We start from the raw sequence: 223,108 nt of genomic DNA, 5'->3' as shown, positions 1-223,108 counted from the left end.
GGGGTGTGGTGTGCGTCCTGGGGGCGGGGGGTGCCACCCGCAGAGGCGTGACGCCCAGCGCGGGCAGGGGGCAGCCACAATGGCACCCCACCAGGATTGCGCTGCTGGGGGCGGTGCGCTCACCCCGCACTCCTCTTCCTCTGCCAGTGGGCACCCATAGTCTGACTCACTATAAAGCGGCTTCCTGTATTCTTTTGTCTCCTGTAAGAATTCTGCAGTGTTCTGTGGCAAGTGCAACATGAGCAGAGTTAGGGTGCCGTTTTCAGGTCTGGGCAAGGCTGATTCAAAACTTACTATTTTCAATGTATTTCTGTGTGCTGCCTTCCCCCTAGAAATATGGCGCTGAAAGCAGTTAAGACATTTGCATTATATAAATGAAAACAAAAGCCAACAATAATAATAAAAAAGCCAAGCACAAGTGCAGATTTCTGGGGGTACTTAAGGGTAAAAGGTAAAGGACCCCTGGATGGTTAAGTCCAGTCAAAGGCGACTATGAGTCATCTCGCTTTCTTTCTTTCTTTCTTTCTTTCTTTCTTTCTTTCTTTCTTTCTTTCTTTCTTTCTTTTTTCATATGCATTTTTATTAGTTTTTACATATTGTCAGGGGTTCAGGAGCAGAGGCACAGGGAAGAGGGGAGATGGAGAGCGAGGGGGAGGAATCCGAGGGGAGCGTAGGAGATGACAGTGGTCCGAGGGATTCCATGAGCCTCTCCAGCGAATCGGAAGATTCACAGAAGGGGGCGCCGGTGGCCAGGGGTAGGGGGTTCCCAAGGGGAACGCCCCAGGAGCAAGGCAGCAGCAGGGACTCCCAGAGCAGTAGTTGGAAATCAGGACCAGCTTCCCCACCAGACCGGAGTGGGGGGGAAGAGTCCCAAGCATCGGGGCCAGTGCATTCCCCACCAGGGAGAGAAGACGAGACAGGGCTGACCACGCCTCCATCGGAGAGTCAGACAATGGGGGGGAGGTCAGATCCGGCCAGTGTCACGGAAGGGGGAAGCAGTGACACAAGTAGTGTGACGGTTAGGAGAAAGGTCACTGGGTTGGCGCGAGAGGCAAGTTCAAATGTACAGGAGCGCGGGACAGCAGAGAATGAGGATTGGGAACCGGGTCCTAAAGCCCGCCGGAGGCAGGGGGAGGAGCTAAGCGACTCAGCGTCGGAAGAGTCCAGAAAGGGCAATGCCCCAGCGGGCAGAAGGACCCAGAGGAGGAGAGAGCAGCACAAGAGGTGGAGCAGGGCTAGGATCTTAAACTGGTGTCAGGGGGGAGGAGACTCAGACGGGACTTCGCCGATCTAGGGTTTAAGACGTAGGGCTGCACGCTGTGGCTTTGAAATGGAAATTGGACTTTAATAAAGACTTTTGTACATTACCACAGCCTAGCGTTGGTCCTCTGTGAGCTGGGACCTAGAGGCAGCTCTGACACATATATTTTCCAAACAGAACATATATCATCTCATCTCATCTTATACAACATTTTGGCTATTTTAGCCTGAGAATTCCATCAACCACATCTAATGATTTTAAAACCTCATCTCTTAATCTTACATTTGTTATCCTAACTATTACTTTTAATAATCCATAACTTAAAATCCATTCTCATAAATCTTTTCTGAAATATTTCATATAGTTCTCCTTACAAAACTTCTTGTGGTCCTACAAGCGTAGTCAGTTGATTACAATTGTCTTTCAGATAACTGGTATATTTACTCCAATCTTTCAAGAATTTCTGGTCATGCTGGTTTTGAATTCTCCCTGTCATCTTATCCAATTCTGCGTAGTCCATCAATTTAATCTGCCGTTCCTCTTTCGTCGGTAGTTCTTCCTGCTTCCATTTCTGTGCCAATGATACTCTTGCTGCAGTTGTCACATATAAAAACAGGTTTTTTTTCTTGTCTTTTAATGTCAGTGCCTACAATACCAAGTAAAAATGCTTCTGGTTTTTTTTATAAATGTATATTTCAACATTCAAGTGCTTTCCTTTTCCTTATATTTCCAACGTTTATTGCTTATTTTATACATTTTAGCTAATTTCACTGGTGTAATATACCATCTATACATCATTTTCATTACATTTTCTTTCAAAGCATTGCATGCAGTAAATTTTGTTCCTTCTTTCCATAATTTCTCCCAGTCCTTTAACTGTACAGTGGAACCTTGGGTGGCGAACATGATCCATGCGGGAGGCATGTTCGCAACCCGCAGCGTTCACAACCCATCGCACCGTGTCTTCGCATGCACGTGACGCAATTTAGCGCTTCTGCGCATGCACAAGCACTGAAACCTGGAAGTAACCCGTTCCGGTACTTCTGGGTTTGGGTGGGTCTGTTACCTGAAAACGCGTAACCCGAAGCTTCTGTAACCCGAGATACTACTGTATATTATAACCAAAGTCTTTGGCCCAATGTATCATAACCAACCTCTTCATCTTTCAAATGCCATCCCAACAGCAATTTATACATTTTTGACAATGTTTTAAATTTGTTATTCAATATTTCCATTTCAAATTTTGACTTAGTATAACCAAATCCATGTTTCTTTAAATATTCTTTAAACATTTCATTAATTTGGCGATAGGGCAACCAATTATTTACATATTCTTTTACCTCTTCATAAGGTTTAATTTTCCAATTATTTCCTTCTTCTCTTAATAACTTTTCATATGTGGCCCAATTTTTACTCATATTTATCTTTTTTACGCTCATTGCTTCCAAAGGTGACAACCACCATGGTGTTTTACATTCTAATAGGTTTTTATACCTATCCCATATTTCATATAGAGATCTTCGGAATATGTGGTTTCCAAATCCTTTTGTCATATCATAAATATGCGTGCCAACCAAACCTATTATCAAATCCTTCTAAGTCCAACAAATCTGTATTTTCTAACAACATCCATTCCTTCAACCAACAGAAGCAAGATGCTTCATAGTATAACTTCAAGTCTGGCAAGGCGAATCCCACTCTTTCTCTAGTATCAGTTAACAATTTAAATTTAATTCTTGGTTTCTTCCCCTGCCAGATGTATCTTGAAATTATTTTCTGCCACTCCTTAAATATAGCTGTCCCTTTGATAATTGGAATTGATTGGAACAAAAATAACATTTTTGGTAGCACATTCATTTTAATTACTGACATCCTACCCCACAGAGAAAGTTGCATCCGTCCCCACACTTCCAAATCTCTCTTAATTCCATTCCACATTGGTGTATAATTATCTTGAAATAAATGCCTATTCTTTGGGGTTAGCCAAATTCCCAAATATTTCACTTTCTTTACTACTTCTTGCTTTCAGGCCAAGGGAGCCGGTGTTTTCCAGGTCATGAGGACAGCATGACTAAACCGCTTCTGGCGCAATGGGACACCGTGACAGAAGCCAGAGTGCACAGAAACGCCGTTTACCTTCCCGCCGCAGCAGCACCTATTTATCTCCTTGCACTGACATGCTTTCAAACTGCTGGGTTGGCAGGAGCTGGGACAGAGCAACGGGAACTCACCCCATCACAGGGATTCAAACCGCTTACCTTCTGATCAGCGAGCCCAAGAGGCTCCGTAGTTTAGACCACAGCACCACCTTCCCCACCCCAAATGTTAAAAATGTGGCACTTACTGTAACAACTTCATTGTGAGTACCAGCACCTTTTTCTCTTTTTGAAAAAGCACTGCCAAGAACTATAATAAAATGGGGGGGAGTGTTGGGGGAAGGATAGTACCTCTAATGGGATATGTTGTGCCTTTTGTCCACCTTTGGTCCCCACCCTGCACTCAGCTCTCACCTGGGGCTCCTAGAAGTTGTCAGCATGTGACAGCGGCCACACCCCACAAACAGCTTCAACTGGCCAGCTAAGCCTGGTAGCCAAGGAGTCTTAAACTCTCATTGAGTTATGGACCTCCCCTGCATGTGAAGACAGGCTCCAGTGAATTGAGTAGACAAGAGTGGGTCCATTCATCAAGAAGGCAGTTTCTGCACATGCTAAAGGGGGAAGTGAGGGGCAGATGGGCTTGTCCACCTGGGAAAGTAGACCATCTAGGAGAACTCTGATCCTAAACCTCCACTGCCTTGTGGAATATATTCGGGAGAAGAAAGGGCTATGGAGTAAACCCCACACAAATCCAGAGCAGAATCCCTAAGGCATTTGACGGGCACCTTGCATTCCTCCTTCCGGCAACTCCTGCAGCCAAGCTGGTGCCAAATGTATTGCTCTGCTTTCCTTTGGACCACATCAGTGAGGCCAAGATGGGGTCTTGTCATCTGGGCACCTCAGGATCGTCCTCCATACATACTGCCCAGGCCCCAGGGAGGTCACTTCAGTGCTGCTAACGCAGCAAAAGCAAGTTTGACTTCACCCCTCTGGAGGCAGACTTCATTGTCTCCCGAGACAGACGGATGCCAACAACAAGAATGAAATCCAGACAGTAAGGAGAGTGGGAGGCTCATTAATGAAACAATGCCTGTGAACCTCTGTTCTCCATTGAAAACAGGTGCAATAATTTTTAAGCCCTCTCCTTTTTTTGCAGTAAACATTCCTCAGTCAATATTTGTTGTTATCAAGAACAGAATCAGCCTCCATGTGCCAAATGATGTCAGGTGCTAAGTGCTTCAGGTTCCTGAAGTCAGAGGCCTTGCTGTTGCTGGCATCTGTCTGTTTTGGGAGACAATGGAGGGATGCACCTTCTGGTCAAAACATTGGAGGGTTGCAGCACCTACTGTGGCTGTAGAGACCAACACAGGAGAGACATGTTTTGTTGCAGCCGGAGAAGATGAAGGCGTCCGGTTGTATTATGGTGCAGGTGTATTATGGTGTTTCTTTTCTCTGTGCTCCTCCCAGTGGGCATTGCTCCGCTGGTCGCTACCATAGATACATGACCTGACAGTCTGTCTCCAGACGCTGCAGTCGTCTGCAAGAGATTCCACATGGGGGGGTTGATTTTGCTAGCTTTCCAGGGACAGATCTGCTATGAAACTAATGAAGCTTAATCTTCAGGGCCCCTAATCCCAGAGGGGCCCCAGAAGTGACTTTAGTCCACGTTGCTTAAAAACATTGGATCAAGTACAGTGGTACCTCGGGATGCGAACGGGATCCATTCCGGAGCCCCTTTCGCATCCTGAACAGAACGTAAGACGCGTCTGTGCGTGCACAGGTCACATTTCGCGGCTTCTGCGCATGCACGTGACATCATTTTGACCGTCTGCACATGCACGAGTGGCAAAACTCGGAAGTAACACGCTCCGTTACTTCTGGGTCGCCACGAAGCACAACCCCTCCCTCTTGGCCTCACTGATATGGTCCAAAGGAAAGCAGAGCAAGGCATTTGGCACCAGCTTGGCTGCAGGAGTTACCAGAAGGTGACGTGCAAGGCGCCATCCAACCGCCTTAGGGTTTACTCCTTAGCCTTTATTTCTCCTGAAGATGTCTCACAAGGCAGTGAGTACGGATTGTTCCTCAGGGTTTACTGCCAAAGCTGGGGTTTATGGGGTGTTAAGGGAAGAGTATTAGCTCTGGTGGGGGACACACTGAGTTCCTTCTGGGGTAGTTTGTTCACCTTTGGTCCCCACCTGACAGAATATAAAACCCCAGCTTTTGCTCATGAGTCATTACAGGACTCACACAGACCAAAAGTTCTAAGCACGTTGAGTCACAACACCTCCTGGGAGCCCATTGACGGCTATCTCCTTTCACTGTAAACCTCTGCCACCCTTCCCTTATCATCTGTAAATTGTAAAGCATCAGAATACTTCTAGAAGTGTTAAGCCAGCACATGGTCACTGGAATATCGCTCCTTCCTCCCTGCCAATTACTAATCACATAGTTTCTGGCTCTTGCTAGCCCAGCCCAGAAGATATAATAATCTCTCTTCCCCTGCAAGATAAGAAGCATTTTTAAAAGTCATTTTGCAAACATTTTAGACAAACATTTCCTAATTGGCACCACATAAAACTTCTTAACCCTCTGATCACAGCCAGGAATATTATTGTTGTTGTTTTGTTTCTGGTTTAATTTTTAAGCCCCCACTGGTATAAAGGGTTATGTTTTTTATCTTGCCAACTGAGAACCTTTTGACACTCAAGAAACCTCAGCTGTCTGCCCAGGAACTTTCTTTCTCCTCCTTTCCTTTCTCCTCCTTTCTCTCTTTCTCTTTTGTTGCTTCCAACATGCAGAGCCCTGCCTGACGGAATAAGGGAAGCTATTAAACCTTACTTCTTTCTGTCTCTTACCTGGCAAGTCCACTAGCTAGCAAGCCCTCCTTCCCTTATCCTCTGATTTCAGCCCAGTCAGGTCCCTCTTTCCTGGGGAGACTAGCTCTCTTTCTTCCTTTTGCTATGCTCATTTCTTCATCCTTGTTGTCTTGCCCCAAAATCTCAGATCCCTCTTTCCTTAGTATCCATACCCCCTCCCTAAAAACAACAACAGGCCGTTGCTGCTCTCAGCCATTGCTGCAAAACAACAACAACAACAACAACAACAACTTATTTAAACCCTGCCCATCTGGCTGAGTTTCCCTAGCCACTCTGGGCGGCTTTCAATCAAGTGTTACAAACAATACAGCTTTAAATATTAAAAACTTCCCTAAACAGGGCTGCCTTCAGATGTCTTTTAAAGATAAGATCGCTACTTATTTCCTTCACATCTGAAGGGAGGCGTTCCACAGGGCAGGCACCATGACCAAGAACGCCCTATGTCTGGTTCCCTGTAACCTCACTTCTCACAATGAGGGAACCGCCAGAAGGCCCTCGGCGCTGGATCTCAGTGTCTGGGCTGAACAATGGGGGTGGAGACGCTCCTTCAGGTAAACAGGACCGAAGCCGTTTAGGGCTTTAAAGGTCAGCACCAACACTTTAAATTGGGCTCGGAAACGTACTGGGAGCCAATGCAGATCTCTCAGGACCGGTCTTATGTGGTCCTGGTGGCCACTCCCAATCACCAGTCTAGCTGCCGCATTCTGGATTAATTGCAGTTCCGGATCACCTTCAAAGGTAGCCCCACGTAGAGCACATTGCAGTAGTCCAAGCAGGAGATAACCAGAGCATGCACCACTCTGGTGACACAGTCCGCAGGCAGGTATGGTCTCAGCCTGCGTACCAGGTGGAGCTGGTACAGCCGCCCTGGACACAGAATTAACCTACGCCTCCATGGACAGCCGTGAGTCCAAAATGACTCCCAGGCTGTGCACCTAGTCCTTCAAGGGCACAGTTACCCCATTCAGGGCCAGGGAGTCCCCCACACCTGCCCGCCCCTGTCCCCCCAAAACAGTACTTCTGTCTTGACAAGATTCAATTTCAATCTGTTGGCCGCCATCCATCCTCCAACCGCCTCCAGACACTCACACAGGACCTTTACCGCCTTCACTGGTTCTGATTTAAAAGAGAGGTAGAGCTGAGTACCATCTGAATATTGATGGGACACCCAGTCCAAACCCCCTGATGATCTCTCCCAGCGGCTTCATATAGATATTAAAAAGCATGGGGGAGAGGACGGAACCCTGAGGCACCCCACAAGTGAGAGCCCAGGGGTCTGAACACTCATCCCCCAACACCACTTTCTGGACACGGCCCAGGAGGAAGGAGCAGAACCACTGTATAACAGCTCCCAGCCCCTCTAGACGGTCCAGAAGGATCTTATGATTGATGGTGTCAAAGGCCGCTGAGAGATCCAGCAGAACTAGGAAACAGCTCTCACCTTTGTCCCTAGCCTGCCGGAGATCATCAACCAGTGCGACCAAGGCAGTTTCAGTCCCATGATGAGGCCTGAATCTTTATTGGAAGGGATCCAAATGGTCCGCATCCTCCAGGCATGCCTGGAGTTGTTCAGCAACCACCCGCTCAATCACCTTGCCCAAGAATGGAAGATTTGAGACTGGGCGATAGTTGGCCATACTGGCCAGGTCTAAAGATGTTTTTTAAGAAGCGGTTTAATGACCGCCTCTTTCAGCAGGTCTGGGAATGCTCCCTCACAGAAAGAAGCATTCACCACCCCATGAAGCCCATTGCCCAGCCCTTCCCGGCTAGCTTTTATAAGCCGGGATGGGCAAGGATCAAGGAGACAGGTGCCAGCTTTCTTCTGAGATTTTTACCTACAAACTTCCTCGACCACTAAATCTCTACCCAAACTCCCTTCCCCACAACAACCACCCAAGCAACACCTTCACCCCAGGTCCCCTCCTTCAACCAACACCCCCTTTTTCCCTGACCACATTCTAGTTTTTATTCTCAAACATGCTTTTAAGAATCCATCTCACATTGCTTTAAAACCCTTTAAAACTTAGCTGGTTGTTTTATGAAGGTCTGTAAATGTGCTAATTCCCTCTTGATGTAATATATGTACTTTTGATTTATCTATTGTCTGTGTCAACCCTGGAGTCAGCAGTGGAAGAAGCCTCTCGGGCTCCTGGGGCAGCATAGGGGCAGGGCGCACAGCGGGGCCTCCGGAGTCTGCCTGCCTCCTCCCACTCAGCCGCCCTACAGCTGGGGGGGAGGAAGCAGGCGGCGCAGAACCTGCATGCGCCCAAGCCACCGTGTCTCTCCCAGGCATGTTGCAGGCCCTGCGGTGAGTGTTGCCCCGCATTTTGTCAACCCCCTCAGTGGTAATACCTGGGGCGGCCTGCACCCACCACACACTCCTACCTTGGTCCCTGCCTGGAGTGGTCCAGGTTTCAATGTCAAAAGAACCACCCTCCAAAAAAGGCATCTAAATTGCATGTAAGAACTGCACACAGAGATGCTCAATAATGGACCCAACATAGGCTGAATCTAGACACATCATAGAAGCGTTTTGGTTAAATGCATTGTAAAAATTGTAAGAGAAATTGGGTTGGCAAAAACAGGATTCCACAGTGTGTTGTAAACAAAACCAGCCGTTGTAGAGTGTTTTTTTAGGTTCTCCATTGGTAGGAGAAAATAACAGAGGCCAACCAGATAATATTGAGAAGCAAAGCAGCTAGTAAACCTGATCTTTATTGAACTGTTGCAACAGGGTGCTCATATCCCCACGCAGGAGGGAGGAGGAACCCCAAACATTGGTGTGCAAGCTCTTATATAGACTTTTGAAATTGCTACCCTGTAGCTCAAGACCACCCCCCAATACATCATACATACATCACTGAAGGGCAGTCTACAGCAGAAATCCTGTCTGCCAGATACCCGATAATGGTCGCTGATTGCATTTACATGGGCAGTCTAGTCATTCTTTTCTGATGGTAAATACTCAGTTCTTGAATCCAGGTCACAGGCTCACCCTATCCATACACAGATACACCCTTAAGACAGGATTTGTATTTGTGATCAAAGAGGTTTTCCCCTTTCCTTCCCCCTTGCAGAGAACTATTTGAGGTCAATTTGTGAGAGTAAACATGGCTGCAGGATTGTTCTCCAGTTCTGTTTCAGACACATGGTTTATATACTTATGTGTTTGCTTGGTACATTTATGAACATTTATTATATGTATAAGACCTTTAAAAAAATTATTACAGTGTCATCTGGTGTCACAGTATATACATATAAATACATAACACATATAAAGTGTTGCCAATGTAGTTAAGTCCTAGTTTAATCTCCATCTGAGCTTTGTGAAGGCAAAGGCCCATCGTTGTAAAAACTCCCTGCAGATAAATTGGAACAGATGCTCAGTAACAGACAGGACACAGTGTAACCTACATGTAATATCTGGGAATGCAAATCAGGATGAAGGCTCAATAAGCAGGGTCTCTGAAGGCACCCTTTGAATAACTGCAGCAAGGAGTGGAGGGAGATTGGCTACAGGGTGGGGTGCAAGGTGAATAAGCTGCCTTCTGCCCCTTTTCCTTAAACTGCAAGTTTCCCTTTTTCTCTCTGCACCCTGAATATAAACCTCATTTTCTGTCTTTTCCCAGCATAGCACCCATCTCTGGGCCTCTTGCTTCATTCTCACTTGGCACGCAACAGCAAGAATGAGAAGGCCTTCAGGGAAAGACCAGGAGTCTTCAGAGAAAGAGCAACAGTAAGTCAAAGTAAATCAGGAATAGGTCACACCTACCTGATATAGACAGCAGGCCAGGCTAAAAATGCAACTTTGCTTAAAGTTATCCATTGTCATGGCATTTTGCATGTGCAGATAGGAGCATGTATTTATTAACCAATGAAAATGGACACGTGTTGCTCACATCTCAAGTAGCCAATGCATGTTCAATACATGTTGTGTTTCATGTGAAAACTCTGTAGAGAAACCATATTGATACGGAAAGGGGGGGGGCATGTCTTCTTTACCTTCTTCTTCGCTACAATATATCCATTTATTCCAATTGTCAATGTCAAAAGGGACTAAAATCTATAAAATTCATAGAAAATCAGTGTGCCAGTTTGCTCAATTACTCTAGGACTCCATCACACCTCCCCTGTCCAGCATAATCCCTCAAGCAAGGTGTCAAGACCCTAATCCTTTCAAATTGCTCTGATCAGCCTTTCCTCCAGACAATGTCAGGTGGCAGACTATGCATATTTGGGACCATTGTTTTCTCATCCCCAGGAAGTGTTTATCTGTGCATATCTCCAGCTCTGCATATTCCCCCCTCCCTCCTCCTTATGTTAATCCGGTGTAGCTCTGCATATTCCCCCCTCCCTCCTCCATATGTTAATCTGTGTAACCCAACCTCCCTTTAATATATTCATGATGTAATCTGTGTAACCAAACCTCTCTTTAATGTATTCATGACGTGTTTTGCACTGTATTCTGGGACATGGAGGGAGTTTCAAAAACTCATGTCACCCCTTTCTCACTGTTCAATCTCGCCTTGAACCTGTTGCGCAATAAACTTGGATCTTCTGCAGTTTGCTCCTGTCTCCGGCTGAGCTCATTTTCCTCCGCAGGGACCCACGGACTTAGTCCGATGAGCTGGGTGGCAGAGCAGCCTCACACTCAGATTTTTGCCGTAACAATATAAATATCACTTCAGTGCTGGTGTGTGCATTCTGCCATTTTAATTTTTTTGAAAATATACTTTATTGAAATTCATATATAACATAATGTACACAACTGTCGCAGGAAACCCCCCACCCCATCATTCAGTTTGTACAAACTTCACATACACACTCATACACTACATACGCTACGCTTCTGTTATAAATTCAAAGAAAATCAACCATACATCGGATCTGCACCGTTCCACTTTTATTTTACTCCATGAAGGTAGCACTACAAAATGGGGAAGGTTTGATACAGGCCAGCCATAATCCCTTGAGCATACCAGCACATACACAGGAGCCCTGCCCAGTTGCTATGCCAACCCTGATGGTCCCAGACAGAAGACCATCAAGGTCACAAATAACTTGCATATAGGAGTGGATTCAGCATGGAGTGGAACAAAGGACAATGATCAGCTCTTCTCTCTGGGGGCAGGAAACTGCCAGCTCCCCTTTGTCACCTGGAAAGTACTCATGGGGAGGGGGGAAAGGAGGAACCAGCCAGGTGACAAGATACTCAGGTTACCTCCACAATTCCTCCCTCAAACCCTCCTTTTTGTGATGTAGTTGTGATGTAGTTGTAATGTAGTCTTAGGGGTGTAGTTTGGGGGATTAGTAACTAATAAAAGTTGGGGTCTTCTTTTGTTCTGGACTTCCATTTTGCTGCATCTTGTTGCGGGTGGGAGTCCTGTCACGACAGTATCCAATAAAGGCCAAGCCTACAGGCTGCTGTTTTGCTCCAAGTTATCCTGGTTGGTGTCTTTTTTGTTGCCCAAGGGAGCCCTCAGATTTCTCCGTTAACACATCCTTGAATGAACAAAAATATAAACAGAACCGTATAAACAAAAACCACATACAAAGAGTCCTCTATATGTTTAGAAAAATTAAATTTAAGTTAGATTTATGCTTTCTCTTTTTTTAAAAAAATATTTTTACTAACATAAATTAAAATAAAGTAGAATAGCGCATTCTGCCATTGTGCTGTAGAGGTTTGGTCATTATTTCAAACCACTACAATAAATGTTCAGGTAGAATAAACACCTTAGTTCAGGAAGGCACAAGAGGATGTAAAGTCTGGTTAATGAGTAGAGTCATGGAAGCTATAAAAGACAAGAAAGCTTTATTTGGGAAGTAGAAGGCTTGCTCAGACTAGGAAAACAAATCTTGTCAAAACAAATCTTAGGTTGATAACGAAGCATGTGGAGAAAAGAATTCCTGAGCAGATTGTTAAAAACATTAAAAACAAGCAACAAATGTTTTCATTTAAATGCAACGTGAGCAGGAGAGCACCCAAGGAACTGGCCCAGACTGTGAGGTGACAAAGGTGTGACATGATTAGCACCCACAGAAGGCTGCCTTTACGCACACTCAGATCCTTTGTCAATCGAGTTCAGCGTCACCAGCAGTGACTCTATGGGATTTCAGGCAAGGAGTATATTCTGGCCCTACCTGAAGATGTTGGGGATTGAACCAAGGAACTTCTGAAAACCATATGTTATTCTACTTCTAAGCTATGGCTAAGGAGATGGCAATGAAGTTGGGTGAATTCCTCACTGCAGAGAGCTGTGCCTGAACCACTTTTTCAGGGAGGTCTTATCATTTTTAAGCAAATGAAAGAGGTGACAAAATGTGACATTTTAGGGCAAACTGGCTCATGGATTTTTTTAAAGGTTACTTTGCCCAGATGGCATAAACCTGGGCAAGAGCTTTGTGAAAGAATCCAGATGTGAAATTACTGATTTTTAACAAAAAATATATATGCAACTCTCCACTAAAATCTGGCAGTGCATTGAGACTGGAACATAAGCAACACAGATATTTCAAGGAAAGGGTCATATCTCAGTGCTAAAGTATCTTCTTTGCAAACAGAAGGTCCCAGGTTTAACTTCCCACACTGGAATCTCCAGGGAGAGCTGAGAATGTCTTCTGCCTGAAACCCTGGATAGCTGCTGCCAATCAGTGCAGGCAATACTGAAAGACCCAATATGCTTGATTCTGCAAAGGCAGCTTCCTGTATGCCTAAGTGTCATGGGCCCTTTTAGCCCTCATGGGGGAGACTTCAAGTCTTGCTTGGCTTTGTCTACCAGCACCCTCGGCAGCCCCCAGTAGTTTCTATCCTGCCCAGCAGTCACCTGGCACCTGTCCATTGCACGAGGGCCATCCGGCCCATTTGGGTGGCTGTTTTAACTTTCTCCCAGTTCTTGGGTGAGTACAGGGTGAGCTGTACTTGTTACTAAAGGCGATAAGTACTTTGGCACCCCGCCTGCCCTGCCCTTCCTTAACTGAGGCAGGGAGGGACAAATAAAATCATTGCCTTCTATGACACCAAAGCGTTGCAGAGAGGGCACTGCCCAAGAAAGGCATAGTTAGACACAGGATCCACCCCACGAGGCGGCACCAGTTCTGTGCCCATCAAAGCTAGAGGACAGTGCAGAAGAAACCGGGAACCTTTTTCTGGCAAGTCTTTTTTCTACCTCTTTAGGGGAGGGAGGGATCCTCCCACTCGGCTGTCAACAGCTGCCCACAAGGAGTAGTTATGGCCACCAAGATGGATGGCTTTAAAAGAGGACTAAAGAAATGCATGTAGGGCAAGGTTATCGATAGCTGCCAGCCACAATGCCTAGGGTCTGCCTCCACTGTCAGAGGCAGATGCCTCTGAAAACAAGGTGCTTGGAATTGCAATTGTATTGAGGAGCTATGAAGCTCAGGTCCAGAATCTGATTGGCTGCTGTGAGAACAGGGCGGCTGGACTAAATGAGCCACTGGCCTGATCCAGCAGCCAGGCTCTTTGTATGTCCTAGCTGCTTTTCCTATGCCTGCCTTTGCCATAGGTGCTCAGAGTCACTGCCACGGTCACACCACAAACTTGATTGGGCCTTTTGTGCAATAAGGATTGATGTTCCTCTCTCTGTTGTCCTCAACCAGCCGACCACCCTGCAGATGAAATGGGTTGTGGGCCAGGTTGTGAGGCTGGGGCCGCTTCCACATTGCTTGTGGAGGCACAGGTTGGCTTTGACAATGCAAAATACTCCATGCACAAGCATAGCCAGCTGGTTTCTTAGAATGAGACCTGTTGGCACCTAAGCCTGACTGGAAAACAGCTCCTCCGAGACAGGAGTTCAGCCTCTCCACCTACTATGGAGGAAAAGGAAAGAGGCACTCTGCACATGCTCAGGAGACAGTATTAAAATGTTATGTCTCTGGAATTGATCCCTGACATCCAGAGCAGATTCGGGGGTAAATTTCAAGCCCTGAGGAAGTCTACTGGCCAGCTATCGCAATGGGCAACGATTCTGCCATCATCTCTAGTGTCTGTGTTGAAGCACACTTTATCCCCCTGTGCCCAGACAGTGAGCCTAGTGCAAAGGTATTGCTTGCTTTGCCTTCTCCGGGTCTTGTGACCATTGCACTGTTTCAACATCTGTTAGCGGAACCTTGGAGTGGGGCGTCTTAGTACACGTGAGTTAATGTTTACATACAGGATTGGCTTTTGCAAGAGTTTGAAAGCCTTGTGGGGGCACAGTATTTGGTTTGTGGTGTTCACAGCTAATTGCAAAAACTGCTTCTAGGGTGTATGGACACGGGGTGGGTTGGAGGAATTAACCCAGGAGTCCATCTTCCTGTTTTGAAGCAGGTGCTGCCAACTCAGAGAGGTGTGGACACATAGTGCTCTGTTCACAGCTGGCATCTTCTGGGTCCTGCATGGAGGAAAGGGAGCATTTGGCCCATGAAACTCTGCTGCTGCTGCTGCCACCACTATGTCTGGCAGAGTCAGGGTGGGGAGCATCTGCCCAAGGCATCTGACCCAGATGAGTGGGCACTGCTCCTGCAGAAATCTCTGGGCTGAACTGGCAGTGCCAACCACACAACCTTATGCTACGTGCCTCTTGTGCTTTATATGGGCAGGAGGCGGCAAAGAAGAGGCGAAGTCAGGGTGGGCAAAAGAGTCTCCCCTCCTTCCTTTGGTTTTCCCTAGATGGAAAGAGGGAGGGAAGTGGGAGGGGCTGCCCCAAGGTATAAACAGCTCAGCTGGGGTAGCTAGGCTGAAGCTTTTAGCAGAAAGGTTATGCTGGTGACTGTCCTCTGATTGGCTACAGGTAAGTGTGCTAGCAAGGGGCGAGGCTGGCAGAGATCCTATGGGGCTAGGCAATGCTTTGGTTTGGTCAGTGTGTGGAGTTCCTAGGAGTTTGTGCCTACAGACTTCAACATCCAGAATCTAAACTTAATGAGGAAGACTATGTATGCACTGAAATGCAACTAGGTCATTCTTTTTCTCAATTCGGATATAAGCGGGGGTTTTTTGGTGGGGGGGGTGGAACAAATCAAAATACAGTTATTTCATGAGCAATGGCTGGAACATTCGCAAAACAGCAGTGGGAGCTCGCTTGATGCAGAGCAAATGGAAGACTGTAAACGTCCAAGTCCCAAAGGTGCATCGTCAAATCCAGACACCTGCAACCCAAATGCTTTTTCTCCCCCACCCTAACCTTTCGTTTGTTTTTCCACTATGTTTTCTGATTCCTGCCATTTTGTATCTGAAATTTTCAGTGTTCAACAGAACTTCTCACATTTGAAGTTAGTGCCAGAAATTAAGCAACAGAGCTGGCTGTTGGATAAGGAGGAAATCCTCTCCTGTTCCAGCATAATGTTCCTTCTGCAGCACTGCAGAAATCAGTATTGGGTGTAAACTTTACAGCAAGCTGAGAAAGCCTCCTTTAGTGTGTGTCTGTGTTTAAAAGCCAAGTGCAAGTTTCTAGCCCTTATTGGGGCTTATGCGCTTTGGAGGCCGAGCAGTGATGGGAACTGGGCTGTGGAAGTTGAACATTGACTATGCTTTGCAGCGGCAAGATTGTTATTTGTACAAGGATGCAAGGACCTATATATTACCTTCTATGGAGCAATGGCTATTGAAATTAGTGGATTTGGTTGAGATGGCAAAGTTGATGTGCTTAATTAGAGGAAAATTAAGAGAAAATTTGTTGACATTTATGAATAATTGGAAACCCCTTAGGGACTTTGTGTGCAAAATAGAAAATGAGCTTGTGATATCTGGGTTTTAAGACTAAAAAAGATTTGTTTATGGAAAGCAGAAGATTTAGATGCTATTATGGAGCTAGGGATTTGCATAAGTCTAGAAAGTTAATAGACGGAGAATTGGATGTCTTTTCTTTTTCTATATTTTCTTTCTTTTAGTTTATATGTTTAAAAATGCTTGTTGTTTGGTGTTAATTTTGTATATTGCTTTTTTGTTCTTTTCTCAAGTTTTAATAAAAGTGGTTTAAAAAAAGGGAAAGAACACCGCTATGCTTTGCCTAGCTCCTGGCCTCTCTGCCTAGCGGTCTGTAGAGAGAAAATGATAAGAAAGAGTTAAGTGTGAATGTGAACTTCAAGATTCTGCTCTCTTGTCCTTGCGAAAATATGTTTTGTCCAGAAGTGCAATTCACAGGCGCATGAAATGCATGCGTGAACTTAGGAAGCTGTCTTCCCCACGCCAAGAAATGCACACGTAACCTCCTGACTGCAACTGCTGAAATATTACCATGATGTTGAAGTGGCCAGTAAACTCTGCCATGGTGTCAGCTGGCAACAGCAATGCCTGTGCTGCTTAGGGAATGTGAATGCCCTACCTGGAAGCTGTGACAAAAACAGGTGCATCCTCTGGGGCTGTCCCAAGGCTGCTTTAAGTTGGAGCAAGCTCCAATGGGATGTTGCTCAGGCAGCATTTAGTTTTGGATAAAATGTGCAGTTGTTGCTGCTGTTTGGAAGTTTCTTGTTATATTACTAGGCATTGCTTCAATGTTTATTTAACAGGAGATGTTTGCTTGCTTGCCTTATTAACAATAGTACGACTGTTTAAATTGTGTTCTTTTTTCTAACTATCCTTTCATTACCTTCAAATGTTGCTCTATTTTGTTCTGTATGGTGTTATGCGCCACTTTGAGCATGTGTTTACCAAAGGAAAGCTGCATACAAATAAACTCTCAATTGATGAGGACGGTGCCATTTCCTATCCTGCAAGCAGTGGGTTAATGCTCCTTTGACGCAGAGCCCCACCTCCTCCAAAAGCACCCTTTGCTGGGCTCAGGCTCACTGCTGGATTTGTGCTCCCTTCTCTCTTGCAAACCCCTGTCCAGTCCTGGCTGTTCTTGTCCCTCTTCTGCCACCTCTGCCAGGCCCCACCCCCCGAAAAGAGCTCAGCCAAGGCTCATTGCCGTCAATGCTGACCTGTGGCGTCAAGCTCCCTGCAGCCCACCCTGGTCCTCTCCCACTAGGTAAACTCTGCCAAGGGATGGCGATTGTTCTGGCTCACAGTGAGACAAACGGCTGCTATCTTGGTTTGCATGCCGCACCCAAACACATCTGCCCTGGTTTTGCCACCACTGTTGCTGGTGTGACCATTTGGGAACGTAATAAGCTGCCTTATTCTGAGTCAGACCATTGGTCCACCTAGCTGAGAACTGACTACACTCCCTGGCAACAGCTTTCTAGGATTTCAGGTAGGGGACATTCCCAATGCTACCTAGAGATATGGGGTTTGAACATGGGCCCTTCTGCATTCCAAACAGATGCTCTACCACTGAGCTGGGGCTCTTCCTTTCTATGGCAACATAGCAAACTATTTATTGGCACTATATTAGGAACATAAGAAGCTGTCTTCTGCCTCAGTACTGCCTACACTGACTGGCAGTAGCTCTCCAGAATTTCAGACAGGGGATCTCCCCCAGATTGAACCTGGATTCTTCTGCATGCAAAGCAGATGTTGAACCACTGAACTGTGTCCCTTTACATGCAGGGCATGATCTTCTTGGTTGCAACTCCCAAATTCCAGAACTCTCACAGGAAATTTGCCTGGTCTATTATTTCATTAAATCTTTTCCCTGGCTGCTAAAGACAGCACAGGGATGGGGAATCTCTGTGCCTCAGACCCAGCCCACCCATGAGGCAGGATGAAGCAGCTGCCTCAGGTGGCAGAAGCGCAAGAGGCAGGACCCTGCCCACTCAGACGCTTCTGGTGTGTGGTGTTGCCGCTTGTCTTCCTCACATCTGAGGTGCAGAAGACAGGTGGCAGAACGCCTTGCAGAACATCCTCACCGAGTTTCAGCAAGGCGGGGGGGGGGCATGTTCAGGTGGTGGCAGAAATGGGTGAAGGCTGTTCCTGCTGTGCCTCCTCTTCTTCCTCAGACTCCAGCCAGGGTTCTCCATAGTCAGGAGTGAAGAGAGTTGTGGTTCAGCTGCCCCCAGAGGCCTACAAATTCCCCATCTGTGCCTTCTCATTCGGGTTGGGTACATCCTTTCCTTTGACCAGCAACTAGTGCTGTGGTTTGGTCATTTTCCCAGATCTGCTTTATGTGCTGACCAGTATTTATTTTTCCATTGTCTAATTGCCTTGTTTTATTGGGATACATACCAACACCCAAAGTGAATGTTTTATAACAAACAAATATTCCGACTAAGCATTCGTAAAAACTTTCTGACAGCAAGCGCTGTTCCGTGGTGTAACAGATTCCCACGAGAAGTGGTGGACTCTCCTTCCTTGGAGGTTTTTAAGCAGTCGTTGGGTGGCCTGAGATTCCTGCATCATAGTGGGTTGGACTAGATGACCCTTGGGTCCCTTCCAACTCCTAGATTCTATGATTCCATGAACTGTGCTGTGCTCTAAGGAGACTGTTTCTGTTGGTGGAAAAGTGTATGCATTTTATTTTACTTTTTAACGTTCACTCCCATCCCCAACATGACTCACCTTTGGTTCTCAAGCAAGAGCCACTTCCTCTCCAAAGCTTTCTGGTGCCCTGAATAGGACCTTTGCTCCTTCCAGACCCATGGCCCCTTGTCCAGCTATGTTTGAACTGGTTTAATGGTTACCTTCCCACAGAAAAATCACTGTCTTATTGCTTCATTGCACCTCCACCCACCCACCTTCACTGCAAGTACTGGATTGGGATCTGGGATCAAGTTGCTATCCAGTTGGGACAGTGCTCAGTCCTTCCAGCCCCCTTGTAGATCACATGAACTTTGGGAGCTGTCCTCAGCCACCATCCTTCCTGCAGGTCTGCATTTGAAAGGTCTTAGCCCACAAATACTCCAAACACAGAATCCATTTGCTGCCTTGAGTTGCTTGATGCAGTGCCTGATTACCAATAGGCAGAGTAGGTGCTGGTCTATGGGCCCCACAATGGAGCAAAACAATATTGATTTTATCTTGAAAGAGCAAAAATGTACTAGGAGATAATTAGCAAGGCTAACCCCCCCCCCCCAGGATTTTGACTGCCTAGGGGCCTCCACAGGGTTTAATCCGGCACTCCCTCCATGTCCAGCCCCCAGCCCAGCCCCTGCCAGCAGTTGCCCCAGTTTCTGTCCCTGTGATTTTTCCCCTGCGTTCAGCCCTTCCTGCATGTGGCAGGAGTCTCTCTTGGACCGAGTTTGTGCTCTGTGAGCTTATTCCGCAGCAAAGCTCTTCTGCCCAGCAGCTACCTCCTGTGCTCTAGGCAGGCAGCTCTGTCTGTTGAGCTCATGAAGGGCAGTGAGTGTGTGGGCGGGTGTGTGGGCGGGTGTGGTGTGTGGGTGTGTGAGTGTGTAGGGAAGGATGCACTGGAACAGGGTTCGGTTTCCTAACTCAAAGGACTGAAGGCATCATTGTGCTCTGCCAGGCTTGGCACCGGATTCCGGTACTGACTTTGCACCCCGGAAGGAGACGCAAATCACCATCTCTTTTCGTGGGACATGGTACAGCTGACGCCAAAAGGCGTCATGGCTGAGGCAGCTGGCGTGTTGAGCATCCTCCCTTCTGACCCCCGGGGGCAGCAACTAGCAGCCTTAACTCTTCCTTCTCCCACCCCCACCCCCTTCCTCCAGGGCCATTGCAGATCTTTCCAAGGCATGCCTGTGTGCATTGGCCTGAGAGCAGAGCGGCCGCCTCCAGTCAAACTCCTGGCTGCTCCTTCCACAAAGTTTAGCACCCCCAGCTTCTATCCTTTGATATCGAGGGGAGAGGTCACTGTGTGGGGTCTCTGGCCCCTGGCAGAGCCTGGGACCAGGTGCTGGTGCTTGGTTAGAACGGCCTGGAATGCCGTACACAGACACTTTGTTTGGCAAGGGTGGGCGGAAGTCCGGGCGCTTGGTCTGAATTCTAAAGTGTGTTGTTTGGGGGCCGATAAAGGCCTCATTGTATGCAAAGCAGTTTATAAAGCAGCGTATGACTTCCCCGAGCTGGGCACAGTCTGCTGGGAGGCCTGACCCTGCAGAGGGAGCCTGCGGCTGCCTTGGGAAGGACCTGCGGCAAGGTAAAGTCCCGGCTGTGAAACCTCCCCTGACCCAGATCTTTGTAGAAGCAGGAATGACTTGGTGGGTAGCAGTCTAGACTAGGGCGGTGGTGGTCCTCAGTGGTGGGATGGGAAGGACCTGTCTATTTTTCCAGAAGCAAGCAAAGGGCATGGATCCAATCTAAAAATGTAGTACCCCAACCCACTCTTCGGCAGCTCTCCTTCCCATTTTGAAGCGTCAATGGCTGTAGCATCAGAAGAAGTGCGTAATGGCATCTGCTTCTAGATAAAACTTAAACCTAAATGGGTGTGAAGAGGTGCCCAGAAGCTGGGAAAGCTCTTTCCCAGGAATTTTTAAAAAATCAAAATGTTTTGTTTATAGCTGTATTATTCCTTTACAATCCTTAACCTTGCAAGGTTGCTCACTACAGCAATCTGTATCACTGCTGAATGCCTGAGGTCCAGAGAGGCTAGTTGTCTGCCTAGTGAGTTTGGGGCTGTGGTGACTTCTGAACCGGGCCCTTGTTAGCTCACACGGAGTTTGCCTCTGGGGAGGCTGGGTAATCATTGTGCCTCTTGGGTGATACTTGCAGCTCTTCACCTCCTGGAACTCATCCTGTCTCTGACAGAATGAGAACCCCCCTTTTTTTTTTTGCTTGCAAAGCATTTGGGCATCTGCAGTGCTGCCTCTTTTTCTGGCTGTAGGCTTGTTCAGAAGTTGCACCAAACACAGGTACAAGCTGCCTTTGCCACGTGTACAAATGTGTGCGTGGATGAGCTTACCTGTGTTGTTTTGTGCAGCTCCACTGGTGTTCAGAGACTTTAATGCTCCATGTGAGTAACTGTATGGCTTTACAGCTCAGCTGTTCGTACGCAGAGGCAGAAAAGGAAGCTGCCCTCTGTGGAATCAGACCATTGGCCCATCCAGCTCAGTATTGTTGAAACTGACCGTCAGCGGCTGCCTAGCATTTCAGAGAGGGCAGTCTTTCCAAGCCCTGCCTGGAGGTACCAAAAGCTGAAGTTGGAACCTACTGGATGCACACCAGGTGCTCTTCCTCTAAGTTATGGCTCTTAGGAAATCTGTGGCTCAATGGGAGCGCATCCCCTTTGCATGCAAAAGGTCCCAAGTTCAACCTTTGATATCTCTAGGTGGACCATGGTCCGAAATCCCAGAGAGCTGCTGCCAGTCAGTGCAGGTGACACTGAGCTAGATGGACAAATGATCTGACTCCCTAAGCAGCGTTCACATTTACATTAATTAAACCCTCATTGAATGTAATGTTTGACCAACCCTTCTGTCGCTCTCCAAACCATCATGTTGAAAGGCCCATTTTGGGCTGGCTTGCACTGTGACAGAGCAGAAAGTGCTGTGGATGTCAGGAAAGGAGATGCCATGCATCTCTGGTCCCACGCTATGCCTGGAAAACCTTCGTTGTTTGTTTTGCACCTCATCTTTGCAAGTAAGTGAGAGAGCCAGCTAGCTAGCAAGCAAGCAGCAAAGCTTTGCCCCCAATGGAATTCAGGACCTCCCCACCAAACGCTCTGCTCTGCTGCATGTCATGTGCCTCTCATAGGAACAGTGGGAGGTGGTCAGGGAAGCAGGGAGGGAGGGAGGGAGGGAGAATAGACAGACATCATTAGGCTGTGCTGCTCCCTTGAGAAAAGCTCCATGGCTAAAAAGCAGGAGACTATGAAGACACACCTGTGGGTTTCAGAGCGAACGTTTTCATTTACTATCTAGAATTGGGGCAGCCCTCAGCTTTCAAACAGGGTGTGGGTGGGGGGAAATGGACTGGCAGAAATTAAAGGCCCCACCTGATTTTAGCTTGGGCTTTGCTCAGTGCCATGCTGGCAGTGGAGTAGGCTAGTCCCCTCAATGTTCCACTGGCGCCTCCTTCCCAAAGCCTGGGAAGCTTCTGTCCAGCTTAGGGAGGAAGGCACGATGCTTGCATGTGACACTGCTCCCCACCCCATTGCCCTTGCAAGCTGGCACCTCTGGCCCTAACTGTTCCCCTATGAACAGTTTGCCTTTGGCCCCATTCATGGCCACCATGCAGCCCCAGAAAGATTCTGCTGCCTTCCCAGGGAATGTAGCCCCCAACAAAAGCAGGCAGGGGAAAGATCTCTCGCCCCTGGTGATCTTCCAGCTGTTTTGGCCTACAGTTCCCATCAGCCCTGCCCAGCATGGCCCAAGACTGGAGAGATCCAAGTTGGTGAAGACTGCCTTGCAGCGGCAGCAGAAAGGGAGCAGTTGAAAGTGGTCTCCTCTGTGACTGCCTGCTGCCCAGAGAAGCCCCTCTGTTTGCAGACTTGTTTCTTGAGCCTCTGTGTGCCTGTACAAGAAGTCTCAGCCAGAACTGGCATTGCCCCTGTTCCCTTCTAGAACTGGATGTGTTGAAACAGTGTTGGAAATGTTGTGATGTGTCTGGATTGCAACTTGGCATTTCCTTGGATGATCCTAGGGGTGGCATTCAGCTATGTTTTGGTCAGAGTAGACCTGTTTAAAGAAATGGACCTCAGTCATGCTCATTCCTTCCAATGGGTCTATGCTGAGTAAAAATTGTTGAGTAGACCATTACCTTTATCACACTTGTTTTTCAAGGCAATGGACTGTGCAGGTCAGAGCAATTCCCATCAGACCCACGTCTTTCTTTTGAAAACAGGGATTGTGCAAACTGGGTGTCAGGCACAGCAGCTCCGCCCATTGTTAAAATGTGGCTTTTTTCCGGCCACAGTGCTTGCAGGTAAAGGCTGAACTAAAGGAGGCCCTAAAATAAAACGATAAAGGTGGGCACAGGAGCATTTACTCTTGATTTCAGAAGTCTGGCAACAGCGCGGCTTTGGAGCAGTCGATACACACCTGCCTTGCTTAACAGAATGGAGGTAGGGAAATGGGCCTTTCTCTGAAAAATATTACTTTGGAGAATCTGCGATGCCTACACTCTCGGTCCTTCTGGCAAGTGCCGTAGCTCAGTAGGAAAGCATTTCCCTTGTACACAGGAGGCCCCAGGTTCCATCCCCTGCATCTCCAAGTAGAGCTGGGAATGTCCCTTTCCTAAAACCCTGGAGAGCTGCAACCAGCCTGTGTAGACAATACTGGACTAGATAGACCTCTATGGCATAACTAGTGTTATGCATCCACCTGTATCCCTACCAGCAGCACGGTGGTGGTGTTGGTGGTGGTTGTGGAGGAGGAGGAGGAACCTGCACCTGCCTACATCCTGCTCTGACCCTGCTCTGCTGTTCCCTTGCAGGAGCGCGGAAGAATGAAGTGGGAAGGCTTCTATGCCCTGGTGATTGGTGTGAACCGCCACTCCACCGCCATTGGCCGCATCTGGCTCTCTGTGGTGTTCATCTTCCGCATCATGGTGCTGGTCGTGGCCGCAGAGAGCGTCTGGGGGGATGAGCAGTCGTCCTTCACCTGCAACACGCAGCAGCCTGGCTGCAAGAATGTCTGCTATGACTACTACTTCCCCATCTCCCACATCCGCCTGTGGGCCCTACAGCTCATCCTGGTGACCACGCCAGCCTTGCTGGTGGCCATGCACGTGGCATACCAGCAGCACCAGGAGAAGAAGCTCTTGGTCATGACGGGCCATGGAGACCCCAAGCACCTGGAGGAGGTGAAGAAGCACAAGATGCGCATCTCAGGGTCCCTGTGGTGGACGTACATCTGCAGCGTGATCTTCCGCATCGTCTTTGAAGGCACCTTCATGTACATCTTCTACATGATCTACCCAGGGTACCAGATGATCCGCCTGGTGAAGTGCGACGTGTACCCCTGCCCCAACACGGTTGACTGCTTCATCTCGCGCCCTACCGAGAAGACCGTCTTCACCGTCTTCATGCTGGCCACCTCGGGCATCTGCATCATCCTCAACCTGACGGAGGTGGTGTTCCTGCTGGTGAGGGCCTGCGCCCGCCGCGCAACCAAGAGCCACAACCCTTCATCGAAGAAGGGCTCCTTCCTGGGCCACAAGCTCTCCGAGTATAAGCAGAACGAAATCAACCAGCTGCTGACGGAGCAGGATGGCTCCCTCAAAGACATTCTCCGGCGGAACTCAGGGATACAAGAGAAGAGTGACCGATGCTCAGCCTGCTAAGGGTCTCAGGACCGGAGGGCAGGGGTGTTCACAACTTGGTTACAGCACAGCACGCCTGGTGGGGAGAGGGGGGCCGCGGCTGTGGGCCTGCCAAGTCAGATCACCATCACTCTGTCAAGCCCTCATACTGGGCTCCCTCCGATTTTCCTGTTGGCAGATGCCCCACCAGCCGTGGCCTTTCTCTCCCTACTGCTAGCCCACATAATGTCCTCCAGGCACAGTCCCTGTGGACAGGATGGCCTCTGATATCGAGAATCACACAATTTGCCCACTGCAGATCCTCTGTTGAATATGCCTCTGGTTGTGATTAATCTCAGCAGCCTAGGGATGATTGGGTAGGCACTAAGACTCCCCTGCTGGGCCCCGTTCTGGGGGTCAAAATATTGCAGAATTGGGGGCCCGTGTGCCTTTTCCTTGTCTGGCCAGGCCCTTTTTCCTTTTGCCCTCCCAACATCTCCTGCTCTTTATCACCCTAACCTACACCAGAAAGAAAGAAAAGCAAAAATAAAAGATGCTAAACCCGAATATTATATTATTTGACGTGCTTTCTACATCCTGGAAGCACTTTGTATCCATACTGTGTAGTCAAGGGAAATTTGTGGCCCAGGATTCATCGGCAGGCAGGACAAGAGCTCATGCACATTGGTCTGCGTCTTTTGAATTCTCCCTGCTGTTTCTAGCCGGCACTTCATGCTGGTTTCCACCGGCCTGGCTAGTGCTTTGGAGGAAAAGGTTTGCAGCAGCAGCAACCCATGCAGGCCAGGGGGTGGGGTTAGGGTTAGGGTTAGGGTTAGGCTTTCCTGCCCCCTCCTTTCTGCATTGGGAGTGTTCCTGGGCCTTTTAAACACAACAGAGAAAAGGTAAAATGGCACTGCTTTCACTGCAACTACTGTACCTGATTTGCTAGCCAGGCAGAGGTTAAAGGATGGCGAGCCCTCCCACTGGGGGAAAAAAGCCAGCAACCCTCACCTCTGCATCATCACTGCTGCTCTCCTTTAGCCAGGGTTCAAAGAAGATTGGGTTGGGGGCAGAGAGGTGGGGCATTCCCAGGCTATTTTCATCACCTGCTACACCTCATTTTGCCAAAGCAGTCACACAGTATTAAAGCTGGTTTTGCAATTCTCGACTCAAGAGTTGTTTTTCATCTGGGGGTTTGTCTATGTCCCCCCCCCCCCACAGAGTGTTACAAATAGTAGTAGGTTGTAGGAACCACACACTCGGATCCTGGCAACTGGGGCGATCCTTCCGGCAGTTGTGCATGTCAGTATTTCAGAAGTTGGCATCCTAAGGCAGACTTCTTTGTCCAGCTAGGATTTTTCTCCGCTTCCTGACAATAGTTCTGCAGGGTCCTCCTTATTGCGTACTACTTGGTCCTTCTTAACTGGACATATGGCAAATGGAACCTCCTGCATACAAGGCAGATAGACCTACCCCTCAGCTGTGCCTCTTTCCTAACAAGGTAGGGCGGCTCTTTCATTCAACCAAAGGTCTGGAGCTCCATGCAAGAAGAGCAGGGCAAATCTCCAATGGGTTGGGAACAGCTCTGAGCAACATGCCCAGAGGGGAAAGCCCCTGCTTCATCCCAAAATTGAGAGTAGCCCCATGTACTGACTATTGAGTAACCACTTCTCATCGGGAGCTCAGGAAGGGCACTAATCCTCAACGGCCACACTGCTGCAAGTTTTCATGCAGGGCTCTTACATAGTCTATTTTGGTGTTCTTCAACCTTGAGTGTCCAAGATGACCACTGGCTGGGAACAGCCACCTCTGGAGACTTGAGGTTGAAGAACGAAAGGACAGCCCTGCTGGATCAGGTTGGTGGCCCATCTAATCCGGCAGAGTTGCCAACCAGGTGGGAAGGCTGCCTGCAGGACCTGATCCAACAGCAACCTTTCCCTCCCTGCAGTTTTCAGCAGTGGGGATTTCGGAGCATACTGCCTCCAACAGTGAAGATAAGAACATAGCCTATCAAAACTTGCTGCATGAAGGACATTGCTGACAGGAAGGCTGCTCTGCTCAGGCCAGAGGGACAGGGTGGGTGGGGAGGTTTGGAAGCTGTGCTTCATCCACAAGTACCCTTTTTTCTTTCAAAGAACAAGATCCGAGGGAAATCCCTGCAGGTTTTTCAGCCTGGATGAGGAAAAGCTGCCCGAGGACAGGTTGTTCCCGTCCGTGCACTGCTCTCCCCAAAATCCCCAGCTCACACTTGCAATTATTTTTAAAATGTTCCTACTTTTAAATGAATTAACCTTGGCTTATACTAAACAGATGCAGGTATCTAGTTTTAGAAAACTGAAAACAAAAAGGCAGGTCTGAGGCAGAGCATCTGCATTGCATGCGGAAGGTCCCAGGTTCAAACCCAATGGCACCTCCAGATCAGAACTTGGACTGTCTCCCTACTCACTAATCCAAACCCTGGAGAGCCAGTGTTGTCAATACTGAGCTACATGGACCAAAGACCTGACTCAGTATGATGCAGTTGACTTTTTTTTTTTTTACTTTAAAATGCATAAAGTGAAGCCTAGCCTTCTGACACCACCTGCTTATCTTACTGGTATGTAAGTGTGCAGGGTAAATTGCTAAGGTCCACATGGCAGATGAACCTTGTGCTGTGCTCACCTTGAAAATGTTTTGTTCCTCTTCACCTCAAGTGGTCCCTGATAAACACTGAGTGGTTTTATTGATTGGTTGCATTGCATTGCATTTACATCTCACCTTTCCTTCAGAGAGCTCAAGGACATGGTTACCCCCCCTCAATTAATCCCCACAACAACCCTGTGAGGTGGGTTAGGGTTGAGAGGCAGTGAGTGGTTCAATGTCGCCTAGGGAGCTTCAGAGGAGATTAAAACCCTGGCCTCCCAAGGTCCTAGTCCAGCACTCAAACCACACAACACACTGGCTTGTACACTGCACAGGAAAATGCACTGTGCAAGAACACAAGATGTATTTATTTCCCCTCCCCAACATAAGCCACTGCGTACCACCTGCTCCAGTGACCACTGGACTGGGATGTGGGCAAGGAGGCTGGTCACAAAGGAGGTTGGTAACCTGTCACACTGCTCTCCCTGACTTCTGAAGCAGCTCTCTTGAGCTGGGAGCATACTGGCTTGTTGCAAGAAGCTGCACAAGAGGCACTGCATCCCCCAAAATGTCACATTCTGAATGCAAGATGATGCTGGTTCCTGGATCAGGCCAAAGGGGCCCATCTAGTCCATCATCCTGTTCTCAAGAGTGGCCAAGGAGATGTCTCTGGGAAACCCACACTTAGGAAATGAGCACAACACAATTCTCTCTGCTTGGGATTCCCAGCAACTGGTTTTCGTTTACTATCTCCAAAGCAGAGGGAGAACACAGGAATCAGGGTCAGTGACCACCAACAGCCTTGTTCTCCATGATTTTGTCTAATCTTCTAAAGCCACCCAGGTAGGTGGCCATCACCAGGTGGGAACACCATAAACAAGTCCTTTCTTTTGTTTGTTAAGGTTTCCAACATTCAGCTTCACCGGGTGGTCCAAAGTTTTAGTAGCACATGCAGGGGGGAAATATTCCCTTCTTTTTGTTGACTTTCTCCCTACCACTGCTACAGACACAAGAGGGAGGAATGCTGAGGCTTCCGAGGGCGATGAGGTGGTGACTGGCTAGAGGAAGCAGAACGACCATCCCAGAGCATAGCCTCTCTCGTCCGCAGGTCATTCCAAGGTCCCTCTCACCAGAGAGCTCCTGCCTAAATATAACCCCACTCACCCTTCACACTCGCCCTGCAGGAGGGGCTATAATTAACCAAGTGTGCTGTCCAAAAATAAGAGTGTTGGAAGTGACCCCCCAGTGGATGCTGCAGAGGTCAGTCATGAAAACAGCCAATGAGCAGCAAAGCCCCAATGGCAACAAAGCCCCAGCCCAGGGAGGAGAGACACCAGGAAGAGATCGTTGCTCCATTGTGGTCACCGGCGGAAGAGACAGCCGGACAGGCGCTCAGAGGTGGCTCGAAGGAGGAGCTGCTGACACCCAAGGGAGCTGACAACACCCGGGATGCTGGCCAGGATGTGAAGTGTTTTGATGCCAGGATCTCCGAACGCAGACAGGGTGAGTGTTGCTGCACCTGGGTGGAGTCTGACTTTGGAAGGGCTTACCACCCCACCCCCAGCAGCCACCTTGGCTCTATGAACTTGCTGCTTTGGGCAACTTGCTGTTCTATGAACTTTACCAGCTTGGGCCGATAGTAATCTTGGTCCCCTACTGTGGCCATACTATAGGTCTGGAGGGGCAGAAAGGGGGTATTGGCCATCTCCCAGCTGTGCCCAGATCTGAGGGGAAGAACTGTGCTTTGGGGCCAAGGCTTGTCCTTGCAGGCAACAGGTGCTCAGCTCCACTCCTGGGCACTAAGCTATTTATCCAGTTAAATGCCTGGCTTTTCAAGTGACATGCACACAATGGGCCCTACCCCGAGAACAAAAGCACAATGACTCCTCATACATCAAAGGGCGGCCTGCTTGGCACAGGTAGGTCCTGCCCCTCCTCCCTCCCCATTGGCAGGGAGAGGAAGAGAGGCAGCAGTGCCAGCACCCCACCCCAATTGTCTGAACCTCCCTTTCTTGCAGGGCAAGCCCACCTTGCACCCATGGGCGACTGGCACCTGCTTGGGAGGCTGCTGGAGAGCGCACAGGAGCACTCCACGGTGGTGGGCAAAGTCTGGCTCACTGTCCTCTTCATCTTCCGCATCCTCGTCCTGGGGGCAGCAGCAGAGAAGGTGTGGGGGGACGAGCAGTCCAACTTCTCCTGCGACACCAAGCAGCCCGGCTGCCAGAGCGTCTGCTACGACCAGACCTTCCCCATCTCCCACATCCGCTTCTGGGTGCTGCAGATCATCTTCGTCTCCACGCCCAGCCTCATCTACCTGGGCCACATCCTGCACTTGGTGCGCATGGAAGAGAAAGAGCTGGGGGCCTCCCCGGGGGTTCAGGTGGAGGTCAGCAGCAGCCCAGCAGCTCAGCCCAGGCCTGGCACAGCCCCTGTGCGGGACGCCTGCGGAAGGATCCGCCTGCAAGGGGCCATCTTGCGAACGTACTTCTGCAATGTTGTCTTCAAGGCTCTCTTTGAGGTGGGATTCATCCTGGGCCAGTACGTGCTGTATGGCTTTGAGCTGAAGCCCCTCTACACCTGCAGCCGCTGGCCCTGCCCCAACACGGTCAACTGCTACATCTCCCGGCCCACCGAGAAAACCATCTTCATCCTCTTCATGCTGGCCGTCGCCTGCCTCTCCCTCCTGCTCAACATGGTGGAGATGTACCACGTGGCCACCACTAAGTGCAGGCAAGGTCATGAGCCCAAGCTCAGCCCAGAAGGGCAGCCAGAAGGAGAGCCTGCCAGCCACCGCCTGCTTCACTGCCCCAGTGCTACGCCTCCCAGCAGCCCCTCTCTGCAGCCTGCAGAGAAAGCCAGTCCACGGACGGAGGGAGTGAGCGAGAGCCCCGCTTGGGGCGGAGGGCAGAAGCGAGGGAGCAAGTCCAGCAAATCAAGCAACAAGTGGAGGTCCAGTGACCTGGCTGTTTAGCCAAGGAACTTTGCTAACCTCACACTGGATAGCAAGACCCAAGCGTTCCCACAGGCATTAGATGCACCACCAAGTCAAAATCCCTACCCCAATGCCTGATCAGAGAGAGAATTCCTGGGCTGGAGGAAAGGTAGCCTGCTCAGGAATTAAGAAACCTCAGGCCTCTCTCCTTTACCTCCGAAGCCTGCTCTTTCATCAGAGAACAACTCTGCCACGCTAGAAGAAGCAGCAGAGACTTCACAGCTCCCTTTCCAATGAAGAAGGGGGAATCTGAGGGAGAGTCCCAGGCTGGTGCTAAGTCTCGAGACCCTCTTCTCCAAGGCATCAGCCCCAAATGCCTGAAGCAGAGACTTCAGCCACTTCTCCTTTTGGGAGCAGCTGCTGCACAAGCAGAGAAGAGCACTGGGCATGTGGACAATGGCCAGGCGCTCTGGAAGATTCTCTTGGTGTCTGCTGCCCCTTAGTGGCCAGGAAGTGGAAAGAGCACGCTTCAAGGCTGGCTCAGTCGGAGCAGAGAGCTGATGCGATGGGACCCACAGCAGCCAAGTCAGGAAAGGGGGTGGAGGTTTTCCCCTGAGGGCATAAAAGTTGGTAAGGCATGCTGGCTGCCACATGCACACCCACCAATGGAAATTACCTCGCTGGGACATGGGGCCTCCAACCCTGTTCTCGTGCATCACCACATTTTGGGGGCACAGAGACAAGGACCACAGCCCTGGAATAAGAGATGAAGAGAGACAAGTCGGCCAAATTTTTGTGCCTTTATTTGAAATGAATGGTTTCCAGAGAGACGCGGGGAGGGCAGGTCCTAATGCCCTGGGCATCACTACGACGACGAGACCCGCAGACTGGCTCACTGGCAACAAGGACACAGACAGGGGCTGGGCCAGAACAATATATACAGGCTCAACAGACAGCACCAGCACCAGCACCAGCCATAGCTCAGAGTTCAACGCAACACACACAGATGGGTGAGGAAAGGGTTGGTGGGATGCTGAGCAGCCTCTGCCTCATGGGGCAGTGGGCGTGGTGGGGTGGGCGGCCAAGCTAGCATCGAGGAAGCAGGGGAGAAGGCGGCTCAGGGTGCAATGCTAGGGCCTAGTCTCCCCCAATACGAGAGAGAACAGAGTGTTCAACCGTTGGGGACCGGGGGGGGGGGGAGGGAGGACTGCCATCTACTGGGCAAGGGGAGAACTGTAGAAGCCCCATCCCCCACCCCGTGCAAGAGAACGTGCACGGCAAGGAGCCAATTCATTCACCCCGCCCCAATTAGCACAACCAGGCACAGGGTCTGCACCCCCAGAGCCCAGCTCTCCTGCAACAGCGAAGACACGCCCTGCACCCTTCCCTCCCCAGGTGAAGAGCCTACCTGTGACACTCCCCCCAAGCCAACACATAGCAAGGAGAAAGGGGCAGGCAAGCAGGCACTCCTAGGCAGCGTGGGAGGAGAGGGAGGGTGGGGGTGGCTCCTTGTCAGAGGGAAAGTGATCACCTAGTGGGGAGTGTCTAGAGCCCTATGTGCCCACCAAACCAGGCAGGAAAGGGGCAACAAGCCACACACACCCACAGTCACCCACTAGATGGCTGGAGTAGTACTGGGGGGCCCCAATCTCCCTCTGGCAAGACCGGCACCACCTGCTCAGTCCATTTCGTCATCCAGGCCGCCTCCGCCTCCGCGGCTGTGCTCCTCGTAGATCTCACGCACAGCCAGGACGCGGTTGAGCATGCTCTCGAGCATGCTTTTGTCCATGGGGATGACTGAGTACCACAGCGGCGACTCGGCGATGCACGACCTCTCAGGCTGCAGGTAGAAGACATCATTGCGGTTTCGCAGGCTTTCAGGGCTGCAGCCGGAAGGAAGGAAGGCAAGAGGAGATAAGCAATGAGGACAGAGAAGGGGCTTCTGGCCTAAGCGGGAACCCCACCCTTCCCTGGTCCCCCACTGCCCGCTCTTCAGGTTCAGCACATAAGCCCTGAACCAAGAGACAGGGGACCCCAAGTTGCACTGAGGAGCAAGTACTGCAGAGCAGCGGCTTTCTGCTCTGGCCAAAACCTTTCAACACCACCTGCTCCTGCTCCTCACAATGGCTGCCTCAATGCCTGCTGCATCCTGCTGCCACCACCGCCCTTGATGCCCATTTAAAAAAATGAATGGGTAAAACACCACTGCGTATGACTACCACCACTGCTGGCAGCAACAGCACTAGCCTCCCCCTGCCATCGGCATCTACCTAACAGCAAAACGGGGGGGGGGGGAGGGGTGTCGCCAAGCTTTCTGGGTCCTTCGAGTACTGAGGCAATGCAGAGAAACTGTCATGAGCACAACCATGCACGAGCTGCAATCGTGCGCACTGCGACCCTGTGCATTCTGTGCACACAGAAACGAGGCATTGTAGAGTTGGAAGGGACCCTGAGGACCATCTACCTCAATGCCCTACAATGCAGGATTCTCATCACACAGTCCCCCATCCCATTTGAAACCATACCAGACCCTGCTTAGCTTTGCAAATGTGCTAGCACCTTTACTGTTGCACCACTAGGAGTTCGTTCCCACCAACGCATTTAGGCTTCAAAAGGGGGCTTTTTCTTTTTCTTAAGCCTAATGGGTGTCTTTGTGGGGGGGGGAGGGAGAGGATGGTGCAATCTTTCTGGAGGGTGCAAGTTTTGGAGGAGTGAGCAACAGTCAACCTCCCCAAGCTTAATATCCGCAGAGGAAAACTGGGGTCAGGGACGCCCCTCCAAGCACCAGGTAAAGCCTCTGCGGGGGTCCATGGCCTACTGCCATCATACTGGGGACCCATGAGCCCAGCCAACAACGTTCAGGAACCAACTGAATATCAAATGGGCCTTGTTGCCGGAATGGGCCAAGGGCCCTCTGTTCTCGCAGTGGCCAACCAGACACCCTAACAGAAAGCCCACAAGCAAGGCCTGAGCACAAGAGCCACCTCACCCCTCCTTCAGTTTCCCAGCAGCTGGCAGTCAGCTGCTGCAAAAGGCTCTCACCATTTGGAGAGATAGAACTCATAGAACTTGACCGGGCAGCGCAGAGGGTTCATGCGGTTCTCTCGCTGCTCCAAGACAGGCGCTTCCTCCTCTCGCTTCCGCTTGCCCAGGCCACCATCTGCAGGGAGAGTGTGGAGGTGCAGTCAGGACAGGGGCATCCCCAAAACGGATGGGCAGCAAATGGATGTGGGCGGAAAGCATTCCCTACCTCTCCCCTTCCGGTGCCGCACGGGAGCATAGTAGCGGATGCTCACCACCTTGGTGGTGCCCCGTGCTGTGGTGCACTTGCGCGACTGGCGCACGACATTGGTGAAGGAGAGCTGCATGTGCTCCTCAGCTGTCTGGAGCCCAAAGAACTTGGTGTTGAAGAACATGAGTGTGTTGAGGAGCACGAAGGGGGAGTAGACGCCCAGCTGCTTGCACTCCCAGAGGTGCTCCTCTTCCACGCGGGAGAAGACGGTGTCTGCAAAAGGACAAGCCACCACTGTCACAGGCATAGTGAGCCACAAGGCAACAGACAGAGCCAAGAACTGTGCTTTGATGCACTGGCTAGGGCTCATGGGAGCTGCAGATCAAGTCGATTGGGCTTTATGAAGCCCCTGATGTCTTATGCCCCACCTGGATCACTTAAGCCTTCTGATGGGAAACTCTGGGTGGTCCAACATGCTCCTGAGGTTCCCTTGGCCCTGCCCTGTGGAACTCCTTGCGTACAGAGGTTTGGCAAGAGTCATCCAAGCTCAACTTGTAGGCATCATAGAATTGCAGAACTGGAAGGGACCCTGAGGGTCATCTAGTCCAACCCCCTGCAATGCAGGAATCTCAGCTAAAGCATCCATGACAGGTGGCCAGACAACCTCTGCTTAAAAACCCTCAAGGAGCCTCCTGAGAGAGACCGTTCTATTTCAAACAGCTCTTGCTATCAAAAAGTTCTTCCTGGTGTTTAGTCAGAAACTCCTTCCTTGTACCTTGAAGCCATTGTTTCTGCAAACTGTTTTACTCAGATGGGCCTTTCAAACCTGGCATTCTTTACCACGAGCTTTTATTGATATATCTGACATTCTTAATATTATTACACTGCTGCGCTTTTAAGCTGCATACTGCCTTTTGATGTTCAGTTTGAAGGTGTGGCTTATTTATATATACATATATTTTAATTAAAAGATATAGAAAGCATCAGGTTGAGGAGCGCTGCACTAAGAGGCTAGGAAGGCTGCATCTGGTGCAATACCAGGAAACCTAAGTAGCCTGTTGCCATGGGATCCCCTCCTTTTCTCAGGTCTGACGCATTTAGAACTGGCCTTAGTATAATAAACTCAGTTGCTCGTTTTCTGCTGTGTGCACAATCAAGCACACGGCTGGCAAGAAACCATTACGGGAAACCCATCAATTGTTACTTTGGAGAGGAGAAGTGTTTGTTATATACATATATTCATTTCAGCATATTTTCTAGCTCTTTTTGTGCACTACATGCCTGAACCTATCATTTAGTGCAGCCCTCCCCAACCCAGACCCCCTAGATGTTTCAGACTCCAACTCCAATCAGCCCCAGCCAACACAGGCTGGGGGGAATCTAAAACAACCGGACATGGCACCAGTTTGGAGGAAATTGGTTTATGGCTTCCAGACCATCTTTTTTATAGCACTGAAGGGCTCCCAAGGCACCATGTAGTCCAACCCTCTGCAATGCAGGAATCACAGCTAAATAATCCATGACAGACGACCACACCACTCCGTTCCAATGAAAGCGATGCCATCATCACCTGAGGCTGTCCATTCCACTGTCAAACAGCTCTTAGTGCCCAAAGTTTCTTCCTGATGTTTAGTCAGAATCCCTTTTCTTGTAACGTGAACCTATTGGTTTAGGTCCTACCCTCCAGAGCAGGAGAAAACAAGCTTGCTCCATCTGCCGTGTGGCAGCCCTTCAGTTATTTGAAGATGGCTATCTTATCTCTCCTCGGTCTTCTCTTCTCCAGGCTAAACACTGCCAACTTCCTCAACCATTCCTCATCTTTCTGTAAGTTTGCTGCATTTTTTCTTTGCTCTCCTTCCTTGGCCCCATGAAAGCATGGGGAACCTTTGGTTCTCTGACTACAACTCCCATCTGCCAATGGTCAGTGATGATGGGAGTTGTAGTTCAGCAGCATCTGGAGGGCTAAAGGTTTTCAACACCTGGTCTAATAATTTTTGAACTCTTTCCTTCCGTAAGCTGTTGACCTCCAGGTGTTTGGGAACTCTCACCAGCAAGTCCAAAATATCTGGAGAGCGACAAGTTGGCAAGGGCTTGCTTGGCAGCTATACCAAAAAGATTGGGCCTGGGTTCAAATCCTGGCTCAGCCATCGCCTTCTTGGGCCAAAATTAAGAATGAAGAAAAGAGGGTGAAAAACAGCCCTGCTTCCTGGGATAGCTATGAAAACAGACTGTTGAACAGTTCACTGAAAAGACCTGGAGCTGTCAATATACTATGCACAAAGCACCACAGACCCTCTTGGGTGCTAAGATGGGCAGAGAAGGTCCTCTCAGTGGTTCCTCCACCCCCAGAGGCTTAAGGGGTAGCGGCCTGTGGAACTCCCTCCCCACAAAGGTGCATCTGGTGCCTTCATCAGACAGCTTTTGGAGAATGCTTAAGGGACACCCCTTTACCCTAGGCTTCTGACATGTGGTTTTAGGACCTACCTAACATTTATTGTTACAAGTTGCTTTCAATATTGTGTTTTAATGCTGTAACCCACCCCAGGACCTTGGGGTGAAGGGTGGGTAATAAATATTTAAACTGCTTCCACAAACTGTGATTGTTGTGGGGGGAGGACACCAAGAAATAAATGCCCAAAGCCTGACATGGAAGCCTCTGAACTTGGCCCTTTTGCTTGACAGTGACTATGAGCATTAAGTCCAGATCAGAGCCTCAAAAGATCCATTAGGTGCCTGGGAGGGTGTCCCAAGAAAAGCCCCAAAGTGAAGCAGGAAGGCAAGAGCCCATTCCCTGCTCTAGTGCTACCCGCTGAAAATTGGACAGCCCGATATATATCCCTTTCCCAGAATCTGGAAACTTCTCCCAGGATGCCGAGGGAAGAGGAAAACACATCTCTTATTTCCCTCCCTCTGGCCCCCTCCCCAAGGCACGTACTGTTGGGCAGGATGGTGGGCTGCCAGCCGCTGAGCAACCTGTTGAGCTCCTGCACAAAGGTCAGGTAATAGAGGTCCGTGAAAATGTTCACCATGCGGTTGTTCTCCAGCAGGTACTGAAAGGGGGAGATGGGAAGCACAAAGTCAAGTAGGAAACTGCAAAACCTGCTCTCTCCCATGCACACTCTCATTACCTCCCCCCCCCCCCCCAGGTCCATACAGAACACTTGCTAGGCTGGCAAGAACGTGTGAACCTAATAAGAGCCTGCTGGATCAGGCCAATGCCATCCTGTTCTCACAGTGGCCAACCAGATGCCTGTGGGAAGCCAGGAAGCAGGATTAGACCACAGGAGCTCTCTCCCTTAATGTGGTTTCCAGCAGCTGGTACAGTGGTGCCCCGCAAGACGAAAAGCCCGCTAGACGAAAGGGTTTTCCGTTTTGGAGGCGCTTCGCAAAACGAATTCCCCTATGGGGTTGCTTCGCAAGACGAAAAAGTCTTGTGTCCCCCGGCGGGGTTTTTTTTGCCTTTTTCGCCCTTTTCCTAAGCCGCTTATCAGCTGTTCCGCTGATAAGCCGCTTAACAGCTGATCGCTGGAAGCCGCTTGACAGCTCTAGCGCTAATCCGCTAATGGGCTTGCTTCGCAAGACGAAAAAACCGCTAGACAAAGAGAATCGCGGAACGAATTCTTTTCATCTAGCGAGGCACCACTGTATTCAGAAGCATTCCCGTCTCCAGCTGTGAAGGTAGAGCCGAGCCATGGTGGTTAGTAGCCACCAATAGCTCCCTCCTCCATGAATTTTTCCCATTCGAGCACTCTCCCCTCCTGTGGTTTCCAGCAACAGGTATTCAAAAGCATCACGGCCTCCTACACAATAGCCTTATGTGTCAGTCCCAGAGAAAGCTCTCTTGCCAGCCAACAGGTGTTTTGGCAGCAGGATGCTGGTCCAATTGCTTCTGGGCATATGGAAAGAAGGTAAGATTTGGGAGAGGGTGGGGGGGTCTCCTTACCTGCTGTATCCCAAGGCAGAGGTAATAGATGCTGTCAGGCTCATAGCGCTCGCCATTGGGACGAGTGATCTCCTTCACAAACTGGGCCAGACCGTAATTCAGTTCTGCCGCTGTGCAAGCCAGAATGTCCTCTTTGATCCGCATGGGTTTGGCTGCAGGACAGCAACAGAGCAGAGTGATCATCATCATCATTATCACCGTCATCAACTAAGGTCCCCAAGTTGGGCTACAGCACTAAAACAAAACTAATAAAAGCAACATAAAACAAACTTACAACCACAAAACTAATGGGAAGCCCTAAAATATGCACCTCTGGCGTCAAAAGCCAGGGCAAAGAGTACGTCTTCGGCGTTTTCTATAAGCAATGCAACAAAGGTGTCAGGAGTGCACCTCTGTGGGGAGTTCCACAACTTAGAGGCCACAACCTCCCAACTCAAGTCTCTGAGGGTGGAGGAACAACCAAGAAAACACCCTCTGAGTGCCGGGGGGGGCACACCTTCCTTCTCCTCCTCCTCCTCTTCCCTCCCTCCTTGACTCCAGCATCCCCATCTCCTAGAACTGCAACTGCCCCTCCACCCGGCGCAGACTTACGGCCAAAGCGCAGCTCGTCGCCCTTGCTGGTCTCGCCGCCAGCATACTTGGCCTGCACCCAGCTCTTCCAGGCGTTCACACCATAGGAGTAGTTGAGGGCTGTACAGCTGGGCTGGCTGCTCATGGAGTCCCGCGAACAGCTCTCTGAGAGAACCAGGCGCTTCGGGCCCTGGGGGAGGTGGGGAGGAAGGGAGGAGGAGAGGAAGGCCTGTCTTGTAAGACAATTGTCAGCAAGGGAGAAGGGCATCCACATTAAATTGGGGTGGGGAGCCGAAGCCAGAATCTGCTTTGCATGACATTTGCTTGAGGAAGGAGGGTAGTCCACACAGTTCACCATTTCCATCTCACACCCTTGGATTCCTTTACCTTGGGTGCAGTGGTTTTCAGCCTGTGTGCCATGGCCCCCTGGGGTGCCTTGAATGATGGTCAGGGGTGCCGCAGGCAACACTGGCCTCTGTCCCTCTTTCTTTCCTTCCCTCCCTTCCTCTGGTGCCTTTTCACATCTCAGAGCTCTTTGTTGCAGCAGCCCTGACTATGAACTCCCCAGGCAAATGGTGCCTCTGGGGCTGGTTAGGGGGTGCTTCACAGGGCCCTGTGGGACAGTGTGAAGAGGTATGACAGAAAAGTTTGTTTGCTGGGCAGTTTGAGTCACCAAGTGTTGTTTTTTTCCTGCCAGCAAAAGGTCGTCTGATTGGCCAGAGTTCCGGGGGAGGGATATGATTGGTTTGGAGAGATTAGACAGGTTTCAGGTCCTGGGGGAAGGAGGAGATACACTGAGGAGCCTATCCGTAGGAAGAGAGCAGCTGGGACAGGGAGACCAGGCAGAGGATCTGGGGAAGGTATCCAGACAGGAGTATGCTGGGAGGGCTGAGTCTGAGCCAGGAGAGACAGATCCTGTGGGAATTCAGGCTCCCTGGGTGTCAGTCTAGCCAGGAGGGGAGAGTTCAGTACCTAGAAGAGCCCCAACCCAGTGACAAGGGGAGAGGGGATCCCCTGGGTCTGTAATACCATTTATAATACCTCAGGCGTGGGGTTGTTAAGAGGGGGTAACTGAGGAAAAATGCCCCTTGCTCATGAACCAAAGGATTAAGCTGTGAAGGAAGTGGTATAGTGTTGAAGGTATTGTATTATCTAAGTGACAGACACTGATTTGAATATTTTATCATCTCTTCTGGAAACCTGAATATTTATCTACCTGAAGTGTGCCAACTGATGTTTAGTAACTGAAATGTAAGAACAGTTGTACCTATAATACTGCATTTAAGCCTGAGACATCGTATAGTTAAAGTAACTAAGTTGAATTCTACCTGAAAGAACTCGTTTCCTGACCAACTTTGTGTCATAAACTTAATAAAACTTTTTGTGTTTGATCAACTCCTACCTGAGACTCTAAATCATGGGTAGGCAAACTAAGGCCCGGGGTCCAGATCCAGCCCAACTGCCTTCTAAATCCGGCCCGCAGACAGTCCGGGAATCAGTGTGTTTTTACATGAGTAGAATGTGTCCTTTTATTAAAAATGCATCTTGGGGTTATTTGTGGGGCATAGGAATTTGTTCATTTTTTTTCTTTTTCCAAAATATAGTCTGGCCCCCCACAAGGCTTGAGGGACAGTGGACCGGCTTCCTGCTGAAAACGTTTGCTGACCCCTGCTCTAAATCATTAAGTTTTCCCTCACACAAGTCCCCCACTAGATAATCTGGGGTAAATTGTAGAAATTTGTGTAATTGGTGTACTGTGAGGTGGTGGCACTATATTTAATTGAGGGCCGGCCCAACGGAGCCTGGGTGAGAAAGTGCCATTGAGCCATCGCAGAGGCACCTCTCTTTGGGGCGGGGGGGGGGGGCTCAGAGACCAGGAGCTGGCAGCCCAGAAGACTTCCTAGAAGAGGGGAGAAGAGAGGAGGCTGAGGGCACACCCCACCAGGGAGGGCGTTTAAAAAGGGGTGAAGAGCTGCCAGCTCTGCAGGAAAGGGATAGCATAACTGGGCTCCTGAGCCCCACAGGGGGGCTACAGAAAGAATGTAGTTGGTCAAGGGAGCTGTGGACCCAAAAGGGTTGGAAATATCTGCATTAGTTTAAGCTTTTCTGCAGTGGGCCCCTCACACCAGTTCCCTCCCTCCCCCTGATGATCATCCCATTCCTTTACGATTAAAAAACCTTTGGGGAGAATGCATTTGTGAACAACTGACTTGTACATGGTGCCCTCCAGCTGTTGTTGGAATGCAGCTCCCATTGCCCCCTTGACTGTAGCCCAAGCTGTTTGGGATGCTGGGAGTTGTAGTCATAGTCATCTGGAAGGCACCACGCTGGGTATCCTAACTTTAACAGAGCATGGGAAGTTGCCTTATCCCAAATCAGACTGTTGGCCCAACAAGCTCAGCATTGTGTGAATGGCAGCGGCCCTCCAGGGTATCAAGCCAGGGCCTTTTCCAAAGTCCTACCTGGAGATGCATGACCCTCCACTGAGCTGCAACCCTTCCTCCAAATGGCGATGCTATGCCTAATGGTTCCATTCTGCTGAAGGAAGGGCTGGCTGCTCTGAGCCCAGAATGGGAGACTTGTCACAGGGCTACTCAACCCCGAATCCAATCAATCAGCCAACATTAGATGAAATGAGGCGAGTGGGGGCTTTGAGGAGCAGACTCACCTTGCGCATGCTCCGAGGCAAGTCTTGGTCAGCAGAGACGTCATCTGGGCCCACAAGGCCACAGTCAAAGAGGAAATCCACACTGGGGTTAATGTCCAATGGGTCTAGGTAGGGAATGAAGCAGTATGGGAAGTGGGTCAGTTATGGAGCTCCCCTGCCCCCAAGCAGATACACACAATAACCTTCCAGGACCAAGCCTGCAGAGAACAAACCCCCACTCCTTGCAGAGGGAGAGCGAGCCAATGAGACAGCTTCTTTCCAATGGGCTTCCTAGGGCTCCTTCAGCAGCCCCTGGAGAGGTGTGGGGAACCTGCAGCCTCCCACTTGTTGCTGGCTTTTAAGAATAAGTTGTATGGCCATCTGTCATGGATGCTTGGGGTCCCTTCCAACTCTACAATTCTGAGAGTCTACAATGCTCATCATCCCCAGCAAGCGTGGCCAATGACCACAGTGCCCTTTGAAAACAGGGAGAAGGGGCAGGGAGGAGCTTCCCCAAAAGGGATATTGGGAAATGAGGGTGGAACCACCACACAGAAAGCCCTGCACCTGTTACCCAGCCACTCTTCCCAGCTGAGGAGGCAGAGATGAAACTGAGGGCCCTTGCAACATATTACATAACTGAAAATGCCAGACAGCCAGTATTGGTCATGCTCAGCTCAGCGCTACCTGAAATGCAAAGGTTCCCCACGGCTGCCCTAGGGGCGCCCTGGAAGGATCTGAGACAAGCATGACACAAGCAACCCTTCTTACCACCAAACTGGCACCTGCCAGAGCACAGAAGAGACCAGTGCTGCATCCCCCACACCACCTGCACCAGCAAATGCCTAACAGCTCGAGTTTGCCTTGGCACTTACTTTTGGGAAAGTCAGCCTCCAAGTCCTGACCCGGCTCATCCAGGACATTTGCCATCTTGACCGCCATGGCGAGCACGTCGTCTCTTGCTGGCCCAAAGAGGTCGCAGTCCTCCAGGAGGCCTTCTGCACTCTGGTTACTCACTAGGTCTGCGAATACAGAAAGCGGGTCAGGCATGTGAACAAAGAAGTCGCTGCTTCAAATCTCTGCCTTGAACTCATTGAAGTTGGCCTAGGCAAACCATTGCTTCTTTCGCTCCCAGCCCTGGGTATGTTAACATCGTAGTACCAGCTGCTGCAATGAGCAGAGACAGAGGAGGAGCCCAAGCCGTTGGGTGCATCCGGCTCAGGACTGCCTTTTCTGACCGGCAGCAGCTCTCCAGGGTTTTAGGAAAGGGCCATTCCCAACCCTCCCTGGGACCTTCTACATGCAAGGTAGATGATCCGTCACTGAGCTAGGGACCCTTCTAGTAGCAGCAGGTGCTGCTGCTCCCAGAGAAATGCAATCATGAAAACTACCACAAAGGTCTGAAGAGGCTTTGTCCAGCTCCTCTGCTTCTGCGATCATCTCAGCCATGGCCAGGATATCGGCTTCCAGAGGATTGGAAGGGATCTTCACCTTCAGCTCCTCTATGGTCTCCACAATCTTCTCCGTGCTCTCCAGCGTGGTGGGCAGGAACATTGGCACAGGCACCTACGAGCAGCAGGGAAGGAGGATTAAGGCAAACGTGGTGGTGGGGATGCAGGAAAGCTTGAGTGAGCCGGTGTGGGGGAGTCGCAGGGAACCACACTTACCGGGACAGGCATGGAGAAAGGCACAGGTACTTTCTGGCAGTACATGTTCATAGGCACAGGCACGAAAATGGGCACAGGAATGGGCAGCACAACCACCTGGGGCTTCCAGTCGGCTTCTGTCAGGAAGGATAAGCACACACCGTCAGGAGAGCCTCTCCTTGCCTGGCTTCCACAGCCCTCCAGGACAGGGATGCCACTTGCTCCCAAAGGTGTTGGATCAGGTCCCCAGATGCACAGCAAATACGCTGCTCATGGGGTGCAAACCGAATTGGCTGTCAATCTGCAGCATGGCCAGACGCAGTCCGGGACCAAGGCACTTGAGAGAATGCCTGACCACTCATCTCCCCAGCAGGTTGCTGTGTTGGCCCCGGCCTCCCTTGTGCCCCCTCACCTGTCTGACAGCCCTTGGACTTCATTTCTATCTTGCATGAGACCCCTCGGTTCTGCATGAGAGGCTTGCACATGGCGGCTTTGTTCTTCCGCGGGGTGATTGGCTGAGACGACGGCTGGGACGCAGCAGCAGAGGCGGCGGCTGCCGGGGCAGAGCTGTTCTTCGCAGGGACCTGGGCAGATCCATACGTGTGTCAGAAGCCACTCCAGAGGGAGATGGTGACCCACCCACCCCTCTCCCCTGCAAGGCATTCTGCTGTACATCTCGCGTCTTGGCAGGGCCACTCGTGGGCCCCCACTCCTTGCAAGCTGCCAGGCTATGTTAGCAATGCAGGGCATGGGGGAAGGGACAGAGACCAACCTGCTGCCTGGGGGTCAAATGCTGCCCTCCTCCCCCATCTTAGCCTCCAAGCCCCACACTGCCAACCACCTCCCTCCATGGAGCAGCCCAGCAAATAGTGGGAAATCCCTGCTCAGGCCACTCACCGTGCTGGTCTCTGCTTTCTGCGAGGTGGTGGTAGAGGAGGGTTGCTTTGGCTCGGGGGTCTGACCTGGAAAGAAAAAAGGGCTTGGGGAGTGAGCTGCTTTCCCCCCTGTCGCCACCTGCCCAGATCTGGCAGGCAGGCAGTCCTGCGGGCCACCTTTCGCTTGGTGCCGAAGGGATAAAGGGGAGCTTTCCTCATTATCTCCCATTCCTCCAGGTTCAGTCTGGCAAGTCTTCGCCACTGGAGAGTTAAGGCCTGGCCCGTCTGCCGGCGGAGAAGCCACAGAAAGACCTAGGCAAGGAGGAGTTTATCAGGGCTCAAGTAGTATGTTTGAGGCAAGGCTCCCAGGTCTTAGCAGATATGTGGAATATCACAGAAGTGTTGGCGTGGGGTAGGGAGGAACTAGACAAGCCCCCTCCCCCTCCCCTGCAAGAGCCGTCCACTGAAGCTCAGGCAAATCCATTAACAAGCCACGCAGGGGAGTGATGTGACTTATTCCAGAGGAAGGGTGCAAGTCAGGGCAGTGCAGTCAGGACATAAAACCGGGAGGAAAACAGTGCTGTCTGTGCGCTGCCGAGTTGCTGCCTTTGCCTGCCTCTAAGGGAGACCCACCTTTACTCGCTGGACTCTCTGCAAGTCAGCACCCACATGAGAGTTCTGCTATTCTGCGCAAGTGCAAAAGCCCCCTACACAGAAGTTGATATTCACTGTGGATGCAGCATCCAAGAACCCCACCTTTCCTTAAAAACAGAAACAAAACACGTTCCTAGCCCTCATGGCTAATGAGTTCAGATAAACATGCGTAATCTATTGGACGCAACAGTCACAGCATCCCGCTCTCAACAGCTGTAAAATAAAAATGAAAATAAACAAAAGGTTGGTTCTTCTCAACAGGGCATCTGCCGCCACGATGTCGGCTGAGGATCACTGCCTAGGAAATCCGTAAGAGGATGGTGGGTGGACCAGGAGGAAGGAGGGGAGAGCAGAAACCCAAAGGACAGAAAGTGATGCTGAGAGCGTGACAAAGAGAGAAAGCAAGATAAGCAAGATAAGCAAGAAAGAAAGAAAGAAAGAAAGAAAGAAAGAAAGAAAGAAAGAAAGAAAGAAAACTGGAATGGGAGAGGAGGAGGAGTCCTTCGGCTTCTTGCCTGTTCCCAGCATCAGACCTGGGTACCCAGCAGCAGACCTTTTGGCAACACAACGGCCTCCAGCACCTGGCTTGGACACTTCTCCTGCCACGGGAGGATCTTCCCTTCCTGCTCATATTTCTGGGTCTCCCATCCCAGAACTGACCTGGCCCAACACTGGCTTAGCTTTTGGACTCTGGGGAGCGGCATGGGCAAGCCACATGCCAGGCCAGGCCCCACCCCTACACATGGAACTGTCCGCTGGAGAAGGGGAGCCACCCACGGAAAGAGCCTGGGAGCTACAGGCAGCGCCGGCTTCTCGTGGCTGGCCCTGTGTGTCATAGAACCAGAGAGGTTAGCGATGGAGGGGGAAGGGGTCTCCCCGCCAGGTCCCGTCCCACCCCCACCCCCCACCCCCCGGGGCCAGTGCAGAATCATTCCCTAGCGCTCAAGCCAGACCCCTGAAGCTCTCAGCTAGCCGAAGCACCCAGCGACTCACTGTTCAGCAGGCTCTCAGGCCCTTTCTGGGTGTCCAGGTTGGGCTGGTTCTGCTGGTTATAAAACCTCAGAAGACACTGCTGGTTGCAGAAGTGTTTGATTTGCCCCCGCCAATGGATGGTTTCCAGCAGCTTGCCCTGACGCTTGCAGGCGTGGCACCGAGCCGCCTGAAAAACAAACAACACGACAAGGCTGCGGAGGGGGCCACCTGGGCTCCAGGGCTCCGCTCCGGCCCCTTGCGGGCCAAGCGGCAGGTGGGCACTGAGGCCAGCGGAGCCCCTGCACTGACCTTGTAGTACCAGAGCAGGTATTTGCTTTTGCAGTCGTCGCTGCAGAAGTCCCAGGTGCTGCCCTCCAGCTGCTCGGTGACGGCTCGCTGGCACGTCTGGGAGCAGTAAGTGCAGGTGATGCAGCACAGGCCCAGGTTCTTGGTGAAATCCTGTTTATAAAGAAGCACACACCCTGCGGAGAAACGAGACGGGTGAAACCTTCCCAGAGCAGGGAGAGAAAGAGTGAGCAACGTGTGGGCACACCAATGCCAGCAGGAAGCCTAGAGCGAAGGCTTGGAGGAACAAGCGAAGCACAGGAAGGCAGGGACAGAGAGAGAGAGAGAGAGAGAAAGAGAGAGGTATTCCTGAGAGCAAAACGTGTCCTGCACTGGCCCCTGGGGGTCGGGAATTGACAACAGGGGTGGGTGGTGGGGACTCACCAATCGCTCACCTCTCTGGTTCTAAGAAGAGTTTGCTCCGAGTGACCAAACGATCGCCCACCGCATGCAAGGACCCAGGAGGCGTGGCAGGGCCAGCTGGTCGCCAGCACAGCAGGAAGGGCCCCTCCAAGAAGGGGTGCCTTCCCCCCGCCCTGCCTTCAGCCCCTGGACGACTCTCTGCCACACACAAGGCCCCCTTCTTCCTCCTCTCCAGCACAGGGCCCTGCTCCCCCCGTAGCTGCCCAGGTACCTTCGCTGCAAAAATTCTTCTCCACCCCAGAAAAGCGGATCTTCTCGTGCAGCAGCTTCTCCTGCTTGCAGTGTTCGCACTGGGACACCACCCCATGCAGGCGCTTGAAGTCCTCGCAGCAGTCTCGGCAGCAGAACTGGTAGACCTTGTCCTGCCAGAGAGAAGGAGGAGGAGGAGGAGGCCACGCTCGGCCATCGGGCAACACAGCAGCGAGACAGGATCTTGCGGAGCTGGACTGGACCCCCACTGCTTTCGAAGGGCAGGCTCCAGATTCCCGCCCACCCACCCCCTGCACACACACATACATACAAAGCAAAAATCAGCAGCAACTCCCAGGCCAAGCCCAGACTGTCTTTCTGTAGGAGTGGCTGTAAAGTCCCATGTCCTGCTCATCTCCTCATCTCCCTCCCTGGCAATCCCTCTGCCTCTGCTGTTTGTTTTGCAGGCCCCCTCACCTGCCAATCCAGGATCTCAGGCTTCCCAGTGAAGAGGCTGTGGCAGGAATGGCAAGTCAAGTGGATTCCACCTTCTGGGCTGGTGCGCTGCATTTTGAGGGAAGGGGAAAGATTCAGAAGGGGTGGGTAGGGGGACACAGGATCAACCTCTGCCCACTCTGGCTGGCCTGCAGCTGCCCGTGCCCAGACTCACAACTACTCAGCAGAGGCACCGACCCAGCCACCACCTGCACACTCCCAAGCCACACACTCACAACCACATCCCTGCCTGCCACTCCCCCACCGCCACCAGCACTGCCCACAGCATTCACCACGCTCCTGACCCTCTCCATGCGTTGCCCCCCCAGCCCCCCAGCTCACATCCACCCTCTCACCACATACCCCCAGCAGCATCACCCGCCCATGAACCAACCCACTGAGTGTAAAACACAAGTCCCCGCTGCTTCCCCCAACAGAAGGCTGACTGAACCCCATTCCACAAAGAGGGGGGCAGTAACCAGCAGGCACCCCATACAGGTTCTTCCCAGGGGACGTCCAGCTACTGCAGCTGCTCCTGGGAGGAAACAGGGATTGGCCATTGGACAGTGGCAGTACAAGACCAACACTCTGCGAGTAGAATAAATTATGCAAATCACACAAATGTTATAAATTTGACTATTTATTGGATAGCAGACACAAACTCTCTTCTGCGTCAGCAGAAGTAGAAACAGTTTTATTCGAGACAATGACCCCCACGATAGATTTGACATCATATATAGAGATATATCAATAAGCTAAGTAGATGTGTGCAAGCTTTATATGCCCTCCTCCCTCCCCTGCCCCAACCAGCTCCACCAACGTGCCCTGCTCCATCCTCTGGCCATTGGCTGGGCTTCTGTGATGTCAGAGCGTTGTGCTGGTGGACATTCTAAGTTCTGAAGGGAGAGGTGCGGCCATACAGTGCTGATATACAGGGCAGCTGCTGAGAGGGGAGGTTGATCTGGGAGGAGGAGGAGGGTGGTTTGGAATCTCTCACACAAGCCTTAAGACAGGAGGAGCTGTGTGCAGACTGGGCAGCTAAGGAGAGTTAGAGCTTGGAAGACAAGGCAGTTGCGGGCTGGAGGTCCAGGAAGGAAGATGGCAAATCTTCACACACATATACGGGACCCAAGAACGAGGGATGCAGAATGGGCTCCTTTTTACTAAGCAGTACCAAAAGGTCGAGAAGATGAATTTTACATCACAAGCCATGGATGTCTTTACTTTTGCAATTTAGGGAGGGGTTAAAAAAAGTGCACGGAATTCTGGCAGGGAGCAGACAACTGTGAAGTGCAACGTGAGCCCTCCTCTCCTCTCCTCCTGGCCAACAGAAGCCCACTCCCCCACCCCCATGTCTTCTTTAGCCTTAGAGCCCTTGGCAGACATGCCTTTTGCCTTCCAACACTCTTCTTGGCAAACAACGAGCTAGATGCTCCCCCCCTTTTTTTTAAATAAATATGAAAGCAGAGAGAAAAAGAAAGAGAAAGAGACTTTCAGGAGTCTGATGGATGCACCAGATCTCAGCCATGCAGAAAACCCACGTTCCTGGGTTTGGTCCCGTCACTGTGACGGCGGCAGAGCCTCCTTATGTACCTGGAATTTGGTCCAGCAGCTGGGGCTGCAGAACTGGTACACCACCTGCTCGTTCTTGTTGTAGTAGCAGGGCTCAGACAGGCTCTTCCGACAGAAGCTGCAAGGCCGAGGGGGTCCTGGGGAAAAAAGGAGAGGCAGAGGTTGGTGAGAGAAGATGCCTTGTTGGTTTTAGAGTATGGTCTGATAACGCCAACGTTGTAGGTTCAATCCCCATAAGGGACATCTGCATATTCCTGCATTGCAGGGGGTTGTACTAAAAAGATCCTCAGAGTCCCTTCCAACTCTACAGTTCTATGATGTAACATTAAGCAGAGAAATGAGAAGAAATGCTCTCCTCCGCCTGGTCCAAACTACTCTTACCCCAGGCAGGGCAATCAATATTTAGCATGGAGAGACCTGACCTCTCTCTCTCTCCACTCCCATGTAGCACAGTCCACCCCAATGGGAGTTGGGGGTCTCATCTTGGTCTGGAATTTTATAGCAAGTCAGGTGGAGCAAACTCGTGTGTCTTAAAGCACAGATCCAGCTGCCTCCCGTTTCCCATGTGCTAAGGTTAGCAAACGCCACACTTGTGGCCAACCACCAGCCTTCTGAGACTGGCCAAGTGCTAGTAAACCTAATGGTGCTATCAGAGAGCTGGGACAGAAGTCAAGGAGCCCAACAATAGATGAAGCCAGAGCCAACGGCAGGCAGAGCCAACTAATTCTAGATTTGTCCTCATCCTCTTGCCTTGCTAAGTTATAAAATGGCAACACTGAGATGGAGGAGGAGGAAGAGGAGGAAGCTGATTGGTGGTGCCACCTCCTAGGCTGCTTGTTAAGAAACCAGGCCAGGTGAGGGCAAGCTGAGGTTGGTGAGGCAGTGCCCCATTTGCCCTAATGGACTAGCAACCCTCGGTTAAGCAGAATCCAAGGAGCTCTTTCTTTCCCCCACCCTCCTGCTTTTACCTGTCAGGCCAGCCTGCTTGACTTTGTAGGAGGTGGAACAGCAGACGGAGCAGAAAAGGCCCATCTTCCCATTCCGGTCTTTGTGGGACAGCATGTCGAAGTTCTTGCAGAGTGTCTTGCACCACATGCATGGATAAACCCGGGTGTTCTTCTGCAGAAAGACAGTGCAGGGACAGCTGTCACTCAGGCTCTTTCACTGCAGGGCACCCTTTATGTCCCACTCCCTTCTGGATTTTAACGGACATTGCACTTGTGTGTGTGTCCTTCTCTCTGACACACACCTCTCTCCCTCACAAGCATCTCCTTCCCCATCAAACATCTCTCTCTCTCTCTCTCTCTCTCTCTCTCTCTCACACACACACACACACGACTCAGTCACCCAAGCCAAGCTATCCTTGCCACCTTTCCCACAATAACTTTTTACACAATCTCACGTTGGGGAGGGGAGACAGGGCAAGGACCATCACATGGCCTGGCTCAAAGAGAGGTTCACTTGAGGGTCTGGACCCAAGCTCTGGGACATCCCCTCCACCCATTCACACCTTTTTGTAGCTGTTGAGGCAGGTGGTATTGCAGAAGCGCTTCTGCTGCCCCTCGTGGAAGAGGTACTCCAGTGGCAGGCCCTTGTTGTACAGGTAGAGGCCACAGTTGTCACAGCAGTTGGTTTTCAGACCCTTGGTGGCACGGAACTTGGTGAAGCAGGCGTCGCTGCAGATGCGGTGCACCACATTCCCATTGCTGACCTCGTGCTGGATCTGCAGGCAAAGCAGAACTGTGGGTCACCAGGGCTGGCATTAGCTTCCATCCCCAGAAAGCAGCGGTGCTCTACAGCCCCTAAGTAACGGCTGGAGGTGGCTGGGCCCAGGTGCAAGGAAACAGCTGAACGTTTTGTGGGCAGGGGAGGCTGTACCTAGCAGGCAACCTTATAATATCCTGCACTGACATTCTACTTTGCACTGGGAATTGCAGCATCTTGGAAGACGTGCTGCTGAATTTTAGTTCTCTGTTCTCAGTGAGCTTGTCAGTCTGGACTAATCTCTAGTCTGGATCCATACCCTATACTAGTATATGATTGTTTTGCTACTTGAGAAACTTCTAATTAACAGATCTTCCTTCCCAAAAATCACGGTTTTTTCTGGTTCAGAACATCCCCATATAATCTACTCCATTCTCCCTTTTCCCCCTGACATTGTGCTTCAGGAACAAAGTGAAGCAGGTTGTAAATGCTCGTGCAATCCATCACTCAATGGATCTGTTAAGGTCTCCAAGGGCCCATCTGCCCCATGGCTACCTTTCTGGAATCTGCCCAGTATACTTGTCTTTTCCCACACATCCACCAACATCACCTTACTTGATATACAAGTTACAGATATGAACAGGTCCTTATAGAGGTCCACACCACCTACTGGGACTCAGCACTCTCAAGGCAGCAGCCTTTCCCAGTCCTGCTCCCTGAAATGTAATACTACCAACAGGATTGGATCTGGGATTTTCTGCATGCGAAACAAGTAGTCCTCTGTGGCCTGTCCCTGAAGAACATCTGAAGAGCCAGGATGCTGGACCAGTCCAGCATCCTGTTCTCACAGTGGCCCAACCAGAAGCCTCTCCTGGGAAGCCTGCAAGCAGAACATGAGGGCAACAGCAGCACTCTCCCCACCTGTGACTTCCAGCTACTGGCCTTCAGAGGTATAATGCCTCTGGCAGCAGAGGCAGAGCATAACCATTGTGACTAGTAGCACATGGCTTTGTCTAGCACTCTTTTTCAAGTCCAAGCTGCTGGCCATCACTGCCACTTGTGAAAGTTAATTCCATAGCTTAACCATGTGCTCAGCAAAGATCTGCACCCTTTTGTCTGTCCCTTGCACTCTTCAACTGGCCTCTTGCTTGCCTGGAAGCTTTCAACTACTCACATGGATTCCCATCTCCCCTCCACCCTGCAATACTTTCTCAGACAGCCGACGCGCTCACCTCTCCAGCCTTGTAGCACACACTGCAACGGACAGTGTCTGAGGCTTCTGCCGACTGTGGTGTCGGTCTTTGCTGCTGGGCTTCGTACAGCGAGAGGCACACAGAAGAGCAGAACTCGTGGAAAGAGCTGCCTGAGCCAATCTGAGCCACCACGGAGTCCTTGGCGTTCCAGATCTCCCTAAGGGGCAGGAAGACACTGGTCAGACTAGGGCCTGGACTATCCCAGTAAGTGTGAGCAAGAGGTGACATGGGGACCACGAAAGCGGTAGGGAAGTAGCAAGAGGGCAAAGTTGCAGAGTTGCGGCCTGCCAAAGCAGAAGGGGCAGATTGGGAAAAGGGCAACTTGGCTACAGCAAGAGGGAGGGTTGGTTGGTTTTGGGGCACCCACTTTTTGCAGAAGGTGCAGCACTTCTTGCTGAGAGGCCTCTTGGAGAAGGTGGTGAGGCAGGAGCTGGAGCAGAAGAGCTGGGGCAGCCCCTTGCGCTGGTAGGCCGTCTGGCCCTTCTGCAGTGGGGTCCGGCAGTTGGCGCAAGTCATCTTGGTGACGGTGGAACGGGCAGCTCGCTGGGCTGCCTGGTTGCGCAGGGACAGGCGTGTGGTCCGCCGGGTGCGGTGGGGAACAAAGTCCTCATCGTTGGGGTCATCCACCATGGCATCCGAATCCTCATCCGAGACAGGGACTGTGGAGCACAAGAGAGAACAAGAGGTTGTTGGCTCTTGCTGGCCATTGCTGCACAGGAGGGGTCTAGAAACTGGGGGGGAAAGAGCGGGAGAAGGGCAGATCCTGCCTGCACAGTTTCCACATACACAAAACAGACAACAAGGATAGTCAACTCCCACACTGGAGCAGGATCCTCTTTAACTGTGCAACTAGATCCATTACTAAGCCTTGCCTCCAAATCCTACAGAAGACAGATTCCACCCTTTCTTTACATATCTGACTACATTTCCTATGTTTCGCTCTCCCATTTCACTGAAGAACTCAGGACATTGCACATACTTCTTCCTCAACCCATTCTTTAACCCACACAACAACCCTGCAAGGTGGGCCATCCTAAGAGGTATTCAACGGCCCACTGAGCTGCAGGGCTGAGCAGGATTTGAATCAGGAGTCTCCCCTCCAAACCTTTCTCTACCCACCACGCCAAAATGGGCTACTCTTCTGGGAAAAGGGCCTCTTTGGCAGAGTGCTCACTTTGAATGCAGAAAGCTCCAGTATGCCTAGTTTTAAAATATTCCGGGCAAGCAAGTGTTGATAAAGACCCTCTTCTGCCTGAACTCTGGAGAGCTGCTGCCCATTACAGTAGATAACAACAGGTTAGACGAAGAAAGTGTCTAACCTGGAATAACACAGCTTCTTATAATACGTAAAGCATATGTAAAGCATGGTCCTCTTACAGTCAAGGAGGTAACTTACTGCTCTCAGAGGAGTTCACTGTTTCAGGCCGAGACACTTCCGCCCTCCTGGCACGCTCGCTTCTCTTCTGCTCCTGGAACGAACCAAAGAACCATCTAAACAGACAATGGCAAGCAACCCAGGGAAACCCCCATCTCTGAAATTGTTTACTGAACACCTAAGAATGGCAGGTATGGTTGAGAGTAACCCCTGCCCACAGGTCCACAGTCTAAACTAACTTCCTGCAACCTGCTGCCATACAGATGTTGTTGACCAGGCCCAGAACATCACATTCCGAAACAACTGGAGGGCACCAGGTTGGGGGACACTGGTTTAGTGATCCACACCCACTCACAAAGGAGGAGGAGGAGGAAGGAAACGTACAGTGCAAGAAACTTTAAGCCTGAAATGAACAGAACATGTCAATAATTTTCCCCACGCCGAAAAAACGAAAAACAAAAAACTAGGGGATCGAGGAAAGTGTTAGGAGGGTCTTAGTGGAAAGACAAACACTCAACCGGGTGGCGGCTGCTTCAGCTGCCTCCTCCCTTACCTTCACAACTGGCTTCTCGCTCCCTTTTGCGCCAGGGTCTTCCCCTGCAAGAGAAACACAAGAGAGACCTCAAAGCTGTCTGTGAGGCTGCCAGTCTAGGTGGCTTTAGAAGAGGACTGGACAAATTCAGGGAAAACAGTGGCGTAGCAGTAAAACTGCTCGCACATCTGCAAAGCTAAGCAGGGTCCAGTAAGGTTTCAAATTGGATGGGGGAACTGCATGTTGAGACTAGAAGTTGGACTAGACGACCCTTGAGATCCCTTCCAACTCTACCATTCTATGATTCTATTATCAATTAGTACTAGCTCTTATGGCTACTGTCAGAGGCATTATGCTTCTGAACGCCAGTTTCTGGGACTCACAGGTGGGTAGAGCTCTTGTGCTCATGGCTAGCTTGCAGGCTTCCCATTAGAGCATCTGGTTGGCCACTCTGGGATCAATATGCTGGACTAGATGGGACATTGGCCTGATCTTCTTATGGTCTTACACTCTAACGAGGGTCAGGAATGGAACAAACTAATGCCTGAACATCAATGGGTTAAGATGCTGCTTGAAAGCTATCAATGAACCATCTATGGGTGTGTGTGGCTGGTGAGAGGAAGAGAGAGTAGAAACACCTTTACAACTGGCGCAACATTCAGACAGCTGACCAAGCTCTCTAGCTCTGTCTGGGGAAGAAGCTGGGGAAGAAAGGAAAGGAGCCAGTGTGATGTAGAGGTCTGAGTGTTGGACTAAGACCTGAAAGACCAGGGTGCAAATCCCCCACTCAGCAATGAAGCACGCTGGGTGACCTTGGAGTCAGTCACGGTCTCTCAGCCTAAACTACTATGGCAAGTTGTTGTGAGGATGAAATGAAGGAGAACAATGGAGAAAAGGTTGGATATAAATGTGAATTGTAATAGTATAATCTTGCAAGGAACAGAAGAATGGCCAGACATCTAATTTGTTGAAAATGATAAATAAAATATTAACATAACATAAAATAACATAACCTCTAATTTGTTGCTTGCCGAGCAAAGTCAGAGCAGGGGCTATTTACAAAAGATGCAAAAGAATAGATAAAGGTACTAAATGAACATAATTTCATTAATTTAGATAAGCAAAGATTTATATACAGCAACAACAAAACAATCAACATTATATATAGTTGATTTTATTTACTCTTTTGTATCTCCTGATTGGCCAGGGATCACATTCTCTAGGTTTGGCTAGTTATAAACAGAAACAAGTTGCAACAGCTTTTTACCCAAGAGAAGAACAGTGGGAGCAGCTCCTGGCACCCCTCCCCACGCTTGGCCTCAGAGCAGAAGCAAAAGTGGGGCTGGGGCAATGCTCTAGGGAGAGCCCTCCTTCCTGCTTACCCACCTGGAGGTTGGAGCGATTGTTCAGCCTCTTGTGCTTTGGGCTCAGCAGGGTCCTTCTGGCTGACACTGCTGTCTTTCTCAGCCTCAGTCAGATCCTCTTTCATGGGCTCAGGAGCTGGAGCTGGAGTACTGTTGAGAACAGGCTCCTTCCCCTCATCTGTAGATGTCGCCACTTCCTCCTTCTGCACTGGAGCACTTTTCTTTGGGGCTTTCAATCGGGCTTTCTTAACCGGCCGCGGAATTTTCGGTGAGTTCTCGGAATATTCTGTTGGCTCTTGTGAGGAGGAAGTGCTGCTCATCTCCACCACGTCAGGCGACTTCACCACATGGCTGTCGGGAAGGGAGGCTGCACTCTCCTCTCCATCATCCTTTGTGCTTTTGAAGTCTACTTTCGATGCTGATGCTTCTTTCCATGCTTCTGGCACAAGGGCTTCGGTTCCTGGCACAGGGGGATCCCTAGGTCCATCCTCCGGATCTACAGAACCTCGTGCCTTGTACACGTTGTCCAGGTCCTCAGACTTATCCAGGTCCACCAGGTTGTCATTGTTGCTCAAGCTACCGAGAAGACTGGGCTTCTCTGTAACATCTAGAGCACCAGACTTGCTGAGGGTCAGACTGTTGGATTTGCTCAGATCAGACAATCCGGCTGTTTTCACCAAGCCCGGGTCCAGGTCTGCATCTGAAGTTGCTTGCTTAGGTGCTTCCCACTCCATCTCTTGGGGCTGCTGAGCTGAAGCCTGTGGGATGGAGGCTGTTTGGGATGCTAGCAGATCCTCTCCATACTCCATGTCTGCAGGAAGGTCTCCAATCAGTGGCTTATCAGGCAGCGACATTGGCCCCAAGGAGCCAGGAAATTCATTCGACTCCATTCAGAAAAAGGCTTAAAACAAGGAGGCAGAAAGGGGAGGTAACAGAATGTTAGCAAGTTTAAGCACATATGGGAATATAAGGGATGTAGCTCTTCTGAGCAGCTAACCGTGCGAGGCCTTGGAGATCAGCTGCCAGCAACAAGGAGCCAAACTGAATCAGACCCCAAAACTGGCTCAGAAGGGTGCCTCCCCTCGTGAACCAAAAATTTCTAACTTCAAATTTAACTGATTCATTCATGGCAAATACTGGGAATCCATTGGAAGTGGTCCAGAAGACAGAAGATCTTTTAAGCATTGTGAGAAGTAGACACATAATCCTTAAAACCCCCCCCACACCAACTTAGGCCTTTTCACACTCAGGGGAACAATTCTGAACTAATCAGGGTTCAGAAAATTTATGTTCGCACAAAAGTTATTGGCTGGAGATCTTAAAAAATAAGAAGGAATCAGGTGATGAGTTGGTATACTGTAATTTGAAATTGTGTCCCTGCCCTTACCCCACACCAACCCTGAAGTCTCAGTGAAGTGTCATGTTTTTCCACCAGCGCCTGTCACTTGCTACGTTTATTAAAAAGATCAACAGACAATACACATTCCAAGTACGCAAGGTGCTCTCAGGATGATAGACACCATTAGGATCCAGTTAGTCTAGAATAGCCCCTTAGTGTTACCACCAGACAATTCTACACAGCTAAGCCAGAGGTGGGACGCGGGTGGCGCTGTGGGTAAAAGCCTCAGCGCCTAGGGCTTGCCGATCGAAAGGTTGGCGGTTCGAATCCCCGTGGCGGGGTGCGCTCCCGTTGCTCGGTCCCAGCGCCTGCCAACCTAGCAGTTCGAAAGCACCCTCGGGTGCAAGTAGATAAATAGGGACCGCTTTCTAGCGGGAAGGTAAACGGCGTTTCCGTGTGCAGCTCTGGCTCGCCAGAGCAGCGATGTCACGCTGGCCACGTGACCCGGAAGTGTCTTCGGACAGCGCTGGCCCCTGGCCTCTTGAGTGAGATGGGCGCACAACCCCAGAGTCTGGCAAGACTGGCCCGTACGGGCAGGGGTACCTTTACCTTTAAGCCAGGCAGAGAGGGGCCCTTTCAAAAGCTGTTCCTCCCAGACTGAATTCTTCTTAAGCTTTACAGCAACCCACGCCTGAGAAAGCCTTTTTTCACAGAAATCTGGGTTTGGTTTTTGGTGATCAGGAACACTGGACTTCTAATGACTGGGTCAAAAAAGAAGCAGCAGCTATCCAATTAAGCATTTTGATTGCTTGTTTCTAAATCCTGTTGCTACCTCTGAGGCACAGGAGAGACAAGGCTACAAATCCGAATATATAAATTTGAAAAAGGCAAGGTAGCCACAGCCTCATGGAAGACTTCAGAGCTGGAGGTGAACCAATCAGCACCTGTGTTAGTAGGACTCAGGAAAAAATAATAAAGCCCAAATGCTTCTTTGGACAATTAATGAAGGCTCTTTAGCAAGCAAACATCTGCAAGAATCGGAAGCTCCGACCTCTCCCATCGCCTTTCATTTAACCCTGGTTTCCTTTGAACAGCACTGTGGGTACATCAGCTATGAGCTAGAACAGGGGCAGGCAATATGGGACCCTCCAGGTGTTGTTGGATTCCAACTCCCTTCAGCCCCAGCCAGCATGACCAATGGTCAAGGATGATGGGGCAGCTGTCCAAAAACATGTTGGCTAAGCCTGGACTAGCAGGTATGCAAGTTCTATCCTGAGGGGACACCTGCCGGCTTCATAAAGGACACTGAAAGCAACATGTTGGCAGTGACTATACTGAAGACCAACCTGCAATGGGCAGTTCCCCTATCTGTAAAACGGGTGCATTTTCCTTACAGAGGTCGCCTGGGTTATCAATATATTACATGTACTGAATCTGCAGCAGACCTTATGAGCTTTCTCCAAGTGAAGATCTCTGTTTTGAGCAATTACAACACCAGCTATTCCTTAGTCTGGGAACAGGTGGACTATCTGAACCTGGGGAAGGCTCTGAAGTCCTAGACAAACAACTTCCTGTGGATCTGCCTCCTGCTCAGTCAGTATACAACTCAAGTGGCCCCACTTAGCAATTCTCTGGGCTTGCTCACCGAGGCCCACCCTGGAAACCCAGCCACAAGGAAAAAGCAAAGCCACTTCTGAGACAACAAGCCAGCAGCGTGTGCCAGGTGATGTTGAGGACACACAGGTTTGCAGGGCATCTATTTCCAGGAACAGTCTGTGAAACACAAGCTATGTGTTGATCTAGGAAAAAAGCAAATGTCCCTTTCAGGAGGAAAGTAAAGAGGCTGGGAATGGTGGGAGATTGTAGCAAGAGAATCCCCCCCCCCCTTTCTCTCAGTTAGGGGCCTCTCACACAAGGAGCACTAAGTTAAGTGCATTGCAAGAATGGCTGATACACAGACACAAAAGGGACCCAAAGGTCACCTAGTCAGATTTTCTGAAACTCTGCATTCAGTGGTCTCAAGTCTTTTTAAACCTCCTAGGAACAAGATTCCATCCTTTGAGAAAATGTATGTGTCTTAATAATTCCTCTACACAAAGGTACACACACACACACCCTCACTGTTTGCTCTAACCCCTGTCAGGAAGGGACCCACCACAGTCTTCCAGCCCACTCTATGGGCCTATAACACAAGTCACTACTACTTCCCCCCATGGGGACATATAACAGCTTTTCCACGCTTCTTATTTCTGCATACATCACAAGCAAAACCTCCTCTCCCTCTGTCTGCAACTCCTTTGGAACCTTTCCACGCCACAGTTTAATTCTCAAAATCAAGTAGAACAGCTAATATTACAAAAGTCCCATCCCAACACTGGAGCAGAGAATGGGTGTTAATGTACAGTTCTTGCCTTTTGTTAGCTTTGAACCCACATCAGAATGCAGGGTGCAGAGGTTCCTTGGTCCAATCCAATCAACAGTCCAATTTAATATTCAGTCATTGGGACTCTGAATGCTGACATCAAGCCAGGTGCTGCCCATCATTTAGTTGGAGGGGCAGTGGGGAGGACAAAAGACCAAAAGCAATAACCAAGCCACACATTCTACAGGTTTCCTATTTGGCTGGTGAACCTACACACAGAGCCAGGATTAAACCCAATGAGTTGGAAGCTGGAGAGAATCTGCACCAGAACAAGACCCCTGGGTTTTAGGGAAGCAACTCATCTTTTTAATGTTTAGATTGCATCCTGGTCATAAGAACTCAAAATAACTGCTCTCCCTCAGACAGGCATCAGAGAAGTTCAAAGCAGCAGTATTTCAGTGGTACGATAAAAACAGCTAGCAGAGCCGAAGCCATTTGCTCTTTAATCTTCAACAATTTCATGTTGGATTCCTTCCTTGGTTACTCAAAACCTAAACATGTTGTCTACTGAAAAAAGCTCTTCCCAAGGATAAGGGCTGTGGGACATACACCTCCCACAAGCCTTGGTCACTCCTCAGCACAATCCAGCGTTTGATGTTAGACAAAACAAAAACTAGTCCAGTTCAAGCCATCACTCCCCCTTTCCTCTGCAAATATCTGCATGCTATTTGATGTCTTCCAAGCTCAAACCAAATCTGCCTTTCTGCAGACCAGCTCCCCTCCCTCCACAAGTACAATTTAGTCATGCTTGCCTTGTCCCAGCTCAGACCTCCAAGATTCCCCCCCCCCCGCTGCCCCCCAAACCTTCTACGCCATTCTCTCTCCTTCAGACTTGGTGCAGCTCAATCCAATTACTGCCTCTGTTTTCTACAAGTGCATACAGGATCTTTTCTCCTAGTACAGTCCAACACCCAAACCTGCAATCTATGGTCCTTTCCAGGTACCTTGGTTTAAGCCAATCAGCTACTATAGCTTGAACTGGTCCCAGTTCAGGGGTTTTGCTCCTCCCCTTCACAGCAAAGAATCGAATACTGTATTCCCTAGTGTAAATACATCCCAGGGCAAACCACTATCCTGTCCTCTAAGTATCAGGTGAGATCTGTCCAGGGTTTCCCCAATTTGAGCAATAGGCTAAGATAGGTGAGCCTACAATTGAGGTTGCCAACATGACTCCTCAGATATTTTTTGACTACAAGTCCCTGACCACTTGATATGCTGTCAGGGGCTCATGGAAGTTGCAGTCAACAACATTTGGAGGGGCACAGATTCCCCAATGTTGGCTTAGACAGGAAAACGGGTACCCTGTGGCCTACAAAACTACCTCAAAGTCTACAATTCTCTGAACTGAGCTTGTAGCCCATCCCTGCTAACAGTAGAACTCTCCTTGCAAGGCGAGTACCTGCAGAATCCCTCATGATTATTATCACTATTTATTAAATTTCTGTACTGCCCTTCATCCAAAGATCACATAGCTTATCACAACATAAAATGAAAAATGACAACACAAAATGCACAATAAAATAAAGAAAACCAATACCCCTTCCAACAAACACATTTTAAAAGCCATAGATTGTTTAATTAGCCAAAAGCTTGGGAGAAGAGGAGCACTTTTGCCTGGCACCTAAAGATATGTAAGGAAGGTGCCAGGCGAGTTTTCCTGGGGAGAGCATTCCATAATCAGGGAGCCACCACACAAAAGGCCCGTTCTCGTGTCACTGCCGAATTTTGCACCAGCTGAAGTTTCCAACCCATCTTCGGAGGCATCCTAACAAGCATAACACCGCTGCATTTCCCTGCACACTCTAGTGGCATGCCAAGCACATCTCAGCCTGCTGCTGCAACCTGATGGCCTTACCCACAAGTAAGCTCCTCTCCTTGAGCAAGTGCCCGCAGAATCCCACCCTTTTGGTGCATCCCAGACCTGCTTTGTTGCACAGATCTTAGGCTACCTTCCCACCCACCCCTGGTGACACTTGGCCAGGATTGCCACCAGCTTCGACCACAACCTCCTCCCCTTTGCCCAGCAAGTACCTGCAGGATCCTGACCTCACCACTGCAGGCCTGGCCAATCCCAGGCCCGCCTCCTTTTAGAGCCCTCTTCCCTCGCTTTCCCTTCCCCGCCAAGGGCTCCAGGTGAGACTTGGCCTGGCTCCTTCCCTTGAACAGCAAGTACCTGCAGGATCCCACCCCGTGACGCGGCCCAATCGCTATAGGCCCCGCCCACCAGTGCGGGTTCGGGCCCCCCTAACCAAGCCAGGCCCCGCCCCTTGTCACGAGGTCCCGCGCCGCCGCCCCTCCCCCAGCCCACGATGGCCGCCCCCTCCCCCACGCCCCGCCCGGCGCCCCCTCACCTGCCGCAGCTCCCCCGACCCGAGCTTCGCCGCCGGCCTCCCCGAGTTCCCCTCCCTGTCTCTGCCCGCCAGCCCTGCCTTTAACTCGGAGCCCGCCCAAGGCTCGGGTGGCTGCTGCGGCCCCTTTAAATGGAGGCGCCGCTCGGAGCCCTCAGCGCGCCGCAGCCCGAGCGAGGGGGGGCGGTCCGGGGAGGCCTGCGATTGGCCGCGGCGCGAGCCAGGGCGGCGCCCCGATTGGCCGCCGGCGCTCGGGCCCCGCGCCCCGATTGGCCGCGCGGGGCTCCGGGCTCGCGAGACCGGCCCGGCGGCGCGCAAAACCCGGCGCGGAGTTACACGGCTGCCCGGAGCGGGGGGGGCGAGATGGAAAACGCGGAACGGCAGAAACGCGGAGCGGCGCCGGGGGTTGGTGCGGGTTGGGGGTTCGGGGAGGGAAGGTACGGGAAGGGGTCCCTCCGGCCTCCCCCATCTCGAGCAACGACAACAAGCACAACGGTTACCTCCGAAATCCAAGGAGGGGTCGTGAGGAAAGAAATCGCCCCCTCCCCAAGCACCGCCACCCCCCACCCCACCCCACAAGACACACGCACATGAAAGTGGGGCTGCCCCTGTTGAATCTCCTCTTCCTTCTTCCTACCCGCCGCATAAAACACCTCCGGGGTCCTCCGGCGCCCCCTCACCTCCTCTCCCGCAGGTTGCGCGGCTCCCCGATCGCCACCAGCAGCCCCGCCGCAGCGTCTCCCGGGGAGGCGAGTGACGGAGAGAGCGAGCGCGCGTCCAGGGTGGGGCAGGCACGGGCACCGCCTCCGGGACGGACGGAGGGAGGGACGGGTGCTGGGGAGCCGGCGCCAGAGGACCCCTCCACCTTTATCCTCCCGCCCGCCTTAGGGAAGGGCCCGCCCCCTTGCAACGCCCCCCATCCGGACCCTATCTGTGAGCGCCCTCCGCTGGAGGTTCCTCTTATTTCCCCTCGTGGGGGTGGTCCCTGCCCCATGGTGGAACACTGCGGAGCCCACCCCCACCACCCAAAGGCACGATCCAGGACCCCCAAGTTCACAATATTTCTCCCCTGCATAAATGCCCCCTCTAACAACCCCAGATGTGTAGGGGAGGGCGCACCTAGCAAGACCAGGTCCCCCTTTCCACGGAACCAAAAGACAGGAGCCCCAACTCCGCGTTATCCTTACCTCTTCCCCACGGGTGCCCCACGCGCATTCGGTCCGTGCCCCTTCGGAAAATGCTCTGCTTTGCGTATATTTTTGACACCCACTTACCCCCACCTCATGGTCCTGAGAAATCCGGCCCCGCTTCACATACCAGGATAGAGACGTGCAAAAACCCACACCCCATTTCCCTCTCGGCCACAAAAGCCTCTCTCCCCTCAAAAGTCTCATCTCAATTTCATACCACCTGCATCTGGGGTTTGTCTCGTATATCAATCGTATTCTGACACCCACGACTCCCCCAAGGAATTGTCCACACACACTCCTTGAGATATGATGTTTTCCAGAAAATTGAGACTATTAATTCATTTATTTATGCATTTATTGTGCCGCAGCTTTCCCTGCAAGGAGCTCTAAGCTCAGTGAAGGGGGAAAGTATTTGCTCCCCTGCTAAATTTGCCCCTTTGCCCTCCGACGATGAAATGACCTGTCCATAATTTTAATGGTAGGTTTATTGTAGCTGTGAGAGACGGAATAACAACAGGTAAACCCCCAGAAACCAGAAGACAAAAGTCAGAGGTTGATGTGCATTATAATGAGTCAAATAAGTATTTGATCCCTTTGCAAAAGATGGCTTAGTACTTGTTGGCAAACCCTGTCTCTCCCAGCTACAATAAACCTACCATTAAAATTATGGACTGGTCATAATTTCATAATTATGGACTGGTCATCAGAGGGCTAGTGGGCGAATTTAGCAGGGATCAAATACTTTCCCCCCTCACTGTAGGTTGTGCATTTCCAGCCCAAACCAAACAAAGGCAGTGCATTTCAATTATGGGTGCAGGCAATGCAGCGGGGGGGGGGGGGCGAGCCAATTTTAGTGTCTGTGAAAATGCCCCTAGTCGTGTTTACAGTGAACACCCCTTAAGTTCTGAATTCCATTTCTCAACAAAGCCCTATAGATGCAAGGGGCACTCGTGTGGATCATTGACATCAGTTAAGTGGGAAAAGGACACGGCTGCTTCTCTGCCTTCTTAATTTTACACTGTAGGTCTCCCTTGTGGTGGGGTGGGAGTCCTTCATTCAATTCAAAATCCTTTATTAGGCATAACACACCACACATAAATAACATAATACAATATAATATAAAATAATAATACAACGCAACATCATCACCTACCAAGTGTGCATGCACACGAAAGCTCATACCAAGAACTGACTTAGTTGGTCTTTAAGGTGCTACTGGAAGGAATTTTTTTTTTTTTTTGACTATGGCAGACCAACACGGCTACCTATCTGTAACATTAACAACCATGTCCTTCATGCCATGGTAACTACCTCACTTGGTCAGGTCAGCTGAATATCCAGCCCTGACTGGTGTTGCCTGCTTTAGAGCACTGGCCTGCTAGGAAAGTGTGTGCCCCCACCCACAACAACACTGGGCAATTGCGAGGTAGGTGCAGGCACCTTCCTAGCACCAGCCATGCACCCACCCAGCAGGAGAGGAGTGAAGTGAACAATTAGGAAGGCTGCATACACACCACACATTTAAAGCACCTTTGTTGTTGTTGTTTAGTCGTTTAGTCGTGTCTGACTCTTCGTGACCCCATGGACCAGAGAACGCCAGGCACCTCTGTCCTCCACTGCCTCCTGCAGTTTGGTCAAACTCATGCTGGTAACCTCGAAAACACTATCCAACCATCTCGTCCTCTGTCGCCCCCTTCTCCTTGTGCCCTCCATCTTTCCCAGCATCAGTGTCTTTTCCAGGGAGTTTTCTCTTCTCATGAGGTGGCCAAAGTACTGGAGTCTCAGCTTCAGGATCTTTCCTTCCAGTGAGCACTCAGGGCTGATTTCCTTCAGTATGGAGAGGTTTGATCTTCTTGCAGTCCATGGGACTCTCAAGAGTCTCCTCCAGCACCATAATTCAAAAGCATCAATTCTTCGGCGATCAGCCTTCTTGATGGTCCAGCTCTCACTTCCATACATCACTACTGGGAAAACCAGAGCTTTAACTATACGAACCTTTGTCGGCAAGGTGATGTCTCTACTTCTCAAGATACTGTCTAGGCCTGTCATTGCCCTTCTCCCAAGAAGCAGGCGTCTTTTAATTTCGTGGCTGCTGTCACCATCTGCAGTGATCATTGAGCCCAAGAAAGTAAAATCTCTCACTACCTCCATTTCTTCCCCTTCTATTTGCCAGGAGGTGATCGGACCAGTGGCCATGATCTTCGTTTTTTTGATGTTGAGCTTCAGACCATATTTTGCGCTCTCCTCTTTCACCCTCATTAAAAGGTTCTTTAATTCCTCCTCACTTTCTGCCATCAAGGTTGTGTCACCTGCATATCTGAGGTTGTTGATATTTCTTCCGGCAATCTTAATTCCAGCTAGGGATTCATCCAGCCCAGCCTTTCGCATGATGAATTCTGCATATAAGTTAAATAAGCAGGGAGACAAAATACAGCCTTGTTGTACTCCTTTCCCAATTTTGAACCAATCAGTTGTTCCATATCCAGTTCTAACTGTAGCTTCTTGTCCCACATAGAGATTTCTCAGGAGACAGATGAGGTGATCTGGCACTCCCATTTCTTTAAGAACTTGCCATAGTTTGCCGTGGTCAACACAGTCAAAGGCTTTTGCATAGTCAATGAAGCAGAAGTAGATGTCTTTCTGGAACTCTCTAGCTTTCTCCATAATCCAGCGCATGTTTGCAATTTGGTCTCTGGTTCCTCTGCCTCTTCTAAATCCAGCTTGCACTTCTGGGAGTTCTCGGTCCACATACTGCTTGAGCCTTCCTTGTAGAATTTTAAGCATAACCTTGCTAGCGTGTGAAATGAGTGCAATTGTGCGGTAGTTGGAGCATTCTTTGGCACTGCCCTTCTTTGGGATTGGGATGTAGACTGATCTTCTCCAATCCTCTGGCCACTGCTGAGTTTTCCAAACTTGCTGGCATATTGAGTGTAGCACCTTAACAGCATCATCTTTTAAAATTTTAAATAGTTCAGCTGGAATACCATCACTTCCACTGGCCTTGTTATTTGCAGTGCTTTCTAAGGCCCATTTGACTTCACTTTCCAGGATGTCTGGCTCAAGGTCAGCAACCACACTACCTGGGGTATACGAGACATCCATTTCTTTCTGGTATAATTCCTCTGTGTATTCTTGCCACCTCTTCTTGATGTCTTCTGCTTAAAGCACCTTTGCTCCCCCCCCCCCAAAAAAAACCAATCCTAGGACCTGCAAGCAACCGTGCAAAGAGCTACAAAGCCCAGCAGCCTTGACAAACTACAGTTCCCAATATTCTTTGGGAGAAGCCGTACACTTTAAATGATAGCTGAAGCTATCTAAGGCTGTCTCACTGACATTATACCGTGGGACTTCTGGCTAGGAACTCCGACCCACCCCACCCCCAAGCCCAGCCCCATCACTTTTCCAAGAGCAGGCACAACCCGTCAGGACAGTAGGAAAGGAATCCCCACACAGCCCGTTGACCCTAGTTATACACAGGAATCTCTCTCGCTCTCTTTTTCTTAAAAAAAGGAGACTCGATTGAGGTCCTTTTCCTTGAGGAAGAATGGTAAAAGTGATGGATGCTCCCTGACATTCCTCATCAGTTTCTATTTGGCTGTGGTCATATACAGGAAGTGTGCAGCCATTTTCATGCTTGTCTAATACCTACAAGTATTACCGCTAGCTTTCCAATCTGCAGTTAAACCCACTGCCTATGTATTAATAATTTCACATAACAGCAATTGGTAACTTTTACGTGTATAAGCGCTGGTTGTTCGTTTTGTATTTTTTCCCTCTCATTTAAGTAAGTAAGCAAGTAGTAAGTAAATTTTTATTTATACCCCGCACTCCCCGGCCAAGACCAGGCTCAGGGCGGCTAACATCAAATATCAAATACATTAAAACACAATCAATTAATTGATTAAAAATTAGAATCAGGATAAAATTAAATGCCTGCCCACGAATTACAACCTTAGGGGTCGGGAACCTCAAGTATTCATCAGGGCCAGATGTCCATGCTGATCCCACATGAGCTGATAAAAGGGCAAAAAGACCGAAGGCCAGGCGGAACAGCTCTATCTTGCAGGCCCTGCGGAACGATGTCAAGTCCCGTAGGATCACACCACCTGAAATTCTGCAACCTAGCTGTACTTTGGAAGAGAGAGGGAGTAGTTAGAGTTTTGGTTCTAGGGCCTGGGAAAACTCATTTTCAGATCTTTATTCTGCAATGAGTGACCTTGGGCCAGTCGCCTTATCTCAAACTAACCTAAGTCACAGCATTCTTGTGAGAATAAAAGAGGGGAGGACAGGGGGGAGAGAACTATGGTGCCACATTTAGCTTCTTGCACAAAAGACAGGATATAATTGCAAATTTTTAATACCCCTCCTTTTTTTGTTCGTTCTAAAGCTGCTGCCTGTTCAATGCCAATATATGGCCCTGTTGTAATTACTGTAATGTATATTTTCAAGATGGAGAAAATTGCATTGCCTTACTGTCTTCCTAATCTTCCCAACAGATGCTTTTTTCTTCCAGTGACCCTTACTTTAAGACCCAGCCAAACTTTCTACTGCCATTGATCTATTTAGCTCAGTATTGTCTAAACTGACTGGCAGGGACATTTCCCGTCTTACTCGGAGATGTCAAGGATTAGATATGGGATCTTCCGCATGCAAAGCAGATGTTCTGCCACTGAGCTGTGGCTCATGATATGCCTCTGATCGTTTCCTCACAATGCTTTCAACCTTCTTTGCAGAAGGGAATGGGTGAGTCCACCCTGGAAACTTAATCTGCAATTAAACTGTTATTTTATTTTATTTTATTATTACACTTATATATCTCACTTTTTCTCAAGGTGGCATATACACTTCTCCCCCAGTCTATTTTACCTTCACAACCCTGTGAGGTAAGTTAGGCTGAGGGATACTGACTGGCCCAAGGTCATCCAGTGGGTTTCGTGGCTGAGCGGGGATTTGAACCCTGGCCTCCCAGGTTCTAGTCCCGCACTCTAACCACTGCACCACACCGCTGCATATTTGCATTGACACCAACAGGGGTCAGCAAACTCTTTCAGCGGGGGGCCGGTCCACTGTCCCTCAGACCTTGTGGGAGGGCAGACTATATTTTTTGGGGGGTGGGAGAACGAATTCCTATGCCCCACAAATAACCCAGAGGTGCATTTTAAATAAAAGGGCACATTCTACTCATGTAAAAACACACTGATTTCCGGACCATCCGCGGGCCGGATTGAGAAGGCGATTGGGCCAGATCCGGCCCCTGGGCCTTAGTTTGCCTACCCATGAACTAGATGAAAGCATCTGTAGCGCAGCAAAAGTCTGCAATCCTATACACATTAGGATTAAGCCCCCTTGGACTTGCTTCTGTTGCCAGTTAGCAACAGGCATTGCCAACCTGCTGCCCTCCAGAGGTTTTGGACCAGAAGTGGCTGGGACTAGGAGGAGTTATCATCCAAAACATGTGGAGGGCACCATGTTAGGGGAGACTCTTGCAACACTTTGGGCAAAAGATGCATTCCAGGGGGGTTGACTGGATGACCCCCGTGGTCCCTTCCAACTCTACAATTCTGTGATTCTATGCCACTATTATCTCAGCAGTTCATATGTAATACAGGGTTGTTTGTAAGGCCTTCTGAGGTAAGGTATGCAACCATCTTACTTGTACCATAGACCTGGGCTGAGCAGGAGTTTGGCTTTTGCTTTTGACAGATTTCTTTCAATCACTGCTGCTTTGGTTGCTTTCAACCTGTGCTGCTTACTCGACATATGAGGCAAAAATGCTTCCTTCTGCAACAGCTTGCTTGACTGATAAGTCTTCTCCCACAATTCACAATTGCCTGTCAAGGCTGGGTGTCTTAAGAGGTACCCTCAGCTTATTGGGAGGGGGCCCCGGGGTTGGAGCACAAACATGAGCAGATCCCACAAGGCCTCGCCAGCACCCCATATGCATAGAAATTGGATGCAATATGCTTTTGCAATGTGCAGCTGATAAATAATGTGCATCGGTTGCTCAGCAGATGTAAGTACCAAAAGGATTTATTGCAAGCTCAGAGTTCAAAACCCATCTCTCTGCAGCTTGCTATCTGCCCCATTTTTTTTACAGCTCTTGGTGAGTAAAGGCTGCCTGCTGCTCTGTTCCATTCTCATGAGAATCAGGTACCTTAAGAGAGCACCCTGCAGGGGCCCTGCTGGACATCCCTGTATGACACTTTGGGCAGACTGACCGGCATTCACGCACCCTTTAACAGGACCAGTCTAAGGTAATGAGTGGGAGTCCTGCTCTCCAAGTTGGCTACACTCATTTCCAAGCTATCTCATGCACACAAGCCAGATGGGATTTGGCTGCCGAAATGACTTGGCAGCCGCTCCAGAGGATGTTATGACGCTGTGGAGGACAGAATTGTTTCGAACGTGGCACGCCAGAGGGTTCAAGGTGTCTCTGCAGAGCTGGGAAGACTCCTTTTCCTGGTGTAGGAAGGACCACATGGCTAAGGGCCAACTCTTGCTTGCAACAGAATCCTGCCTCTGTTTAAACAGCAGCAGCAGCCAGACCAAGGGTGCACACAACACAAATCACTTGCATGTGCACATCATTTTTCATCAGCAGGAGCTTCACCTCCACACACACCCCTCCAGAAGTGTGCCTCTTGCTCCCTGCTGCAGCTTTCACAATTCTGGGTGCAGGATACATGAGAGAGGCATGCTACCTATCCTCAAGGGGCTGCAGCGGGGAGAAGGAGAGAGGAGAAATGCCACAAGCACGCAGAACCGAAAACTCCACAATGGCTGTCTCTACCCCCCACCTCCACCCCCGCCTCCCATGCATTCCTCAACACCCCTCCCCTCTGCTTCCAGGTTTTCTCCTTGCTGGGGCCTCTCCTGCCTCCTGTTGCGATGGCCTCCAGGCGTGCATTTCCTGCTGCTGCTTTCTCCGGAGAGGTTTGTTTTCAACCGCCAGCCTCCACTCCAACGCACACTGGAAAGGGAGCAGGCTCCTGGTTGCAGCATGCGCAGATGCACAGATGTGGGGAAATGCTGCAACAAACATGGAAAAATGGCACTGTGGATTCTTGGCGGCAACATTCCAGAGCTATGCAAACTGCCTTTTGAATTGCAGTGAGGCCTTGTTAGAGCTCTGGCAAGCCCACGGCTCTGCTAAAACGGTTGCCGGGGGAGGGGAGAGGGGGTTCTCAAGAGGCCTGGAGAAAATTTAGCATACCTGCATTAAACAGAGTCCTGGCACTGTAGTGGCCAACCCCCACCCCACCCCAGGCACTTCCAGAATGATTCTGTTTTTCACTTGGGGTTCAGTGGCATATGTGGAAAGTCACATCACACAGTTGAAATGGATCAGACACTTCAGCGCAACAAACCTGCTTCAATAACCATTTTCAACTCCTTAGCTCTTCGCGGTAAGGAAAGTGAGGGGGAAACCAGTGGAAAAAGTAGAATAGCAATTGCTTGGCATGGTGTTGTAATAACATTCCTGACAACAATGGGAATGAAGGCCCAATGCATGGAAGAGACCCACGGAGGCGCATTTTACTATGTGTGGCCCTTGATGGTGCCGCATTTTGGAAGCTGCACCTGCAAGCAGCAATATCTCCCTGGATGTTCCCAAACAGACCACCTGGCACTGTAGTGTGATGCCTAGAGGGTGGGTGAGTGAGATGGGGCAGGCTGGGAAAGTAGGAGCATCACTTACAAGGATGGGATCAGTTAAATAGGATAAAGGAGGCCAGGAGTGAGGAGATCCAGGGGCCAAATGTGGCCATTCAGGCCTCGCTCTATGACCCTTGGACCTCTTCCCAGGCCACACTCCTCTGTGGCCCCTGCTTCGCACCCTGCATGTTTTGGCCTGACTGGAGTGTGTCATTGATGCTAACAATGCTTTTGGCTTGTCATAACAAAAGACCAGAGAGTTGGGTGAACAAAAAACCATCCTGTTCAGAGGAAAATAAGAATAACTCATGGCTCCACTCATGTTTAACTTTGCCCCTGCCTGCCACTGGCATGTGGCCCTTGGAAGGCTGTCCAGAAAAGAATGCAGCCTTTGGGTCCAATAAGAGATTCCCCAGCATCACAAGGTTGTGAAGCAGGAAGTGGGTGCGAGTAGAGCCATAGCTGGGCAGTAGAGCATGTGCTTTGCATGCAGAAGGTCCCAGGTTCAATCCCCAACATTTCCAGAGCAGGCTGGGAAAGTTCATTAGACCATGGGTAGGCAAACTAATGGTGCTGGAGGAGACTCTTGAGAGGCCCATGGACTGCAAGAAGATCAAACCCTATCCACCCTTAAGGAAATCAGCCCTGAGTGCTCACTAGAAGGACAGATTCTGAAGCTGAGGCTCCAAGACTTTGGCCACCTCATGAGAAGAGAAGACTCCCTGGAAAAGACCCTGATGTTGGGAAAGATGGAGGACACAAGGAGAAGGGGACGACAGAGGATGAGATGGTTGGACAGTGTTCTCGAAGCTACAAACATGAGCCTGACCAAACTGCGGGAGGCAGTGGAAGACAGGAGGGCCTGGCGTGCTCTGGTCCAGGGGGTCAGGAAGAGTCAGACACAACTAAACGACTAAACAACAAGAAGGCAAACTAAGGCCCGGGGGCCAAATCCGGCCCAATTGCCTTCTCAGTCCGGCCAGCATATAGTGTGTTTTTACATGAGTAGAATGTGTGCTTTTATTTAAAATGCATCTCTGGGTTATTTGTGGGGCATAGCAATTTGTTCATTATTTTTTTCAAAATATAGTCCGGCCCCCCCACAAGGTCTGAGGGACAATGGACTGCCCCCCCCCTGGAAAAGTTTGCTGACCCCTGCATTAGACTGACTTAGTTTTAATCTGTATCCTATTTGAGAGCCAGTGTGGTGTAGTGGTTAGAGCTGTGGGGCGCCACACTGGTGTGGCAGGAGAAGCACAGAATTTTGGGGTTGGAAGGGACTCCAAACGTCATCCAGTCCACCCCCCTGCAATGCAGGAATCTCAGCTCAAGCATCCATGACCAACGTATGCTTAAAAACCTCCAAGGGAGAAGAGTCCTCCACCTCCTAGGGAAGTACGTTCCACTGTCAAACAGTTCTTATTGTCAAAAAATTCTTCCTGGTGTTTAGTCAGAATTGTTCTTGTAACTTGAAGCCATTGGTTTGGGTCATACTCTATGGAACAGGAGAAAATAAGTTTGCTCCATATTCCATGTGACATTCTTTTAGATATTTGAAGATGGCTATCCTATCTGCTGTCTCTTTTCCAGGCTAAACATGCCCAGCTCCCTCAACTGTTCCTCATAAGGATTGGTTTCCAGACCCACAATCATCTTGGTTGCCCTCCTCTGCACACATTCCAGCTTGTCAACATCCTTAAATTGTGGTGCCCAGAGCTTGACACAGTATTCCAGGTGTGGTCTGACCAAATGTCCTGTACCCTCAGCCTACCTGGCAGCAAGTCCCGCTGGCATATACAGTGTGTAAAGTCCAAAGTTTAACAGTCAGGAAACACAGTCTGAGGGTCAATCCACGTAAGCGAAGTCCAAAGTCCAGCAGTCAGGAAACGCAGTCCAGAGTCAAACCCAAAGCACAGCGCTGTAGAGGTCCTGGAGCATCCAAGCCAAGGTCCATCAACATCAGCAGCGGAGCAGACCCAGAACCTCAGCTCCACTTCCCTTTTATACCTTGCATGTTGATTGCAGCATCTGGGCTGGATGAGGTAGGTGACCCTCACCTGTTCTGAGCCTACTATAGCTGAGGAAAGCCCACCTGGGCTATGGGCTCTTGCCTGCCTCAGCCTCCTGGAGCATAACATCCCACTGCTCCCTGTGTCTCAGAGCCCGCTTTGATTGTGGAGACAGGGGCCTCTCTGGCTATGATGAAGGGTCCTGATCTTCTGGTCCCTGCACAATGACCCCCATCTCCTTCACCCTGTGTGTACTTCCCATGACCCCAACTTCTCCATTCCCATCCCCAGCTTGCCCCAGTGGGTCCCAGTCACAGTTACACCCCTCACCAGGATCCTCTTCCCACTGTCCTGCCAGTTCATGACACCAAGGTAGAATAGAGTGGTACTATTACTTCCCTTGATCTAGACACTATACATCTGTTGATGCAGTCAAGAAAAGAAGTTTCAGAACCACAAGGTTAGAGTGTTAGACTAGGACCTGGAAGATCAGGGTTCAAATCCCAACTCAGCCATGAAGCTGACTGGGTGACCTTAGGCCAGCCAGTCACTGCCTTTCAGCCTGACCACAGGTTTGTTGTGGGGTGTAAATGAGGGGTGAACCATGCACATCACCTTGATCTCCATGGGGGGAAAGGTGCAATAAATTAGGTCCCAGCAGAGTCTGCAAGTCAGCAGAAGGCAAAATGTTCCATTTCCCGGGCAGGAATTTAGTCTGGGGCCCTTTGGAAAAGGGATGGTATTTTTGGCTACTGAGGGAGGGAAACACATGTCAGACTGGCACACATGTATCCTGGGCTGAAGCAAGGGAGCCAAGAGGAGGGCATCCCTTCTGGGCTCTCCCACTCAAAGCAACTGCCATTGCTGAACCTGATTTGGTACCCAGAAAGGACAATCTGGATATGGAACAACTGATTGGTTCAAAATTGGGAAAGGAGTACGACAAGGCTGTATATTGTCTCCCTGCTTATTTAACTTATATGCAGAATTCATCATGTGAAAGGCTGGGCTGGATGAATCCCTAGCTGGAATTAAGATTGCCGGAAGAAATATCAACAACCTCAGATATGCAGGTGACACAACCTTGATGGCAGAAAGTGAGGAGGAATTAAAGAACCTTTTAATGAGGGTGAAAGAGGAGAGCGCAAAATATGGTCTGAAGCTCAACATCAAAAAAACGAAGATCATGGCCACTGGTCCGATCACCTCCTGGCAAATAGAAGGGGAAGAAATGGAGGTAGTGAGAGATTTTACTTTCTTGGGCACCATGATCACTGCAAATGGTGACTGCAGTCACGAAATTAAAAGACGCTTGCTTCTTGGGAGAAAAGCAATGACAAACCTAGACAGCATCTTAAAAAGCAGAGACATCACCTTGCCGACAAAGGTCCGTATAGTTAAAGCTCTGGTTTTCCCAGTAGTGATGTATGGAAGTGAGAGCTGGACCATAAAGAAGGCTGATCGCCAAAAAATTGATGCTTTTGGATTATGGTGCTGGAGTAGACTCTTGAGAGTCCCATGGACTGCAAGAAGATCAAACCTATCCATTCTGAAGGAAATCAGCCCTGAGTGCTCACTGGAAGATCGTGAAGCTGAAGCTCCAATACTTTGGCCATCTCTTGAGAAGAGAAGACTCCCCGGAAAAGAGAGGACGAGATGGCTGGACAGTGTTCTCGAAGCTACAAACATGAGCCTAACCAAACTGTGGGAGGCAGTGGAAGACAGGAGTGCCTGGCGTGCTCTGGTCCATGGGGTCACGAAGAGTCAGACACGACTAAATGACTAAACAACAACAACAACACACAGGCAATCTTGCCTTAGGAACCGATTCGGAGAAGTGAAGCGGTTATTTTGATAGTAGGTCGGTTGCTACCTTTCGTTGCACACATACAAAGATGATGGTGAGTATATTATTAGAATCATAGAATCTTACAGTTGGAAGGGACCCAAGGGTCATCTAGTCCAACCCCCAGCATTGCAGGAATCTCAGCTAAGGCCATTTAACCTCTGCTTTAAAAACTCCTAAGAAGGAAAGTCCATCACCTCTCATGAGAGTCTGTTCCACTGCCAAACAACTCTTGCTGTCAGGAAGTTTATCCTAATAAATCAAATTTTATTAATTTGATTTATTACTAGCTGCCACCATAAGGTCCCAGGGCAGGTCACAACAATTTAAAATGCAACATGGGGGAAAACCCCACTAATTTAAAACTAATCACCATTGCAAGAACAGGGTGCCTCCTGGAAAATATATCTCAAGCACCAAAGGCCAAGGAAAAACAATTCAGCATACAATTAAAACTGCAGTGCCAGTTCCAGACACACCTCTGTGGGGAAGGAGTTCCGCAACTTTGGTGCTGCCGCAGAGAATGTCCTGCAACAGAACTACCCTAGGGCCCCCTGTGCCAATACTAACAGCTGAGAGGGTCTGTAGCAAAAGAGGCAGTCTCTCAGGCATCTGGGGCCTAAGGGTGCAATCCTAACCCTCTATCCACCGGGATGAGTGAGTTGGGATGTGGCAGATTCCCAGCTCAGACAGATTTGGCCAGGTTAAGTCCCATGTCAACTCTCAGCCAAAGAGATACGTTGATGTGACTTCTCCATCCCAAATTAGATGGTGCCAAGCTGAGTGAGCCGAGTATGGTGGGTCTTAAGCAAGGCCGGCACTTTCGCGAGGGGAAGGTTACGCAACTTGCCTCAGGCGGCAGATTTTTTTTCAAAAAAATTTATTTTTATTAAAGATTTCGTCATTTACAAAAATACATGCGCTGTCTTTTTTTTTACAAGTTGTGTTTTCTACAGATCAGTTTCATTTCTTTTGGGAGACATTAGTGTTGCATGCAGTATTTCTACTTAGTGTAATTGTGGGGTTTTGTGGCAGCAGTGTAGGTGTACCTGTGGGTGAGTCAATTGTGGTGGCAGGGCTGGCAGCAGTACAGGGGCAGGCAGGAGGCCCATTTTCTGCAGGGGGGCAGGTTGCCAATAGCTGTGAAACATCCTGACCCCCCCCCACCCCAAGGGCATATGATATGAAAAGTACATCCCCTTGCTTCTCAGTTTGATATTTTTACATGATTTTGTATGTTTCCTGGTTTATGACTTACCGTTATTTTTATTGATTATAGTTTAATAATTCTTTATTGCAATTGATAAGTGTAAACTGTTTAAGTATTATTTGCAGCTATTTAATTTTACTGTTTACTATTAGATGTATTATTGAATATTGATTAATTTGATATAAGTTGTTTTCTGTATTTTAAAGACATTGTGAGTTTTTTATATTGGATCAGGCTGTTATCATTAATGTTTGACATTTGTTGTTGTTTAGTCATTTAGTCGTGTCTGACTCTTCGTGACCCCCCTGGACCACAGCACGCCAGGCACTCCTGTCTTCCACTGCCTCCTGCAGTTTGGCCAACGTTTTTATGTGTGTTCGAAGCCGCCCAGAGTGGCTGGGAGTTAGGAAACTGTCTCCTATGCCTGTTCAGCTTGGTCACCTGGTGTAAATTCCACCGGCAAACAAGGATGCTGTAGATCAAAGCACACAATGGAAGTCAGTGGGGAGGGTCCAATCCTCAGAAATCAGACCCACCTGCCAGCCCCACCTACACTGTTCTGAAAGAGCACAGGATGTAACTCTTGGGCAACTGCACAGCAGCAGAAAATAAAACTGAAGATGATCTACCCTCAGTTTGCTTCACTTCTTCCTCTCCTGCACACTGTCTCATGAGTAGGGACCCAGAATTTGGGAGAGGGGCTAAGCCTCAGGGCACTTTGCACTTGAGGAACATGGGGCACTTTGAGCACTTGTCCCCCACCCTGCTGCAAATTAGATGCATGCAGGGTCAAACCTTTCCCAGTGGAGGCTTAAGTCAATCTGGTGGCATATGAGCTCCCGCTTCCTCTGCCCATGTGAAGTGCTCCCTGGCTTCTGTCATTCACTATTGCCACGTGCAGTCGCTCTCCATCTGGGTGAATTGCCACCAGTTATCGTAGATTACAATGAGGAATTCAAGGCGCAACGCTAGCCAAGCCTCTACACCGCCTCCTCAGCACGAAGGTACCGTGGTCTTGGGATCATCGGGAAATGGCGGCCTTCCTCCCAGCAGCACCAGTATCGGCCGCCGATGTAGCCTCCGCATCTGCCCAGGACTGCACCATCAAACGTGTGCTCAACTGGGTGTGGAGGGGGTAGCCGGAAGGGTCTCTCGCACCAGAGTTCCAGCCGTTTGCAACCAGACAGCACGAGCTCTCGGTTCATCGCAGCTGCCTACTGTGGGGAGACCGAGTCCTAGTTCCCCAAAGACTCCGCCAACGCATCCTCGAGACTCTGCATATCGGCCACCCAGGGATTGTCAAAATGAAGGCATTGGCTCGGTGTTGTCTGGTGGCCTAACATGGATGATGCCATCACTTCGTGGGTTGCCTCCTGTCAAGCATGCCAAGAGTCGAGACCTGCACTGCCGGCAGCTAAGGGTAACACCTGGGAGATGCCCAAGGCACCCTGGTCGAGGGTGCACATTGATTTTGCTGGCCTCTTTCATGGCCGGACCTTTATGGTAGTGGTGGATGCCTATTCCAAATGGCTGGAGGTGGCCCTGATGCCCTCCACCACTCCCGAAGCCCTCATCCGGGTGCTGCGGAGCCTGTTTGCAACTCATGGGTGTCCTGATGTCCTCGTCTCGGACAACGGACCTCAGTTCACATCAGGCACCTTTGAAAGGTACCTCTTGGGGCTGGGCAACAGTTGGACTTCAATCCCAATGGGGCACTCTTACACTGTCTCCTGAGATAGACAGATGCCAACCAGCCAGCCAATGTGATTTTAAGTTGTGTTAAACATAGCATTGTGTTTCAACTGTTGTAACCAGCCTTGGGGCGATGAGCAGGTAAAATTAATAAATCTTAACAATAAAAATAATTCATTGGAAGGGCTATGAGCCCAAAGACAATACAAGTTATGGCAGCTGCCAGACGATGTGCAGACAACTTTTCATTTTATGGCTGCTATCCAGAGAAGCTCAAGTCTTAGGAGTTGTGTGGGGTGTATGGAGTGTTAGGGCAGGGGCAGTATCTCTGGTGGGGGACACATCGTACTGCTTCCAGAGTAGTTTGTCCACTTTTGGTCGTCGTCCCCCCGCACTTAGCTCTGGGGCTCTGATAAGTTGTCAGCATGCAACAGCGGCCACGCCCTTGGAATAGCTTTGATTGCTGGCTAAAGCAGGTGAGGGGAGCCAATGGGTCTCAAGCCCTTGGTGAGCTAGGGACTAACCCTGCAAGCGAAGACAGGCTTCCGCTGAGTGAACGGACAAGTCCAATAGCAGGCCCAGTGGTCAAGAAGGCAGTTTCTGCACATAGAGGGAAGTGAGGGGTAGATGGGGCTCAACCACCTGGGAAGGTAGAAGATCTTGGAGAAGAAAAACTCTGACCCTAAACCTCCACTGTCTTGCGGGATATATTCAGGAGAAGAAAAGGCCAATGAGTAAAGCTACAGAAATCTGGAGTCCCTAAGGTGGATTGGATGGCGCCTTGTAGGCCTCTTTCTGGCAACTCCTGCAGCCCAGCTGGTGTCAAACATCTTGCTCTTCTTTCCTTTGGACCTCATAATCGAGGGCGAAAGGGGGGTCTTGTCATCTGGGCAGCCCAGGACCTCCAGACACACTACCCAGGCTTGTGCCCTGCAGAGAGAGAGAGGCTTGCAGGGGACACCTGGACAAGGGGGTGATGTCATGAATCCTGTGGAGACCTCTTGGTAGGACTGGCCAGAGTGGGAGGACTGGGATGAGAATGGAACTGGGAGGGACTGGATCCCAGGGATCGAGTTATATATATGTTATCATTGTAATCTGCTTGATTATATGTGATGCTATTGATTGGTACTAACCTATAATTAATTTGTATAGGAAAATAGGATGGAATGATATTTGGTAACTAAAAGGATGGCCAGGTTTTGAATACTGAGTTGATTGTATAAATATTATCAATCTCCATCACTCTGTCACATCCACACACATACACAACTCACATACTTGGTATACAGATTTATTGAACAATTCTTTTTTTTGCACATCTGTGGGGAAAGGAAGCATAATTACATATGTATGTTAAGGGGAATTTCATATGTATGTTAAGTTGCTAATGTGTATAACATGTGGTCGCTGCAAATTCTCCAAGCAGGCTGGAAGACACTGATCCACGTCTAGGGGAGGGGCCAAGTGGACAGTCATGGGAGTAGCCCACCTCAGTGCTACTGGACACCCCAAACACTGGGTTACGGCAAATGTACATGACTGGCTAAGAGCCTTCCCCCTCCAGGAAGGTGCCTGGGGACAAAGCAGACAGTGAGCTGGCCTTGTGGAGCCTGCCTCTATCACCAAGGATACAGAGGCTGCTCTGGTGAAAACAGATCTGCTGAAAGGGGTGCCAGCTTGCTTTCCCGGTCCTGTGGCTCAGAACAACCACCATGTAAACAACTGTGATCTTCAGAAAGGGACTTTGGGTAAATGTCAAGTGCTGGGGGCTTCTTGACACCTCACCATGTGCTTAGCCTGTGCTGCACCTGTCCATCTGAATGCTTGTCTCCTGGCTGCTTGTGTTTCCCACTGACCTATGCATCCAAGCCATTGGCAATAAAAGTGTTGGGAGCCCAGGTATTGCATCTTCCAACGGGGGCCAGGACAGAGCACTGCAGTTGCTCTGAGCACTGCATTTGGTCATCAGGCTTCAGGAGTGCTGGTGGTGCCAGTGCTGGTGGGACTATTGCACTGGTACAATGATCGAGGCAAATACGCTATCAATGGGCATATTTAACATAATGAATGACTCCCTGGAGGGGTCTGGCTATTCTTTGCAAACCGGGGTGGGAAGGTAACGCCACGTCCTGCAAAGCCCTGCTGGAATCCAACTGGCTGGTTACTTCCACCTAGCACTGGTGGCCCTGGGTTCAAATTATGCCTGTCCCTTCTCCTTCAGAAGTGCTGGCTGTCGCGAAGTTGAGAAGAGAGTGAGCCCCAGCAACCTATTATTATTATTATTATTATTATTATTATTATTATTATTAGTTGGTTTGTTTATCGTATCTAAGGCAATGGAAAGCATCTTACAATCTTACATCTTACCAACCAATAGGGAAATGAATGAATGAATGAATGAATGAATGAATGCATACATACCTTTTATAGGCATTTTTTTTTGGGGGGGGGAGCATACACAAGCTTAATATTACATTAAAGCTTATGAAGCAGAATGAGACAACAGCACAATCTTAAGTACTTGTAAAAATGATGGCTACAGATGCTCTTACTCCCGTTTTTAGCTTGTAACAATTCAGTGTATTTTCTAGTGTAATGGGGAGAGGATTGGAAGGTATCCCATATTCTGAAGCCACTAAAATACTGAAATCTTTAGTGAGTTGTGCAGCGTGCCCCTAGGCACAGATCCCTGGAAATAAGGCAGATCAATAAGCCAAATTCCAAGTAACTATGCACAGGATTGCAGTACAGTATTATTGTATACATACACAAAATGTTATTTTCCCCTTGGGCCTGCTGAAGAGTTCAGCTTAACCTAGAAGCTTGTATTATTGCATAGTGATACAGTAACAACATAAAAGTCCACTAAAAATTGTGCCGTCATGGATTTTTCCCACACTTCCCACCAGCAGACTCACAATCCAGTGCAGCTTGTCTCCTCTTCCTCCCTCCTGAAAAGTCATTATCTGCATTTCTCACCTCATCACATCAGTAGATGTGCATATTAATTTATTATGCAAGCCTCTAGGTGTCTACGCAGAAGTAAGCCCACTGTATTCAATTAGGCTTTTTCCCAGGTTGGGTTTTCTTCAATCAGCCACATCAGTTGTGATGTTTGAGACTGCTTTATTTGGTCTCAACAACAACAGCCACTGGGGAACCCACAAAAGTGGGATTCACAGGCCTAAAAATTACACAGACATTCCCTCACCTTAGCTGTACACATGTGTAGAAAGTAACTCACATTCTCAGAGGAAAAGCCAGCCTGCATTATCAGAGCTGAAGAATTGTCAGGCAGAAGTACAAGGTCGAGTTTTCCCAGCACAAACATTCTTGGCATTTTCTCAATAATGTCTAGGTAAGCAGACTCCCCTCTTCACATATAGGCTGTCTATCAAAGCAAAGAATCATAGACTCATAAAATAGCAGAGTTGGAAGGGGCCCTGAGGATCATTTAGTCCTACCCCCTAAAAATGCAGGAATATGCAGCTGTTCCATAGAGGGACTGAATCTGCATCCTTGGTGTTATCAGCATCATGCTCTACCCAACAGAACTATTACTGTACAGTCACTTTTGCTTTTGTTTCTACTATGTCTTTGTTTCTGTTTAAACTGTACTTTGTAGTAACTTTCCTTCTACAACGTATTTTAAGATTTGTGAAAAACATGCCCTAGTGTACAATAGCAATCCCACACAATAACTTGGAAATAGGCCAGGCTGAACACATGCCTTACTTCCAAGGAAACACTTGCTGCATTTTACGCATTATTACTTTAAGGTGGGAAAACGTGTCATGCAGGAGCCCTTGAACTGCTCTCTGCTGGCGCACCAGGTTAGCTGAATCCATCCATCCATATTGAATTATGCATTCCTTTTTATTATAACTGCATTTATGCAACTGTTCCAATTTCTGTATTATATATGACGGTAAGTATAGGCATACATTGTTATGTTCTAGGGGAGACAGGGCGGTGTAGTGGTTAGAGTGACGGACCAGGACCTGGGAGACCGGGTCTGAATTCCCACTTGAACATAAAGCTCATTGGGTATGACCTTGGGCCACTCAGTCTAACCTACCTCACAGGGTTGCTGTTGGGATTAATTGAGAGTGGTGTGAGCCACCATGATATCCTTGGAGGAAAAAGTGGGATATAGATGCAATGAATATTGGGCTGTAAACCACCTTCCCAAACCCATTATTGGACGGAGGTACTGTTTTGCTTGCTACTGTTTTATGCATTTTTGAGTTTTTAAACCGCACTTACCTCCCTTTTAAGTGGAAAAAAATAATGCACAGGATCGGTGCGCACAATCCTATTGCCAAACCCAGCACATTTTTGCAGCTGCTCCTGGGCATCATGTGGACAAGAGTTCCACCCGCCCACGCTTATGCACAGTACGTATTTGAACATGCTTAAAAGGCAGGGACTTTAACGCCAGAGCGCGCTCCAACGCCCCCTGCAGACGGACCCAAATCCGCGGCACTGCTGCTTTAAGGAACAGCGCCTTTTTCTACCGCGCCTGCGCAGGGCCCCGCGGCGCCGTCACGACGCTCGCTCCTCATTTCCAGCCACCCACCGCCTCCCCTTTTCCTGCCCCCTTTGTCCCTTTCTCGCCTCTCACCCAAACCTTGCTGTGGGAAAGAGGCACAGAGAGGGGGGGAAACCTAAAACGCCCCTCAGCCCGCCATTGGCTGCCGTTTGCGCGGGCTGCGGGGGGGCGATGAGCGCGGCCAATAGGACGCGCGAGGGCCCGCCCCCGCCCAGGCGAACGCCTCCGACCGGCGTCACCAGCGGCCACTCAGCGCAAGCCCGCCAGAGCCCCGTCGGCCAATCAGTTCGGCGGCGGAAGGCGGGGCGAGCGCAGCAAGCACGGGTGAACGGTTTCCGGCCGCGCGCGCCTTTTCCCCTCCCCCCGCTTCTTTTTGGCGGACCCCCCTCCTCTTCCTCCTCCCTCGTTCCTCTCAGCGGCTTTTCCTGAGGTGAGGAGGCCGAGGCTGCCTGGCTGGCCGGCCGGCGAGCAAGCAAGCGCGGCATTTGCGAGCCGGGGTCCGGCTGAGGGACGAGGCGGGGGCGGAGAAGGAGAAAGGCACCTGCCGGCAAAGGCGGGCAAATCTAGGCCGGGGCTTCTGTAGCGCCGCTGGGCCTCTTCGCCGCCGCCTGAGGTGAAGGAAGAAGCAGCCGCGGGCAAGGCAGGAGCGAGCGACCGAGTGAGTGAGCGTGCGCATGCGCGGCCTACCTCCCCCTCACGCCTGGTCCGGGAGCCCCCCACCCCAAAAGACCCCTTGTCCCTCTTCTCGCCCCGTCCACCTCTCTCTCTTCAGGGGTTTGGAAGAAGTCGGCGCTGCCTCCTCCTCCCTCTCCCGATTGCCGGGCAAGTACCCGAGGGACCGGTTCCGAGAAACGGAGGTCCGTCGGCGAAGCCTCGTGCGCGGCAAAGGGACGCAGCCTCCGGTTTTGGACCGCGGAAGCTGCGGCGAGAAGGAGAGGGCGAGATCCGTGGTGGGGCCAGGCTGTCCGCTGCCTTTTCTGGGTTCTCGGGGCGGATGGGGCCGGCGGGAAAGCTTTCGGCGGTAGTAGTACACTAGTAAGGTGGGGCGGAGTGTGTGTGTATTGAAGGGGGAGGGCTATTGGTTTGCCTGCTTCTTGTTTTCATTATGTATTTTGGGGCTTTGTTCAACAACCCGTCCTGAGGCTTCCGCGGAGTAGTGGCATCGCCTCCCGGAATCGGAGGCCGCGTGTTTATGAAGGAGCCAGTTTGCTGGAGGGTTGCTGTTTGCGCGCGGCAGCGGCGGTGTGGGGAGTAGGGGACCTGGGCCAGGTCCAGGGGCTTTCTGGGGGATGCCTGACCGAGCAGGGCTTTTTGTTTGTTGGCTCCTTCGTGTTGCTAGCGCTGCCTTTGTCAGCCTGGAGCTCCCCTGGGTGTTTCCGGGCAGCTGCTCCCGTGGAGGCGAGTCAGTACACCTGAGGGTGGTTGTAGCTCGAAACCACCTGCAGGGGAATCGCTTTGGCAAAAGTTGCCTGGCCTGGCAGCACCCAGTGAAACGATTCAGCACACGCAAAAGGAAAGACATCTTCACATATCTGTATAGTGAAACTCTCAACTTGGCTGGCATTAAGATGTTATGATGGTTGTTGAGGTAGGTGCTTCAGATGAGGAATGGGAAAACTCGCAAAGGAGGAGATATGTGGCATTGATCGTTAGCAATAATAAGCTGTGTATGATTTCCAGGACCAGAGGCAGTATGCCTATTGGATGGGGAACAATAGTGGGAGAGGGTTGTTGGCCTGTGAGCTTCCCAGAGGTATCACGTTCTCCACTGCAAAGAGATAGGATGCTGGTCCAGCAGGGCTCTTCTTGTGTGCCACACAGGTGACTTTGGACCTGCTTGAGATATGGCCAGTCAACCCAAGCTGCTGTTTTCTGCTCTCTGGACTGCAGCTGTTGGCCTGCTTGGCTCGGTGCTGGATGGGACCAATTCGGACAGTCCGCCCCTGCCACTTAATGGATCCAAATGGTTTCCAGAGAGTGATAGGGGATATTTTATCCCATGTTGATGGCCTTTCAGCTGGTTCCCTGGTGGCCCGCTGGAATGCAGAGTTAACCAGGGCTATTGACTGTGAAGCTCCCTCTTTCCAATCGCATGGAGCCCAGACAGCCTCGTGGTTTTGTCCAGAGCTGAGGGCGATGAAATAATTGCTGGGGCAGCTAGAGTACTGGTAGCGGAAAACTCATTCTGAATCAGACCGAACACGGGTTAGAGATCAGCATTGAGCCTACCAAGTGGCGATAGCATCAGTGAAGAGGACCTTCTTCACCGCCTCTATTGCATCTGCAGAAAACAGCAGCAGGAGACTCAAGTGGTTCACAGTCTAATGGAACCACCTTAGCAATTGGGGCCTGGTAAGGTCCCCAAGATCTCATGCAATGATTATGCAAAGTTTTTTTCAGATAAAGTCGCTCAGATTCAGAAAGAGGTAGATTCCACTGTGGAAGCAGGTTGCATGGGATCAACTCCAATTTGTTACCTCCCAGGATGTGGACAGGCTGCTTGGATGAGTGAAACTGACCACCTATCTCCTTGATCCTTGCCCATGCTGGCTCATAAAAGTGAGCCGGGAAGGGCTGGGCAATGGGCTCTGTGGGGTGGTGAATTTTTCCCTCTGTGAGGGAGCCTTCCCAGACCCGCTGAAAGAGGCAGTCATTAAACCGCTTCTTAAAAAAACACCTTTAGACCCGGCCAATTTGGCCAACTATCGCCCAGTCTCAAATCTGCCATTCTTGGGCAAGGTGATTGAGCGGGTGGTTGCTGAACAACTCCAAGCACGCCCGGAGGATGCGGATCATTTGGATCCCTTCCAGTCAGGATTCAGGCCTCATCATGTGACTGAAGCTGCTTTGGTCATGCTGGTCGATGAGTTGTTTCCTAGTTCTTCTGGATCTCTCAGTGGCCTTTGATACCATCAACCATGGCATGCTTCTGAACCGTCTAGAGAAGCTGGGGGCACTATTATACGGTGGTTCTGCTCCTTCCTCCTGGGCTGTGTCCAGAAAGTAGTGTTGGGGGATGAGTGGGCTCTCACTTGTGGGTTGCCTCAGGGTTCCGTCCTCTCCCCCGTGCTTTTTAATATCTATATGAAGCCACTGGAAGGGATCATCAGGGGGTTTGGGCTGGGTGTTCATCAGTATGTGGATGATACCCAGCTCTACCTCTCTTTTAAATCAGAACCAGTGAAGGTAGTGAATGTCCTGTGTGAGTCTGGAGGCAGTTGGAGCATGGATGGCAGCTAACAGATTGAGGTTGAATCCTGACAAAACAGAAGTACTGTTGGGGGGATGGGGTCCAGAAAGCGGTAACTGTGCCTCTGAAGGACCAGGTGCATAGCCTGGGAGTCATTTTGGACTCACAGCTGTCTCTGGGGGCACAGTTCAGTTCTGTGTCCAGGGCAGCTGTCTACCAGCTCCATCTGGTATGCAGACTGGGACCCTACCTGCCCGCAGACTGTCTCACCAGAGTGGTGCATGCTCTGGTTATCTCCTGCTTGGACTACTGTAATGCGCTCTATGTGGGGCTGCCTTTGTAGGTGACCCAGAAACTACAACTACTCCAGAATGCGGCAGCTAGACTGGTGACTGGGAGTGGCTGCCAAGACCATATAACACTGGTTGTGAAAGACCTACATTTGCTCCCAGTATGCTTCTGAGCACAATTCAAAGTGTTGGTGCTGACCTTTAAAGCCTTAAACGGCCTCAGCCCAGTATACCAGAAGGAGCATCTCCAGCCCCATTGGTCAGCCCGGACACTGAGGTCCAGCTCCGATGGCCTTCTGGTGGTTCCCTCACTGCGAGAAGTGAGATTACAGAGAACCAGGCAGAGGGCCTTCTCGGTAGTGGCACCTGCCCTGTGGACCCCTCTGCCCTGTTTGATGTTTTACCGTGTTTTTAATATTCTGTTGGGAGTCACCCAAAGTGGCTGGAGGAACCCAGCCAGATGGGCGGGGTATAAATAATTTATTATTAATACTGTTTATTAGTGACTTCCCATAGTCTCTTTCTAGCCCTATGACTTGAGAGTAGTTCTCAGCTGGTGAAGCCAAGGAGTAAAAGTGGACCCCTCTGCAAGCAAAGCACATATTCTGCCCCTGAGCTTTGAGGCTTCTTCCATTTGTGAGCTAACAAAGCTGCCACCCACTGGGTTGGATTTCTTGCAGCTCTCCAAAGTACCAGACACACAGTCCCCAACCTCCAACTCCATCAGGAAAGATCATTTGTAACAGAAGGTGCTGGTATTTGAACCCCTGATCTTGTGGGAAGAAAAATGTGTCCTCTGACACTGTGGTTGTGGGCTCATTGCACTTATATTTAATTCTTTCCCCCCTCCCAGGTTTGAAGATGCAGGGCAACAAGGGCTTCGCTATGGAGAAGCAAAACCACACTCCGAGGAAGCAGCATCAGCACCAACAGCAACAGCAGCAACAACAACCTCCCCCAGCTAATGGACAGCAGGCCAACAACCAAAGTGAGTGGCGGCTTCCTTGGGTAACATCCACACTGGAGGTGGTGTCCTTTCTTGCAGCACTTCATTTGGGACATAGTTTGAAAAACACAGCACCTGTTCCAATTCTCTTCCACATGGGAGGCTTGTGATTGCACTTTATTTCACCTTTACTTGTTTACTAAGTGTGAAGTGGCCCTCTGGCTCCAGGGAATTACACACAAACTTATTGTGAGTGGCCAGTGGAACAAACCCATACAAGTCATTTTGGTATCTTTGGAGATGTCATAGTCATATGGTTAGATCTCCTATAGATAGTGCAAGGTATTAGTCTTCCTTTGGACCTGGTCACCACTGTGTGCTCCAAAAATATTCTGTTCATTGTGTACTTGCAGAAGCTACTGTTTTCAAAGCTACTGTTGGTCAGTTGCATGATTGAATCACAGCTTGGTTTGAAAGTCTTAGGCTGGTGAGAACAAGCTCAGTGACACAGAAAGCATATATGAGGTGGGAATTTTTCAACCAGATCTGGTGTGATTTCTTGCGACTTTAGATAGGTACTTAACATGTCTGCCTCAGGTCACCAGAGGTTACTGTTGGATTGACTCTTAAAGGGTGTATCCCCCCCTTTCCCAATATTAGCATTAACAGCAAATCCCTTCAGCACATGAGGATTGCTTATACTTCAAATCCTTGATGTGACTTGCAAACTAAGCTGGCATAACTTAATGATTTGGTTGCTAGTAGCCTAAGAATGCATGATTATTTTTAAATTGCTAGGAGTTCAGGACTTTGTAGATTATAGGTATAGCTAAATGGTGGATGGAGACATGGCTTAGCTTATGCTTCTGTGGCTGATTGGATTGCTTTCTAAGATGGTTTGCTTCTTTCTGCACTTAATGAACATTATGGCTTTCTTTCTACAACTGGACTTGGATGCTCGCTTCTTCATTTGCTGCAGTTCCTCTGGCTACTGAGCACTTTCTCACCTCTTAATGCTCTAGTCCTTTTTCTATCACAGCAATATGTGGCCTCCTTCAAACACCCAAAAAGACTGGTGTTGGGCTTTGATTCTGATCAGTCTTTTATGACAATGGGTAATGTGTTCTAACTGGCATTGCTATTTGACTGTATCTCGAGTTGCTTCCTCCAGATTGTAAATTTGCAGGCTGTATTTGGAGCCACACTCTCCCATCTGCTGCTGTGTGCTGGAAAGCTTCCTACCAGCACTGTCATGTAAGTGCTGCTAAAAATCTTTGTTTTGGACCTATCCTTCCAGCATTTGCAGTGCTCTGGCTGTCCTGCAGGTGGCTTTGCATTTTCAGTCAATGGGCCATATCTTTCATCTGCACAGGGCAAAGGCTGCTATGGGGCTGACTCTTCAACTCCCGGGGCCTCCGACTTGTGTTGACCTGCAGTTGCTGCTAAAATAGTTAAGACTGGATGTGTGTTGGGAGACTTGGTGAATGTTCTGACCTTTGTGCTCTTCAATGTGTTAACACTCAGCGTTTGTTCCCCCAATTTTGTAGAGCGATTCTGTACCTTATTCCCCTCAGATGAAGGCCTGACAATTGACATGAAGAATTTCCGAAAACCTGGCGAAAAGACCTTCACACAGAGAAGTCGCCTGTTTGTGGGGAACCTGCCCCCTGATATCACAGAAGAAGAGATGAGGAAGCTGTTTGAAAAATATGGGAAGGCTGGAGAAGTCTTCATTCATAAGGACAAAGGCTTTGGCTTTATCAGGCTGGTGAGTGGCTATAGTGTGCTAAGGATTCCTATGGCTTGGCAAAAGTAGTGCTGCTTTTAGTGCTAGCCACGTGGGCTTGAATGGCCAGTGCATGGTTTCATATTGTGTGCACTGTGAATGCTGCATGTGGCACTTTCTTTTGTGGAAGCAGACTCTCGCGTGATGTTTCTGAGTTAGGACTTACAGAATAATCCTTAATGCCTCTGGTCCTGGAATTTTATGAGGATTGTGAGAAAACCAGTTGCTTACAGGGGGGCCTGGGTTTTACTGGCAGAAAGCAGAACGTCTTCCCTACGGAAGTGATCATTATGGCATGCAACCTTAATGGATTATGCTAGTTGATTCCCCAGTAGCTCCAGAATCCCTAGCTGCTCAGTTTTAGCTGAGTTTCGCACATGGAGCTTCCAGCTGTGTACATAAAGAGATGAAGAAGCTCTTGAGAACTTTCTTGGTGGCTGCTGTCCATAGGCTTTTGAACTTACAATGCTGGCAGAGCTGACCTGTTAATGTTCTCAGGCTGTGCTTCCAGACTGGTATTTCTAGAACTGAGGAAGAGGAGATGTGCAAACTCTTGATCTTCAATCATACATAATGTGTCAAAGGAATATATCAAGGTGGGAGGGCAATGATGAGCTGGTTTATATTCTGTATTTTCTAAATCAGTTGTTTAAAAAATACAAAAGTAAAAAAATAAAACGGCTAATTCAGTGAAGGAAGAAGGCCTAGTCTTAAGTACTTCTTACAGTAATTTTTTTAATCAAAATCTTATAATTTAGAAGCATTAAAGAATGAACAGTACAACTGTGTAAACATTAAATATTCACTCCTGGTTTGAACTTGGGCAGGTATGTTCTCTATAGTAAACTGAATTAGTTCTTTCTTTTAACTTGCTGTTTAATAATGTTTAAACACCAGATTTTGCACATAAATGTAATGCAAAATGACATATCATCCACATTTATAAAATACTAACAAAATTAGACATGATCTAACAGGTTTATGGGACGCTGGTGGCACTGGGGGTTAAACCACAGAGCCTAGGACTTGCTGATCGGAAGTTCGGCGGTTCGAATCCCCGCGACGGGGTGAGCTCCCGTTGCTCGGTCCCTGCTCCTGCCAACCTAGCAGTTCGAAAGCACATCAAACTGCAAGTAGATAAATAGGTACCGCTCCAGTGGGAAGATAAATGGCGTTTCTGTGCGCTGCTCTGGTTCGCCAGAAGTGCCTTAGTCATGCTGGCCACATGACCCAGAAGCTGTACGCTGGCTCCCTCGGCCTATAAAGCGAGATGAGCGCCGCAACCCCAGAGTCGGCCACAATTGGACCTAATGGTCAGGGGTCCATTTAACAGGTTTATAAAATGTTAAGAAAAAGGATTCTGATTATGATGTTGAGCCTATAAAATGGGAAAGAATATGGAACAAGAGGCCTATAAAATCAATTTCGGCAAGGATTCAACAATCTACTCTCAAGATATTTTTAAGGTGGCATTGTACACTAGTGATCTTATCGTATATAAGCCCCAATTTCTCTCCAAAGTACTTCTGCTGCAAAAAAATAAAGGCATACATTTCTGCTTATGATGGGAATATCATTCAGTGACAGCTTTTGGAGAGGTGGTGAATTTGGTACCTCATTAGCTTTCATGGGGATATGGGATGGGCCAAATGAAGACTGTTTGGATAAATAATTGATTTTATCTCTCTATGTATGTATATATATTGCTGGCTGCCAGGATGGTTATTGTAAGGAAAAGAAAATATTTAGAGGAGTTGGATAAAGATTTATTATCAAATCTGGTCCATAGTAATTTTTTAAAAATAACTCAGAAAATAAGGTCCTGTAGATTAGAAGGCCTGTGAAATATGCTGCCGTTTGAAAGCAGATTTTTTTTAAAAAAAGAGCCTGTTACTACTCTCCATAGTAACAAGTACAACAACAACAACTAATAATGGATTGTGAATATAATGAATTTTATATCTGGTTTTCTTTCCTTTTCTTTGTCCTTCATTTTGGATCCCTCCCAAAGTCTGATGTATAAAGAATTTATTTTGCATCCCAGATCCTATGCCACATAGTACTTTCCCACTCTGTTCTGCTAATTGTTGTTACTCCAGTGTTGAGGCGCTAGGTATGCTGTATTTTTAAGAGTAGCTTACAAGTGTGTGCCCTAAATGTCACACATGAAAAGTTCCAGTTGGAAAATCTTGGGCTCCCTTTTCTCAAGTGTGCTTGGATCTACTCTCCCATGAGAGTCATGCATTCATCGGTTCCCTGATTTTCATCTCTTCTCTCAAGTCCTGGCTGTTTGTAATGCCAAAGTGTTCTCTTTGCTGGGCTCCCTACACTCTCCATTCCACTCTCTTTGGGAATAAAATTGTTTTCCCCGTAATATGTGCTTTGTTAGGGAGTGCCTACTCCTTTGTCTCTTCAGGGAGGTGCTTGGTCCAGTAGCAGTGAGCTGGTGGATTATTTACCCACTTGAAATAATTCTGGTGTGGGCTTTAATAGGTGGTGCGTGTGTGTTTTTGTCTCCAGGAAACTCGAACTCTGGCTGAGATTGCGAAAGTGGAGCTGGACAACATGCCCCTGCGTGGGAAGCAGTTGCGCGTGCGCTTTGCATGCCACAGTGCCTCACTGACTGTCAGGAACCTGCCACAGTTTGTGTCCAATGAGCTTCTGGAAGAGGCCTTCTCAATGTTTGGCCAAGTGGAGAGGGCTGTGGTCATTGTGGATGACAGAGGCAGACCTTCTGGGAAAGGCATTGTAGAATTTTCTGGAAAGCCGGCTGCTAGAAAAGCCCTGGACAGATGTAGTGAGGGTTCCTTCTTGCTAACCACGTAAGTTATTCTAGTTTACTATTGTAAGTACAATAAAAGAAACCAGGTCTTTTGACTTAGGGCGGTGTGTGTGTGTGTGTGTGTGTGTGTGTGTGTGTGTGTGTGTGTGTCTTACCATACGGGCCAGTCGTGTCTGACTCTAGGGTTGTGCACCCATCTCACTTAAGAGGCCGGGGGCCAGCGCTGTCCGAAGACACTTCCGGGTCACATGGCCAGTGTGACGAAGCTGCTCTGGCGAGCCAGCACCAGCGCAGCACACGGAAACGCCGTACCAGTAGAGGGCAATAAAGAGTGCATTTATTCAGTGGGCCTGAATCTTAAGTGATGTTCTCTATCTGTGTCTACAGAGCTAAATGAAGAAATACAGTATTGCAGTTTTACTCATCACCAGTCATTGCTTATGTTGAACTGGGCTGGTAGAACAAGAACTACAACCAGAAAATTGTGGGCTCTACATTTGGTGCTCATACCTTTATAAGAGATGCTTTTTGAGCACCACAGGACACATGGTGGCTTGCCCAGTCAAACATTATTTGCAAGGCTGGATCAAAGGTATTATGGATTGCTGGCCACAGCAGAATCTATGGTCTCTTTTATGCTGCTTTAGTGCTTTTTATCTCTGAACATTGTTTTTCACCTGGGAGTCCTTATTGGTCCCAGGAGGCAGCAGCATTCAGCTTCAGGGAAAGAGTGTTGGTAACTATGCTAAGGAAGGCCCTGATCATGCCTAAGCCTGTACTCTAAGCAAAGGCTGCTGCTAGCTCTTGGATTTTTGCCTTTAAAGAGGTTGGCATTTATTTAGGTGGATACAATTTTCATTGACAGGTTCCCTCGACCTGTGACTGTGGAGCCCATGGATCAGTATGATGATGAAGAGGGACTGCCAGAAAAACTTGTCATCAAAAACCAACAATATCACAAGTAAGTACCCCGTGGAAGGAGGAGAAGTGGTGCCTTCTTAGGGGAAGCTCATCTGAGGACAGGTACATTTTCCTGGGAAATACCGTTGTTATTAAATGGATTTATTACTGTTTTCACGCCAATTTCTATAAAGTGGCTTCCAGAAACATAAAAATGTAACATAAAGTAGCATGCGAGTGTTTTTTCACCTTTTTTTTTTCCTAAGCATAGTGGTAGGATGCATAAAGCAAACTTAGTAGCTATCTAAGCTTGATTCCCGTTTTCAGAAACATTCATGATGCAAGCTGCTTGCCTGTAAACTTTACTTTCTGCCTTGACCCCAGTCCTGTGACTCTCACTAACTCAAGTTGCCTTCTCCTAAGTGACTGGATTTTTTCCACCTTGCTGTTACAGGGAGCGTGAGCAACCTCCCCGTTTTGCACAGCCCGGTTCCTTTGAGTATGAGTATGCTATGCGTTGGAAGGCCCTGATTGAGATGGAAAAGCAGCAGCAAGAGCAAGTGGATCGCAACATCAAAGAAGCACGGGAGAAGCTGGAGATGGAAATGGAGGCAGCTCGTCATGAGCATCAGGTCATGCTCATGAGGCAAGGTGAGAAGCAGAATGGTGATGGCCTTTGCAGTTTGCTGGGAGCAGGTAGTGCAGGCACCCTGACCTGTCACCCCTGTGGATGTTTTTTCCAGACTTAATGAGGCGCCAGGAAGAACTCAGGAGAATGGAGGAGCTGCACAACCAGGAGGTGCAGAAGCGTAAACAACTGGAACTCAGGTGAGCAGGGAATGAGTCACACCTGTCTGTGAATTTACTTGACTTGTCTGTGAATTTACTTGAGATGTGCTGGTAATTGGTAGGCTGTGTAGGGACAAGCTGTTGCCAAGAAGTGTCTGAGAGCATCTGTAGCTTGTGCATAAGCAAGTCTGAATTGTTTGATATCACACAATTGGTGTGACTATATGGGAGCCTTCCTTGCAGGCAAGAGGAGGAACGCAGGCGCCGTGAGGAAGAGATGAGGAGGCAGCAGGAAGAGATGATGAGGCGGCAAGAAGGATTTAAGGGGGCCTTCCCTGATGCGGTAGGGGACTTGCTTCACCTGATGGGGTGGTGAGGGTCAGCTTCTACAGTTCGTACAGTTTCTAACCCCTTCTGGCCTGGGCAATAGCACAGAGAAGCTTCTTTTATGTGCCCTGCCAGAAGGAGGTGTCAGGATGTTGTCTGAAGCAAGCTTGTCTTTCTGTTTCAGAGGGAGCCTCCAGATATGCGAATGGGACAGATGGGTATGGGAGGTAAGCTGCAAGTGGTTTTTCCTCTCCTGTTAATGTTTTGGGTGGGGTTGTGCTTCATCAGCTGTTCTATGTGGTGGCTGCAGGTTCCTAAGTCAGCAGGTAGCTGAGCTCTGGGTGGGCCACAGGTGCTATTCACCAACAGGAATATGTGCAGGAAGGGAGCTGAGCTTTCAGTGACCACTTAACCCTCAGGAGTATACAGACCAAGAGGTCTCCTTGCTTTTCCTCAGGTGCGATAGGCATGAACAACCGAGGGACGATGGGAGCCACCAGTGTTCCGGCAGGGCCACCACCTGCAGCTGGTCCTGGGCCAATGATTCCTGATGGAGCCATGGGAATGGTAAGGTCAACCAAGTGCAATTAGGCAGGATTTGGCTGAGAGGGTGGGTTGCAAAACCCTTGATCTAGGCAAGAATCTGCATGAACAGCTTCTCTCTCTGTAAGTTGATTTGAATCAGCTAGCTACATGATTCAACTAATGGTTTGGCAGAGGGCTGAAGCAAAGAAGCTAAGCTGTGTGTTCCCCCTTTTCCTAACTTGGCAGCTGTGCATTTGTTGCGTGGATGAACCTCACTGGGGTGGATTCCTAGCATTAGTTTCCCTGTGCCACAAGACCTGGCCTGTTTGGGTGGCTCCCTAAACACCACAAGGCTACTAAGCACTAAATTCCCTTTTGTCTTGGCTGTGGTGGGTTGGAGAAACTAATCAAGTCTTCGTGTCTCAAACACATTGCAAAGACAGTGTCAGGCAGGGTAGCTGATGAGGTACTTGCCTTCTGGGCATGCTTGTTTAAGAACAAGGCAGAAGTCCCAAGTAGGTGTGCGCTTAAGTGATCCAGCACAGTAGTTTGCATCAGCTACTAGTGTGGGTGTCCTGGAGAAGTTGTATTGCTGCTGAAGTAGTATGTTTTTAAATGAGGGAAACTTCCTGAGCGAGGTTTACTCATAATGGCAGCCTACACTTTTTTTAAATAAATAAAGCTGCATTGAGTGCAGAGTGGGGTGGCTTCCTGTGTTTAGAGCAGCTGTGGAGGCTGAAGCACAGTGCAGGCACTTGCACTTTTTCATGCCTTGCCTGTACATTGCCATTATGCCAGTGCCTTTGGATGACTCAAACAGGCAGTGCCATGTTGGTGGCATTGGTACCCTTGCATGCCTCTAGTTGTACCCAACTATCCTGTCTCCTTGTGCTGCTCTGTGCTCTGTTTTGGATACTGAAAAGCATTTTTATTCCAATCTTTGCCAAAAAAGACATGACAGAAAATGAAAAGGGATTGGAAGTCAGAGAGAACTCAGGTGCTGTTGCTTTGGTGCACAGTTTAATGTGTTCTTCCTAAGCCCTCTTGGGCCCTGGTGGTTCCTCCATAATGGCTATTGGTGGAGGAGGGAAGAGCATACTAAGTGGAGATTGCATGGGGTCTGTACAGTTGCAGTCAGTCTTGAGGGATGTTTCTAACCCAAGCTTCTTTTCCCTCCTCACTTTCCTTCAGACTCCACCGCCACCCGCTGATCGCTTTGGCCAGGGCGCTGCAATGGAAGGACTTGGAACCATGGGAGGAAACACACCGGGATTCAACAGAGGAGCTCCTGGGGGGGACTTTGGCCCGAACAAGCGTCGCCGATACTAAATGGGGAGGGAGGCATGTCCAGTCTCCTGGACAACCCTTAGGGGCTTCCCTTGGGCACCCGGGGTCTGGCCATGGCAAAAGGGCACCCAGCCAGATTTGTAAAGGGTTTAGTCAATGCCACAAGGTGCATTCCTGCAAAATGCAATGTGAAAATGGATCCCAGGAAGCTTCACTAGCTGTGTAGTGTGAGAGGCCAGGTTAGGACCTTGATGTCTCTCCCATTCCCAAGCACCACAACACAGGTTCAGCCCCCAGCTAACTCAGCTGCCATTGGAGGCCTGTTCTGCCTTCATGCAGCTCTCTGGATATATTTTTCCAGAGCAGTAGAGCAGGGCCTGTGAGTCTGTAAATGTCTGTAGCTTCAAACGGCTTATCATGTGGGGGACGGGGGACTAGTTTTTTTAAAGAATAAACTTGTAGCTTTTCACTTTTCTCCTCTGGACCATTTTTTCCTTTATTGTAGCTCGCTGGTGCAGCCAGGAGGGCCAGGTTAGTGGTGGTGGTGATATGGAGATGACTTATTCAATGTGTTGTACCATTTAAAAAAACAAAACATTTTTTTTACTGGTAGAAAAGTACAATCTATTGGACAAATTAAAGTTTCCTGTTGAAGACTCAAGTTGAAGCAACTGTTCGTATAACCCTAACTTTGCCTGTCTTGTGTAGAAGTATGAGACTTTCTTTATGTGAACCTGAGTTGTAATCGTCCACTAACAGGTTGAGTTTGTCTGAAGATTGTTACAGGAATGCATTATTAAAAGGGATTTTAAGCCTTTTTCATCTTGTGTGGCATCTCTTCTGTTTCTTGGGCTTGTGTATTTCTGGGTTTTGGTCACTAGAGGGAGAACCTTCTGCATCTCTTAGAAGTGGCAGCCAGATCTCTACTTTTTCTGAGAAGTCCTGAGACACTCTGTGTTTGAAGATACCACCACTCTACCCCCCAATGTTCTCTTCCTCTAGCAGTGAAGCTGATATGTCTTGTGTATAGCCCACAAAGTAGCTTGGTTCCATAGTATGTGACCGAAAAACAAATCCTGACAAGGTGGTAACAAGAACACAAACACACACACACAGAAAGACACCAAAAAAGGAGATTTACTAGGGGAGGAGGGTCCTGTTGGCATCTGCCCCATATCTCTTACTCTGGATTGTTAATGCACATATTGCTACAGGGGAGGAAGTTTGTGGGCAAAGTGGCCCACTCAACTTTCAAGTTGCTCCTTTCAGAGCTGGAAAAATTGTTTTGAAGGGAAGGTGAGAGAATGAAAAGTGTTGCACCTTCACTTGATTTGGAAAGTGAAAGGAAAGTGGATAGGTTGCAGGCAGAAGCAAGAGTGTTTTATAATTTCACACAGTTGCTGTGTTCTCCTAGTCTTCAGTTTGGGATTATTACTGTAGTATGCACAATGTGGACTCACTGGTTCTGTAATGTTTTGGGTGCACAAACAGCTATTAGAAGCAAGAGTAAGGCAGTCAACATCCACAACTCTGCTCTTGCCTTATGCCTGGAGATGGAAAAAATGCAGTGTGTAGCAACTGTTGTCTGAACCAGCTTAATGATTCAAGATAAGAGCCAGACTTACCGTAGGAACCTGGGCCCTATATAAACAGGGTGTGCTGGAGGTGAAGGGGACATTCGTTTCTGCTCAAAGTTCATCAAGCTTGCAAGCCTGGTGGGTGGTGCTGTTTGCAAGATTCTACTACAGCAGAGCTGCTGGCAGCAGAAACCATTCAGGTATGTAGGATTCTCTACTAATTGAACTGCCCCATGCACTGGTGGGACACCAGGAGGAGGGGGGAGGCTGTGATTCTGCTTTGGGTGGCGAAAATATAAGCAGTTTCCTAGATATGCAAGCTATGGGGCATTTTGTGCGGAGCTGCAGAAACATGGGAGTTGCTGGTATTACACAGCAAGTGGTTAAACAGTCAAGAGAGATGGATACTAGATCTTAGGTTCTGCATGCAAAGGATAATCCTGGCATCTGCAGTGAAAAGGATCTGTTGTAAGAACTGGGCCAAACCTCTTCCCAGTTTCTTTGGCAAGCTGCTGTTAGCTGGAGTAGATAGCCCTTGGCAAAACGGATCCCTTAGGCCAGGGCTTTCCAAATTTTTCATGTTGGTGACATCCTTTTTAGACAGGCATCATTTTGCAACACAGTTTTACTAGCAAACGGGAGGTTAAACTAACCCCTTTCCAAGGCCGGGAGGAGCGTGGGGAGTGTTCGCGTGACATACCTAGACACTGCAGCCAATATGTGTCCCAACACAGTTTGGAAAGTGTGCTGTAGGTTCTGGCTGTGATTTTCTCTTTCCAGCTTTCACATGATCTGGTCATCTGTTGCCATGCAGTTATTGGGAAATGGCAAGTGTCGATAAGTAGCTTTAAAATTCTGCTGTCTGCTAAGGTCATGTGGCAAAAAGGAGGAATTTTGAATAGCCCCACCTTCCAAGCTGCTGTTGGTGGGAAAGGATGATGATAATGGCATGTATAGCAGTGAGCACAGCAGCAATCTATACCATGGGTTCTGCCGAAGCGTAACCACAGCTGTATATCTTCTTTCTGGCCCATTACCTATGTACATTGGGAATCTGCTTCTTCCTTTGCTTCCCTAGCATAAACAAGAAGTTCTAAGGCCATACGTTGTTCCTGTTGAAATGCTTGTAGACATTCAGGACCCCTGATTTGTGGGATTCTGAAAGGCTAAACTCAAATAGCCTCGCAGGGGCAGCCCCCCCCCCCCCCGCAGCCTGGTGCTCTTCAGATGTTTCCAACCCCTATTAATCTCTCACCAATGGCTTTGCTGGCGGCAGCTGATGGGAGCTAGAATCTAAAACATCTGTAGGTCCCTATTAGAGATAGCTGCTCGTGGGCAATCGTACTACAGTACTGAGGCTGGCTGGTGACAGCTGCAGCGCATCTATGTTCCATGCTTTCTGCAAATGCATAGAAGTACCGGTAAGTTAAAGAGTGGAAGCAAAGGGTAGGTAAGGTAACTTGGCACCCAGCCTTGGGCAGTTGTAATCAGCACCTGGAATTTCACCCAAGAAACGTGAGCTTGTCAGGCAGCAGAGTCCACCTACGTGGTGATAACCATTCTCCCCAAAGCTGTATCCTGAGATGGCCTCAATAAGCTTGAGCTTTTGGTAACGTTTGGGAGAGCAGCCTAGTGTCCCGCAGTACCTGTCTGTATCCTGTTGGTTTCAGTGTTCTGTAGCAGCCCTGCAGATTTCTACAGGCTTGTAATATGACCCAAAGTCTCTCGATACTCTACTCTGACTTGGTATTCTAAATACCAAAGAGCTGACTGTAGCAATCTTCACCATAATTTCATGCCACCTTTCTGTAGTTAGATTCTGTTGGTGCAGCTCTGCAGCTGCGCCCTACTACTCAGGTTGGCATTTCCAGCCCTAAGGCAAAAAGATGAGAGAGCAATTAACCTACAAGAGAGCAGCCTGGTTTTCTAGCTGTCCCAGAGACCTTGTAACAGCCTTCGTCAGTTTTCTGATCTGACAGGATTTTTCCAGTTGCTGTCTGGTCATTTGAGTCCTTTTATCAGCCCACTGCAAAGCCAGCTAATGCAATGGCCCCGTGTTACTATGCTCTGTTACAGGGCCCATTCGTCCTTTTTATGTTAAAAGTGTGGCACTTGCAGTAACAACTTTATAGTGGGTACCGGCACTGGATGAAGACCTGTACAAAGCAAATTTTAGCAACTTTAAAGAACCTCTGGAAATGTAGTATGTGTGTATTTGTGTCAAGGAATCTGCCTCACGCAACTGTGCAACAGATAGAAATTCAACAGTGAATGCTTCTTGTCTAGTATATATAGATGGGGAATGATCCACTTGCTGCATAGAGCTAATAAATGCCCAGGAGCCCTGCTGGGAGAAAATTTAGCAGCCTTTCCCCCATGAAGAGTATTTGGCTGTCTGGCTGACTAGCTGGCTAAGGCTGGGGTGGGTAAGAAGGCACAAGACTGAATGGAAATGCCACCCCCACCCAACTCACATTCCTTGTTTGGCTCCCTTTAACTTTTTGCACCTCATCTGCCTACCTCAGGTAGCTGCCTGGGACACCTCATCCTGCTTCACCATCTCCCCTTACAGGTCTGTTACTCAGATATTTACATAACCTTCGGTTGGGGGGCAGGATGGAGCCTACTTAGATGACGCTCTTCAGTGGTGTAGGAGTGCAGATCTGGGAACTTTCCCCCCAAGCTGAGGTAATGCTGTAATCTCCTAGACTGCCAGGATAATTAATGCCAGGCACTGAGGTCATCTGGAACAGCAGATCCTCCTTTTTCTAGCAATTAAATGGCGCAATAAGCTTTCAAGTGTGTTTGCAACAGATTAGCTTGGAAGTAGTCAGAAGCCTGTGAAAAATAAGCACAGTTGAGGTATTTCTTTTGTTCAGTGAGGTTCTCACTTCATGGCAACAGTTTGAATAGTAACATTTTCATGTTTAGGTGCTTTTCTAAGTCCCACTGTCATACCTAGAGCAGACCTAACTGAAACAAGTGGAACTAGGTTCATTAATTTTATTTGGCCTGCTTTGAATGTGACTACCATTGGATACAATGGGACGCAGGTGGCGCTGTGGGTTAAAGCCTCAGCGCCTCGGACTTGCCGATCGGAAGGTCGGCGGTTCGAATCCCTGCGGCGGGGTGCGCTCCCGCTGCTCGGTCCCAGCGCCTGCCAACCTAGCAGTTCGAAAGCACCCCCGGGTGCAAGTAGATAAATAGGGACCGCTTACCAGCGGGAAGGTAAACGGCGTTTCCGTGTGCGGCTCTGGCTCGCCAGATGCAGCTTTGTCACGCTGGCCACGTGACCCGGAAGTGTCTGCGGACAGCGCTGGCCCCTGGCCTCTTGAGTGAGATGGGCGCACAACCCCAGAGTCTGTCAAGACTGGCCCGTATGGGCAGGGGTACCTTTACCTTTACCTTTACCATTGGATACAACCCATAAGGTTGCCTTTTAGCTAGCTGAAGATCTTTCGTTTAAGCTCTGTGTGTTTTGCAAGCCCACCCTTTCAATGGGAAGGAAGCAGCTCTAAGTTCAATAGTGCTCCCAGGAAACTGTTGGATTGCAGGCATGCTGGTCCTAATAAACTGGGTGTTATGCTATGTAACAATGCTTCTGCGCTTGTCTATATAATAATAATGGATCAGCACAGCTGCCTAATTTCTGGACTTTCCTTGACTGCGTGGCTACAGGGGCCGTCATGATGAGTTGCTTCAAAACTTAACCACAACACCACTGATGTTCTTATTTTCCCCCTCCAGTCTTGCAGTCTTCTTTGGGACACCTGCACCTGTACGTTTGTGTGCTGAGATGCCTACTGAACAAGCCCGAGTCCACCCGCTGGTGCAGATGCTTATCGACCTCACTGCAGGGGCAGCAGGTGAGCCTGAAGGATGGAGAGCTGCTGGGAGGATGGGTCAAGAAGCCTCCCTTTAGAGGGGAGACCAAGGATCAATGGCAGGTGTAGGGAAGAATGGAACTCTTAACCTAGGAGGGGCAGCTCCAAGCCTCTCTGACTGACCCATGGGACTTTCCCCATACCACAATCCCCACCCCCAGCCATTCCCCTAACCAGCCCTGCTTTGCCCCTGCCTTAAGTGCTTCTCTCTGGTTGGAATGTGTCATTGACCGTGCCTTTTGCTTGCCTGGGTGGAAGATAGAGAGGTGGGTGGGTGGGTGTGCAGAAATAAGCCTACTGTACAAAGGCGAAGCTTGCCTTGGTTAGTCCACCCACTTTTGCCTCTGGCCCCGCCCAACACTTGAATGTGGCCTTGTCCAAAAGGTAATGGCGGTCCTTAACTGGAAAGTGTTTCCCACCCCTCCCTTAAAACTGAGCAAGCACTGGAGGCAATGCCTGTTCAGGAAAGCAAGCAAGATTCACAGAAGAGCCATGGGAAATGAAGCCCTTTGGTGGATCTTGGATGTGAGGGGTGTGTGCATGCAAGTATATGGAGATCTGCGTGGTCTTTTATTATAGTGTTAAATAGGTCTACATCTGGCAGGCCCTGTGCCGAGTCTGGCTTCTAGTTGTCTGCTCTGAAGGGAAAGAGATGTGTAGAACTAGCAACAGCGTAAGATAGCTTTTGTCAACCTGGTGCCCTCCAAATGCTTTGGATTGCGAATGGTCTGATGGGAGTTGTAGTCCAAAACATCTGGCAAAAGCCAACTTATGACAACTGGGCTTGCTGGCAGGTACCTGCTGCTACCCTACAGCGTCTTGCTGTCAAATCTGTTTTCTGGCTAAGACTGAGTGAAGAGATTTCTGCACGTCCACTTTCCTCAGCTCAGAAATACAGTTTCAGAATCACGTAAACATTAAAACAGGTTTAACAATACAATATCCCATTATCCATGCTGCCCAAACATCCAAGAAAACAAAAAAAGGTATTTCTGAGGCAAAAATGCAGACAAGGCTGGTGCCAGGCAGGCTTCCCTGGAGAGAGTATATATAAATTGGGATCTACTGCATACAAAGCCTGCTATCACCACCACCCTCTGAACATCCCTCCCAGGTGGTGTAGGGAGACTGGTCTCATGATCTCAGGATAATCTCTGTTCTTCTACTTCTCTGTGCAAGATATCCCTAAAACATCACAAAACATCACAAAATGTATCCAAGAAAATAAAGGTCTTGGTCAGGTCTGCTCTGAAGTCTTATATTTTGTACGGTACAGCATGTACTTCTGTTGGTTTTAATGTTCAAACTGTAATTTTGTTTTCCTTGTCACACTTTCTGAATCTGTCTTTGGGACCACTTTGGTGGTGAAAAGCTGTTTGTAGGTTTTATAAATAAATACAGGTGAAGACAAGCAGAGACGAATTAGAAACGCCAAGCTTTTGACAGATAACGTTCCAAGTCAGCAGAGAAATAGCCAGAGGAAATAAATGGGCATTAAGTGCTATGGGTAAAGCAAGCAGCAATGGAGAAGGCAAAGGTGCCTCGAGAAGGCATTCCACAGTCTGGGTGCCATCACATAAAAGACTCCACTTCTCATGGCTGGCCAGCCAATAAACACAAGGCAGACAGCAAGGAAAGGCAGGAGGAAAAATGGAAGCAAGACTGCTGCAGCTTTAGCTTCATTGCTGTTATTTTATTGTCAGTTGCTTGTTACTTGGAGGTCTCCGTGCAACTTACAATGCATGTAACACACAAATATAAATACATTATACCATAAAAACAGACCAAAACAAACCCCAAACTAGCCACAGGAAGTTTAGCAGCACGCTAGGAAGTAGAAAAGCAGCATAATCTTAGTTAGGGAAAATATATAGGTCGTCCTGGCACTGAAGAGATGCCAACAAAGGCTATGGGGACATGGGACTTGAGATGTTGGATCTGAATGCTCTGACAACTTTATATGGGAGAGGCCCCCTAATATGTCCCATTTCCATCATAGCAGCTTAGAACAGAAGCAGGCCTTATAGAACAGGGAGAGTGTGCTCCTTTAATGCTCATCCCTTGACGTGTTTCATGGGTACGTTTTGGCAAAGCAGACACTGCAGTACAGTTGGTTTGATCTGCCCTGTATTTTAGGAGCAAGTGAGTGACCTTGCCTGGGGTGGGGTGGCTCTTTGCAGGTGGTGTGGCATGCGTGGTGACCGGGCAGCCTTTTGACACCATCAAGGTGAAGATGCAGACCTTCCCAACAATGTACCAGGGCTTCTTTGACTGCTCAGTCAAGACCTACCAGCAGGAGGGCATGCACGGGCTCTACCAAGGCACCACTCCAGCCTTGCTGGCCAACGTTGCGGAGAACGCTGTACTTTTTGCTTGCTATGGGTTCTGCCAGCAGCTCGTGAGGCAGCTCTTTGGGTTGGGCAATGTCCAGGAGCTCAGGTACAGTCTTTTTCTCTTCCCCTCTCTTCTGCCAGAGGCTCTGAGACAGTGGTGCATTATTGCTTGCAGCCAAGCACAGGGTGGGGTGGGGGGCTCGCCTGCCATCTTCCTCCTCCTCAGTCTCAGTTTTGGCCTTGTTAGAAGGCGGGGGGGGGGGTGGATGGGGGCAAAGCTGGAATTAGTTGGCTCTGGCTCCCCATTGTCTGCCCTATGAGACCCAATGGACACCAGCCACCACACTGGACGCCCAGGGTGAGTCATAGCTTCAGGACTGTGGGCCCCAACTCTATGGAAATCCCCTCTGGAGATAGGAACAGTCCCTTCTGAGTTTCAGGCACCTGGTCAGAACTGTTTGATTTCAGGAGGTCTTGTGCCCTGAATGCCTCTCAGATGTTTTGCTTTATCTTTTATGTTTTAAATCCTTGAGGTTTTAAATTCTGCAGCTTTAGTTTGTCTTTTAAATATTTGACATAGCATAGGTCTCACAGTAGCTTGCAACATACTGTAGGTGTAAAGAGGGATTTCAATAAATATATGATAGATGATAGATGATAGATAGATAGATGATGATAGATGATAGATAGATAGATAGATAGATAGATAGATAGATAGATAGATAGATGGATGGATGGATAGATAGATAGATAGATAGATAGATAGATGATAGATAGATAGATAGATAGATAGATAGATAGATGATAGATAGATAGATAGATAGATAGATAGATAGATAGATGATAGATAGATAGATAGATCGATAGATAGATAGATAGATAGATGATAGATAGATGATAGATAGATGATAGATAGATAGATAGATAGATAGATGATAGATAGATAGATAGATAGATAGATAGATAGATAGATATAGATGATTGATAGATAGATGATAGATAGATAGATGATAGATAGATAGATAGATAGATAGATAGATAGATAGATGATAGATAGATAGATAGATAGATAGATGGATGGATGGATGGATAGATAGATAGATAGATAGATAGATAGATAGATGATAGATAGATAGATAGATAGATAGATGATAGATAGATAGATAGATAGATAGATGATAGATAGATAGATAGATCGATAGATAGATAGATAGATAGATGATAGATAGATGATAGATAGATGATAGATAGATAGATAGATAGATGATAGATAGATAGATAGATAGATAGATAGATAGATAGATAGATAGATAGATAGATATAGATGATTGATAGATAGATGATAGATAGATAGATGATAGATAGATAGATAGATAGATAGATAGATAGATGATAGATAGATAGATAGATAGATAGATAGATATAGATAGATATAGATGATAGATAGATAGATAGATAGATAGATAGATAGATGATAGATAGATAGATAGATAGATGATAGATAGATAGATAGATAGATAGATAGATAGATAGATGATAGATAGATAGATAGATCGATAGATAGATGATAGATAGATAGATAGATGATAGATAGATAGATAGATAGATAGATAGATAGATAGATAGAGATGATTGATAGATAGATGATAGATAGATAGATAGATAGATATAGATAGATAGATGATAGATAGATAGATAGATAGATAGATAGATAGATAGATAGATAGATATAGATAGATATAGATGATAGATAGATAGATAGATAGATGATAGATAGATAGATAGATAGATAGATAGATAGATAGATAGATGATAGATAGATAGATAGATAGATAGATAGATAGATGATAGATAGATAGATAGATAGATAGATAGATAGATAGATAGATGATAGATAGATGATAGATAGATGATAGATGATAGATAGATAGATAGATAGATAGATAGATAGATAGATAGATAGATAGATAGATGATAGATATAGATAGATAGATAGATAGATAGATAGATAGATAGATAGATAGATATAGATAGATGGATGGATGGATGGATGGATAGATAGATAGATAGATAGATAGATAGATAGATAGATGATAGATAGATAGATAGATAGATAGATAGATAGATAGATAGATGATGGATAGATAGATAGATAGATGATAGATAGATGGATGATAGATAGATGATAGATATAGATAGAAAGATAGAATGCAAAGGGAGGGTTGGGTGGGAGGCTGCTCAGGGTAGGATCCTTTTGCTCAGAATTCCTCAGCCTGGTCAGACTTCCCAATCAGAGTTGCAGCCCAAAACTTCTGGAGGACACCAGGTTCGAGCTCATTTCTGCTGGCAAAAGGCAAACAAATACATAGTGTATGGGAGGGTGGAAGGTTGCTCCCTAGCTGTGGGATTCCCCCCACCCACCCTCTGGTCTTTGCTTTCCTCTGAGGATTCTTCTCTCGGGTTATTACAGTGATTTACACAGCGCGATTGCCGGCTCCTTCTCATCAGTCTTCTCCTCCATGGTTCTGTGCCCCACAGAGCTGGTGAAGTGCCGGATGCAAGCTCTCCATGAGATGAAGGTCACAGGGCAGACAGCTCTGTCGAGGCACAGGTACTCGGAGGTAGACTGCCTCACAACATGGAGGCTCTATTTCGTTATCCAGGCTAATGGGTGCCAAGGCGTCTCTCCCATGTGAATTTAATCCTTTGAGAGGGGAAGCCATTTAAGGCCCCCTCTGCACTACACATTCAAAGCAGTATTGTATCACTATAAACAATCATGCCTCCCCCCACACCAAAAAATAATAATTCATGGGAATTGTCATTAGAATTGTTGGCTGGAACACTTGGAAGGTCCCAGATTGGGAAAGGATACCTGATGTTAATTATGTATTGAGAAAGAGAGAGAGGCTTCCTTGGTCTTCCTCCCAGATTTTTCGCCTGGCTGCAATGTGTTCTTGAACTCCAAGAATGCCTCCTGCTTGCCTGAGTGGAGAAATGCACTGTTGCATGCCACCCCAGTCTCCACAGCGGTGTGAGATTCCAGGGGCTCCAAGCACTCACCCAGGATTTCCTTTTGAAGCACAGCAAAGACTGGGTGTCTTTAAGATATATGGTTTATTCACACATATATGCAACCTGAGCCTATGATGGAGGGGCTCACAGCATTAGCACCCCAAAAGGTTCTTGTGTCTCCCATAGCTGCAGCCAGGCCTTTTTTCTTAAAAAATGTTTAGGGGTACTCTCATTTTGACTCAAGAAAATCACCATTTTATAGTTCAAATTGAGAAGAATAAATACAGTAAATGGACAAAAGTACAAAGATTCACAAAATGTTTAGGGGTATGCATAAAAAGGTAAAGGTAAAGGTACCCCTGCCCGTACAGGCCAGTCGTGTCCGACTCTAGGGTTGTGCGGCCATCTCACTTAAGGGGCCAGCGCTGTCCAAGGACACTTCCAGGTCACGTGGCCAACGTGACAAGCTGCATCTGGCGAGCCAGCGCACCACACGGAAATGCGTACCCCCAGGCAAAAAACACTGGCTGCAGCCTTGGATTCAAACAGAAATCAGCCACAGGTCTCTGAACCTCTGCTTGCTGCTTTCCCCTAGCTTCTAGCTCGCATCACAGTCAACCCAAAACACGTGCCTTTTGGCTTTCTAACTAACAGTTGAGGGAGGAGCTCCTTCCATTTCCCCCTCTCCTTGGCTTTCCTAATAGCTCATAACCTTCCTTTTGTTTTCTTAGTGGCTCATCTCCCAGGCGATTACCTCATACAGAAGCTGGCCTGACCTATAGTTTAACTCAGAGCTTGCCAAACTGTGTGTCATGACACATTAGCGTGTCGGCTGCAGTGTGTAGGTGTGTTGTGAGAATGCTCCCCGCGCTCCTCCTGGGGCTGGAAAGGGGTTAGTTTAACCTCCAGTTTTCTAGTAAAACTGATTTACTGTGTCGTGAAACAATGCATTTCCCAACAGGAAAAGTTTGGAAAGCTCTGGTTTAACTTTCGCTGAATCCAGGGGTTCAGTGTCTGGCACTCACTAACTCATCACCCAGGGGAGTCTTCCACTCACAAATTCCCAAAAACAGTGTGTCTGGAAGCCTCTGGCTTTTGCAATATTGGCCTGTTGCCTCCTGTACAAAGATGAATGTCAAATCTGTTGTCCCAGCTACCCAGGCATGCAGTCCCAGAAAGGCTGCCCATTGGGAAACGAGGCCCTCAGTCTACCCCTAATATGGATTCTCTGTGCTCTCCATGTGTCATGGGACTTTCTTCTCTCCCCTCTTATAGTTCCACCTGGACTGTGGTGAAAACCATCTTCCATTCAGAAGGCCCCCTGGGTTTCTTCCAGGGTCTGACCAGCACATGGCTACGGGAGGTGCCTGGCTATTTCTTCTTCTTTGGGGGTTATGAAATCAGCCGAAGCTTCTTCCTCCAGGCTGGACAGTCAAAGGAGGAGCTGGGTAAGCAAAGCCTGGGAGCAGGGGGATTTCCCTACAGGGGTCCTCAGCTTTGCCCAGTAAGCCAGAATGGGAAAAAATAAATGAGCTGAAAGATGTCAGAGGCAGCAGCCTTTCCAGGGTTGTGCTTTTTGCAGGGGTATTCTACAATGTGCTATTGATGCAATGACAGCACATTAGTGGTGAACTAACGACAGATCATTCTGCTTTATTAGTTGCTCTGCAATGCTACCCCAATGTTGCTGCATTATTGCTTTCTGGACAGAAACCTTTGCCCTGCAGGGCAAGAAAAAGTTTACAAGATTTCAGTAGAAAGTTACAAAATAGGCACTGATTTGGAAATGAAACAGTATATCCATTCCAACATCTTTTGCAGCTGCAAACAGTATATGGAAAACAAGACGGCAGATAACTGCCTAAATACCACTATGAACTCGAATCTTCCTGAACGGACAATACAAAGGACACCTGGAGGAGGGGTCCCCTCTTGGGGGAGATCAAACAGTCAATAGCAAGGGTTCAGTTTAGTCCTATTTGGGTAGTCAGCAGAACTTGCTCTTGGGCAAGGGAGGTCCTGAGAAGCCCCAATGTAAATACTCTGGCAGAGAAAAGAGATATTTGCTTAGAATGATATTTTTCTTGGATGCTTCTGTGTGTGGTGGCATGCCTCAATTTGCCCTTCAGAGGTGCCCTGAAGAGGGATTCCATTAGAATTGGCTTTCTTGCTCTCACGCCTGTGCCAGCTGCTCTGCCTGCCTGCCTGTCAGGAATGCAGGAAGGGGATTCTGGAAGTGTGCAGACTCTCCAGCAGGTGCCAGACCCAAGCAGAATCTTGCATGTCCTAGAATGTGCCCATGATTCCTCTGGGAAATGCCAGCCCCTTCCTTCTGGGGAGCTCTGACACAGTGATTGTGGTGGAAGGGCTCTGATCCAGAGAGGACAGCAGCTGCCTGCTTCCATGCCAGCCTCCTCACCATTCATTTTTGTTTGCTTATTTCAAAAATGCATAAACGGCTTGCTCAAAGAAAGTATCCAAGAAGCGTGCAGTCTGACTTTATATATAAAGCATGATTAGGATGTGCAAAGCAATTAAAAACAGATATGCATAAAACCGTTTATGAAGGATGAAATCAATGAAACATCTGAAATGGCTGTAACTAATTCACGTGTCTGGATAGATTTGTTGAATACAGAAAAGTTTTCAGCAGGTGTTTAAATGAATATAGTGGATGTACCTGTCTAATGTTGGTAGGCAGGAAGCTTGCTGTTCCAAGTTCCTTTTCTTAGTCATCACTTGGCCACTACTGAGGCTACGAAGTTTGCCTGACCCATGAAACATTATTGTTGTTGTTGTTGTTGTTGTTGTTGTTGTTAGGCTTCCAGCACATATAAAAACATAATAAAATGTCAAACATTAAAAACTTCCCAATACAGAGCTGCCTTCAGGTTATTGCCCATCTAGCCCAGTGTTATCATCCTCTGGGCTAGGGAGCACCTGCAGCCCTCATGAAATTGTTGGACTCCAACACCCATCAGCTCCAGCCAGCATGGCCAATGGTTAGGTTGATGCTAGCTGTAGTCCAGCTAGATTCACAAGTTCCCCATCTCTGCTTCAGCAATTCATGGCCTTTTCCAACCTGGTACCCTGCAACCATGTTATACTCCCGACTCCCATCATTGCAAAGTCCCTTTATTATAGTTAACCAAAAATGTCACAAAATAGAGTCCATAAGTACTCTTTTATCAGGATGGACACTAAGCAAAGTGGTATGTAATAGCCCCAAATCATTTTTACCATATAGTCTTAGAAGGCAATGCTAATAGGAGTGTCTGTACTTCAGAATTTACCACCACTCTGCTCTGTTGGAGAGCCTGCTATTGTGTAAACCCAGCTTAAGCTTTCTGAAATGTTCCAGAAGTGGGTCTTGCCTAGATGTACTTGACCATAATCTGCTTGAGCAACAACGGTGACCGTTAAGCTACACCTACTTTTTGCAGGTGCTCTCCCTGTGACTGTGAGTGGCGGAATTGGTGGTGCTGCTTTCTGGCTGGCTGTCTATCCCATTGATTCAGTGAAATCACGGATCCAGGTGTTGTCCATGGCTGGGCGGCAAGATGGTTTCCTGCTCTCCTTCTTACACATCCTACGTACAGAAGGCAAGTCCTTCCTAGACATTTATTTATTTAAATAATTATTTTTTAAAAAAACAAAAAAACTTTGTCCTTAAGCTGGCAAGGTTCCCAGAGGGCTTACAAATATGAGTACTCAGACATTCCCTACCCTCGGGGCTACAATGGAAAAGGCACAACACACAAGGAAAAAGGAGAGGAGGGAGGAGGAGGGCTTAGGGAAGAAGAAAAAAAGCAAACTCTGGGCAGCAGTTCTTAAAGGTACAGTTTGTCAAGCAACCAGCTTCAGTGGAAACAATTCAGGCAGGCTGATGGCATGGCTGCTGCTAGGGAACTCTTAAAAAGGTAAAGGGCCCCTGAGAGTTAAGTCCCGTTGCGAATGACTCTGGGGCTGTGGTGCTCATCTCACTTTACTGGCTGAGGGAGCCGACGTTTGTCTGCAGACAGTTTTTCTGGGTCATGTGGCCAGCATGACTAAGCCGCTTCTGGTGAAACCAGAGCAGTGCACCAAACACCATTTACCTTCCCACCGGAGCGGTACGTATTACTTTGCACTTTGATGTGCTTTCGAACTGCTAGGTTGGCAGGAGCAGGGACTGAACAACGGGGATTCGAACCACTGACCTTCCAATCGTTTAGACCACAGCGCCACCCATGTCTTCTTAGGGACTCTTAGGGAGGAACAAATGCAACTGGTCTCTCAGCAGGGGCAATGGAATTGCCCTGCTTCTTTTCTCTCACTGCCTGATGGAATCATTAGTGCTGTCAGTGGGCATTAGTCATGATGGCTAAATGCTGTCTCTGGCATCACTGGCATTCAATGTCTCTGAATGTGGTTGGCCAAAATGGCCTCACTGGATAAACAGGGTGTCCTACAGGTGACCAGTTAGGACTGTGTGTCAGAGGTTCCCCACTAGGCATCAAAAGACTGCCTTGTTATTGCCTCTTTCTATGGGTATGGATGATCAGAGCAGGTGCTTTTAATGCAGAAGGCCTCAGGTTCAATCCCAGTCCTCCCTGCTGAAATACAAGAGGCCACATCAGCATTGGCATTCTGCCAGTTCCCGAAGACAGAATTGTTTAGGCGAGCATTCTTCTGAACTTGAATTTCTGGTTTTATTGCTTTTAATGATTTTTATCACACGTTTCTTAATTGTTTGTTTTTCTTTTAAATTTTAATTGAGGAGATTTAAATCCCTAATGGATTTCTTCATGTGTATTTAATTATGTATTGATGTTTCCAGTTGTAAACTACTTAGAAACCATTTTGGCATATAAGAAGTAATAACAACAACAACAATTTAATAATAATAAGTACTGAGAAAGACCCCTCTCTGTCCCAGCCCCATGACATCAGCTACCCTCCAAAGCAGACAATATTGGGATAGATTGACAAATAGTGTGGCATGGTATAAGATGGTTTTATATGTTCCTTTTTCTTGTAGGGTTTATGCCTCTTTACTGCGGGCTGATGCCCACGGTGATCCGTGCCCTGCCATCCAATGGGGCACTCTTCCTTGCCTATGAACTGACTCAGAAAAAGCTGACCAGCCTAGCAGAGAGGACAACCTGAAGTCTGGACTCAGTCCCAGAGAAATGGGGACTTTGTTGACGGATGGAGAGAGCTGGGGATTTTCTTGGTTGAACAGAACTGCAGTGGTCAACCTCTCTCAAGGGGATCTTGGAGGGGACACCCTTGGCTCAAGGCAGGAAACGGTGGGGGGGGTAGGGTAGGGCTTTCTGGATTTCAGGGTATCTATCAGTGGGGTGGGATTAGAAGACAGCCCAAGATTGTTTTTTTTTCTCAGCAGATGCTGCAAAGACCAGCAAAGCAGCCAGACAGCAGAGACATATTGGGGGAACTGTGAGATGGGAATGATTTGAGATCAGCCATCCTGTGGGGTGTGGGAAATGTGACGAGGCAGTCCAATTTCTTAGTGATCTTTAATGCAAGCTTCCCCAACCTGGCTGTCCTTCAGATCTTTTGGACTATAGTAGCATGCTGGATGGGGCTGATAAGGAAGATTGCAGGTAATTATGGCGTTTATCCACTTTCCAGTTCACCTGCAGATGCAGGGCATGTGTGCAGCTGGCTGAAAGATGCCCCATGGAAACAAGACCAACCATTGCATTTTGCTTTCTCTTCTTTTAACCTACTCCAGGCTTTGTTTCGGGGGTTTTGTACATATATTGTCCTGCAAATCTTGAGATTTGTGTGGGATCTCAGGAAACAGAGAAATAAACACTGATTCCCAGACTGTCCATGGGCTGGATTTGGAAGGTGATTGGGCCGGATCCGGCCCCCGGGCCTTAGTTTGTCTACCCATGTATCTGTAGCATTCGCATCTCACATTTCTTCTCCAAGGAGCTCAGCGTGGCCTATGCAGCTCTCTCTCCTCTTCATTTAAACTCCAAAACAACCTTGTGAGGTAGGGTAGGTTGAGAGGCAGTGGCTGGCCCAAGGTCACTCAGTGAGCTTCGAGGCTTAGAGGAGATTCGAACCCTGGTCTCCCAGGTCTTTCACTTTAATTACTATACCACATGGGCTATGTGAACACCCCTGTTCTTCATGCGTGTGCTGGGCATCACATCTTCTAGGGACCTTCTTCTGCAGTGCCTTCTGGGGAAGGTGCGTGCATTGCATGGTTGCAGCTCCAGTTAAAACACCATATGCAGCCATCACAATACTCTTGCATCTGTACAGGGAATCTGGAAACAGATGCTCACAGGGGGCAGGGATGGAAGTGGGCGGACCCGATTGGTTGGGTCACTTTCTATCCAACTGTCCGCAACAGTCTTTTGTTAGCAATCTTTTAGGGAAAATAGCCTTTGGGTCTTTTCTCACGTGATCCCCACTGAGCTGATTAGTGTGGATGTAAGGCAGGAAATAGAAGAAGATTATAGAATTGTAGAGTTGGAAGAGGGTCACAAGGGTCATCTAGTCCAACCCCTGCAATACAGGAATCTTTTGCCCAACATAAGGCTCGAACCCATGACCCTGAGATTAAGGGTCTCATGGTCTACTGATTGAGCTATCCAAATGCATGAACACAAGAACACCAGATCAGGCAAAAAGGCCCATCTTGTCACCTCGCATCCTGTTCTCAGAGTGGCCAGAAGCCTATTATTTTATTGCTGCTCTCATGTTTGGTTTTATTTATTTTTCTCTTGGTTCCTATTTTTATCCTGTAAGTTGCTCTGAGACACTTCAGTGTGAAAAATGACAAAGTGGTAATAACAGAAGGGGTCAGCGTAGTGTAATGGTAAGGGTGCCAGGCTAGGACATGGGAGACGAGGGTTCGAATCCCTGCTCAGCCACAAAGCTCACTTGGAGGCTGGCCTGTGCCTCTCTGCCTAAATGACCTCAGAGGGTTGTTGTGGGAATAAATGAGGGGCAGAAATTGTATGTACAACACCTTGAGCTCCTTAGAGGAAAAATGTGATGTAAAAGCAACGAATAGATTTTTAAAAAACGTACTATGGGAAGCTATGCTCCCCACTTGTGATTCTCTAGCAGCTCCAACAGTGAAGGTGGGACATAGCCATTGTGGTTGGAAGTTGTTGTCAGCTGCAAAGTTGCCTATTTTTTTAAATCCACCTAAATTGAGAGCTACCACCACTATGTCTTGAGGAAGTGGATTCCACAGCAGTGGCAGACCTTGGATTCTCAAATTTCAGCAGTGATTTTTGTGACCCCAAAATTTGCCCCCTGCAGTGCCCCCAGACTTCCCCCCCCAGTGCAACCGAACTGGTCATACACCCCCTAAATCTGCCTCTGCCCCCGCCCCCACTTCTGGTAAGGACAGGCATCCTCCCAACCACTGTGGGTTTGTGTTCAAAGTATGAAATGCATCATCTCCTAGAAAAACCCTAAGATGTCAAGATTGTGGGGTTTGGGGATTTGAGCACCAGAGAGTGGGGTTGGGAAGCCAAGTCAAAGATGCAAGAGAAACAAAAGCTACACAGACACAATACATTTAAGGCAAATCCAGTCTCCTTGAAAAATAACAATTATGGGAACTGTAGTTTAGCCCTCACAGAAGGCTGGCCCACCCACAGGGCAAGGTGAGGTAACCACTTCGGGTGTCAGGGTCCCGGGGGGCAGCACATCCCAATGTTGATGTTTCTTTCCCATCTCACTTGGAATCATAGAATTGTAGCGTTGGAAGCGACCCCAAGAGTCATCTAGTCCAACCCTCTGCCTTGTAGGGATCTTATGCCCAACGTGGGCCTGAGATTGAGTCTCAGGCTCTACAGACTCAGCTGTTGTTCCTGACGTAGATCTTTCCTGACCCCTTATTCCCTGCCTCAGGTGCCAAAATGTCTTGGCCGGCCTTGCTACACTTCCCAGCACCCTTAACAAACTACCCTTCCTGGGAATGGTTACGAGTGTTGGACTAGAACCTGGCTGGCAGACCAGGGTTCGAATCCCCGCTCAGCCATGAAGCTCCCTGGGTGACCTTGAGCCAGTCACCATCTCTTGGTCTGATCTACCTCACAGGGTGGTTGTGAGGATGAATTGGGGAGGAGGGGAACCACATACAACACCTTGAGATCCTTGGAAGATAAAGGTGGCATAGAAATGTAATAAATAAAAACAAATAAAATATTTGCGGGGCCAGGGTACTTAATGCAACACAGCCCAAACAACAGATGATCTGAGCATCTTAAGTATGGAGAAGACCAGCCCTTCATGTCTCTGGAGCATCTGCCTTGCGCTCCAGCTGCTGCTGCTGCTGCCGCCCCATTGCGCTGTGCCCTCCCCGCCGGGGCAATCCACGCCTGCTTGTTCAGTGCTTCTGGTAGGCCGAATGGGTTGCATGCCCATCTTTGGGCCGGGCTCCGGTTGCAGGGCCCTCCCCCTTGCCGCCTGCTAAAGATAGCCAGGGCTCGTTTTTCGCCCAGCCCCGAAAGTTGCGGTCGAGAGAGCCTCTCTGACTGACAGGGATGCGTGCTGGACAGTGACAGAGCCGGCCCGGCTTGCTTGCCTGCCTGCCTTTCTTTGTGAGGGTGTGGATCCCCGACCCAGGAGATGGCTTTGCTCTGCTATAACAAGGGATGCGGGCAGAAGTTTGACCCGGAGAAGAACACGCAAGGTAAGTCAGAGGTCCGGGACCAGCGATGGGCGGCCTCTGATGTCCACGTGACTCCGTGCGAGTTCCCACGGCACTCAGGAGAACCGCAGGAAGTTTGTTTGCAAGGAAGTGTGCGTGTAAGTTAGGATAGTTGCTTTAACAGTTGACACGTATGCATGTGCGCGCGTGCGCGCGTGTAGTATTACCGCTTGCTTTATTTCCTGTGCCGCTCCGGCGAGTTCAACAGGTGATGTGATCACCCCAGAGCTATGATAAGAGGCTAAATTTCTGCCTGATGTTCACAGGACAGGAATCTCTGTAAGCGAGAAACCCGAAGACAACAATATATTGTTATTACAGTATTGTTACTAATCTTTACCGTTGATTAACTAAACCACAGTCTCAAGGCAATTTATGGGTAAGATGATTAAAAACACTTAAAAACACAAAAGTAACAAATGCATTTAAAACATGACCTTGCAGATCTGTCTCTGGCTGTGTACTCACTTCTGAACCATATGCACGCTGGAACCCTGGGAACTGTAGTTTACCCCTCAGCTACAATTCCCAGCACTCTTAACAAACTACGGCTTCCAAGGTTCTGGGGTGGGGGTTGCTTTAAAGGTACCGTGAGCCCTAGAACCAGCACATTCAAAGCACATGTCAAGCAAGGAGAATGTCTCAGTCATCTGCAGAGTCTGTAGTATCATTGCTATGCTTCCAGAGGGGAAAAGGTGGAGTCTCCAAGGCAGAGAGAATTACTTCAAAAGCACCTCTTGGGCTACACACACACTTAAAGCACATAGCTTCACCCTGGGAACTGTAGCTTATTATGGGTGCCGGGAACTGTAGTTCTCTGTGGGGCAAACTACAGTTCCCATTATCCTTAGGGGGAAAGAATGTATGGTGTATACACAGCCTTGGTTTACCTGCTCAGTGCCAGGGTTGCATTGCTAGAGCGAAAAGACAGACAATAACAGTGCATTAGTTATGGGTTGATCCTGGACGCTCCACACATCCTGCAGTTTTATTAGTTGTTCTGTGATGCTTCCCCAGTGTTACCATGTTATTGCTGTTGAAATGCCCCCCCCCCCTTCTGTTATAGATTGGATTATTGCAATGTGGGTCTACTCTTAGGCCTGGTCTGGAAGTTCCGCCGGTGCAGAATGCTACACCTAGACAGTTAGTGGGGATAAATTCTCACCAGCACATAATTCCAAAGCTCAAAAGCTTACGCTGACTGCCCATATGCTACCGGGGCAAGCTCTATGCTTTTGTGTTAATTTACAAGGCCACCTGGGTCCAAGTTACCTTAGGGAGCACCTGATACCTTATATCCCTACCTGATCACAGAGGTCTTTGGGGGACTCACTGTTCTTGGCCCCCCCATGGCTCAGATGCACAGCCTGTTTAGTATTGTGGGCACAATTTTGTGGAATTCCCTTCCTATGGAGGCCAGAGAACCCCTCCCTGTTGAACCTCTGGCACCTACTGAATGCTCTGTTATTGTCATTATTATTCCAGCAGGCTAAATAAATAAATAAATAATTCTATTATTTGTACCCTGCTAATCTGACTGGGTTGCCCCAGCCACTCTTGGCAGCTTCCAACATAAATAAAAACGTAACACAACATCACACATTAAAAGCCTTCCCTATTCAGGGATGCCTTCAGATGTCTTCTAAAGATTATATACTCATTTTCTTGACATCTGATGGGAGGGCATTCCATAGGGCGGGTACCACCACCGAGAAGACCCTCTGCCTGGTTCTCTGTAGCTTCATTTCTTGCCATGAGGGAACCCCCAGAAGGCCCTTAGAGCTAGATCTCAGTGTCTGGACTGAACGATGAGGGTGGAGACGCTCCTTCAATGGGTTTTTTTTTTTAAAAAACTTTTTCTTTTCTCTCATTACCAATAAACTTATAACATACAGATTACATAAACAGCTCTCCCTCCCCCCCTTTTGGACTTTCCTCGGCTTCCGTTTCTGATTTATTTACCTCCTTATATTTGTAAAAGATATTTGTATCTTCTACAAATATCATACTTTTTTCCTTTTATTACATTACCTATTTCCTATCCATAAAACTGTGAATGTTTATTTAAATCCTACCATCAGATCAATGTTCTTCCTTTGTTTCTGCAAATATAATATAAAAGGTTCCCACTCTTTTTCAAAATTCCTATTGTCCTTTTCCCGAAGTCTGTATGTCAGCTTCACCATATCTGCATAATTCACCAGTTTTTCTTGCCATTGTTCTTTTGTTGGAATTTCTCCAGTCTTCCAATTCTGTGCTAGCAGTATTCTTGCCACGGTCATTGCATACATAAATAGTGCCCTTTTCTCTTTTGGCAGGTCTTGCCCTAAAATGCCTAACAGGAAGGCTTCTGGTTGTTTAACAAATGCTATTTTAAACTTTTTTAAAAAATTCATTGTAAATAATTTTCCAGTATACCTTAACCTTTTTACAATCCCACCACATACGACAAAAAGTCCCTTCAACCTCTTTACACCTCCAACATTCCCTCTGCTCATTTTTATATCTTCATATAATTTTCCTTTAACAATATACAGTCTGTGAATTTCAAATTTACTTTCCAGAGTTTTGTCCAATCTTCAAATTGTATGTTGTGGCATATATCTTGTGCCCATTTAATTATTATTGATTTCACTTCCTCATTTTTTGTTTCCCATTCCAAAAGAACGTTATACATTTTCTTTAATAATTTTGTGTTCTCTTCTATTACAGTGGTACCTCGGGTTAAGTACTTAATTCGTTCCGGAGGTCTGTTCTTAACCTGAAACTGTTCTTAACCTAAAGCACCACTTTAGCTAATGGGGCCTCCAGCTGCTGCCGTGCTGCCGGAGCACGATTTCTGTTCTCATCCTGAAGCAAAGTTCTTAACCCGAGGTACTATTTCTGGGTTAGCGGAGGCTGTAACCTGAAGTGTCTGGCCCTGGTGATTTCCCTGCCTTTCCTTGGTTTATTGCATCTATAATTTCCTGCATGGTTATTTCCTTCAATGGGTGTTTGATTTTCTAGTTTTAACTGGTTTTTTTGTGTTGTACAATAGAGACTGTTGTAGTCAAGGGATATGTAATTTGTTTAAATAAATACGATAAATAACACAGCACAATGAAAGTCGAAGAAAACCCTAGACTGTTTGTGTTTTGAAAAGCTGCAGGATTTCAGCTGGGGGCTATGGGACATGCACAGATTGGAAATGCAGCAACATGTTCACCCTGGAACCTTTGCGAGTGCAAACAGCATCAAAAGTGGGATCATGTACAACCACTCCCCAATACTGCCCCAAGCACAAATTGTCCTGAATGCCCAGTGAGAAGGATATCTGAGGGTCCAGGGGTGAGAAAAGTTATAGCGCTTGCAGACTTCACAAAGGGATCCAGTTGCCCATTGTGATAATGGGATGCAGGGCTACATGAGCCTTTGGCCTGATTCAGTAAGATGAGAGCCTGGATAGCTCCAGTTGGTTGGAGTGGTGGTGATAATGCCAAGGTTGTAGGTTTGATCCCCATATGGGACATCAGCTTATTCCTGCATTGCATCGAGTTGGAATAGATGATCCTCAGGGTCCCTTCCAGCTCTATATTCTGGCTGAACTGTTGACTTCTACCATTTTTGTTTCCCGCTCTCAGACTCCTGCCTCTACCACCCAGGTTTACCCATCTTCCATGATGCCTTGAAGGTGAGTTGGTTGAGCAGAGCAGGGCAATGAGTTGAAGATCATCACTGCAGTGCCACATCCTTGCATAGGATTGCGCAGGGTCTGACTGGGCAGTGGGGTCTGGAGAGACTGGCACAAGGCATGAGAATAGCAGGTTGTTGATCAGGTATTTGTGTGTATGGGGGGGCATCCTGTTGCTTTACATTTTGGCTGGGCTTAGTATCCCTTGGAATTCCTATCATACCACTTTAAACTGTCATGGCTCCCCCCAAAGAACCCTGGGCACTTTAGTTTGTTAAGGGTGCTGTGAGTTGTTAGGAGCAAGGGAGGATTTAGGGCTGTGCAAGGGAAGGAGAGAAGGCAGAGGCACTAGGCTTTGGAAAGGAGGTGTGAGACTCTGACAGTGTCTCTTTCCCAAAACCTAATTAATGCATTCCCAACTTTGGGGTGCTATGGGAGCTTGGGAGGGCTCCAGCACCCTGCTAGAACCTCATGTCTCTTTCCCAAAGCAGAACTGCCCCATCACCCACTTTTGTGAAAGCAGCATGAGAGCTGGGTGTGTGTGCAAATTTTGGCGCCATCCAAGTCTGCCAATGATAGAAGACCCCCTCCCGCACAGAGCTGCAGTTCTCAGGAACCTTAACAAACTGCAGTTCTCCAGGGAACTGTTCAATGTACGCTGAGGATGTGAACTTGGCTTTCTCACTTCATGCTCCATGGCTGTGAATTAAGAGCATCTGTCCTGTGCCCACCGTTTACTGTGAGGACTGGGGAATTGGAGGTATGAGTTTGCAAAAAATGCCCCTGTCGTCCCAGCATCAATGCTGCATTCTGGGACTTGTTGCCCTGCCCCCCTGGTGTTACTGGTGGTTAAAAAAAGAGCACATAGGTTTTCCCCGCCAGACACCAGTATTAAATTTCTAGTTGCCTCTGGTAACCATTTGTGGGTTGCTGTGTTTGTGAAATGGAGGACTTACCCCTATGTTATTCCTCCCAGGGCTGGTCTTGCTGCAAGAAACGAACCACCGACTTCTCAGAATTCCTCTCCATAAAGGTGTGTTCTGTGCCCATTGGATCTTCCCCTTCACCCCATAGTGCTGGTTCCTGTGAGCCAAATGAGTTTTGACCGATTTCTCGTGTGCCGCTCTTTTGGGTGAATTTCTTTGAACTGTATGAGCCTTATGTTGAAGGTTCAGGCAGATGTTCTGATGACCATTGCCTTTATGTAAATATCCAACCTGCTGACCCTTAGAGTCATAGGAAGCTGCCTTATACTCAGCAAGACCATTGGTCCATCTAGCTCAATATTGTCTACATGGACTGGCAATGGCTCTCCAGGGTTTAGGGATCTCTTTCAGCCCTACCCTATTTGGAGACACCAGGGATGGAATTTGGGACTTTCTGCACGCAAAACAGATGTTCTGCCACTGAGCTATGGCCCCATCCCATCTCAAAGGCTTAGAGCAGGTAATTAACAACTGGAAAGCAGCCAAACAAGCACTGGCAAAACAGCTAAATTAAAATGGCTGGTTCAGCAAAGGTAGCAGATGGTGACATGTTATATTGACAAACACTGGATCAACCTGTCATGTCTTGAACATATAAAGCTGAGCTTTCCTAAATCAGGCCAACTGGACCACCTAGCCTAATATTTTCTTTCTGCTTGGTAGTTTTGCAACTGAGATCCTTTTACAGGGGAGATGTTGGGAACTGAATTGGGATGTTCTGTGTGCAGAACAGGTGGTCTAACACAGAGCTATGGCCCCCCACCTCCATCTCTTATGGCAGACACTCACATGAATGTACATGCAGACGTAAGCAGCCAGTGCATGAAATAGGAGAGCCCTCACTTTCAAAGGCAGGAGGGATCTTCCTCACAATATAAATGAGTGCTACTAACATGCTGTGGCAATGTGGCATATGGGCGTTCTCCTTTGCTTGCAAGTACATGGACACATCATGTGCCTTCTGCAGAGGTATTTTGTAATATGTGAAGGGGCCCTTAGTGGGCCACTGGTTCCTACAGCTTTGGGCACTTCCAGACAACCTGTTTATTGAGCATTCCTCCTGATTCAGTTGCGGAGAGGTTCAAACTAGGGCCAGATGCTATGCATTTTGTCCCCACAGGGCTGCACCAAAGGGTATCACAGCAATGAGAAGCCTCCAGAGCCAGAGGAGGCCTCAAGTGAGCCGAAGGTCAAGACAAGCACTGAGGTCATCATCCAGGGGCCAAAGTCAGCAGAGATGATGGAGCGTGAGAGGCCCAGGTGAGGTGGGGAGAAAGGGCAGGCCGTTCTCCTGGGACCAGGGGCAACGGGTTAAAAAATTGCCTTGTACCATATCCTCCAACATTTATCCAATGAAAATAGAGATATCCTATTCAGTATTAATGATAATGATACCCACCATCTGATTTGGTTAGCTAACACATATAAAAACATAATAAAACATTAAACATTAAGAAAAACCTCCCTATACGGGTCTGCCTTCAGATGTCTTTTAAAGGTTGTATAGTTATTTCTGGTTTTTTTTGGGGGGGGTGTCGCATAACTGAGCCAAAACCAACATTTCTCTGATGGAAATAGGGATGTCTTAAGGAAAAGCAGTACATTCCAGGATCAAAAAGGAAACCAGGATGGCTTCTGTAAATCTGGGACCGTCCCTGGAAAATAGGGACACTTGAGGGTCTGTTATACTAAGCCAGACCATTGGGCCACCCAGCTCAGTTTCACCTATCCTGATAGACAGCATCTGTCCAGGGCGTCGAGCAGAGACATTCCCAGCCCTACCTGGAGATGCCATTTGGGGCTGAACCTGGGACCTTCTGCATGCAAAGCAGACGCTCTGCTACTGAGCTACAGGTTCTTGCTGGATCAAACCAAGAGTCCCTCTAGTCTAGCCTGCTGCTCCCCTCAATGGCTAGCCAGATGCCTCTTGCAACCCCCCCAAGGAGAGTGTGAAGGCAGCATCCCTTCCTTGTTGCATGCCCCAGTGTCTGCCACTGAGAGGCAGACTGCCTCCAGGTATTAAGGCCCCATTTTGGTGCTGTGGCTAATTCCTGTTTAAAACCCTGGGGACTTGTGGCAGGGAATTCCACAGGTGAACTGTGTATTTTGTGAATGGGGTGGCACATGGTGAAAACGGCAGGGTCCCCACCTTCTTGGAACCCTGTTTCAGATGAAGCTTGGCAGTAACTCTGAATCTTAATGTATCATTGAATCTCTTTTGTTTTTTATTTTGTTAATTTTCTCCAGTTCTGATGAGCCTAAACAGCTGCTGCCTGTGAAAGTGTCCGGATCTCTGGCGCAGGCCCTGAGCAAACTGGATTTAACCCGCAAGGACCACCCGCCAGTTCAAGGCTCAGCAGACACTCGTAAGAGCCTTGCTGGTTTGGGAGGGTGAGGTGGGAAATAACTACAAAGGGGTACAGGACAGGTATTGTACTTGGAAAGGATTCCCCCAAGTTTTGGTGTCTGCAGGCATATTTGGAAATCTAAGAAACTGTTGTGGGCACCCCAAAATACCCCTTTCACAGAATAAAAACTAACAATGTCCAGAACCCCCTCTCAAAAACAGACAAAACTCACCCCCCCAAAAAACACAAATAAGACTGCATCTGCAGCAAATGTTTAAAGCACATTTGACACATGTTTAAAGCACATGGCTCTCCCCAGAGAATCTTTGGAATGGTAGATTACCCTTCCCCCAAAGCTATAATTCCCAGCACCCTTAACAAACTACAGTTCCCAGTATTCTTTGGGGGAAAGCTATGCACTTTAAATATATGGTGGAGATGCGGCAGGGGGCTCCCCCATCTTGTTTAAGGCCCAAGGTTAAGAAGTCCAAGCAGTTTGAGCAACCACATGTTTTCATTTTAGAAAATCTGAGCTGGGTTCTGTTGTAAATAAAAATATGCCCTTTTCCCTTATGGGGTATCCAAGAGCCCATATAGAGTCCTTACATAGGTTCCCTATTGGTAGGAGAAAATAACAGAGGCCAACCAGAGAATATTGAGAAGCAAAGCAGCTAGTAAGCTTGATCTTTATTGATCTGTTGCAACAGGGTGCTCCCCTCACACGCAGGAGAGGAAGAGGACCCAGAACAATGGCCTGCAAGGCCTTATAAAGACTATTGAAATTGCCACCCTGTAGATCAAGACCACCCCCAGAACATTATGCATACATCACAGAAGGGATGTAACCTAAGACCACCCCTCAGATACATCCCACCTACATCACAGAAATTTAAATGTTGTTTTTCTCTTGTCCTTGTTTATCTCCTGTCTGGCAGGTTACTTGATTGGATTTCCTGGGGAGCCTGGCCATTCTTTTCTAGTGGTAAAATACTTATTTCCTGGGCCAGGTCACAGGCTCACACCTTGTATCTTAAATGTGTCCTTAAGACAGGATTTGTGAGGAAAGAGACAATGGGGAGATTTTTCCATTTTGACCATGCAGAGAAACATTTGCTCAGTTTAGGAATCAAAATGGTTCCAGGTTGGCTTTCCTGTGCTGATCTATGTACATGTGGTTATGAACGTTGCCATATATCTAAAACCATAAAATTCCTATCACATCATCCCCCCTTTGGGGCTAGAATTTTTCTTAAAAATTTTTGCCCCACAAATAATAACATCGTATGTTGTAAATGGATGCCTTTGTATAAATATATCATATAAAAATAACATATGTTGCATTTTGTTACTAAATTACTTGTGGCATTCTAGCTCTTGGGAGAAACATTTTCTCAATAGTGGCTATGCTTTACATTTAGCAGGAAGGTCCACTAATGACTGAAAAATGCAGTTTGCTTTGCCCCACGCCATTTTTGTGTTCTCAGGTGTCAAGGTAGCTCTTCTGTGGTCTCACACCGGCATAGTGCTACAGCAACACATCCTGTCTGTTGAATCCCCTCGGGGCTTTCATTTAACCATGTCGCCTGGCACTCACCATAGCTGCCACAGGTTTGGACATATCATGAGAGAGATGTCTTTGCCTTGGCCTTTCTATGGGATTTTATTTTATTGGCGTTGGTCTTGCACTCATGGGAAGTTGCTCACTTGCACTTTAAGGACCAAAAGGCTACTTGCAGCCTGGATACACTTGCCCAATTCAAACTGAGTCCAATTTGAATTTATCTTGCCCCATGGTTCTCAGCTTTTCAAACCAATCTGTTAAAGCAAAACCATTCTTAAAAAGGGCACTTGTCCAAATAAGTCAATTTAACTCTATAAGGGATCATTCCTGCTAAACCAAAGCATATACACCTTCATGTATCTTAGAAGCTTCTCCTTGGTAAAGCGAGTTTTAGCACATTTTAAAATGGGTAGGGAAGGTTGGCATAGTGCCAGGTGGGACAATCTAAACCTTGGACTATACAATAGCCTGGTCTATTAGAACGCATAAAATGTATGAGAATCCTCCACTGGGGTGTAAGGAATAAGACATTAAACATAAAAACAATTACACACAAAAATAGCCCCCCCCCACCTTTGTGGAAATAACATACTGTCAGACACATTTCAACATTCCTACGTAATAATACATAATACAAAAAAAACTAATTAAATATCAGTTGCATATCTTGAGACAATTGTGATCTTCTCAATCCTGGAGCACAGTTTTTAAGGTTCAAAAGTGGCAAAATGTCCTTGCAATTCAACTCCTCCCCCCTTTGTCAGCCCCACTCCTCCGTCAGTCTATATACTTTGAAAGAGATAGCTGTGGACATTTTGAAAACTGTTGTTGCAGGTCTTGTGATGGCGAAGAACTGAGTTGAGGGGTTGTTGCTGCTTTTTCATCATTGCACATCTGTAGAAGTGATATCCTGTAAGGGGGCAGGGTTTTGGGGGGACTTAAAAGACAAAAGGAAGGATCAAAAGCCCCCTCCCCAAGTAAATCTCCTTGAGTTATTAGCTGCAAATAATAAAATCTTAGCATGTTAAGCATTTTACTCAATTTAATATTATTATCACATTTTCATATAATTACTGTTATTATCTGCTAAGTTTGTTTGTCTTCCTTCACTTAGTTTTTGTTGTTTTTTTTTCATGTTATTAAATAAAAATTACTCCACATGTATAGAAAGAGAACTGTAAAAAATACAACAAAGGTTAAAAAATAAAAAAGAAAGCAAAAAAAATAGATTACCAGTCAGATGAAAACAGATTTGACCCAAAGACATCAGATTTAGAAAAGAACTATTATTAAATAATACAAATATATTATCAAAACCACAGATTACTACTGGACTGAAAAAATGGGAAAACAATGGGGAAAATAACTTAAAATTCACCATGTGCTATCTGATAAAAGAACTTCATGAATCTGACTTTCAACATGTGATGAACATGTCCCCAAAGTAAAACACACACACACACACACACACACACACACACAAAATGACCTATGAGGAACCAAAAATAAATAAATGCTAAGACACACAATTTTTAAAGAAACCTGAAGTAACCTGAAGTAATCTGTTTTTGGCATTCTAACAACCCAATGAAAAACTGATTAATAAATGAAAAACAGATTATTTGTAACCTAAAAAATGTCAAAGCCACAAAGAGATAGAGGGAAATCAACTAATATAGCAGGGATTCAGACTTGTTTTGCTGAACTGAAAGAGAGTGACTGTTTGGCTTTAAGGGAAGAAAGACGAAAAGAAATACAAATGCAATTACTTTTTATAGAGTATTTTAATCACTGTTTGCATCCCCTCATTATCATTCGTGCTGTGGGAGAAAAGAAGGGACAAACACTTTGTTAATGGGGTTCACATATCCTGTTAAAAGGGAAAATTATTTCATGTGAGAAGTCAGTCAGGAAATGCTGTTCCTAAAATGCATAGGCATACACACACACACACACACACACAAAAAAAAAAAAAAAACCTGTTATAAAATTTAAATCCCATTGGGGAGGCAAACTACTCAAGAGAGGAACTCACAGTGGGAGTGCTTTGATATTTACCTGTGAAAAGAATTTGGCATGTTAGATTTGAAACTTGGCAACCTCTTGATTAAGTAGCCCTTGGAGCAAAAGACACATTAAGGGTGATTTCCCTCAATGGTTCCAAGTTTTACATAAGGAAATTTGGATAGGTTTCTCCCTGCAAGCACACGCTCTGCAAACCTCTCCCCCCTTCCCCCCCTCTCTTTTTTTTAAGCTGATCTAGCCTCTGTGCATGTGCAGAGTTCAGCAAACCTTTTATACTATTGAAAATGTTCCATCTTTTGGCTGAATTAGAATTTGAATAAGGGAAGGGAAGGGTAAGGAGTAGATTTTAAAAATAGGGTTAGATTTTAAAACAAAAAAGAGAAACTCAGCAATTGAAGTATTCACCAAAGCTAACAATTGCAGCCCAAGCAAAGGGACAATTGCTTCCTTTATGTACAGGAAAGGGCTAATATCCCTCTGGCCATTCGCGTAACAATCTGCCACGCCCTTATATATGGGAAAAAATGGCCAGAGAGTCAGACTTCATAAGACTTTTAACATTCTGTCATTTCAGCCTTACCATTTGCAGACAAAATTTTCCTGCCCTTTATTTACAGGATTGGTCAAGGCTACTCTACTTGATTATATGAATTTGTATGTGCTTAAACTTTGAGTCTGATTTTTGTAAATAATAGACAAAATGATAAACACTGTAATCACTTAAATGCCTGATATCACCAGTTCTGCTTCAAAACATCACGGCCTTTACCTCTCACCTTTAAAAAAAAAAAACCAAAGAGCAAATCTGGGCTAAATTTCAACTCATCAGCCACAAATTTGTTGAAAGGGAAAGTTGAAAGGGACCTGGGGTCATCTAGTCCAACCCTAAAATACAGGGTTCATAGCAAGATTTGTACTACCAGAAACACACACATACTTATGTACACAGACACAACTGGGGAAGAGACCACAAGCCATGTGCCTATCAACTTTATACAGAACCCTTTTAGTAGATCTTGAGATAGTTTGAGTGAGAGAAGTGATCTTTAAAGGGAGATTGAAGTGAACATTTTTTCCTAGGATAGGGAGAGGATTTCTTATAAAGCATAGTTAAAACAGCCATAGATTTGATTTAAAAGGAATACAAAAGTGACAATTTTTCCTGAACTTGCAGAGGAATAGTAAGCCTAATCTATGCCCCCCTTCCCTTTTGCAGTTTCCTTTAAAGGAAGCTTACTCGGGAGTAAATTTACCTGGCACAGAAAAAGAAGAAAAAAACCCCTGAAAGAGACAGAATGAAACGGGGGGGGGGGCATTTTCTAAGAAAAGAGGCCTAGAAGTCTTATAGAGACTGATATCAGGAGCCTTACAATAACTCTTCTGTCCAACCAAATCAAAGTTAAAACTGGACTCAGATATTTTTCTTAGAAGGAAGACCATACTTTCATAGGCATATGCTTAATGAAGTACATACAAGGAGGAAGACTCTTTTGAGCCTCTCTCAAATAACAAACATTTATATCTATCTATCTATCTATCTATCTATCTATCTATCTATCTAATAATCTATCTATATATAAAACATAACAAATAACAAACACTTCATTCTCATTTTTGTCTTGTTTAAGATTGATAAGGCCCAACATGGCTTTCTTACGATTTAAAATTTTGGAGCAAGCTTGCATTTTTATTTTAGATGGCACATTTAAGATAAGCAGCTGCTGGATGTTACCTAAGTACAATTTAAACACAGGAAAAACGTTTCTTAAACACAAATTGAAGGGGACTGTCAGAGTCCAGGCCAGAAATAAGCACCAACTGGGCTTCTTTCCCATCAGGAGTCTGCAGGTTCATTTCTTTTGATTGAGGTGCACCCATTTTAATATTTTTAATAGCGCTAGCTTTTACTTTTATACTGCAGCCGGGGTTTTATCCCCACTTTTCAGGAAACACAATAAATAACCCACAGTAGACTCAATTTGGACAACTCCGAGAATTAGTACTGTGACACACCGCCGTTCGTCTGGCCTGACTTACTAGGCTGGTACAGCTGTTGGCCTTTCCTGGCTACTAAGCTAACAGTGCGGTCAGCGATCTCAACCCCCCCCCCTTTGGTCATTTCTCAGCCAGGGAGCCCACAGCAACCTCCTGCCTCTTACAATCTAACCTGAGAGTTCCCTACTGGACGCTTGCGTAGCGCACTGCCAGATTGGGACTCAGAAATGACAAAGAAGGAAAGGAATCAGGTCCCCTGCTTTCTCTGCTCACAGGTCATCTCTAACAAAGATCGCCATGGCAGAGGTGCGGCTGCACCTGGGAGTTATAGTTTTCAGTACAGAAGAAAAAGCACGACCTTTTTTCTGGGCAAAACTCCGAAGGAATAGGTCAGCATATAGACTGTAGAAGGGAAATGAAAGAAGTCACACACAACTTTTGCCTGGGCATACTCCGAAGGGCTAGGGCTGGTGTTGAAATCAAGGGGACAGAAAGGAGGAGAAGGCAATTTTTAGATGAGGAAAAAAATAGAAAGTTTAGATTTGAAGGGAAAAGGAAGAGTTAAAGAATTTTGGTTGCTGTGGTTTAGAGAACCCAACCCACTACCCGTGTTTCCTACTTAATACTCACTTCCGCATGCGCTGTTCCTGGTGATCCCACGATCTCTTGACTGGTTGTTTAAGGCCGGCCTGATCAAGCGTTGCTTCCTCTGGTTAGCCCCGCTGAACCTCCAGTTATTTCCAGACCCTGGGATCGATGGAAGACTGGCTATTCCTCCTGGCAAACTGCCTGGTGCGCGCTGGATAACCAGTCCTTCCTCGCTTCCAGAATCCGGGTAACCAAAAGTCCCTTCGTGCGTGGTCGCCATCTGTTGTAAATAAAAATATGCCCTTTTCCCTTATGGGGTATCCAAGAGCCCATATAGAGTCCTTACATAGGTTCCCTATTGGTAGGAGAAAATAACAGAGGCCAACCAGAGAATATTGAGAAGCAAAGCAGCTAGTAAGCTTGATCTTTATTGATCTGTTGCAACAGGGTGCTCCCCTCACACGCAGGAGAGGAAGAGGACCCAGAACAATGGCCTGCAAGGCCTTATAAAGACTATTGAAATTGCCACCCTGTAGATCAAGACCACCCCCAGAACATTATGCATACATCACAGAAGGGGTGTAACCTAAGACCACCCCTCAGATACATCCCACCTACATCACAGAAATTTAAATGTTGTTTTTCTCTTGTCACAGTTTATCTCCTGTCTGGCAGGTTACTTGATTGGATTTCCTGGGGAGCCTGGCCATTCTTTTGTAGTGGTAAAATACTTATTTCCTGAGCCAGGTCACAGGCTCACACCTTGTATCTTAAATGTGTCCTTAAGACAGGATTTGTGAGGAAAGAGACAATGGGGAGACTTTTCCATTTTGACCATGCAGAGAAACATTTGCTCAGTTTAGGAATCAAAATGGTTCCAGGTTGGCTTTCCTGTGCTGATCTATGTACATGTGGTTATGAACGTTGCCATATATCTAAAACCATAAAATTCCTATCACAGTTCCCTTTCTGCTACAAGCAGGAGCCTGCGGTGGCTACCTGTTGCTCTGCTGGATCAAAATGTAAACTCTTGGTATCCAGTACGGCACTGAGCAATAGAACATGAGCTTTATTACAGGGGTGTTTGGGGTTGCTGCCTTTGTGCTGAGCATCGATAGGCTCAACTGCCCACCTCCCTTTTTATGGGTCTGATAGCAGCGCACAGCAAATCAGCCACCCAGATCTACGAGCTCAGGGCTGTTAGTTAGCATAGGATCTCCCTGGACTTTAATCAACCGCAGTGGATTGCACTTTGCAGAGTCAACAGGGCTAAGCTCCTAGACGTGGGTGGGGTGGCCTGTCATTTGGGGGTTTGCAAAGTGCCCTCAAGATGTTTGCCTGACTTTGCATTTGTGCTTCCCCACAACAGCTTCCCTGGAGGTGAGCGCTGGCACTACCTGCAAGAACTCTGGCTGCAAGGCGGTGAGTCCTCTGTTTGGGTTTGCCCCTCCTTTTCTAAACTCCTGGCATGTCTCCTCAAACCTGTGCTCTCTTTCCATGAGAGTTTTCTCAGATTTCCAATACTGCCCCCTCGCCGTTCATTTATGCCCTCTGCTCTGAGACTTTGCATCTCCGATGTGAACTTCTGACCAAGCCTCAAGGCAACCAACCGCACTACTGCCCCCATGGTTCCCAGCCGTCATTGTCAGCTCATATGTTGGGAGCTGTAGTTCAACATTTGGAAGGGCACCAGGTTGGGGGATATTGCTATACCCTGTCTGATTGTGAAAGGATGGGGTTTCTGGGATATTTATCTAGCATGGAATTTAGAGCTGAGGATGAGCCAGTTCACACACATTTCACAGAACCAGGGAAAGGTGTGGCTGGCGCTCATGGGAGTTGTAGTCCGACCACATCTGGAGGGCACCAAGTTTATCTATTTATTTGCTGCATTCACATCCCACCTCTTTCTCCAAGTTGCTCAAGGCAGTTTACGTGGTTCCCCCCTCCATTTAATCCCCACAACAACCCTGTGAGGTAGGTTAGGCTGAGAGGCAGGGAGTGGCCCAGAACTACTCAGTGAGCTTCATGGCAAAATTGGCCTTTGAACCTGGTCCCCACCTAGTCCAGTGCTCTAATTGCTATACCACACAGTCTTTCGTGGGAGTTGCAGTCCAACGTTTGGAGGGTACAACATTGAGGAAGGTTGCCTCAAGCCTAGAGCCCAATCTGTGGAGGCTGCTCAGTTTCCTCTTCCTAGGTCTCAGTGCAGAAGGTCAGCAGCAGGAAGGATGGGGACAGAGGTGGAATTTCTTGCTTCTGTCTTTCATTGGCTCTGGCGCCACCTACTGTTGGGCTCCATGCCACTTGCCAATCCCAAAGGACACCAGCCACCACTGGCCTTGATCCATGGTTTCTCCACTCCAAACAAGATTCCTGCTGGGAAATGGAGCCTGCGGCTGTGGCTGGTGCATCAGGAAGCAAAGGGTGGGCCTGGGGCTTCTCTGGCCAGCAGAGAGATGGTTTGGCCTCTGCCTCCTGCAAGACTGCTTGGCTGACCTTTCTGCCCCGGCTTATCTTCCAGGTTTACCAGGGGGAAGAAAGCGATAGGGAGACCTGCACATTCCACCCTGGGGTGCCTGTCTTCCACGAAGGGTAAGGTGCAATTCCTTCCGCCCTGCCTGTGGGATCATGGGGTGCTTCGTCTCCCATGTTCAACCCATGCTGGCCAGCTGGAGGATGGTTTCTCTTTGTCAGCAGTTGTGTGCTGGTGCGCAGGCTTTCTTCCTGGTGCTATTCTGTTCCTGCATTGTGCTCTGCAGGGTGCAATGCCCTTGGAGCTCTTTTATCATACTCGTACAGCTCGAGCAGGTCGTTCCAGGGTGCAGAATTAAGCACACAGCACTGGACCCCAATCCATATCTGGCGAAATCCAGGACTCCTCCCCAAATACTTCTGCTTAATAGAGCTCACCTCATGCACATGCTTTCCCTGTGCTCACTCTGGTCAATCAAGCTTCTGTCTCCCCCCATCCTGTAGATTCTAGTGAGGATGATGCATTCCAAGGCAGCTTGTGACAAAAAGTAGCCTAATGCCTATTAGAGCTCATTGTTCCCCATCAGTGAAAAGCCCAAAGTTGTCACAAAATAATTGGACGTTTTTGAGCTATTTTTTGAGGGACATGGGCAAGAACAACACTGCTGACATCAGTTGCCATACATGCAGATTTTCCAGAACATTTAGCTGATTTCCACCCAAATTCTGCTTTCGGCTGCAGTATTCTGGGCATGACATATGTTACCCAACATAAGAAGAGCCGGCATTCTGTTCTCACGGTGGCCAACCAGATGCCCCTTTGGCAAACCTGCAAACACTCCTCCTTCCTGAAGTTTCCAGCAACTGATATTCAGAAGCATCGCTGCCTCCAGATGTGGAGGCAGAGCATAGCCTCCATCATGGCTGGAAGCCCTTGATAGCTTTATCCTCTTCCATGAATTTTTTCAATCTTTTTTTAAAGCCATCCAAGTCCATGACCATCCCTGCCTCCTGTGGGAATGAGTTCTTTGGTTTAACTAAGTGCTGTGTGTGTATATTTCCCTCCAGTATTCCAATCTTCTGTTGGCAACCAGCCAGCTGAGGAACAATTTGCTACACTCAAATAGCCAAAGTAGGATCAAGGCAAGAATTCAGGGGTGGCTTAATTCTCAGCCTCTTTCCTGTGCTTCTCTCTCCTATCGGTTCATTTGATCCACCACCCTCCCAGCATGAAATACTGGAGCTGCTGTGGAATGAAAACCACCGACTTCACAGCATTCCTGGAGCAAAAGGGTTGCAGCCGAGGGAAGCACACCTGGGTGAAGAAGCAGGTGAGGAACACACGCTCCTCTGGTCCCCTGTTAGGGATGGGCAAATCTCTCCATTTCAGTTTTCTCAGTCTCTCTCCCCTCTCCTCCCTCCGTTTCTTAAATTCAGCTCCCTACATGTCCACAGAAATTTCTGGATTTTTAAAAATCCCCATTAAAATTAATCAGCGGGCTGGTGTAAATTTCTCCTAACAAACCTATTTTTGCATGCGCTTTTGAGCAATGCACACATTTCTGCAAGGTGTTTTGATGGGATTTCATGCGTTGTTCTCACATATATACAATGGTACCTCGGGTTACATATGCTTCAGGTTACAGACTCCACTGACCCAGAAATATTACCTCGGTTAAGAACTTTGCTTCAGGATGAGAACAGAAATTGTGCCGTGGTGGCAGCGGGAGGCCCCATTAGCTAAAGTGGTACCTCAGGTTAAGAACAGTTTCAGGTTAAGAACGAATAAAGTTCTTAACTTGAGGTGCCACAGTACTTGGAAGTGCTGGTCATTCACTTCTTCCCCATGACCTTCACACACACAAAGTAATCCATTAAAGGAGATTGAGAGCCTGCACCTTAAGTGAGTTAATAGTATAAAATGTATTTTAATGTTGCACGTGATGGTGAAAGTAGATGTGATGTAGGAGGGTTGTGATAAGACTCTTTCAGGGGGAAAAAGAATAGGACCCATTAGCTAAAGTGGTGCTTCAGGTTAAGAACGGACCACCGGAACGAATTAAGAACTTAACCCGAGGCACCACTGTACATGCATTTTGACACATACTTGCCCCTCTTACACACATTGCTTGGCTGGAGAAATGCTTTGCAAAATGTGAAGTTCACATTTGAAGGATAGCTGTGTTCTAGTTCAGGAATTGGGTTGAGAAGTACAAATTAGGTTAGTTTCTCATTAAAATGCAAAAAAGAAAGAAAGAAAATTATCCCCCTCCTCTGCTCATCAACCACCTTAGTGTGCTTACTGGGCTTCCTATAAAAAGGGGCTCCTTGCCTGTCTTCACCCTTGCTTTGCAGCTAAGATACCCTCCCCGCACCAACCTTTCAAGGCCCACCTGCCTTGAGGGAAGTGGCTGCTCCATAAATAGGAAGTGGGCAGGTGGGAATGTTAACTGGCTCTTTTTGGCAGCAGGACAAGAAGTTGGTCTCTTGCCGGCAGGACTGGCACCAAACCGGCAGCCAAGTGGTGGTGACCATCTATGCCAAGACCCCTCTGCCAAATCTCAGCTCTGTGAAGGCCAACCGCACAACGGTAAGGAAGAGCAGACATTGCCCTGAGGAGGGCTATCTGCCCCTTGGAGCAACCTTGGCGCTGCTGAGTGCAGTGCTGGCCTGCATGGCGAATGTGCGATCATTGTATTCTCCATAATGAGATGGGTGTGGTCAGTGCTAGTTTTCTAGAAAAAGAGGTGCCAGAACTCACCATGAACGCCTGCCTTTTTTCCTCTTATAATGGCAATGGCGCCCATCTGAGAGGTGCCAGAACTGAGTTCTGGTGAGTTCCAGCTGGAAAAGAAAGCTCTGGGAGTGGCAGTGGGGGTCCTACGGCAGGACAAAATTGTACTGAAGTTGCCTCCTCTTTTTATCCCCCTTCCTGCAGCTGGACATTCATATTACTTTCGAAGGAGATAAGGTTTTCCAGGCAGAGTTGGATCTCTGGGGGGTAAGTTTTGGGTTGCTTCACTTATAATTTTTTTAAAAAATGAAAAAAATATGTGGGACGGGGCCTGTGTTGAGGGTGCAACGACAGCTAAAGCTATTGAATTCCTACTCCATGAGCAGCTGTTAAACACACAGGAAAAATACAGTTACCTTGCAGTTCCACAGTTTGGCTACAGTGGGGAAGCCTAAACATGCCCTCCACTCGCATAGCAGACCTTATAGCATGGCACAGCTATAAATATGCTGCCTAGTGTGTCCAGTCATTGGATCCCTCCCTTCTTTCCCTCAGAAGTTCTCCTCTGCCTGCAGCCAAAGGTTCCAGAAGCCATGATGCTGGCTCCTACAAGAGGCTACTGGCCGTGATGACTGCCCTCCGATAATCTGCTGCCTGAAGCAGTTGCCTTCCTTTGCCTAACGTTAGGGCCAGCTCTATACCATACTATGCCTTGGCTCTGTGACAGCAGAGAGTCAGAGCAGTATTCATTAAATGGCACTCTTCTCCTCTGCAGGTCATCAATGTGGAGAAGAGCTTTTTGAACATGTTGCCCTCCAAAGTGGAAATTACCCTGAAGAAGGAAAATGCTGTCACCTGGGCTAGGCTAGAGCACCCCCAGGGCAAATCACAAATGTTGCAGCAGCAGCAGCAGCTGGAGACAGACAGCTTGGAAAGCCAGAAAGCCAGAGGAGCTCATCTGGAAGAGGAGTCCGACGACAGCTTGAGCTGGTCAGAGGAGGAGGAGGAGGAATGGGAGGAAGGAGAGAAGAGCCAAGCCCTCCCTGCTAGCCACGACTCTGATGGGAAGTGAGTCGCAGCTGAGTGCTGCAGCCTGTGGAATTGGGAATGGGCTGGACTGTTCCCAGCTCTGATCTGTGTTGCTGAAAACAGGGGCACCAACCGGGTGCTACAGGAAGAATGCCCACTGTTTGCCAGGGACAGACTATGCCTGATGCTCCTCCTCCTCTGTCCAGGGCTGCAGAGCTGTCTGGATTGGGATGCAGGTGAAGGGAGGTGTGGGGGGCATATCCAGGGTGGTGGGAACCGGTGTCTGGAATTTCCCCATCCCCTCTTTTGTTTGTGTCTCTGTTGCTGCATTTCATTCATGGAATAAGAAACTTTCTTCAATAAAAAGGAAGATGAAAAGTATACTATGAAAATACCACCGTCTTGGGCAGTGTTTTTTGTGGTTGTGTTTGACTCTTGGGAGATTGTGCTTGGCTCAGGGTTGGGGGTGAGGGGAACATAGGAAGCTGACTTCTAGCTCAGTCTTTGTCCATGCTGACAGTGATAAGAACTGCCGGTCTGTTAAGTGCCATTAAGACTCTTTGCCGCTTGAGTATGGCATCGAAAGACTGCACTCTGCCGTTTAATTCATTAAGAGACCAATATAAGCTGCAGCCTCTGGGCGTTAGGAAAACAAGAAGCTGGCTTTATACAGAATCAGACCATTAGATTACCTTGCCCAGTATTGTCCAGCCTGACTGGCAACAGCTATCCAGAGTCTGAGGCAGGGGATCTTTCAACCCTACCTGGAGAAATGAGGGACTGGACCTGGGAGCTTCTGCATGCAAGCAGATGCTCCAAGACTGAGTCCTGGTCCTTCTAGGCTTTGTGTGGGTTTCCATTTCTGAGTTGGGGCTGCCTTCATGTACCTGCTCTGGACAAGGCACAGCATCATTCAGACAATTCAGAGCAAGCAAAGGAAAAGTAATTATTCACATAGTTGAACTATGGGATTGGGTCTCATTAGATGCAATGGTGGCCACCACCTTAGGTGACTTTCGAAGGAAATCAGAACTCTTCCATGGAGGCTGTCAATAGCCATGATGTGTTGTCCCTCCACTGTAAGAGGCAGTATACCTGTGACTTGCTGGGAGTCACAAGTGGGAAGAGTGCTGTTGAGCTCAGGTTGCACTTTCAGGCTTCCCCCTGGCATCCTGCTGGCCACAGTGACAGCAGGACTCTGGGCTACATGAACCTTGGGACTGATGCAGCAGCCAGTCTCTTCTGGTGCTCCTACCATTTTCAGAAAGGGAAAGGATGTAGAAGGAGCAGAAGCAAGGGAAATGTATGTTCGCCCCTAGCAGAATTGTTATCCACCTAAACAGTTTCAGGTGTTGGAGGGATTTTTTTTTGGGGGGGGGGTTGAAGCTGTTCAAGGGTCAGTTTGCAGGCTTGGAGAAGTGTGATAATAACTATCCACTGAAATGACTACTTCGCAGAGTTGGAAAACGAGAACAGCCTGATGCCAGGGTGGGAACACCTTTCTCAAAGACCTACCTTCTTGGCATATGCCAATGGTGGGCGCGGCCAGAGGCAAAACTGGGCAGACCAATTAATGTAAATTTTACCTTCGTACAGTAGCCTTGCTTGTGCACACGCTTTCTCCTCCATCTAGGCATGCAAGAAGCATTATCAAACTTCATTGTAGCAATCAGGCCAGGCAAAAAGACTATGAGGGTGCAAAGCAGGGCCAGTAGAGGATGTCTGTGTGTGATGGGGGGGAGGGGGGCTGCAGAAAGTCCCAAGGGGGCTGGAGAGCTGCATTCAGCTCCTGAAACTGAGTCCCCTACCCTGACCTACATAGAAACTAGAAGAAGATGCTATAATAATAATAATAATAATAATAATAATAATAATAATAATAATAATTTTTATTTATACCCCGCCCTCCCCAGCCAAGGCCGGGCTCAGAGCGGCTTACAAGCAATAATAAAAACAAGATGAATGATTACAAACTTAAAAACAAAAATAAAATACAACATTAAAATAATGGAACTTTAAAATATTAAAATGTAGCCTCATCACAGGAGGAGAAGGAAAAGAAGGGGGGAAAGGAAAGGAAAAGAAAAAAAAGAGAGAGAGAAAAAAAAAGAGAGAGGGAGGGAGGGAATCAAATTGGCTCCAAGCCAAAGGCCAGGCGGAACAACTCTGTCTTACAGGCCCTGCGGAAAGAAATCAGATCCTGCAGGGCCCTGGTCTCATGAGGCAGAGCGTTCCACCAGAGTTGAAAAGGCCCTGGCTCTGGTCGAAGCCAATCTAACTTTCTTAGGGCCCGGGACCACTAGGGTGTTGTTATTTATGGACCTTGAGGCTCTCCGTGGGGCATACCAGGAGAGGCGGTCCCGTAGGTACGAAGGTCCTAGGCCGTGAAGGGCTTTAAAGGTCAAAAGCAGCACCTTAAATCTGACCCTGTACTCCACCGGGAGCCAGTGCAGCTTGAAAAGCACTGGGTGAATATGCTCCCATGGCTGAGACCCTGTGAGGAGCCTCGCTGCAGCATTCCGTACCCGCTGGAGTTTCTGGGACAGCTTCAAGGGCAGCACCGCGTACAGCGAATTACAGTAGTCAAGCCTGGAGATGACCGTTGCATGGATCACTGTCTGTTCTGAGCTGCAGGCCCAAAGTGATTTGATGCAGGGATACCAAAGAAGGATGGAGAAAACTCCAGAATGGCCTCTTCTAAGTGCTTCATTAAAAGAAAGGTATAAACTCACAACACGGCATGCAGAGCCTCACAGTCTTTACAGACATGGGATGGAAACAGCAACAGAGAGAGGTCATCATGACCTGCCTGCAAAGTGCTAATATGCTAAGCATTACTTACACAAAAGACAGCTTGCGTCAATTTGTCCAGAACCTCCCCTCACACCTGGCTGGTGAGGCCATAGGTGGCAACTGTCCAAAGCTTCTCCCCTCTCTGGGCCTAGAGCCCAGCATCCCAAGGTCCACAGATAAGCATAGCATCAAAGCAAATTCATTAGTATACATCAAAGCAAGCTCATTAGCATACATCAAAGCAAGGGAACATAAACATATATGAGCTCATTCTTGCAACGGCTACCAATTAATTGTAGGGTTATCCTGAATACCAAGATGGCGTTTGCAGAGCTTCTGGAAAATTTCACCTTTGGTTCAATACAGTGTCCTTCAGGCACATGGTGACCTGAGAATTCTGGAGTTCCTGGAAGCAGGTTGCCAAGGAACAAAGCCTGCCTGCCTGCGTGGCCATGGGCGATATGACAAGTAAGGTAACACCTTTCAAGGTATTACCTTGAAAGTATTGCCTTGAAAGTATTACCTTGAAAGTGCTATGTTCTGGAAGTGGTATGTAATAAGAGAGCATATCCACGTTAGCTTTTGCAAGAGCTGTTGTTTTCAGCAGGCTGGCCACAAATTTGTGTTCTTTTCCCTGTCACCATCTCAACTTCAGCTAGCTTTTCATTTTCCCTGATGGGAAACGATGTGTCACTCAGAAAGCACGCATAACTAGCCCAATAGCATGTATCTGGGCTGATATGGGGCAGCAACTGCTTGACACAACATCTTGTGATCTCTCGACAAACAAAGCAGAATGAATGCTTAAGAAATGTCTGATGTCATCTAATCTCCTGCAAAGAAAGCAGGATGAATACTCAATAAGCAGATAACCTAGAAACTACCTCAGAGAGGTACCAGCTCTGGATGAAAAGGTGCTAGGGATTGAACCAGGAACATTTTGAATGCAAAAATATGTGCTTTCTACCACCTTGTTCTCCTGTAGCCTGGTATGAGTGAATCACTGGATGGCCACAGCTGCTGAGCGCCAGCATGCAGAAGTATAGGAAGTGTGAATGGAAATGCTTTACGTTCCCAGGTCCATGCAGGAATACACACGTTGCCTCTGTTCTGCCATACCAGTGACGTCATGCTTTGGTGCTTGAGTTGCCTACTGGAACTAAGAAATCAGGGTGATAAATGAATGTCTGCCTTAACTGCACGAAATGCAGAGAAACACAGGCGGTGATAATTATGTAACATAAGCAAGTTGTTGATAACACAGGCATTCTGATATTGACAAGGAAATGAACAAATATGAATTAAATATCCTTTATCTCGATTCAATCAGATGTGATAGTGTGGAACCTCTTGATAGCTTGTAACTCAGCAGTTTCATGTTGCAGCCTCCTGTTGAAATTGCTCTAGGATGAGCTCTCTAGAATCACTTACAGAAAGAACTGGAAGGTTGAAAGGGCTTTTAAATATTGTCATACCTGATGCCAAAATTTGTGACCATTTATTTTTTTCCACAGAACATAGCTGGCAGATGATAGCATACATGACATTGGAAGATGAGGTGATTGAACTCCAGATCTTTTGAATGGACGAGGGTGTTCAGGCATATGCCCCTAGAGAGTAGGAGTGTAACCCTAACCCCTATTTAGTAAAGGTAAAGGGACCCCTGACCATTAAGTCCAGTCGTGACCGACTCTGGGGTTGCGGCGCTCAACTCGCTTTATTGGCTGAGGGAGCCGGCGTACAGCTTCCAGGTCATGTGGCCAGCATGTCTAAGACACTTCTGGCGAACCAGAGCAGCGCACGGAAACGCCGTTTACCTTCCCGCCGGAGCAGTACCTTTTTATCTACTTGTACTTTGACGTGCTTTTGAACTGCTAGGTTGGCAGGAGCAGGGACCGAGCAACGGGAGCTCACCCCGTTGCGGGGATTTGAACCGTCGACCTTCTGATCGGCAAGTCCTAGGCTCTGTGGTTTAACCCACAGCGCCACCCGCGTCCCAACACACCACTGAATTCAATAGGACTTACTTCTGAGTACAGTGGTACCTTGGGTTAAGTACTTAATTCGTTCCGGAGGCCTGTTCTTAACCTGAAACTGTTCTTAACCTGAAGCACCACATTAGCTAATGGGGCCTCCCACTGCAGCCGCACCACCGGAGCACGATTTCTGTTCTCATCCTGAAGCAAAGTTCTTAACCCGAGGTACTATTTCTAGGTTAGTGCAGTCTGTAACCTGAAGCGTATGTAACCCAAGGTACCACTGTATTTCGGGGTTAGCGGAGTCTGTAACCTGAAGTGTATGTAACCCGAGGTACCAGTGTATACATTATTTGGATTGTGTGGTCACCCTCTCTGAACTCAGGGGTCATTCCTTCTGATTAAATGAGTAATGGAGCAGGGATGCATGATGTTCGTGCTGCTGATTTCATGTATGGTCTCAAAAACCTCAGCCATCACCGCAGTCAAAACTGGCCTAAGGTCACAGAGGCTTGTCTTATTCCTAGGGCTGTCATCTGAGTGGAGAAATTCCTTCTTTACTGATTCATCATATGTGTTTTTAACTGATGAATCGATCAAATTAATGATTTGATCTTGATTATATTTAATATTTGTATTCTGCTTTTCCAACAACAAATATTGAGCTCAAAGCTGTTATTGTCGGCATCCATCTATCTTGTAAGACAATGGAAGATTGTGCCTTTGAGGGTAAAGTCAAAGCACTGGAGAGTTACAGCACCTGCTGTGGCTGCAGAGAGCGATACGGTAGAGACATGTGTTGTTGCAGGTGGGGCAGATGAAGGTGCCTGGTCGTGTTGCTGCAGATGCACCAAGGCGTTTCTTCTCTCTGCGCTCCTCCCAGCAGCCATTCCTCCCCTAGTCACTCTTCTGGATACATGACCTGACTGTCTCCAGGCACTGTGGCCGTCACCTGCAAGGGATCCCCACATGACAGTGTTAATGGCAGCTCACAATAATCACAACAGCACTGCACACACACATTGTAAACACTATAACATTGAATACAGTAACATATAAATAACTCGATGATAAATTCAGCAAAATCACAAGAAATTAAAATATCAGAAAGAGCTGCTGAGTGATGCCATGCGACCTCCTCTCTTGGGGAAGAGGTTTCTTTCCCCCCTGAGTGGGTAGGCACAACTCTCTACGTTTCCAAACCAGACTTAATGCCTGCAACCGTTTTTTGTTTTTCCAAATCTCCACAACCTCCTTGCGAGGTAGGCTAGCTAATGCCCTCTTTCAGTCTGGGAAGCCGCGGAAACTACATCTCCCATCAACCCCAGTCGCTGGCCACGGAAGCCTCCCCTACGCAAGAAAAACCATAGACTGAGGGGGGGGGGGGAGAGAGAGGACGGAAGTCCGCCTTGAGCAGACGCCGGAGGAAGCTCGGCTGGCTCCCGGCCACCGTAGGTTCGAGCTGTGTGTGTGTGTGTGTGCCCGGCGGGCCGTTCCGAAAAGGAGGGCGGGCAGCGCGCGCGTGCGCAGAATCGAGGCCGGGCTGCGGCGGAGGTGTGGGGGCGGTTTCCCTCAGCCGGATACAGCTTCTCTTCGGCCGGCGGCGGTTGCAGCTGACGGGAGAGAGCGAGCGAGCGAGAGCAGGGGGGACCCCAAGGTAAGACCCGGAGCCCCAGGCCGGCTTCCCCTCGCGAAGCAGGGGGTTGGGAGGGTGAGGGGCAGCGCTTGCTTCCCGCTGTGTGGCCGCCGCCCTCAGGCCTGACAGGATGGGGGAGGGGGGCTATTTTAAAAAGGAACCCCCTGTGGGTGGGGGGGATCTCTTGCGGACTCAGAGAAGCCTCCGGGGGCTCCGGGGGGTGGGCACGATGAGGAAGCCCCCCCCAGTCCAGTGTCTGAGCACCTTCCTTGCAAGCAGAGGAAGACTGGGAATCGCCTCTCTGGAGGCAGGGCTGCTGCCAGTCAGTGCAAGGAAATGCTGGAGGAGAAGGGCCCAGTGGTCAGAGTGCCGGGGGGGGGGGGGCCGAGACGGCTTGGTGTAATCTGTGGCCGCTGTTTCAGCCCCCGCTGGCAATCGCCAAGAGGAAGCGGGGGGGGGGGATCTGATTGATTGCTGCCGGTCTGTGCGGGCCCTGCTGAGCTAGATGGGGTGAATGGTCACGTCCAGGGCGAAGGGGGCTCGCTGCTGTCTGTATGGGGAGGCTGGTGGGGTAGCTCAGCTGGGAGAGCGCTAAGACCTTTACCCTCATTTCGCCGGACTGTAAATGAGAAATGATGAGGCAACGCGAGGAAAAGGATGGCGATCGTGTCTTCGGGACAGGAGTGAGAAACGCGATTTTAAGAAATTGTATTGCATTAATTTAATTTGGTTTGGTTTATAATCGTTTGGTAAATTAATAAAAAATAATTTGTGTGTGTGTCGGGGGGGGGAAGACTCTTCATCTCAGAGCTGTGGCTTCGAGCCCCATGTTGGGCAAAGGATTCCTGCATTGCAGGGGGTTGCAATCACTACATGGGTTAGTTGGTCTCTTCCAACTCTACAGTTCTGTGAAAAACCCAGCAAAAATCAAGGTCTGAGGCTTGGAGAAGGGCTTTGGCATCTGCTTTGCATGCAGCTTCAATCCTCCACTCCACCAGGGAGGGCTGGGAATGTACCAGGCCTGGAATCCTGTAGATCTGCCGCCAGCCAGTACCTTCTTGCTGCTGCCAGCCTTAGGCCTGTAACAGAGTGGGCAGAGTAAGAATTGGCCTGACTCTGTATAAGGCAGTTTCCTCTGTTCATTAGCAGTATCAGTAAGCGGGGAAAGAGTTTGCCTTTGATCCCTGACATTTCCAGGTGGGGCTAGGAGAGGACCCTGCCTTAAATCCTAGAGCTGCTGCCTGTCAGTGCAGACAAAACTGAACTTGCTGTGATTCATATTGACTAGATCAGAGGCAAGCAGCTAAACTGGTTCACCACTGCGGCTTAACTTTGGAAATAAATCATGAACTTGGAGGCTGCTATGAAATCTCATATTAATTAGCAGGTAAAAGAGATGTAGCTCAGTGGTAGGGCATCTGCTTTGCATGCAGAAGGTCCCTTGTTCAATCCCTGCTTCTCCACAGAGAATGATCCTTGCCTGAAACTCTGGAAGCTGCTGTAAGTCAGAGTGCTGGGCTAGGTTCTTAATGGTCTGACTGTATAAAGCCAGTGCTTGTTTCCCTAACGTCCAGAGGGTGCAGTTTATATTGGTCTTTTAACCAATGAAAGTTTCTCCCAAAACTGCAGAATGTAGTCTTTGGATATCATGCCCAAATAACAGAGTCTTGTAGCAGCTTGAAGACTGACAAATCTTACTGTGACATAAATGTCATTGAGCTACAACCTGCTTCATCAGATGCATAAAGCATAATCCTGAGTTACAGGTATATTATGTTTGTCCTTGTCTTACATAAGGTCCAGCTTGAAGAAGTTGGGAAAAATAACAAGGGAGGAGCTGGGGAGAAGAGAGAGCAATATTGTTAAAGCCCCAGAGTTTTCTATTTGTAATAGACATTAACACTTCTGCTGTTGTAAGCTGTAGGATTTGTGCTTTCAACATTATACACTTCTACTTCTCTCTCTCTTCTCCCCCTCTGCAAACATTTTAACATTTTTCTGACAGTTCTGGAGAATGTGGGAACTTGTTCTCTACATGGATACCTTTTTATCGATCCTAATAAAGGTGTTACCCACCTGAGGACTTTTGTTGCATTTCTAATAGGCTTTAAAAATGTTCTAATAAAGGGGACCAAAAGATACTGTTGGTGATGGTGGAGAAGAGGGGAGGTCTTCATCTTTATTCACTGTGGTTGGGGGGACTGTTGATCAAATGCATTGACTAGAGTTGCCAGCTGACCAACTTGGTCTGCTCCTGTGCTTGTACAGCAGCCAGAGGTGTAGAAATTAACAGGTAAAACTTTTCCCAGAGAAATTAAATTGCTGTGAATTGTGCATCATTACTGTTAGTAAACATGCCAGAGTAGGTTTAGAGAAAAGTTGGCCACCTGCAATGCATTCTGGGTGCTGCAGAGATGCTTAGCAAGGCATCCGTCAGTGTTAGAAACTGAGATATGAAAGCTAGGAGCTAAATGGCACCTTAAACCTAAGTTACGGGCACAACAAAGAAATGTCTAGGCACACTTTTTTAATAACAAGAATACAAAGCTGAAAATGAATAAACTGCAGCTAAAGTATTATGTTCATTTTTCATATGGTCTAGTCCTTCTGCCCACCTCCCTAGTATTCTTAAGAGGGTCTCTTCTCCAGTCTTCAAAGAGTAGCTGGAAGTGGGGAGGCAGAAAACGCTCCTCCTTTTCTTCCATTATGCAGTTTTAATCTGATATCTTAGGAGCATTACTGCGTCCGGAGCTCAGAAAATGCTCACACTAATTAAATTCCCTGTCGCAAAATGCGCCTAGAACAATGGGAGTTTCGAACACTGGCATCCGTTCAGGGCTTCTTTTTTCTAAGAATTGGTCCTCCCCTTGCTCTTTGGCAGGTCTTGCATTCCTTGTTACACAGCTGCATGATCCAGAGATGGTTTTGCCTGTGGATGAGAGGCCAGAGCACAAGCAGTGAGGCATGGCTGCTGCTTCTCCACCCAGCTTGTGTACCTCCCTGGGGCATAAGGCTGCTTTCTTTCTTTCTGGTGGCTTGCCAGCTAGACTTCGTTCAAAGTGTGTCAATTTGGGCTGGTGATCACGTGATGCTTTTCTCCCACCCACAAAGGGTGCTTGGGACTTGGTAACCCTTCTATGATCTACCCCCAACTCCACGCTCTGTCATTTAAATTTCAGAACTGGCACTCTCTTACACTGGCTACTTCCATATAGTCTGGTAGCATCAAATTGTCTTTTTTTTTATTGATCCAGTAAGCAGACATCGCATTAAAACTTGTATATTAGCCTACAGAAACAGGATGCAGAGTTGTCAAAATATTGATTTTATATTTAATTGGATAAATTTTCTGCTTTCATCTGAATTTAGCTACAATTTATGTAGGAATCTTAATGACACAGTGTGCGCATACACTCTCCTTCCCAACTCCTTTTCAATATGGCTTGAATATGGCTAGCACACAGGGGGACATATGTGAGCAGCAAATCCTTTGTATGCACAATCTGTGGCGGGGCTCCTCTCACCTTGCAGCAGCATCTGCAAAGCTGCTTGCCATGTACAGCAACCACTGGGGAGGACTGAAGCAGAGTGGGTGAGGAAGTGGTTTTTTGTACAATGTATCTGAATTGACTGTTTACAGTTTGTCACCTTATCTCTCCCTGGAGGTGTGGCAGCTTTTGACAGCATATTATGTGCCTTGCAGGGAGGGTGTTTGGGATACCAGGCTGATCTGAACTCACAGTCATTGCTGCAGTTTGAGCTGCTGACATTAGTGAGGATGGAACAGCTAGGGAAAGTGAGGGCTGTTGGAGCTTGGGGTCCTGCTGCAAATGCAGTTTTGCTACCAGGGCGTTGCTCCTATCTGGACACCCTGGCTCCATAACCCAGCGCTCTCTTCCTTCTAGCAGGAAGCAGACAAAACTGATCTTGTGACACTATTGTTACAGTTATGTTTTCAAATGTAATCTTCAAAGCTATATTGAATATCTATATAAGTCACTGCTATATTGTTCTTGCAGTGCATCATGGAATACTGTTTTGGCGTGTGGGGTATGGGGGGAGAAGTCTGTGCATTATAGAGATGTGATGAGTGAAAGACATTTGCTGGGGAAAGTGAATGAGTTGGTAAAGATGCTTTGTAGGATGTGATTTGTAAATGAAATAAATAATTCATAATAATAAAATAGATGCTGGTTATAAACTGTTAGCCTTAGATAAAGTGTGGCCAAGAAATTCCCTAAACCAACACTCTTAACAACACAATTCCTTACATATAAGTTCCATTGAGTTCACTGGGGCTTCCTTCCCAATTGTTTTCATTGTATTTTGTATTTTCTGCACCACCATGATATGTGTGTTAAAGGTGATAGATAGATAGATAGATAGATAGATAAATAAATAAATAAATAAATAAATACAATAAGTGGGTATAGGATTTCACTCTTAATGAAGATAACTAGCAAACCGATTCCATTTTTGGGGGGCAGGGAATATTCTGGCCACCTCTGCTTGAAATTTACATGTGGATGTTTAGATGTTGGGCAAACCAAGGTTCCCTTATCACAGTTAAATTTCTAGCCATTTTTTTGTAACTGGCGGCTGTCCTTGCTGAGCCTGTGGTATATGATAGTTGAGATAGCATGTGACATTTTACACACTTCTGTATATGAAGCTGAGCTGGTTAGCTCCATCTTGTCCAGGCTTGACGAGATAGCTCTTTAGTGTCAGTGGCAGAGATCTTTGCAAGTCTGAGATCAGTTATTGGCTAGAGTGGTGGGATTGAATCTGGAAAGATACAGGACTGAGCAGGAGTCCAGTATCCCAGATTTTGTAGGCTGCCTTCTATATCACACCAGTGCTCCCCTTTCATTTAATCACAGCTTCCTAGCTTTCCCTTGAAAGTGACTGCATTTCCTCAATGGCAAACATTCCTCACATATGCAATTGCATGGATCCAGGCTTCCCCAAATTGGTGCTCTCCAGGCATTGTGGGTCTCCAGCTCTCATCCAGCCCAGCTAGCATAGCCACTGGTCAGGAATGGTGGGAGGTGTAGTTTTGAACATCTGCAAGGTTCCAGGTTGGGGAAGACTCCAGATATATTAGCAACTTTCACAGAAACAGCAGTCCATAAAACTTAAAATATATGGGGAGGAATTCAAGTTAAGTGTCACACGAGAAGATGCAGGATATTGGTTTGGCTCTCGTGGCTGGTTGCACAACAGAAGTCCCATTACTTCCTGTTCCACAAAAAAAATTCCACTAGTGCAACCGTTGTGCTGGATTTCATATTGCGCAACTGTGATTCTTGCCCTTACACTAGCACAACTGTCTTTGCACTGGGAGTTACAAAATTTTGGGTCTCAGACTCTAGCTGCTTGTTTGCGGCTAGTATGAACTATTCAAGCAAGATGATGGTGGAATGACATTTTGGGAGTTCAGATTGGATAGAACTGCAGTGTGGATGATTGCTGCTGTGTGAACAGGGAACTCCAGGTGCCAGTGTTCTCTCCCTCCCCCCCCCATCCCCAAAAAGGAGATTGGTGATTTGTTGAGGAACTGGAGCAATTGCTTTAAGTGAAGGGACTTGAGCCAAAGGTTGCAGAGAGTGGTTGACTGAGTTGCTCTCTGGAGAGCTGCCCTGCTAATACATGTTCAGCTGTTAGTCTCTTGGAATGGGCTGCATTATCTTCTAAGAGGGTTTCTCGCTCAGCAGGAAACTGCATCCTGGGAGCTAAGTAGCACCTTCCAAAGAAAGAGGCTGACAAGTTGTTTCTTGTTTGGGCTAGCTTGGCAGTTCCAGCTTGAAAGCGTGCAGGCTTTTGGTTTATATTTGGGAGTGATATGCGGCTCCACCAAGTCCATTGGGAAAGTGCTGGGAAGTGTCCTGTCAGAAAATGGACTCCCCGCCCCATCCCCAAATTGTCTTTGGTGAATTTGAATTTTTCATGCTAAAAGTCATTCTGAAACTTTCCAGAGTAACAAGGCCTGTGCTGAGCTTTGCACTTTGCTTTCATTCTGAACTCTTCACATATATTTGGTATTAACGTGTTTGCAGCTCAAGCCCCTTAATTCCTGCTGGACCATTCATTGTTAAGAATAATCTGCTCTTGGCTTCCTTCTCAACAGTTCTTTGTGTATTCACAGAAGGCCTCCGTGCCTCTGGTGCTGGCTGAGAGAGGAAACGTTCTGAGCACCCATCACAGCTGTTGCGTTCTAAGCTGTTGTGGGTCTTGGACTGCTGAATTGGGCCCTAGATTGCACCAGAGCAGCTGACAGATAGTTCAGATTTAACAAAGCAGAAGATGTTTCTCTTGCAGTCATTTTCAATGTAGAGAATTTCTGCTGGTAGAGAACCAAAGTTAAGACTGCTCAAGATTGCTAGAAGCTTATTACAGAGTGTCTGGTTTGTTCCTTTGCTGTTTATTCAAAAACTTTGGTTCAGCAACCAGGAAAACTTTTCTAACAATCAGGGGCCAATGCTAACTCTTGGCTGGGGAGCAGTAGGGGTTATTCCACTGCGATATCTGAAAACTAGCCATGTACTGACCAGGGCAGAAGTCTTTTTTGTGTGGGGGAGGGGGCAGTATTTGTCTTAATATTTGCTGAGCCAGCTCTGAATTGGACCCCTCTCCAGTTGATGGAGCAGTTTAGAATCCAGCAAATCTTTGTCTAGACCAGCTCTTCCTGTATCCTGCCCCATTCCGAGGCTTTACACTGGCTGCCCAAATACCACAAGTGGTATCCTGTCAATAATCTGCACTGTTGGCAGGCGCAAGGGAGGACCCCCCTGCTGGCAGAGGGAAATCACTGCACTCTTAATCCCCTTCCAACAACAGATCAGGGGTCAGCAAACTTTTTTAGGAGGGGGCTGGTTCACCACCCCTCAAACCTTGTGGTGGGCCGGACTGCGCATGCATGCGCGCGTGCACACATACGCATGCATGCATGCACACACACGGCGGAGGGGGCTTCTCTCTCTCCCCCTCTCTCCCCCAGCCCCTCCCCTCCCCCACTTTCCTACCTCCTCCACTGCTCTGCCTGCGGTTGGGAGCCGGTGGTGGTGGTGGTGGTGGTGCCTCTCCTTTCTAGGCCAGCTTTCCCAGGTACCTGGTGCGGGGCCAGCAGGCACTCCAAGCTCCAGCCAAAGCCCCGTGACACTCTTCTCATGATGCCTGTAATGCAGCCATGGACGGAGAGGCTGGCAGGCGGGTGGCGAGTCTGGGCCGTGCCTCAGCGCACGGGCGGCAACGCTTTGGATTGGCTGGCACCAATCAAAGCCCAGCTCCCTACCTCCACAGGGCAGGGAGAAGCCCAGAGGAGGGAGAGAGAAGGGGGAAAAGGTGCCCAGGGGGGGAAATTGCAAAAAAAACAAAAGGCACAGCACGAATGATCATGCCGATTCAAGTGGCAATTCCAGGACCGTCCATGGGCCAGATCCAGAAGGCAATTGGGCCTGATCTGGCCCGCAGGCCTTAGTTTACTGAGCCATGACATAGATCAAGGGTTAGGATTGCTCTGTTACTGACAAACCAAAAAGTGTGTGTGTGAGTTTAGGGTGAATGTATGTTGAGACAACAAGGGACGCGGGTGGTGCTGTGGGTTAAACCACAGAGCCTAGGACTTGCTGATCGGAAGGTCGGCGGTTCGAATCCCCATGATGGGGTGAGCTCCCGTTGCTCGGTCCCTGCTCCTGCCAACCTAGCATTTTGAAAGCAGATCAAAGTGCAAGTAGATAATAGGTACCGCTCCAGCGGGAAGGTAAACGGCGTTTCCGTGCGCTGCTCTGGTTTGCCAGAAGCAGCTTAGTCATGCTGGCCACATGACCTGGAAGCTGTACGCCGGCTCCCTCGGCCAGTAAAGCGAGATGAGCGGCCATGACTGGACCTAATGGTCAGGGGTCCTTTAACCTTTTTTATGTTGAGATAACAAGTCATTGTGTTTTACAATCTCTGGAGTTTTACAAAACACATCAGGCAGACCTGGTCTTGTTCAGATGCATGGTTTGCTTAGGAGTAGGTTCTAGTTCCCCGGAACATGGTTTTAAAAAGTGTTTGTTAAACTAGGCCTAGAAAAAGCTCCTGTGCTGTGTAAGACAGCTTCCTGGGTTTTGGGGGTGGTGGTGGTGGTGGGTTGTTCTCTGATTGCTTCTGGCTCATTCCTGGCTGGTTTCTCTTTTCTCCTTGCATAACTTCTGAAAAATGAGCTCCTTACTGTGGTTGTGGTTCTTTTAAATGCTTACATATTTAATACGTTCGTATTCTGCTTTCTCCTAGTGCACTTTTCTCCTAATGCAGTTTACTGTTAAAGGCACTGTACTAAAACAAAAGGTACAATAGACAAAACAGAATCCTCTCAATCTGTTTGTGGTTTCTTTAGGAACTGTTATACGTCATTCGCAATTTTGAATATTTATATTTTGCCGTTCTAGCGAATGATCTTCCAAGGCAGCTTATCCAGCCCAGCAGCCCTTCAGTCTCCTGGCCGAGGCATGTAGCTAGAAAGTGCCTCTTTTCAGCTCTGCAGTCTCAGGGCAACTTGCAGTTAGAGGCTAAAGAACATGGGAATTCTTCCTGACACCAAATCAAATGCTTGGTCTACCTAGCTCAGTACTGTCTGTGGTGACTAGCAGAGGCTCTCCAGAGTACCAGACAGGGAGCCTCTCTCAGCCCTACCTGGAGTTGCTGCAGACTTGGGACTTTCTTCCTGATACTCCACCACTGAGATGTGGCCCATCCCCGTAAACCTTACATTTTGAGGCAGGAAGGTGGGAAACCAGCTCCTTTCAGTTACGCTTCCCTTGGCTGATGGGGTGGGACCAGGTTTTATTTCCATCTTGCCATGATTTTCTCCTGGACAGCAGAGGGCGAAGCCTCCCTGTGGCCATTGGCTGATGGTAGAGGCCTGAGTCTGCCTCTCTTTGGCTTTGCTGTCCCCTGGGCAAGTGGGAAGTGAGTCGTCTCTGGAGAAGGGTGGGTGCGGAATGCATGTCCATAACTTGGTTTCTGAGTTATTGCATAAGTCTCCTAGCAATACTGGAGGCTTGGTCCAGTATTTTTCTCCCAACTGAGTTTGGCTTCCTCTGACTTCTTCCTTTCTTTGTGCAGGACTCTTCCCTTCAGATCAGAAGAATGCAAACGATAAAGTGTGTGGTTGTTGGCGATGGAGCTGTGGGGAAGACCTGCTTGCTCATCAGCTACACTACCAATGCATTCCCTGAGGAATACATTCCCACGGTGTTCGACAACTACAGCGCTCAGATGACTGTTGACGGCAGGATGGTTAGTCTGAATCTCTGGGACACGGCAGGCCAGGAGGAATATGACCGCCTGCGCACCCTCTCCTATCCTCAGACCAATGTCTTCGTCATCTGCTTCTCCATTGGGAGCCCCTCCTCGTACGCAAATGTGAGGCACAAATGGCACCCTGAGGTGTCTCACCACTGCCCAAATGTGCCGATTCTTCTTGTTGGCACTAAGAAGGACTTGAGAAGTAACACGGAGACGGTGAAGAAGCTGAAGGAGCAGAGCCTGGGCCCCACCACCCCCCAGCAGGGGTCGTCGCTGGCCAAGCAGATTGGAGCCGTCAAATATTTGGAATGTTCAGCACTGAACCAGGAGGGGGTGAGAGAAGTCTTTGCTGAAGCTGTGCGTGCCGTTTTATACCCTGTGACAAAGAAGAACTCCAAGAAGTGCCTTCTGTTGTAGTCGCCAAGGAACGTGGAGCAAGGATTGAGGGCTTTGGGTTGTTTTGAAGGTTGCCTCCTTAATCTAATTGCATCTTGCACTAATGGCTCTAAAGAGATATATTTCTTTCCGCAAGTACTCCTGCAGTTCAGGTGCCAGTTCCAGCAGACTGGAACAAAAGACATGAATTCCAAGTTTTAAGATCACCCTATCTGCCATATTCTCAGTGTCTATGCTTACCTAATTCTCCATCTCTTCAGTGGAGGAGAGCTGCAGCCAAGAGACTGTCCAATACAAGTGCTTTCTTTGCTATACAAACCTAAGATACAGTCCTTTCTGAAGGAGACAGTAATCTGTTTTGATTCATGTGCCACTGTTGCTTTTCCTAACAATTTCTTCATCAGTTAGCTGTCTTTTGTATAGATAGGGCTGTGCCTTTCCAATAACTGTGTCAATTTGCCAAGAGTGTTTGAGAACATGTTATGAATTTTAGAATGTCTCCACTGTGGGATGCAAGCACCACATGTGGTTACAGAGATTTAGAAACTGAGAGGGCTTTCAATAAGATAAAAACTACTCTGCTCCTCTTCGTGGAATTGGATGCAGGTTCCACAAACTTGTTCTGGGATTGGGAGCTGGTCCCTTTTTGCTTTCAGGGTTGGAAAACTGTGCTTTATAATGCAGCTCCTTACTGTTTCTGGAGGGTGTCCCTCAGCTGTGTGATTAAGCCAAGGCATCCTTTCAAAAGCTGACTTTGCCACATATCCTTTTAAAGCTGGGCTTGCCCTCCACAGGATGAGATTTCCTTTCTCAGCCTGCCATAAGAGTCCATCACTCCAAGATTATACTCTTGCTGTGCCTGCTGTAGGAAGATGCCCTGATGGCATCGCTGCCAGGCCAACTAAACCCCACAATGAAGAGTGTCCCCACTCACTTGATTTTAGGTATGTTTTATACTGTTGGAGGCTTACTGAACTCAGCTATGCTACAGGTACCCTTATATAAACTCTGGACTGGCTGGCCTTTATGTCCATGGGCACCGTGGCAGTGCCCACCATTTCCTCAGCATATGCCTCTTTCCCCAAATGTTGTGGTTGACTTTAAATCTTATGAATGTGGTATAGATGGCAGAGATCTGCCTGCTCTAGATCAGAAGGTCTCATTTGCTCACTACACCCCGCCTGCCTTTTTAATATAATTGCCAATGCTACAAAGCAGTACTGTATTTCTGTGCCTTTTCATTAGTACTATGTTTTCTCCTGCAGGTGAAAATATCAGTAATTTCTTGCCTTCTAAACTTTCAGGTGTAAATGCTATTAAAATGTTGCACTGGTTTGTTGACCTCTTTAGGACATAGGTACCCAATATAGGTGCATATAGGCAGGGTTTTAACTTTCACTGAAATATTAACTTCCCTTTCTTGGAAAAAAAAACATGTGCAAGTGCTTTTTAAAAAGAAAACATGCATTTCTAGAACCACAGCTGATTTAATCTAGTGGCATTAAGGAACTTTTTTTTACTTATGATGATTTGTGGCCATATTCAAGATCTTTAGTTTATTGGGAGCCTGATGCTCTATGGCATCTCTCTGGCCAAGGATAGCTTATTTATTTGATCAACAAGTTTGTTAATTGCAGTTCTTGAGAAATGAGTGTTTTCTCCACAGGTATGCTGCATTGCTGCCAAGGAACAAAACAATACTGAGCAGAATTCTGTTCCTTTTTTTTTTTTTAAAGCTCAGCACCATTTCGAAGTGAATTATTTATGTTTTTATATGACGATTGTTCTGATTACAAATCTGGTGTGTGTAAATGGAGAGCAAAATTTGCCTGACTTTAGAATCACAGTACTTGTGAGCTGTATTGATGCCAATAAAATGCAGGCGTAATGGAGCTAGACAGATAACTGAGACCAGGTGCAAAGCCAGTGTAGTTCACACCATGGTTGAACAAAATCTGCACCTAGAAGTCCTAAGAGTTGAGGCTAACCTGACTAGATCACTACAATTGAAATTGGGTATTTTCTTCTCCTCCCCACATAGCCTGGGTCCTTTGGCTGTGATCTGACCATTCTCAGGATTTAAAGTGGAGACGGACACATTCTTGGTGACTAGGGAACACAGTTAAATATGGTTTGGTCTAATCTCTGGATCCAAATGCTTTTTTGAACATCAAATAAAATCATAACTGTGTTAGGCTCTGGTGCCTTTAGGCCCAGAAATATTGTGGACTAGGCTCTGCAGGCCAATAGGTTTTTTTTTTTTTTACTTGAATGTTTGTGTAGAATGTGCAGGCCCTAAAAACTTGCAAAGCTTTCTTCATCTGCCTTGCAGAAATGATTCTGGGTGCTGCAGGGGCCAAGGTGAAATAGCTGTCTGATCTGCCCGTTGGAAGGAATTTCTCTAGGTTGAGGTTTTACGTGGTTGATGGGTGTGCCACATGTGCCTTAATGTGCAAGGGGAATCTGAGACTGTGTGGTACTGAAACATACACTGGCAACTGATTTTATAGTTAAAAAATAAATTTGTATGGCGACTAACGGAGTTATTTTTAAATTATGCAGAATTAAATTGTAATAAAGCATTTTCTTGGTTTTTTCCTTTGTCTGGTTATTCATTCTTTCTCTCTTTTCATAAGGGGTGTTTCAAAAAGTGTTCCCTTTCTCCCTGAGCTTTTGTTATAAGGAATTTGTAGTTCCTTGGAACCAAGTTTGTTTAGAGCAACTTTGATCTTTTATGAAATGCCCTTGCTCCCTTTAAGAATGTTCCTCTGTTTTTACAGCTTTGATCTTGCATTTAGTTCTGAGGGAAATATCTTTCCAGTCATGCCTAGAATTGCATTCTGAGCTGGAGAGGAGGATGTGAGTTATGACAGTAGTAGTGCCTCTTAAAAGGTTGAAGTAGGGATGGTGCAGCAGCTACCATCATCTACGCCTGTTTAAATGTAACCTTTATCATGTCTTTGTTCCATTTCAGAAGTGTCTTCTACTCCATTGTTCTATCAGACCTTCACAAATTTGGTGTAGGCAGACCAAATTTATAATGTCCAAGAACTACAGTTGGACATATGCTACTTCTGTTACCTCTAGTGCTATCTCACCCTTGCCTGATTTCTGCTGGGTGGTAGTTGTGCAGAAAACACAATAAAAACTTACCCATTTCCCAAAACAAGCAATTGTGTGAATATAAGTGGATGCAAAGGGACGCGGGTGGTGCTGTGGGTTAAATCACAGAGCCTAGAACTTGCCGACCTTCGGAGGTTCAAATCCCCACGACGGGGTGAGCTCCCATTGCTCAGTCCCTGCTCCTGCCAACCTAGCAGTTCGAAATCACGTGAAAGTGCAAGTAGACAAGTAGGTACTGCTCCGGTGGGAAGGTAAATGGCGTTTCCGCTCTGGTTCGCCAGAAGCGGCTTAGTCATGCTGGCTGTATGACCCGGAAGCTGTATGCTGGCTCCCTCGGCCAATAAAGCGAGATGAGCGCCTCAACCCCAGAGTTAGTCATGACTGGACCTAATGGTCAGGGGCCCCTTTACCTTTATGTGGATGCAAATCTATTCTGTCTTCCCTTAAGAGCACAAGAACTCTGCTGGGTCAGGCCAAATGTCCATCCAGTCTAGCACCCTTCAGTAGCCCGTTGTATTTTTTAAATTACCCCCTCACACACCACCTGCCCTTCAAAACAAATTAGCACAGTGGTTTACAATGAATATAAAAATACCAGCAGGCATCTGTGGCCCTGTAAGTTAAAGTAGTGTGCAGTGCTTCTGTTCACTGTTTCAGCTCCCTTCATCTTTCCGGGTAAACCACTGGTATTGCGTTAAGCTAGGTAAGCTCTGATTTCGTCCCAAGCCTGCTGCTACCCCCCTTCTTCCTGCCCATAGCTGTCAACGTTTTCCTTTTTTTAAGGGAAAGTCCCTTGTTCTGAATAGGGTTCCTCGCAAGAAAAGGGAAAAGTTGACAGCTATGTTGCTGCCACCTCATGGAACATGTTTCAGTAGTGCAAGCCTAAGCATGCCTACTCGGAGGTAAGTGCTATTGAATTAAATGGGGTTTACTCCCAGGTATGGAAGTTTAGAATTGCAGCGTTACCCCCCCCCCCTTTAAAAGCAGTCTTGAGTAAGAATTTGTTGCCACATCATTGTGTCGGAGTTCCACAGGTTAACTACATGCAGGTTGGGAGAAAGTCCTGGGTTTTCCAACATATAATCCCCTACTTAGTGGGGTTGTAGACTAGGAGCACCGTCAGCAGCAACTTCGCCACTTGAGAGCTACTCGTGGGAGATGGTGTGATGTAACAAAAGATTCATTTATAAAACCAAAAGAGCTGTAAGGGACTACATGGGTCCCGGAATAAATCTATTCTCCCAGCGTGGGGGCTGGAGCCCGCAACCCGCGCTCGCTCTGCCGACTTGAGCTATGCCATCACTCATTCATTTCGCTCAGCCCGGCGTAGTGGGAAGCCACGCCTCCTCGTTCTTCACAGGCCTCCCGCGTCCCGTCCCACAGCAAACTCGCTAGTCTAGCGCCGCTCTACCCTCATGGCTGCTCTCTATGAATGCGGCGAGACACGGCGCAACTTCCGCTTCCGATATAAACAAACCCGACTTGAAATAAATGGCGCTGTTGGAGGCGGCACCTGCAGATACCGCTTGGCGGAGATGTCAGACACGGACAGCGAGGAAGCGGCGGCGGCGGCGGCGGCGGCGGCAGCAGCAGCTGCCAAGCCCTTCTCCCTGGCCGCATTCCACTCCGGCAACATTAACGACCACGGCCAGCTCGAGGGAGAAGAGCTCTTCGACGAGGTGGGCTCCTCTCGGGGGCAGGGGGCTGGGGCTGGGCAGGGGGCTGGGGCTCGCTACTCTCCGAGCAGCCGCCCCGGGACCGGAGCTCCATAGCTAGGGGGTTTGCTCCGCATGGGGAAGAGCTCTTCGACGAGGTGGGCTCCTCTCGGGGGCAGGGGGCTGGGGCTGGGCAGGGGCTGGGGCTCGCTACTCTCCGAGCAGCCGCCCCGGGACCGGAGCTCCATAGTTAGGGGGCTTGCTCCGCATGGGGAAGAGCTCTTCCTCAGTCGCCAGGGAGGACTGGGAGAGCTCCTGCAGAAAAGCGTAGCAAATATCTAGGGTTGTCATGTGTCCTCTTTTTCTAGGGGGCGAAATTCTTCTTTTTCAGGGGGAAAATTTCTGTTCTAAGTTTACCACATTTTCTCCGGCTTTACTTTCTGGATGATACATAGAAATCGTTGGTGGTTGAAGACTTGCTTTCCTCTTCTCTTTTCTTCTGTTTCCCCCCCCCCCGCCCCTGCCCCCTGGGGGCAGGGGGACACACACCACTGGTTTGGTTTGGGAGCATGTGCTCTGTGTGCAGAAGCTGCCCCCCATCCCCAGTTCAACCCCTGACATTTAAAGGTGGGGCTGGGAATGTTCCTGTCTGAGGGAGTGCAGAGCCACTTCCAGCAAGCATGGAGAATTCTGGGCTGGGGGGACCACTGGTCTGGTTTTGGAGCATGTGCTCTGTGTGCATAAGCCCCTCCCCCTCCCCCATAAAAAACCCTCTCACCCTCTTCCATCAATCCCTGACATCTCAATGTAAGGATTGGAGAGTTCCTGCCTGAAAGCCCGGAGAGCCAATCACATTAATAGCAAATGGTGGACTAGGTGGACCAATGGTTTGGTTGTGGAGGATGTGCTTTGTGTACTGAAGCCTCCTGGTTCGACCTTGACATTTCAAGAAGGGGCTGGGAAAGTTCCTGCATGAGTCTGTGGGAGCCTTTTCTAACAAGCATAGCTGATCGAAGCTGATTAAAGCTACAGCATTGGACAAAGAGTTAATTAGAAGCCCCTTTCCGTGCTATTGAAACACACACACACATTCTTCTTGCAGCTGTGTATCTGCTGTAACTGGTAGTACCTCTGCAAGATATTCCAGGCAGAGAAGGATCCCCCCCCCCACACGTCCTTCAGCCTGAGATGCAAAAGACTGAATGTCACTGAGGTCTTGTCACTGAGCCCATAGTGCTCCCCCCACCCACCTTCCATATGAAACAGTCTTATATCAAATGAGACCTCTGGTTTTTCTAAACCAGTACTATCTGCTTTAACTAGCAGTGGTTCTCCAGAGATTTTTTTCAGCATTGCATCTTTTTAACTGGAGATACTGAGGACTGGATCTGGGGCCTCCTGCATACAAAATGTGCTCAGCCATCAAAACTACTGTCACATCTTGTATAGCTCCCAGGTATGCATTTCTGTTAATAGTGCAGTGTGGCTAGATGTTATCTGCAGTGCAACTTACTGCTTTGTCCTCCTAATAACTTTGCAGTTATGCCTTCCCAACTCTACTCCATAATACTGTCTTTCCTTCCACTTCTGACCAACTTCTGTTCTCTTTCTTTCTCCCAGGAAACAAAGAAACGTTTAGCTGATCTAGGGGCAATGGATCTGGGGAGCTACATAACCAAAGCCACAGCCGGTGAATATGATGCTTCTGTGGTAGATGAAGCCCAGATGGATGAGGAAGGTGAGATAACCTTTTTGCCTTGGGGGTCTGGGGTAGAACAGCCTTCTCCAACCTGGTGTCTCCCACATGTTGTTGGAATCCAGCTCACATCAGCTCTAGCCAGCACAGCCAATGGCCAAGGAAGATGGTACTTTTGGTGCAACAGAATGTGGAGGGCACCAGGTTGAGGAAGTCTAGGGTAGAAGAAGGGCTTTGGTCTCAGGATCTGGGATGACTCCTGTTTGTGTATTAAAAAGAGGTCCAGCTGGTTGATGCTTTAGTGATGCTTGCTCAGCATCTGCAAGCAATGGCTAGACTTAGTAGCAAAGTGGCAGCTTCTGCTAGGTAAAGGTAAAGGGACCCCTGACCTTAGTCCAGTCGTGACCAACTCTGGGGTTGCGGCGCTCATCTTGCTTTATTGGCTGAGGGAGCCGGCGTACAGCTTCTGGGTCATGTGGCCAGCATGACTAAGTCACTTCTGGCGAACCAGAGCAGCGCACGGAAACGCCATTTACCTTCCCGCCGGAGCGGTACTTGCAATTTTGATGTGCTTTCAAACTGCTAGGTTGGCAGGAGCAGGGACCAAGCAACGGGAGCTCACCCTGTGTGGGGATTTGAACTGCGGACCTTCTAATCGGCAAGTCCTAGGCTCTGTGGTTTAACCCACAGCGCCACCTGCCAGCCCCCAATACAATAGCACAACGTTATATTCAATTAGCACAGATGCTTCAGGAAGAAATGGATGAAGTTATATACCTCAGGTTGCAATCTTGTAAACTCTTACCTGAGAGGAAGTAGCCACATGTGATAGGACTTTCTTTTTGTTTGTGGTTCCAACTCTCCCCTTCCCCAGAGATGTATTTAGTTCCCTCCCAGATTTCTTTTAGAAGAGCTTAAAACCTTTTTCTTTGTCGATCAGTTTTGTTAAGGTCATGCTCTCCTCTGGGTTTGATCTTCTCATAGATTGATGATGCAAGGGACAGATAAAGATGCTACTCTTCTGTTAATTTTAGTGTTTTGTTAGATGCCTAGGCAGAGCTTAAGTTTTGCCAGGACTCCCTCTCAGATCTTCTTTGTGTACAGTCCTGGATGTAGTGCTAGATCCAGGAAAGCAAAAGGAAAACACTGAGAGCTGAAGATTACAGACTATAATCTTGTAAACGCTTGTCTGATAGCAAGTAGCCACATGTAATAGGCAGAAATCAGATGTCTAAGCATAAATCCTTATGCCAGTGGAACAAAAGTTAGTGCTAAACTGGATTCCATCAGGGGAGCTGATATTCTGCACTGGGACTGAAGGGGTTTATATGTGATGGTTCCTATGTGTTGTGGTTCCTTTAATTGCTGTTCAGTAAAATTTGGTGCATGGCTTCCCTTATCTTGCACCTGCAGATCTTGTGATTGGTGTTTGAAGGTCACTGTGACCTGGCAACCAGCCAAGGTTATGGTCATTCTTGAGTATATTAAGAGAGGGTTTGTACATTGTCTGTTCGGTTTGCTTTGAGGAAGCTCTGCCAGACTGATCCTGAGCTTTGTGTTGTATGTATGCTGTGAGTTGTACTTGCTTTGCATTTGAAGCCTGCACCTTCTACCAGGGATCTAGTGGAAGCCTGTACTTTATGTATACAGTGAAACTGTCTTAATGCTTTGGACCTGTCAGTAAGTACTGAACTGACTGAAAAGTTGGAGTCTGACTGAATTTCTTCCAGCACAAACTGCACTGCCATGAACCTACATGCTTGGGGAGCTGCACATGCTTGGCACAAGCCCTATGCCAACAGCTTCTATGTGATTTGTTATCTGACCTGGTTTATTCATATTCTGTGAATTAAATATTGTATTCCTCCCTCCCTCCCACCCATTCCTTGCCTTGGTGTTTCCCTTACAGTCATGGGAAAAAGAAAGTGTGCCCTCTTTGAATTCTGTGGTTTTACATATGAAGACATAATAACAATCATCTGTTCCTTAGCAGAACATATTACACTTTTCCTTTTATCATCATGTCTAGTTGCTGATGGGAATGAGGCTTAGGATACTCCTGTGAAAGCCATACTCCTTTTTCCCACGTCCTTCATGAATGTGGGTGCAGAAGCTGTGATAGGAAAAAGGTGTTGCCTGCTGGATCTGTAATTTTGCTGTGTTTTCTGTTTCTCCCTCCACCACTAGGCTGGGTTAAGAGTAATGACAATGCTGTTGATTATTCTGACATTACCGAGCTGGTTGAAGATGATGTCCACAGTGGGCAGGCAGTATGCAGCCCTCAGCTAGTTGTGAGGGCAGGTAAGCGGTGGCAGATGGTTTCCTCTGTCGCCTTTGGCATAACTGATCTTTTTCTAATCAAGCTGGTTCCTTCTGCCCTGATGTCCGTGCTGGTTCTCTCTTGCTCTTCTTCTTTAGAGTCCTATACCTTTCATAATTGCAACCCTGGTTTCTGCTCCTGGTAAACATTTTATCAACGGAGTCAGTCTTGCATAGTAAGCTTTTCCATTGCTCTGCCCACCTTGGCCCCTGTTACAGGAGCTGACGGTAATGAAGATTGCATTAATTGGATGTTTTAGCCCTAGGTCTTTCCATTCCCATAGCAGGTGTCTCAGCTGTGGGGAATAGGGGAAAGCTTTTTTAAAAAGAGAAAGTGGCTAGTTCCCTTGGATTCTTTCACATTTTTCTGTCTGAAGTCATCACTTGCAAATATGTCTCAGGCTTGGCTAGCCAAAGGACAACCTTCTTTCACACAGCCAGACCATGGAAGATGAGGCAATCAGTGGCTACTTACCATGACTGAATTGATTTTAGAATGTATTTCAATTAATTGATTGTGATTTTATGTAAACTGTGCTATTTTTACTGTTGTTAGCCGCTCTGAGCCCAGCTTTGGCTGGGGAGGGCGGGATATAAATAAATTATTATTATTATTATTATTATTATTAATCTCCACCAATGCTTTACGTTGGGCCATGTGCCTGGCCCACCTAATTCGGTATTATCTTCCCTGGCTGGCAGCCGCTCTCTGGGGTTTCAGCCAAGGAGTCTCTACCAAATACCCCTGGAGATGCCAGGAACTGAACCAGGGAGCTTCTGCATGCAAGGCAGATGATCTACCACTGATCTACTACCCTTCGTCTGGGGGCCCTCAAGGGTTGCATTGGGCTGCTGTGATCCAAATGAATTCTGACTGGTCTGTGTTTATTTATTTGGTGGATTTCTTTGCACTGTATCCCAGCCTTATATTGGAGGTTCAGGCTCAGTTGTGATGTTGGTTGTGCTTATGCACATGCCCAACCTGCTCCCCTTTGATATGATCTTTGGTGCTGGCATAGATGTGATCATGCTCTCCCCCCCCCCCCCGTGTAAGTGCCATGGTCTGATCACTATGCTCTGAAAGCCACGATTGACTTCCTGCTCCTCCCCTGCTTGGGTGGCGAGCCTATTTGGGCTCGCGCGCGAAGGCTGATGGATCCTGATAGATTCCGTCACGCCTTGCAGGACCCTGCTCCTCCTAGCGACTCATTAGATACCTTGTTGAGGACTGGAATAACTGGCTCTTGGTGGCCATTGATGAGATTGTGCCTAAGCGCCCTCTGCAACCCCGTTGAATCCGGGCCCCTTGGTTTACTGAGGAGCTCTGGAAAATGAAGCGGGATCTCAGACGGCTAGAGCGAATATGGCGACGGACTTGTGACGGAGCTTCAAGAACATCTTATAGGAAGCTTATGAAAGCTTATGAGATGGCTATGAAAGCTGCTAAGAAATCTCACTTGGCAGCTTCCATTGCATCCGCTAGCTCTCGCCCAGCACAACTTTTTAGAATAATTAGGTCAATAACGTCCTTAGGAGGACAACCAAATTTAAGCACAAATTCGACCCACAGCTGTGAGGCATTTGCGAGCTTTTTTGTGGAGAAAGTCCTGTTGCTCCGCCGTGACCTCCATGCCAATTTAGATACAGTGTCAGAACTGGAGGCCCCTTGACTGTCTTCGGGTCCAGTGTTAGAACATTTCGATCGGATACTCCCTGCTGATGTGGATACTCCTCCTCCAAGCTGGTAGGTCCACCACCTGCCTCCTTGATCCGTGCCCGTCTTGGCTGATTAGGGCGTGCCCAGATATCGCAGGGACTCCCCTGGTTGAAATTATCAATTTGTCCCTTGGCACGGGGATATTCCCAGGGGAGCTGAAGGAAGCAATGGTGTGTTTGCTCTTAAAGAAAACTTCACTAGATCCTTTAGATCTATCCAATTACCACCCAGTTTCAAATCTCCCATATCTGGGTAAATTAATTGAGAGAGCAGTTGCAGAACAGGTAGGTTTCTGGAGGAAACATCGGCTTTATCGTTCCAGTTTTAATATATGTACTGCCGAAGCGAGCACTGAAACATCGGCTTTAGATCCATTTCAGTCTGGATTCCGTCCTGGTTTTGGGACCGAGACGGCTCTGGTTGCCCTAATAGATGATCTCCCCAGACAAATGGATTGAGGCGGGTCGAGACTGCTGATTCTCTTAGATTTGTCAGCAGCCTTTGACATGGTCGATCACAATCTTTTGGACCACCACCTTGCCGACGTGGGGATGCAGGGCATAGCCCATAAATGGCTGTGCTCTTTTGATCTCTGGTCGGGGACAGAGGGTGGAAAGGAGATGTCGCTGCGCCACTCCTTGGTATGTGGAGTGCCGCAGGGCGCAATCCTCTCCCCGATGCTTTTTAACATTCTTATGCGCCCCCTTGCCCAGATTGTCCAGAGCTTTGGGCTGGGTTGTCACCAATATGCTGATGACACTCACCTCTATCTGCTGATGGATGGCCATACTGACTCGATCCTGGACATACTGACCAGATGTTTGGAAGCTGTGGCTGGATGGCTTCGTGGGAGCCGATTGAAACTAAATCCTTCGAGGACAGAGGTCCTCTGGCTGGGTCGAGATGGTATGGGGATGAGGGACCAACTCCCTTCTCTTGCAGGGGCCCAATTAGTGCCATTGCCTTCCGTTAAGAGTTTGGGTGCAATCCTTGATGCCTCCCTTTCCATGGGGGCGCAGGTTACAGCAACAGCCAAGGCAACATTGTTCCATCTTCGCCGCATCAAGCATTTGGTCCCTTACCTTTCTCGCCCCAACCTGGCCACAGTGATCCATGCAACGGTCACCTCCAGGCTTGACTACTGTAATTCGCTCTATGCGGGGCTGCCCTTGAAGCTGTCCCAGAAACTCCAGCGAGTGCAGAATGCTGCAGCGAGGCTGCTCATAGGGTCTCTGCCATGGGAGCATATTCACCCAGGGCTTTTCCAGCTGCACTGGCTCCCGGTGGAGTACAGGGTCAGATTTAAGGTGCTGCTTTTGACCTTTAAAACCCTTCACGGCCTAGGACCCTCGTACCTATGGGACCGCCTCTCCTGGTATGCCCCACAGAGGACCTTAAGGTCCATATATAGCAACACCCTAGAGGTCCCAGGCTCTAAGGAAGTTAGATTAGCCTCAACCAGAGCCAGGGGCTTTTCAACTCTGGCTCCGGCCTGGTGGAACGTTCTGTCTCATGAGACTAGGTCCCTGCGGGATCTGATTTCTTTCCGCAGGGCCTGTAAGACAGAGTTGTTCCACCTTGCCTTTGGCTTAGAATCAGTTTGGTTCCCTCCCCCTCTTCCTTTTTACTTTCTCCTCCGGTGAAGAGGCTACATCCTAATGTTTTAATGTTGCATTTTAATCTTTTTAAATTGTATTTTAATCAACTTGTTTTTATTATTGGTTGTTAGCCGCCCTGAGCCTGGTCTTGGCTGGGTGGGGGCAGGGTATAAATAAAAATTATCATTATTATTATTATTATTTGGGGTCATAGGAAGCTGCCTTAGACCGTAGCTCCATCTTTCTCAGTATTGTCTACATGGACTAGCAGTGGCTCTCCAGGGTTTCAAATTAGTCCTATCGCAGCCATACCTAGCGATGCTGGGGATTGAACCTGAGGGGTTCTTCATGCAAAGCAGATGGTCCTCAGCCCTTACCCACAGGAAACCAAAAAATTACAGAAATAACTAGTTGAGTGTGGGGAATTATGTGGGAATAGAAGATGATGGAGGATGCCTGGGTCTTCTTGGAATGTTAATTCTGGTAGCTTTTAACAAGGACAACGAACTGGAGGTGCGATGAGATGGAAGGGCTGCCCATCATTGAGTTCCCTCCTTTCTTCCTTAGGTGGTGTTTCTGTTTCTGGCTCTGAAGAAACCAGTTCCAGGCTGATGGCTCCTTCGCCGCCACCTCCAGCGCTGGTGAAGGAGGCTGAGGAACAGGACACAACTTATTTTGGTGCGTATGCACTCATGGGATGTGACTGTGAGCCCTCTAGAGGCAGGGCTAAGCAGAAGGTATACGGGAGCCAAACAAGCACACTGTACTCCACCTGTTATTTTCATTGTAACACCTAGCTCTCATCTCATTACGTTAAGGATTTATGGTTGCGCAATAGCTCGACACTCACAGAATCTACTGGTGGTGGGAGAACTTGATCTGGGTCATTCAGACTTCTTTAGTGCAGGGTCAGTGTGGCTTTGGGCATGTCCAAGAGGATTCTCTGTGACTCTTCCCTTGCCCTGCCCCACACCACTTTTGTCCTGAATGCAAGCTGCAATTCTCAAGATGCCGGGTTCCATTTGAAATGCTGCTCTTCTTTCCACTTCAATGCCTGGCTTAGCTTTCTGCCATGTTGAGGTTACGGAGCAGAGATTTTCTTTCTTTTCTCTCTGAGAGATGCTCTCCATTCCAGGGAATGAAGAGAGCGAGAATGCCATCCAGCTGCCCACCATTTCCTCTTCCGAATCTGAGTCCAAGGAAGACAAGTCTACATTTCCACTTGCAGGGATAATGCAGCAAGATGCCACCGAGCAGCTGCCCAGCGCCACAGACCTGTTCCCTGAATTCCGGCCAGGCAAGGTAGAGCTTGAGGTTTGAGTCGGAGTGAAAGGCTGCACTTCGTGGTAGAAGGATGGGCGATTTCTCTCTGTACTTCTGTTTATTTCACAAATTTATATACCACTTAATTGTAAATCCTCCCCCCAACCCCCCCTCAAAACAGTTTGCAGAAGGAATAAAACAATAAAATTATCAGTAACAATAGTTACAAACATCTATTTAAAACAAAATATAATTGCATTTAACAATAAGCTAAAAAAAGCTAAAAACAGATTAAAGCACATGGCAACATTCTACATATTTGGGTAGGCTTGTCTAAGCAGAAGTGCCTTTAGCAGCGAGTTCCATAGTGTAAATTCCAGAGTGTAAAGGCAGGGTAAGTATTATACAGCACCTGCAATGGTGTCAGTTCTGCAGACTGAATCTGTTGCGTGAGCACATTTCAGGTATGGTGATCTTCCATTTTGGCCCCCGGAGCCCTGAGATGGCTCTGTGTCTCCTGCTCCTCTCCCAGTCCTTCCAGGCTTCCTGTCTCAGGATGCAGTTACCTTGCCAATTCCTAGTAAGAGTGTAAAAAGCTAGGTGCATCTCCTTTTCTTCAGGTGAGGGTTCTCCTGTGGTCCCAAATGATTAGCGTAAATTCCCAAGCTTGAGGTATGTGTAATGACTGTGGGGAGCTCAGGCTGGAGGCTAATGAAAAGCACTTTTCAGCACTAATAGCCCCCCACCTACCCCCAGGATGTGAATAAGTCCCAAGAGCAACAAGATCGCTGGTACCTCCATATACTGTGCCCGAGAGAAAGCTGGACATGGCTTATTGTGTTGGACTGTCTCAAAGCTTGTCATTTGGAGGTGGGGGTACAGCTGGGGAGGAAAAGGATAGCCCTTCCCTTCTCGGCAGCATACACCTCCGCAGCCCAGCCACATTTAGGGTGGGGAAAGGCCTCCAGTTGACTCCAGATTTGAAGCTTAAATGTGGTGCTTCCCCCTCCCAAACTGAAAGTGCGGCTCTAGTGCAATTGGGCTTCAGAAAAGCCTCCTGTTCACTCCGGGAGGAGCCTTTTAGGCAAGCCTGATTGTTGCAGGGGCAGATGCTACATTGATGGAATGGATATGGGTGCCCATGAGTGTAAGGGAGGCAGTGAGTGAGTGAGTGAGTGAGTGAGTGAATTTGTGTGCTGTATGTGTGTAATGCTTGAGCAAGCGTGGGGTGGTCCCACCCTCCACCAGCTCTGGCCCAGCTCTCTTGGGCTTATGTCTGTTTACGTTTTGGACTCTTCCTCCATTGGCATGTGACCCACCAAAGGTTAGCCATGTGTGAATGTGGCCCCCAGGTTGCAGACGTTCCCCCACCCCTTCTGCAGGTCTTGCAAACCCACCTGGAGAGGACTTCCTTCACAGCCAGCTAGAGTGACAGATGTGGCCTGATGGCAAACTTAATGTTTCCGTGCTTGACATGCCCTGAGTGATCAGAGAGACCAGCCACTTATGCCTCCCAACCTTTGCTCCCTTATTTGTCCTTCCCTGTAGGCGCTGCGATTTCTGCGCCTCTTTGACCCTGGCAAAAATGCCCCATCTGTCTGGAGCACAGCCCATGGGAAGCTCAAGAAGAAGAAGAAGAAGAAGCACCAGAAATCAACTCAGAAAGTACAGTTCCAGAAAGGAGAAGCTGCTACTGAGGAAGGCACAGAAGGCAAATCGTCCTGGGAGTACAAGTTTGCCCCAACTCCTCCTCCGGAGCAGTGCCTTTCTGACGATGAGGTGGGTTTCTGGGAGCAGAGAGGAGGATGGAGTAGGGGATTGTTAGTGTGTTCGCTGCTTTTACTGTCTCACAGCAGAGTTACTTAGAAAGCCTTCCAGCATCTTCACAGCAGTCCAGCTCTCTATCAGTGGGTCTGTTTAGCCTGTAAAAGAGGAGACTGAGAGGAGATATGGTAGCCATCTTCAAATATCTCAAGGGCCGTTACATGGAAGAGGGAGCAAACTTCTTTTCTGGAGGGTAGGACTCAAGGCAATGGCTTCAAGTTGCAAGAAAAGAGATCCTGACTAAACATTCAGAAAAACTTTCTGACAGTAAAAGCTATTCAGTCGTGGAACGGGCTCCCACGAGAGGTGGTGGACTTTCCTTCTGTGGAGGTTTTTAAGCAGAGGTTGGGTCATGGATGCTTGAGCTGAGATTCCTGCATTGCAGGGGGTTGGACTAGATGACCCTGGGGATCTCTTCCAACTCTGATTCTAGGATTCTCTGAAATGAAGAGAGCCCCTCTGCTCCCTGCAGCCATCTGATTAGAGAGACAGACTCTCACAGACACAGGCTGACACTGAATCTCTCCTTCCTCAGAGGTGCCCCACCTGATGCTGGGGAGGATTCTCATTGCTAAGCAACTTGCTTCAAGGACAGACTCTGTTCCAAGCACCATTTAAAGTTTATCTTTAAATGAGCAGCAGGGGTGGGATGTAGTTCATGCCAGACAGCCTCTTTGCTACTTCAAAAGAGAGGTTGTGGATTCCTGTCTGCCTTGCTGTAGGACATAGGTTCCCCTGCCAACAACAGCTGAATCTCTTCCTACCAAGAAGGAAGGCTGAGAAATATTAGTCTCTGCAAGGCGAATGCCAAGTGCAAATCAGTGCTGAGGATGGTCCAAGTCCTCTGGAGATGCTCCTAGTACCTCTCTTTTTTAGAAAATAATTTTTATTAAGTTTTCAATTTTACATCTCCAAATAAACCTTTTACAAACTTTAAAATATTTAGTGACTTCCTTCTACTCTTTCCATGGTTCATTTTACACATCCCTGCATATTTTTACTATAACCATTCAAATCAGTTTTCCATTTTACATCTATCAAAAATTATTTACTCTGTTGAATTTATCTTAGTGCTTCCAGCATTTTCAGCTTTATAGTTATTTTCCATATATTCAATAAATGATTTCTGCTTTTCTTTAAATATATGTTCTTCTTGCTCTTTTATTTTATGTGTTAAATATGCAAGTTCTGCATTTTCTGACAGCTTAAGTTGCCAATCCTCTTTAGTTGGGACCTCACTCACTTTGCATTTTTGGGCTAACAAAACATGGGCCGCAGCTGTTGCATACATAACCTTTTCTGACACCTAGGAACTTCTGTCTGGGTTATTGAAAAAAAGTTCTCTCCACTTCTTTACACTTTCAGCACATATCTGATTCTGTTTTATAAATCATAGCCAACCTACTCAGAGTTAAGTACCATCTATGAATCATTTTCAAATAATTCTCTTTCCATGAATAACTTTCAGTAAATTTCAGGTCACTTTTCCAGAGTTTCTCTCAGAGGTTGAGATCTATATTGTGCCCTGTATCTATTGCACAGTGTGTCTTTGAAGCTTTAACAAGATCGTCTTTTGTTTCCTGTTCTAGTAGAAAATTATACATTTTAGACAAAGGTCTATCCTTTTTTTGTAGGATTCTGCCCCCCTCTTCAAATTGTGAGCTTTGGTCCAGAAATCAATTATTTCTATCTCATTTAAACATGTTGTGTAACTGGTGTTATTGCAACCAATCTGTAACTTGGCTCCTTAAGTCTTCCATAGGTTTCAGTCTGGGTTCCCTCACTGTAAAATCCACAGCAGTTCCCTGTAAGCCGCCCATTGTCAGTCCATATTAACTCTCTTAATTGTAATTGCTTCAGTGGGATCCAGCTCCCCTCTCTTGACCCTCTGACTCCCTCTCCCCCTCCAGATCACCATGATGGCACCGGTGAAGCCCAAGGCCTCCCAGTCTAAGAAAAACACGAAGGTGGCAGCCCCCACGTCCGAGGTGGCTGAATGGCGCCATGGGCCTGCCAAGTTCTGGTATGACATGTTGGGCGTCCCCGAGGACGGCAGCGGCTTTGACTATGGTTTCAAGATGAAGGAGCACAAAGAGGAGGAGGTGGGTGTGGAGAAAGGGCTCTGTTTTTCCTCTCCCAAAGCAGCAGCAGCAGCAGGAGGAGGGAAGGGGCCCAGCTACCGGCACCTTGACCATTTTCTGTTCTCTCTTCACAGACTCCTAAGGCTGAGAAGGACAATCTGCTGTCAGATGAGGACTTCCTCATGGTGACCCAGAAGCACTGGGAGGATGACGTGATCTGGAACGTGGATGACATCAAGGAGGATCCCAAGGCAAAGCAAGCGAGGCAGGAGGCCTGGTTGCCGTCCAGTATGAAGACAGGTGCCACCACCACCAGCACCCAGCAAGGTAAGGTTAGCAGGCAACCGGAGGAAGGGCCATATCTCAGTGCCAGAGCACACCTGCTTCACACACAGAAGGTCCCTAGTTCAGTTCCAGCATCTTCAGGTACGGCTGGGAAATGTGGCCTGAAATCCTAGAATGCTGCTGCCTGTTAGTGCCCACAATGCTGAGACTGATGGACCAATCTTGGTATAAGTCAGCTTCCTATAATTATGCATCTTTAAAGCTGCAGGTTGTATTAATAACAATACCATTGTCAAAACATTATTATTGGTAGTAGTTGTAGTAGTAACCCTTTTATATATACAGTATATATGTATCAAAATGATTTACAGACTGGCCAAAGAAACAGATTACAATTTTACTCTGTGAAGCACCCTGAGATCTTATGATGAAGGGTAGTATATAACTCAAAATAATAGAATAAAAGCAGCACGACCCCCACCCAGCCCCCGGCAAATAGATTTCAAAAGCAATACGAAACAAATACCTGCAACAGAGACGTTTCACCTCACTGCACAAACTTATTGAAACGAGAAGTTCCTCAATTTGTCACTTTGTTTTTAATGTCTGATTTTATGTTTTCAATGAATTTGTGTGTTTGTGTGTGTCTGCATTTTATGTGAATGGCTTAGAGCAGGGATGTCCAACTGGTCAACGGCGACTGACAGGTCGATCCCTGGTTGATATAAGTCGATTGCGGTTGATTGTGGGCTCATTTTCCTTCTTGGGTGGACGTCCCACGCTTAGAGGGTTTCGTTGTTGTTGATTATGCAGTATTTAAAGATATTGCCAAGTAAATAGACAAGAAGCACACTTTTTGGACCGTCTGCCGCTGGACTTCACTTGGCCTCCTCAACATCTTCTTGCATCTGTTGCCAGTATTGAACTGCAGTGGGTGCCTGCTCAGTTTGCCTCTCCCTCTGACACACACAGCCCTGCATGTCGGGAGTGTTGGGCCTTGCTCAGCAAAGAGGAGCAGCTCCTCAAACAGTAGAGAGGAAAGAGGAGGCTTGTACCATGCAGTGGAGAGAAGTTCTATGTTAGTCAGCAAAAGGGAATGGGCAATAATTACCTGGCAGGATCTAGGTCTGACGTGTCAGCTTCAGCCCTGCCCACATTTCAAGCTTGAGGCCTATCCAGAGAAACAGCAGCAGATCTGTACTCAGTCAGTAACCATTGAAGAGTTGTTGAATCTGGGAGTCCCTGCCACAGGACAAGAGATCCCAGCACCTGGGGTTCCTGGATAGCAATTTGACCCCACCCCACCCCACAACAAATCTCCCCCAGGAGCACAGAATGCAATGAACCAGGCAGAATCTTCAGAGACACTGCCAAAGTGGCTGGTTTAGCTGCAGAGGACACTATTGTGGTGGCTTTAAAAGGGATTAGACAAATCCATGTAGGCCTGTTAACCCTGATGGCTATGTTCTCCCTACATTGCTGGAGACAGTATGCTGCTGAATACCAGTTTCTGGAAACCATAGGAGGGGAGAGGTCTTGCTTGTTGGCAGAACTTCTCATATATCGTTATGGGGTCTTGAGAGAGCAGTTCTTTGGAACGGAGGTGCTGAAATTCCAATGTACCTCAAGCACATGGCAGTCAGTGGAGATATGGTCATTTGTATCCTTTGCGTTTCTGGAAATAAAATGGCTAGGGTGTTGAGGAACAAATGGAAGCAGGGCTGTAGTGATAAGGACCAATCACCTGAGTCATCATCACACACATGGCAAAAACAAACAAACAAACAAACCCTCTCCCCACATGCTGGTAACTTGTGTTAAATGAGCAGCATCGATTCTCCAATAAGCCTCTGTGTGGAAGGAAGCACCCTCCATTGACAATGTGCTCTTCCTCTTTGTCTTGTAAAATTCACACACTCTGCCCTTACATCTTCTGAGGGTCAAGTCTGTGCTTTGGAGAGGGTGGTCAGCATCATTTGGGTAGATAGGGGGAAGAGGAATTTGACAGGGTCCTAGATCTTTGGAGATCTTTACAGGAGTGCTTTTGTTGTGTCGTTGCAGCAAATCAGAAAGAAGGCAAGCCGTGGTACTCTATTTTCCCCATTGAGAACAGAGAGCTCATTTATGGCCGTTGGGAGGACAACATCATCTGGGACCATGAAGCAATGGAGAATGTCTTGACTCCATCGGTTATGACACTTGACTCAGATGATGAAAATCTAGTCCTGGGTTTGTTCACACAATCATCATGCTTTTCCTTTGACCTACTAGTGGTTGGAAACAAGAGATTTCTGGCTTTCTGGAGATCAGTGATTTTGCAGGGTTGGGTTGGGGAACATAGATGCAAAATTCAGGTGGACTGAGGAAATAATGATAATAATTTTATTATTTATTATTTTTACCTAGCCCATCTGGCTGGCTTGCAGCATATATAAAAACATAGTAAAATGTCAAACATTAAAAACTTCCCAATACACGGCTGCCTTCAGATGTTTTCTAAAAGTTGTGTAGTTCTTTTTATCTCCTTGCCATCTGACGGAGGGTGTTCCACAGGGAGGGCACCACTACTTAGAAGGCCCTCTGCCTGGTTCCCTGTAACTTTGCTTTTTGCAGTGAGGGAACCACCAGAAGACCCTCTGATTAGGACCTCAGGGGCTGGGCGATGGGGGTGGAGATACTCCTTGAGGTATACTGGACTGAATGTTTTACTGAGCAATCTGCTGTTTAAGACAGGTGAAGCTCTTGCTTTTTTTTTTAGCTCCCAGAAAATTCTCCTAACTGTCCTGACTTCTCCCAAGGGATTCTGGGAATTGTAGTTGCGTAAGGGGCCTGAGGATCTAATAGAACACTGATTCCTTTGGAGGAGCCATTAGTTAACTCGTGTGTGCGCGCACACACACACACACAATGTAGCAATGCAGAAGCAAGGAGTGAGGTGACCTGTCATGTAATAGATCCCATGGGGAGGGAATTGGATCATGGTCTCAGATTTGAAGGTCAGTTAAATCTCTTATTGTTTTAAGTTAAGATTGTATTTTAAAAATTAGTTGGCCCTTTTTTTTACATTTTAAAATATTTTTGCAGATTTTACAGAAGAGATAAAAATATCATCACCTGGCATTAACAATAAGAATATTCAATCAATCCTAACTTAAAAGTATAGATTAATATAAGCAGTCCATGTCCAAATAGGTTTCTTAAAGAGGTTGCCAGTGAAGGGTCATGCATTCAGATGGACTTCCTTTATGTAAGTGCTTTGGTGATGGGGATACCTACAGACAGACATTGAGAGTACACTTTTACTGTATGTTCTTTCCTAGAAATTCCTGAGGAGGAGGACGAGGGGACGTTGAACACTCCTTCTGAAAATAAGAAAAAACCTTCTCAAAGGAATAGCCGGATTCTCCTGAGCAAGACGGGAGTTATTCAGGAGGAGCCTCAACAGGTTTGTGGAAGCGGCTCAGTTTGTTTCACATAAGGCTGATAAATGGAAGGGGGGAAAATTCTGACTTCAACTTCCCTGTGTTGCAACTCTAGAATATGTCTGACCCAGAGGTGAAGGACCCCTGGAACCTCTCGAATGATGAATTTTACTATCCAAACAAGCAGAGGCTTCATGGAACCTTTGGAGGCAACATCATCCAGGTTAAAACCAGTGGTATCATCTCTCTCTGTATGTGCATGCATGTTTAAATGTGCAAAAGTGCAGTCTCATGCAGAATTCCAGCCTTCTGAGAACCATGTGCCTGTGGCAAAATGCTCAGCCTTGCATCTTCACAATAGGACAAGATTCTGTGTGCAGGTACGATTGGTGAGCCAGCTTTCCATTGGATGCTTACAGAGGTTCTTCCCAAGGCTTAGGATGCGGCTTTGCATGGCATGTTCGTAGGGTGGACATATCCCTCAGCCCCTTCCCTTCTGTGACCCATGATTGCCCTTGTTCTGGGATGGGGACATGTTCCTTTGGTTGGCGGTAATGTACATCCAGACTTTTGTACATCCCGAGTGAAAGTTCATGTTTGGGTTGTGTTTTTTCTTTTGTCTTGGTGCAGCACTCAATTCCTGCAATGCAGCTTCAACAGCCCTTCTTCCCCACTCACCTGGACCCCACAGAGCTCCGCCAGCTGCACCGGCCCCCCTTGAAGAAATACTCTGTCGGGGCCTTGTCCCAGCCTGGCCCCCATCCAGTGCAGTCACTACAAAACCACATCGAGAAGAAAGCCAAGGTAAAGCCTCCATTTCCTGGTTCGGCTCTGATGCTTTGACCAGCTATGCCCTCAACTCTTTCTCACCTTGGGGGCTCAGAGAGAAGCTACCTGATGCTGTGTGTGTTTCTGTCTTCGTTTGGTCGGTTTATAATTTTTTAATATTAAAATCTTCATTGGTTTTATAACTTGACACAAAACCCAATTTATACACTTAACAATTCCACTACCTGTCCTCCCATTCATGATGCCCCCCCTCCTGCAATTACCTGGTGCCTTTTATACAATACTTATTCTACTTTACATTTCTTTATTTTTTCATTCTTGCTACCCTTCCATTGCTTACACTTCAAGCCTGCTTGCAATTTCATTTGGCTATAATACTTTTTGAAAAAAAATTCCATTCTTCCATATACTATTCTCATTTTGGTCTCTTTGCCATCACTTTTGCTATCTTCACATAGTCCATTAACTTCAAAATCCGCTCCTCTTTTATTGGAACCTTGCTGCCTTCCCACTTCTGTGCATACAGAACTCTGGCTGCTGTGGTCGCATACTTAAGCAACTTGGCCATCCTTTTTGGGATTTCTAATCCTATTACTCCTAATAAGAATGCTTCAGGCTTTGGGGGAACAGTGATTTTAAACTTTTTTTATTTCATTATGTATCATTTCCCAAAAGTCTGTTGCTTTCTATATATATACAAGTCCAGCACCTATAGAAAGATGTCCCACGTGTTGGCACTTCCGACATTTGTTCGACGCTGTCTTATACATCTTTGCTATCTGCATTTGGTCTCTTTGTACTTTCAACTTGCTCTGCACCCAGATGAGAAGGAGTGCGCTGCAAGCCTCTGGTGGTGGGGAGATGTTCTTCATGCGCACTCCGCAAGACCTCTCAGGCAAGGATGGAGACCTTATCCTAGCGGAGTACAGTGAGGAGAACCCCCCCTTAATGATGCAGGTTGGCATGGCAACCAAGATCAAGAACTACTACAAGCGGGTGAGAGTGCTGTTGTTTGGCTGCAGGTGTTTGAGCTTCTGTAGCTTGAGGCTGCCCTTCTCACTAAAGCTGTATTTCCTTTTGGCAGAAGCCGGGTAAAGATTCAGGTCCCCCTAAGCAGCCATATGGGGAGACCATCTACTGCCAAACCTCCCCGTTCTTGGGTTCTCTTTACCCAGGCCAGCAACTCCAGGTGAGATGTCTGCCTTTCACAATGGGTGGGGTGGCAAGATTGAGTTTGTGTGTGTTCTTCAGAACTGTGTGACCTTCTTCCCAAACCCAAGAAGTGTTTGCCTGGTTTTTGGGAAGGAGGCTCGAGGGCTCTGGCAGGGTCCCAGAGCTACCACCTTCCCAAAGCCCAGTAAGCAAGGTGCCGGGCTTTGCAGAGGTGTGTCATAGCCCCGTATGAGTCCTGTTGCTGAGCAAGCAAGGACTAGGAGTCTCTGGGGAAGACTTACCAGAAAGGAGAATCCACATATGAAGTCAGACAGTCCAGAGATCAGGGAAACCAGATGATTACAGACCCAGGTGGAGAGCAGGAAGCAGCAAGGGAAGGCCAGGAGCCACAGACATTGTTTCCAGCATCTTACTGCTACTGGGAGGTCTATTTAAAAAGGCTGAAGCCAGCTGATTCTCATCAGTGCCTTCTCTGTGTCCTTGAAGGCTGATCAGCTACAGGTGGAGTCATTCCACCTTCTCCTCCTCCAGGCTGCTGTTCAGCAGGCGAAACTGACTCCTGGCTCGTGACAAGAAGGCACAGGAGCTCTTGGGCACTGCCAGAGTTCTTGTGATGCCTTCCCTGCGGCCCCAGCTGTGCAGGGGGGAAATAAATAAATGGAGAGTGGGTTTCCTCCACTTTCCATTTTTTCATTTCACTCCCTGTACCACAACCTCGTAAGTAAAATAAGCATAAGATGTGAGTCACCTGTATGGCTTTCTGAAGATGTCTAAAAGAAGGCAGGAATGCTTTCTCCCAAAACTCTCAGACACTTACAATAAAAGCTTGGACTTGGTCATTAGAGTTGCGGTGGAGAATTCTTCCATGGCTAGGGAGTCTGTACTCTGCGTGTGAGTGCTTCTCCCCAAGGTACCAGCAGAGGCCAGATACCTGGGGAGGTGGGGGGCAAACAACTTGTTCATGGCAGTCCCACCCATGGACAGCAATCCAGTACCCCCTCTGGCCCATGACTTCAGAGAGTGCCACAGTGAACTGTGTGCAGGCAAGCAGCCAGTACTTTTGCTGTTTCTAATGTTTTGTACTTTGGTCACCTTTGGAAAATGGAAGGTGACTTGGTGTGTGGGTAGTGAGCTTGCTCTGCTTGTACGCCTTTGATCTTGCTGTGTATCAACTGTCTCTTGGGTTTGATGGAGAATCCCAGTACAGTAAAACCTCATCTTGCATCCGCCTCTGCTTGCGTCCGCTTTGGCGAATGTCTGCGGCAAACCTGGAAGTACCGGAATGGGTTACTTCCAGGGTCGCCACTCGCGCAGAAGCGCTAAATTGCCCCATGTGCAGATGCGGCATTTCGACGTGCAGATCCTCCAGAACAGATCCCATCTGCAAAACAAGGTTTGACTGTATCTCTCAAGGACTAAATCTGGTCTGTAAGGTCATGTTGGATTCTTTTTCTTTCCCTGACTCCTGTTGCAGTTGACCAAGGTAGCCCCTTTCCTTTTGACAGGCATTTGAAAACAATCTCTTCCGGGCTCCGATTTATCGTCACAAGATGCCGGAAACAGACTTCTTAGTTATCCGGGATCAGAATGGTTACCACATCCGGGATTTGCAGGATATCTTTGTGGTTGGACAGCAATGTCCTCTCTTTGAAGTTCCTCAACCCAACTCCAAACGTGCCAAGAGGCACATTCGAGACTTTCTCCAGGTTTGTCTTCTGTGGGTTACGCAAGTTATTAGCTCTGCAGTCAGCTCAGGGAAAATGGAGTGTTGTTGCAGCTGTGACATATGGGCCTGTGCAAGAGGGCAGACTGTTAAAAAGTTTTGTGTTCATATTTGAGCTCAGAAATGGATTGGTTCACGTTCACTAGTAACTGCAAAGTAATTGCCCTCTTTTGTAGTTTGGCTCACTTGCTTGAGACTATTGATTAATTTTTTTTAAAAAAAGTTCTTTAGTATTTTCCAAAATAGCATACAATAAAACTTACCGTTGCGAAATGAAACAAGGTCATGCACAACTAAGACACTCCTTCCCTCCCCAATTCACACTGCAAGGTTGTTTTCCTACTTCAAGAAGCTTAGCTGAAGGCACTGACAAATTTTCATTATCACAGAAACACTAGTGTCCTTCCAAAATAACCCCTGCCCTCTAGAAGGCCAAATGCTCTGCATGCTCATGTCTACAAAAGAAACAAATGGAAACCAAGTAGAGTCAAATGCATCAGGATTAGCTACTTGCCTTAAGAATCTATTAGTATGTTTCACTTTTCCAACCAGTGCTGTGTGCAACACAGTAATACCAAGTTTGCCATGACAGCTCTGATATATCCCAGCATCAGGAAATCTCCATGCTGGCTTCTGTCAAGAGGAAAAAATCTTTGTTCAATATATTGGATGCAGTGCACGCAATATCTCAGATGCGGATTCACATGAGGTGGATGTGTCATCTGGTGTACTGAGCAGTTCTTCCCTAGGTTGGGGCTAGGGCAGTGCTGCCTATCAAGTATGCAGCCTTATTGTTCATTTCCCCTTCCCAGAATCACAGGCAAATAAAATAGGGCAGAAAAAGCACTCTGGACAAGGCAACCTTATATGCATGTGACACACAGATCTTAGGCATTTGTTCACTGGGGCTCTTGCTGCACAGTGATCACCACCAGCTTCTCATTGTTGGGTTTGGTGATATTGCACAGCTCGAGCTTCAAGTCTTCATGATACTCAAGTGCCCCCATTTCTTGCCAAGTGGATCCGTACTGAAGGCACAGACTCAGCTATGTGCAACGAGGGGGATGGCAGAAGCAGATTGAGCCACCTCCGCTGTTGCCTGAGGATGAGAGACAAAAGTGCTCTCATAACATCTCCCGTTTTCATTTGAGCCCCATTGGTGCTTTTTTCCAGGCTCTGAATCTCCATTAGCTTTGTTGCTGCCCCAGGGGGCTGCCTGAAACCCCAAATGTCTCCCGGAAAGTTTTGTATGCTCCTCCCAAGGCTTGCTGATGATTACAATTTCTTACTTGCCCTTTACCCCAGGGTCCCAGGGCAGGTTACAGCAATCAAAACCCAATGTTAAAAACAGTTTGAAACAAAATTTCAGAAATAAGGTGAGTCCTAAAAATATACAAGTGTCAAAGAGAGGTGAATCGAGCGTTCACCAAACTGTGCCAGATGCACCTCTGTGGACAACTTAGGGGCTAACACAGAGAAGGCCCTATCCTGGAAACGCCCCCCCCAGCTTCTGAAGGCAGTGGAACAACCAAGAGGCCTTCTGTGGGAAGGAGGTGGTCTTTCAGATATTTGAGGCCTGAATCATTTAGATCCCTCCTTAGAGGACTGAACGGCCCCCATTAAGAGGTCATTGGGCTTGGCTATGCACAGGTTCCCACACAATCATAGCCCACTGGCATCTCAAGCTGTTCCTTTGGCTTTCTTGTTAGGCCTTCATATACCGCCTGTTCAGTAAGAGAGACGAACCCCGGAGGATCCGCATGGAGGATATCAGGAACGCATTTCCTTTGGTCTCAGACACCAGAGTCCGGAAGCAGCTGAAGCCCTGTGCAGTCTATGAGCGCACACGTAAGCTTGTGCTCCCTTGCAATACCAGGCACTAGCCTTCCTGGGAAGCCCCACTTTGCTGAGCTGGTCACTGAGCATAGCCTTGTTTTCCTGGGGAGGGCCACTGCTTCTGCCTCCAGAAGCTCCCATGTTTCGCCTTTGCCATCTCTGCTTAAAAGGACCAGGCAACAAGTAACAGGAATGTCTCTGTTGTGGCTGAGACCTTGGGGGAGCCGCTACCAATTTGTCACCTCCTCCTTCAGGTTCCTAGGATCCTCAGAGCCCGAGGTGGGCTTCTGGCCTCACAGACCCACCTGTTGGGACCCTTAGGACGTGGAAATGCCTTTTTCATCACAGGAACTCTTCTCTGCTTTTATTCCCAAGGCTTGCCTCCCTGTATCCATGCCTAATTGTCTATAGCATAGCGCTTCCCCAAACCTGCACACATTCTTCTCCGATATCCCCTTACTGGCTTTACAAGCATGAGTGGGGTGCTCTGTGTATCTGTTTCCAGGGTCAAAGCAACATTTTAAAAAATGGCTGATCAGCAAGGGAGAAAAGCTTTTGAAGCTGTTGAAAACTGTACCCCCCCCCCCATTTTAAGTATTAGGAGACCTGAAAAAACGTTAAGATCAGATAAAATAAAAAATGCAGTGAAGAATCTCAAACCTTGATAGAGAAACATATTTCACCACCCTGTGATTGCAAAAGTCTAGGTAGAATGTGTTTTGGGGTACTGAATCTGCATTTATTGATATTTTATTTGTCCCCGATATGTATATATTTGGTTTTCCACCTTGGCTGTGGGTTCTGGCATGTTGAGTACCTGCTTCTCCTGTTGCTCAGACTATAAGGGGAAGGGACAGTAGGCCAGAGACAGATTAAAACTCACATCAACATTCTAAGCACCTGCGTAGGCTTATCTAAACAAAAACGGTTTTAGCAGTGCAGTGCCTGGCGTCAAGAAACAGGGAGTTCCAAAGTATAGGACCTGCCACACTAAAAGAGCAGAGTTCTTACAAATGCAGATCAGGTATCATTCCTGGTATGACTCAGCGGGGACCTCTGCTTCTTTCAGAGATGTACTCAAACTGGTGGAAACTAAAGCCAGGTTTCAGACTGCCCACCGAGGAGGAGATAAGAGCAATGGTGTCTCCAGAGCAGTGCTGCGGCTATTACAGCATGATCTCTGCCGAACAGCATTTGAAGGTGAGCCTGTGTCTTTTGTGAATATCCTCAGTCCTTGTTGGTTGCCTTCACACTCGGCAAGATACTTGAGAACTGCAAGGACATCTTCTGCCAATCTCCACCAGCGGGAGAATTATAAAGGCAGAGTGTAGGTTGCAAAACATGGCCAGCCACTGTGGCGTAGTGGTTAGAATGTTAGACCAGGACCTGGGAGGCCAGGGTTCAAGTCCCCACTCATCCATGAAGCTCACTGGGTGACCTTGAGGCTGAAATATTTTGGCTGGCCCATCTACCTAACAGGGTTGTTGGGAGAATTAAATGAGGAAAGGGAGAACCTTGAGCTCCTTTTTTGGGAGGGAGGAGAAAGTGTGATATGAACGCAATAAGTTTAAATGCAAATAAATATACAGTCATACCTCGTGTTACGTTTGCTTCACGTTGTTGCAGGTTACGAATGCAGCAAACTTGGAAGGGTTTAGTTCTGGGTTCGCCGCATGCGCAGAAGCGATCTATGCGCTTTGCACATGCGCAGAAGCGATCTGGGCACTTCATGCATGTGCAGAAGCACTCTTATTGCGCTTCACGCCCGCGAAGTAGCAACACTCTACTTACTGACTTTTTGGGGTGCGAACGGCACCCCGAAACGGACCACATTCGTAAGTAGAGGTACCACTGTATATAAATTTAATAAATAAATACATCATAAATATAAATCAATCTTTTGCTATCAGTCAAAGAAATAGATGAGCCTGTGTCTTGCGTTGTGCATCCAGCAGTGTTTCTAGCTGCATTTGCCCTTTCAGTAGTACCATAATAAGATTCTCTAAAACATCAGGTAGAAATGGTCCCTTCCTTTGTGAAATTGCCCTTTTTGGTGATGGAATAGGAATGTCTGCCCTCCCCCAACTCCTCCAGTTCACCAGGAGCCTCAAAAACAGTTCCTCATAGGATATGGGGCTTTCATTGGAATGCTTAGAATGTTAAAAATATGCTGACAGTGAGTTTTCTGGTTAGGCAGAGCTGTTGTTCTGGCCTAGGCATTCAAAGTTAACATTAATTTTGTGGAGAGGCCTTAGTTCAGTGGAAGAAGCATCTGCTTTGCATACAGAATATCCCAGGTTCAATTTCCAGCATCTCCTGGAGAGCCACTTCCAAGCAGTGTAGATACCAGTGAGCCAGATGGACTAGTGTATGACTGGCAGCTTTCTATGTAAGAGAGAAGTGGCCAGGCTGACTGTATTCTAGCCAGATCCAGTGTGTGCACTTCAAGGAAGCAGAAAGGCAGTATGCATTCGCTATGATTGAGGAGACTGGAGCCTCATCCATCTCCTTGTTAGGCTGGCAGTTTTTTACATGGCTAGCACTTGACTTTCATCATAGCTGTGGAATAGCACTTGAATAGCAGTCTTGTAAGGTCCTGTTGGATATTTCTAGACACTGCTTAGAGCAAACTTGGGTATCCAGCTCTTGTTTGACTATGATGCAAATTATCCCTTTCTAGTGGGACCAGTGGTCAGGAATGATGGGAGATGTAATCCAACCACGGCTGGGGACCCAAGTTTTAGAACATCATCTGAGCAGTATCAACAAAGCCCCACTGCCCCTCTGGCTCACGAGGAGACTCTCCCCAGAGCAGAAAAAGGATGTCCCCTTCAGACTCTGGGGAGGGTCTCCTCGCAAGCCACTAGGACTCTCCTGGGCGGACCCCACTTCCGGGTTCCCGGCAGAAGTGGGAAGACTGGCTTGCGTGTGGGTGTAGATCGCATGCAAATAGGGAGTTGCCTGTACTCAATGTAATATAATTTTTAATACTTCTAAAGATGGGGAAAACATGGTTTATGAGAAGTTGCTTCACTCTCCTGGGCGCAAAGTAGAAATTAATTGTTCTGTAAAGTTTTGCTTCAAAGCGATGCTTTTGGTTACACAAAAATAAGGTAACCTTTGTATCAGGATCTGAGTGTAACACACCATTTCAGGTGACTCTTGTCATATGTCTTACCTTACCTATTGCTCTAAGATGACTCCCTTGCCCCAGCTGAGGCATCCACTCAAGAGAAGGCAGGTCTTTGGGATTCTTTGGCTGCTGATTCTTTGGCTGCTAAAAACCTTGGGCAGACTTGCCATCCAGTGGGAACAGGGACAACGGGAAGGTAGTAGCCTGTGATGGGGAGATTGTTTCCTTGAGGTCTCTTGAATACAAAGCTTGCTTTCTGTTATCAGAGGTCCTGTGCTAACAGGGTGGCCCAAGGCCCCTCTGTGTGCCCCTGTTTGCATGGGCATGTCCCATGTGACTCAGAAAATTGCTTCCCAACTCTTTCCTCAGGATGCAGGTTATGGGATGAAATCCTTCATTGCCCAAGAAGAAAAAGAAGAGGAGGGAGAGCAGCAAGGAGAAAAGGAAGAAGAAAACAATCTGAAGATAGATGATGAGGTAGAACCAGCACTGCACAGTGGCTCACCAGGGAAGTGCCAGATATTCTCAACCACAACCTTAGATGGGGTAGTAATAATAATAATAAGAATTGTAAGAATGTATTGTTTGTACCCTGAGTGGGTTTCACCAGCCACTCTGGGTGGCCTCCAGCATAATAAAAGCACAGCAAAACATCAAACATTAAAAACTTCCTGATACATGGCTGCCTTAAGATGTCTTCGGAAAGTTGTGTAGTTGTTTATCTGTTTGACATCTGTCAGGAGGCTGTTCCACAGGGTGGGTGCCACTACCGAGAAGGCCCTCTGCCTAGTTTCCTGAAACTTTACTTCTCATGGTAGGGAAATGGCCAGAAGGCCCTTGGAGCTGGACCTCAGTGTCCGGGCTAAACAACGGGGGTGGAGATGCTCCTTCTGGATAACCTCTTCCTTCACCTGCCAAACAGACCCAGTGTGTGATGGCTTTCTCCCATCCACCCCTTAGATACGCTGTGCCCCCTGGAACACTACGCAGGCCTTTATTGCAGCAATGAACGGGAAATGTCTCTTGGACGTGACTGGAGTGGCAGACCCTACAGGATGTGGAGAAGGATTCTCCTATGTGAAGATCCCACACAAGTCATCTCAGCGGAAAGTAAGTGGATGGCCAAGGGTAGGAAAGTTAGGAAAATGGGCCAGGCCAGCCATTGTTGTAGGCCAGCCTCTTAGGGGGCTGCCTCCTCCTCCTCCTCCTCCTCCTGCTCCTGCTCCTCCTCCTCCTCCTGCTGCTGCTCCTTCATTCTTACTCATTGGCAAGGAAAGCGGCAGAACAGCAGTTTCCTGCTAGACCCCCTGATTACCTCTGAGGGGCTTGCATAGGGTTAGGGAGGCTACTGGAGCTGAAGAGTTTCTCCCCAAGGCCCAGGCCTAGGAAGTGTGGGGAGGGAGACAAGTGGGCAGGATACCAGAAGGAAGAAACCTGCTCTTCCTCCTCCAAGCAGGATGACAAGCCGCTCCAGAAGAAGATAGTGACTGGGTCGGATGCAGATCTCCGGCGCCTGTCACTCAAAAGTGGCAAGCAGATGCTGCGACAGTTTGGAATTCCTGAAGAGGAGGTAAGCACGGGGTAGGGGCTGTTGCAGGAGCATGCTTTCATGCCCTGGGCCTCCCTCAGCAGCCTCCGGCAGTCACCCAATATCTCTCGTTCTGCAGATCAACAAGCTTTCCCGCTGGGAGATTGTTGATGTTGTGCGTGCGATATCCACAAAGCAGGCTCGCTTTGATGAAGAATCAACAAACAAATTTGCCCGTGGTTCTCGCTTCTCTGCAGCAGAGCAGAAGGAGAGGTACAAGGAGAACTGCCAACGCATCTTTGACTTGCAGAACAAGTGAGTTCTTCTGCCAATGCTACGGGTAGTTGGTGTAGTCCGTACTAAGCTAGATGGACGCAGTGGTCCAACTCTACATAAGGCAGCGCTCGCTGTGTGTGTGTGTGTGTGTGTGTGTGTGTGTAGGAATTGGAAGTAGCAGAGTCACTAGGGCTCAGCGGCATTTGTGTTTCCATCCTCCTGTTTGTGGCCCAAATGCTTCCATGGTGCAGACCTCAGAGATTGACCCTTGTGGTGGTTTTCTGCTGCAGAGTTCTGGCGTCCACTGACATCTTATCTACAGACACTGACAGTAGCTCTGCTGAGGACAGTGATGTTAAGGAGATGGGGAAGGAGGTTGAGAGCATGGTACAGGACAACAAGACCCGTCATCAGCTGTTGAGGGACAAGGAGGAGGAAGAACGGAAGGAGTTACAGAAGATGCTGATGGAGAAGAAAAGCATCAACCACAAGGAGAGGAGTGTGAAGAACCAGAAGGATGGAAAAGAGCTGTGTGAGTGCCTGGCAGGGCAGGGAGGTCCCCAGACAGAGCACCCAGTTATGGTCTTAATGCAAAGGGGGGGGGGCACCCGTCGCACTCCTGGTGGTGTTGGACTTCAGCTTCCATCAGGCTCAGCCAGCATGGACTATGGTGTGGGATGATAGGAGCTGTAGTCTTGGTGTGTGTGTCTGTGTGTATACAGATATAGACATAAACATAATTTATTATTTATCTTTAAGCAGGACTGTGGTTTTAATTTAATTTCTCTATATGGGCTCTTGGGTACCGTTAGGGAAAAGGAGCAGGGTTTTTTTTTCTTATAACATATATTTTATTAAATTTTCAAAAATTTCACATATATATTCCAATACATAATTTTTTCTCTTGTTTTGTCGACTTCCCTCCCCGTTTTTCATGGCTTTTTTTATTTCTCCCCCTTGCTGCACAGATGTGGTCTGCAATGGGCCTGGTGCCCGAAGAGTATGTCCTTCTCTCTATTTCCCAGGCATTTTATTATTAACTTTCTCTTTTAGTGCATGATGGTTTTTGTATAACTGATGTACTTGGGGAAGGAGGTGATGATTTAATTGTTGGGCATCTGTGTAGAATCATAATTTTATTGTGTTTAGTGCACCTAATTTTTCAAATTTCTTTGTATTTTCTGCAAGTTGCCTGGAGACCCTTGTGGTGGTAAAGTGACAAAGAGAGAGAGAAAAAGAAAGAGGGAAAGAGAGAAAGAGAGAAAGAAAGAAAGAACAATTAATAATAACAGTAGCCATTGACAAGTGGCATAACTAGCAGACAGGTCAGGAGAAGGATGAAACATTTCACAAAATGTGTTCATTTTCATTAAGAAGGTTTATAAGTTGCCAACTCATTAAAAAATACACCATAGTAAAACAATAATAAAATAAAGAAAAAATGATCAACAATGAACCACATTAATGCTGTTCAAATCCTTGTCCAGAACATGGGTATTCACATGCAGCAAAATATCAGGGTTGTAGGTGTGCCTGTGTGATTTCAGGAGGAACAACGTTCCAAATTGCAAGCACTACTAGGAGAAGAGCCTTGTTTTGCAGAGAAATGAAACAAAGATAAGCATCGGATCATCAGTAGGGCTTATTCAGATGGTGGCCGGCCTTGTGATGGTCCTTGACCATTTAGGCCTTGGAAATTACAGAGAAGCTGGAGAGTAGAACAGAAATGCGCATGAGAAGCTGGTGAAGAGGCTGCCTGGGGTGCACATTGCCTAAAATTCTGCATGGTACAGTGGTGAATGACTGCTCCTTTGTGTGCGCCCTCTCCCAAGGCTCCTGAACGCCTGCCTTTGCAGCTTGCCATAGGATCTTGGAGACTAGGCATTTTGTTTCTTGCCCAGGGAGTTCACTGCCTTTGACAACACAGCCATGCTTTCCCCTGCAGCCTCCACCCCTGGCAACCCAGGAAAGCCAAGCGATAGCAGTGGCATGGCTTCTGCAACCAGCCCTGGTCCTGCCACCAATTCCACCCCCCGCTGCTTGAAAATCTTCCGCACTTTCCGCGATGAGGACGGGAAGGAGTACAAGAGATGCGAGACGGTCCGCAATCCATTGGTCATAGACGCCTACATGAAGATAAGGAAAACCAAGGATGATGAGTTCATGTAAGGCAGAGCTTTCCAAACTGTGTGTCATGACACGTTAGGGGTCAGCTGTAGCGTGTAGGTGTGTTGCGCGAACGCTCTCCACACTCCTCCCGGGGCTGGAAAGGGGTTAGTTTAACCTCCGGTTTGCTAGTAAAACTGAATTGCTGTGTCACGAAATGATGCATGTCTAAAATCTATGTCACCAGCAGGAAAAATTTGGAAAGCTCTGATGTAAGGGCATTGCAGGGAGCCTGCTTTCCCTTAGGGGGTGTTATTGGCTTGTTTTCTTTTCTTGTTTTTATTATATATTTTGTGTTTTTAGCATGTATTTTTTTTGCTGCGAACCACCCCGAGATCTATGGATGAAGGGTGCTATACAAATTGTATTATTATTATTATTAAAGCAAGCAGGCTAACAAACATATGAGCAGGATGCAGCAGTAAATAAAACACACAGCCAGCATATGGAGTCAGGCAGAGTAAACCAAATACGGAAGCAGCCAATGCTGTAGTGCAGGGATGAGGAACCTGTGGCCCTCCAGATGTTGTTGGACTTCAGCTCCCATCAGCTCCAGTCAGTGTAGCCAGTGGTCAGGGATGATGAAGGATGTAGTTTAGAACATCTAGAGAGCCACTTGACTCCCAGTTGGTTTATGTTTATCTCAGTGCCTGAATATTTACTGGCTGGCCGTACCAATAGACCAGGAATGGGAAAAATATATGGTCCTCTGAGTGTTGTTGGACTACAGCTCCCATTAGTGCTGGACAGCGTAGTCAGTGGTCTGGGTTGATGGGAGTTGGAGTCCTGCAACATTGTGTTCCTCACCACTGCCTTAACTGAAGACCTTTGTCAAAACAAAAAAAATTCCTTCCAGTAGCACCTTAAAGGCCAACTAAGTCAGTTCTTGGTATGAGCTTTCGTGTGCATGCACACTTCTTCAGATACACATCTGAAGAAGTGTGCATGCACACGAAAGCTCATACCAAGAACTGACTTAGTTGGTCTTTAAGGTGCTACTGGAAGGAATTTTTTTTGTTTTGACTATGGCAGACCAACACGGCTACCTATCTGTAACTGAAGACCTTTGTGTTTCCAGCCGGAGGTTTGCCATCTCAGAAAAGCAGCGTCAGAAGCTGCGGTGTGAAAAGCGCCAGATCCAGTTGAAGTTGATGCGGCTTAAACGAAAGAAAGAGAAGGAGCAGCAGAAGGCTCCTCCCAAGAAGAAGCTCAGGTTGGAGAAGGTAAGCAGGCTTTCTTGAAAGCTTCAGCTGCTTCTGGCTCCTTTTCTTGCAGTGTTATTATAAATAAAGAAGTGATGGTCTTGTATCTGTGGAGAGACATATGCCAGTCTGCTGCGCAGCACCTGAGAAACCAAAGCAGAGGGCTTTACTTGCTCTTCCCCCCAAGTCTAGTGGAAGGAGTCATGCAGCCCAGCTAATGGAGCTTTCTTTTTTGAAACAGATTTTGATGAATCCAGATTGCATTGCAGCAAAATCCAGATAGAAAAAGCAAAACAAAACCCAGAGGGGTAGCCATGCAGTGGAAATACTTAAAGAGTCCCATGGCACCTTAAAGGCTAACACAATTTACTAAGGAATAAGCTTTCCTGGACTCAAGCCCCCTTTGTCAGATGCATGAAGCGAAAGTTAGATGATGTACAAAGAAGAAAATTTAACATATGCTTCAGCTCCAATTACCACTGACTAATTTTTGGCATGGAGAGGAAACCTTAACTTTTAACATTTCAGATATCTCATTCAGCCCACATTTTACCAGCTTCCTTGCGAGAATACAGTGGTACCTCGGGTTAAGAACTTCTGGAGATCCATTATTAACCTGAAACTATTCTTAACCTGAGGTACCACTTTAGCTAATGGGGCCTCCCACTGCCACCGTGCCACCACTGCACGATTTCTGTTCTCATCCTGAAGTTCTTAAGTTCTTAACCCGAGGTACTATTTCTGGGTTAGCGGAGTCTGTAACCTGAAGTGTCTGCAACCCGAGATACCACTGTATCTTGGGGGGGCTTTGTTAAAAGCCTTACTGAAATCAAGATACACTATGTCCACAGCATTTCCCTGATCCACCAAGTTTGAAATTCCACTTAAAAAAAAGAAATTGGATTCATCAGCGCACACAGGGTGGGTATGTGCATGGGTTCAAAATGTGCAAACAGCCTTTCTGCTTAAAGGTACACACAGCAGGGGAGCGCTTGGGAACAAGTCCAGCACTTTTCCACAAGCTCCCACCCCACCCCACCTTGGTTTTGTTGCTGCCTTCAGCTAGTGCTGGTGTTACAGTTGATGGGAGCACTGCCTACCCCTCAATAACTCTGCTTTTGTGCTTCTGAAGTAGCCTGCAACCATTCATTCCTTTGCTTTTGCTTGCAGATTAAGTGTAGTGCTTGCGGTACTAGTGGGCACATGAAGAACAACAAAATCTGCCCAGCCAAACTGCCCTCCAAGCCTGTCGCCATGACAGTGGAGCAGGAGGAGGAACTGGAGAAGACCATCATTCCCACCAATGACAGTGAGCTGATCAAAGTGGAGGGAACCAAGATTGTCTTAGGGAAGCAACTCGTTAAGAGGTAAGGGCCGTGTTTGGCACCATCTCACAGATAGAGGTGCAGGGGTCCTGCCTGGGCTATGAACATCATAAGAGCCTACTGGTTGACGCCCATCACAGTCTAGTCCAGAATCCTGTTCTCACAGTGGGCACCCAGATGACTGTGGGAAACCTTCAATAAGGACCTGAGCACAAAAGCACTCTTCCTCCGGTGGTGTCCAGCAACTGGTATTCAGAAACGTTGCTGCCATTGACAGCATTGCCTTTCCTGCATTTGTCCACTTTTAAAGCCATCCAAAATGGTGGCCATCCTCCTGTGGGAGTGAGTTCCACAGTTTAACCATGTGTTTCATGAAGAAGTATTATTTTTAATCCGTCTTGGATCTCCAAATATTCAAATGTCATTGGACGTCCACAAGTTCTAGTGTTATGAGAGAGAGAGAAACTTTCCTCAAACACTTTCCCCATTCCATGCATAATGCTATAAACTTACATCATGTGATCTCTTGCTCACTTTCCTCTAAATTAAGAAGTCCAGAACAAGGTGGAAGAGTTTAAATCCCTTCCTGTGGACGTGTGGAAGTCATCCACATGTGGCAGTGGGTGAACACCTTGTCATTGCCCGGGCCAGACAGGGCCACGTATTCCAAAACGGAGAGAAAATCCAGCACCTGTATTAACTGATTGTCTTCTGGATGACTCCCACACATATCTGGTAGTAAGTGCCCAATACTCCAGTCTTTCTCACAGTCTGGCATAGGTCTGTGCAGGACTACCTTTGAAGGTGACTCAGAAACCACAACTAATCAGAATGCAGCAGTAGATTGGTGACTGGGAGTGGCTGCTGGGACCATGTAACACCAGTCCTAAACAATCTATACTGGCTCCCAGTACATTTCTGAGCACAATTCAAAGTGTTGGTGCTGACCTTTAAAGCCCTAAAGGTATACAGGCCTCAACCCTGTATACCTGAAGGGGCGTCTCTATCCCCATCGTCAGCTCTGACACTGAGGTCCAGCTTTGAGGGTCTTCTGCTGGTTCCCTCACTACAAGAAAGGAACAATTCTTGACAGTGGTGCCCACCCTGTGGAATGCCCTCCTACCAGATGTCAAGGAGATAAAGAACGACACAATTGCATGGCCCCATCAGCCAAAAACCTTTCAGAAAAGAAACATTTTTACCTAAAGTGCTTACATCAGCAAAGATGCCTCTTTGATGTGCTTGGTGAGGCTGTTCCCAAAAAGAGGTCCTGCAACCAAGACAGTTTCAAGTCATTGGGGTAATTGGTTTATATACCAGCCATTGCACAAGCCACAATGAATTTTACAGGAAGATCAAATAAACCCATAACACCGTAAAATCACACCAGCCTTAAAAAATAAGAACACAACAGTTCATAACAAGTTGCTAAATACCATTTACTATTATCCACAGGAGCAGCAACTGTCTGGTGTACAGTGTAGGACAGGTAGTACCACTGAATCTAAATGAAGCAGCAGGCTGCTGTGTGGGCTGATGGGGTTAAAGCTCTTCAACTTACAGCTCCAGTTACCCCAGACTAGACCCAATAAAAGAGTAAATGGGCTTCATATTGTGCTCTTTATGGTTTAATCAGTCCCTCCCAGAGGGGCAGCTGGGCCCACTGGAGGGAGAGGTGGTGGAAACTGCAGCGTGTTTCTCCTCCCTCCCTCTCCTTGCAGCGCGAATGAAGTTCGCAAGAAGTCTTTAGTCCTGAAGTTCACAAAAGAACAGCTGCAAAAGAAGGAACAGGGCTCTGGAACCACGGCTACTAGTAGCTACTTAAACGTGAGTCCTTGTGTTGCTTTCATTGCTCCCACCCCACCCCTTGTCCTTGCCCACTATCCATCTTGGAAATGGTGGCAACAGCAAGTGCTTATTCTAAGCCTCAGCCAGGGATGGTTCACTGTAGACCAGGAACAGCCAAAGGGCAACTCCTCCCCAAAAAACTAGAGACCAATTAGATGCTTTGAGGTGCCCTTTGTCAAGATTCCCAAAAGTCCATCATACGTAAACTTTGGAAGTGCCTTTAACGTCCCACTTCTCTCTCTTTCAGCAGCCTCAGAAGTCCAGCCACCAGGGGAGCACAGCCCCCATAGAGATACTGTCTTATATCCTGGAAGGCATTATCAACGAAATGCAAGAACTTCCAAATGTAAGACCTTTTCACCTGTGAGGTTTGATTTTGCCTCTTCTAGCTCTATGTCATGCGCAAAGACAAGGGGGCATTATCCTATCCATATATCAGGAGAGCTAGTTCCTTGAGAAATTCTTGTCTCATATCAGCATTGAGCATTTGAGGACAATCTTTCTGCTATTTCGAAGATGTTGCCTCCCCACCTCCTGCCAAACTCTACTCCATGAGTTGTGGGCTCAGTCTTCGACAACTCACATTTTGTTTAGTGGGTGTATGAAAAGTGCTGTGTATCAGAATCATGCATCAAAATGTATTATTGGTGTCAGCAGCTTTCAAAGGGGATCAGAAAAATTCTCATGGAGGAAAAGGGAGAGAGGTCAATCAGTGGCTGCAAATCAGGCCAGAAGAGGAGAAGCCCAGGCCAGGGAGCTAGTGCCATTTGTCGGTGTTAACTGCGTTCATATTTTAAACCCTGGACCGCCTTGGATGCCTTGGCAAAAAGGTGGTGTATAAATGCAATAATAATAATTAAAGAAGAGGTGGTTAAGTCTACCTCTGGATGCCAGTTGCCTTCCTGGCTGAGCATAGGGGGAAACATAATGCTTTATATCCTGCCTTCTTGCAGCAAGCACATCACAGTTGCCTAAAAAGATATCCGTCCCTGGTAACTTAAGGGAGGGTGGTATATTAAGAAATAAAAGGGATGCTCATATTCTTTCCCGGTTTACCACTGCCAGACATGTTACTTCCACAAGCCTGTTAGCAGGAGGGGTGTCAGAAATTATCGCAAGATCATCGGCCAACCAATGGACCTGTACACCCTGCGCCAGAATGTCCGTAAGCAATCTTACAAATCGAGCAAAGAATTCCGAGAGCACCTGGAGCTGATTGTGAAGAACAGTGCCACGTTCAATGGTGAGAGTTAATTTTCTTTCTTTCTTTCTTTCTTTCTTTCTTTCTTTCTTTCTTTCTTTCTTTCTTTCTTTCTGAACTGTTTCTCTTCTGCTCTTTCTTCCCTCCTTGTGCAAAGTGTCCCAGCCTCAAAAAACAGGTTACGGCAACTGGGGCAGTGACCTGGTGCCCTTTCTGAGGATGTTAAGGGAAGAGGAGGAATGGGCTAGGCAAAGGGCGGCTTTTAAGTATTGATCTTTTTAAAAAACAAAACCTCCAATATTTTATTTTTCCAATTTTTCATTTTACAATGTTTCTAACAAAAAAAGTTAAATATAAACAAAAATCAACGTTTTCTTCAACTCCCCTCTCCTCCTCTCTACTGTTCCTTATTTCATGTCACAGACTTACTGCATAACCAATTCCAACCAATTTATAAATTTTATCTTTTTCCTCTCTATAAGTTATTTTTTACTGCTCGTGTTTACATCAATCCTGCTGAAGTTTTTAATTGTTTACAATTTGTCTTCATATATTCAACAATCTACCCCCAGTCTGTTAAAAAAAGGTCTCTCATCTTGATCTTTTATTCTTCCAGTAAGTTTCGCCATCTCTGCATAGCTCTGTAAGGCTACCTGGTGCTGGGGAATTTCCTTCTGATGCTCACCTACTTTACACTGTGACCTACTTTCTTCTTTAAACCCTCTGGTGATGGTCCTGTCTTCACTAGGTGTCCAATTATTTCTCTGACGGATGGCCTTATATATTTGTAAGTTGCCCGCATGCTCCCCTTTGTAATTTCCTGGTTTCCTTTGCTCTCAGTGTGACTGCTTCTCTTTCCCTTGTCTGATTTCTCAACTGGACCTGCTAAGAAAAACCCTCATCTATCTTGAGTGATTTCAGTTAGAACTAGTCCTTCTGGACTACCAAGGAAGTGTTGTGATACCTGCTCCTTTCTTCTGGGGCCATGATCTCCCAGCAGCTTGGGGACGGTGGGAATGGAGCAAAATAAAAGCATTGCTTTGCTGGCTGCTTCTCTATTGCCGTTACACCGTGGAGCAGCCTTTGCCATCAGATGTTTTGGACTGCAACTTCAGTGTGACTTTGTTGACTTGGGCTGATGGAATTTTGGTCTAAAACATCTGGAGGACACCAGTTGGATATAAAATCAAGTGTGTGCTCTCTGAGACTTCTGATGAGTCTCCAGATTAGCTCTCCATACCACTGGGGAACAGGACCAACTTAACCACATGTAATCTTAAATGTGTAACTTGCCTTTTGTCAAGACAGTTCACAACAACGCCATCCCACAATAAAGGTTTTCTGCTGTGTGTTTGCAGGGCCAGAGCACAAGTTGACTCAGATTGCTCAGTCAATGCTGGACTTCTGTGATCAAAAACTGAAAGAGGCAAGTCAGATTGTGGAGGGAGGGGTTGCTTGTGGCTTGGAGGTAAGGTTGTTGCTTAGCCACTTAGGGTACTTTTAGGGCTGAGCTATTTGCATAAACAGTTTGGTGATTCTGGACTGAAGGGAGATCTCTCTTGAAAGGACTAAAGGCAGCCAGAGTGGTTTGTTGGATGCTTGCATTAGGAGCTGAGCACAGGACCTGCTCTCTTGATTTAATAGTTTTTAGTGGTAGAGTTCGAATGGTGACTTTACTATCCAATACTAATTTTGGTTTCTGGATTTTAACTGAAAGTTACTGAATTTGAAAGTGCAGCATAGATTTCCAAACAGATTGTGAATGTTGTATTAGCTGTGGGTGAGAAAGATTCCATGGTCATTATCTAATTAAACAAAACTTATTGCTGGAAGGACAGAATCAGAATCACACACAAAATATGAACACAAACAACAAAAATTTTGGTTGTTGAAAAAAAACATTTCTCCAAAAAGGACACCAATTTATTTAATGGTAAAACATGATCTTGTTTGTCTACAGCTTATTTTAACTATAATTTTTTTTAAAACTGGAATATAGTGCTTTTTAATAATAGTGGTATTAGTGAAAATGAAAAAAGACAGTTCCAGGTAACTGAGAGAATGTGAACAATAAGCTTCTTTTATGGGTCATGTTGCATGTGAGAAAACCAGCCCAAATTGCTGGAGATTTTGAGTTGTAGCTGACTTTCCTTATGAATAAAGATGGGACATGTGTGAATGCCTTCTGTTTTAAAACCTGAACTACTGGTAATTGGATAGGAACAGAAGATGTTGAAATATATTTTTGAAATTACATAAGCAATAAAAATACAGTAGGCACATAGAAAACCACCCCATACTGAGTCAGGCCATTGTTCCATCTTAACTCATTTAGCTCTCCAGGGTATCGGGTAGGAAACATTCACAGCTCTACCTGGAAATGCCAAGGATTGAACCCAGGACCTTCTGCATGCAAAGGAGGTGCTCTGCCATTGAGCAGTGTTCAGCAAAATGTGGGTTGCTATAAAGGAGTTGCTCTGGAGCTGAGTGTGTTTCTGTACCTTGGTGTCCTTTCAGAAGGAAGATAAACTGGCTCGTTTGGAAAAGGCAATTAATCGCCTTCTGGATGATGTTCATCAAGTGGCCTTCTCCTATATTCTGGACAAGATTGTATCCCAGAAGATAAAGGCTGTTCCTCATGTATGTCTGCCCTTAGCATTTGGTGGTGATGGAAAAGAGCTTGTGGAAAGGGGGACTGTCACCGTAGCTTTGTGCTTGGAGGATAAAGCTATCAGTGACTTCTAGCCACAATGACTATGTTCTCCCTCCACTTCTAAATACCAGTTGCTGGGAATCACAAGTGGGGATAGTCTCTGTTACACTCATGTCTTCCTTTTGGGCTTTCCACTGGCCTCCACTTGGCTGCTGTGCAAGCAGGATGGTGGGACTACAGTGGTACCTCGGGTTAAGAACTTAATTAGTTCTGGAGGTCCGTTCTTAACCTGAAACCGTTCTTAACCTGAGGTACCACTGTAGCTAATGGGGCCTCCCACTGCCGCTGCGCGATTTCTGTTCTCATCCTGAAGCAAAGTTCTTAACCCGAGGTACTACTTCCGGGTTAGCGGAGTCTGTAACCTGAAGCGTCTGTAACCTGAAGCGTCTGTAACCCGAAGTACCACTGTATATGGTTCCTGAGCTGTATTTGAGCAGCACTGCATTTAACAAATGCTGATGCTGCACAGCTCCAAAATTATCTGGCTCTGGAGTTCCTTACTTTGGGTTTGATGAAAATGCTATAGTAGAATCCAGGCACCTCCAGAGGACTTAGGATTTGTTGGCAGATAATGGGATGTTCCCTCTAGATTCAGCTTGATGTGCAAAAGCTTTTCAGTGTCTTATGCAGATACTGGATCCAGCATGCAATTCACCATGCAAGACTTGCTTGCTCATTCTCTTTTTACCCTCTTTTTGCTTGCAGGCCAGGCTCTTTTTCCGTCCTGTAAACAGGAGACGCGTGCCAAAATATTACAAAGTCATTGTCAGTCCGATGGACCTGAGGACTATCAGCAAGGTGTGAACTTTGAAGGGTGCAGCTGTTGTTGGTTTATGTTGCAGCTTCTCAGAACTGTCCTTTGTAAACTGCTTCAAGGTTTTCTTACAATCAGGCAATGCATAAATTTAGTTAAATGAAATAAAAGAAGCCTTGGCAGAAAAAGCCCAAGGTTGATGGCAGCATGTTAAATCCCAGATAAAATACCAGGAATAGAACTGGAATATGGAAATGTGGGCTGAGGGTGAAGAAATTCTGCTTGCCTAATCTCAGCCACCAGCTGCTGACTTGGAGGCCAAAAAGTCATGGGGAAAATAAATACTCAAAGACATGTGCTGTATTTTGTAACTCTGGCTTGGGTCATGTTGAGCAATCAGGGAGGTTGTGATGGGGAGAAGCAGTTCTATATGTGAAAGGAATCACCAGGACACTCCAAAATATTAGTGAAGTGTAAGGAAGAAAGGGTCCTGGTAAAGGATCCACTTCAGACTTTTTGTATGCCAGAATCAAGAATTCATATTGCCTCCTTAAGGCTTCACATTCCCATCTTGTCTCCTATTCATTCATTCTAGAATATCTCCAGACATAAATACCAGAACCGAGAAGTCTTTATGGATGATGTGAAACTGATTCTTGCCAACAGCATTAAATATAATGGTAAGAGACCCTCTTGGCTCCTTGCCATGTCTGCAGCCCTTTGACTCACATTTACAGAGAGTTATCAGGGCTTTGTGGGGCACCTTTGCGAGAAGAAAAGGCTAAGGAGTAAAACCTACACAAATCTGGATGGCAGTTAGATGGCATCTTGTAGGCCTCCTTCTGGCAACTCCTGCAGCCCAGCTGGTGCCTCACATCTTTCTCTGCTTTCCTTTGGACCACATCAGTGAGGCTGAGAGAGGGATCTTGCCAGCTGGGCAGCCCAGGACCTCCAGACACACTGCCCAGGCTTGTGCTCCAGGGAGGTCACTTTGATGCTGCAAATGAAGCAGTTTGTCTTTATCCTCAGAGGCAAACTCCATTGTCTCTTGAGACAGACAGATGCCAGCAATAAGGGCAAGACCTGAATGTGACTCCACATCTACTCATTAAGACATTAATGTATGCTTTTCCAAAATGTAGCTAGTTCCCTTGATGAAAATTGCTTCTTCTGGGGACTTTTCTGTTAAGCTTCTTCAGCTCTAGGGGTCCAATACTGCTTTGTAAGCAGGCATGAACAGAAGATAGGAGGGCTGGTTAATCCCCAGCCTGGGGCTTCTAATCTGTCCTCCCCATCCAGCAATTTTTTCTGTCCCCCAAGATCCCACCAATTTTGGTAGCAAAGGGGCAGTCACAGCGCTGAGAAAGCCAGAGGGCTTTTAATTCTCTCCACTGAGTCCAGCTCCCTGGTGGACATGCAACCTACTATCTCCCACATTATCAGATAGATCATTTGATTGAGTGGGAAGGGGGGGATTCCTCTCCTCAAGCTAGCTGGTTTGTGTTGATTAGCTGAGGAGGGGCTGAATGTCTGGTGTGCATGTTGAGAGTGTGCAATGCTCACTTCCACTGCAGGCATATGGCCCCTGGGGAGCGGGAATTGGCAGACAGGCCTTGAAAGTTTACCTGCTCATGGACTAGAGTATTGGTTTTGATTAAATCTCAGGGCCTCTTAAAATGTGCTTGGGGGAGGGGAGGTTCAGGAGTCTTACATGGTCAGAGCTTAAGGAAACCTTAAGGAGTTCTGCAGGGAAGAGAGCCTTTGAAGAATACCATATTCGGTTGCCACCAGTGAACAATGGTAAAGCTGTGGAAAGCTCTGGGTGCATATCACAAGGAAGCATGGACCTTGGCCCTGAAGAGGACCACTTGGAAGTGGGTTGCTTATTCCTGTGGCTTTCTTGTGTGCTCAGGTCTTCAGGAGCAGCATTAAGGAGATGTGGTTTGTTTGTTTGTATCTCCAATTCAGGTCCTGACAGCCAGAACACAAAAACAGCTCAGGAGATGGTGGACATCTGTTACAAGGCACTAGGAGAGGTAGGTGGCCCAGCAAGCCAATGCTGCCAAGGACCGTTTTTAATTCTTCAGCAAACACTTACTTTCTCTGTCTTTCTGCTTCTTCAGTATGAAGAGGACTTGACCCAGCTTGAGAAGGATATCTCTGCTGTTAACAAAGCAGCCTTAGAGGAGGCAGACCTGGAGAGCTTTGACCCAACCATCTCTCAGCCCTGCATGCCGCAGGTGAGGCTGCTTGCCAAAGCTCTCTTTTCAGGGACCGTCTTCTGTCATCAAGACCTGTGGCTGCAGTTTGGGATGGTGGCTGCAGCAGGGATAATGTATGTGCTTCTTTCTGACTCAACCCTGCCTATGTTGTTCTGCTTTATTAGATTTCTGAGCCACACCTCCATGCTGGGCCTAGTAGCACTGGGAGACCATCTGGCTGGGAAAGAGCCCATTGGCCAGCTAGGCCCTTCCTGGCTACTTTAGCAGGCAGCATTGCCTACTCTGATTCTCTCCAGTGGCTTAGACAAGGAGGAGGCTTTCCTATCACCTGGTACCTGTTCCTTTTTAAATGGGTGTGTGCGGGCTAGAGACTGAGCTGCTGACCACCAGCTTGAAGAGCCCCATCTTCACACAGAGTCAGAGTAGCCAATACTGCCTGTGAGAGAACACAGTACTTGGGCTAGTTGGGCAGTTGTCTGACCTGGTGTAAGGCAGCTTTGCCCTGGCCACCAGCATTTCTTTCATATGGCAGGCACAAGAACTTTACATGGCTGCCACTTCAGTTATTCAACAGGCTTCCAGGAATAGTTATTGTTACTGAATCAGCGAAAATATTTCTAGGTTGCTTTACATTCAAGGCTTCAAAGGTGACTTGCACTTAAAAAAACAACAAATTAGTAACAAAAATCACAGGTATACACAGCGTTAAAGCAGCACAGAAATTACAGGCTAGTTGTACGTAGCTTTCTATTACGGTTACAATTACTACTACAATTTTTATGCCCCAATTCCTGAGGATTACAGGGTGGTTTAAAAACAAAAAGTGCAATTATAGCAAACAAAAGCAATAACTCCTCAGCACACAGTTTAAAAGGCCATAGATTGTTTCATTAGCTGAAAGCCTGGTTACAGAGGGATGTTTTCTCCTGGTGCCTAAAGGTGTATAATGAAGGTGCCAGGTGAGCCTTCCTGGGGAGAGCATTCCACAAATGGGTTGCCACTGCAGAAAAGGACCAGTCTCATGTTGCCACTCTCCGGACCTCCCATGAAGTGGGCACATGAAGAAGGGCCTCCAATGACGATTGCAGGGTCTGAGTTCACATGGGGGGGGGGGCAAGCGGTCCTTGAGGTATTGCAGTCCTGAGCTGTTCAAGGCTCTCTCGGTCAAAATCAGCACTTTGAATTGGGTCTGGAAACTAATTGGCAGCCGGTGCTGTGGGCCAGGATTGGCATTATGTGTTCAAACCGTCTTGCCCATAACAGAAGTGTTCTGTTCCACAGCTTTTAACGTCATCTGATGTTTCATTATTTTATTCACTGCTGGAGGCTCAGATTCCCACTGACTTTGGGCAAATCATTGGCTCTGCCTCACTCACTCTGCAAGGTTGTTGTGAGTATAGGTGAGTAGAGCAACCTTGTGTGCAAGGTGGTTGCAAATCATCTGCTTGCTGCAAAATACTGCAGAAGTAAGTACTAGTGCGGCTGGTGATGCAGGCACTTGGGTTTATTTCTGAAACCACTGCAGTTTGCCAGGGCCATTTTTAGAGAGCAACTAGCTACCTTCTGCATATGCCAGGAAATTCTCTGCAACCTCCTTTCTACCACTGGTTGTTCCATCATGACAGGAAGCGGAAGATGAAAATGGAGACCTGGGTGAAAAGGAAGAAGGTTCGGTGCAGCAGCCTCAGGCCAGCATGCATTATGAAGACTTGACCCTGTCAGATAACGAGGAGAGTGACAGCAGCGGCAAGGAAGACGATGACACTTTCACACGTAAGTTTTCACTCTTTACATAGCAAACTGCCTTACGCTGAGTTAAACCATTGCTCCATCTAACTCATGATTGCCTACACTGGCTGGCAGTGGTTTCTAGGGCTCCAGATCAGCCAGGAGTTGGACCTGGGACCTTCTGCTTGCAAAGCAGGTGCTCTGCCACTGTGCTGTGGTCCTTTGGCTATTAGCAAGAAGCAAACGCTTGTGAATTCAGGCAAATGTACATTCCTTTCAGTTGCTGTGGCTTACCAGGACCCTGCAAACTGACAACAAGCTGTTGCCAGAGTTTGTCCTTGGTTGAAGTTTGTGGTTAGTGAGGAAGCATCTTAAGCCAAAACTCCTCACTTCCTTTCTCCTCCCAGCTTGCTTAAACCAGGGGCAAGATGTTCCTAGCCAATCTACAGAGCCTTTTGGATCGCCCCATCTCCTCTTCTGCACCCCTGTGTGGTTATTAACCTCTCCCCCTCTAAGCCTAATTGCTATGCTGATGGGGTAGAGGTTTTTTTCTTTGGCAGTAGGGGGCAGCAGCCCTCTCATCCTAATGCAGGATTAGGGGGAAACGACTCTAGAACACATTATTTCCTAAGCCTAATTGCAGTGCTGATGGGGGGTGGGGCTTCTTTGGGGTGGGGGCTAGAATGTAAGGAGGGGTGGAGTAATGCTCCCATCTCCACATGCTGCAAAGCCTAAAAATTGTGCTCCCTGCATGACAACTTGGCTTAAGAAAAAGGTCCCATTTGTGACATTTTTTTCTATGACCAATTGTCATGCAGTGGGGATGGGGAGGGTAGAGATAAGATGAATGGTGACTGAAATGACTATGTGTGGATGGGGAGAATGAGTATGCAAGGGGCCATAGGGATGTGTCAATGAATGGAAGCAGGGGAGAGCATGCAGCTGGTGACTCTTCCGATTTCAGCTTTGGCTCCTCCGCATTGTCAGTAGACTCCTCCCCACCAGTTTCTCTCAGGGGAATCAAACTTTTGACTTAAAAGTTTACTGCCTCTGCAGTAGAGCAAATGATTATCGGAGATGCCTAGCTGTTAAATGCTGAGAAAGGAAAGCTGAGGATGGCGGAAACATAGTACACATGAATGGAAGATTCCATGTGAGAATGGGGGACCCCAGACTGAAAAAACTTCCTGTAGTCTAGTTTATCATATGGCACTAACTTTTCCAGTGGCTGACTTTGTTCAAATGCAAAATGCTTTTGAGGTTCTTATTTGAACTGCAGCTTAGCCACCTTCTGAAGGATGATAAAACTACTCAAAGGAGAGCAATATCCTTGGAGCCATTTGCAGGTGACCTGGGGGATAAAGCAGGCTTGGGTAACTTTATTATGGCTACCCATTTTCTGTCCTGTTGTGCAGCAATCCAGCAAAGTGAAAGTAGCAGAGATTCAGGTGCAGGATCCTCTGCAGTGAGACCGAGACAGCCTTGTGTTCTTCAACAGAATGTGCAAATAGACAAAGACAACAAAGACAGCATGATGTCGTATGAGGCAGCAGGGAAGATTTCACATGCCACGGAGTATAGCAGTGCCAGGTAACCATAGACAAGTGTGCTGTTGGAGCTATTAAGGAGTGTTTAGTTGTCTCAAAAGCAGGTTGGCTGCGCTCAGTTCAGATGACTCTTATGAGTTGCCTTTGAGTTGTGGGCTTCCCTGTTCTTTACTGCTCTTCTGTTTACTGGTTACACTTTCATACCACCCATCCAACCAAGTTCTCTGGGCAGTCTGCTCATACAAGAAAATACGAAATGCAGTACACCATTAAACTCTAAAACCAAAGTGGGGGTTGGGGAGGGAACTCACACAGCAAGAAAAAGCCCAGCAAAAACAACAAAAAACATCTAAAATTAACATAAAGCACAGCAACTAAAACAATTTAAACGATTCATTTCTCAATTGCTGCAATTCCATCAGTCACCAAACAAAAAAATGCTATCAGAACTTTAGTAGTAACCCCCATGAGCCAATCCTGGCTTCTTTGCAGATGTGATTTATAACCCTAGCCATGAGCAGGATTAGTCTTCCCTATTCTTTAAACATTTACATGGATTAGTTCTTGAACATACATAAAAATAGAAAGTGCGGCAGCACACATTCATCTCATGAGGGGAGTAATAATCTTATTCCTGCATTGCAGGGGTTTGGACTAGATGAGCCTTGGGGTCCCTTCCAACAATGCAACTCCATGATTCTATGATGTTGCCATGCAGGTTTAAACCCATGCAGTTGCCTTAGAGCACTGCTCATGAAAGGTTCATTCTGATGCTAAAATGTTCAGTCTCTTAACACCATTTGCATCTGATTCTGCCTGCAATGCTTGCATAACCACCTTCCACACAGCAATCTTGCCTCTGATGGGAGCAGTCTTGAGTGGTAGGATTGCGGTGGTATTGCTGCACCAGATGCACACCTTGAAGGATGGCTGCACAAATGAGATGGCTTGGATGGTGTTCAAAGATCAGACAGATTCATGGAGGAAAAAGTCTATCCATGGCTACTTACCACAAGGGTAAGAGGCATTATGCCTCCGAATGCCAGTTGCTGGGAATTGGAGTTGGGAAGAGCATTGCTGTTGTGCTCATATTCTGCTTGCGGGCTTCCCATAGGCATCTGTTTGGACACTGTGCGAACAGGATGATGGACTAGATCCAGCAGCAAGGCTCTTCTTACATTCCTAATGAATCAGAAATCATGCATTTGCGGTGATAAAAATGTTCAGAGAAGCACCAAGTGAATGCTCCTCTGCATTTGCAATGTATCACACTTTCGTGTTTTCCTTCACTATACAGTGGTGCCCCGCAAGACGAACGCCTCGCAAGACGAAAAACCCGCAAGACGAAAGGGTTTTCCGTTTTTTGAGGCGCTTCGCAAGACGAATTTCCCTATGGGCTTGCTTCGCAAGAAGAAAGCCCATAGGGAAATCTCCGGGGACCTCTTTTAAATGCTGGCGGTGGGGAGCAAAGCCTTCCCCCCCCTCCGGCCTTCAGAAGAGGTCCAGGAAGGCCGGCGGGGGCCGAAAGGCTTTGCTCCCCACCGCCAGCATTTTAAAAGCAGTCCGGGATAGCAGGGAAGCGCTTCCCGCTATCCTGGACGGCTTTTGAAGGCAGGCGGGGGGAGCAAAGACTTTTGCTCCCCCGCCGGCCTTCAGAAGAGGTCCAGGACCTCTTCTGAAGGCGGGCGGGGGGTGAAAGTCCTTGCTCCCCCCCTGCCTGCCTTCCCGGGAGAGCGGAGAAAAGCAGCGTGTTTCTCCGCTGTCCTGGACGGCTTTTGAAGGCAGGCGGGGGGGAGCAAAGACTTTCCGCTCTCCCGGGAAGGCAGGCACAGGGGAGCAAAGACCTTTGCCCCCCGCCCGCCTTCAGAAGAGGTCCTGGACAAAGGTCTTTGTCCCCCCTGCCTGCCTTCCCGGGGGCTTTTAAGAGCGGACGGCTTTTGAAGGCAGGCGGAGGGGAGCAAAGACTTTCGCCCTGGACCTCTTCTGAAGGCGGGCGGGGGGCAAAAGTCTTTGCTCCCCCGTGCCTTCCTTCTCGGGAGAGCGGACGGCTTTTGAAGGCAGGTGGAGGGGAGCAAAGACTTTTGCCCCCCGCCCGCCTTCAGAAGAGGTCCAGGACAGGGGAGAAACACGCTGCTTTTCTCCGCTCTCCCGGGAAGGCAGGCAGGGGGGAGCAAGGACTTTTGCCCCCCGCCAGCCTTCAGAAGAGGTCCTGGACAAAGGTCTTTGTCCCCCCTGCCTGCCTTCCCGGGGGCTTTTAAGAGCGGACGGCTTTTGAAGGCAGGCGGAGGGGAGCAAAGACTTTCGCCCCCAGGACCTCTTCTGAAGGCTGGCGGGGGGCAAAAGTCTTTGTCCCCCCTGCCTGCCTTCCCAGGGGCTTTTAAATCGCCCCGGGACAGCGGAGAAGTCCTCCGCTGTCCCGGGGCGATTTTTAAATGCTGGCGGGCGGCAGCGAAGCCTTCGCTGCCGCCCGCCAGCATTTTAAAATGCTGTCCCGGGGTTTTTTAAAATGCTGGGGGTGGGAAGAAAAGCCCTTGTCCCCCCCCTCAGCCTTCAGAAGAGGTCGGGGGACAGACTGTCCCGGACCTGGTCTGAAGGCGGTTTCCATAGGAACGCATTAATTGATTTTTAATGCATTCCTATGGGAAACCGTGCTTCGCAAGACGAAAAACTCGCAAGACGAAAAAACTTGCGGAACGAATTAATTTCGTCTTGCGAGGCACCACTGTATTGTTTCTCTTCTGTAGAGTGCTCAGTACACATGAACTTATTTTCTTTATTGGGGTCAAAGTCCAGACAGCAGAATTAACAACAGGAACAATTTTGTCTACTGCGCCCGCCCCTTGAAAATTCCCTATAAGCTTATTTGCATTTAAAATAGCACTCCTTCAGCCAAAACCTATGTTCCAGAGTTTAAAATCAGTACTCATTCATCAACTATCGCTGTCACTGCAGCCTGTCTTGTCCTCGTTGCCATAAAACAGAATTTCACGACAGGCCTGGTGATATTCGGATCTTTTGTCAGCAAGAAGATATTTAACTCTGAGCAGCCAGGTAATTTCCTTAGTAACCGTTGAATTAGCTCTCTTTGGGTATCATGATACAGTGGGCAGTATAGAAGAATGGGCCCAGTGTATTCAAGCTCGTCAGAATTGCATGGGTAGAATCTCTGTTGGACTGGGATGTCATGATATCCACCCGCTAATAATGCTGAAGGGTAAACATTAAAGCGGGCTCTGGAAAATGCCCAACAGTGTTTAGAGTTGTCCAGTGCACTTAAATAATTTGCTGGACAGGATCTTTGAAGTTCGTGTAAAAATTTTGGAGGATTGATTAAGATCATTTTGGAATTCTCTGATTCATTCTCTAATTATTTAAGATAATTCTCTAATTAATTAAGAGCTAGTCCTTCCCATTTCCAGACCTAAAATATATTCAGGAGAAAGGCCATATAAAGCCAGTTTTCTTGTGATGCCCTTCCACCATTTTATTTGATAATTATCAATCAGTGTCAAAGAGAGCCCAGTTGAGGTCTTATTAAGTCTTAGCCATGTGTACAGAGTAACTAGCCACACTTCAGCTTCAATCCTATTTAGGCCCATCTCCAGTCTACAGGGCTGCACTGGGGACACATTTAGGGATTTGGAGAACTGACCTTGGGAATCCTGATTGTAGTTTTTCATAGGGGTTCAGATTAGAGAGGGGGACTAGTTGTGCACCATATAATAATTGTGCTATGGATTTTGCAGCAAATAGTTTGATAGCAGCTGGGATAAAAATTTCCTCCCTTTGCTCAATGGAATCTTAAGATTGCTGCAGTACTTTTTTAGGCCATAGAGGAAATGTGATTAATATGGGCAGTTTTCTTTCTTGAAGCTTGAAAGACAACCCCTAGATATTTGAAGCAGGTGACTTGTTCAATGTCTTGGTTATCTATGCACCACCTGTAGGTTTTCCTTCTATTGGAGAAAACCATGACTTTTGTTTTTTGGTAGTTTACTGCTAATTGATCCTCCATACAGTGTTGGACTAGTTTCTTAAGAGCAATCTTAAAGCCAATCTGTGTCTGAGACAGGATGACAGCATTATCTGCATAAAGCAGGATAGGCAACATTTTATCTGCCTTTTGGGCCATGTATATCTGTCCCTTGAAGATGTTTACTAAGGGAATAAATGTTAAACAAAAAGGGGCCCATATGCAACCTTGTTTGACTCCCTTAGCTGTTAGAATTGGATTAGGAAGATGACCTACCCAGCTGCATCTCACACTTGTGTTGCTGTAAAGTTTGTATATCAACAACAGCTAGCATCGGTCTATCGTCTTTCTAAGTTTGTCCCACGCTCAGTACACATGATAAATAACAACAGCATCATGAGATTTCTTTCTTTTCCAGTAGCCACGAGGACGAGGAAGAAAGTGACGACCTCCCTTCCATTGCAGGGGACAGTGATCTGGATTCAGATGAATAAAACACTTTATTGGGGATCATGATAAGATTGCATCATGGTCTCAGTGTATAGATTTTTCATTGTTATGCAATGAAACGCTGCTGCTAAACTGAGACACTTGTTGATTCATTCTTTTATGAATCAATATTGTGTTTAGGATGTATATAAAGGTATATTAAAAATTACCCTTAACTGCGCGAGAGTTGTTTTTTGTTCATACAAGCACTCCTTCTAAAAGTCCAATTTGGCCTTCTAAAAGTCCAATTTGGCCTTCTAAAAGTCCAATTTGGCCTTCTAAAAGTCCAATTTGGCCTTCTAAAAGTCCAATGTGGCTCTCACCACATGAAGCATTACTGCTCAAACCACTTGGAAAGAAAGGAAAATGGCTCACATATGCTGATTTATTAAAGGAACATGATGGAAAATGGAAATTAAGAGATTATGATGAGATCAAAGACCACTTTCAGAGTTGGTTGCATTATGTATTAGAGTATTTTAATATTTTTTATTGGAAGCCGTCCAGAGTGGCTGGGGAAGCCCAGCCAGATGGGCGGGGTATAAATAATAAATAATTATTATTATCGACAACTATATGAAACACATAAAGAAGACAGCAAGAAAGGAAGTGTGCATGCACACGAAAGCTCATACCAAGAACTAACTTAGTTGGTCTTTAAGGTGCTACTGGAAGGAATTTTTTTAGCAAGAAAGGATTTAGTTATACTAGATCTGGGTTTCAAACAGAAGTGATTGAAGGGAAAGTGAAATTACTGAAGGCCGCATACAGCATACTATTAGAATGGGAGACGAAAGATGAAGAGGTAAAATCAGTTATGATTAAATGGGCACAAGATGTAGGTCACAACATTATGATGGAAGATTGGGTTAAATTATGGAAAACTGACTTAAAATTTACAGATTGTTCCTTATTGAAGGAGAATTACATGAAGATGATGTACAGATGGTACACAACACCAGTGCAGTTAGGGAAAATGTACAAAACTAGTTCAAATATATGTTGGAAGTGTAAGGAAAAGGAGGGAACATATTATCATATGTGGTGGGATTGTAAGGCAATTAAAACATTTTGGAAAATGATATACAACGAATTGAAGAAAATGTTCCATTTAACATTTGTTAAAAAACCTGAGGCATTTTTGTTGGGGATTGTAGAGAAAGACCTGCCAAAAAAGTTGAAAAACATCTTCATGTATGTGACAACAGCCGCAAGAGTTCTGTTAGCACAAGGATGGAAGACTGAAGAAACCCCAACTAAAGAATCATGACAAGAAAAATTGATGGACTATGCAGAACTGGCAAAACTGACATATAAGCTACGGGACAAGGTTAACTGTGACTTTAAGGATGAGTGGGAACCTTTTACAAAGTATCTGAAGACCCAACAAAGTGAACTGGACACCTTGGCAGGTTTTGAATAAACATTCACAATTTTTTTATTGATAATAATAAGCTAAACAGTTTGAGGATCTATACAACTTTGTAACATGCAGAAAACAGCATTATTAGAGAAACCAAAGACTGGAACTGAGGGAAGTCTGTGGGTGGGTTCTGTGTGGGAGGGGGAGGGGGAGGAAAAATGGGGGGGAAATAAGGATGATATGTTTTTGGGTAATATGTCTTGTTATAATTTTGAATAAAAAATAAATAAAAGTCCAATTTTGCCAAACAATGCAATTGTTGTATGTATGTATGTATGTATATTTGTGGTACAGTTTGTGCTAATTTGTCCATCCCTGGTGTTTTTGAAAAGCATTGCCAATTTAGGAGCTTAAATGGATGACTTGTATCCACATCCCTAGGTCACATATGCTTGGCTCTAAATACCCTTTTGCTTCCAAGCAAGCAAGTTATCACTCACAGGTTTTGATCATAGCTGAGGAACACTTAACCAAACTCTGAATAACCCTGTATCTATAAAGTTTGGTGTGTGTTTTCAGTTTGAATAAAGGGCAGGGTTTAACAGTTGCGGATCCCAAACCACTTTGAAAGCTGTTACCATGAGAGGGCGAATGGGTGCATGCCAGATACGTAGCATGGGCGGGGGGTGGGTGTCCGTGGCCCCGTGCACAATTTTGTGAAGGGACGCAAACAGGCTACCCCACAGCAGACTCCCTTATCAGAGCCTGGCTCTGAGCAAGGAGCTGCACATCTTGTGCCTGGCGCAGCTCTGCCCCTGGGTCAGGCCTTACCCGGGGGAGGAGAGCAGGAGTGTGGGTGGCAGGTTTCCCATGCCTTTCCTACCCTGAAATGTGGCGTGTGTGGGCATATGCTCTGCCACTGGTGTATACAGGAAACTGTGCTTTGGGTGGAGGGTCTAGAACATGAGTAGGCAACCTAAGGCCTGGGTGCCAGATCCGGCCCAATCGCCTTCTAAAGCTGGCCTGCAGATGGTCTGGGAATCAGCGTGTTTTTGCATGAGCAGAATGTGTCCTTTTATTTAAAATGCATCTCTCAGTTATTTGTGGGGCATAGGAATTCATTCTTTTCTTCTTTTCCCCCAAAATATAATCTGGCCCCCCACAAGGTCTGAGGAAAAGTGGACTGGCGTCTGCTGAAAAAGGGGAGCCCAAGTCCACCATACCTCCCACTGAAATTCATCAAGTGGGGTCTTGGGCCCAGAGCCAGCCTGGTAGTGCAGTTGGTTCTGGCTGGCTTCAAGAGCTGCTCGTTGCCATGGTGCCCGCCATTTTGCTTCACGAGAAGTCCCCATATGATGTGTCTTGTGCCGTTGAACCAATCACGCAACATTCAATCCCTACTAATGAATCTACAATACTTAAAATATAAATCCGGTGACACTAAATGAAATCTGGGGACATTCTGGGGACGGATTTTGTCCAGGGACATTTTCATAAATCTGGGGACTGTCTCCGGGAAACGGGGACATCTGGTAACCATACTTTGGGAGGCACAGCAAAAATGCTGCTTTGTCCCAAGAGAAATAAAAATTGGTTTGCGGCATGAGCCCTGAATGTTGCCTTGGAAACAACCACCAGTGAGCTCAGTGGGGCTTACTTCCAGGTCCAAATAAACAGAGTTGGGCAATCAAGATGATCAGGGGCTCGGAGCCAACCATCAGCCAATGGAAGGAATATTTTTATTTTGTTTTGACATCAGCCAATGGTTTGGAAAAAGAGCTTCAAAGAAGAGATCCCTTGATGGTACCAGATCAGGTACCAGAGCACGTGCGCCTTGCTCTCATGAAAAGGGGGGGTGGGCTGGGGTGTGTCTCCCTCATTCGTCCCCCCATCCTCCAGATAATGAGGCGTGTCTCTCATTGGCTCCCAGATCTTGCTTTTCAATTGGGTGCTTTTAAAAATACACATCACGTGGCTACGCCTTTGCGTCCCTCCCCGCGGACTTCCGCTCTTGCTCAGTGTGCGCGCGAGGAATTCCTCCTCAGCTTTTTGTAGAAAATCATAAAACCATCAACCGGATCCGATAAACAAATAAATAAAAGGGCTGAGGTGGATAATATTTCTGTGCGTGTACAGACGGAGAATGAGGTGTGTGCGGGGGGGGAGGGGGTAACGGTCATTTCCCGCGCACGCGCCGTTCGCTTCTTCCATAACCGGCGGTTGTGAGGCGGGGCGTGAGTGGAGATGTGACAGGACTAGCGTCGCATGTGGAACGGGGCGGGGCCGCGCCTGCGCAAGAGCAGCCGTGGTGCGAGACCGCGCGCAGGCGCCCTGAACGGCTTCGTGCAGTCCGGCGGCTCCCGAGTAGGAGGCGGCGGCGGCATCTGAGGCGCGGCCTAGCCTGTGAGGCGCGTTTTCTACCTCGTCAGCCTGGGCTCCGGCAACAACATGAGTATTGGCGGCTCGGATCGGAACGAGGAGTTCTACCAGCAGCTGCGGCTTCAGGAGCTGTACGGCAAGAAGGAGGAGGAAGGCGGCGAGGACCCTTTCACGTACACGGACCCGGCGGACGGGACGCAGTACGAGTGGGATCGCGACAAGAGGGCCTGGTTCCCGAAGGTGAGGGGCGGGGCCTGCGCCCGTCATGGCATGGACAGGGAAAGAGGCCGCCGCTGTTTCTTTGCTTCTAATTTCATTACTTTTGTATGCCGACTTTCATCCAAAGATCTCAAGGCGGTTCACAGCACAAAAAACACAAAATACATAATATAAAAGCAAGAACAGGAGCAAAGTATGTCTTAGCCTTGCTCTCGTTTGTTGCTGCTATTTATACAGTGGTCACAATGTTCTGTGTGCAGGTTAATAGTGATCATGGTAATAATAATAGTAATATTGATGGCCCAGGTTTGTATGAGGCCTTTTCCAGGCTGGCCCAAAGGAGGTGATGGAACCAATGGTAGCTCGCTGTGACTTGTTTGGAAAACACTTTGAGCATAAAATTGCTTGCATCCACCAAGACTTTGACTCTGCTCTTACAGTAGATGTATCTCATGGGGTGTCCAGAGCACAGTCTAGTCCTGGTGTTGGATGAGTTTCAGTTGGCTTGAGGATGTAGACAAGGTGCGCTGGTCAGTTAGGGCAACAACTTGCACTCTGGAGTCTAGACCCTTGCCCCTCTTGGCTGATAAAAACCAGCAGGGAGGGAACAGCTGGGCCAGGGAGGTGATCAATGCCTCTTTAAGAGTCCCTGCCTGTTTGAAAGAAGCAGTGGTAAAATCACTCCTTAAGAAACCTTCCCTGAATTCAGAAAACCTAACTATTGGCCATTTGCTAACCTTCCTTTCCTGGGCAAGGTTCTAGAGTGAGTAGTCACGGACCAGATCTAGGCGCTTTTGGAAGAAACTGATTTTTCTGGATCAATTTCAATCGGGGTTTAGGCCTGGTTTTGGCACAGAAACTGCTTTGGTCACCCTGTATGATTTCTGTCAAGAGAGAGAGAGAAGGGATACATGTCCCTGTTAATTGTTCTCGACCTCTCAGCGGCTTTTGATATACCATTGACCATGGTATCCTTCTGGAGCGACTCTCCAAACTAGGGGTGTGTGGCAACACTTTGCGGTGGTTCCAATCCTACTTGGATGGCCGTTCCCAGAGAGTGCTACTTGGGGAATGCTTTTCAACCCCGTGGAACCTTCAGTGTGGGGTTCCACAGAGCTCAATCCTATCCTCCATGCTGTTTAACATCTGCATGAAACCACTGGGTGGGGTTATCCAGAGGTTTGGAGTATTTTTTTGTCAGCAGTATGCTGATGACACTTGGCTCTATTTCTCCTTTACATCTGCAGGTGAGGCAGTGGAAGTGCTGGACCAGTGTCTTGCCTTGGTAATGGATTGGATGAGAGCCAACAAACTAAAGCTCAATCCAGATAAGACTAAGGCACTGTTAGTGGGTGGTTCCCCAGACCAGATGACTGGGACATCGCCTGCTATTGATGGGGTTACACTTCCTCTCAAGGAGCAGGTTCGCAGCTTGGGGGTACTCTTTCACCCTTTGATGTTGCTGGAGGCTCAGGTGGCCTCAGTGGTCCAGAGTGCCTTCCATCAGCTTCAGCTGTTGTCTATGCTCTGGTAACTTCAAGGTTAGATTATTGCAATGTGTTATACGTAGGGCTGCCTCAGAAACTTCATCTAGTGCAGAATTCAGCAGCCAGGTTGCTCAGAGCAAGATGGTTTGAACATATTACACCGATCCTGGTCCGACTGCACTGGCTACCAATTAGTTTCCAGGCCCAATTCAAAGTGTTGGTTTTGACCTATAAAGCTTTAAACAGTTCAGGACCACAATACCTCAAGGACCGCCTCTTCCATATGAACCTCCCCGGACTCTCAGATCATCTTCTGAGGCCCTCCTTTGTGTGCCTCCTCTTTGAGAGGACTGGAGGGTGGAAGCAGTAGAATGGGGCCTTTTCTGCAGTGACTCCCTGTCTGTGGAATGCTTTCCCCAGGGAAGTTTGCCTGGCACTTTCATTATACACCTTTAGGTGCCAGGCAAAAATGTTCCTTTTTAACCTTTGGTTGAGCGGATTGACATCCGACATCCTGTACCCTTTTAAAATGTGGCTCTTTTTTTGGGGGGGGGTGTTATTGGGTCATTGTTTATTTTGATTTTATATATTGTAAAAATACTGTGAACTGCCCTGAGACCTCTGGGTATAGGGCAGTATATAAATTAAATAAACAAATAAATAAAATAAACAGCCCAGAAACATCTGCAGAGCCAAAGCCCACCCCCCGCAGCCCCAGGTCCACTTAGAGCTAGGGTACAGTTAAGGAATCATAATCATAATACAAATAAGTGGTGTTAATGTTAGCCAAGCTTTTTGCTTTGGGGCTGTTCTTAATATTCTCTGAATTGGACTGGTAGTTTTTGCTGTGGTGTGCTTTGCAGTGCAGCAATTCCTCCCTCCCAGGAAATCAAATTGGAAATAATAATAATAATAATAATAATAATAATAATAATAATAATAATAATTTTTTATTTATACCCCGCCCTACCCAGCCGAGGCCGGGCTCAGAGCGGCTTACAAGCAATAATAAAAACAAGATGAATGATTACAACTTAAAAACAAAAATAAAATACAACATTAAAATAATGGAACATTAAAATATTAAAATGTAGCCTCATCACAGAAGGAGAAGGAAAAGAAAGAAAGAGAAAAAAAAGAGAGAGAGAGAGAGAGAGGGAGGGAATCAAATTGGCTCCAAGCCAAAGGCCAGGCGGAACAACTCTGTCTTACAGGCCCTGCGGAAAGAAATCAGATCCTGCAGGGCCCTGGTCTCATGAGGCAGAGCGTTCCACCAGGCCGGAGCCAGAGTTGAAAAGGCCCTGGCTCTGGTTGAAGCCAATCTAACTTCTTTAGGGCCTGGGACCACTAGGGTGTTATTATTTATGGACCTTGAGGCTCTCCGTGGGGCATACCAGGAGAGGCGGTCCCGTAGGTACGAAGGTCCTAGGCCGTGAAGGGCTTTAAAGGTCAAAAGCAGCACCTTAAATCTGACCCTGTACTCCACCGGGAGCCAGTGCAGCTTGAAAAGCACTGGGTGAATATGCTCCCATGGCAGAGACCCCGTGAGGAGCCTCGCTGCAGCATTCTGTACCCGCTGGAGTTTCTGGGACAGCTTCAAGGGCAGCCCCACATAGAGCGAATTACAGTAGTCAAGCCTGGAGATGACCGTCGCATGGATCACTGTGGCCAGGTCGGGGCGGGAAAGGTAAGGGACCAACTGCTTGATGCGGCAAAGGTGGAAAAATGTCACCTTGGCTGTTGCTGTAACTTGCGCCTCCATGGAAAAGGAGGCATCAAGGATTACACCCAAACTCTTAACGGAAGGCAATGGCACTAATTGGGCCCCCGCAAGAGAAGGGAGTTGGTCCCTCATCCCCATGCCATCCCGACCTAGCCATAGGACCTCTGTCTTCGAAGGATTTAGTTTCAATCGGCTCCCACGAAACCATCCAGCCACAATATGTCTTTTACTCTTATTTCATGTGGAAAAATTCCATGTATGCCTGGTCCCTACATTGGCAGAGTTAATTAACGTTTATATGCAAATTTACTTTGGAGTGGCCTTTGTCTGTTTTGTTTTTTAGTATGTGGATTATAAAACTTACTTTGAAGAAGAAAAACACTTTCAAAAAGGTCTTGATTTGCAATCTATTGACAGCAGTACAGTAATTTCCCTCACAGCTTAGTTGCCATGGCAGCCTCTGGGGAGAATTATCTTAATGTTTTAGATTGACATGTGCCCTGTGGATGCGAGCTGAATCAGTGATGTAAAATATTTTCAAAGTTTGTTTTGATGCCATGTAGCTAATAATAATAATTTTATTATTTGTATCCCACCCATCTGACTGTACATGCATTTGTCTTTGAAGACAACACTTTGTGTTTCGTAATTGATTTTAGAATTTTCAGTGAAATTTGTAAAGAAGAAAGTAATAATAATAATAATAATAATAATAATAATAATAATAGGAAAGGAATAGGAATATAAGAAGAACCTGCTGCATCAGGCCAATGACCCTTATAAATCCAGCATCCTGTTCCCACAGTGCCCAACCAGATGCCCCAGTGGGAAACCCTCAAGTGGGGCCCCAGCACAGCAGCCCTCTCATCTCCTACTGTGGTTTCCATCAACTGGGTATTGAGAAGCCTTGCTGCCTCCCAACTGTGGTGGCAGAGTATATTCATTGTCGCTAGTGGCCATAATGATAGCATTACTGTCCACAAATCCTCTTTTAAAGCCTGTTCCATAAAGTGAGTTCCATAGTTTTAAGGAAGTGCTGTGTGAAGATTTTATCTGTCCTGAATTTTCCAAGAGGAAGGCGGGTGAGTAAAGCTCTTGGGGCTCTCCTACTATGCGTATTAATATGAGTACAATAGTGTAACTCTAAAGTATCTCCTAAAAAGATCAACATTAACAAATGAAAATAAATAGGGGAAATACTTTATAATGTTCATTTGATAAAGTAACCTATAAGGAAACACTATTGCATTATGCTAGGGGTGGCTAATCTGTGGCCTTCCAGATGGTAACTGGAAGCATGGCCAGTGCTCAGGGATAAGGAGAACAGGAGTCCAGCAGCATCTGGAAGGCAACAAGTTAGCCACCTCTGTATTAAACAATGCCATACCCTTTTGAATTTTGTAAGGGGTTGTCCTTATAAGTTTTATAAATAGATAAAATTATAATGGAAAAAATGCTACAAAGAACAGTTTAGAAGGAATAAAAAGATGGCATTGCATCAATGTCATATTGTGTTTCAGATACGGTGAAGTACCTGCAAAGAATTGCACAGGTCAGACATAATTTGTCTTCCACCCCCCTTCCCCATTTCCAGTTTCTTGGGAGAGAAACTGTTCTTCACTTTATACTTGTGCTCCTGTGCTCAGCCAAAAGTTGGGTGGGGAGCTCATCATCCTTGTCCACACTTGCCACAGTGAACAGGCCTGTAGATCCCTTCTTAGGGAAGTTCACTGTTACATTGGAAAGTTAAAAACAACATATAGTAAAAAAAAGGTAAAGAGCTCTTTCCCCTTCTTAACACCAAGCAGTAGTCTAGGTGAAGAGATTTTTTATTTATCCAGACTTTCTAGCTGTTTTTTGAAATCCTGGCTGTACATTATTTTATGCTGCCTCCATGCAAGGAAGTTGCTTACTTAAAAAAAAACCTGTTATTGTACAGGGTGAGTCCTTTAAAAGAGGTCCCATGGATACAGAGTACACATGTTCCACGGGGCCTCTTTTCAAAGACTCATCCTGTATAAAGCACATTCAATATTTTTCTGTTTGCTGCCTCTGGAATGCTTATTAATAGGTTGTCAAAAGTTGTTCATTCAGGATAAATATAAATCATTAGGGACTTAATCTCTTAGATATGCAAAGTTGCTGTGGTTCACAAAATGACTTGTACTGATGTACCTATAGCAGCATCCTTATACCTTGTATACCAGCTGGCTGGGACTGATGGCAACTGTAGTGTGAAACAGCTGGAGAGCACCATGTTGGGGAAGGCTGTTATAAAAGATGCATGTTTGTCCTCCTATACTGTCATTTGCAGTTTCATTATGAAAGGCCTCTGCCCCATAATTTAAAAAATAGAACATGATCATCATGATTTGTTTCAGTGTTTAGATTGGTACATTTATCACATGTAGTAGCTCTGGGGAGCAGGTCGCGCTGTGATCTAAACCACTGGACCTCTTGGGCTTCCCATTTGCAAGGTCGACAGTTTGAATCCGCATAACAGGGTGATCTGCCGTTGCTCTGTCCCAGCTCCTGCCAACCTAGCAGTTTGAAAGCATGCCAGTGCAAGTAGATAAATAGGTGGCATGAAGGGAAATGGCATTTCCGTGTGCTCTGACACTTGTCACAGTGTCCTGTTGCACCAGAAGCTGTTTAATTATGCTGACCACAGGACCTGGAAAAACTGTCTGCAGCCAATCACCAGCTCCCTCAGCCTGAAAGCGGAGATGAGCGCTGCACACCATAGTCAAATTCGACAGAACTTAACCATCCAAGGGTCCTTTACTTTTACCTTTACCTAGTAGCTCAGACAGAATCCCTTATCTATCTCTGCTCTGAATTCTCTTTTAGGTTACTGAAGATTTCCTGGCAACATATCATGCTAACTATGGCTTCCCCACTGAAAGCTCAGATAATTCATCTGCATCTCTTACAAAGACTGAATCTAAAACTCCTAAAGATTCAAAGAATACCAAGATCCAGCAGCCAACAGATCCAAAAGCATCTCAGGCAACAGATCTTAAACAAAGAGGAGAGAAAAGAAAACCTGATGCAGGCAAGGGGCCCCGTTGTGCATGACTTAGAAGTAGTCTGCTGCTCAAGAAGAAATGTCTATTTCTGTGGAGTTGAGCATTTAACAGCTTCAGTGGCAATGTTGCATGCATCTTCATACTGAAAGATCTCATTACCATTCAGAAAGACTACTTAATCACTTCTGAAAGTCTAAATTTTAAAGAATCAAATGACAGGCAACTTTTAATGATTTGTGATCTTTGGTAAAGCTGCATAAATGTGAATATAGGAAGCTGCCTTAGGCCATGTCAGACTGTTTGTCTGTCTAGCCCAATAGTGTCAGCTCTGATTGGCAGCAGTTCTCTATGGTCTCATGTGAATTTCTGTGGTCTCATGTGCTGGTTTAGAACTGCAACATAACTAATCTAATCATGATCTGCTCCTTAGGATGGTTTCATGTTGAAGAACAGAGAAACACAAATGTATATGTGACAGGTAAGAAAAAAGCTCTTGGCATTTGCAGATTGCTGAAGATGCATTGGGAAGCCTTATGGTTGAAAGTCAAACCTTATGGTTAGGAAGACAGATGTATCTGAATATACTTTAAAAATATATTATTTTACTTTGGATTGCATAAAAGCTTTGCAGTGGAGCAAAACCTTTCTGGAAGTTGAAGAAGAGAAAAATGATGGAATTTTATTCAGGATTTTAATACAGTTTAGCTGGCTGGAATATAGGAAATAAAATAAAATAAATAAAATAATAAAACAAAACAAAACGGAACAATACCACCAGGGAAATTATAGGTGGGTACGCTAAGAACAAAATAACCTATTAAAAACTGGGTTCTGTGCGTATATTTGAGAAGCACGTAACAGAAATTATTACGCAGAAGTTATTTATGCTGAAATGTGTGAATTTTTTGTCAGCCTCCTACCTTCTTCATTGTTTTTCTGCTTAACTATAATTGAGAGCCACACTTTGTCCATTTAGTGGTGATGTGGATACTACTGACTCTTAGGCAAGTGGGACCTGCAACTGCTAACAAATCCCCTTTAGGCAAGTTCATTCCATCCAAGTTAGAAAGCTGTCTTATAGCAAGTCAGGCCATTGGTCCATCCAACAGAAAAATGCCTACGCTGCCAGTGGCCCTCTAGGTTTCTGAAGAGCCTTTCCAGCCCTCTCTGGGGATGCCAGGGGTTGAATCTGGGACCTTCTGCATACAAAGCATGTGAATTATGACCCCTTTCTGTTCTTCAACACTTGCAAAGTGCTTATATTTTTCTAAGTACTGTACGGATATTAAAAGTTAAGAAAGTTGCTGCCTGCAGGCTTACAATCTGACATATTTCTGTTGAAATACAAAAAGTATATAGGTTAATGAAATGGGGAAATAAAAGGAAATTAGGCGTGGAACAGCTATACTTTAGCAGCTGTTGAATGGGACCAGATTGATCTCTCTCTTGCTCCAGATCTCTTGGTGGGTAGCAGAAGCCAGAGTGTGTCTCTCTTCAGCTCTGCATCCCTGATGCAGTTTTCCAGCTTAAGTCAGTTGTCCATAAAACCTTTTTTGTGGCAATGAAACACGAGGACTGTGACTCTTTTCCTTCCTAGTACCCCCTCCTGCAACTTTTGCTCCCGTCCTGTCTGCTCCTGAATGTGCCAAAGCAGAGTTGATGTTTGAAGTTCCAGATGCTTTCCATGGATTCATTCTGAAAGGCTCCTCTGGGTCAGGATCATCAGATTTCAACTCTGGAAAAGTGAGGGAGAGTGAGCTGTGTTTCATGACCTCCCTGAATACTGCAAGAAATACCTGCTTTCATTAAAACAATTCACTGCATGGCACATACTTTGGGATCTTCCACTGTGTTCTTAAGTCCAATAGCCAGGAGATAATGCCAGAAAGCGTGTGAGTAGGGAAGACTAAATGTATATTGAAGAACACCAGGAACCTTGTGATGAGTTAGAAACCTCTATTTGATTCTTCTGTAAAAATTGATTTTGTGAAGTTGGCAGGTGTATTTCTTGCATTTGTTTAAATTTATTTCCACAGGTTTGCCACCAGACATTACAAAAGATGAGTTTGTGCAGGTTATGTCAAAATGTGGTATTGTTATGCGTGATCCACAAACAGAGGAGCCTAAAATTAAACTTTACAAAGACAAAGAAGGAAATCTTAAAGGAGATGGGCTCTGCTGCTACTTAAAGGTTAGTTGTATGCTTCAGTTATACTTTCACAATGATGCTTTCAGTCTTTCACTTGTCTCTTTGTTACTTTGAATTTTATTTTTATTTTGAGCAGTCACTGGGACTTCAAGGTAGCTTATTATGGTAATTTTTTTTGGTAAGTTTTACCTCTTTACAAGCCAAACTTTGTTGTTTGGACAAAAAAAATTCCTTCCAGTAGCACCTTAAAGACCAAGTGTGCATGCACACAAAAGCTCATACCAAGAACTAACTCAGTTGGTCTTTAAGGTGCTACTGGAATGAATTTTTTTTGTTTTGACTATGGCAGACCAACACGGCTACCTATCTGTAATTTGTTGTTTAGGTGGAAGGTAAGAGTCCTTCCACCTAAGTCTGAATTACCTCATCTAATTTTTTGTTTTTATTTTTAATAATAGAGAGAATCTGTTGAATTAGCATTAAAACTATTGGATGAAAATGAAATTAGAGGCTACAAATTGCATGTGGAAGTTGCACAGTTTCAACCAAAGGGGGAGTACGATGCCAGCAAGAAGAAAAAGAAATGCAAGGACTACAAGAAGAAGCTGTCTCAACAACAAAAGTGTGTAGTCATTTATGTATATACAATTGGCTTTTACATTACTGGGAGTATACAGGCTAAAACCTGAAATCTAAAAATATGTCATTCATTTAAACCAGTGAAACAAAGTTTCTAAACTGTCTGGCACAGCTTGCAGTTGGCTGTTATACCTTTTATGATTTCTAAACTTCAGGATATTTTGTTGATACCGAGTGTGCTGTCGTTTAAAGCTATGTCCACGCTTATTTTTGTATTAAGTAGAGTAATTCTGCAGCTATACATGCTTGGCAAAAAAAGAAAGAAGAATTGTAAAAATGAAAAGGGAGGTGGCTGTCCGGGGAAAAATACTTTGACAGTTGCACCTGGCCTTGCATCCATTGTGTTTTGACTATACGTGGTATTGGCTTTAGGTGCAATCTCCAGAATGTAACCTCCATGTAAGTTGAGGGCTTACTCTAGTGGTGTGACATTTTTACCACAGTTTTTTTTTTACAGCAGCTGCCTGATACCTTTATCTCAAAAGCTGCTCCAAATTTCACAAGGGACTAGCTTCAAACTAAATATATACTGCTGGTGCTGAGTTCAGTGGGGCTTAGCTCGAGGTAAGTGAGTATGGGATTGCAGCCTTCTTTAAATTGCCAGAAACTTAAATCAGGTGGTTTTCCAATAGTTTTTCAGATTCAGGTTGCTAGCTTCATTATGTGTTATGAAATAACTGCCGGTGCTGAGACCTTGATTTAGGAAATATCAAATTTAATGGTTTTTTCCCAACAAACTCTTATAGAAACTGAAGAGATCAGCCCCAACCCCTTACTATTGCTTCATTTCATTAGACTGCTGGATTGGAGACCGGAGAAGAAAGATGGCAGTGTTCGAATGCGGCATGAGCGTGTTATCATTATCAGGAACATGTTCCACCCAAGCGATTTTGAGGTAGGGAAGCACATCACCCCCCCTTTTTTTAATGTAAGGCACAAAAGCCGGGAATGGCAAGTGCAGGTAGTCATGCTAGGAAAAGAATCTAATGGTGCCCCGCAAGACGAATGCCTCGCAAGATGGAAAACTCGCTAGAGGAAAGGGTTTTCCGTTTTTTGAGCTGCTTCGCAAGACGAATTTCCCTATGGGCTTGCTTTGCAAGACGAAAACGTCTTGCAAGTTTGTTTCCTTTTTCTTAACACCGTTAATACAGTTGCGACTTGACTTTGAGGAGCAACTCATAGAACGCAGTGTACATAGTAGCCTTTTTTGAGGTTTTTAAAGACTTTGGTGATTTTTTGAAGCTTTTCCAAAACTACTTTTGCAGCCATTTGGTAAGTTAAGCTTTTAAACCTTTTTTGGGGGGGTTTTGGATTTTGGGTTGGGGTGTTTGGAATTCAAGGACTTGGTGTTGGGGAGGGGTTTGCAGGAATCTGGAAGCTTGCGTGTTTTTTTGTGCATTTTTGATTTTCTGTGACCATTGGGCCACTCTGCTGTTTTTTTAAAAAAAAATCTGGATTTGAATTTCTGTGTGCTGGGTGGCTGGGGGAACAGTTGGGGAGGGGATTGCAAGAATCTGGAAGCTTGTTTCCCCCCCCCCCCTGCATTTTTATGATTTTCTGTGACCATTGGGCCACTCTGCTGTTTTTTTAAAAAAATTCTGGGTTTGAATTTTGAAATGCTCTTTACAGTATGTGTGACTTTAAAGAGCACTTAATAAACTCTTGTTTTACCAAATTTGGCTTTGTTTGGACTTTTTTTGACCATAGGAACGCATTAATTGATTTTCAATGCATTCCTATGGGATTTCGTGCTTCGCAAGATGAAAAATTCGCTAGACGAAAAAATTCGCGGAACGAATTAATCTCGTCTTGCGAGGCACCACTGTAATAATAATAATAATAATTTTTATTTATAGCCCGCCCTCCCCAGCCAAGGCCAGGCTCAGGGCGGCTAACAAGCAATAATAAAAACAAGTTGAATGAATACAACTTAAAAACAAGACTAAAATATAACAAATTAAATATTGAAACATTAATATATTAAAATGCAGCCTCATCACAGGAGGAGAAAGGAAAAAGAAAAAAAGAAAGAGGGGGAGGGAATCAAATTGGCTCCAAGCCAAAGGCCAGGTGGAGCAACTCTGTCTTACAGGCCCTGCGGAAAGAAATCAGATCCTGCAGGGCCCTGGTCTTATGAGGCAGAGTGTTCCACCAGGCGGAGCCAGAGTTGAAAAGGCCCTGGCTCTAGCTGAGGCTAATCTAACTTCCTTAGGGCCCGGGACCACTATGGACCTTGAGGCTCTCCATGGGGCATACCGGGAGAGGCGGTCCCGTAGGAACGAGGGTCCTAGGCCGTGAAAAAGATATGTGATAGGTATCTGAAGAAGTGTGCATGCACACAAAAGCTTATATTTAGAACAAACTTAGTTGGTCTCTAAGGTGCTACTGGACTATTTTTTAAAAAAAATTCCCAACTGTGTCAGACCAACATGGCTACCTATCTGAATTTAAAGATGTGGTTCTTTTAATTCTAAGAAAATATTGTAAAAGGATATTTTATTTCATGTATACTTTGTTCATTTATACCACTTATTCTTTTTCACATGGGCAACACAGTAGCCCTGCTAAGATTCCATTAATGCTGACCAGGAGCATTCTGTCCTGTAAGGAAGACGTGGTTTTTTTGGAGTTATGCTTTGAGCATCAGATGAATATGAAACCCAATTTCAATAATACTCATTAAACAGTTTGGCCAGGATTGGCTTAGTGTCTCAGGATGGTATAGCCAGTATGTGGAAATTCTTGTTTCTGAAGCAATGTTGGAAAATGCTTTTAAGATGTAATCTTGTAACTGGATCTTTTTGCAGGAAGATCCTTTAGTGCTAAATGAGATAAGAGAAGATCTTCGGACAGAATGTGAAAAGTTTGGACAAGTGAAGAAAGTCATTCTATTTGACGTAGGTAATTTTACATGATCGTAGTTGTTAGTTGTATGTAGCAGATACCTAAATTGTATTCAATGTTAAATATTTTCCTTTTTTTTTGGAGAAACTGTTTTAGAAGAAGTTTAGATTAACTGCCAGATATGTTTAAAGTTTCTTGGATTTAAAATGCTTCATTTTATTAATAAATAGCCCCCATCCTCCTGAGGAGCTCAGGGTGGCATTCCTCTGTCTTCTTCCTCTCCTCTTGATCCTCACAGCTATCTTGCAAGGTAGGTTAGATTGAGAGATGTGGACCAAGACACCATTGTGTCTGAACAGGGAACGGATTCTAGGTCTCCCAGGTAGAAAATCTATTATTCCGTCTAGTACACCATACTAAACAGACAGATAGTCAGTGAAGATAGTGCCTCACAAGAATGTGTTTAAGCAGCTATAGAATTCTGATGTTGATACTACCATTGCAAGTATATAGGCTGACAAATATTTAAGATATTTAGGAATATGGTGTGATGATAGCCATCTCGTAATGTTTTCAGAGTTTCTTTCTTTCTGGAAGTGATTCTCTGGTACCATGGTACTTTTAAGGTGTTCTTGCTCTTGAAGTCCCAGTAGTCCCAGTAATTATGTTTAAGCGTATAAAGGCCTAGATTGGATTTGATAGCCTCTGGCTCTCTTTTGTTTTTATAGAGGCACCCAGATGGTGTTGCTTCTGTGTCATTTAAAGAAGCAGAAGAAGGAGATGTCTGCAAACAGGCACTCAACGGGCGATGGTTTGGTGGACGTCAGCTCTCTGTGGAGACATGGGATGGTGTAACAGATTATCAGGTGTGTCTCTAATAACAACAACAACAACAACAACAACAACAACAACTTATTATTTATATCTTTTAGCTATTTGAGAGATATTTGAATCTATGTTTGAATATGATGCATTACATAGAGGCTGCTTTCAGGAATCCTACTGCAGGTTAGAAACCAACACATCCCCTCTGGCCGGCTAGCCAAGGGTGAAAGCTCTGGATCTCAGGCATTCATAATCACAACGGAGAATTGGAAATTTGAGTACTTTATATTTTCAAAGTACTTTCTCACTTTAAGTTTTGCTCTGCAGTCATGATTCCAATAAGAATTTTGGTTCCCTTCCCCCGCGGGAATGAGTCCCTTTTTGAAGTGGTGCAGCAAAGCATGTCCCTTTTAACCCATAACAAAAAAAAGTCACCTTAAATTTAGCCTGTGGCATAACATGCTGTTACATTCTCCCCTCATCCCCTAGGCTTGTCCAGCTTATTACTATTAATGCAGAGCTTTCCATATACATGTTGCTTTACAAAGAATGAAAAGATTCTCGTGGTGTATAATTCAGGAAACAATAGAAGGGAGACAACAGAGGGGACATAGGAAGAAAAGGTTATAGATCACTGCAAGTCCCTTTGGGTTTGGTGCAGCTTACTTATTAGCAAAGATGTATAGGAACATTCTTTAGTTCCACAAATCCCATTTATTTCAATGGAATTAACTTAGGAATGATTAACTTTTCAAGTTGATTTGAGTGGGGCCAGTGTAATTCACAGCACAGATCTATTCACAAGGAAGTCCCTTTAAGCTCAACAGGACTTACACCTAGACGAGTGTATCCAGGATTGCAATCTAAATTGAGTTGGATCCCAATTCATCATTTTGAATTTTTATTAATTTGTTTTTGTTCGTTTAGTTTACCGTTTTTAATACCATCATATAGAAGATTATTAGACATATTAAACTGAGATTAGGATGGGTACAGATACTTATTCTGTGAACTTGAGATGAAGTGTGGTATATAAATGTAATAAATAAGAGTTTTAAAAATCTGGTCGGTCTTATAGGTCATACATTTTATGTGATACTCACCTGAATTTAGATCTGATATTTAAAGCATTGTATACAGAAGACATTGAAACCTAGGTCTGTCTCACACTTAAACCCACTTAGGCTTTCAGCAGCCTTAAGTCTTCTTGTACTGTTTGTTCATAAGAGTTTTATGTGTGTGTGTTTTTAGTGCACTTAATTTACTTATAGTTACAGATAGGTAGCCGTGTTGGTCTGCCATAGTCAAAACAAAAAAATTCCTTCCAGTAGCACCTTAAAGACCAATTAAGTCAGTTCTTGGTATGAGCTTTCGTGTGCATGCACACTTCTTCAGATACTTCTTGGTATCTGAAGAAGTGTGCATGCACACGAAAGCTCATACCAAGAACTGACTTAGTTGGTCTTTAAGGTGCTACTGGAAGGAATTTTTTTTGTTTTAATTTACTTATGTTTCAGGGGCATTCCTGCAATATAAATGTAATACTTAACATAGGTTTTGGTTAGGTTTCTGAAGCTTTGATTATTAAGTCACAAGCAAAAAGCTCCCCCAGGCCCTTTTTGGCACAAAACATTTACATTTACTTTCATATGTGATCGCAGGTTGAGGAGACTTCAAGAGAAAGGGAAGAGAGACTGAAGGGTTGGCAGAAGTTTTTAGGTGATCCAAATACAGAAATGCCGAAAACAGCATCTGATGCAGATTCTTCGGAAACTGGTGTCCAGCTCCCAGAAGGAGTTCAGCCATCTAAAGATAATAGTGCATCTGAGGGCGGCCCAAAGGGTGAAGCAGCTGAGAGAGGAGATAATGGTGAGGGTACCAACGAAGATGTCACAGCATCCACAGACAGCAGCGTTGCAGGCAGTGACGAGGAAGCAGAGACCTAACGTCTTTAACTCATTTGTAAAAGCATGTATGTAGGGTAACCTTTAGACCTCTGTTATGCTGTGCTTCGAAGCAACTGCAGGCAGCATTCAAATGAATATATATGCATTACCCTGTTAAGATATCATCAGCGTGTTTTTGAAGTGTTTCATTAATAGCAGCATTTAATGATCATCTGCTGCTGCTGTCCAAGCTGTGTGTATGTGTCCATAAGTTGCCAAGAGCCTGCTGAACTGACCAGCTGTCTTACATTATACCTTTGCTTGTCAATGTTCAAAGTCCATCACTGTAAGCAGGTACAGACCTGCAGTTCCTATTAACTACACAATGACCTTTAGAATTACAGAGGTATGAATGCTTTTAATTTTTTTTCTCCCAATTTCCTAAATGCCCCAATCTTTGGATGATCCAGTACTTTTTTGGATGAGCTGGCTTTCCTGATACTATGCACTTTTAAAATAACAGATCACTGAGAATACATTACAGTATTGGCACCCTGTACATGTAGCTGGGGAGTGGAAAAAATAATTATCACCCGCAATTAATAAAGATAAATGTTCTGAAAGTACTCTCCTGGGATGCAGAGTTTTAGATGACTGAAGTTCCCCTTTCATTTTAATTCATTTTAAATCCTGATGAGATTAGTTGACAAATAGGAAAAATGTGTAAATAAGTCTAACTGATCTCTGTTTTTAATTTTTTGAGGATAAATTCATATTGGAAACAAAGTGAGAGCTTGTGTGGTGGAAGTGTGATTCTTTTCTTCACCTTACTGTGTTCAGTTGTAGTTTGGTTTCAGGCATTTGTCAAGGGTGATGAGCATATAGAGCCTGTTTTTTGGTATACTTGGTTTTACTACAGGAGACTACAAACAAAATTGTTTTGTGATTCCCTCTCAAAATTGTTGCTCAGATTTTAAAAGACAGATGTTTGTTTACAGATGCAAACCATTCAGAACTAGCAAACATTTGTGTTTTGGTTTTAAATGTACCTGGCTTCCAAATGTTGTATATAAAATTATTTTCCAATATCATTTTTAACAAGATCTATCAAATCAACTGCACTAAAAACCACCAAACTGTTACTGTTTTTAAGCTCAATTCAGACATAATGAGGAACCATGAACTTCTGTGATGAGAATGAGCAGCAGTGGGCGTCTTCCTCTTAATGTTTAGCATACCTGTTTTGTATTTGGGAATATGGGATTATGTTTTAAAAAAATTAAAGAGAGGTTAAATTTGCATCACATTTGGACTGTTTGCTTGCTTGAACTTGCTGCCAACAGAAGAAAAAGCATTTCCATGTGAAAACTAGGAATTTGAGTGAACAATGAGTGTTCATTCTAGTGTTGTTGGGGTTATTTTTAGATACTATCTGTACACCCAGGAACAACAACAACAATTTATTTATAGACTGCCCATCTGGCTGGGTTTCCCTAGCCACTCTGGGCGACTCCCAATTGAATATTAAAAACACGATAAATACATCAAACATTAAAAACTTCCCTAAGCAGAGCTGCCTTCAGATGTTTTCTAAAAGTCAGGCAGTTGTTTATTTCCTTGACATCTGATGGGAGGGCGTTCCACAGGGCAGGCGCCACTACCAAGAAGGCTCTCTGCCTGGTTCTCTGTAATTTCGCTTCTTGCAGTGAGGGAACTGCCAGAAGGCCCTTGGAACTGGACTTCGGTGTCCGGGCTGAACAATGGGGGTGGAGACGCTCCTTCAGGTATACTGGACTGAGGCGGTTTAGCGCTTTAAAGGTCAGCACCAACACTTTGAATTGTGTTCGGAAACGTACTGGTAGCCAATGTAGTCTTTCAAGATGTGGTTTCGGTGGCCGCTCCCAGTCACCAGTCTACCTGCCGCATTCTGGATTAGTTGTAGTTTCTGGGTCACCTTCAAAGGTTGCCCCACATAGAGCGCATTGCAGTAGTCCAAGCGGGAGATAACTAGAGCATGCACCACTCTGGTGAGACAGTCTGTGGGCAGGTAGGGTCTCAGCCTGCATACCAGATCGAACTGGTAGACAGCTGCCCTGGATACAGAATTGACCTGCGCCTCCATGGACAGCTGTGAGTCCAAAATGCCTCCCAGGCTGCGCACCTGGGCCTTCAGGGGCACAGTTACCCCATTCAGGACCAGGGAGTCCTCTCTTATTATTATTATTATGATTGGAACACATTTAGGAAATTGGGAGCATCTTGATAATAAAAATGAATGTATTGCCTAGAATGCTATTTTTATTCCAATCTATACCGATAGTGGAGCAGGACACTTCAAACAATGGCAAAAGGACATAATCTAAATTTATCTGGCAGGCGGGAAAGCCAAGGATTAAATATAAGTTACTAATGGATGCCAAGGAAAGAGGCAGATTCTCTTGCCAGATTTAAAGTTATATTATGAGGCACCCTGCCTCTGCTGGCTACATTAATGGATAACGGTAAATAATTCAGATATATTAGATCTGGAAGGTTATGATAACAGATTTGGATGGCATGCATACCTTTGATATGGAAAAACAAAAGTACATAAGGAATTCCTGAACCATGTAAGAAAATCAATTTATGCTGTATGGGGAAAATACAAAAATCTTTTAGAAGGTAAAACTCCATGGTGGTTATCACCATTGGAAGCAATATCAGTTAAAAAAACAAACATGGAAGGTGAATGGGCAACTTACAAAGAACTGTTAACCAAAGTAGGAAACCAATTAAAGGTGGGGAAAAATGAGGATGTAAGACATTTATTAAAGATTGGTTACAATACCACCAACGATCTGTTTAGGCTGGACAAAGGATTGGGTTTCAGTAAAGAGGTGTCAAGGTTTGAAAAGGATTTGTTGGGAAATAATGAAAAACTATTGTCAAAAATGTATAAACTGTTGGAATGGGAAACTAAAGATGAAGAGGTAAAAGCAGTAATGATTTATTAGGTAAAAGATGTAGGGTACAATATACAACTTGCTGACTGGGAAAGATTATGGAGGGAGGATTTGAAGTTCACAGCATGATGTACACAGAAAGAAAGTTATATGAAAATGATGTACCGATGGTATTTGACTCGCACAAGATCAGCGAAAATGTACAAAAAACACTACCAACATATGTTGGAAGTGCAAAGAGAATGAAGGCATGTTATGCCACACGTGGATGTGCAAAAAGGCTAGAGCATTCTGGGAAATTACATACTGTATAATGAACGGAAAAAAATATTTAAGATAATATTTGTAAAAGAAACACCTTGAAGCTTTTTTAATAGGCATTACAGGAGAAGAAATACCAGAGGACTTAAAAAGACTGTTTATGTATGCAACAACAGCTGCAAGAATGCTTTTTGCCCAGAAATGTAATGAAGAGGAAATGCCAACCAAGGAAGAGTGGATAGTGAAGATGATGGACTGCAGAAATGGCGAAAATCACTGGGAAGATCAGACACCCAGATGATTGTAAATTTTAAAAAGAATGGTATAAAATTATAGAGTACATTAAGGAACAATGTAAAGATTTAAAGACGTTAGCAGGATTGATTTAGCATTTATAATTTTTAATAGGTAAAGGATTAAATAAGGATTTAATTAAAGTTGGATATATGTAATTAAATGCGGTAAAAATTAAAAAGTGTATCTGTGGAAAACGGGGGGGGGGGGGGAGGAGGGAGGTCCAGGGGTTCAGCGAATCCCGCAATTGTATAAATATTATTAAATTTAAGTTTGAATGATGTTAATGATGAAAAACTGAAAATAATTTTTTTAAAGGAAAGGTCATTCAGATTGAAATATTTTTTGTGTAAGTTTAGTTGTACTAGACTTTACTAACTGACTAGTGTGATAGTAATTTTAAATAAAATATTTCTGGAATTGAAATGGCTACCCTGTTATGAGAATACAAGTTCTGTGACTCAAGTTTGTGTGTTTTCGGTATAGCACAAATTTACCTTACAATGTTCATTGTTTCAGGTTTGGTCGATGGGCAGAATAAAATCGTTGCAATTCTGATGCAGTATTTCCAACCTAAAATCTCCTGTGGCTAACCGTGGCCTTCTCTGAGGGTGGTCAGCCCCAGAACCAGGTGTATAACCCTAGCAGAGGGGCTTCTGGGCAGGATCAGCCAACCTGCCCAGATACCCAGTCTGCTCACTCCACCTAGAGCAGCGTGAAAGGGACTATCTGCACGCCCAAGAAGGTGGTGGTATTATTTACTGATATCATGCGCTAG

The 223,108-nt window shown here is 47.1% G+C and overlaps 8 protein-coding genes, 1 long non-coding RNA gene and 1 pseudogene across 42 annotated transcripts; 8 read left to right on the top strand and 2 right to left on the bottom strand.

The window, feature by feature from the left end:
- Positions 1-13,268: 13,268 nt before the first annotated feature.
- Positions 13,269-25,410, top strand: GJB1 (gap junction protein beta 1). Of its 4 annotated transcripts, none has more exons than XM_083723104.1 (2): positions 13,269-13,385; positions 23,443-25,410. In XM_083723104.1, exon 2 carries the CDS (start codon positions 23,455-23,457, stop codon positions 24,289-24,291), a length of 837 nt encoding a protein of 278 aa, XP_083579230.1. In that variant the 5' UTR covers positions 13,269-13,385; positions 23,443-23,454; the 3' UTR covers positions 24,292-25,410. The 4 variants fall into 4 exon arrangements, with proteins under 4 accessions (XP_083579230.1, XP_083579229.1, XP_083579231.1 ...); XM_083723103.1 differs by lacking the exon at positions 13,269-13,385 and adding an exon at positions 14,970-15,025; XM_083723105.1 differs by lacking the exon at positions 13,269-13,385 and adding an exon at positions 17,356-17,425.
- Positions 25,411-26,330: 920 nt separating this feature from the next.
- LOC310836967 (gap junction Cx32.2 protein-like) lies at positions 26,331-30,433 on the top strand. The gene is made up of 2 exons (XM_083723026.1): positions 26,331-28,374; positions 28,890-30,433. Exons 1-2 carry the CDS (start codon positions 28,152-28,154, stop codon positions 29,840-29,842), a joined length of 1,176 nt encoding a protein of 391 aa, XP_083579152.1. The 5' UTR covers positions 26,331-28,151; the 3' UTR covers positions 29,843-30,433.
- A 156-nt stretch (positions 30,434-30,589) lies between these two features.
- ZMYM3 (zinc finger MYM-type containing 3) lies at positions 30,590-60,618 on the bottom strand. 12 transcript variants are annotated; one of them, XM_083722694.1, is made up of 25 exons: positions 60,384-60,607; positions 53,617-54,495; positions 52,252-52,295; positions 51,720-51,792; positions 50,691-50,982; positions 50,303-50,480; positions 48,877-49,089; positions 48,335-48,485; positions 47,388-47,503; positions 45,777-45,863; positions 45,322-45,472; positions 44,652-44,824; positions 44,364-44,529; positions 42,739-42,803; positions 42,254-42,425; positions 41,863-41,978; positions 41,587-41,761; positions 41,071-41,217; positions 40,217-40,320; positions 37,570-37,738; positions 36,979-37,130; positions 35,971-36,085; positions 33,054-33,308; positions 32,846-32,963; positions 30,590-31,686 (listed from the first exon to the last, which is right to left on the bottom strand). In XM_083722694.1, exons 2-25 carry the CDS (start codon positions 54,482-54,484, stop codon positions 31,482-31,484), a joined length of 4,305 nt encoding a protein of 1,434 aa, XP_083578820.1. In that variant the 5' UTR covers positions 54,485-54,495; positions 60,384-60,607; the 3' UTR covers positions 30,590-31,481. The 12 variants fall into 12 exon arrangements, with proteins under 12 accessions (XP_083578820.1, XP_083578823.1, XP_083578816.1 ...); XM_083722697.1 differs by having other exon boundaries at positions 60,341-60,579; XM_083722690.1 differs by lacking the exon at positions 60,384-60,607 and adding an exon at positions 59,707-60,023.
- Positions 60,619-79,882: 19,264 nt separating this feature from the next.
- Positions 79,883-93,503, top strand: NONO (non-POU domain containing octamer binding). 6 transcript variants are annotated; one of them, XM_083722936.1, is made up of 11 exons: positions 79,883-80,523; positions 84,195-84,329; positions 85,835-86,055; positions 88,594-88,895; positions 89,721-89,816; positions 90,210-90,406; positions 90,499-90,583; positions 90,788-90,887; positions 91,056-91,098; positions 91,329-91,438; positions 92,588-93,503. In XM_083722936.1, exons 2-11 carry the CDS (start codon positions 84,203-84,205, stop codon positions 92,723-92,725), a joined length of 1,419 nt encoding a protein of 472 aa, XP_083579062.1. In that variant the 5' UTR covers positions 79,883-80,523; positions 84,195-84,202; the 3' UTR covers positions 92,726-93,503. The 6 variants fall into 6 exon arrangements, with proteins under 6 accessions (XP_083579062.1, XP_083579063.1, XP_083579066.1 ...); XM_083722937.1 differs by having other exon boundaries at positions 80,133-80,519; XM_083722940.1 differs by having other exon boundaries at positions 80,151-80,523; positions 85,862-86,055.
- A 425-nt stretch (positions 93,504-93,928) lies between these two features.
- On the top strand, positions 93,929-109,315 carry LOC310836388 (mitochondrial ornithine transporter 1-like). 3 transcript variants are annotated; one of them, XM_083721504.1, is made up of 8 exons: positions 94,316-94,455; positions 96,785-96,832; positions 98,008-98,126; positions 100,325-100,583; positions 102,948-103,088; positions 104,768-104,940; positions 106,936-107,094; positions 108,513-109,315. In XM_083721504.1, the coding sequence occupies exons 3-8, from the start codon at positions 98,057-98,059 to the stop codon at positions 108,638-108,640; spliced, it is 930 nt and encodes a 309-aa protein (XP_083577630.1). In that variant the 5' UTR covers positions 94,316-94,455; positions 96,785-96,832; positions 98,008-98,056; the 3' UTR covers positions 108,641-109,315. The 3 variants fall into 3 exon arrangements, with proteins under 3 accessions (XP_083577628.1, XP_083577629.1, XP_083577630.1); XM_083721502.1 differs by lacking the exon at positions 96,785-96,832 and having other exon boundaries at positions 93,929-94,464; positions 98,016-98,126; XM_083721503.1 differs by lacking the exons at positions 96,785-96,832; positions 102,948-103,088 and having other exon boundaries at positions 93,931-94,464; positions 98,016-98,126.
- Positions 109,316-111,910: 2,595 nt separating this feature from the next.
- On the top strand, positions 111,911-131,986 carry ITGB1BP2 (integrin subunit beta 1 binding protein 2). Of its 4 annotated transcripts, none has more exons than XM_083721018.1 (11): positions 111,911-112,163; positions 115,802-115,851; positions 116,828-116,884; positions 117,958-118,097; positions 119,085-119,203; positions 126,721-126,776; positions 127,879-127,949; positions 129,058-129,160; positions 130,297-130,419; positions 130,768-130,830; positions 131,339-131,986. In XM_083721018.1, exons 1-11 carry the CDS (start codon positions 112,100-112,102, stop codon positions 131,633-131,635), a joined length of 1,143 nt encoding a protein of 380 aa, XP_083577144.1. In that variant the 5' UTR covers positions 111,911-112,099; the 3' UTR covers positions 131,636-131,986. The 4 variants fall into 4 exon arrangements, with proteins under 4 accessions (XP_083577144.1, XP_083577146.1, XP_083577145.1 ...); XM_083721020.1 differs by having other exon boundaries at positions 111,912-112,163; positions 126,724-126,776; XM_083721019.1 differs by having other exon boundaries at positions 111,916-112,163; positions 130,300-130,419.
- Positions 131,987-137,753: 5,767 nt separating this feature from the next.
- Positions 137,754-150,278, top strand: LOC310836111 (rho-related GTP-binding protein RhoG pseudogene; annotated as a pseudogene). The gene is made up of 2 exons (XR_014568611.1): positions 137,754-138,018; positions 147,103-150,278. The product of XR_014568611.1 is annotated as a rho-related GTP-binding protein RhoG pseudogene (transcript).
- Positions 150,279-152,274: 1,996 nt separating this feature from the next.
- On the top strand, positions 152,275-200,470 carry TAF1 (TATA-box binding protein associated factor 1). Of its 9 annotated transcripts, XM_083722676.1 has the most exons (37): positions 152,280-152,483; positions 154,080-154,197; positions 156,343-156,456; positions 160,357-160,467; positions 160,925-161,091; positions 162,601-162,831; positions 164,787-164,978; positions 165,092-165,284; positions 167,304-167,471; positions 168,563-168,687; positions 168,780-168,887; positions 169,295-169,468; positions 170,276-170,449; positions 170,538-170,642; positions 172,132-172,332; positions 174,059-174,197; positions 175,255-175,385; positions 177,688-177,795; positions 178,279-178,428; positions 178,775-178,888; positions 178,986-179,161; positions 179,413-179,654; positions 181,068-181,287; positions 182,367-182,511; positions 183,661-183,857; positions 185,537-185,642; positions 185,911-186,009; positions 186,729-186,906; positions 188,223-188,290; positions 189,382-189,504; positions 190,283-190,375; positions 190,927-191,011; positions 192,300-192,367; positions 192,455-192,571; positions 194,179-194,326; positions 195,697-195,871; positions 200,220-200,470. In XM_083722676.1, exons 1-37 carry the CDS (start codon positions 152,340-152,342, stop codon positions 200,293-200,295), a joined length of 5,283 nt encoding a protein of 1,760 aa, XP_083578802.1. In that variant the 5' UTR covers positions 152,280-152,339; the 3' UTR covers positions 200,296-200,470. The 9 variants fall into 9 exon arrangements, with proteins under 9 accessions (XP_083578805.1, XP_083578807.1, XP_083578806.1 ...); XM_083722679.1 differs by lacking the exon at positions 156,343-156,456 and having other exon boundaries at positions 152,275-152,483; positions 185,914-186,009; XM_083722681.1 differs by lacking the exon at positions 156,343-156,456 and having other exon boundaries at positions 152,275-152,483; positions 200,223-200,470.
- Positions 200,471-203,678: 3,208 nt separating this feature from the next.
- On the top strand, positions 203,679-220,139 carry HTATSF1 (HIV-1 Tat specific factor 1). Its single transcript, XM_083722970.1, has 9 exons — positions 203,679-204,272; positions 210,312-210,516; positions 210,921-210,968; positions 212,527-212,681; positions 213,098-213,261; positions 214,074-214,173; positions 216,086-216,175; positions 216,851-216,988; positions 218,609-220,139. Exons 1-9 carry the CDS (start codon positions 204,102-204,104, stop codon positions 218,891-218,893), a joined length of 1,356 nt encoding a protein of 451 aa, XP_083579096.1. The 5' UTR covers positions 203,679-204,101; the 3' UTR covers positions 218,894-220,139.
- On the bottom strand, positions 219,738-222,853 carry LOC310837040. Its single transcript, XR_014560364.1, has 2 exons — positions 221,398-222,853; positions 219,738-221,141 (listed from the first exon to the last, which is right to left on the bottom strand). It is a non-coding gene; the product is annotated as an uncharacterized lncRNA (long non-coding RNA).
- Positions 222,854-223,108: the final 255 nt, after the last annotated feature.

Source organism: Podarcis gaigeae (assembly GCF_964106915.1).
Source record: "Podarcis gaigeae genome assembly, chromosome: Z".
Lineage (NCBI taxonomy): Eukaryota > Metazoa > Chordata > Lepidosauria > Squamata > Lacertidae > Podarcis > Podarcis gaigeae.
This window is presented reverse-complemented; position numbering and strand designations above follow the sequence as displayed.

Coding starts and splice junctions, on each gene's coding strand:
- LOC310836388 (XM_083721502.1), top strand. CDS start 98,057: ATGCCTACTGAACAAGCCCGAGTCCACCCGCTGGTGCAGATGCTTATC. Junction 103,089..104,767: donor ACAGCTCTGTCGAGGCACAG/GTACTCGGAGGT, acceptor CCCCTCTTATAG/TTCCACCTGGACTGTGGTGA. Junction 104,941..106,935: donor ACAGTCAAAGGAGGAGCTGG/GTAAGCAAAGCC, acceptor TACTTTTTGCAG/GTGCTCTCCCTGTGACTGTG.
- ZMYM3 (XM_083722694.1), bottom strand. CDS start 54,484: ATGGAGTCGAATGAATTTCCTGGCTCCTTGGGGCCAATGTCGCTGCCT. Junction 33,309..35,970: donor GCCCACCATCCTGCCCAACA/GTACGTGCCTTG, acceptor GTCCTTTTGCAG/ACACCGTCTTCTCCCGCGTG. Junction 32,964..33,053: donor GCGGCACCGGAAGGGGAGAG/GTAGGGAATGCT, acceptor CTCTCCCTGCAG/ATGGTGGCCTGGGCAAGCGG.
- NONO (XM_083722936.1), top strand. CDS start 84,203: ATGCAGGGCAACAAGGGCTTCGCTATGGAGAAGCAAAACCACACTCCG. Junction 84,330..85,834: donor ACAGCAGGCCAACAACCAAA/GTGAGTGGCGGC, acceptor CCAATTTTGTAG/AGCGATTCTGTACCTTATTC. Junction 90,584..90,787: donor CGTAAACAACTGGAACTCAG/GTGAGCAGGGAA, acceptor CCTTCCTTGCAG/GCAAGAGGAGGAACGCAGGC.
- TAF1 (XM_083722676.1), top strand. CDS start 152,340: ATGTCAGACACGGACAGCGAGGAAGCGGCGGCGGCGGCGGCGGCGGCG. Junction 183,858..185,536: donor GGGAAGCAACTCGTTAAGAG/GTAAGGGCCGTG, acceptor CTCTCCTTGCAG/CGCGAATGAAGTTCGCAAGA. Junction 190,376..190,926: donor ACCTGAGGACTATCAGCAAG/GTGTGAACTTTG, acceptor CATTCATTCTAG/AATATCTCCAGACATAAATA.
- GJB1 (XM_083723104.1), top strand. CDS start 23,455: ATGAAGTGGGAAGGCTTCTATGCCCTGGTGATTGGTGTGAACCGCCAC.
- HTATSF1 (XM_083722970.1), top strand. CDS start 204,102: ATGAGTATTGGCGGCTCGGATCGGAACGAGGAGTTCTACCAGCAGCTG. Junction 210,969..212,526: donor CACAAATGTATATGTGACAG/GTAAGAAAAAAG, acceptor TTATTTCCACAG/GTTTGCCACCAGACATTACA. Junction 216,176..216,850: donor AGAAAGTCATTCTATTTGAC/GTAGGTAATTTT, acceptor TTGTTTTTATAG/AGGCACCCAGATGGTGTTGC.
- ITGB1BP2 (XM_083721018.1), top strand. CDS start 112,100: ATGGCTTTGCTCTGCTATAACAAGGGATGCGGGCAGAAGTTTGACCCG. Junction 115,852..116,827: donor TCTTCCATGATGCCTTGAAG/GTGAGTTGGTTG, acceptor TATTCCTCCCAG/GGCTGGTCTTGCTGCAAGAA. Junction 119,204..126,720: donor TCAAGGCTCAGCAGACACTC/GTAAGAGCCTTG, acceptor GCTTCCCCACAA/CAGCTTCCCTGGAGGTGAGC.
- LOC310836967 (XM_083723026.1), top strand. CDS start 28,152: ATGAGCAGCAAAGCCCCAATGGCAACAAAGCCCCAGCCCAGGGAGGAG. Junction 28,375..28,889: donor GATCTCCGAACGCAGACAGG/GTGAGTGTTGCT, acceptor CCTTTCTTGCAG/GGCAAGCCCACCTTGCACCC.